This window comes from Oryx dammah, unplaced genomic scaffold (genome assembly GCF_014754425.2).
Source record: "Oryx dammah isolate SB20612 unplaced genomic scaffold, SCBI_Odam_1.1 HiC_scaffold_26, whole genome shotgun sequence".
NCBI lineage: Eukaryota > Metazoa > Chordata > Mammalia > Artiodactyla > Bovidae > Oryx > Oryx dammah.
The window spans coordinates 66,081,073-66,366,612 of record NW_024070210.1 but is presented as its reverse complement, the minus strand read 5'-3'; the positions used below and the strand labels follow the sequence as shown (position 1 = coordinate 66,366,612).

The 285,540-nt window shown below is 42.7% G+C and overlaps 11 protein-coding genes and 2 non-coding genes across 30 annotated transcripts; 7 read left to right on the top strand and 6 right to left on the bottom strand.

Annotated features, from left to right (window-relative positions):
• Positions 1-38,686: 38,686 nt before the first annotated feature.
• CCDC32 (coiled-coil domain containing 32) lies at positions 38,687-48,418 on the bottom strand. 2 transcript variants are annotated; one of them, XM_040226927.1, is made up of 4 exons: positions 48,289-48,418; positions 46,589-46,844; positions 43,147-43,303; positions 38,687-39,659 (listed from the first exon to the last, which is right to left on the bottom strand). In XM_040226927.1, the coding sequence occupies exons 2-4, from the start codon at positions 46,830-46,832 to the stop codon at positions 39,521-39,523; spliced, it is 540 nt and encodes a 179-aa protein (XP_040082861.1). In that variant the 5' UTR covers positions 46,833-46,844; positions 48,289-48,418; the 3' UTR covers positions 38,687-39,520. The 2 variants fall into 2 exon arrangements, with proteins under 2 accessions (XP_040082861.1, XP_040082862.1); XM_040226928.1 differs by having other exon boundaries at positions 48,116-48,383.
• A 6,712-nt stretch (positions 48,419-55,130) lies between these two features.
• On the top strand, positions 55,131-60,697 carry RPUSD2 (RNA pseudouridine synthase domain containing 2). Its single transcript, XM_040226926.1, has 3 exons — positions 55,131-55,934; positions 57,655-57,951; positions 58,632-60,697. The coding sequence occupies exons 1-3, from the start codon at positions 55,308-55,310 to the stop codon at positions 59,364-59,366; spliced, it is 1,659 nt and encodes a 552-aa protein (XP_040082860.1). The 5' UTR covers positions 55,131-55,307; the 3' UTR covers positions 59,367-60,697.
• Positions 60,698-62,915: 2,218 nt separating this feature from the next.
• LOC120853789 lies at positions 62,916-63,033 on the bottom strand. Its single transcript, XR_005718846.1, has one exon. It is a non-coding gene; the product is annotated as a small nucleolar RNA SNORA26 (small nucleolar RNA).
• A 3,996-nt stretch (positions 63,034-67,029) lies between these two features.
• TRNAS-GCU lies at positions 67,030-67,111 on the bottom strand. Its single transcript has one exon. It is a non-coding gene; the product is annotated as a tRNA-Ser (tRNA).
• A 129-nt stretch (positions 67,112-67,240) lies between these two features.
• On the top strand, positions 67,241-133,491 carry KNL1 (kinetochore scaffold 1). Its single transcript, XM_040226925.1, has 26 exons — positions 67,241-67,693; positions 76,396-76,448; positions 77,483-77,522; positions 78,929-78,994; positions 82,660-82,721; positions 92,315-92,367; positions 92,615-92,648; positions 94,495-94,532; positions 96,743-96,795; positions 97,706-102,799; positions 104,425-104,563; positions 104,963-105,030; positions 105,740-105,838; positions 113,803-113,918; positions 116,051-116,141; positions 116,962-117,078; positions 118,071-118,158; positions 123,237-123,314; positions 123,476-123,515; positions 124,966-125,067; positions 125,521-125,621; positions 128,341-128,409; positions 129,061-129,170; positions 129,379-129,497; positions 130,180-130,302; positions 131,047-133,491. The coding sequence occupies exons 2-26, from the start codon at positions 76,414-76,416 to the stop codon at positions 131,144-131,146; spliced, it is 7,035 nt and encodes a 2,344-aa protein (XP_040082859.1). The 5' UTR covers positions 67,241-67,693; positions 76,396-76,413; the 3' UTR covers positions 131,147-133,491.
• Positions 133,492-144,630: 11,139 nt separating this feature from the next.
• On the top strand, positions 144,631-180,372 carry RAD51 (RAD51 recombinase). The gene is made up of 10 exons (XM_040226924.1): positions 144,631-145,060; positions 148,424-148,526; positions 150,209-150,346; positions 158,497-158,614; positions 159,785-159,876; positions 169,469-169,563; positions 177,660-177,773; positions 178,123-178,252; positions 178,467-178,588; positions 179,050-180,372. Exons 2-10 carry the CDS (start codon positions 148,440-148,442, stop codon positions 179,171-179,173), a joined length of 1,020 nt encoding a protein of 339 aa, XP_040082858.1. The 5' UTR covers positions 144,631-145,060; positions 148,424-148,439; the 3' UTR covers positions 179,174-180,372.
• Positions 180,373-180,541: 169 nt separating this feature from the next.
• RMDN3 (regulator of microtubule dynamics 3) lies at positions 180,542-195,669 on the bottom strand. Of its 10 annotated transcripts, none has more exons than XM_040226914.1 (13): positions 195,584-195,669; positions 194,998-195,191; positions 192,930-193,119; positions 192,371-192,529; positions 188,093-188,381; positions 186,990-187,092; positions 183,986-184,046; positions 182,675-182,750; positions 182,436-182,513; positions 182,108-182,206; positions 181,782-181,835; positions 181,569-181,649; positions 180,542-181,267 (listed from the first exon to the last, which is right to left on the bottom strand). In XM_040226914.1, the coding sequence occupies exons 2-13, from the start codon at positions 195,182-195,184 to the stop codon at positions 181,214-181,216; spliced, it is 1,431 nt and encodes a 476-aa protein (XP_040082848.1). In that variant the 5' UTR covers positions 195,185-195,191; positions 195,584-195,669; the 3' UTR covers positions 180,542-181,213. The 10 variants fall into 10 exon arrangements, with proteins under 10 accessions (XP_040082848.1, XP_040082854.1, XP_040082849.1 ...); XM_040226920.1 differs by having other exon boundaries at positions 192,371-192,514; XM_040226915.1 differs by having other exon boundaries at positions 195,566-195,636.
• Positions 195,670-201,430: 5,761 nt separating this feature from the next.
• GCHFR (GTP cyclohydrolase I feedback regulator) lies at positions 201,431-205,599 on the top strand. The gene is made up of 3 exons (XM_040226912.1): positions 201,431-201,893; positions 203,586-203,680; positions 204,911-205,599. The coding sequence occupies exons 1-3, from the start codon at positions 201,858-201,860 to the stop codon at positions 205,032-205,034; spliced, it is 255 nt and encodes an 84-aa protein (XP_040082846.1). The 5' UTR covers positions 201,431-201,857; the 3' UTR covers positions 205,035-205,599.
• Positions 205,591-234,371, bottom strand: DNAJC17 (DnaJ heat shock protein family (Hsp40) member C17). Of its 3 annotated transcripts, XM_040226904.1 has the most exons (12): positions 234,190-234,371; positions 215,860-215,929; positions 215,508-215,566; positions 215,213-215,300; positions 213,740-213,825; positions 213,404-213,500; positions 212,799-212,842; positions 212,273-212,350; positions 211,398-211,478; positions 210,804-210,914; positions 206,515-206,681; positions 205,591-205,786 (listed from the first exon to the last, which is right to left on the bottom strand). In XM_040226904.1, the coding sequence occupies exons 1-12, from the start codon at positions 234,265-234,267 to the stop codon at positions 205,744-205,746; spliced, it is 1,002 nt and encodes a 333-aa protein (XP_040082838.1). In that variant the 5' UTR covers positions 234,268-234,371; the 3' UTR covers positions 205,591-205,743. The 3 variants fall into 3 exon arrangements, 2 of the variants coding, with proteins under 2 accessions (XP_040082838.1, XP_040082839.1); XM_040226905.1 differs by lacking the exon at positions 206,515-206,681; XR_005718733.1 differs by lacking the exon at positions 206,515-206,681 and having other exon boundaries at positions 210,804-211,478; positions 234,190-234,317.
• CUNH15orf62 (chromosome unknown C15orf62 homolog) lies at positions 207,764-209,856 on the top strand. Its single transcript, XM_040226911.1, has one exon. It carries the CDS (start codon positions 208,110-208,112, stop codon positions 208,638-208,640), a length of 531 nt encoding a protein of 176 aa, XP_040082845.1. The 5' UTR covers positions 207,764-208,109; the 3' UTR covers positions 208,641-209,856.
• A 42-nt stretch (positions 234,372-234,413) lies between the features above and the next one.
• Positions 234,414-241,473, top strand: ZFYVE19 (zinc finger FYVE-type containing 19). The gene is made up of 11 exons (XM_040226903.1): positions 234,414-234,623; positions 236,031-236,152; positions 236,321-236,374; positions 236,743-236,861; positions 236,958-237,103; positions 237,451-237,559; positions 239,608-239,814; positions 240,233-240,312; positions 240,634-240,732; positions 240,834-240,961; positions 241,044-241,473. Exons 1-11 carry the CDS (start codon positions 234,570-234,572, stop codon positions 241,120-241,122), a joined length of 1,197 nt encoding a protein of 398 aa, XP_040082837.1. The 5' UTR covers positions 234,414-234,569; the 3' UTR covers positions 241,123-241,473.
• Positions 241,474-242,272: 799 nt separating this feature from the next.
• PPP1R14D (protein phosphatase 1 regulatory inhibitor subunit 14D) lies at positions 242,273-264,007 on the bottom strand. 4 transcript variants are annotated; one of them, XM_040226906.1, is made up of 6 exons: positions 263,698-263,776; positions 251,757-252,015; positions 250,378-250,424; positions 243,032-243,115; positions 242,801-242,833; positions 242,278-242,593 (listed from the first exon to the last, which is right to left on the bottom strand). In XM_040226906.1, the coding sequence occupies exons 2-6, from the start codon at positions 252,006-252,008 to the stop codon at positions 242,398-242,400; spliced, it is 612 nt and encodes a 203-aa protein (XP_040082840.1). In that variant the 5' UTR covers positions 252,009-252,015; positions 263,698-263,776; the 3' UTR covers positions 242,278-242,397. The 4 variants fall into 4 exon arrangements, with proteins under 4 accessions (XP_040082844.1, XP_040082843.1, XP_040082842.1 ...); XM_040226910.1 differs by lacking the exon at positions 250,378-250,424 and having other exon boundaries at positions 242,273-242,593; positions 263,698-264,007; XM_040226909.1 differs by lacking the exons at positions 250,378-250,424; positions 263,698-263,776 and having other exon boundaries at positions 242,273-242,593; positions 251,757-252,194.
• On the top strand, positions 263,532-275,426 carry SPINT1 (serine peptidase inhibitor, Kunitz type 1). Of its 3 annotated transcripts, none has more exons than XM_040226901.1 (11): positions 263,532-263,705; positions 263,992-264,531; positions 271,069-271,196; positions 271,445-271,583; positions 271,680-271,898; positions 272,028-272,054; positions 272,394-272,519; positions 272,633-272,683; positions 273,705-273,875; positions 274,093-274,143; positions 274,543-275,426. In XM_040226901.1, exons 2-11 carry the CDS (start codon positions 264,075-264,077, stop codon positions 274,746-274,748), a joined length of 1,575 nt encoding a protein of 524 aa, XP_040082835.1. In that variant the 5' UTR covers positions 263,532-263,705; positions 263,992-264,074; the 3' UTR covers positions 274,749-275,426. The 3 variants fall into 3 exon arrangements, with proteins under 3 accessions (XP_040082835.1, XP_040082836.1, XP_040082834.1); XM_040226902.1 differs by having other exon boundaries at positions 263,533-263,792; positions 271,680-271,850; XM_040226900.1 differs by having other exon boundaries at positions 263,701-263,792.
• The last annotated feature ends 10,114 nt before the right edge of the window (positions 275,427-285,540 follow it).

Sequence of the window (285,540 nt, the reverse complement as noted above, 5' to 3'; positions counted from 1 at the left end):
TAACCCAACATATCCAAAACATCTTCATTTCAAGATGTAATCAATATTAACTTATTAATGAGCTTTTTATATTCTTTTTTTATGTCTTAAATTCTGTGTATATTTTGCCATTACATTATCTCAATTTGAATGATAAATTTTCATTACAAATATTTGATCTGTTTTTAGATTTTTAAAAACGTACAGCTGAAAAGGTAGATTCACATATCTAAATTTCTTTTTTTTTTTGCTGAAGCAAGGAATACAACTTTATTTGGAAAGCTAGGTGTCCTAGAAGATGGCAGGCTAGTGCCCCCGCGTATCATCTTATCTAGGTCTGAATGCCAGTTTCTTTTATAGACAGAAGAGTAGGAGGTGAGGAAAGTGAAAGTGACGTTGCTCAGTCCTGTCCGACTCTTTGCGACCCCATGGACTGTAGCCTACCAGGCTCCTCTGTCCATGGGATTTTCCAGGCAAGGGTACTGGAGTGGGCTGCCATTTCCTTCTCCATAAATTTCTCCAAAGAAGCTTTAAAGTTTTTCAAGAGGGACTTCCAAGGTGGTAAAGTGGTTAAGAATCTGCCTGTTGACGCAGGGGACATCAGTTTAATCCCTGGTCTGGGAAGATCCCACATGTGACACAGCAACCGTACCCATGCATCACAACTAACTCAGCTGGTGCTCTAGAGCCTTCAAGCCAGAACCAATGAAGCCTGAGTGCCTAGAGCCCGTTCTCTGCAAGCCACCACAATGAAAATCCCTTGCACTGCAATAAAGAGTAGCTCCTGCTCGCTGCAACTAGAGAAAGCCCAAGTGCAGCAAAGAAGACCCAGCACAGCACAAATTTATAAATAAAACAAAACAAAAAAACTCTTTGAAAAAAAGTTTCCCAAGGAATGCATCCAAATTGCATTGCCTGTAAACTGAATAAGATAAAATGGAATTTAAAGTGTGATTCTTCAGTCACACCAGCCATGTTACAAGGGCTGGACAGCCAAACGTGGGTAATGGCTACTGTATAGGACATCTAGTTCGTTCAGGTATTCACCCTTCGCACCAGAAAAGCCTGCTGCATTTGGAGGCAACTGAATTCGCTATAAAGGAATTCACACTGGAGGAGGTAGAATCACTTTACCACTGTCCCTACCTTGTAGGGAGTTGTGAGGATTAAATGGGCCGTGTTGTCCAGCTACATTTGTATGTGATTCATAATAATATAAATGTGGATAGTTAAGTCATCCAACTGAACTTTCTGACGTAATTTCTATATGTGAGAAACGTTGCTTCAAGTCCTCATATCAAAGAACCACAGAATGATTCAAGGGACACCACATATGCAACAGTTCCATAACAAATACTTATGTGTGTGCATGCTAAGTCACTTCAGTCATATCTGACTCTTTGCAACCCTGTGGACCATAGTTTACCAGGCTCCTCTGTCCATGGGATTTGCCAGGCAAGAATACTGGAGTGGGTTGCTATGCCCTCCTCCGGGGGAATCTTCCTGACCCAGGGATCAAATCCCCACGTCTTATATCTCCTGCATTGGCAGGCATGTTCTTTACCACTAGTGCCACCTGAGATAGATGCCCCAAAAGATGTCACATCAGCTGTGGCTATTTAAATTGCCCCTTTAAGAGGCTGCTTGTGGCAAGAGAAAAAGCTTGACAGCCTAGGTTTGAATGCTGGCTCAGCTCCTATTACATGTGATACTGAGGAAGTTACTTAATCTTCCTAAGCCTCAGTTTCCTTATCTGTAAAATGGGAAAAATACCAACCCCATGTAGATTTTTGGATGAAGAAGCCATATGTTTTGGAAATAAAAAATGTTGCTGATCTCTGCAGAGAATGAATGCTGGTGATGAGAGAGGGTCTTTGTTGAGCAGGCTGTCTGGTCTGGTTGAGAGCATATGTTCCCATGAGCAGTTTAGGGAAGGCATGACCCAGCTGTTCTCTGCCTGAGGAAGGAGAAAAGAAGCAGAAGCCCAGAGGAAGACCCTGGAGGGAGTGCCTGGGGCTGGGCAAGATTAAGAGGCCTCTCAGAGAAAGAGTGGATGAGGAACAGTCAAAAAGGCAAATAAGGGAAGAGATGTCTAACAATGAAACTCTGCACCTGTGCTGTATGTGTAAAACCCCCTCTTTCCTTGGTCTGCCATATAAACCGTCAAACAACAACAGAAAAGCACTACAAGATTTACTAAAGGTCTTGGGTACGTGGATTGTTTTTTCTTTCCTTTTTGAGAGAACTGAGAGTAATTGCTAAGTCCTGCTTCAGGCGTGGCACAGGGAGGAAAGATAGTCTGCAAATACTCAAATCTGGGTTACCATGTGCTTTGCACAGTCCTGGGTTCAGGTTACCCGCTTAAAAAACGACACACATTTTGTGCGTGTGTAGTCATCTGATGAAGAACGTGCCTGATTCCACGCGGTGGGCTCGCGGAAGTGCCCAGCCCAAATGTTTCCGTTAACAATAAAGGTGTCTTTGAGACTTTCGGTGGGCGCGCGAATGTGGGGATGTGGCTAGAGCGGGCACCTGTTTTGCTCGGCTAGTGGACAAGCAAAACCTCCCTCTTTGGGGTGCAAATTACTCTCTCCTGTTTAGCTTCAGGCTGGTGGGAGGCGCTAGGCATGAGCCCCGAGCAGTCTCCCAGCTGTCGCGCCCGGCGGCGGCCTGGTGTGATTCGCGTGCGTTCTCCCTGGCCCCGCGCAGCTCCAGGTCCCGCTCTGGGATCTGGCGAGTGGCCTGGACCCTCTGCGCTCCGCAAGCTTTCCGCGCTTCGGCCTCTTGCTCGTGACTCTGGCCTCACGCCCGCCAGCCGCCCAGACTCCGCACCAGGCGAGGCCGAGTGCGCCCAGACACGTTCCGCAGCCCCGCGCGCTTCTCCCCCGGGGCCGAGCCAGGGTCAAGGTCTCGGCCCTGTCCGCTCGCAGCGCCGCCTTCTGGCGCTGAGCCGGCGGGAACTTGCTGGCAGCTCCAGCGCGGATCTCGCACTGCCGGTTCCATCGCCGACAACAGGGCGGAGACTGGGCGCCCTTCTGGACCCCGAGGCCGGGAGGGGCGGGGCCACCTGCTGGGTGACCACCCAGGTATACCTTTGGAGCCTGAGCTTTGCCAGGTTGGAACAGAGTGTTTTAGACCGGAGGTTTGAGACGACGCTCCGGCTGTTGCTTGGATTGGACAGGAGAGTGTAAAACAGGGTCAGCAGCCGTAGTGAGCTCAGCTGGTGACGAGAGCCAAGCCTTTTTGCGGGATGGTCCCAGGAAAGCAGCTCTCCACCCACCGAGGAGGTCAGGGGTTCTTGACATCTCCCCGTGGTCGCACCCCACCCGCCTTTGGCCCCGCCCCTCCACTCCCCAGACCTCCCCAGACCTCTATTTTGGGACTAAGAACCTGCCTGCCAGTAGAGACAAGGGTTCGATCCCTGGGCGGAGAAAATCCCCTGGATGAGGGCATGGTAACCTACTCCAGTAGTCTTGCCTGAAGAATCCCATGGACAGAGGAGCCTGGCGGGTTACAGCCCTTGGGGTCACAAAGAGTCGGACTCGACTGAAATGGCTTAGCAACGCACAGCACGTGAACTCTCCTCGCTCTGACACCCTCTCCTGTGGAGTGTGCATCTGTAGAGACCTGGGTTGCCTTTTTTGTCCTCCAACCCTGCCCTGCTCCCCCATCACCTTGTCTTCCCCAGTGACCCAGTCTCCCCAAGATCCTTCCTCAGCCCCACCCCTGACCCTTATCACAGCTCAAGCTCACTCACTCAGCAGCTTCAGCAATAACCCTAGTAGGTAGTCAACTCCCATCCCCATTCTTATCCCTGTTTCCCAGTATTTACAACCCTGTGGCTATTTCTGGCTCCCTATTCCCCTACCTCACTAATCTCCATCCTTAACACATGCCTCAAACTGTGCCCTCACCCAGCTGTCATCATGGTCCCTGACTCAGGCCTCCACCACACCTCCCTTGAATCTGGAATCACTGTCCATGTTCAGCACAGAAACTTATGACCCAGCTTGATGGAATATATGTGACCCATTGGTGTCCTGTGCTGCCCTGGTGTCCACTCCCAGCTGTACCCTCACTTGTGCTTACAGAACTATCACTGGAGCCCAGAGGCCTGGCAGGATCCTCTTTTCTTGTCCAACAGGCCTGCTAGGGTCCACAGAGCACATGCAGCATCTTGCTTTTTCTGTCCAAAAGTTTGAAACCCCATTTCTTTTCTTTCTTTCTTATTTTTATTTAAGTATAGTTAATTTACAATGTTGTGTTAATTTCTGTTGTACAACAAAGTGACTCAGATATATATATATACTTTTTTATATTCTTTTCCATTATTTATCATATATTGAATATGATATTGAACATAGTCCCTGCTATACAGGAGGACCTTGTTTATCCTTCGTATATATACTAATTTGCATCTGTTAATCCCCAATTCCCAATCCTTCCCTCTCCCATCTGCCATCCACCTTGGCAAGCACAAGTCTGTTCTCAATGTCTGTGAGTCTGTTTCTGTTTTGTAGAAGTGTTCATTTGTTTTGTATTTTGGTGGTGGTTTAGTCGCTAAGTCGTGTCCAACTCTTGTGACCCCATGGACTGTAGCCCATCAGGCTCCTCAGTCCATGGGCTTTTCCAGGCAAGAATACTGGAGTTGGTTGCCATTTCCTTCTCCAGGGGATCTTCCCAATCCAGTAATCGAACCCAGGTCTCCTGCATTGGCGGCTGAGTCTTTACCAACTGAGCTATGAGGGAAGCCCTTGTTTTGTATTTTAGACTCCACATATATGTGATATCATGTGGTATATGTCTTACTCTGTCTGAGTTATTTTTAGTATGACAATCTCTTGGTCATCCATGTTCCTACAAATCAAATGACATTATTTCATTCTTTTTTATGGCAGGATAATATTCCATTATATATATATACATATATATATATATCACAGCTTCTTTATACAGTCATCTGTTGATGGACATTAAGGTTGCTTCCATGATTGTAAATAGTGCCGTGTGTATGAGCATAGGTACATGCGTTCTTTGAAATGCAAAAACTTATCATTTTGTTTGGTTGTGTGCTCAGGGGTAGGATTAGTGGATCATATGGCAACTCTATTTTTAGTTTTTTGAGGAACCTCCACACTGTTTTCCATAATGGCTGCACCAATTTACATTCCCACCAACAGTGTAAAACAGTTCCTTTTTCTCCACACCCTCTCCAACATTTATTATTTGTATACTTTCTAAAAATTTATTTATTTATTTATTGGCTGAACCATGTGGCATGTGGGATCTTAGTTCCTCAACCAGGGATTAAATCTGCACCCCCTGCATAAGAAGCAGAATATTAACCACTGGGCTGCCAGGGAACATCCATTTGTAGACTTTTTAACGATTACCATTCTGACTGGTGTGAGGTGGTACCTCATTGTAGTTTTGATTTGCATTTCTCTAATAATTAGCAATCCAGTGCTAAGTCAATTGAGTCGTGACCCTTTGCTACCCCATGGACTACAGTTCGCCAAGCTCCTCTGTCTCTCCAGGCAAGAACACTGGAGTGGGTTGCCATGCCCTCCTCCAGGGGATCTTCTCAACCCAGAATCAAACCCAGGTCTCTTAGGTCTCCTGCATTGGCAGGTGGGTTCTTTACCTCTAGCGCCACCTGCTAAGCATAATTAGCAATAATGAGCATCTTTTCATGTACTTGTTGGCCATCTGTATGTCTTCTTTGGAGAAATGTCTATTTAGGTCTGCTGCCTATTTTTCGATTGGGTTGTTTGTTTTTTTGTAATTGAGTTGTAGGAGTAGTTTGTATGTTTTGAAAGTTAGACCCTTGTTGGTTGCATCATTTGCAAATATTTTCTCCCAGTCCATAAGTTGTCTTTTAATTCTGTTTATGGTTTCCCTAGCTGTACAGATACTTGTAAGTTTGATTATGTCCCATTTGTTTATTTTTGTTTTTATTTCTATTGCCTTAGGAACTGAGCTAAGAAAACATTGGTATGATTCAGGTCAGAGAATGTTCTGCCCATGTTCTCATCTAGCATTTTATAGTGTCATGTCTTGTATTTGTCTTTAAACTATTTTGAGTTTATTTTTGTATATGGTGTGATTGTGTGTTCTGACTTCATTGATTTACATGAGGCTGTCCAGCTTTCCCAACACCACTTGGTAAAGAGACTGTCTTTTCTCCATTGTATATTCTTGCTTCCTTTGTTGGATATTCGATGTACATAGGTGTGTGGGTTTATTTCTGGGCTCTCTATTCTGTTCCATTGATTCATATGTCTGCTTTTGTGCCAACATCACACTGTTTTGATTACTGTACCTTTGTAGTATTGTCTGAAATCTGGGAGGGTTATGCCTCCTTTTTCGTTCTATTTCCTAAAGATTGCTTTGGCAATTCTGGGTCTTTTATGGATCCACATAAATTTTAGAATTATTTGTTCTAATTCTGTGAAAAATGTCATGAGTAATTTAATAGGGATTGCATTAAATTGCTTTGAGTAGTATGGCCATTTTAGCAATATTAATTCTTCCAATCTAAGAGCATGGAATAGCTTTCCATTTCTTTGAGTCATCTTCAGTTTCACTTATTAATGTTTTGTAGTTCTCAGTATATAAGTCTTTCACATCCTTGGTGAGGTTTATTCCTAAGTATTTTAATTTTTTGCTGCAATTTTAAAAGGGATTGTTTGCATTCCCTTTCTGATACCTCATTGTTGGTGTAAAGAAATGCAACTGATTTCTGTATGTTAATCTTGTATCCTGCTACCTTACTGAATTTGTTTATCAGTTCTAGTAGTTTTTGTGTGGAGTCTTTAGGGTTTTCTATATACAATATCATGTCATCTGCATATAATGACAATTTGGAACACTGTTTCTTAATCTCACCTGCCACTGAGGGTCCTGCATCCTTCAAGAATCTCCCGGGATGATTGAAGTGGAGTGGAGCTTGCTTACCATCCCAGCACATCCAGGGATCCTCTTTGGTCAGCTAAACATTTCCACTGAGAATTGGTAAAGGAAGCAAGTCTGGCTTGATCCAGAGTATCAGCTGCCCCTGTTTCCTGAAGTTGATGATGGCAACATAGCTACTTTCTGAGCAACTACTGAGCATAGTAAGGGAAGATCATCACCCTCTCCCCTGGCTTAGCTAAATCCCACCCTTTCCATCAAGGTCCAAGCTCCATGCAGCTGAGGGCTTAATTAGGAGCCCTTATAACTTGCCATGTTTTTCTCGTTCTGTCTTTGCTATCTCCAGAAAGAGCCAGTAATGTTAACTCTGTCCCTTTGGTCAACTCTGGAGCACCCCATCACACCTTAGGCTGGACAGCCAGGGACAGGCCAAGAGAGGCAGGACTTCCGTTTCCAGAGACACTCAGGATGTGTGCTGTGGATGAGTGCTCAGGACTCTTATGCCCCATGTGGCCTCCACAGAGCTCTTCTTGGCTCATGCTGAAGACACAGGGTATCCTGCCCCTGGATGAAAGCAGGAGACCGTTCTTTCAGGGATACACACTAAAATAGTGCTTCTCACATTTTAGGACGCTTTTTTTGTACTAGGAAAGACAGTGGAGAAGGGGCCAACAGGAAGTGGCTAACTTTTTAGTGTTCCAAGAAATTCACTGATAATAATTACCATCTACCATCATGATCATTTCATTCATAAACAAACTTTTTTAATTCTAAAAATATGGAAATGACATCATTGAAGGATTACTAATAGATTTTGCTTTTTTTTTTACTTTTTGTTTTGAAATGATTTCAAACTTACAAAAAAGTTGCAAGAACAGTACAATGAGCTTTTCACTGAGATTTGCCAGTTACCAAATATTTTGCCCTGTTTGGTTTGTCATTTTATGCACACACACACACACAGAAAATAGTGTAGCTATTAATACATAAATTTCTTAACTGAACTGTTTGAGAATAAACTGTAGACATAGTATCTCTTAACCATGAAATACCACAATACTCTTACCAAATCAGGAAGTCTGACATCTTTGGTGCAATGCTATTATCTAATCTGCATACCTTCTTCAGTTTTTGCTGGTTGTCCCAGTAATGTCTCCTCCCCACCGCCACTGCTGCAGCTCCCCCTCTTCCTCCTCCTCCTCCTCTCCCCCTCGTCTCATCCTTCCGCTCCTCCTCCCTCTAAGAGCTATTGTCTTTTTCTGGTCTAGGGTCCAGCCCAGGATCACATGTTGCACTCATGTCTGTTCAGCTTCCTATGGTCTGGAACAGCTCCTCAGCCTTTCTTCGTCTTTCATGACACTGTTTTTTTTTAATATATGGGCCAGTCATTGTGTCGACTGTCCCTCAGTTGGAATTTGTCTGATGTTTCCTCATGATTATATTCAGTTAATGCATTTTTGCCAAAAATACCACAAAAATGATGTGTCCCTCCTCCGTATATCACAGCAGGAAGTATGTGACATTGGTTCGTCCTATTTTGAGACATGTTAACTTTAATCACACGGTTAGAATGGTGGCGACTGTGTTTCTCCACTGTTACATTACCCTTTTCTCCTTTAGAATTGTTAAGTAATTTGTAAGGTGAATTAACAAGTTTTTTTAGATGAAATATAATTGTCTTTTTGGAAATCTCTCTCTAGAGTCCTTCGTTTCCTCATTTGCTCTTGTCTAGTGAAAATATCTTCAAGATCATCAGCGATCCATATACTGGCTCTTGAAAATCACAGCACAAGGATACAAGCAAATCATTCATTTATCAAACAAATACTTGAGTACTATATGGGCCAAGCACTTCACAGGAAAGGATGGCATACAGTCGGAACCAATAAATAATATAATCAAGTATAGTCCACCTCTTTTGTAGAGGGGTCTGGAAAACACGGGGAGTAGAGAAACAAGTTGAACAACACCTAGAGGAAACAATCATTAAATTCAATGAATGGAACATTCTGTAAGAAAGCTGGCCTGCAGTCTTCAAAAGGACAATGTCTTAGAAGAGAAAAGAGTAGCTAACCCAGATCAAATGATACAACAGTTCAGAAGCTTTGATTCAATCTGATTTTTTTTCCTAAAGCTATAACTGGGGACAATTGGGGAAACTGCCATATAGACTTGTATTAGCTGTATTATGGAATTATTCTTAGTTTTCTTAGATGTGACAGCGGTTTGTAGTTATGAAAGGAAATGCCCTTATTTTAGGAGATGCTTGCTAATGTATTTAGGAGTGAAGTGGTGTGATGTTTGCAACTTATTTTCAAAAGGTTCAGCAAAAAATGTGTTTATGTGTATATAGAGAGAAAGCAAAATGATCAAATATTAACCTTTGTTAAAGCTTGGTAGAAAGTGTAGGGGTGCTCAAAGTACTATTTTTTCAACTTTTCTGTGGTTTTGGATTTTTTTAAATAAAAAATTTGAAGGAAAACTCTGTGGGTGTGATTGTGATTAACACAAATAAAACTCCCTTTTAAACACTGCTGAGCTTATAGTAGATTTTTTTTTAAATTGTAAATTTTATCTACCAATTTTCTCTTCACTATCATATGAGGGAAAATGTCCTCAATTTTTTAATATTTAAAAAGGCTCCCAATTCAGCCTCTCTGGAAAGTATCTGGGTAATATAAGAAACACCTTAAAAACTTCATGTCGTCTTTGACTTGGGAATTTAATCAAGAAAATAACCATGCATTTCTGTAAAGACTTAGCAATAAAGATGTTCATCCCAGTATAACAGTATGTCAGTGCAAACCTGGATATAATTTAAATGCTCACCAATAAAAAGTTGGTTAAATAAATTATTATTTATTTAAACAGGGGCTTCCCTGGTGGCTCAGATGGTAAAGAATCTGCCACAATGTGGGAGACCCAGGTTCAATCTCCTGAAGAAGGGAATGGCTACCCACTCCAGTATTCTTGCCTGAAGAATTCCATGGACAGGTAGGCTACATTCCATGGGATCAAAAAGAGTTGGACAAGACTGAGCAACTAACACTGTACTGTACTGTAAATAAACTACAGCCCAGTCAGCCAAAGAAAGGAATATAATGCAGCCATCAAAAGTGTTGTGGGGTTGGCTATGTGCTGACAGTAGTTGAAGCTGAGTAATTTGTATATAGAAGCCCATTATACTAGGCTTTCTGCTTTCCTACATTTTTGGAATTTTCCTTAATTGAAAAAAAAGTTCCAGAACAATGTTTAACAATGAGTGGAAAGATATTTGGACAATGTATTTACTTCATGAAAAAAAAATCTGTATGTACTGTATAATGCCATTTTTGCTAAAAAAAAAAAAAAGAAGAAGAAGAAGAAGCAAAATGAAAAATATACACCCAAGTGGCCTTACCTTGCTTATCTCTGGACCCAAGTGGCCTTACCTTGCTTATCTCTGGGAGCTGGGCTTACAGATAATTTTTATTATTTTCTTTATTTCCACTTTCTAAAATTTATGAGGTGAACATGAATTACTTTTATACTAAGAAAGCAATAAAAATGAAATTTGAAGGACTGCTGCTGAGTTACTGAATGTGTTCCTTTGAGGAGTCTAAAGGAGCCCCACTGAGGGTCCCTGGGGCCGTATCCAGAAGTGGGACCATCCCCAGCCACAAGGTGGCAGTGCTGCTTGCTGAGGCCACCCTCCTTGCCTTGAGCACCCCGCCACACCCCTGAACTAGCCTCTTAACCCTGAAAACCCAGGCACACGCCTGAAAGACAAACTGGTGAGCACAGAGGTTCCTCCCCTCTCCACACCTAGGTTAGGGATGCAAATGGTGTAGGGGAGTGGAGGAAATGTTCCTTTCCTTGGGGAAAATGGAAAGCCTTCCCCACTAGAGCTTGTCTAGTTATCTCTAGATGTGTCAGCAGCTGCCAGATTGAGTGTGTGTGTGTGTTTAAGAATATGTTCTGCATGTTTTATTGATTGTGTCATTCTCCTTGTTTGTGTGTGTGTTTTAATGTTTAAGAACCTGTTCTTTATTTCAGAACAACATGGATAGAATGTTGACAAAAACACATTTACTTAGTACCCAATTCCATGTATATTTTCTTCTGTTTCAATTCACATATTGTTCATCATATTGGAAATCTTTTCTATACCTGCCTATGAAGCAGGATCATTTTACTATACTAATAAGAAAAGTTATGACCAACCTAGATATTCAAAAGCAGAGACATTACTTTGCCGACTAAGGTCTATCTAGTCAAGGCTATGGTTTTTCCTGTGGTCATGTATGGATATGAGAGTTGGACTGTGAAGAAGGCTGAGCGCCGAAGAATTGATGCTTTTGAACTGTGGTGTTGGAGAAGACTCTTGAGAGTCCCTTGGACTGCAAGGAGATCCAACCAGTCCATTCTGAAGGAGATCAACCCTGGGATTTCTTTGGAAGGAATGATGCTAAAGCTGAAACTCCAGTACTTTGGCCACCTCATGCGAAGAGTTGACTCATTGGAAAAGACTCTGATGCTGGGAGGGATTGGGGGCAGGAGGAGAAGGGGACGACAGAGGATGAGATGGCTGGATGGCATCACTGACTCGATGGACGTGAGTCTGAGTGAACTCCGGGAGATGGTGATGAACAGGGAGGCCTGGCATGCTGCGATTCATGGGGTCTCAAAGAGTCGGACACGACTGAGTGACTGAACTGAACTGAACTGAACTGAATATAATTTCAGCAAACAACTTGACAACCAATATGCAATGTATTGAGTAATGGCATCATTTTGCATTATGCTCTGTGAACTTGGTCCATTGGTAAAGAATCTGCCTGCCATGCAAGAGACCCAGGTTTGATCCCTGGGTTGGGAAGATGCTCTGGAGGAGAGCATGGCAACTCACTCTAATACTCTTGCCTGAAGAATCCCGTGGACCGAGGAGCCTGGCAGGCTACAGTCCATACTGCCACACAGTCGACCATGACTGAAGTGATTAAGCAGCAGCAGCTGTGAACTTATCTTAAAAGTACTTTATCTACAGAACAGCAATGTAAGTATATAAAATCATTTCCCAATCAATAATTTATAAAAGTTGACATTTGCACAATGTTTTTTAAATACAACTCACCTAATTGTTTAAAGTGTAAAGTGAGTATGAATGAATGCTCATTCCTTCTGTCGTGTCTGTCTCTTTGTGACCCTATGGATTATAGCCTGCCAGGCTCCTCTGTCCGTTGGATTATCCTGGCAGCAATACTGCAGTGGGTTGCCGTTTCCTACTCCAGGGGACCTTCCTGACCCAGGGATCGACCCTGTGGCCCATGCCGCTCCTGCAATAATATGAGGATCCCTTACCCCCTGAGCCCCCTGGGAAGCCTAACGTGTAAAATTTAATGTTTTTTTAGTATATTCATAGAGTTCTTCACTCATCACCACAATCAATTTTAGAATATTTTTGTCATCCCCAAAAGAAGTCTGTATCCATTAGTAGTCATCCCCCATTCCTCCCCAGTTTCCTCCCTAAACAAGCACTAATTTTCTGTCTCTCTATATATTTGCCTGTTCTGAACATTTCATATAAATGGAATCATGCAATATATGGTCTTTTGTGACTGATTTGGCATGTTTTCAACATTCATGTATGTTGTCACATGTATCAGTAATTAAGTCCTTTTTATTGCTAAATAATATACCATTGTATGGAATTTTACTTATCCATTCATCAGTTCATAGATATTTGAGTTGTTTCCACTTTTTGGCTATTATGAATAAAGCTGTATAAACATTCATGTACATGTTTTGTATGGATATATGTTTTCATTTCTCCTGGGTATATACCTTGGTAACTCTGGGTTCATCCTTTGAGGAAATAGCAGGCTGTTTTCCAATAGCAATGTATGTGGGTTCCAATTTCTACACATCCTAGACAATGATTCTTGTCTGTCTTTTTTGTCATAGGCAGCCTGGTAGGTATGAAGTGGTATCTCATTGTGGTTTTGATTTGCATTTCCCTGTTGGCTAGTGGTCATTTGCCACTAGCCATTTTCTTCTTTGGAGAAAAGTCTGTTCAGATCCTTTGCTCATTTTTTAGTTGGATTATTTATCATTTTATTATTGTAAGAGTTCTTTGTATATACTAGATACAAGCACCTTATAAGACATCTGATTTGCAAATATTTTTGCAAATACTTTATCTGATTTGCCTTTTTACTTTCCTGATGGTGTTTATTCTCTGAAGCACAAAAGTTTTTAATTTTGATGAAGTTCAGTTTATCTATTTTCTCTTCTGTCACTTGTGTTTTGCTCAGCCCAGGGTTACAAGGATGTATGCTTGCATTTTCTTCCTGCATTTCTTCTAAGAAATATATGGTGCTTATGGTCTCAGGTAGGAGGCCAACTTTGGATAGCCAGTTGTCCCAGCACCCTTTGTTGAAAAGACTATTCTTTCCCCCTTCATTGAACTGAAGGTTTATTTCTAGACTCCTAATTATATCCTATTGCTCTATACCTATCCTTATACCAGCATCACACTGTCTTGATTACTGTGAATTTGTATTAAGTTTTGAAACTGGGAACCATGAGTTTTTCAACTTTGTTCTTTTTCAAGAATGTTTTGGTAACTCTGGTTCCCTGAGATCTCCATATGAATCTTGAGTCAGCTTGTGAATTTCTACCAAAAAATCCAGTTAGGATTTTGAGGTGAATTATGTTGAATCTGTAGATCAATTTTAGGAGCACTGGCCTTAACCATATTAAGGTTCTGATCCATGAATGTAGTATATCTGTGAATTAGGTGCACATATGATATTTTGCTTTATTTTTACTAGGCAGGAAGCTAAACTATCAGATGGTCCTAGTTCACTCTCAAACATCTGGGTACCTTGAACAAAGTCTACTAAGCAGGTAGGTGTCGTTCACAACAGTTTGAGGTTAATAGCCCCTTCTTTGTAGACAGTTGCTCAGAATAATTTAGACATACCACCACAAATGGGTGGTTTTGTACTATAGGAAACTTTGGGTAAGTCTTCTCTGGACTTACTTTCCTTGCCTGTAAAAAAGCAAGGTAATCATGATTACCTCAATCCCATCAGTAAAAATTTGCTAAATGAAAAACATTCTAACATATTTATTTATTCTTGGCTGCACGGGGTCTCCACTGCTGCGTTCAGGCTTTTTCTAGCTGCAGTGAGTCGGGGCTCCCCTTAGCTGCGGTGCGCCGGCTTCTGGCTGCCGTGGCTTCCCTTGCTGTGGACCACAGGCTCTAGGGCGTGTGGGTTTCAGTAGCTGTGGCACATGGGCTTAGTTGTCCTGGAGCACGTGGAGTCTTTCTGGACCAGGGAGTGAACTCGTGTCCCCTGCATCGGCAGGCAGATTCTTTAGCACCCGATCACCAGGGAAGTATGAAACAAATTTTTTTTAATTATTAAAATTTAATGGACAAGAGTTTGAACAGACATTTCATTAAAGAAGATATGCAAATGACCAATAAACAAATGAAAATATGCTCAGTATCTTTAGCCAACATTTGAAGAAAGACTGTGTTGAGATACATACCCACCAGAATGACTAAAATTTAAAAGACCAATAACGCCATTTATTGGTGAGAATACAGAACAACTGGGACTCTCACTGTTGGTGGAGTGTTAAATGGTACGGCCACTTTGGAAAACAGATTGGCCGTTTTCTGTAATGTTAATATACATAACAATATGTGATATTTACCCAAGAGAAATGAAAATATACATCTATAGAAAGATTTGTATATGAATAGTCAAAGCAGTTTTATTCACAGTAACCAAAAATCAGAAACAATCCAATACCCATTGACAGGTGAATGGATAAATAAATCATGATATATTTAATACAATTAAAGATACGTCAGGGACTTCCGTGGTGATCCAGTGATTAAGAGTTTGCCTTCCAATGCAGGGTTCAATCTCTGGCTGCGGAGCTAAGAACCTACGTGCCTTGTGGTCAAAAAACCAAAACATAAAAACAACAGAAGCAATATTGTAGCAATACTGTAATTATTGTAAAGACTTTAAAGATGGTCCATATTAAAAAAAATCTTTAAAAAATAAAGACAAATCAGTAATTTAAAAGAACAAATTACAGATACACACAATAGGCATGAATCTTAAAAATATTATGCTGAATGTAGAACCCAAACACAAAGATTTTAGTTGTATGAAATTCTGGAGCAGACAAAACTAGGCTATAGTAACAGCAAGTCTGTGGTTTCCTGTGGACTATATGGATGGGAGGAATGAGTGCAAAGTTTAAGGAAACTTTCTGAGATGATGTACGGGCTCTGTCTTGATTGGAGGTGTAGTTATATGAGTATATAGCCTTGGAAAAACTCATCGAGCTGCTTTTTGTGCACTTGATGTACGTTAAAATTAATATACCTAAAATGGATACACTCCTGATAAAATAAAATTAATATACTTAAAATGGAGTACATTTTATTATATGTAAATTATACCTCAAAAAAGTTGATTTGAAAATGAGTCTACACTCCAGAGTTAGCTATTACAAGTGCTCCAGCTGTCTTTCTATCTTATCTGTATCAGGTGCTCACTAATTATCAGAATTAATGTTAGAAATGGGTCTTCCTTGGTGAAAATACTTAGTGATCTATAAATTAATCAATACCTCCCTCAGGAATTCTTTGGCAGTCCTGTGTTTAGAACTCTAAGCTTTCTTTGCCAAGGGCCTGAGTTCAATCTCTGGTCAGAGAACTAAGATCCCACAAGCCATGCAGCACAGCCAATAAGTAAATAAATAAATAGACGAATAAATAAATAAATAAATGCCTCCCTCAGTATTATCGTGAGGCTCAAATGTGATAACATGTGCAAATACATCTTTGAAGTCTTGGCTTATAAATCAGAGACCCCCCCCCAGACTTTCAGCTTTTCCAGCCTCCCACAGTCCTGACCTAAATGCCTGAGAGGTCCCCCTGGCTGTCCCCTGCTAGGTTCTGGGCTTGTTTATAGTCACCTCCAGGTCACACGCCCACAACATCTGGGCCCACGCAGTACGCAGCCCCTCGGGGTGCTCTTTCTGGTGTCTCTCCTTAGGTATAAATAAAACAAAGTCCTGAATAATCGCACATCCTGTCCTTGGCCTTTTTCTCTCCAACCCTGCCAGTTACCCTGAGTAGTGGTTGGAAGTAGTTGGGCTTTACTGTTCTTTCCCACTAAGAAAGCAGGACTGAAGACCGCTCCAACAAAGACTCCTCTGATGCTGGCGTACGCGTGGGCTGCCCACTGCAGCCTCACCTACCATGAAATGGGCTCTGTAGACCAGAGCCAGGGAAAGTTGAAGTTGCTCATACCCCAGGGGTAAACATGGTTGACAGTGTTCACTGTCCTTCCAGAACTTTCTTTAGGCACATGAAGATATATAGGCTTGTTTATAAGTGTGTGTTGGGTAGTAATTTGAAGAAAAAAAAAACAAAACAGACCGGGATCATAATCTTTCAGTTCAACAAGTATTTGCTAACTATATGCGATATGCTAGGCATTTCCGAATTACTGAAAATAATTCTGCACCTTGCAGATTTTGTTTAAAAGTATAAAAATCTTTTATGCCAATACATAATGATCTGTCGTTATTTTTTCATTATTGTAAAACACTACACTTATCACTTCAATGTATTTCATGCTCTGATAAATATGAAATTGATAGAGGTGCCCGTAGCTATTTCTATCACCAGCACTGGATGGGATGCAATGAGCAGATTTCCTAAGATTAAAGAATCAGGCAATAGCATGGGTGAAATGATCACCACAGTTAAGTTTAGGTAACATCCATCACCTCATACAGTTATAATTTTTTTCTTGTGATGAGAGTTATTAAGATCTGCTCTCTCAGCAACTTTCAAATATACAATTCAGTTCTATTAATATAGTTACCATGTTGTGTATAACATCCCCAGAACTTATTTATCTTATAACTGGAAATTTGTACCTTTTGACAATCCTCACCCATTTCTCCCAATCCTACCCTCTACGCCCTGGCCCTGGCAACCACCAATCTGCTCTCTGTTTCTATGAGCTGGGTTTTTTGTTTGTTTTTATTTACTTAGTTTTGGCTGCGCTGGGTCCTTGTCGGTGCGCACCGTCTTCCTGTAGTTCCGAGAAGTGAGGGCTACTCTCTAGCTGCAGTGCCCTGGCTTCTCATTGTGGTGGCTTCTATTATTGAAGAGCACAGGCTCTGGGGCACAAGGGCTTCAGAAGTGGTGGCTCGCAGGCCCTCGAGGGCAGGCTCAAAAGTTACGGTGCATAGGCTTAGTTGCCCCGTGGCGTGTGGGATCTTCCAGGACCAAGGATGGAACCCATATCTGCTGCATTGGCAGACAGATTCTTAACCACTGGACTACCAGGGAAGTCCAAGCTGGACTCAACATATAAGTGAAATGATACAACATTTGTCTTTCTCTGACTTATTATGCTTACCATAATGCCCTCAAGGCCCATCCATGTTTTTGCAAATGGCAGTATTTTCTTCTTTCTTGTGGCTGATTAATACACCATCATATATATATATATGTACACACACACCACATATTCTTTATCTATACCATATTTTCTTTGTCCACTCATCCATCAGTGGACACTTAAGTTGTTTCCATGTCTTGAATATTGTAAATAATGCTGCAGTGAATACGGAAGTCTCGACATCTTTCCGAGATAGTGATTTCATTTCCTTTGGCTGTGTATCCAGAAGTGGAATTGCCGGATCACATGGTAGTTCTATTTTTAATTTTTTGAGGAACTGATTTCCACAGTGGCTACACCCATTTATATTCCCACCAGCAGTTCACAGGGGTTCTATTTTCTCCACATCCTCGTCAACACTTATTTCTTGTCTTTTTAATAATACTCATTCTGACAGGTATGAGAAGATATCTTATTGTGCTTTTGATTTGCCTTTCCCTGATGATCAGCGATGTTGAGCATCTTTTCATGTGCTTATGGCTCTCTGTATGTCTTCTATTCAGACCCTCTACCTATTTGTAAAACCAGATATTTTTTTCTATTGAATTGTATGAATTTTTTATATATTTTGGATATTAACCATTTATTAGACATATGATTTGCAAATATTTTCTCCCAATACATAGGTTGCTGTTTCATTTTGTGGATGGTTTTCTTTGCTGTGCAGAAGTTTTAGATGTAGTCCTGCTTGTTCTTTAATTTTGTTCCTTTTGAAATCCCCACTTTCAATGCCAAGGAGCTTTTCTTCTATACGTTTTATGGTTTCAGGTCTTATGTTCAAGTTTTAGTTCACTTTGAGTGGATTTTATGTATGGTATTAGTTAATGGCCCAGTTTCTTTTGCATGTGGCTCTCCAGTTTTCCCAACACCATTTTTTAAAAAAGTTTTTAAAATGTAATTTTAAATCAGAGGATAATTGCTTTACAATGTTATGTTGGTTTCTGCCATACAACAGTGCAAATCAGCCATAATCCCTTCCCTCATGAGCCTCCCTCCCTCTTCCCATTCCATCCCCAATATCATTTATTGAAGAGGGTATCTTTTCCCCATTTTATATTCTTGGCTCTTCTGTCATAAATCAGTTGACTATATATGCATGGGTTTATCTCTGGGCTCTCTATTCTGTTCCACTGATCTATATGCATGTTTTTATGCCAGTACCATACTGCTTTGATCCCTATAGTTTTGTAATAAAGTGTGAAATCAAGTTTATGCCTCCAGCTATGCTCTTTCTCAAGATTGCTTTGGCTCTTTGGGGTCTTTTGTGGTTCCATACAAATTTTAGAAGTATTTTTTATATTTCTGTGAAAAATGCCATTCGAATTTTGATAGGGATTACACTGAATCTGTAGATTGCTTTGGGATCTGTCTTTATTTTTTGACAGCTGCATGGTAACCCACAACATGCCAGCATCACACCTCCACAATTTCTTTAACTGTTTCCCTAATTTTAGACATTCAGATGGAGAAGGAAATGGCAACACTCCAGCATTCTTGCCTAGAGAATCCTGTGGACAGGGAAGCCTGGTGGGCTGCTGTCCATAGGACTGCACAGAGTCAGGCATGACTGAAGCAACTTCGCTTGCGTGCATGCATTGGAGAAGGAAATGGCAACCCACTCCAGCGTTCTTGCCTGGAGAATCCCAGGGATGGAGGAGCCTGGTGGACTGCCATCTATGGGGTTGCACAGAGTCGGACACAGCTGAAGCGACTTAGCAGCAGCAGACATTCAAATTGTCTCCATATATTTTCCTATTACAATTAAGGCTTCGGTGAGTGCCTGCATTATATGATATTGTGCACATTTATGAATATTTCTGATACTTCTATGAGGTGAACTGCTTAATTAAAGGGAATGTACAGAACATTCCTAATTGTTTCCAGGTATCAAGATGGTACCCATTTATTCTCCTACTACTAGCATATGAGAGGACTCTGCTCCCTGTGGTCTGTGAGTAATTTTGTCAATCTGCAAGGTGATATTGGGCAAAACCTTTTCAACGGGAATCAGCCTCAGCCATCAATATTAATTGAACAGGTTATGACCTTTAGCACAGGGCACTTCTAGACTATAAATTAAGAGAGGTCAAGCTCTAGATGCTCCCATGGGGGAGCTTCAGATTTGACTAACACTGGCTCAGGTTAGTCGTACACTTTCACAAGCAAAATTTCTTTTTTACCTTCCCGCTGCCCTCCAAGGTAAATGTCATTATCTCATTTATAGATGAAGAAACAAGTCCAGAGAGGCTGACGCCTCCAAATCACAAAGTTAACAAGTAACAGAGCCAGGGAGGAAGGAGCATCTATGGGTGATGGCAAGAGTAGCAAGGGCAAGGTCATTATTAACCCTGGGGCTTGCTGGGGACTAGGCTTGGGCCTCAAGGCCAGACCCGTGGGGTGAGGGCTGGAAATGAGACTAAATTCCTTCCCAGGCTGCAGCGTGTGGGATCTGTTCTGCCTGGGTTTGTCCTAGTGGGGCAGGAGGCAGAGGCTGTGAATATGGAGAGAAAAAGGCCCTGGGTCTCCTAACTCAGAAGGACCAAGGGAGGAGTGGAGAGAACTGTTGCCCTGATGATGGTGGAGGTGTGTACAAGTTGATTACCTGTGTCCAGGCCTTGTCTAGATGCTAATGGGAGATCTCACCCCTCTGCCCACCTGGCTGCTGCTAAGTCACTGCCCAGAGCCCTCTGTAGAGACCTCTTTCCTCCCAATAAAAGCATCTTCTTAAACAGTCCTTGCATGACTGTGACTGTAAGCCTAGGATTGCAAGGACAGACTCTTGTTTGACCATTTCTGATTCTAGCACTTGTAGATTGGTCCCCAGAACTCAGTGCTCTGAAGAAACGTTCTCAGAAGTTTCTGGCAGACAGCTGAGTGCCTTTCCCCTGAGAGTCCATTCATTCCCCAGGGAAGCTCAGCTCCAGTGGACAAGCTCACAGGATCACAGAAACTTCTATGGCTCTACACCTGCAGAGTTTCAGTCTGAAAACAGGAGCCTCCCCAGAGGCAGGAAGGCACAAGATACCTTCCCCTATGCCAGGTGTGTTAAGGGGGCCCTGCCCACTGGCAGCATGATTGACTTGGTAGTTTTCAGCTGTTTTCAATTTTGAGGGGCCCAAGGGCTACAGAGAAGGGCCTTGTGTCCTAATGAGAATGCGGCCTAGGATCTCAGGAAGGTACAGTCGAAGGTACAGTCAACTTTCTTATTTGTAAAATTAGTAGAAAATTATCCATGGTGTGGTGATGCAAGGGAATGTCTTTATTCTTAGAAAATTTTATATTTATATAGGGAAGGTGGGAGTGGAGAAAGCCAATATGCAAATAATTAGTGAATCTGAGTAAAAGGTATTTGGAAATTCCTTGTACTATGCAACTTTTCTGTTAGTTTGAAATGACATCAAAATTAAATGGTGACAGAGAAATAGAATTACAAAAATCAAAGGTGTATATTTAGGTATATACCTGACTAGCCCAGGAAAAGTCCTAATTTTGTGTAAATTTTGAATTATTTTTTTCTGGTTGTAATCATGAACAATTTTATAGTCTTTTTTTTGTGTGTGAATGTAGGTCATAAACTGTTTTACATGCTGGTACACATTCCTGGCAACCATCATTTTAATGACTTACGATATTCCATTAGATGTCATAACTTCTGCTCTCTTGCTGATGGACATGCAAGAGGAAGAAGAGGATTGATATCAGTTCACCATGACTTGGCACCAGGTGCTAGCCACCACAGGCCATGCATTATCTTTTTAAAAAAATGTTCTTGAAATCTAGTTGATTTACAATATTGTGCTAATTTCTGCTGTACAGCAAAGTGACTATGTGATACACACATATGTATATTCTCTTTCATATTCTTTTCCATTGTGGTTTATCACAGGATGTTGAATATAGTTCCCTGTGCTGTACAGTAGGACCTTGTTATTTATCTGTCCTATATATATGCATTATCTTATTTGACCCTCACAATCCTACTATGATAAATATCTTTTATCCATAATGCGTGGATGAGGAGCTTATAACAAGCCAATCTTATTCCACTAGGGCAGATTCCGGATTCAGTTCAGTCTCTCTGACCCTTCAGCCCATCCTCTGCCTCTGCTCATGCCCTCACTCTGTTTTTTTCATGACCAAAAGCTTTCTTTTCTTCCTTCTCTAACTTCACAGCTCTTTTTCTGTACTGCAGTTTATGTCTTCTATTGTGATTAGTTCAGTGTCTTGACTCAAAGCTAGACTATGGGTTCTTTGAGTGTCGAGTCACAGCAGAGTCATCTCTGGAACAGACTCACCTCAACAGGCTTGGTCCAGCATCTTACACACAGCAGGAGTTCACATTGCTTATTCTCTCAACAAATTCTGTCTTTATGGAAGGCCCACTATGCCCTAGATAGTGTTCCAGATTCTTGGGACATATCAGCAATTCAGTACACAATGGAGCTTACATTCTAGGGGAAGCAGATGTACAATAAAGAATATATATGACAAACAAGAAAAGTAACGTAGAAGGTGCCAAGTAATGTGGAAAAATAGAACCAAGTAAAGGGATATAAGATGGTAAAGAATCCATTTGCAGTGCAGGAGACCTGGGTTCAATCCCTGGGTCAGGAAGATCCCCTAGAGAAGGAAATAGCAACCCATTCCAGTACTCTTGCTTGGAGAATTCCATGGACAGAGGAGTGAGACAGTCTGCAGTCCATGGAAATGCAAAGAGTCGGACACAACTGTGAGAACTAACTTTAATTTTCACTTTTCAAGGGGAATAAAGGATGACGGGATGCTTCAATTTTAAATAGAATAATCAGGGTAGGCCACATTGAGAAGGTAACATTTGAGCAAAGACTTAGAGGAGATAAGAGTGACTCATGTATACCACGTGAATGAGCAAGGGAATGAATAAAATGACTCATGATACATTCTCACTATGCAATTAGAAAGCAGGCATTAGAAGGACTAGGACTCTAAACTGGGAAAGATAAATTCCAAGGAGAGATACGATCAAAGTTTAAACGATCATACCAAGCACAGATGGGGTGGACGATGACTCATTCCCCAAATAAAGCACCAATTTGCTACTTCAAAATAATTTTGGAGCAAAGAAAATTGTTTTCCATAGCAGGGAATAAACACGTGAGACTCACTCCCTAAAGATGGTATAGGCTGAAAGCACAGGAAAGTTTTCATTAAACCAATAGATGTGGGCCCTGAGGTCAGTGACTTAAAGAAGTTGGGGATATTTTCATGGTATGGAAAACAATAGAATGGAAAGAGTAGAGATCTCTTCAAGAAAATTAGAGATAACCAGTGGAACACTGCATGCAAAGATGGGCTCAATAAAGGACAGAAATGGTATGGACCTAACATAAGCAGAAGATATTAAGAAGAGGTGGCAAGAATACACAGAAGAACTGTACAAAAAAGAGCTTCACAACCCAGATAATCATGATGGTGTGATCACTCACACTCACCTAGAGCCAGACATCCTGGAATGTGAAGTCAAGTGGGCCTTAGAAAGCATCACTATGAACAAAGCTAGTGGAGGCGATGGAATTCCAGTTGAGCTATTTCAAATCCTGAGAGCTGATGCTATGAAAGTGTTGCACTCAGTATGCCAGCAAATTTGGAAAACTCAGCAGTGGCCACAGGACTGGAAAAGGTCAGTTTTCATTCCAATCCCAAAGAAAGGTAATGCCAAAGAATGCTCAAACTACTGCACAATTGCACTCATCTCACACGCTAGTAAAGTAATGCTCAAAATTCTCCAAGCCAGGCTTCAGCAATACGTGAACCGTGAACTTCCTGATGTTCAAGCTGGTTTTAGAAAAGGCAAAGGAACCAGAGATCAAATTGCCAACATCCGCTGGATCATGGAAAAAGCAAGAGAGTTCCAGACAAACATCTATTTCTGCTTTATTGACTATGCCAAAGCCTTTGACTGTGTGGATCACAATAAACTGTGGAAAATTCTGAAAGAGATGGGAATACCAGACCACCTGACCTGCCTCTTGAGAAACCTATATGCAGGTCAGGAAGCAATAGTTAGAACTGGACATGGAACAAGAGACTGGTTCCAAATAGGAAAAAGAGTACGTCAAGGCTGTATATTGTCACCCTGCTTATTTAACTTATATGCAGAGTACATCATGAGAAACACTGGGCCGGAAGAAGCACAAGCTAGAGTCAAGATTGCTGGGAGAAATATCAATAACCTCAGATATGCAGATGACACCACCTTTATGGCAGAAAGTGAAGAGGAACTAAAAAGCCTCTTGATGAAAGTGAAAGAGGAAAGTGAAAAAGTTGGTTTAAAGCTCAACATTCAGAAAACTAAGATCATGTCATCTGGTCCCACCACTTCACGAGAAATAGATGGGAAAACAGTGGAAACATTGTCAGACCTTATTTTTTTGGGCTCCAAAATCACTGCAGATGGTGACTGCAGCCATGAAATTAAAGGACACTTACTCCTTGGAAGGAAAGTTATGACCAACCTAGACAGCATATTAAAAAGCAGAGACATTACTTTGTCAACAAAGGTCCATCTAGTCAAGGCTATGGTTTTTCCAGTGGTTATGTATCGATGTTAGAGTTGGACTATAAAGAAAGCTGAGCACTGAAGAATTGATGTTTTTGAACTGTGGTATTGGAGAAGACTGTTTAGAGTCCCTTGGATTGCAAGGAGATCCAACCAGTCCATCCTAAAGGAGATCAGTCCTGGGTGTTCATTGGAAGGACTGATGTTGAAGGTGAAACTCCAATACTTTGGCCACCTGATGCAAAGAGCTGACTCATTTGAAAACACCCTGATGCTGGGAAAGATTGGGGGCTGGAGGAGAAGGGGACAACAGAGGATAAGATGGTTGGATGGCATCACCAACTCAATGGACATGGGTTTGGGTGGACTCTGGGAGTTGGTGATGGACAGGGAGGCCTGGCATTCTGCTGTTCATGGGGTTCGCAAAGAGTCGGACCCGACTGAGCGACTGAACTGAACTGAACTGAACTGATGCCCCAACTCTTTGTTGGGATCCTGGGTAAAAGTCTAGCCTCGTGCCATGTTAGAACATAGAATCTTGGTAGATTGAGCCCTGGACTGTGTATCCTACATCAACAAACACTGAAAGTCCTTTCTTTTACACTTCACGCCTTTGATGTTTGTTAAATTACAAACTGGACAGGCAGAATGATTATATTTGTGGCTTTTTTAAAGTACAGGAATTACATAGCATCAATTTTTTCAAACATATGATCATGCTTTCTGACCAGGTCAGGATATGTCACCTTGTATAATCCTTAACAATTGATTTGCTTAATAATTTCAAAACTAAATGGCTTTTGTTCTTTACAGAATGTTTCTATTAGAAATTGTTGTAGTTGTTTAGTTGCTAAATCATGTCTGACTCTTGTGCCACCCCATGGACTATAGCCTGCCAGACTCCTCTATCTATGGGATTTCCCAGGCAAGTATACTGGAGTAGGTTGCCATTTCCTTCTCCAGGGGATCTTCTTGACCCAGGGATTTAACTCACATCTCCTGCTTGGCAGGTGGATTCGTTATCAGTGAGCCACCAGAGAAGACCTTTTATAGAACTATATAAACTTAATTTTGATGAAATGAATCATAGCTGAAATGTATGAAGTTGGCTTAATAGATAATTTCTTTACAATAGAGGCTCACTTGTGAAGCAAGTACCTCCTGAAAATTTTTTCTGTGTCTATACATTTTTGTTTATTGAGAACACCCATTTGACATTACAGTTTTTAAAAAAGACTTAAACTTTTTATATACTGATATGGAATGTTCTCAAAAGACTGGCATGTATTTGATGCTATTATTTCTATTAAAAATATACACATACAGCCTCATATATGTATAGAATATCCCTGGAAGGATGCACCAGGAATTGGGGATAGCATCTGTCTCCAGGGTAAGAAACAAGGTGATTAGAAAACGGGGGATAGTGGCAGAGGTGATTTTTAACTCTATATCCTTTTATATCTTTGACCTTAGTACCATGTGTATGTATTATTTAGTAAAAAACTAAAATAGTTTTAAGCACAACATAAAAATAAAATCATTTATGTTCTAGGGTAATTATATAGTCACCAAAATGACTCAGAAATTAAATAATGAATGTTAGTGTTATGACACATTGACAAGGTCAGGGAAAGTATTGTCTGAGTCCAGGAAATGCCTTTTCCTAATTCTCCCTTTAAACGTAGACTAGTATTTGAAGCTAGTTGATCTCAATTTTGATTTAACAGTTTACTCAAAACACAACTCATTTCCATGCCTTTATCAGATAAGGACCTCTGCTCTGATTTCACAGCATCCACCATATCTGCTCTTCAAGATTGCCTTTTCTTTTTAAATTGCAGCTTCTGAAACATGAAGGCTTTAATAATTATATGAACAACAGATAAAAACACACAACTTGCACAAGATAAAATGCAAGTAGTAAACCTAAGCATGGAAAATAGTCCGTCTCAAGGATCAAAGAAATTCAAACTAAAAAAAAAGAAATCCTGTATTCAATAAGCAATTTATTCAAAGGTTTACCCCAGTGGAAAGAAGGGTCTGGTAGAATCTGTATATATTGATATCACTGGCTAAAATATAAATCAGCTCAACCCTTTTACAAAGTGTATGTCAATTCATGCAGCCATAAAAATATTAATGTTTTTTGACCTGGTAATCCCACTCCTGGGAATTTGTCCTGAGAAAATATTTCAAAAGAAGAGAAAAAGCTCAGTGTAGAAAGCCTGTCATTGCAGTTCTATTCATCAAAGTGAAGAAGTTATGGGCTAAGAAAGAGTGTTGGTTTGGGAGTCAAGTGTCTGGTGTTAGAGGTCTTGTGTGCTGCTAAGTCACTTCAGTCGTGTCCGACTCTGTGCGACCCCATAGACGGTAGCCCACCAGGCTCCCCCGTCCCTGGGATTCTCCAAGAACACTGGAGTGGGTTGCCATTTCCTTCTCCAATGCATGAAAGTGAAAAGTGAAAGTGAAGTCGCTCAGTCGTGTCCAACTCTTTGCGGCCCCATACTGGAGTGGGATGCCATTGCCTTCTCCGAGAGGTCTTGTGTAGTCTTGGGTAAATGACCTGAGCCTGCATCTGCCAGGCTGGAAGGAGGGAAATCAGGCTGGGAAAGTTGGGTAGAACCAGATTATGGAGGATCCTGGCTGCTAAGCCAAGGTCTCCAGGCCCTATACTGTCAGCCAGAGGAAGCATTGCAAATACTGGATTAGAGCTCTGCATCAGGAAAATTAACCCAGCAGTGGGTTATAAGATGAACAGAACAAGCAAGAAGATAGAGTGGGGAAGCCACTTAGAAGGCTTCTGCAGTAGTCTCTATGAGAGGCAACGACTAATTAAATGAAACAGCCTAAGATGTGTGAGTACCTTGTGGGTGATGAGCCATTATCATAAATCTCCAGCCTCCCCAAGCATCTGCTTTACAGTCTGCCTGAGCAGAAATATTTCATAATAACACCTTATGCTTCTATAACCCTTTAAAGTTTTCTTGTTTTAAGTGCTTTCATGTGTATTATCTCATTTGATTTTCTAGGGTGTTTACAAGTTAATATTTGTAAAGTTTTCCCATGTAACAGACCTATGTCTATGGGTTTATAATTTCCAGGGTCCACCCCGCCTCTCCTCCTCCCTTCAAGCTTCCCTTTTTTGTTCAGTGTTCAGGCGCTCCATAGTTCTTTATTTCATTTCACTGCAAAAAAAAAAAAAAGTGACTGAACAATGCATAGGCTCCTGGCTTAAGTCCCCCGCCACCCCACACACACCACCCCAACAAGGCAGGTAAGTCATCAGTGTGCTGGATTTGAGTGCATTTGGTTTATTTAATCATTTGTTCATCTTCCTTGAATTGCAGTGGCATTTCACATGTTCCACCGTATGCTGTTCCCCGATGCTCTGCATACACAAGTGAGCCCACAAGGGGACCTAGCCTTCCCTCACCTCCCTCCAGCGCCAACCCTTCTCCCATCCCAAGGAGGAACATCTCCCACAGGAGGCCCTCAAAGGGAGCCCAAGTCAGACAGACCCAATCCACAAGAAGTGGGTCTAGCGATCACCCAGGAAACCTGGGACCTGAGCCTGCACTGTGCTGGAGACTTCATAACTCGGGGCTTCTCTGGCTTTCAGAGGCACTAATGAGCAGGGCTGAGCGGTAATTAAGTCTGTGCTCAGCTCCACATCAGGCAACACAGCTGCAGCCAGCCAGGAGGCGGGAGAGGGAGGAAGACAGGAAGGAGGCCCCAGCCCTCTCTTCCCACTCCAAGCCTGCTCTCGGGGGCTCTTTCAAGAGGAGGCTGCAAAGCCATAGGTTGAGGGAACAGCTATAGGAAACAGCTGCTCAGGGCTGGAGGGAAGGCGCCCGGATGCCAACCAGGTGTTGCTGTCCAGCCCATGGGCTGCCAGTAGGCCAACCTGCAGGTGTGTCAGAGATGACGTTTACTCTGTCTTGCAACCAGCTTGGCACTACAGGGCCTGCAGCAAGGTGGGGCTGAGGTCTGGCAGGAAAGGAGAGGGATGACACACACCACCCACTACTCATTGCCATGCCGGTACACCGTTGTCTCTGGGGAGCCTGGGACCTTCTCCAGCTCACACCCCAGACCAAGCAGCTCTGGGTGAAAACCAACATCAATGTCCATTACTCAGGGAGTGATCCTCTGAAAGTCCCCGGGTCGATCGGACCCCCTCCACGCCCTCCAGTGGGAAGGCTGATGTGAAAACAGAGACATGCCTTTATTTGGGTGTCTTTCTTTGGACGTTTGCATTTTTTATTTTCTATTTCTATTTTTGAAAGAATCACTTGGCGTTTCTTTACGTTTCAGCATATGTGTCTTGGAGCAATAAAGGCGTTTGCAGTGTGGAAAAAGTGACATTTGATCTGAAGGAGTCTGGAGGGGATCTCCGAGTGTAGGGAGCTGACCTTTTGTAAGCACCCACCCAGAGCATGGGCTGCGAAGTGTGAGCTGAGCCTCCAGGAAGGTTGTCTGGTGCCCTCCACAGGTCAAGTCACCATGGAGCCTCGGTGACAGCCGCGAGAGCGAGTGCGTGCTGTACTCTGGTGCCTCTCTCCCGTGGTCTCTCTAGATGGCTCTGGCTAACCTTTTGTCCCCCCTCTCACTCTGTCACCAGCTGTCCCGATTCTCCGTCCCTCCCTCTCTCCTCTCCGCCCAGCCCGGATGCCTGAGGGCTGGGCCGAAGGGAAGCAGTTGTTGCTGTTTTTCCCCAGCTCCCGCTCAAACCTGACACCCACAGAAAGGTCAAGCCCACGTGGTTCAGCACATCCCTGCCTGGCCCGCCCCAGCTGTTGCCATGACGACTGCTGGGCTGGAAATGTCCTTAGCCACCTCTACTCAGCACATTGGGTGGCTGTCCCAGGCTCCGTTCTCAGAAAAGCCATTCCTGCCAGGCATTCCAGAGTTACAGGGCTTCCGGAATACGGACAGACAGAAAAACAGACCAAGTCAGAGGCACACACTCTGACCTAGACAAAGAGAAGCAAGCAGACTCAGGGACCCAGAGACTATGAAGACGCAAGAGAGATGGTGACAGAACCTTGGCAACGCAGGACAGCAGGGAGAAGAAAGTGAAACAGAGTCAGGGATGGAAATAAGAAAAAGAAAGAAAGAGATGCACAGGGACCCCTGATGACATAAGCAGAGAGAACCCCAGGCTAAAAGGATAAAGGAGAGGCTCTGAGGGAGGGAGGGGAGAGGAAGAGGGCAGAGGTGTGAGAGAAGTCAGTTTTCACACCCTCTTGCTCCCATCCCAGTAAATTACCTTGTTATGTGCAGGGCTCGGATCCAGTATTTCTCTTTGTCTCATTCTCTCCAAGGGCTCAGGTGGAGTCTGAGAGGATTTGCTGGGCTGGCTCTTCCTCTGGCTGGATAACATTTGCCACCTTAGGGGAGCGATCTTGTCCTAAGCTAATAATGGTAAACTTGAACCCCACTCTACACCAGCACATAAACACACACGCACACACACCCTCCTCTTCCTGCCCTAGGGAGGTCCTTGGTTCCATCTCACCCCTAACTCATCATAAATACTCACTCTCAGCCTCACCTCTCCAAGGTGGTAAAATGGGCATCAGAACACCGAACAGGGATGAAAAGAAAAGAGGGAAAATTAAAGACTTGTGGATGTGAACATCAGAGGTGATGAAGCAGCCCTGGGAGGTAATTAACATGGAAGAGGAGCGAAGAGACGGTCTGGAAAGACTGAGTACCAGACAGGAGTGTGGGAGTAAGAGGATAAGAGGAACCAAGGGAGGAAGAGAGAGAGGTGTTCAGGCTCTGACCAAAGCAGGCCAGGGAAGCTAGAGGAGTGGTGAGCCAACTTGGATTGGTCCTCTGGGTCTGGCCAGGAACCCTGCCTCCAATGTTAGTGCTCTGATTTCCCATCTTTGAACTGTCTCCGTGGCCTTGAGTGAGGTTTCTCGGGGTCTTTGAGTTCTTGATTGTGCTTAGCCTTTTCTTTTTAAGATATAGTGAGAGGAAACTCGGAGCCCATCCAGCCTTCAGCCTTCCCTGGCCTTGAACACACTGTAGGACAATGGAGCCAACGTCCCTGATGTCACTATGTTTCCAGCTCACATGTGGATGGAGAAGAGAGCAGGTGCCAGCTTAGAGGGCCCAGCCCGGTGCCCCTAGCCTGGAGAGCCCAGCAAGGGAGTCAGGCCCAGAAGGGAGACTGGAGCCCAGTAGAGCTGTGGGTGGATATTCAGGTAGGGCTGTGCTGAACTAGCCAACCGGCAATGTGCCATCAAAGGTCCCACACTGGAATGTGCACCACGGAGGCTGGAATGTGCAAATCAAAGGTCCCACGCTGCCCTGGAAGATAGGTCTGGGCCTGGGTGGGAAGGGGCTGTAGCTGACGTTGTTAGTGCCCCATGTCCTTCCAGCCCATTTCTGTGCCCAGCTGCAGCTGTAGTGGGTGGTTCTGACACATCCTCTCTTCTGCCAGAGGCGCTCCTCATCCCCTGCCCGGCAGCCTGGGAGTCTCAGGAGCCTAACTCTCCCAAAGGGCAAACCTCAATCAACAAGGGATGGCACTGGTAGAATTACTTTATCACTTGGGGAGGAATTCTGATCGGTGATCTGTATGGTTCCTCAGAGTGGTCCCAGGAGGACTGAGCTGGAAGTAGCTGAAGTGGGCCCCTCAATCCAATTTCCCCATCTCATTGCTCCCTCACTCCTACTCAGCCCCTAAAATAATGCCTACATCCAAGTCCTTGTCTCATGATATGTATTCAGAGAGCATAAATAGCCTGAGTGCTGTCTTTCTGTGACCTTCAGAGCCAGAGTCAAAGTCAGTTCCCTTAGGGCTGAGCTAAGATAAGAAGTGTTTGTTGGAAAGGGACTTCCCTGATGGTCCAGTGGCTAAGACTCCCAGTGCCGGGGGACCTGGGTTTGATCCCTGGTCAGGGAAATAGATCCTCACTTGCTTTAACCAAGAATTTGCATATTGCAACTTCAAAAATCCTGAGTGCCACAACTAAGACCCGGTGCAGCCAAATAAATAAATATTATTGTTATTTTTTAAAGTGTTGGAAGGCTCTATTCCTGACTGCTGGTTGGTAGGTGATCAGGTGTTTGTTGGAAGGGGTTATTATCATCTAGGGAAGGAAAAGCGCTCACCAGCTCTACCTGCCCAATGTTGGGAAGGCCAGGGCGGACTTGTTGGCAGCAAGCTTACCTAGGTCTCCAATAGACAGCCATGAACTGTTGTAACTGGGAAGGAACCTCAGGGGGTTACATGATCCAACTTTCCAGCAATTTGGGAATTCCCTTTACAATCCCTCTGACACTTGCTTAAACACCTCTAGTGACAGGGAACTCACTATCTTTACAAGTAAGCATTGTCCATTCTTGGATAGCTATTAGTTCTTATGCTGAATGGTCATTGGCCTCCTTGAGACTTCTCCACACTGGACCTAGTTGTCCTTTGTACTTCGATGTCTCATTTTTCTATCCAAGGCTGCTCCAGATATTCTAAGGCCAACCATGTCTATACATCTTCTCCTCTCTAGGCCAAAAACTCTTATTGCCCTGATGGTTCTTCAAATGACTCAGTCTTCTGAGCCTCCTCATCCCGGACCCCTCCTCTAGGGAGCACTCTGATTTGTCAACATTCCTCTTTCAGTGTGGTGCCCCAGTGATGCTTTGGAGCAGTACGACCAGCGCAGAATGTATTTTTCACTACTATGGCCCGAAGTATGTTTCCACTATTGATTTCCAGAATTATAATTTTTTGGCAGGTACACAACTGGGCTTCCCTCATAGCTCAGTTGGTAAAGAATCTTCCTGCAGTGCCGGAGACCTGGGTTCAATTCCTGGGTTGGGAAGATCCCCTGGAGAAGGAAATGGCAATCCACTCCAGTATTCTTGCCTGGGAAATCCCATGGACAGTCCATGGGGTCACAAGAGTTGGACAGGACTTAGCAACTAAACCACCACCAACACTGTTGATTCAACTGAACTGAAGGCACTGAATGTCTGTGCTTTTGGCTTCTCTGCATCCCTTTTGCTTTTTTTTTTTTTTTTTTAAGATTTATTTATTTATTTTTGGCTGTTCTGGGTCTTTGTTGATGTGTGGGGGCTTTCTCTAGTTGCAGGAGCAGGGGCTACTCTTCATTGCCGTGTGTGGCCTTCTCATTGTGGTGGCTTCTAGGCATGCACGCTTCCGTAGTTGTGTAGTTGCGGCTCTACAGTGCTGGCTTGTTAATTGTGGCACATAAGCTTAGTTGCTCTGCAGCATGTGTGATCTTCCTGGACTAGGACCAGATCTTCCTGGATTGAACTCATGTCCCCTGCATTGGTAGGCAGATTTTTTAACCCCAGGATCACCAGGGAAGCCCCTCTTGCTCTTTTTTTCAGGTAACAGCAACTCTTCCCCAACTTGCCATTCTCAAATGGGTCTGGTCTAATTGCCAGCCCCCAAATCCTGTACCTATTACCATGGGTTTGGACCTAGGCTCAGCCAAGAAATGAGTATCCTTTCCCTGGTCACAGTAATTGTTTCAATGAGCATGTGACCCAAGCCAGGCCAATCAGATTCCTTCCCTGAGATTTGTTATATAGAGCTAGAAGGGAGAGCTCTACCTTTGGATTTGCTAAACTGGGATGATGGGCGGAACTCTCTGTGCTACACCAACACACACATCAAAGTTTATAGTGGAAAAAACACTGAACACACTGTTTGAGTCCTTAGATCTAGCTGGCCTTGAGGCCAGCTCCACTTCTGTTCTTCCCCGTCAGTGTCCCTTTATAGCTTAATCTAGTTTGAGTCTAGCTTCTGTTAATTCCTTTCTCAAATTCATGGATTCTTTCCTCAGCTGTGCTACCTATTGACAAGCCTATTGAAGGAATTTATCTTTGATGTCACGTGTGTTTTATTTCTAGCATTTCCTTTCCACTTTCTTTTTATTTATTTGGCTGTGCCGGGTCTTAGTTGCAGCACACAGAATCTTCAATCTTCATTGTGGCATCGAATCTTCAGTTGCAGCATGTGGGATCTAGTTCCCTGACCAGAAATTGAACCCGGGCCCCCTGCATCGGGAGCATGGAGTCAGCCAGGGAAATCCTTCCATTTGGCTTTCTTATAGTTTCTGTGTTTGTGCCAAAATTACCCCTTTGTTCATGTAAGCTGCCAACTTTTTTTCCAACAGACTGTTTAACATACTAAGTTGTTTCTATTTTTAAAGTTCCTGTCTGATGGTTTCACTATCTGTGTCATTTGCCAGTCTAGCTCTGTTGATGTATCTTTTGACAATGGATTGGATTTTTTTCTTTGTTGATTTTTTGTATGTTTTGTAAATTCTTTTTGAGTGCCTATCCTGTGTAGAACAGCAGAGACTGAGGTAAATGGTATTTATGCCTGGAAATGGTCACGCCTCTTCTGTCCACAAGTTGGTCTGAGGGGGTGGGCACAAGATGGAATTAATCTAGTTAAGAGTCAGGCAGGGTTTGGATTTTGTTGTTGCTGTCATTATCTCAGTGCATCACAGAAAAATCCTTCTAGTGATGCTGCTTAGTGGAGACCATGTGTCAGAGGGTTTTTCTATATTCCTGTATTTTTCTGTATTTTCTGTATTCCTGCTCCACCCTCACCTTTTCAGCCATCCCAGCATGCCAGCCCCTCGACCCAGAGGATACTCCCATTGCTTGCTCTTTGGTGCTATGCTCATGGGGCTTAGAATGGGGTCTCTGACATCCTGCTTCTGCTTCAGTCTTAGGCAGGTCCTATGTGAGTTTCAGAAGTGGTTCTTTCTCAGGATTTCTGCTCCTGCTCCCAAACTCCACCTCCTACTTGTGGTTGGTTTGGGGTCAATCTTTCTTCCCTTTCCCCCAACAGAGCAGACCTTGGCTTGAATTTTCAGCCTGAGAAAGTTCCCTGCTTCTCCCTTTGGAGTAGAGGGCTTTTGCTTCTGTTTTCCCCCCAGAATCAATGGGTTTTCAAGTGTCAAAGAAGAACAAGAAGGTTTTTTACCCCTTACCTAGAAGTAGATGAGGGCTTCCCTCGTGGCTCAGTGGTAAAGAACCCACCTGCCAATGCAGGAGACGCGGGTTTGATCCCTGGGTCAGGAAGATCCCCTGGAGGAGGAAATGGCAACCCACTCCAGTATTCTTGCTTGGGAAATCCCATGGACTGAGCAGCTTGGCGGGCTACAGTCCATGGATTGCAAAGAGTTGGACATGACTTAGCAACTAAATGAAAACAATAACAACTTAAGCAAAACTCTGTTGCCTCTCCCTAACTTAAGGCTGTTGCTTATTGGAGAAAAGGACTGTGAGAGCAGCTGAGGCCTTTTGCCTTCCCCCAGCAGCTGCCTTAATCAATATATGCTTGAACCACGAAAGATGAAAGCTCTCTCATTTCTTGCCCTGCTCTCACTTTTTCTCAGGAACCTCAGGGGGAATCGGTAGAATAAAGCGTGCCTATGAGTATATAAGCTCCCCTGTGTCTGGAATGGTCTCCAGCTACCCTAAACTGACATGCTAGCCCATGACACCCTAGCTTTTAAACATTTGTTAAAATTTTTGTTGGTTTCATCTTACCCACTTGTATGATAGCCACCCCTGTTTCCTGTGCTCTGCTAGAGTTGAAACAGTTCATGTGTGTGTGTCTCTCTCTTGAAGAGGCTTTACTTAGTTTCCTGGTGACCTCAGCTTTCTGAGGGCTCAAGAAAAGCTGCAATTTTTTTTTTTAGATTATCTAGCTATTCCTCATTGTTAAGGTGGCAGTGATGTTTTCTTGCAGCATTGTTCATCCTCAGTAGAAATAAATACAAGTCCTCAAGTCACTGTCACCTCTTAGGGAACTGCAACCACCTCACAGCTGGTGCCCACACCCAATTTTGTTCCCCTCCGTGCTACATCCAGCATAAGCATTAAAATTTTGTAACCACTGGAAACTAAAAGGGGCTGCAAATTAGGTATAAAATCTGAAACCTAGGTTATGGTGTACACACGCACTCAGTCGTGTCCAACTCTTTGTGACCCTCCGTGCTGTAGCCCACCAGGCTCCTCTGCCCTTCAGATTTTTCAGGAAAGAATACTGGAGTGGGTGCCATTTCCTTCTCCAGGGGATTTTCCCAAGCCAGGGATCAAACCCGTATCTCCTGTGTCTCCTGCACTGGCAGGCGGACTCTTTACCACTGAGCCACCAGAGAAGCCCAGGTTATGGTGTACCAGTTATCTATTGCTGAGAACAATCCAACCCAAACCGAAGTGGCTTAAACCGTGACATTTACTCTGTTCATGAATCTATAGGGTTCGCAGGGACAGCTTGTCTCTGTTCCACTTGGAGTTAGCTGGGGTGGTTTGAAGGCTGAGCCTGAACTTATTTGAATCACTGGGGTGGGAAGACTCAAACAACTGGGGGCTAACCTGTGGGAGTCCCTCTGGCTCTCTGCCGGGCCTCTCTTGCATGGAGGCTTTGAGGTTGCCAGACTTCTCACATGCTGGCTCAGAACTACCAAGGAACATTTTGAGAGAGAAAGAGAAAGATCCCAGGTGGAATGTTTTTATGACCTCGCCTCAGAAGTCACGTTATTTGTGCTGTGTTCTATTAGCAAGGCAGTTACATAGGTCTAACCAGGCTCCAGGGGAGGGAATATTGACCCCACATCTCAGTGGAAGAGTGTCCACACCACACTGTAAGATGACCATGTGGGATGTGATATATTGATAACGGCCATCTTTGGAAAATACAAGCTGCAGTACATGATTCTATTTGTTCTATAGTAGTGAAAATATAACTTCAAAGAAATCGAGCTAGAAAATAAAAACACAGAAAAACCACAGAGCCATCTGATTACATTATTTCATGTCGGCAGATCATTTCCAAGTGTGAATTTGTGTTCCCCTCATCAATATAAACACATCAAACCCATGGCAGCTATAACCATCTTTCTAGATGCAATTCTGATCCTGTCACTGACCCTCTTAAAATGACCCTTTAGCTCCCTGTTGCTCCCCAAATAGATTCCAAACCCCTGAACATGGCTTACAAGCCCTTCACACCTGGCCTTGTTTATTGATTTCCAACCTCACCTTTGATGCCGCCTCCCTGTCCTTTATGCTCCAGCTACCCTGAACCACTTGCTAGTATCCAAACTTTCTTTGGCCTTTTGTACTTGCTGTTTTCCTCTTCTGGGACTTTTCTCTGCCACCAGGCTCTTACACCTCTTGTCTCTCCAGCTGCTATTCTTTTTTCTGGACTCAGCTTCCCTAACGTGATCTTCCTCCTACCTCCCACCTAACTGGCCTAGGGCTCTCATCTTTCCTTCCCATATGCTCTCAAAGCACTCTGTGCCTGTGCTGAGGCCCTCCAGCATCAGTTAACCAGGCTGCATCACCCCCTCCATCCCCATGTGGGAAAATAGTTTTATTTTATTCCCCACTGTATGCAGTGCTTGAAGCATGGCAGGGGCTCAACAAATATTGGTTAGAGAAATGAATCTGTGCCTTAAATAGCCCACTAGGTTCAAGTAAACAGCCCTCCCACAAGCCTGAGATAGCTATGGTCCTGTCTTGAATGTTACAACTGAGGTAGGGCCAAAGCTGGTTGGGAGACTTTGGAATTTTCAGGAAAATATCAGCTGCTGTATATGGCTGGATCTGTTCCTAGCTTTGGAGGACTCATTCCAAGGCAAGGCCAGGGAGTAGCTCCAGGACATCTTTCCTTGTTCCACAACAGTCCTGGTGGGCAGGCCTGCCTGACAGGGACACACCTCGGCAACAGCTGGTAAGATGTTTGTTTACTTGCTGTGCTCCATCCAGAGCCTATTTCTGGAGCAGGTACTGGACGCAAGCCTGTGCCATTCCAGCACTGATCTTGCCAAGCCCTGAGCCAGGAGAGACAGCAGCAGTCACTTACCTTATCTCCCTGGATCCAACCTTCTCTGGATATACCCAGTCATGACCTTTTTGCCCTGTTGGGAATTGCCCTTCTCTGCCGCTAAGGTTTAGCAGTAAATATTGCTCCATGTGCTCTTTCTGTTTCATTAAGGACAAGAGGAAGGAAGAAAGTTAAGGGTGATAAGAAAGGCTCTCTCAACTCATAAATTTTACTGATTTGAGGAAGTCTTAACTGGAGTTCCTTGGGAGTTCCCAGGGTCTAAGGAAACAGATCAGCATTTTTGGCCAATAGAATTTTTCCTATGGTTAGTCTCATTTCTGAAACAGAACTGGAATACTAAGAGGTCATTTGACTAACTTACGATCCCACAGTAAGCCACAGCATGGATAAAGATAGCACCTTGGTTTCAAATTTAGGACTGATACATCCATTGCCTAAGTTAAATTTATATTAAAAAGCTAGCTTTGGAAACTAATACCAAATTTTCTTTTTTTTTTGTAAATAGTTTCACCTTGTTTTTAGACAAATCACTTAAGTTGTCAGCTCTAAACCAATTAAGAAACCATAGTTACAAACCACTGGACTCCCTTCTGTGGAAGCCTGTCTCTGCTAAGAGTGAAGTGAAAGGGCAGCCAGAGATCCAGGGCCTTCCCCTCACCCCCGCCCCCAGTTTTCACCCTGGGCTGACCACCTTTCAGCCCTACAGTTTCTTCTCAGTTCCTCTAAATCAACTCCACCTCTATTCACACTAAGATTCCTGTTACTTAGGTCGAAAATGGGAGAAAGGGAAAAGGCAAAGGTGGAATCCTGAGTAACACTTTTCTGGTTCAGAAGCCTTCTCTAACCATCGATGAGCAGCTGCTCTTCGGGAAAATATTTCAGACCTCACTGCTTTTCTTCTTAAATTGTTGTTACTGAGGAAAAATAATTTTGTTTATCATGCAAGGAGAAGGAAAATCTTCCCTCCCACCCCTTTCCTTTCTAAACCTATCCCTTCATCTGAAAGCCGTCAGATGGCTCTGTAGGAAGAGTGAGGGCTGGCACCTGAACCAGGAAGAATCCTTTGCAAGCTTAGCCCAGGACCAGATGACTGTCAGTGTCTGGCTTCCTCCAAGTGTCTGGGGAACAGAGAGGGTCACTCACTTTATCAAAGACATCCTACTAATAAAAGGCAGTAGGAATAAAGTTAACACCAGCAGTCAATGGCAAAAAAAAAAAACCAAAAAAACAAAAAACAGAAAATAAATCAGGAAATTATGACAAAAATATTCATATAACCTGGTTGGTTCCCATCCTTTTGGACAAGGCAAAATTTCTAAATCTACTTGATTTAGAAATGAGCAAATGTTCGCTGGATATTTTTATGGCTACCTGTTTATCATTAGGGATTTGGAACCTACTACCCAAAAAGAAGCTCCATTGGAGCCCTAACCCCAGAGCTCCTACCCTCATAGCACCGAAGTCTGGCTTGTCAGAGGGCACGTATTAAAAAAGGAATCTTCCCTGGTGGTCCAATGGTTGAGAATCTGCCTGCCAATACAGGGGACACCAGTTCGATCCCTACTGTGGGAAGACCCTACATGCCCAGGGGCAACTAAGCCCATACGCCACAACTACTGAAGCTCACGTGACCTAGAGCCTGCCCCACAGGAGAAGCAACTGCAAAGGGAAGCCCACGCACTGAGACTAGAGAGGCGGCCTCTTCTCTGCAACCAGAGAAAGCCCGCTCGCAGCAACGAAGACCCAGCACAGCCATAAATAAATAAGTAAACAAACCTTAAAAAAAAAAAACAGTAATCTGGCAGAGGTTATCAGCTCTCCTGCCCTGACGTGTGTTTGTCTTTAACTCCTCACTGCCTGGAAGCACCTCTCTGGGAGGAATTGGGTTAATAACACCACACACATGGCTAGTCTGATGAGAAGAGTTTTATGTGGGCGATACAAACTGAACAAGAACACCATAAACAAGGAAGGAAGCACAGGCTCAGCTAGGAAAGCAGCCACAAGGAGCAGGCGTGGAATTATTCAGGAGCGGTTTCAAATACCAACACCATATTTACATTCTAATTTGGAACCTGGCTCTTTTTAAGCATCAGAGGAAGTTAGGGGAGAAACCATGCATGAGATTAAAAATATATATACATGTATACACAGAGACACCAACATTTTCATTCATTCATGAACATTTTCGTTCATTTTCCCCACAAGAAACAAATTTCCTAAAGTCCCTATATTTATTACAGAGTTGGCAGAGAAGCCCCAGCTGGAGCTTGGATTCAAGGAGGCAGACTTCACTTTCTTTGACCCTACACACCCCTGACAGTTTACCAATGGAACACTTGGAACATGGGCGGGAACATTCAAAAGAGGCAAGAAAAAGTACAGCTCATTTAATTTATGCGTTATACACAAGGGCATCGGTTTTTCCAAATACCTTCACGCTTTGTCCTTTACTAGGTTCTTAGCAGACTTCTCACCTGCAGCAACAGAGCTCAGACAAGCTGTGAGACACAGAGTAAGGTGGTACTTTGATCCAGTGCACACTGGGTCAGGCACTTTACTCAAGACATTCACACATGCCAGACCCTGGCAAATCCTCAGGGGGCTGTGGCTTCATGCTTCGTGGAGTGGAAGGCTGGGCTTTTTCCCTCCCTAGATACCTCCTTGCTGCCGCCGTCACTGCCAATGAGTGCTCCGCTGTTCCCTCTGGACTCAAGACAGCTGCTGAGCGTGTATGTGTGTAATTTATTGTTCTGCTGCTGTTGGCTCGTCCCCGGGCGCTGGCTTCTCAACCTGTGACTCTGGAGGAATCAGATACTGGACCTCCTCTGTACTGATGGCTACCTTATCTGGCTGGAGCCACCTCTTGAAATGTTCCAAGGTGCTAGGAAAGAAGAGGAGGAAAGTGTGACTGCATCAGACTTCACTGACTAATTACTTAATGATTATCTCAGATACTCCAAGACTGCCTTCCCACCCACCACCAATTTCTTCCTACAGTTGTTTTTCACTGCTAACACAGGGTGTGGGGCACAACAGCTCCTCTGACAGCTGTGCATCCTAGCAGCTCCATGGTATAATTTACCCCCTAGTGGGCACTTGGGCAATAAGCAGCACTAGGCCCCCTTCAAATGCAGTTTCTGAAGACTTGATGAGAACAGCTGAAGAGCCTATGCCTGTCTGGTCTTTTTTCCTCCAAACTGGAGAGAAGAGAAATTTTCAAGGGGAGGAAACATTTCAAATAAATACCAAATTACTGCATGTTAAGTTGCTTCAGTTGCGTCCAACTCTTTGTGACCCCATGGACTGTAGCCCACCAGGCTCCTCTGTCCATGGGGATTTTCCAGGCAAGAATACTAGAGTGGGTTGCCATGCCCTTCTCCAGGGCATCTTCCCAACCCAGGGATTGAACCCACGTCTCTTATGTCTTCTGTATTAGTAAGGCAGAAACCTGAGCATCTTGGTATCTCTGATACCTGAAGTAGTCTGAAGCTCAATTATACTTACAGCACTTAGTTGCACTAAGTGTGGTTTTTTTGGGTGTTTTTGTTTATTTAGTTCATTCTATAGCAGGATGCCAAGATGGAAACATCTGAGTAGCAATGTCCCCCACAAAGGAATGGCCACTATGCCAGGGGGCTTTTTTTCTTTGGATCTGTGGGAAGGAGGAGGGCTTCCCTGGTAGCTCAGCTGGTAAAGAATCTACCTGCAATGTGGGAGACCCTGGTTTGACTCCTGGGTTGGGAAGATGGAGAAGGGGTAGGTTATCCACTCCAGTATTCTTGGGCTTCTCTGGTGGCTCAGATGGTAAAAAATCCACCTGCAATGCAGGAGACCTGGGTTTGATTCCTGGATTGCGAAGATGCCCTAGAGGAGGGCATGGCAACCCACTCCAGTATTCTTGCCTGGAAAATCAATCCCATGGACAGAGAAGCCTGCCAGGCTACAGTTTATGGGGTCGCAAAGAGTCAGACATGATTGAGCGACCAAGCACAACACAGTGGAGAGGGGGAGGTATCCCTGCCTACCTTCCTTGAGCATCCAGGATCCTCCCCTAAAGGTATTAGACAGACACAATACAATACAAATGACTAGAAATCGTGGAAAGCTCATTCTATGCTCTTCAACAGCAAAAAGTCATATGCCAAAAAATAAGGCCGTAACCAGCAGACTTCAGACACCTACAATGAGGGAGTCCTGTTGTGGACAGTAAGATTTCCCAGCCCACTGCTCCCTTGCCAAAAGCATTCGATGAGGAGGGGTCACCTATCTGGTCTTCACATATGTGAAGAAACACACAATTCCACTACAAAATGGCCTGTGCTTAAAACATACACTTTTAGGTTTAAAACCAAATGCATATCTGTTTCCTGTGCTTGTTCTGAACAGAAAGAAGCATTCCCAAAGATGTAGGCTCAGGGCAATGCAATGTGGGTATTTAATCTTCATCTACCACACATTTCATAAAATGGTTCCAGTTATTTCTACAAGGAAGGGAAATCACATTATTTCATATATTAATAAATACACAGAAACATGAACTTGAGTCTTGGTGCTGATCGGATTTCAGAGAAAAAGAATTCCTATTTGAGAATTATGCAAAAGAAAGTTGTCTTTGTTTCTCAGAACTGGAGAGGAAGGAAATATTAATATTAGTGGGGAGAGAATATAATACCAAATTATTAGTGGCTCAGGAATCAGTGTGTCTTCATCTTTTGTGTTTGGGTCAATTTACTGGGAAAAGAAAAGAGTAAATTTTATATTATTTTCTGAACCCTTGGAAGGTGGCTGGCCTGATCTTAGATGCCATCCTGATTTCTGAAGGATCTGGGGCCACCTTGAGTATTTGAGATAATGTAAGTGAAAATACTTTGCAAGTTAAAAATAAAATGTAACTGTGAAGTTCTATTTCCATGATTTCAGCAGCAGTATCCATCTGATACCATGGGACTCTGAAAATCAATGTTAATGACAGGTTGTAAACTTAGGTTAAATCATAGTCCCCTAAAACCTTGTGTTAAAATTCAGGTTTTTATTTTCCTCATTGATTTTCATTTTGAATAATTTCTTAGTGAATTCTAAAACTCTGTTAGGAAGAATAATATTAGGAATAGCTAACACTTTGTCTTGAGAGTCCCTTGGACTGCAAGGAGATCCAACCAGTCCATTCTGAAAGAGATCAGCCCTGGGATTTCTTTGGAGGGAATGATGCTGAAGCTGAAACTGCAGTACTTTGGCCACCTCATGTGAAGAGTTGACTCATTGGAAAAGACTCTGATGCTGGGAGGGACTGGAGGCAGGAGAAGAAGGGGACGACTGAGGATGAGATGGCTGGATGGCATCACTGACTTGATGGACGTGAGTCTAAGTGAACTCCGGGAGTTGGTGATGGACAGGGAGGCCTGGCGTGCTGCGATTCATGGGATCGCAAAGAGTCGGACACAACTGAGCAACTGAACTAAACACTTTGCTTGACCCTGTGCCAGGCACAAGTTCTAAGTGCTTCATACACAGTAACTCATTTAAGGCTCATAACAACCTTATGCAGTAAGAGCTATTACTCCTGCTTCACAGAGCAGGAAGCTGAGGCACACAAGGGTTACTCACCCAGTAAGTGGCAGAACTCCTGTGCCCAGTGTCAAGCATCATCCTGCTGTTTGTAACAGAATGCCCTCTCCTCCTTTCTGTATCTGGCCCACCTGAAGATACTGTTTCCCTTTGGTACAAAACTAGAGCCCAGAGGGAGCTCAATGGTCTTTCAATTCTTAAAGCACATTGTCACTTCTGCTCATCTGGCTCTTATGCTGCCTCGTTTTCTTAGGTATGTCTTCATATATATTCTTCTCTCCCCAGACTAGTTCTGAGGACCAAAAGAAGGGTCTAGAACGTCGTTACATCTCCCCCTCGTGCCCATGACATCAAGCCCAGTCCCTTCACACCAGAGATGCTTAAGAATTTCATCCATTTGTGCTACACAAATTTGAGTGTCTATAGTATGACAGAAACTCTGTAAGGCAGTGGAGACTCATAGGTAAGAAGACAGTTCCAGTTGTTGACTGATGACTAGTTTCTCAAGTGCAGTGTGTACTTAAAAATGAAGACAGTGGTTTATTCTCAACTCTGTTCAACCTGTGATCAAGATGTAGATGGGGTATTTGCTTTTTGGCAAAAATATCCTTTCTCAAAAATCTGCCACTGGACTAAGAGCAAATAAAGCAACCTTAAAAAGGATGATATTTATCTCAGAAAAGCTGCTGTTGATATCAACTTATATCTGGACTCAGATGTCACTCTCTCTGACTTCTTTAGAGGAAGAGAAATGCTTTTGGTGAAACAGACTATCACGTGGAGCAGGACTAGGAATCAATTACCTCTCATCAGAATCAAGTCCATCCACAAAGAACTCAGATGCTAATTTCTCCTGGAGGAACCGGTCCCAGCATTCCTTCTTTGCTTGGGCCAGGGTTCGAAGCATGTCCTTGGAAGTCACTTCCTGATTTAAACCTTTGATTCTTCTCAGTTTCTTCTCTAAAGAGAGAGGAAGTTGAGCTTAACAAGGAACTTGAATATGGAACAAAAGTAATCTAAAATGCAAAATGCCAACTGAAAAATTCTTATTGATGAGTACAAGCACATTGCTCTCATTTTTTTAAGCACAAACGTACATTTTTCTTTTTCCTTCACAACATCTTCACTCTACATTGTATCAAACAAATGTTTAACTCCAGAAAAAGGAAAACTATAGATTCTCATAAATAAACTGATGGCATATCTTCTTTGAAATCACAGAATCTCAGCAGGTATCTCTCTAAGGAAAGCTTGTTTTCCCTGGCGTGTGATGTGTATACTGTCGTCTTTTTTCAACTCCTGAAAATAGTTTTTCTGAAGAGTAAATGGTTGGGTGTTGTTTTTTGGTAACAGTGTCATAAAGTGGTTTTCAAACCTCATGAGAAAGAATCAGAGAAAATGGAGAGAGATTCAATGGTTCATTAGACACTAAAATTAACTTGATGAGAACACAATAATAAGAGACCTTTAAGATCACTATGTGTGATTAAAGTCTTGATTAAAGAGAACGAATCACCTAACAGTTTTTTCTGAAAGTTGTTCTACTTGTGGCCTGAATGTTGGAGGCTTAATAAAAACAAACATCTTATAATCCCTGTGAGAGCAGTCCATATGGTTTCCTGACAATATATGTTTAGTTCCACTTTGCAGTTTAAGTAAGAACACAAGAAAGAGGGACTTCTCTGGTGCTCCAGTGGCTAAGGATCCAAGCTCCCAATGTAGGTGGTCCAGGCCGAATCTTTAGTCAGAGAACTAGATCCTACATGGTGCAACTAAGATCAAAGATCCTGGGTGCCTCACTTAGACCTGGTGCAGTCAAATAAATAAATATTTAAGAATCAAGAATCCAAGAAAGGGTATCACCATTTGTCTTCTGCCTTAATTTAGTCTTGCCTCCAACTATAATAAATGGGTAAATGATGGCTTTCTGGAAGGGATAGGTGGATAACAAGCCCAGGACCAATAGAAACTTTATGATTTGCAATCTGGTTTTCATTTCTAAGCAAGCCACATCAACTTGAACCCACTTATCAAAACAAATACCTTTTGGTGCTATAAGTTACCACCAAAAGCTCACCATGTGAGAAAAAAAAAAACCTACATTGATAAATGTTAAATATTTGAGGAGTTTTTTCTCTCCAGGAGGATGTGAAAAGGATTATGTACATCTCACACTGAATTGGTTAAAAGTTTTTTTTTTTAATATTTTAATTTATTTATTTGGCTAGTTGTGGAATGTGGGATTTTGTTGCCAGACCAGGAATGGAACCCATGCCCCCTGCATTGGAAGCATGGAATCTTAACCACTGGACCACCAGGGAAATCCCTGAATTGGTTAAAAGTTTTTAATTGTTGCTCTTAGTGCATTCTCTGATATAAGTTTATTTGGCAATAAAAATAATCTTTATATTGTTAGACCTTTTCAAGGTGGGAAGAGGTCTTGGGGCTGGAAGAAGTCTTCCTCTCTCTGTGTGCTGAGTCCCTAGTTAGGTGTGATCAGGCAGAAACAGACGCCCTTGCATCCTCCAAACCTGCCTGCCCTTGTCACCCAGACTCTGCCATAAGCAACAGAAATGCCTCTTACTTTCTTCAGGGAAGGACATTTTAATCATCATGTTAACTGATTTTAGAAAAGATGAGTGGAATTTTAACTTTCTGAACCAGTCTTCAGCAGTCAAAGACATGACTGATTCCATGAAAGATTCTTCTTTTCCCAGGACACAGAGCACCAACAAGCCAGAGGATCTGGTTCTCCAGCTTCCTCAGACTGTTGTTTCTTCTCCTTACCATCACTGAAGACAGATTCTGACTGCCACAACAGAACTGTTAACCTTCTTGGCCATTACTGCATGGATGACTATCCTATTTCTGATGGCTTCCCAACAAATTTCACATTACACCCTCATCTTTCTCATTAGCCATCATTCCACATGTGTTCTTCTCATATTTTTTCTTGCACATCATTAACCAAATGCCTTTTGTTTTTCCAAGACATTTCTTAGCAATATGTAAACCCTATTCTGACTCTTCTTTCTATCCTTCCTCAAAAGCTTCTTCCAGAATTGTCTTTCCTTCTGCAAATAATTATTCCCAGGTTTGGCTCTGTGATATGTTGATGGGTCTCATGGATGTTTAATAAAATAGGATAACACAATTCTAAAGTTTGGCGATCCTGTTCAAGACTGATATTTGTCTTTCCCCTATCAAGGGACAATCTGAATCTCTTTCCTGAGTTAGGAGTCTCTCTAAATACTTAAGGCCATAAAGATAAGTGAAGATGTGTTCAGGAAATATTTTTAAAGTGAAATGGCTAACAAGAGGAAGAATGAACTTTATGTTAACATGTTGTTTAGTCGGGAAGTTGTATCCAACTCTTGCAACCCCATGGACTGTATCGCACCAGGCTCCTCTGTCCATGGGATTTCCCAGGCCAGAATACTAGACTGGGTTGTCATTTCCTTCTCCAGGGGATGTTCCTGATCCAAGGATCAAACCTGAGTCTCCTGCATTGGTAGGCGGATTCTCTACCACTGAGCCACCAGGGAAGCCCATTTTGTCAATATACTCCCATCCCAACAATCATTCTATTAAATATAACAGTTTCTCAAACTGTAGCATCAGGAATCCAAATGGAGCTCTGGGGCCATGACCTTTTTCTTTCAGGAAGGTATAGGTTTGATACTTTTGGGTAACCTGAATACTTGAGCCACTTTGGCCGCCTCATGCGAAGAGTTGACTCATTGAAAAAGACTCTGATGCTGGGAGGGATTGGGGGCAGGAGGAGAAGGGGACGACAGAGGATGAGATGGCTGGATGGCATCACCGACTTGATGGACGTGAGTTTGAGTGAACTCTGGGAGTTGGTGACGGACAGGGAGGCCTGGTGTGCTGCAGTTCATGGGGTTGCAGAGTTGGACACGACTGAGCAACTGAACTGAACTGAACTGAACTGAAGAGTAGGTAAGAGTGTTCTGTAGAATGCCAACAAATAAAGCAAAATTTAGATGAAACAAAGGCCAGAGATGACAAAGACTATTTTAAGGGATATACTGGGAAAACGGGGCTCCTTCCCAATAACCAACCTGAAACCCCCTGTAGAATTACATCTGACAGATACATGTGGTGAGGACAAAAAGAAAAATTAAGAATAGAAAACCAGATTTGATGTAACAGAACTTCAACATGCTTCCTTAAAACCTCCAGCTTCAGATTTAAACAAACAAACAAAAAAGCCATCTAACTTACCTAAAGATGCTAAATACACTTCTGAATCCTGCAAGGGAGCCCAAGGCTTTACAGCTGGCTGTGCAGCAAAGTATGGGGCCTCCCTCTGGCCTGTGCCTGCAGGGTAAGAATCCATAAAGGAGTCTGAGAAGGCATTGCTGGCACTGTCCTCTTGGTCAGGATGTGGCAAGCAGGAACAGATTTCACCCCAAAGATCTGGGCCAGATCTTGTGGTTGTAGAGTCAATGCTTTCAAACATTTTCATTTGGAATCTGAGCTGAAAAACAGAACCTCAAGTGAATAAGAACTCACTTGGGAAGGAAGGTTACAGCCTTTTAATTAGTTTTTCCTAACAAAATTTAAAACGTCTTCTATTACATTCTTATGTTATAGATAAACAGACGACAAAGGGGTAATTGGGTTTCTTTTCTGGCTTTGCACTTGGGTTGTTTTCATAATGAAGTTGGTCTTTTAAAATAGAATTTCTATAAGCCAGACACAAAAGACTGAATGACTGAATGATTCCATTTCCATGAGGTCTCTGCAGTCAAACTCACAGTGACAGAAAATAAAATGGTGGTTGGGATGGGGATGGTAATGGGAGTTATTGTTTAATGGCTACAGAGTTTTAGTTTGGGAAGTTCTAGAAATGGATGGTGGTGATGGTTGTGTGATAATGTTAATGCCACTGAACATTACATCTAAAAATGGTTAAAATGGTAAATGTACATTATGGATGTTTTATACATGTGCAAGCACACACATAGAGGTATTTCTAGGACATTTCCAGTGAGGACAACCATCCTGCACTTTCCTCCAAAGATCTCCAAGATGCGACCACTCTGTCCTCAACCAATTAAATTCTGTTTTCAATAGGACACAGACTAAAAGTCCTGCACAGTTCCATATACAGTACACTAGGATAATAAAAATGCTGCTTGGTGAAACCTGTCAGAGTACTAGCTCATGGGCTCATTACATGGAGAAGCTGAGCTTGAACACGCTTCATGTTCTTATTTAAAAAAACAAAACAAAACAGAAAGTTAGACATTTTCATCATTTTACAGATGAAAAAACTGAGGATCAGAAGCATAACTTGCCAAAGACACATTACTGGTATAGAGTGAATCCTTGATTGGAAACCAGACCCCAGCCGCTCCAAAAGCCATGTTTTTACCCAATAAAACTCAGCCTGTTTGTGACTATGCTGAAAATAGCATGAGCAGAGCTGAGAGGGAACAGCTACCCACAAAGCCCTGGGGGCTTTCATAACTATCTAGTCTGGTAGGATGAACTGACACCTCCTTTCAGGAGGGACCTTTGAGATTAGGTAGGCTGCTTAGGAAAAGATCTGAATGATTTCAGGAGCGAGAGCCCAGGAAGCGCAGGGCCCGGAAGTAAAAGGCCAGATGTGACGGAGGCCCAGTATGAACTGATGCCAAGGGTCACAATGAGGCTCCACTCCCATCCCGAAGTCGTTTGAACCCACCCAAACCAAAACTTTGCTAGCATCAGAGCCCCGGTCCCCCTGTCCCCACTAGGAAGTACCGTCCAGAGCGGAGAAAGAACCCTCGTGTCCAGAGCCGGGGCCTCAATCACTCCAGCCTCAAAGACTGGCTAAGGCGGGACGACTCAGGCCCCCAGGCACCTCTGCGATATCTCGGAATGCGGCCGGAGCCAGGGGTAGAAACTCTGCGCAACCCTGCGCCTCTTCCCCTTACCACAACCGCCTGCCAGCAGCCCGCAAACGCTCGGCTCAGTTTCTTTGCAGGCAGCAGGGAAGAAATAAGGAGGCGGAGTCTCCAGGTGACGGATCCCGGGAGTCCTCCAACCACCGCCCAACCTGGAGATATTCTGTGCGTCGATTGGTCGAGAGGAGTTCAGCTGGGTAAGGAAGTGAGCCGCATAGCGCTTCGGAAACGATGGGCGGGACTGTTGTTGCCTGGATACGGTAGAGCACATACCCTCCGCCCGGGTTTTCCAAGGGGCCAGGTTGATTCCACCTTGGTGGGTTCCAGCCTCGCGAACGCCGCTTTCCACGTGATTCCTGCTCGGATAGGGAAGCCCAGTTTCCAAGGCCTTGACTATTCTTGGTTCCCTTGGCAAGGTAGTCTCCTCAGCAGTTCTCTGGACTGGTGTTGGTCCCCGAAAATTTCAGACCTTCGACACGCAGATTAGAGAATTTATACACCTTGAATGGGGGATGGAGGCGATTACTCTCCTTACGCCCACAGGAGATCCATGTACTTTTCACCAGTTATGACGCTTTCCCACATTGATTTAGTCAATAGGCATCAAGCTTCTGCTGTGTTCCAGGCATTGTGTTAAGCGGGAATTCAAGACAGGTAAGACTTGGTATGGGTCCCAGCTTCATGTTTTGGAGGAAGCGCCATGGAGACAGACATGTTTACAAATCACAGCAAAGAGTTATAGATGACGGAAATGTGGCCAGAGTACATAAAGGAGCCAGTGGTCACGGGAAGTGTGTGTCAGAAAGGCTTTGTTTGTTTGTTTTAAAGAAGATGACCTTTGATATCCTTCAGGGGTTCGCTGAGACATAACCCTCCCAACCTGATCTCCAATTTCCAGGGTCGATTCAGTTCAGTTCAGTCGCTCAGTCGTGTCCGACTCTTTGCGACCCCATGAGTCGCAGCACGCCAGGCCTCCCTGTCCATCACCATCTCCCGGAGTTCACTCAGACTCAGGTCCATCGAGTCAGTGATGCCATCCAGCCATCTCATCCTCGGTCGTCCCCTTCTCCTCCTGCCCCCAATCCCTCCCAGCATCAGAGTCTTTTCCAATGAGTCAACTCTTTGCATGAGGTGGCCAAAGTACTGGAGTTTCAGCTTTAGCATCAGTCCTTCCAAAGAAATCCCAGGGTTGATCTCCTTTAGAATGGACTGGTTGGATCTCCTTGCAGTCCAAGGGACTCTCAAGAGTCTTCTCCAACACCAAAAAGCATCAATTGATCAAGAGCATCAATTCTTAGGTGCTCAGCCTTCTTCACAGTCCAAATCTCACATCCGTACATGACCACAGGAAAAACCATAGCCTTGACTACACGGATCTTAGTCGGCAAAGTAATGTCTCTGCTTTTGAATGTACTATTACTCTCTCACAAAGATATATGTGAGAAAAGACAGTAGCCACCCATCTGTAGAAGTAGCTTGACTGAGGGTATAGTCTCTAGATGTGTCTGAAGCTTCTCAGTGTGGCTATGGTGGTGATAACTACCACCATGTGAAAGGGAACTGCAAGGTACTCTTTTACTTACATTTATGACCATTCTTAGAATATGCAACAGAAGGAAGTGGAAAGCAAGAAAGTTAGAAAACAAAGGAGCAAATAATAGGCAAGATTTTTGCCAGTGCTTATTCATAGAGAATATATGAGGATGGGCAGTTTCCCAGAGTCCTTCAACTGCTGCCTGACCTGGTGACATGAATCTTGTAGCATCTGATTCATAGAAAGGATGACTGTCATAGATTTATGGGTGTTTCATTGAACTGCTCCATAGCCTTTCAATATATATATTGTACTAATTAGTTTTCTCTAATATCCCGCTCACCAAAAAAATACCCTCTTGATTTCAAATTTGGCCACCCATATCTTACATATCTTGATACCAGAATGAGGGTTCCTTTAACAGTAGGCACAAATAGTGGCTGATGTAAAATTGAATACACCTTTCAACTTAAAGTGACAGTTGTAAATTAACAAATGGTCACCTTTTCTGATAGGGCTGCCCAGGTTGGTGCAGTGGCAGTCTACCTGCCAATGCAGGAGATGCAGTTTCCTGGCTTGGGAAGATCCCCTGGAGAAGGAAATGGTAACCCACTCCAGTATTCTTGCCTGGAAAATTCCATCGACAGAGGAACCTGGCAGTGTACAGTCCATGGGGTTGCAAAGAGTTGGATACCACTGTGCACAGCACACCCTTACTAATTCATCCATGTCATTTGAGTTTAATTAGTGTGTGTGCTGAATAAATCCAAACCAGATCCTGGACTTGCAAAGGTGAAACCATAAGCCCTGAGGATCTCCCTCTTCCCAAGGACTGCTCACACTTGGAAGCCACATGACAGCAGTCAACATCCTTCCATCTTAGACTCTATTTTCCCACAGTGATTAGTACAAATATGTTTTTCATTTGTATTCTCAGCCAGCCTAGGCCTTCACTGAGGTCAGGAACCATGTCTTTCTTACCTTTGTATCTCTGAAGCTAAGTGATGCTTGGCACATGTTCAAAATTTATTTGGTGTCTGAATGTTTAAATTAGAAACCTTTTGGTCAAAGACTACACTGAACTGGAGCTAGATCTTGTGATTCACTCTTCAGTCTCTTCTCCAAGTGGCAACCAGGGTAATCTTTTTGGAATGAAAATTGAATTGTCACACACACGCACACAAATTGGATCATCATACACACAAACACACACACACACACCAGAAACTCTTTGATAATTCCCCATTGCTCTTAAAGGCTTAAATTCTTATCAGAGTAAGTTAGGTAGAGTTCTTAGTTCAAATAACAGAGCTCATTCTAGCCAGTTTAAGTGGTAAAAGGGATTAATTAAAGCTGCTCTGTACAATAAAATTCCTGTAATGATAGAAATGTTCTGTATCTAAGTTGTCCAATAAGGTATCTACTAGTTTTATGTGATTCTTGAGCACATGAGATGCAGCTTCTATAACTGAATAACTGAATTTTAAATTTTCTTTCACTTTAATTAAGTTAAATAGCCACATATGGCTAATGACTATTCTCTTGACCATAGGATTAAAATATATTAAGCAGTTCACAGAATCTTAAGATGGGCCAGAGTCAGACTTGGGGTCTATATAGCCAGGAGTTTCTAAACCTCAGTGAAGGACTTCTCAGGGCTGGACACTGGACACAAGAACTTCCCCCATTTTAGTCCCCAATATAACTCCATATATCAATATACAAATCCCTCCAGTGCTGTCTTCTCAAACATGAATTCCACACTGCTATTATGCCTCTGAACCAAAGGCCCTGCCTGATCAAAAGAGCCCAGGTGATGGATGCCCTAGTTGCTAAGGAGTCTGGGAAGGCCAGTTTCTAGATCCTACCTCTTGGAAACAGTACTTAATGTGGTAAATTCACCACACAAAGAAGAGTGTTGAGAAGATGCTGGATGTCCAAAGGGTATGAGAACAGTCTACTTTGAATGGTTTATGTCAGTGCTTTCCAAACTTTAATATGCAGACAGATCATCTGAGGATCTTGTTAAAACAGAGATTCTCATTCAGGAGGTCTGAAGGGAAGAGGGAAAAGATTCTGCAGTTCCAACAAGTTGCTGGATGTTTCCCATGTTGCTAATCCACAGACCACATTTTGAGCAGCAAGGCTTTATACAATTCCATAAGGACTCCCTCTCTAGACCTCTCTTATAGCTTTCTCCTTGTCTGTGTTTCAGACACATTCTGAAAAACACTCTTTACAAAAAAATACAAAAACTTTATTGAAATATAATTCAAACTCCATAAAATTCACCCTTTTGTCATGTGGCTGGTTCTCAGAGGTCTTGGCTTATCTTGATTTGGCTGTTTCTGAGCCTGTTCTCCAGCTCTCTTATGAATCCTATGAGGCACTGCTACTGCTAAGTCACTTCAGTCGTGTCCAACTCTGTGCGACCCCATAGACGCAGCCCACCAGGCTCCCCCGTCCCTGGGATTCTCCAAGCAAGAACACTGGAGTGGGTTGCCATTTCCTTCTCCAATGTATGAAAGTGAAAAGTGAAAGTGAAGTCACTCAGTCATGTCAGACTCTTGGCGACCCCATGGACTGCAGCCTACCAGGCTCCTCCGTCCATGGGATTTTCCAGGCAAGAGTGCTGGAGTGGGGTGCCATTGCCTTCTCCATGAGGCACTAATATCCTTTCAATAATTCTGTCTCATGAAGTTAACTGGAATTGGTTTCAGTATTTTGCATATAAGAATTCTGACAAATACATCTTCTGATCCACTTGGAGTTTTAATCTCAGGCAGGAGCATATGGAAGGCAAATGGGAGCTCTCTAGTCCTCATGCTGTTAAGGAGAAGGACAAATATAAAAATATTTTTTCTGGGGTGTGTGTGCTTAATTACATATATGACAGCTTTATTGAGTTACGAGAAGTGAAAGTTAGTCGCTCAGTAGTATCCGACTCTTTGCGATCCCGTGAACTGTAGCCTGCCAGGCTTCTATGTCCATGGAATTCTCCAGGTAAGAGTACTGGAATGAGTTGCCAATTCCTTCTCCAAGGGATCTTCCCAACCCAGGGATTGAACCCAGGTTCAAAACCTGCATTGCAGGCAGATTCTTTACCGTTTGAGCCACCAGGGAAGCCCTTCAGTTCAGTTCAGTGGCTCAGTCGTGTCCGACTCTTCGCGACCCCATGAATCGCAGCACACCAGGCCTCCCTGTCCATCACCATCTCCTGGAGTTCACTCAGACTCACGTCCATCAAGTCCGTGATGCCATCCAGCCATCTCATCCTCTGTCGTCCCCTTCTCCTCCTGCCCCCAATCCCTCGCAGCATCAGGCTCTTTTCCAATGAGTCAACTCTTCGCATGAGGTGGCCAAAGTACTGGAGTTTCAGCTTTAGCATCAGTCCTTCCAATGAACACCCAGGACTGATCTCCTTTAGAATGGACTGGTTGGATCTCCTTGCAGTCCGAGGGACTCTCAAGAGTCTTCTCCAACACCACAGTTCAAAAGCATCAATTCTTCAGTGCTCAGCTTTCTTCACAGTCCAACTCTCACATCCATACGTGACCACTGGAAAAACCATAGCCTTGACTAGATGGACCTTAGTCGGCAAAGTAATGTCCCTGCTTTTCAATATGCTATCTAGGTTGGTCATAACTTTTCTTCCAAGGAGTAAGTGTCTTTTAATTTCATGGCTGCAGTCACCATCTGCAGTGATTTTGGAGCCCCCCAAAATAAAGTCTGACACTGTTTCCACTGTTTCCCCAACTATTTCCCATGAAGTGATGGGACCAGATGCTGCGATCTTTGTTTTCTGAATGTTGAGCTTTAAACCAACTTTTTCACTCTCCTCTTTCACTTTCATCAAGAGGCTTTTTAGTTCCTCTTCACTTTCTGCCATAAGGGTGGTGTCATCTGCATATCTGAGGTTATTGATATTTATTTCTCCCTGGAATCTTGATTCCAGCTTGTGCTTCTTCCGGCCCAGTGTTTCTCATGATGTACTCTGCATATAAGTTAAATAAGCAGGGTGACAATATATAGCCTTGACGTACTCTATTTCCTATTTGGAACCAATCTGTTGTTCTATGTCCAGTTCTAACTGTTGCTTCCTGACCTGCATACAGATTTCTCAAGAGGCAGGTCAGGTGGTCTGGTATTCCCATCTCTTTCAGAATTTTCCACAGTTTATTGTGATCCACACAGTCAAAGGCTTTGGCATAGTCAATAAAGCAGAAATAGATGTTTGTCTGGAACTCTCTTGCTTTTTCCATGATCCAGCGGATGTTGGCAGTTTGATCTCTGGTTCCTCTGCCTTTTCTAAAACCAGCTTGAACATCTGGAATTTCGCCGTTCACGTATTGCTGAAGCCTGGCTTGGAGAATTTTGAGCATTACTTTCCTAGCATGTGAGATGAGTGCAATTGTGCGGTAGTTTGAGCATTCTTCGGCATTGCCTTTCTTTGGGATTGGAATGAAAACTGACCTTTACCAGTTCTGTGGCCACTGCTGAATTTTCCAAATTTGCTGGCATATTGAGTGCAGCACTTTCACAGCATCATCTTTTAGGATTTGAAATAACTCAACTGGGATTCCATCAACTCCACTAGCTTTGTTCCTAGTGATGCTTTCTAAGACCCACGTGACTTCACATTCCAGGATGTCTGGCTCTAGGTGAGTGATCACACCATTGTGATTATCTGGGTCGTGAAGATCTTTTTTGTACAGTTCTTCTGTGTATTCTTGCCACCTCTTCTTAATATCTTCTGCTTCTGTTAGGTCCATACCATTTCTGTCCTTTATCGAGCCCATCTTTGCATGAAATGTTCCCTTGGTATCTCTAATTTTCTTAAAGAGATCTCTAGTCTTTCCCATTCTGTTGTTTTCCTCTACTTCTTTGCATTGATCGCTAAAGAAGGCTTTCTTATCTCTCCTTGCTATTCTTTGGAACTCTGCATTCAGATCCTTATATCTTTCCTTTTCTCCTTTGCTTTTCGCTTTTCTTCTTTTCTCAGCTATTTGTAAGGCCTCCTCAGACAGCCATTTTGCTTTTTTGCATTTCTTTTTCTTGGGGATGGTCTTGATCCCTGTCTCCTGTACAATGTCACAAACCTCCGTCCATAGTTCATCAGGCACTCTATCAGATCTAGTCCCTTAAATCTATTTCTCACTTCCACTGTATAATCATAAGGGATTTGATTTATTGAGTTATAAATCACAAAATATGCTCACTCTTTAAAATATACAACGCAGTGTTTCTTAGTACATTCAGAGTTTAGCAATGTTCATTTTGTTTTGTTTTGAAATATTAATAACTCTTTCAAGAGTTTTTCCAGAGTAAAGGAATTTCGAGCATATCTACATGGAATCTACACTTTTAATGAATCATTCTTACAGCTCTCAACTCGTTCAGCTACCTCCTTCACGCCTGTTCTCAACGCGATCCCGCCTCGGCACTAGGTCTCACTGATTGGTTGGTGCCGAGTGACGCCCTCAGATCGCGACCCAGAGGCCGCGGCCGCTGGGTCATGTGGCTGGGAGGCCGGTTGTGGCTCCCGGTTCTTGGGCAAGTGTGCTCTAATCTCCGGTGCCTCGCAATTGCCAGGACTTGGAGTGCCTGTAGGAGACCCATGGCGGAAAGACTCTCGACCGGGGCTGAGGCAGCGAGCGGGCTGGGGGCTCCAGCTCAGCAAAACGGAGATGCGGGCGGCGCCCCGAGCGGTGAGCAGCCCCCTGGACACCCGGAGCCGGGAGGTCCAGGAGTGGAGCCGGTCTCGGAGGACGCGAAACAGCCCTCAGGAAACGGGGAGCGGGCCCCGGCTGCAGCCCTGGGCCCTGGCAAGCGGAAGAAGCGGCGGGGCGCGGTTGGAGAGCGCGTTGTGCCGCCCCCGAAGAAGCGGCGGGCAGGGGTTAGCTTTGGCGATGAGCACTTTGCTGAGACCAGCTACTACTTTGAAGGTGGCTTGCGCAAAGTGCGGCCCTATTACTTTGACTTCCGGACTTACTGCAAAGGCCGCTGGGTGGGCCACAGCTTGCTGCACGTCTTCGGCACGGAGTTCAGAGCCCAGCCCCTGGCCTACTACGAGGCCGCTGTCCGAGCGGGACGCCTGCACCTCAATGAGGAGCCGGTACAGGACCTCAGCATTGTGCTCAAGGTGGAGTCCTGACGGGGCCTGCCCGAAAGGGGGCATGGTTTTTTCGGTTACTAGGGCATAGGTACTGGAGTAAATTCGGGGTCATTCCGAAGCGTTCTCGTTTTAACTCGTAACTCTCTTACCGCTCCATTTCCGCAGGTATACTGCCCGTATGTTTCAGACCTCAGCCCCCTTATCCCCTCCATCAAAGCGACTTTGTTGTTTCCAAGGCACAGAAGTTGGAATTCTTGTGAAAGTGAAAGTTAGTCGCTCAGTCGTGTCTGACTCTGCAATCCCATGAACTGCCAGGCCTCTCTGTCCATGGAATTCTCCAGGCAAGAGTACTGGAGTGGGTTGCCAATTCCTTCTCCAGGGGATCTTCGCAACTCAGGGATTGAACCCTGATCTTCTGCATTGCAGGCAGATTCTTTACCGGTTGAGCCACCAGGGAAGCACCAGGGAATTCTTACATCTCCTTTTACGCAGTCTTGTGGCACTGGTACTGATGACTTTCTGCCTTGCATTGTAAATCTCTGTACAAATGGTAATAATCGAGACTATCATTTATATCTCCTGACTGTGTGCTGGGCACAGCATTAAGCATTTTATGTACTTTAACATTTAATTCTAATGACAACCCTGTGGAGTAGATACTGTCACCTCATTTTGCCTGTGAGGAAGTCGAGGAAACTAAGATCAACCTCACAGAAGTAAGGCACAGTGCCACCTCCAACACTTGTGTTCTTTTTTTTTTTTTTTTTTTTCACTTGTGTTCTTATAAATGAAGTGAAAGTCAGTCAGTCGTGTCTAGCTCTTTGCAACCCTATGGACTTACAATCCATAGAATTCTCCAGGCCATAATACCGGAGTGGATAGCCTTTCCCTTCTCCAGGGGATCTTTCCAACCCAGGGATAGAACCCAGGTCTCCCACATTGCAGGGAAATTCTTTACCAGATGAGCCGCAAGGGAAGCCCGTGTTCTTGTAACTTCCACTTGAATTATTTATCCTAGAGCCTGATAGGATAGAACTATGAAATGACAGAGATTGAGACCAGAATTGTGTAGCCCAGTGCTTTGACCCTTCTTTAAATTTCCATCACAGCTAAGAGGTACCAGACATTGTCATTAACACTGTCTCACCATATTTGTGAGGGGATGGCAAGGCATTTGGAAAATGAGTGGTTTGAATCAGTCACAGTTTTGAAGCACAGGTCTGGACTGATGCTCACATTTTACAGATAAGGGAACTGAGGCCTAGAGAAGTTAAGCGACTTCCCTAAGAGCATGCAGTAAGCCTGTAGCAAATCCAGGTCTAGAGCCCATATCTCTGGACTTACAGCTTGGTTTTGTTCAAGGTCACAATAAGGGATGGTTTATGGAGGATTGAACTGAACTGAACTATGGAGGATTTCCCCCTTCATTTTAGAAAAATATATTGTTAAATATAACTTTATTGTAGAGAAAATACAAATAATCAGAACAGCAAAATCCATAATCATACCATCCAGAGATATATAACATTTGGGCTATATCCTTCTATCTCTTTTTCAATGCCTGCTTCTGCCTGTGTGTATGTGTGTTTACAAAATAAGAATACACTGTGTATCTGCTTTTTCTGCTTAAGGATGTACTGTGACCATTCTGTCATCCAGTAAGGAAGATGGGGGGAAGTTGTGTGTGAAGTTGACTGATCATAGGTGGCTGGACCCTGGGCTGACCAGTTGCCTGTGTCATTGGCAGGACAATGACTTCTTACGGAACACGGTGCACAGGCATGAGCCACCAGTTACCGCAGAACCCATCCGCCTGCTAGCAGAGAACGAAGATGTGGTGGTTGTAGACAAGCCTTCTTCCATTCCTGTCCACCCCTGTGGCCGCTTCCGACACAACACGGTCATCTTCATCCTGGGCAAGGAGCACCAACTAAAGGAGCTACACCCATTGCATCGGCTTGATCGCCTTACCTCCGGGGTCCTCATGTTTGCCAAAACAGCAGCCGTCTCAGAGAGAATTCATGAACAGGTTCGGGACCGGCAGGTGAGCCAAACTGAGTTTGCCTCTCGCAGGCCACTTCTGGGGTCACAAATGCTCTGCATCGAAAGGGTGTCACTGAGTTCTAGATCTGAAATGAGGTTTTGTGTTTATCTGCTCAAGCTTCCCATCTTTAGGAAGGTCAGCACCTAAGGAGCCAGAGACAAGTTATTATCTCTTAAGTTTCAAAAGATCTTTAGAGATAACATATACTGCCTCTCTCGGTAATTGGCTGTTTTGAAATTTTAAATGCTGACAGGCTGAGCAAGGTTTTTAAGACTGTGGAGAGAGTCTACTTGGTGGAAAGATTCTGGATAGAGTTGGAAGAGGTTTGGGTCAAGAGTTAAATAGTGGTGACTGTGGTCTTGAGACTTGTAATTCTGGATCTGATTGTAATATATTTATTGTTTACTGTGTACCAGGCTCAATACCAAGTATGTTAGAGGCCAGCTAACTAAATCCTTGGAATAGCCCTGTTGAGATAAATGCTTTTCTAAGCAAACATTTTCTAGACAAGCTAATGGGTTTTAAAGAAGCTGAGTACTGTAATGTGCCTAGGATTGTGCAACTGGCCAATGATGGAGCTGGGGTTTGAACCCTCTTCTGTCTGATACGGGTGCATTTGTCATCACTGAAAAGGGTTTGGGCTTCATGCACTGACTTTCTTCCTCTTCCCTCCTGTGTAGCTGGAGAAGGAGTACGTGTGCCGGGTGGCAGGGGAGTTCCCCACCGAGGAAGTAACCTGCAAGGAACCCATCTTGGTGGTGTCTTACAAGGTAGGGGTGTGCCGTGTAGATCCTCAAGGCAAGCCCTGTGAGTCAGTGTTCCAGAGACTGAGCTACAATGGCCACTCCAGTGTGGTGCGCTGCCGGCCACTTACAGGCCGCACCCACCAGATCCGAGTCCACCTTCAGTTCCTGGGTCACCCCATCCTCAATGACCCCATCTACAACTCAGCCGCCTGGGGCCCCTCACGAGGCCGAGGCGGCCACATTCCAAAGACAGATGAGGAACTCCTGCGGGACCTTGTGGCAGAGCACCAGGCCAAACAGAGTCTGGGTGTGCTAGATCTCTGTGGGGGTGACCTGTGCCCAGGAGCTCCAGACTCCACGGCACCTTCCTCAGAGCTCAGCAAGGACTGCCTGGAAGAGATGGCTGCATCTGCCCAGAAGATGGATGGAGCAGTTGAGGCAGCCCCTCGGGATCTGGATGGAGTGCCTGTGACCTCAGGGAAGGCAACCAAAATTGATGTTGTGAATCAAGAGACAGATCCGCTCTGTTCAGAGTGCCAGAGAGTGCCACAGGATCCCTCACCCCAGGACCTTGTGATGTTTCTGCATGCCCTGCGCTATAAAGGGCCAGACTTTGAGTACTGTTCACCGATGCCTGCCTGGGCACGAGATGACTGGCAAGAACACTGAGGGCTATGGCCAATGGAGGGATTATTTATTGGATTGGAACAGGAATGGGCCATGAAGTAGGAGCTAACCACATGGGCTGGTACAGAGTTTCTTGGGGGTGAAGTTGGGCTCTTAAAGGACCTGCTCATACTTGCTACCTTCTTCATTCCTCTCCCTCCAGCTAGAATTTGGGAACTTTCTGGTTTGTAAATAGAGCTCTTTTTTCTAATACCTTGTGTGTCTAGTTTTTTCATTACTTGTTTCTTTTTTTCTTTTTTTAATTGAAGTAAAATTGACAACACAATTGCCATTCTAAAACATACAATTTAGTGGCCTTTCTTACATTCACAATGATGTGCAACCTTCACCTCTTAATTAGTTCCAAACAGGCAATCCCCATTTCCTCTTCCACCTAGCTCCTGATTTGATTAGCCAGTCTTCTGTCTTTATGCTTTTGCCTATTCTGGACATTTCATACAAATGGAATCATACAACATGTGACCTTTTGTGTCTGTCGTCTTTTGTTTAGTGTGATGTTTTCAGGCTTCATCCAATTCATAGCATGCATCAGTACTTCATTCCTGTTTATGGCTGAATAATATTTCATTGCATGGATATACCACATTTTGTTATGCCCATTCATGGGGCATTTGGGTTGTTCCCACTTTTTGGCTATTGTGAATAGTGCTGCTATGCACATTTGTGTACAGATTTTTGTTTGAATACATGTTTTCTGTTCTTTCAAGTATATACCAAGGAGTGGAATTGCTGGGTCATATGGTAATTCTTTAATTTTTAGGGGAGTCACTAAACTTTTCCACAGTAGCTGAACCATTTTACATTCCCATAGGAAATGCACAAGGGTTCCAATTTCTCTCCATCCTCACCAACACTTGTTATTTCCCAATGTTTTGATTATAGTCGTCTTAGTGAGATTGAAGTAGTATTGTGGTTTTGATTTACATTTCCCTTGGGACTAATAATGTTAAACATCTTTTCATATGCTTGTTGGACATTTGTGTACCTTGTTTGGAGAAATGTCTATTTGAATTTTTTGCCCATTTTTAATTTGGATTGGCTTGTTGTTGAATTATAAGAATATTCATATATTCTGGGTATAAGACCCTTAAGAGATATATAATTTGCAAATATTTTCTCCCATTCTGTAGGTTGTCTTTTCACTTTATTGGCAGTGTCCTGTGACTCTCAAAAGTTTTATTTTTTTATTATGGTGAAAACACTTAATGTGAGATCAGCCCCTTAACAAATCAGTGTGTACAATATGATATTGTTGACTATAGACACAGTACAGCATCTCTGGAACTTGATCATCATGCATAACTGAAACCTTATACTTGTTGAATAGCAGTTCCTTATTTCCCCTTGCCCCCAACCCCTGACATCACCATTCTACTCTCTGCTTCTGTGTTTATTTTAAATACCGGAAAAGAAAAACTCACTTTTCTTTATTCACAGAATACTCTGTACTTCTAAAATATGTGGTGGTTTCCCCACATCAAGCAATTCTCTGACACGGGCTGGGTATCCTACAATCTGACTCACCTCTGACACCATCTACCCAGAGATAGGGTCAGATCCCACAAATGAAGGACTCAGTCTTACAAAACTTGTCCCCACTTCAAATGACAGTGGCAGGTCCAGATTTTTACCTGTGAATCAGAGTTTGCCACAACCCCCTCCTTGGGTTCAACCATTTATTAGAATAACTCACAGAATTCAGGAAAACAGTTTCCTTTCTTGATTTATGGTTTATTACAAAGGATATTAAAGACTAGGAAAGACCGGCAAGATGAAGAGATACGTAAGGCAAGGTCTGAAAGGGTCTGAGCACAGAAGCTTCTGACTTCCATAGAGTTCAGGTGGGTCACTCTCCGGTATGTGGATGCCTTCTTGTTCACTGACTCGGAAGCTCTCTGAACCTAGTTATTAGGGGTTTTCAGGGCCAATGGTCTTTTATTTAGCCCAAAAAGAAATATGAAAAACTTTCTACTCCACAGTACCACAATCAGAAAAGGAATTACTGCTTCTAACTCCATGGATCACCAGTCATGTCCTCAGGTCTTGCCATCATCCATTAATTTCACCTTATTGAAGTTGAGTTTGACCCAGTTTTACTTCATTCTGAAGATCTCAAATGAAAATTTTGAGATTTGAAATCTTGGGCATGGCTCATTCTCACTATGATGAGGAAAAGTGTAACTTGCTTGCTGTCTATTCATAGCTATCTTTGCAGAAGTTACAAAGCATGGGCTATAGCAAGTGTTATTCCCCATTTCCCCAATTCTATTGGCATTTATTCATTTTGTCTTCCCCAAGCAAGTTTACTATATAAGCTAGATTTCAATTTTTGCTCTAATTGATCTTCAATATGACATATTATTTAGTTTTCAGCTTACTAGGCATTCCCAGAAGTTATTTTGGCAAAGTAGATGTTTTCATATGGTAGCATGAAGCTAAGGGAATGATTTGAGAAAAAAGTTTTGAGTTGGTGTTGCAGACTCAGAGAATTCCTGGATTAATTCTTGAACCTCTTCAGGCCTTGCTGGAGCTTCCCTCATAGCTCAGTCAGTAAAGAATCTGCCTGCAGTGCAGGAGACCCAGGTTTGATCCCTGGATCGGGAAGATTTCTCTGGAGAAGGAAATGACAACCCACTCAAGTATCCTTGCCAGAAAATCCCATGGACAGAGGAGCCTGGTGGACTATAGTCCATGGGGTTGCAAAGAGTCTGGCCCGACTGAGCGACTAACGCATCACATCACAGACATTGTCATGACCGTCTTCCCAGAGATGTTTCCCAGTGGGACTACACTTCCTAATGGTAAGGAATAGAAGGATTTAACTTATATCATTGCCTACCTCTCAAAACCAACCTTTGCAAGTCTTACAGCCCTGGGTCTGGGTTTTCTTATAAGAGTTTAAGAAATGAACAGGAGGTGCGTGCGCACACGTGCGCACACACACATACACATTTCACTTCTTCCTTCAGAACTTTGTCTGTGAGGGCTCACACACATACACATTTCACTTCTTCAGAGCTTTGTCTGTGAGGGAGGCTGGCACATAAGGGCCTGCCCAGGCAGCAGACCATCACCAACTAAACACTGGACAGTTTTTTCCAGAGCACCTCATTCTCCATTGAGAATTGGTCTTCTTGAAGCGGACATAATAGAGATCTGGAATATCTTGGAAATGTAATTTGGCTGTACAATAGTTCTTTATTTCTGGTCTTCCAGAGGTTGAGAGGTCCTGCAACAGTTCAGGATAGGACTTATGAAGAACTGGTGTTGATGGAGAATGATTTCCTTGATCTGTGGCTTGTGACAAATTTTGGGGGGTGGGTAATGGGAATCTTGCAGAATGTATTAGCAGATCAGGCAGAACTATTTTGTCCAAGTCTTCAGTTGCAGCTCCTCCAGTAGATGGCGCCTCTAACTCTTACTGCCTTCATTTATTGTAAATTTCTTTTTCCATTACTAATCCAAGTCCCCACACCACCACCCCTGGGCTTTTAAATAATCTGGCATGTTGTTAATTCTTTTTTTTTTTCCAGCTGTGACTCCAGACAGAATCCAAGAGGAGATTTACAATCTTTTCTCTGGATTTTAGAGATTTACTCTACCTTTCTGTGTTAGCCTTAATCCTTTCGAGTCTCGTAGAAAGAGGTAAAATAAGCACAACTCTTATACATCAAAAGATTACAGAAATGCAAAAAAACTGGGACCATCACAGCAAGACTTACTGCAATTTCATATAAAAGAAATCACAAATGAACTAAGCATGAAAACAGGTAAAGAAATAAGGAATAGAAAAGTGAGCATCCACTCATGATTTCTTCTTCTTTTTAATCTCAAGACACTTCCAGTGCTTTATAGTTTCAGAATTTTTACAGCTGAAGATCTTCCTCTGAGAAAACAACCCACTCACTTTTTATTTATAGAGACTGGATGCATTGATAGACCTTATCAATTTTCCATAGGAAGTCATCATTGTGAGAAGCAGGCAAAACTCAGAATAATCATGCAGACTTGCCACTCTTTGGAGAGGTCGAAGCACCAATGGACAATTTAAATACCATCTGGCAAATGCTGAGGAAGACACACAGAGCTACAGGAACATCTAGGAGGGGTACAAAGACCCAGAAGTAGAAGAGCATGGGACTAGGTGAGAGAAATCTAAGAAGGAGCTGTAGGTTGCAGGGCTAGGAAAATCTTCCTGATGGGGATGACATCAAAGCTGAGATCTGAATGAGGAGCAGGAGCCAGCCAGGAAGGGGTTGATGGGAAGGAGGTGCTGGGCAGCAGGGGCATGATCCAGGGAGAGGAGTAAGTAAAGCATCTGCAAAGGTGTTGGGGAGATAGAACAAGGCCTAATTCAGGGGAGGGGTTTTAAAACTGATGTGTTGAGGACACTTCCGAAAATCCCTCAGGAGCTCTTAACCTTTTCTTGTGACACAGATCTTGGGCAGTCTGGTGAAGTCTATGGGTCCCGTCTCAGAATATTGGTTTTAAATGCATAAAATTAAGTTTGTTGTAATATAAAGTTAACCAATTATGTTGGAATACAGTTATCAAAATAGTTTTAAAATCTGTGATTTAATTCAAAATGAAGTCAGAAAGAGAAATACCATATATCACTTACATGTAGAATCTAACATATGTATAGAACCTGTGACACAAATGAATTTATCTACAAAACAAACAGGCTCACAGACATAGAGAATAGAGTCGTGGTTGCCAAGAGGGAGGAAAGGAGGGGAAGGATGGATTGGGAGTTTGAGATTCAGTTCAGTTCAGTTCAGTCGCTTAGTCGTGTCCGACTCATTTCGACCCCATGAATCGCAGCACGCCAGGCCTCCCTGTCCATCACCAACTCCCGGAGTTCACTCAAACTCATGTCCATTGAGTCGGTGATGCCATCCAGCCATCTCATCCTCTGTCATCCCCTTCTCCTCCTGCCCCCAATCCCTCCCAGCATCAGAGTCTTTTCCAATGAGTCAACTCTTCACATGAGGTGGCCAAAGTATTGGAGTTTCAGCTTCAGCCTCAGTCCTTTCCAAGAACACCCAGGACTGATCTCCTTTAGGATGGACTGGCTGGATCTCCTTGCAGTCCAAGGGACTCTCAAGAGTCTTCTCCAACACCACAGTTCAAAAGCATCAATTCTTCGGCGCTCAGCTTTCTTCACAGTCCAACTCTCACATCCACACATGACCACTGGAAAAACCATAGCCTTGACTAGACGGACCTTTGTTGGCAAAGTAGTATCTCTGCTTTTCAATATACTATCTAGGATGGTATTAACAAATGCAAACTATTATATATAGACTGGATAAACAACAAGGTTCTACTGTATAGCACAGGGAACTACATCAATATCCTGTAATAAGCCATAATAGAAAAGAATATGAAAATGTATGTATATATATGAATTATTTTGCTTTACAGCAGAAATTATAAATCAACTATAATAAAATTAAAAACAAAAAAATTGTTGACCTAATAATAGAGTGCACATACTTCCTTATGAATGCTTAAGTTTACGAGATCTAATGGTAGGTCCAAAACAAAGATGATGACATCTGGTCATATCACTTCATGGGAAACAGATGGGGAAATAGTGGAAACAGTGTCAGACTTTATTTTTTTGGGCTCCAAAATCACTGCAGATGGTGACTGCAGCCATGAAATTAAAAGACGCTTACTCCTTGGAAGAAAAGTTATGACCAACCTAGATAGCATAGTCAAAAGCAGAGACATTACTTTGCCAACAAAGGTCCGTCTAGTCAAGGCTATGGTTTTTCCAGTGGTCATGTGTGGATGTGAGAGTTGGACTGTGAAGAAAGCTGAGCACTGAAGAATTGAGGCTTTTGAATTGTGGTGTTGGAGAAGACTCTTGAGAGTCCCTCGGACTGCCAGGAGATCCAACCAGTCCATTCTAAAGGAGATCAACCCTGGGATTTCTTTGGAAGGACTGATGCTAAAGCTGAAACTCCAGTACTTTGGCCACCTCATGCGAAGAGTTGATTCATTGGAAAAGACTCTGATGCTGGGAGGGATTGGGGGCAGGAGGAGAAGGGGACGACAGAGGATGAGATGGCTGGATGGCATCACCAACTCCATGGACATGAGTTTGAGTGAACTCTGGGAGATGGTGATGGACAGGGAGGCCTGGCATGCTGCAATTCATGGGGTCGAAATGAGTCGGACGCGACTGAACTGAACTGAAGTACTGTAGCAGTAATGGGCATAGAACAATGGCAGTATTGCATACTGCTAATATGATACAACAATATCCGTTATTTCAGTTGGTGACAAAAATCACAGGTAAGGTTAATATTTTGTTGCTTACCTTTATTAATAGAAGGAAGTGTTTTCAATTAAAGATTAATGAAAATAAAGCTGCAATTTTTTTTTCTCCGAACCAAATAACCAATTCAATTCTATCCATGGACCCCTTGGGAGTGTGTGGAACCCAGGTTGAAACCCTTTCAAGCAACAGGGTGATGAATGGATTAGAAAGCAAAGTGCTTGGGTGACACTCAGCCCTCAGCTCTGGGAGGTATCTACATTCCTGAGGGATTTGGATTGATGTGGGAGGAGTCACTGGAGCCTGATTTCCACTCCCGGGGCTGAAGATATCTGTCTGCCCAGTGACAGGTTCTGGGGTACCATTCAGTGTGGAGAGAATGTGTAAACCATGTGTAAACCATGACCGCAAAGGATTGATGAGCGCTTTTTACTAATTTCCAGCACCATATAGGGTGGTGGTGAAGGGCCACCAGAGTTTGACAGACTTAAATAAATGCCTTTTCTGGAAGTACAAAAGCTGTATAACCTTGGACAAGTTTATCTTTCAGTTTCCTCATCTGTAAAATGGAGTAATAACCATGTCTGTCGTGATCACAGGGTTATTGTGAATTAAAGTGCTGTAATTCATTGTGGTGCCTGTAGATAAATACTGGATAAATGACGGTTGTTAAAATGTGAGTTGAAAGACTGCCTGATGACCCTTCAGGAGGAGAATTTCTATTCTTTTCCTACTCCTTCTCTGCTTAAATCCCAGAGAAGAATTAAAACTTTCTCCTCTGGGAAGGCAGCTATGTCTTCACCTCTCTGACTTCTAGATAACTACCAAGTTTGCAAGTGCTGTCAACATCTTTTTTTTAACGTCGAGTACTTTTCTTGAGCACCTGCAGCCTTCTGGGGACTGAAAGAGAACCCTGAACACTGAGTCTCACGGTAGCTTTTGAAGTAAAATCTGATATTTCATAGTAACGACAGGTATGAAAAACTCTGGGGTTAGAGTCCACAATAACCGAAGTTCCTCAATTAGGAGCTGGGTTAATTAATACCGAGCAGACCACCAGTAGAACATATGTAAATAGCGATAATCGTGGGATTCTATGCACTGTTTTTTGCTACATTAAAAATACACTAAATGCATTATTTAATTAAACTCTGATTCCCAGAAAATGTCTCTTTCCCTCCTTTTTCTTTATAAGTGAGGTCAGAATGCTCCAAAAGCTGTCTTTAAAGAGTAAAACCAGAGGTTTCAAAGTCGACTAGTAAATCATACTTGCAATGAATAAGCAACTGTTTCCATTCCGCAAGGAAATTTACCGTCGTCTGTTCAAATCAGTGGCGAAAAAATAAAACCTTCATTCGACGAGGATGGGATTCGAACCCACGCGTGCAGAGCACAATGGATTAGCAGTCCATCGCCTTAACCACTCGGCCACCTCGTCCCAGAAGCCTACTCCTTCCTGGCAGCTATAGAGAGTAAAACTAGGGGCATGTGACGTAATGGAATGGGGGCCGCCATTTTGTACGGAAGCAAAGCTCCGATCTTTTTTACAGCAAGAAATAAAAAGAAGATGGCCGCTCCCATGCAGTGAGGAATCTGCAGTGGGGAGGAATAAAGGAAAATTCCGTAGAAAATGAGATAACCTTGAAAGAAATAAAATTGGCATACTAACTGGGAAAAAACTTTGAAGAAATCTTAGGGAGGGTCCGCCGCCTAAGGGGCGGGGCCGACGCGTTGAGCGGCTTTGCGCCTGCGCGTTAGCTAGGCGGTTAGATTTGAATGCTTTACAGAGGTCCTCTGGGCGTCGTGAGGAGACGGGAAGGGGTCGGGGTGAGCTATGTGAGGAGCGTGCGGACCACAAACAAGTCTGAGGAGAATTTGTGAAGCCTTTGGGCCGCGGCGGGTAACTTTCGTCCTGGTCTTCGCCCGCGGGATTTAGGTTTTGTTAGAGCGGACTCAAGGCCCCACGCTGGGAGGAGAGGGACGCGCCTACAGCCAGGCTGCCTCAGAACTGTGGGCTCAGGTACGGACGCTTCTCCCCCGGTGCAGGACTCGCTCTTTTCTCACCTCGGCCTACACTTGTGCCGCCTCTCGCCTCTCTAGCAGTCTCCATCCACACCTGGGCCCCACTAGCGGCCCTGGGTCGCTGGCCCGCGGCTCTCTCCGCGTCCCGCCCCGCCATCTTCTGTCAGGGCTCCAGGACTGTCCCTAGCACCTACCTCCTTTTCCCTTCTTTGGGGAACTCACGGGTGTTTGCATTTCTAACTCAGCCTTTTCTTAGCTGTAAATGAAGTAACAGAAATGTCATTTTGAACTCTCGGTTTATGGTTTATTTACGGTGTCTGATCTGAGTGCTAGCGGCACTGAGCAGATTTTGAGTTTTCTGGGGCTACCGTCTATGGGGTCGCACAGAGTCGGACGCGACTGAAGCGACTTAGCAGCAGCAGCAGCAGCGGATGTAATAACATAAATAAAGCCAGTATTAGTACGCCACAAATAAGTTTTTAAAAAATCCTCGGTGCGTTATTAAGCCAGAGTTAAGGAGTCTTTTTTTTGCTGTGTGTCTCAATAGTAGAGTTTAAGAATAAAGTTCTAAAAATATTATGTTTTGTCGATTGGAATCAAAGATCGGTTTATAGAGATATGACAGAAAAGACCAAAGCAGAGCTTACTTTAGGTATTAAGGTTGAAGTTTTCAGTTGAATTGGATCAGTCTAATTCCTCAGATCTGTATTGGATTCCTTGTCTTGTGCTTGGGCAGGGAGCAGATGATTCAGTCCTTCACCTAGAATTTACAGTCCAGAACGGGAAGGAATTGATATACACAGATAACTTATAAAGCAAGACACTGTAAAGGATTACAGGACATTCTAAAGGAATGTGGGAACACAGACCAGCTTATTTGATGCTTTTTGGCAATGGAGTCTAGAGGAGGCTTCTTGGAGAAAGTGGTATTTGAGATGGAACTTGAAGGAAAGAATGGTTTGAGATGTGAATTTAATGTACTGTAAAGGTTGGGTTCCAAGTGGTATGATTTTCCTTGACAATGTGAATGGCTGGAAATGTTTACAAGGTGACAAGTAGATGTAAACTGAGTGAAAAATACGTGGAGTGGTAATATTAATGATGTGTTTGATGCTAAGTAAGAGACAGTAAAAGATACCCTAGATGTTGGTAGTAGGACAGTGCTGTCCAATAAAACTTCCAGTGTTAATGGTAATGTTTAATTTCTACATTGCCCAGCACGGTGCTCATTAATCTCATATGACTACTGAGCACCTACATTGTGGCTAATTGTGGCAAGAACGGTATTTTAAATTTTATTGCATTTTAATTAAATTTAAATGATATAGACTCTAGATCTGTACTATCTGATATAGCACAGGTCTAGAGTCTATATCATTGGACACTATGAAATATATTAACTGTTGTTCAGTGGCTCAGTCGTGTCTGACTCTTTGAGCCATGGACTGCAGCAAGCCAGGCTTCCCTGTCTTTCACCATCTCCCAGAGCTTCCTCAGAGTCATATCCACTGAATCGGTGATGCCATCTAATCATCTTTCTCAGCGTCAGGGTCTTTTCCAATGAGTGGGCTCTTTGCATCAGATGGCCAAAGTATTGGAACTTCAGCCTCAGCACCAGTCCTTCCAATGAATATTCAAGGTTCATTTCCTTTAGGATTGACTGGTTTGATCTCCTTGCTTTCCAAAGGACCCTCAAGAGTCTTCTCCAACACCACAGTTCAAAAGCATCAGTTCTTCGGCGCTCAGCTTTCTTTATACTCCAGCTCTCACATCCATACCTGACTACTGGAAAAACCATAGCTTTGACTATGTGGACCTTTGTTAGCAAAGTAATGTCTCTGCTTTTTATTATACTGTCTAGGTTTGTCATAGCTTTTCTCCCAAGGAGCAAGTGTCTTAATTTCATGGCTGCAGTCACTATCCGCAGTGATTTTGGAGTCCAAGGAAATAAAATCTGTCACTATTTCCATTGTTTCCCCATCTATTTGCCATGAAGTGATGGGACCGGATTCCATAATCTTAGTTTTTTGGATGTTGAGTTTTAAGCCAGCTTTTTCATTCTCCTCTTTCACTTTCATCCAGAGGCTCTTTAGCTCCTCTTCACTTTCTGCCATAAGGGTGGTGTCATCTGAATATCTGAGATTATTGATAATATACATAAATTGAATTAAAAGATACTTTATTTTGTTCTTTAATAATCACAATTATTTGATTGGATATCTGCACCTGTTTATAACTGAAAATGGGGTCCGACTGCTTACCACTCAAAAGTCAATAAAGAGGCAAGGTTGGTGGAAAGGAAAGTTTGCTTCTTTTTGGATATTGGCAATGGGCTAAGAGGGCAGACTTCTGTTCAAAGCCCAACTCTCCCCCAGTGATGATCAATGGGCAACAGCTTTTATAGATATGGGGAGAGGCTACATGCAGAAACAGCACAGTCAGCTCTGACAGTCATCTTGAAATTGATCATGTGGTGATCTACCAACATCATCTTGATTGTTTTAAATACAGTTGATCTTCACTTCTAGGATGGGCTTGTTGCCGTTTCTTTGAGACTAATTCTCTGAACAGTGACAGCTTATGTCACGGCTACAGTCTACTCATTGTGTAGTTCACTTCTTCCACCTGGTGGGGGTTTCAATATCTTTAAGAGCTCACAGGATATGGCCCAGAATCGTATCTGTAGACCTTGAGAAGGAACTAAAGGTCCTTTACTATGCTTGATGACTGAACTATTTTTATATGGTCTCTTTTGCTGTTTTCCTTTGTTTCTGCATTTTCCCACTTCTCTGATTATGCTTATTCTTTGGGTAAAGTTTTTCCATAGACAAAAGGCAGGTGGAGAACATGGGGAACAAGGTCCATAGAGTCCTTCTCCATTTCATGTTGAACACTACACAACTTTCAGATCTTAGAATCGGATACTGCCATGCTCATTTCTGGGGCCACATTGATCAAAAGTACTTGCTTTATATCACAGCAACTGCCAAAAATCCAGCTTTGCAATAATTTGTAACCAAAACTAGTGTAAGGTCAATGGGTACTCTTTTGAACTAGCAGTAGATAGATGTTGAGAATTATTTCTCTCAGAAATTTAAAATGTTCCAGAACCCCTTGTGAGTATGCTGTAGCAGCACCCCTCCTTACGTGCCAGGTGTACCGTTTTGGAACCAATTAATAATCAGTGAATGTGATGATGATCAAAAGTTCAACCATAACAGCATTTTACACATGAAGCTTAACGTGAGAGTCTGCAGTCTCCTATTTCTGTTGGAAGTGGAACTTACAGATATGTAATAAATAGAGTATTTTTAAAAGAGGACATCAGTAAGCTTTGACTTTTATCACTTAAGTGCTAAGTCTGGCAGAGAGACAGGGATTATGCACACTGACTGTTTCAAACAATGAATATGTTTAGATGATTCAAGGCTATGGTTTTTCCAGTAGTCATGTACAGATGTAGAGCTGCACAATAAAGAAGGCAGAGTGCCAAATAATTGATGCTTTTGAACCATGGCACTCTTGACAGTCCCTTGGAAAGCAAGGAGATCAAAATAGTTGATCTTTAAGGAAATCAACCCTGAATACTCTTTGGAAGGACTGATGCTGAAGCTCTGATACTTTGACTACCTGATGCGAAGAAGTGATTCATTGGAAAAGACCCTGATGCTGGGAGAGATTGAAGGCAGAAGGGGAAGAGGCTGACAGAGGATGAGATGGTTGAATGGCATCACTGATTGACTGGACATGAATTTGGGCAAACTCTGGGAGGCGGTGAGGGACAGGGAAGCCTTGTGTTCTGCAGTCCATGGTGTTGCGAAGAGCTGGACACAACTTGGTGACTGAGCAACAAGATTTTGATAGTACTTTAAGTTTTATCTATGAATTTTGAATATGGACTTGAAAATATTTCCAAAAGGAGGAAAAAATATGGAAGGCATTGAATTTATTGAGCTCATATTATTTACTAAGCACTGTGCCAAATTCTCAAAATGTGACAGTAAACGTAAGAGACACCAGCCCTATTCTCATGGAGTTTACTGTTTAGGCAAGGATATGTTGATGCAAATAATAGTCAATCTGTAAATAAGAACAGAAGAGAGTTTTATTTGAGCCAAACTAAGAAGTATAGCCTGGGAGACAGCCTTTCAGTTCTGAGGAACTGTTCCGGAGAAGCATGATTTTCAGTGCAGCTTTATATCTTGTCAGAACAAAGAACATCAAATATAACAAGGGTACCTTCCTTCAGTGTTTCTTAAAGAAAGATTAACACATACACAGCCGGTCATTATGTTCTTAGAGCCTGGAAAGAGAGCCTTATCATCAAAGGAGTACTAGCACTGACGTCCCAGAAAGGGAGACTTTATGTCTATCTTCAAAACAGACATTCTTTACTTCTGGACAGTGTACCCTCTTCTTTAATGGCTAAAGCACATGTATAGTGTATGTTAGATAAGCTATAACACTGGCTATTCTAATTAGAATAAAGTTCAAGCCAAATCATGTGTAATCTGACTTGATTACAGTGGCTTTACCATACTTCAATATGTGAAAATTTCTTCCATCAGTTAGTTTGGGAAGATAAAAGGAATAATTAATTTACATAACAGACTTAAATTACAGTTGTGGTAATGCTACAAAGGAGACATACACAGTGATACAAAGAGTACTTTTCTTGGCTTTCTTGCCAAGAAATAATAGCAAATAAAAATTTGATGACTTGGGAAAGAGCTTTGTTTGCGCAGGAATAGAAATGCCAATGTTTCTAGCACAGAGAGTATGAAGTCTGAGAGGCAAGCAGGATACAGATCTTGTAAAGCTTTGTAGGTCCTGGTAAAGAGTTTATTTTCAGTACAATGGTAGGCTTTTAAGGGGCTTTACATAGGGAATGTCTTAAAGGTGATTTATGTTTAAGAAGATAACTGCCTACTATGAGGAGAAAGGACTTCAGGGGGATAAGAGTGGAAGTAGGGAGACTAATGAGACGGAAATTGTAATATTCCACTTGAGAGGTGAGGGCAGCTTGAATTATGGTGGTGAAGATAAGGAGGGAATGAATTTGGGATATATATTGGAAATAGAATCACTAAGCCTTAGTGGTAGATTGAATAGAAGTGGAAACAGCTATCATACTTGGTTGATCTTGAAAAGTTTTCAATTTTACTATTAAGTTGATGTTTGCTGCTTTTAAAATAGATAGTTTGTTAGATTAAGGAATTTACTTTCTATTCCTAGTTTGCTAATTTTTTTTAATTTGAAAGGATGTTAAAAATCATCAGACTTTTTTAAATCTGTTGAGATGATTTATGATTTTTCCCTTTTAATCTGCTAGGATAGTAAATTGTAAAACTGATTTTCTAATGTTGAACCAATTTTGCATTTCTGGAATATAACCAATATGACCATGACACATTCTTTTCACAAATTGCTCCTTTTTGCTATATTTTTCTTTTTCAGGATCTTACATTTATTGTAGTAAAAATAGCATGTAATATTTACTTTGTTGTACTATATATATCTGGATATAGAGCATCTGTGTATGAGATAGAGATGGTTGCAGGTAAGAGAGTTTTCTTTAAAATAATTAAAGTAGTGGAGGTAGTTGCTTTTGGGAAAGAGGATAGTATGTACTATCTTAAAACTTTAAGTTAAAAATATTATTTTAAGTAGATATGGCTATAATCTGTGAACAAGAGATAAGTAAAACCAGAAAAATGGATAAACAGGCTGAGAAAGTGATGGAAGACAAAAGGAGAGTCAGAGATCAAATCCTAGGTGATTCCCATTGCCTTATATATCTATATTAACAGCTAATTAAATAAATTGATACTGAAGAATAAGCAGACTTTTACTTCAGGTTCAGGTTCATTATGGAGTATTGTTCTTTAATTTGGCTTCTGTTGTATATGATGAAAGCATGTAAAATAAGGTATCTTTTAAGCATCTGTTTGGTTTTTTGTTTGTTTCGGTTTTTATGTCTTGCTAAAAGTGTACAAACATTGATTCTGAAAGTTACATGTATGATATTAATTTAGTATTATGGTTGTTGTTGCTGTTCAGTCACCAAGTCACATCCAACTCTTTTCTACCCCATGGACTGCAAGCACACCGGGCTCTTCCATCCTCCACTATCTCCCAGAGTTTGCTCAAATTCATGTCCATTGAATAGGTGATGCTATCTAACCATCTCATCCTTCGCCACCCCCTTCTCCTTTTGCCTTCAGTCTTTCCCAGCCTCAGGATATTTTCCAACGAGTCAAGTCTTCGCATCTGGTGGCCAAACTTCAGCTTCAGCATCAGTTCTTCCAGTGATTATTCAGGATTGATTTCCTTTAGGATTGACTCATTTGATCTCCTCGCCTTTTAGGGACTCCCCAGAGTCTTCTCCAGCAGCACAGTTCAGAAGCATCAGCTCTTCAGCACCCAGCCTTCTCTATGGTCCACCTCTCACATCTGTTCATGACTACTGGAAAAATTATAGCTTTGACTGTATGAACCTTTGTCAGCAAAGTGATGTCTCTGCTTTTTAATATGCTGTCCAGGTTTGTCATGGCTTTTCTTCCAAGAAGCAAGCATGTTTTAATTTTGTGGCTGCAGTCACCATCTGCAGTGATTTTGGAGCCCAGGAAAATAAAACCTGTCACTGTTTCTATTTTTTCCCCTTCTATTTGCCATGAAGTGATGGGACTGGATGCTATGATCTTTGTTTTTTGAATGTTGAGTTTTAAGCCAACCTTTTCACTCTCTTCTTTCACTTTCATCAAGAGGCTGTTTAGTTCCTCTTTCTGACATTAGAGTGGTATCTATCTGCATATCTGAGGTTGTTGATATTTCTCCCAGAAATCTTGATTCCAGCTTGTGTTTCATCCACCCTGGGGTTTTTCATGAATTACTCTGCATAGAAGTTAAATAAGCAGGGTGATGATATATAGCCTTGTTGTACTCTTTTCTCAATTTTGAACCAGTCAGTTGTTCCATGTTTGGTTCTGTTGTTCCTTGACCCACATACAGATTTCTCAGGAGACAGATAAGACAGTTTGGTAGTCCCATCTCTTTCAGAATTTTCCACAGTTTGTTGTGATCTATACAACCTAGATAGCGTATTGAAAAGCAGAGACATTACTTTGCCAACAAAGGTCCGTCTAGTCAAGGCTATGGTTTTTCCAGTGGTCACGTATGGATGTGAGAGTTGGACTGTGAAGAAAGCTGAGCGCCGAAGAATTGATGCTTTTGAACTGTGGTGTTGGAGAAGACTCTTGAGAGTCCCTTGGACTGCAAGGAGATCCAACCAGTCCATTCTAAAGGAGATCAGTCCTGGGTGTTCTTTGGAAGGACTGATGCTGAAGCTGAAACTCCAGTACTTTGGTCACCTCATGCAAAGAGTTGACTCATTGGAAAAGACCCTGATGCTGGGAGGGATTGGGGGCGGGAGGAGAGGGGGATGACAGAGGATGAGATGGCTGGATGGCATCACCGACTCAATGGACATGAGTTTGAGTGAACTCCGGGAGTTGGTGATGGACAGGGAGGCCTGGCGTGCCGCGATTCATGGGGTCGGGAAGAGTTGGCCACAACTGAGCGACTGAACTGAACTGATCGATTGATTTTTTGGCTGCACTGGTCTTAGTTGCTTTGTGAGGTGAATGGGAGCTTTTCTTCATTACGGTGCATGGGCTTCCCATTGCGATGGCTTCTCTTGTTGCAGAGCACAGGCTCTAAGCTCACCAGCTTTAGTAGTTGCAGCTTGCGGGCCCTAGAGTGCCTGAGCTTCAGTGGTTGTGGCACATGGGCTTAGTTGCTTAGCGGCATGTGCAGTTTTCTTCAGTTCAGTTCAGTTCAGTCACTCAGTCGTGTCCGACTCATTGCGACCCCATGAATCACAGCATGCCAGGCCTCCCTGTCCATCACCAACTCCCGGGGTTCACTCAGATTCACGTCCATCGAGTCAGTGATGCCATCCAGCCATCTCATCCTCTGTTGTCCCCTTCTCCTCCTGCCCCCAATCCCTCCCAGCATCAGAGTCTTTTCCAATGAGTCAACTCTTTGCATGAGGTCGCCAAAGTACTGGAGTTTCAGCTTTAGCATCTTTCCTTCCAAAGAAATCCCAGGGCTGATCTCCTTCAGAATGGATTGGTTGGATCTCCTCGCAGTTTTCTTGGACCAGAGATTAAACCTGTGACCCTTCCATTGGCAGGCAGATCTTATTCACCCACCACCAGGGAAGTCCCAATTACAGTGTTTACAGTGTTATTTTTATGTCTCTCTTTTTTTTTTTTTTGCTGAGTAAAGTTAAATTTTCATAGATATATATTCATTTTGTGCAGATTTTATTAAGCTGTATTTTGATGGCTGATTGACTATGTTTTGAGATTGAATTATTATGTAATCCATAAACTCCTATAAACTGGGACAGTTTTTTATTTGAAGCATTGAAGTCCATATCATCCCAATCAGTATTGGTCACTGATTTCATCGTGAATATGAGAATTTTCCAAGAGTGGTAATTATAACAGAGCAGTGTAAAGTCCTCAAAATTTTTCATATTTCATATTCCTATAATGAAAATTTTTCCTTCTTTCCTTCCTTTTTTGGCCCTCTCACAGAAAGTAATCCTAAATTTTCAATTTTGTTCTTAATCTCTTCCTTCATTACAGTTTCTCCTCTTTTCTCACCTTTTCTCTTATTGTGTATTTGTTACAGAAAAGTTTTTCTTCAGAAATGGATGGGATGTCTTCAGAGGCTAATGACGAAAAGTAAGTTCTTGAAATTCAGCTAAAAACATTAACTCCTTATCAGAAAAAGATATTTTTCCAATTGGTAAGATGTATTGATAACTTCTGAAATGTTTTCCCAGCCTGTTCCAGGGAAAAGAAGTAAATGTTACAGAATCACGGCACTTCTTGTCATATCTTGGTATAAACTCATCTAGAGTCAAAATTGAGATGGATTTAGAGACTACCTCCCATCTCTTCAATTTAAGGATGAGAAAATTGAGGCCCAAGGAAATGATTTGTCTAAAGTTGGCATCACAAACTAGCAGCTGTTTATAGCCTATAGGCATATGGATATATGACAAAGAAAAATATTTTTTAAACATTGTTTTTTAATTTTTGAATTAGTTGCCAAAATTTCATACAACAGTAGAAAAATCAAGTGTTATGACACTGGGCTCATATTCTTGCTTGGCAACAGCTAACCTAGTGGAGTACATAGTAGCTGTAATGATCAAACCAGGCAGGGAGGAATTCTCTATAGTCTCAACACCACCTATTTTTCTTAACATCTGCTAAATTATCTGTTTGGCTTTTTCAGTATTCAAAACCTGGTCTAAAAAATCACACAGTAGTAAAACCAGAGCTAGAGGCTTTTGATTTATGATCCATTTATCTTTTTTTTTTTTTAGCCCATACTGCTGCTTATAGAATCTTAGTTCCCTGACCAGGGATTGAAACCATGCCCCCTGCAGTGGAAGCTCAGAGCCCTGACCACTGGACCACCAGGGAATTACCTTTCTTATTTTTTTTTTTTAGTCCATTTATCTTATAATTGTATTTATATCAATATGGTAAACTATGTTGTACTGATTGTTTTTCAGGAAATAGTTGTATGATATACCATATGTATTTTAAAAAGCTGACTTCCTAAATACTGAATTTAAGTCTTGTAATATAAAGTTTATTAAGTGAAAGTGATGACTGATTTATAAGCATGGAAGGGATATTGTAATGATGGGTTTTAGAATTCAGTCTTTTAGCACTGTGTACGTAAAATTTTTTCCCTTTTTCAGTGGCAATGTGGAGAAACCTGTTGGAAGACGACATTCTTCAGTAAGAAACACTTATTTGAGCTATTGTTACCTTTTATTGATTAATGACTATATACCACAGTAATTTTGAATGGCACCATCATCCCAACCCTGCTGGTTTCTGTTACTCTCTGGATAAAGACTCAAATATTTAACCTGACTATACAATTCTGTAGATAAACTAAAATTCCTATTTTATGGATTTCATGGTAATTTAATTCATTGTGTTCTGTGTAAATTATTCTTTAATAAATCTGTTTTAAAAATATATAAAAACTATTGTACAGAGCTGCAGCAAAACAAAATAATCCAGCTACAATCTATTTAAGCACAAAACTTTTTGAGTTATGAAACTGAAAAAAATCCAAAAGATAGGGATGATATTAGGCACAAGTTAACTGACAAGGGGTTCCAACAATAGCACCAGTGGTTCTGTGATACGTTCGCCATAAGTATCTTTGCTGCAAACAGTTTTGCCGCATTACTAATTGGCAGCAGTATTATCATTGTGGAAGGGTTTTATAACACAATACAAAGCTCAATTACAAATATGTATCCTAGTGTTTGAAAACTGATAACCTCTCTTAATAGAAGAAATTTTAGTGAAAAACTACAATGCCAAATGAAAAGTATGAAACAAATTTTTTTTAATGTATTAAATATACTATGAGCAAAAGATAAAAGGCAAGTGCTTAGGTACAACCCACAAAATAAAATCAGTTATTTATGCAGTATTGCCATGAATTTACACACTTTAAATGTATTCAAGTATTCTGTATTTTGCAATAAAGTCTTTAACTTTGTTATTCATTTTTCATGTTTCATTATGTCCTTTTTAATGTCCCTCTTTTATCTTTTATAGCAAAATTGCCTTCTGGTCAATTAGTTATGCAGCAAAAGTGTTTGTAGGACAGATGTCTCTGCAAGGACACTTATGGTAAAAGTACTGGATGCAATTAGTACTTGATTTCCTTTCATTTTTATATTCTAATCTCTTCCTCTGGGTAATGAACAGTTCTCTATATATATTATTATTATTACCACAGTATAGCTAGCTCTCCAACTTCCAGGTTCCAGTTCTACATAAAAAATAGTATCTGTTTCCCCAGGATTAAAAAATAAATAAATAAACCCAGAATACTCAGGGTTGAATCATGTTGGCTCTGTTACTTTGACATGGGGCCTGGATTACCTGTTCAACCCTAGAGCTGAAGTAGAGTTTTACCCAGACCACATGGGATGAGAGTAAGCAACATAACTGGGAAATGTAGGCAAGAAGGGAATGGAGCCAAATATTTAAAACAGCCACAAAGTACAAAGTAGTATGAATTTGTGGTGTTTTAGAGGTTTCTACAGAAATTTTAGCATCTCTACCTTTCTGAAATAATGATAGATAATAGCAGACTTTCTTGAATATTTCTCTTCTAGATTTTGAAACCCCCAAGGAGTCCTCTTCAGGACCTCAGAGGTGGAAATGGGAATGAAACTATTCAGGTAAGTCTCTGGTATAAATGCATCATAGATGACTGTTTTCAGTGATACTTTCAATAAGTAGGAAATTTGCTAGCTATTGAAGGGAGAGCACCATAAATGATTCTCAGTTGAATATGTACAAGTAAGCATTCCTGGCCCTCAGGTTATAATCCAAACATTTGAGCAAGCTGGCACTCTTGATTTTTAACCCCTATTTACTTTTCCAGACTTCTTGCCACTCTCATACATGTATCTCACCATTCAGAATTGCTTACCATTCCCCAAACAGACATGAACTGTCAAGGCTGCGGGTATTTATATGTGATATTACCTCTGTTAAGATGGCTAGTCCCTCATCCTTTATTTACCTGCGAGGATTTTATTAAAAATTTTTCCAAACACACAAAAGTAGAAAGAATTTTGTAGTAAATGTTCATATAGTCATTACCTAGATTCTACAATTAATATTTTATTATACTTGGTTTATTGTATATTTGTAGTCCTCTTTACCCCATGATTCCCATTTGATCTCTAAGACTCAGCTTTGGTGTCACTACTCTCAGAAAATCATCCCTTAACATATTCTGTTGTAGTTGTTTACTAATGTCCGTTATAAATTAAGAACTCTCTTGAGATTAACTTTGTTGTATGTTTTTTTAGTGTATTATACGTGGTATATAATTCACTTTCAGTACATTTTGTTGAATGATGAAATGTGTGTAGCTTTGGAGTCCATTTAATTCTGAGTGCTTACCCTACTTTAGCCTCTATAAATAAATTTTTCTATTTCTCACATATATCAAGCCTTTGCACATGATCTGAATCAAATGCTTTCCCTCTGTTCAGCTCTTCGTCTGACTACTAATCCTTCAGATCTCAACTTAAATGTACTTCCTCACAGAAATCTTCCAAAATTCTCAGGCTAAATTATTATTTTTTAATGTAGTTTTTATTCATATCACTTACTACATTTTGAATTTTATATTTGTGTAGATTTTTGTTTTAATGTCTGTGTTACCATTAATCCCCAGTAGAGTGCGGACTCGGAGAAGGTGATGGCACCCCACTCCAGTACTCTTGCCTGGAAAATCCCAGGGATGGAGGAGCCTGGTAGGCTGCAGTCCATGGGGTCGCTAAGAGTCGGACATGGCTGAGCGACTTCACTTTCACTTTTCACTTTCATGCATTGATTGGAGAAGGAAATGGCAACCCACTCCAGTGTTCTTGCCTGGAGAATCCCAGGGACAGGGAGCCTGGTGGGCTGCCGTCTATGGGGTCACACAGAGTTAGACATGACTGAAGTGACGCAGCAGCAGCAGAGTAGGGACTGTGTTGTTTGCTTTACCATTCTTTTGCTGTCACTCAGCATGGGATTTAGTATGTGTGTGTTTTCTTTTTTTTAGTTTAATGAATGTTTGAATGAGTAAATAACGTATTCATAGATTCATAGAGCTTTAAAACTAACAGGACCTCAATAGTAATCTTAAATCTTATTCCTTAATTTTATAAATAAGAAATAGGAGGTCCGGAGAGGTTAAATGTTTTGTCTAACCCCACACAGTTAGTGGCAGACTTAGATTGGAGCTGTAATCTCCTTAGTGCTCTTTCTAATATACCACACAAATGTCAGGGTTTTTTAAAAGGTAAGAAATATAGTAGTATTTATTATGTCCATATTATTGTCATTATTAAGTTCAGGGCCACCTGTAGTGTCTGCCAGGATCTTAACAGAGAGGATGAACATTCCTGGTTTTTCGTAACAAAATTTATGCTCAGGTATCCAGAATTAGGAAAGTAAAATTCTCTATGGATTTCATTTGGTTTTGTGTTTGGTATCTATATGAGTAAAAATGTTCATCCTTGTTAAGGAAGATGAAGGAAAATAAAAATAGTGTAATGAAAATATGTTCAGCATCACTAATCATTAGGGAAATGCAAGTCAAAACCACAGTAAGGGGGTGAGAGGGGGGTTCATGTTTGGGAACGCATGTACACCCGTGGTGGATTCATGTCAATGTATGGCAAAACCAATACAGAATTGTAAAGTAAAAAAAAAAAAAAAAAAAAAGCCACAGTAAGATATCAATTCATATCTGTTAGGATGGCTACTATTGAAAAAACAAAAAATAACAACAGTTGGCTAGGATGTAGAGTAATTGGAACCCTTGTGTACTATTGGTGGGAATGTAAAATGGTGCAGCTGCTATAGAAAATAGTGATTCCTCCAGAAACTAAAATAGATTTACCATATGATCCAGCAGTTCCACTTCTGGGGATATACTCCAAAGAATTAAAGGCAGTCTTGAAGAGATGTACACCACTGTTCATAGCAGTGTTATTCACAGTAGCCAAAAGGTAGAAGCAACCCAGAATCCATTGACAAATGAATACATAAACAAAAGGTGGTATTAATGGAATATTATTCAGCCTTATGGAGAAGGCACTGGCAACCCACTTCGCTACTCTTGCCTGGAAAATCCCATGGACGGAGGAGCATGGTAGGCTGCAGTCCATGGGGTCACTAAGAGTCAGACACGACTGAGCAACTTCACTTTCACTTTTCACTTTCATGCATTGGAGAAGGAAATGGCAACCCACTCCAGTGTTCTTGCCTGGAGAATCCCAGGGATGGGGGAGCCTGGTGGGCTGCCGTCTCTGGGGTCGCACAGAGTCAGACACAACTGAAGCGACTTAGCAGCAGCAGCATTCAGCCTTAAGAAGGTTCTGAACCTTGAGAACATGATGTTAAAAGAAAGAAAAATAAAAGCCACAAAAGACAAATACTTTTATGAATTACCTGGAGTAGTCAGATTCATAGAAACAGAAAGTAAAATTGTGGTTGTGGGGAAGTTGGGGCATATGAGGGAGTTGTTTGTTGAGTATAGTTTCAGCTGGGGATTGGTTACACAACCATATAGATGTATGTAACAGTACTGAAGTGTACACTTAAAAACAGTTAAAAGAGGCTTGAGTATGTTAAGTAAAATAGTCACAGAAGGACAAAAACTCCATGATTCCACATATATGCAATGTCCAAAATAGTCAAATTCATAAAATCAGAGAGTAGGGGAGTGGTTATCAGGGACTGAAAGGAGAGGGAAATGGAGAGTTGCCAATCATTGGGTATAAAGTTTCAGTTATACATGTGAATGAATTCTAGAGATTCACTGTGTAACTCTATGTCTATAGTTAACAATTGTATTATACACTTAAAAATCTGTTAAGAGAGTAGATCGCATCAAGTGTTCTTACCATAATAAAATTAAAAAAATTTTAAGTGATTTTATGTTAATTGTATTTTACCACAATTTAAAAAATTCTTTTAATCTTAAAAATAGTATAGTAAGGTTACCATGATAGGCAATATATCACTTGTTTTGTTTCCAGTCTGTCTTCTACTGGATAGCAAAATTACCATTTATTTAAAGGAGAGAGAAAAGGTTAAGGACAGTAATCACCTTCCTTAAATATATGTTGTTTGTGTCAGTGAGTTTATCATCATTCACATTGAAAATCATATTCCTGTTAAGTGCTTCTGTATTGGAATTTTTTGAAGGATCAAATTATCAAAATTAATAATATCACATTAGTTTAAAATAAGACCTGGTGTCTGTCTTATCATACTCTTGGAGACATACTTCTTAATGGTTTCATTAAGAATCTTACCATATATTCTCTGCCCTTAGGAATCCAATGCTTTGAGAAATAAGAAAAACTCTCGTCGAGTCAGCTTTGCAGATACTATAAAGTAAGTTGAAAAAAATAATTTAAATGTTACTGATAATACTTTTTTTTGTCTTACACCAAATATGTTGGTACTAACTGATTTGGATAATTAGATAAATATTGGAAAATTGTTATTTAAAAGTCTGTTATGCTTAAAAGACAGAGAAGGTGATGGCACCCCACTCCAGTATTCCTGCCTGGAAAATCCCATGGACGGAGGAGCCTGCAGTCTGCAATCTATGGGGTCTTGAAGAGTCGGACATGACTGAGCGACTTCACTTTGACTTTTCACTTTCATGCACTGGAGAAGGAAATGGCAACCCACTCCGGTGTTCTTGCTGGGAGAATCCCAAGGACAGGGGAGCCTGGTGGGCTGGTAGGCTGCCGTCTATGGGGTTGCACAGAGTCAGACACGACTGAAGCAACTTAGAAGCAGCAGCAGCAGCATGTTTAAAAGAAACACTGAAAGCATCCCCTCTAAAGTCCAGAAGAAAAACAACTATGTTTTACTGCTGTTATTTAACATTTTTTTTGAGGTGCTCAACAACAAAAATGGAGAAAAAAAAGTTATTAAAATTTTAATATATTTCCTATATAATAATAATCAGAAGATAAGTGTCTTTTTTTCTTTATATTTTGTTGCTGTAAATTTAATAATAACATATAAAGAATAAAACATTACTGAAGGATACTAAGTTAAGAATTGTATGGGGAATTCCCTGGTGTGGCCAAAAAAAAAAAAAGAACTGTACAAATGAAGAAGTGAAGTGAGCTTGCTCAGTAGTGTCCGACTCTTTGCGACCCATGGACTGTAGCCCACCAGACTCTTCTATCCATGGGATTCTCCAGGCAGGGATACTGGAGTGGGTTGCCATTTCCTTCTCCAGGGGAACTTCCCGACCCAGGGATTGAACCCAGGTCTCCTGCATTGCCGGCAGGTGCTTTACCCTCTGAGCCACCAGGGAAGCCCCGTACAAATGAAGACAAGTACCTAAATAAAAAGATTTAATATCATAAAGATGTCACTTCTCCCTAAGTTATAAATTTAATGTAATTCTTATATGTAGTATTTTTATGATTATTTTCTTGATGCTCATCAATATATTTGTATTTTCTCACTGAAGAGTTATTTGAGAATTTTAAAATTCGTATCTAGTAAAGGCATTTTGTGGTCATTTTCAGTTATATTGTAGTGAGAAAATGCTAATCTGTATTATTTTAATTTTTATTGACATTTTCTGTGTGATCTTATATGTGATCAATTTTTGTGAATGATCCATAAGTACTTGGAGAAGAAGATAATATTTTGAATATTAGGGTGTAGAATTTGGCATATCAATTCTATCCATTTTCTACCTTTTATTATTTGGGTCTTCTATAATCTTATATAGTTTCAGTCACTCTAATTTCCATTAATTATGAGAAGTAAGTTAGTCTCTAACTGATAGTGCATCCCACTCTAACTCTCTTTATCCAGTAGTTTTTCTCTGTGAATTCTATGTTCATTGGTGCATATTATCATTGTTAATCTTTATTCAAGATTGTACTTTCTGGCATTACAAACTAATCATCTTTGCTTTGTTTATTGCTTTTTGATTCAAATTGTACCTAGACTGCTGTTAAGATTTCTGTCTGCTAGATTTTTGCTTTCATATTTGTGGTATACCTTTTTGTATTTGACCATGTATAAGCAATTGTAAAGTTAGTCTGTTCCCTCCCTTCCTTGTACTATTTAATATTGCTTAAACTTCAGTTAAAACTTCATTGTTTTATATGATATCCTTTGGCATTTATAAAGGATGAAGTAGTTAGCCTACTTCTTCCTTTCATTTTTCCCCCATTCTCGTTCCTTTCTTAATTTTTTTTTTTTGAAATGTTTATCATGTCTCTTTTTCCCTCTCTCTCTCTTGTATCTCTCTCTCTGGGTATTTGACGTTAGGAAATCTGTCACATTTGCGTATCAGTTCTATTATATATATTTAATTGTTCATATCAGTTCTGTCACTATAGTTGCCCTAATTATCTCTTGGTTGGTTGAAGCTTTTTCCCTTATATTTGAGGGCTCTTTGGAACAATATTCTCTGAGTTCTTAGGTACTCAAACTGTTAGTTACAGGCTTTATACTTGACGATTTAGCTGAATATAAAATCTTCCATTCACTTTCTCTTTAAAGAACTTGTTCTGTTCTTTTAAAGCATTGAATGTTTCTATGAACAAGTCAGAGGAAAGTCTTTTCTTATCTTTGAAGTATATTGAATGCATTACTAGAATGCATCTTTACTAGATGCATTCTTTACTAGAATGCATCTTCATTTTGACTGCTTTGGGTCTTGAATCTTGAATCAACCTATTAATATTTTTTTCTATTCCATTATGTAAATTTCATTCAGTTCACTTCAGTCCCTCAGTCACCTATGACCTTTGTGATGCCATGGACTGCAGCATGCCATGCCTCCCTGTCCATCACCAACTCCTGGGGCTTGCTCAAACTCATGTCCATCCAGTTAGTGATGCCACCCAACCATCTCATCCTCTGTTGTCCCCTTCTCCTTTTGCCTTCAATCTTTACCAGCATCAGGGTCTTTTCAAATGAGTCAGTTCTTCGCATCAGGTGGCCAAAGTGTTGGAGCTTCAGTTTCAGCATCAGTCATTTCAATGAATATTCAGGACTGATTTCCTTTAGGATGGACTGGTTGGATCTGCTTACAGTCCAAGGGGCTCTCAAGAGTCTTCTCTAACACCACAGTTCAAAAGCATCAATTCTTCGGCACTTGGCTTTCTCTATAGTCCAACTCTCACATCCATACATGACTATTGGAAAAACCATAGCTTTGACTAGACAGACCTTTGTTGGCAATGTAATGTCTCTGCTTTTTAATATACTGTCTACATTGGTCTAGCTTTTCTTCCAAGGAGCAAGTGTCTTTTAATTTCATGCCTGCAGTCACCATCTGCAGTGATTTTGGAGTCCCCCAAAATAAAGTCTGTCACTGTTTCCAATGTTTCCCTATCTATTTGCCATGAAGTGATGGGAACAGATGCCATGATCTTCGTTTTCTAATGTTGAGTTTTCAGCCAGCTTTTTCCCTCTCCTCCTTCACTTTCATCAAGAGGCTCTTTAGTTTTTCTTCACTTTCTGCCATATGGGTGGTGTCATCTCTATATCTGAGGTTATTGATGTTTCTCCCTGCAATTTTGACTCCAGCTTGTGCTTCATCCAGCCTGGCATTTCTCATGATGTACTCTACATATAAGTTAAATAAGTAGGGTGACAATATATAGCCTTGACGTACTCCTTTCTCAATTTGGAACCAGTCTGTTGTTCTATTACCAGTTCTAACTGTTGCTTCTTGACCTGCATACAGATTGCTCAAGAGGCAGGTAAGGTAGTCTGATATTTCCATCTCTTTAAGGATTTTCCACAGTTTGTTGTGGTCCACACAGTCAAAGGCTTTGGCATAGTCAATAAAGCAGAAGTAGATGTTTTCCTGGAACTCTCTTGCTTTTTCTGTGATTCAACAGATGTTGGCAATTTGATCTCTGGTTTCTCTGCCTTTTTTAAATCCAACTTGAACATCTGGAAGTTCTCGTTCATGTACTATTGAAGCCTCGCTTGGAGAATTTTGAGCATTACTTTGCTAGCATGTGAAATCAGTGTAGTTGTGTAGTAGTTGAAACATTCTTTGGCATTCCCTTTCTTTGGGATTGAAATTAAAACTGACCTTTTCCAGTCCTGTGGCCACTGCTGAGTTTTCCAAATTTGCTGGCACATTGAATGCAGCACTTTCACAGTATCATCTTTCAGGATTTGAAATAGCTCACGTGGAATTCCATCACCTCTACTAGCTTTGTTCGTAGTGATGCTCCCAAGGCCCACTTGACTTTGCATTTCAGGATGTCTAGCTCTAGGTGACTGATCACACCATTGTGGTTATCTGGGTCATGAAGATCTTTTTTGTATAGTTCTTCTGTGTATTCTTGCCACGTCTTCTTAAGATCTTCTGCTTCTGTTAGGTCCATACCATTTCTGTCCTTTATTGAGCCCATCTTTGCATGAAATGTTCCCTTGGTATCTCTAATTTTCTTGAAGAGATCTTTAATCTTTCCCTTTCTGTTGTTTTCCTCTATTTCTTTGCATTGATCACTGAGGAATGCTTTCTTATCTCTCTTTGCTATTCTTTGAAACTCTGCATTCAGATGGGTATATCTTTCCTTTTCTCCTTTGCCTTTCGCTTCTCTTCTTTTCTCAGCTATTTGTAAGGCCTCCTCAGACAAACATTTTGCCTTTTTGCATTTATTTTTCTTGGGGATGGTCTTGATCACCGACTCCTGTACAGTGTCACGAACTTCTGTCCATAGTTCTTCAGGTACTGTATCAAATCTAATTCCTTGAATCTGTTTGTCACTTCTACTGTATAATCATAAAGGATTTGATTTAGGTCATACCTGAATAGCCTAGTGGTTTTCCCTACTTTCTTCAATTTAAGTCTGAATTTTGCAAGAAGGAGTTCATGATCTGAACACAGTCAGCTCCCAGTCTTGTTTTTGCTGACTTATATAGAGCTTTTCCATATTCTGCCACAAAGAATATAATCGATCTGATTTTGGTATTGACCATCTGGTGATGTCCATGTGTAGAGTCTTCTCTTGTGTTGTTGGAAGAGGGTGTTTGCTATGACTAGTGCATTCTCTTGGCAAAACTCTGTTAGCCTTTGCCTTGCTTCATTTTGTACTCCAAGCCCAAACTTTCTTATTACTCCAAGTATCTCTTGACTTCCTGCTTTTGTATTCCAGTTCCCTATGATGAAAAGGACATCTTTTTTTGGTGTTAGTTCTAGAAGGTCTTGTAGGTCATCGTAGAACTGTTCAACTTCAGCTTCTTCGGCATTAGTGGTTGGGGCATAGACTTGGATTACTATGATATTGAATGGTTTGCCTTCAAACAGAGATGATTCTATCATTTTTGAGATTGCACCCAAGTACCGCGTTTTGGACTCTCTTGTTGACTATGAGAGCTACTCCATTTCTTCTAAGGGATTCTTGCCCACGGTGATAAATATAATGGTCATCTGAATTAAACTCACCTCTTCCAGTAAATTTTAGTTCACTGATTCCTAAAATGTCAATGTTCACTCTTGGCCATCTCCTATTGACCACTTCCAACTTACCTTGATTCATGGACCTAACATTCCAGGTTCCTATGCAGTATTGTTCTTTACAGCATCGAACTTTACTTCCATCCCCAGTCATATCCACAACTGGGCATTGTTTTCACTTTGGCTCCATCTCTTCTTTCTTTCTGGAGTGATTTCTCCCTTCTTCTCCAGTAGCATATTGGGCACCTATCAACCTGGGGAGTTATCTTTCAGTGTCATATCTTTTTGCCTTTTCACTAGGGACACAATAATTCATAAATACAAATAATGTTTATAACCTTTGCTTTTCTTCTGTGTTATAATCTCTCTTAATTCCTTTTATTTTCTTTTACTTTGTTTAGTTAAATTTTTCTGTCCTTTATCATATTTTCTAAAGTACTTACTCACTCTCTCTTCCAGTTTCACCTTCTTTCTGTTGATTATATTTTTTCTTCTGCTTCTTTCATTAATTTCATCTATTTGTGTGTCTTTTTCTGTCTTATCTTTTCCTTGAGTTCTTGCATTTCTGCCTTTCAGAGAGATGATTGCTTTGTTAATGCTTTTTAAATCCATAGCAAACTGTGCGTACAGTTTTCATCATCTTTGGGACATTTTTCTGAGTATTTTTTTATGTTAATAAAGTATATTATGGTTTGCTTTCTTTTACTCTTTGGTGTCTTTATAGATTGTATGCTTTTTCCTCATTGAATATGTTGGGTGTTCCTGAACCGGTTATTTTCAAGACATTTCTGTGGAGGAGGAGGGGATGTGGTGGTGTTCCAAGGTAGCTGTTTTTCTATAAATAGGCTCTCTTTTTAGCTATCGTAAAGACAGACTGTCTATTTAATATCACCACCTTCAAATTTTATTTTCTGTATAGCTTAGACTGCTTTAACTTGGCCTATAGTGAGATGAGCTCCTAGATCAATTTAACCTTGGATTTGAACAGTTTCGGATGAGACTTGATTGTTTCATGTCCAGAAATCTAGGAAAGTCCTGGGCTTTAATCTGCATTGTTTCCCGTTCCTCATTTGTTCCTCTGTCTCCTCCAGATTCTTTACCTTAATAAACCTTTAAGATCAGACAGATTAAAGAAATTCAGTTCTGCAGTTACCACATAAAACATGATTTTGCACTAGGATGCCCAGGATTTCAGTTGTGGGGCTGCTGGGAAAATGTTTTCTTCTTTTCCTTAGAGGAAGAGTAAGTAGATGTTGGTAAGGGGTGAAGTAGGGAGTTCCCTCTTAGGAGACACTGTGTGACATCTTTCTGTTAACTGAGTAGTTCCAAACAGTAGGTGCTTTCTGAAATATAAATTTGTTGTTGTTGACTGGTAGTAATTGTAATTGTTTTATTGCTCTTTTCTGTTTATCTTTTATCTGTAAGTCAATTAGTGCCTTTCTGGATAAACATGAGTTGTCAATGTTTTATATGTATTGAATTCCAAGGGTGGGGGGTGGGAGAGACATTATAAAATTTGGTATTACTGGGGAAGGCTAGCTATTGCCTGCCAGTAGGCTTCCCTTGGTGGTATATTCCTTGGTAAAGTTGCCACTGTCTTCCTAGATCCTGCACTTGGTTTTGCAGACTACGACTTTTTTTTCCCCTGTACCAAAACTGGGTGGATCTTTTAGAAATGGGCTTGTATTAAACAGATTCACTAGAGATTTGTTTATAACTAAGAATGCTACTACTAAATATGGGCTTCCTTGGTGGCTCAGATGGTAAAGAATCTGCCTGCATTACGGGAGACCTGGGTTCACTCCCGGGGTCAGGAATATTCCCTGGAGAAGGGAATGGCTACCCACTCCAGTATTCTTGCCTAGAGAATTCTGTGAATAGAGAAGCCTGGGAGGCTACAGTTCATGGGACTGCAAAGAGTCGGACACGAGTGAGTGACTAACCATTTCTTCACTTCACTACTAAATGTATCATGAGAAACAAATGAATCAGAACCCTTATATGAGTACATCAATACATTCCTCAAAGGCATTCTACCTAAGAAAATAAATTATACTGTAAATATGGCTTGCTGATAATGGAATCTGAACTATTAGTTATGAATCTGAACTACTAGTTATGATTCAGAATGTTTAAAGGCACCAGGCTATGAAACCTAATGAATCTACCTCCACAGTAGATACACACACACCTATTATTGCATGTCTTAAAAGATTCTATTTGTATACTCCCTGAATAACTGTGGCCTAGGTTTGATTTAATAACTCACTTTCTCCACTTTGTTTCAGACTGACTTCCTTCACATGTTGTTGCTCTTGTTGTTGTTGTTTTGTCAGCTTGCAAGATCTTAGTTCTCTGAGGAGAGATGGGACATGGGTAATTTTACTTAATTGCGTGCTAAGTCACTTCAGTCGTGTCCAGCTTTTTGCAACCCTATGGACTATAGCTTGCCAGGCTCCCCTTTCCATAGGATTCTCCAGTCAAGAATACTGAAGTGGGTTGCCATGCCCTTCTCCAGGGGATCTTCCTGACTCAGAGATCAAACCCTCATTTTTTAACATCTCCTGAATAGGCAGGGGGGTTCTTTACCACTAGCGCTGAATATTAATGTAAAAATAACTATTTTAAGTTTTCTGTTAAGCATTTGTACTGTGTTAGATATTTTTGTGTAAATTAACCTTTTTTCTTTTGAGTTACTTCCTTGGGATTATATTCCTCAAAGTAGAATTCCCAGATTTAAAAGAAGCAGTAGTTACATAGTCATTATTACATTTTTGTTACTGGTTTTAGTAACTTTAGTAATGTATGTATTTTTCCTCAGGGTATATTTTAACACTTAATTTTAGTTGATTTGATTGATTTTATTATCTTAGTTATTTTAATTTGGATTTTATTTGTCATTACTATTTTTTCTATATTTTGCTCATTTGTGCTTTTTTTCTTCTCATTTTGAAATGTTTTATTTTTCATTTCCTCATCTACCTAGACAATATTAAAGAAAATATTTTAAAGTTTTTGTGTGATTGAACTCTTTATTTGTTATTAAAGCATGTGTCTTTCTTGGTTCATAAATAATTTTTGCAACAGATTGTACCTTTGAAAGCTTTCCCTATATCATAGACACTGTATAGGTTGAAAAAAAATGAGACAGCAAGGGATAACATAATTAAATTTACAGGAGAATGGAGGAAAGAACTATTTTGCCATTTCATCTGTCTCCATATGTTTGCTAAATATGCTTCAGTAAATATGTTTTATACATTTACAACTTACTCTTTGCCCACTTAATATGTGGTTTCCAAAATTTGGATCTTATATATAAAATGGATAACTAATAATAATGTGCTGTATAGCACAAGGAACTCTACTCAGTACTCTATAATGGTCTATATGGGAAAAGAATCTTTAAAAAAAAGTAGATATATATATACGTATTTATATATATATAATTGATTCACTTTGCTGTGCACCTGAAACTAACACAGCATTGTAAATCAACTATACTTCAGTAAAAATAAAAATTTGGATCTTGAGGCATCTAAATATATTTCGGCATTTTCTTGTTTGAATTTCTTTCATTTTTTTTCTCTGACTTTTTACATGTAAATTGGGTTATTCATTGTTAGTTTTCATTGATAACTTTCCTCTTAGTGTATAATAGCAACCTTGTTTAGTTCTAATACTTTTTTGCTATGAAATGTAATGTGTTGAATTACTTCATAGTTATCTTCACTTTTCTGTTGTTTGTCCATAGATAATTTTTTTTAATATTTTTAATTTGTAACTTGCAGGTTGTAGATTGAGTTTAAAATTTTTAAAAATTTAGTCAATAGCTATTTTTAATAGGGTATTTCAACCTGTTTACATTTGTAAAAATCAGTATGCCTATTCTCTCTGTGTTATTGGGTAAATTTAACTTTATTGTTGCAGATTTTTGGTTTTATTTTTTAATTTTTATTGGAGTATAGTTGATTCACAATGTTGAGGGTTTTGTTTTGTTTTTAAACAAGAATGGTTATTATAAATGCTTTTAGAGCAATTATTAAAATAACTAAGAGTTTTTAGTAGTTTAATATGATAAAATAATTTTTTGGATGTTGCATTACCTCTGCATTCCTGGGATAAATCCAATTTAATCATAAAATAACTTTGCTAGCATTAGTTTGCTAATATTTTGGGTTTTCTGCACTAATATTCATATATGAGATTGGCCTATAGATTTTATGTGGTATTCTTACTTGGTTTTACTACTGAGGTTCTATGAAGTTTTATAAATCAATCAGAAAGCTTTATCTTACTTATCTCAAAACAGATTGTAAATTAACATCATAGTGTTCTAATTAAAACTTGAAGATTTGGGGGAGTTCCCTGGTTGCCTAGGGATTAGGATTCCAGGCTGTCACTGCTGTGGCCTGAGTTCAACCCCTGGTGGGCGAACTGAGATCCCACAAGCCATGCAGTTCAGTAAAAAAAAAAAAAACACTTGCAGATTTTCAGTAATCTTTATTTTCTTTTCTAGAGTATTCCAGACAGAGTCTCATATGAAAATAGTGAAAAAGTCAGAAATTTCAGGTAAATTTGTTCTGTAACCCCTACTAAATCTGTTTTCTATATGGTTATGCTGAGGTTATCTAACCAGATAACTGGTATAACTTAATATCTATCTGATTGCTTAAAAAGTGTAACTTGAGCTGTGAGGGGCAGAATGTAAGGTGTGGCATTAGTATTTTTTTATTGTTGTTAACATCCTTATGTAATTTTTCTAATACTTTATTACTGTATTTTTGAAAAACTTTAATAACCTTTTCTCTATTTATAGAAACAGAAGCAAGAGAAAATGTCCCATTTATACAGTAAGTAAGAAAAGTGTGATGCAAATTATACTTTAAATGTTGTTTATTCCTATTATTTAAGTGTTTTTAAAGTTAATATTCTTTTTGTTTTTTATTTTAATTCCCTTTTGTGTAATAGTTAGGATTAATTCTTAAAACACATTATTTGCATAATAATTTAACATGCTGCTATGGCTGTTAAGTATAGCTTATCCTCTTAAGAGGGATGAAACATTCTATTTTCATATGTAAAGCCTTAAAATACATCCATTAGTAGAAAACAATAAATACCAGGTCTTCAGATTTTTTTCATTAAATGTTTTTCTTATTATAATATTAATTCAAAAATTAAATAACCATAGAGCTTGAACAGATGGAAAGATGCTTATCTTCCTCATAAGAGAAATATAACTTAGGGTATATTGAGATATAATGTTTATCTAATCAATTAAGAATCTAGGTAAAAAGTCACTCATTGGTAGTAGGTAAATATTATAGAGGGCTTCCTAGATGGCACTACTGGTAAAGAATCTGCTTGCCAGTGCAGGAGACACAAGAGACTTGAGTTTGATCCCTGGGTTGGGAAGATCCTCTGGAGGATGAAATGGTACCCCACTTCCGTATTCTTGCCTGTAGAATCCCTGTTGGGCTACAGTCCATGGAGTCACGAAGAGTCAAACATGACTGAGCATCTGAGCATATACTGTAGAAGACAATTGGCAATGTCATTCCAAATTTTAACTTCACATGCTCTTTGGCATAGAGATTTCATGTAAGATGCAAAAGATTCTAAAGGTCTATCACTAAAAGGTTGGTTAAGTAAATACCAGTTTTTCCGTGTAATTGACTAGAGCTGAGCTGGAAGGAAAAGATTGTCTGTATATACTTATACAGAAAAATCTCTAGGCCATATTACTCAGGCTTCTCACAGATAAACACTATTGATAATTTTGGATGTCCTTGCAGAAATTATATATATCTATATATCTAACTACATGTTAATCTTTAGCCTTTTTTTAAAAAAAAAAAAAGAAGACAAAAATGGGATCACTTTATGTCTTGTAGCACTTTCCATGTTGTTACATATAGATCTACATCAGTCTATTATAATATGCTGTATGTCAACACCAATGTTTAGTCAGCTCCCCATTGATGGACATTTGGGTGGTTTCATTTTACTTACCTTTTTTTCCTAGAAAATGAGCTGCTTTAAAGGTCATGCTTTTCCCACAAAGTAGGGAATTCTCTGATGTTCAATGGTTAGGACTCCATGCTTCCTAACCACTGCAGGGGGCATGAGTTCAATCCTTGGTTGAGGAGCTAAGATCCTGCAAGCCACAAGGCACAGCCAAAAAAATTTAAGAAAAAAAAAAGGAAAGAAAAAGCAAGCAGCATATGTTAAGCATATTTTTATAGTGTTCTTGATATTTAAATTTCTGAAAAAATTTAATGGTAAGTTCCTTTAATTGCCTTGTAATTTTTTCTGCCAGATTAGATGTGCTCAATTGCTAAGTCATATCCAATTCTTTGCGTCCCTGTGGACTGTAGCCTGCCAGGCTTCTCTGTCCATAGGAGTTTTCAGGCAAGAATACTGAAGTGGGTTGCAATTTTCCTCCTCAGGGGATCTTCTTGACCCAGGGATCAAACCCAGTTCTCCAGGGGCGTCTCCTGCATTGGCAGGCTTATTCTTTACCACTGATCTACCTGGGAAGCCCACTTATTAGATGAGTCTTTTTTTTAAAAGATGTCTTTGGAGTTTTCTGCCAGTTATCCTGTGAAAACATTTCACCTCCCCTCCTCTTTCAACTGTTGGGATTCTTGGTAATTGTCTGGAGTATAGATTTTTTAATTACTTATTAATTTTTAGGAATAAGAATCCAGAAGATAACTACTGTGAGATAACTGGTGAGTATGATCAGAATACTTTTCTTCTTATCATGTGTTTTTCTCTTCATCTAGATTCCTTAAAAAGTAATATTTAAGAGTACCGTGAACAAAAAATATAGAGAAAGTGTTGATCTTTACATAAGCTCTTTAATCTAAAATTTAACAAGCTTACTGATATTTCTCTCAAACCTGCTATTCCTCCTTTCTATGTTGAACTCCCATTTACAGTCACTCACTTAAGTCAGGAATTGAGGCATTTTTTAACTTTTCCCTCTTTCCATATATCCTTTTGGCCCTATTCCTTTCAGTTCTGTTTTTGAAATATCTTGCCTATATGTTACTTATTCTCGGTACCTTCTGCCAGTATTTGAATTCAAATCCTCACTTGAATTCTTTCTTGGACTATTGTATTTAGTTTCTTATCCTTCTAATTCATTCTGTGTATTTTGAAATCTTACTGTATTACCGCCCATCCTAAAATTGTTCAAAAGACACTATTTTGCTTACAGGATAAAGCCCATACTCCTTAGCATAAACTTAGAAAGCCTTTTATATTTTCACTTGTCTTTTTCTCCAACTTTACTTCCAGCCCTTTACAGGCATATTTTGCTCTGGCCCATGAATAACTACTTGCATTTTCCCATATGGTCTTTTTTCTGACTATGTCCATTTGTAAATGCTGTTTTCTGTACCTAAAGAGGTCTTCCTAATCCAATTTGTCTAACAGCCTTCTCATCTTTCACTTAACTTAGCTTTTCCCTTAGCTTAAGTACCATTCAAAGTAGCCAGTCCACAACTGTTATAGTCCATGATAAGAAAGGAACTTGCACTATAGTAGTAAGCTACTGTTTAGTTAGTGACTTTATTTTTCTTAGTAAAGCTTTATTGATGAAAGGAATTTTATAGTGGCTGCAAGCTCCTTATGTTAAATTAATTGCTGTTAAGCAGTTCACAGACTGACACCATACATTAAGTGGTACTGGCTTAAATTGAGCCTTCTCGATGATCAAAACCAAGCAGTTAGTTACTCTGATGTGTGCTCTCAAAATACTATTTTTCAGTCTATTATAAAATTTATCATATTGTATTTTAGGTATTTATTTTTGGCTCTTTTATTAATCTAGAAATTCTTTGAGTCCAGAAATTTTGTCTTGATTTTTTGTGCTTTGGCATATAGTTGAGTTTTGGAGCACATATATGTTCTGAATCAATATTTGTTAAATAAATGACAAAAATGCAAGCTTGATATGTAAATAAGGCTTTAATAAAAAGCCCGTGATCACTTCATTATATTCAGTCAGGATTGCCATAAACTATTGAAAATATTCTAAAGATTCGTCTTAAACATAAGTATTTTTAGATATATTTCTTGTTTTATTATAGCATCTTCAGGCATTTCCTTGTTTCCAAAGTCCAGTTTGTCCCCCAAAACTTTATATTTCAGTTCTAAAGTGTCTTGAATCTAATCTCTTATTTCTATTCTTACTGTCTGTTGCCCTAACATAAGTTCAACTCTCTACAGTGTTACATCTGAACTATTAGAGTAGCTTCCTCATTGGTTCATCTTCTCTTGAATCTATTTTCTTCTCTTGAATTATTTTTATAAAATGCACATCTCATCTGGGAACATCTAGATTCCTTAGCATAGAATAAAATATGCTCAAAATCTTACCCTAACAGAGACTTCCTTGGTGCTCCAGGGGCTAAGACTCCATGTTCGCAATGCAGGAGGCCCATGTTCGATCTCTAGTCAGGAAATTAGGTCCCACATGCTGCAACGAAGATCATGTGTGCCATAACTAAGACCCAGTGGAGCCAAATAAATACATTTTTTAAAATAAAAATGTTACCCTAACATTTCAATCTTAGCAGTTGGTACTCTTTAGTGTGTAACTTCTACTATCCAGGAAATAAAAATGGAGACAAGAAGGAGGAAAAAAATTAATCCATACTTTCCATCTTTAGAATCCCACCTTTAAAAATTTCTACCACATTCTGAAAATATTTCAGTATGCAGAGAATACAGTAATCACTGATCTGTCTTTTTCTAAAGTGGGACAGTTTGAAAGTCTCAGCAAAATTTAATACCTAAGTCTTTAGAAAGGACTTAGTAACTGAAAAAACTTTAGTAAATACTTGTAACTGATGAAACTCCTATGAATAGAAAAATCAGGCTCTTTGTGATATATACTTTTGTCATGACTATAGTTTTTCTTTTTACTCAATAGGAATGAACACATTGCTTTGTGCTCCCATTCAGACCCAGATGCCCCAGAGAGAGGTATGAGTTCATTCAAATACCTTCATATTTTAATTTTGTTTGATAGTCGAAACTTTTAAAACACAAAAAATTTAACGTTAATGACATGATTTAGAAATTACTTACCAGAATGAACCAACATAGACTGGAAAAGCTACCTACCTTTCCAGTTAATTTGTTCTTCAGTCGCTATGTCGTGTCCAACACTTTGCGACCCCATGAACTGCAGCACACCAGGCTTCTCTGTCCTTCACTATCTTGCAGTTAACTAAGTATAGTTAAATCACTTCCAGTTTAAATAATACAGAAATCTGTTAATTATATCAGGAATTCTCAAACTTTATGAGGCATATGAATTTGGTTAAAATATAGATTCTTATCCCCTAGATCTGGGATAGGTCCTGAACTTCTATACGTCTCTCCCAGGTGATAGTAATGCACTGGTCCATAGACCATACTTTGAGTAGCAGAGTTAGACCATGTCTTTACAAGTAAAACCACTGCATTCAAAGAAAACTCAACCCCCAAGAACTTAGAGTATACTATGATTTAGCCATCATGCGCTTATTCCTTCTAAGTTTTTTTTTCCTTAGAATGAGAATGACCTATCTAATATAATTTTCATTTCAATTACATTTGGTATTGTCAGTCTTTTCATTTTTTAGTCATTCTAGAGGGTGTATAATTAACCTTATAATTAATGGTTAATTATAATTAACCTTCAAAAACTGCAAGTATTCATAGACTTTAGAAAAACATTTTAATAATAAGTTACATGCTGCTCACCACACCATTGATTCACACAAACCAAGGTATCATGAAACCATCATTTAGGATTGCTTATATAATCTTTCTATATAGTACATGTTATAAAATACCCTTTTGGAAGTTTGCACTTTATCTGATCTCTTATATTTTGCTTTTGCTGTAGATTTCAATTACAGAATACGGCCATGAAAGGAAACATGCAAATGACCAAACAGTCATCTTTTCAGATGAAAACCAGATGGACCTGACAGCAAGTCACACTGTGATGATTACCAAAGGCCTTTTAGATTGTACCAAAAGTGAAAAGTCCACCAAGATAGATACTACATCGTTTCTGGCTAACTTAAAACTCCACACTGAAGATTCAAGAATGAACAAAGAATTACATTTTTCCGTAGATCAAAACACTTCTTCAGAAAAGAAGATAAATTTCAATGACTTCATAAAAAGATTGAAAATAGGAAAATCAAATGCTTTTCCTTTTACAGGACCTGATAAAGAAAATTCTGAGATGCCTATTCATTCCAAAGAAGTAAATAAGACCACTTCTGTACATCAAATGCATGTATCTCTTGGTGTAGATGAAAATACCAGTAATATGACTAGACTCTTTAGAGAACAAGGTGATGGAATGAATTTTACCCAGTGTCATACAACCAATATTCAGGCTTTTGTTCCCACATCCAATGAAGCCAGCTTAAGGGAATTTAAAGGTGATGATATTACAGTTTATGGCAATGACTTCATGGACTTGACAATTAGCCACACTGTACAGAAGTTACCTTCAGCAGATAATCTGTCTGAAATAGAAAATCAAACTCAGGATGTCATGATGGATGTTTCAACATGTTATGAAACTAAAGCACTAGAACAGAAGACAGTCTTTAAGGATAAACCAAATGATGCTTTCCAAGACCTTTCCTTAAACCCTGAAGGTAACATACATATGATCAGAAGTCATATTACAGGGACAGAAATTCAAACAGTCACACAGACTACCGACCAGAATATCAGACCATTGGCCATGATCCCAGAATCTAAATATTCTGGTCCAGCTATTCAAGATAAGACATTTTTCTATTCTAGTTGTAATGATGCCATGGAACTGACCAAGTGTCACTCAAGTATGAGAGAGGAGAAAAATTTTGTAAAGCATGACAATAATTATTCTAAAATGTATCCCAATCCAGATGGCAACTCTCTTAGAGAGAAAACTGTTTATTCAGGAGAAGATAGCATGGACATTACCAGGAGTCACACAGTTAAAATAGATAATCAAATTTTTAAACAAGTTCAGACAAATGTACAGAAAGCAACTGCACCAGTATCTGAAAAAGAAATGATGATCCAAAATCACATAATTGTGTCAGAGAATTGGGACATAAATGTAAATTGTCACTCTGTTCCTCTTGTATCTCAGGAAAGATTACAGCAGAGCCCAGAAAATCCTTTATTTATTTCATTGACTGACAAAAGGACTGAAATCTTCACGGATGAAGATATGGATTTAACTAAAAGTCACACAGTTAATTTAGGAAGTCAGTTTCCTCTTGCATCTTACAATCTGACATCTGAGAATACCAGTAAATCTCACTCTCACAGCAAAAGCCTTTCAGATGGATGGGAAAAAATGACCAAAGATCATATTGACCTATCCCAACAGCAAAACATAATATCTGAGAACATCCCAGCTAATACCTGGGACAAAGAAAAAAGTCAAGTTTTGAAGATTTCACCCTTTCTTGATAAAGATTCTCCTCAGTCATCTGATATTAACCAGGACGTAGCAACAAAACATAATATAGTATACTCTCGTGAAGATCTTGACAAACAGGTACCACTGGGAAATAACAGAAATACAATTTCATGTGAGCAAGCTTTGTTGCCTACTACAAAGCCATTATTTTCATCAAGAGGATGGCCTGCCATGAGAAATCATAGTGTTGTTAACAGTCAAACAGTAAAATCTGTACTAGGCCAGAATTCTAAACTGCCTGAGCCACTAAGGAAAAGTTTAGGTAATCCCATTCCTGACTGTTCTGACAAGACAGTTATTTGTTCAGAGAAGGAAGAAAATATGGATCTAACCAAGAGTCACACTGTCATTACTGGATTTGGTCCTTCTGAAGTACTAGAACTAAGTAAGACTAATTTTGAAAACACTAATGGCCAGTTATCAACAGTAAACAGACAGAAAGCTGTAAAAGTTGAAAAATGTAATGAAAGTCCTGTAGAAAAAATGGGAGTGTTTATTTCTAATGGTATCATGGATGTGTTGGAGGACAAAAATGTACAGAAATCCGGAATTCTGAATGAAAAACAAGATGTCAAAATTTGTGGAAGAAAAAGTCTTGGCAGACTAAAAGTTGATAAGACTGTTGTATTTTCAGAGGGAAATGAGAATGATATGGATATCACCAAGAGTTGTACAGTGGAAATAAATCATAGACCTTTAATAAATGAACATGATTCCCATTTGGTGCCTTTGGCAGGAAATTCTAACACTGTTTTGTATGCATGTGGGCAAGATGACATGGAGGTCACCAGAAGTCACACAACTGCTATAGAATGTAAAACTGTCTCACCAGATAAAACAACTACTAGGCCTGTGGACAAAACTGTAATGTTTGTAGATAATCATGATGAACTAGAAATGACAAAGTCCCATACTGTTTTCATTGACTGCCAAACAAAGGAGAGAGCTGTGCTTCCAGACAGACCTAACTTAGAACTATCCAAAAGAAAAAGCCTAGAAAAATTAAAAGTGACCCCTACTTCTACTGAGGAGAGTGTTTTTTTCCCACAAAATGTCAAAAGGGATCATTCAGTCGCAAAAGTCAGCCAGCTAACACTACCAGGGAAATGGTCTAATCATGGTCCTTTAGAGAAAGCTGAAGCATTTATAGCTGATGATAACATGGAAATGTCTAAATCGACCATTTGGGAAAATGACAGAAATGTACAAAAGCCTATATTTCTGAAAGAACCTCTATCAGGCAAAAATCAGAGAAGGAAAAGCCTTAGACTCAAAAATGACATGACCAATGCATTTTCAAAGAATGATAAAAATGATATGGATGTCATCCAGTGTTGTACGGTGGAAATAAATAACAAAAGTGTCCTGGAAGATAGAGAGGACTCCCGTTTGGTGCCTTTGGAGGGAACTTCTAATACTGTTGTGTATACGTGTGGACAGGATGACATGGAGATCACCAGAAGTCACACGACTGCCTTAGAGTATAAACCTCTCTCACCAGATAAAATAACCACTAGGACTACAGACAAAACTGTTATGTTTGTAGATAATCACAATGATCTGGAAGTTACTAAGTCCCACACTGTTTTCATTGATTGTCAAGCCACGGAAAAAATACTTCAAGAGTGCCCTGCATTTGGAATAGCAAAAGGAAAAACCTTGGGTGTTTCTTTTCCACAGGATGGTAATTCTATTCAAGAAGTCACTAAAAAACAAGCACTGGCTGTAGAAAACAAAATCGTTCTTCACAGAGAGCAAAAGCATAATGTGATACCCTTTGTTCATACTAATACATTGTCTGGGGGTCAAGGTGAGACAGATATCAAATTCCATAGCACTTCTGTGGATGAAGAAGTCATGAAAGTTGTAGGCCAGGCCTGTACATTGGAAAAAGCCAAAATTGAAAGCTGTCAGTTAAATAGTACAGATAGAAGAAATGTGGATTTTACAGGCAGTCTTGCAACTGCTATTTGTGGATCTGGTGATAATTATTCCTGTTTACCTAATGTTACTTCCTTTTTTGGTAATTTGGAGAAGAATGTCATGTCCTTATGTGATAAAGATGAAGATTTAAAAGCCAGTCATTGCCCAGTGCAAAACGATCTTCCTTGTGCAAACAATTCAGCCAGTGATGATTATTTGAAATCTGAAGGACTGCCTCTTTCTGCTCCTTGCTTGTTAAAGAAGGAGAAAGTTGTTCAAACCAATACCCAAGGACAGTTACATTGTGCCCCAAAAGTGCTAAAAGATCAAGATCTGATTAAGGAGCCCCCAAATCTAATATCAAAAGAAACTTTAGTATATGGTGAAGATTTGGGGGAGATGACTAAACTTAACTCAAAGCCAGTGTGTTTTAAGCTTCCAAGGGATCAAGTGGAGCCCTCTGTTGATAAGGCAGAACACAGTTTAAAGAAGACCTTTGTTGATGATGTTTGTGTTACTTCTCAGCACCATCTATTAACCCAACTACCTCCATTACCTCAACAAGGACAGAATAGTGTCAATAAAGATGAAGGAATATTGTCTAAAGCTGGAAATAATTTAAATATTGTTGGAGGAAATTCCTCTGAACCCACATGTGAAAACGATTCCACAGTGCTCTATAATGGGAAACAGTTTACTGCAGCCTATAAAAATGAACCAAAGAAAAATATTCAAACAGCTAAATGTAATACAGCTATAGATTTCCACAGTAACTCAGCCTTGACTAAGCAAGTTATTCAAACTCTTATCAGTCCTCAAGAAGCATCAGATCCTGTAATTGCATCCAGTGTTGCAACTTGTAGTAGTGTCAAGCCAAATCTGAATAACTTAAATGGAAAAACTGAAGAAATTTTAGATTTCCAACCAGTTCATTTACCACCTTCTCCAGAACAGTTACTTGAATTAATAAATAAGGCACACTGTGATATGAGTATAGTGCAAGCTACAGAAGCACGTAATGTTAACATAGTGACTAGCAATGTTAAAGATGATAGAGATGAAGAAAATAACATTCCACATAAGGGAGCTGAAACCACCTCTGCACCATTAATGACAACTGTAAAAGATAAAATGAGGAGATGTTCTTTGGGAATATTTTTGCCCAGATTGCCAAACAAAAGAAATTGTAGTGTCACAGGTATTGATGCTCTGAAGCAGGTTCCAGCAGACACAACTGATTTAAATCACTTAGAAACTCAGCCGGTTTCCAATAAGAATTCAGGCATTGGAATTGTTACAGCTAAACTGAACTTAAGTCCATCTCAATATATAAATGAGGAAAATCTCCCGATATATCCTGGTGAGATTAATTCCTCAGACTCTGTCAGCTTAGATACTGAGGAAAAGGCTTTGACTGAGACATACCCAAAAGAGACCTCACCCTCTGAAAATAAAATGGAAGAAACCTGCAATAGCCAAAAAAGAACCTGGGTACAAGAAGACGATGATGATATTCAGAATGAGAAAAAAATCAGAAAAAATGAAATTGGGTTTAGTGATACTGCAAAAGATCAGGAGGTAAGCCCTGTCTTGAACTAAGAAATGTTCTTGATTGTCTTCTTTTAAATTATGAGTATTCTTGAATTTTAATTTTAGTGTTAGGTAAGCAGGAATTGATTATTTCCAGTTATAGGCATGGAGAAATATTCCTGTATAAAATCTTGAAATTAATTGACTAGCAGGTAGACTTAAACACAGTTTGAAGTGACAAATGGTCACAAAAAATGAAATGGGAAGTAGAAAAAATTAGTATTGATTGTGTAATTCTAAATATTCTGTCACTTCTAGTGATTTGTCATTGTGACTTTGCATATAAAAATCTCTAGGCAGGGTACATGGAGTTTGATAAGTCATCTTCAGTGTTAAAATGTTTGGAGGGTAAAAAGATTTATTATGCAGACTGCATAAAGAAAAGATGGATTGAATTTTCTTGACTAATGAAAATACATAGAAGCTGAGAGTCCATTTCTCTCGAGGATGGGAGAATGCCTAGATCAAACCCAGTACCTCAAAGTGAAGTAAGATTTTGTGTTTATTTAAAAACACTGATTTGGATAACTTGGGGAATACAGGCTTCCCTGGTAGCTCAGCTGGTAAAGAATCCTCCTGCAATGCAGGAGGCCCCAATTCGATTCCTGAGTCAGGAATATTCCCTGGAGGAGGGGTAGGCTACCCACTCCAGTATTCATGGGCTTGTCATTTAAACTGAGTATTATAAGTGGAGAAATAAAAATTAGAAAGTATCATAGGTTCATAGAAACAAAGTTTAAATTCTGTTAAGAAGTTTGTAAGTAAGCTTAGAAGATGATTTCAGTTAGATGAAAATGACACTTAAGTCTGTAAAGTAAAATAGTTAAAATGGTAAAACCAGGACCATGTGACTTATTTTTCAACCAAAGGAGTCTTGGTCATCTGGGGAAAGAAATACTAAAGGCTTGAAATAAATTTTTTCTCTGTACTCTAGACAGGGCTATCTTGTATAGTCAGTATTCTGTTCTGTTTTCTACAGTGTGGTAGCCCTGACCCTGGTGTCTAGTAGATGAATAACTGGATAGGTCAACATTTGGTAGCTCATAGGATCTGGTTACAGAGAAGGCAATGGCACCCCACTCCAGTACTCTTGCCTGGGAAATCCCATGGACAGAGGAGCCTCATAGGCTACAGTCCATGGGGTCGCTAAGAGTCGGACACGACTGAGCGACTTCACTTTCACTTTTCACTTTCATGCATTGGAGAAGGAAATGGCAACCCACTCCAGTGTTCTTGCCTGGAGAATCCCAGGGACAGAGGAGCCTGGTGGGCTTCCGTCTGTGGGGTCACACAGAGTTGGACACGACTGACGCGACTTAGCAGCAGCAGAAGCAGCAGCAGGATCTGGTTATAACCTAGATACCACTGAGAAACAATTTTCTTACATAGTATAATGCATAATATTATTTCATTATATTTTTAAACAAAATTACTTTGGACTTCTAAAAGCCTACTCAGCTGCTTGTTACTTATTCTAATTCTTTACTAAAGTATTTTATATGATTACAGATAAATTTTGTTAGAAGTATTTCTCTTGGCATTCAGCATTTAGTCATTATAATTAATAGTGTCATAACTTTACTCTTATGATGTTCCTTTATTGATGATTTCAGATTGCTAATCTCCGTGCTGAAGGAGATATGGATAAAAATGCTAACAGTGTATTGATAAAAAGCCTGAGCAGAACTCCGTCTAGTTGTAGCAGTTCTCTGGATTCAATCAAGGCTGATGGGACCTCTCTGGACTTAAGCCGTAAGATTTTAATGAAGGCTAAATAAGAGAAATCATCTGTTACTTGACTAATAATACATGTATTTCAGTTCAGGAGATATTAGAAATTTGTATAAGCTTTTTGGGAGTTATAAATAGTTGATAAGTAAAATAATATTTAGTTTATTTTTAATTCTTAGTTGTTTTAATAAATTGAGAAGTGTTATATTACAAGAGTGATTTTCTTAAGAAGCTTAAAATTAGTAGAAAAATATATATGGAGCCTTAAAACTAATATACTTTACCCTACAAATGACTGTCTTCCCAGAAGGATCCTAGCAGATAGCTTCAAGAGCATGAACCACACATAAACCTGAACAATAAAATTAAGTTTACAATTTAATTTAACTTGTTTATCACTTGAATTTGCTTTACTTTTAGCACACCTTGGTAGTCAAATAGAATCACAGTTTCTCAGAGATACCGTTTGTGAAGAGAGCTTGAAGGAGGTATGAAAGTATTTCTCATTTCTTTTTAATAATTTTATTTATATACTTTTTTGGCTGTGCTGGGTCATCTTTGCTTTGTGCAGGCTTTTTTCTAGTTGTGGCAAGCAGGGGCTCCTCCCTGGTTGTGGTGCACGGGCTTCTCATTGTGGCGGCCTCTTTTGTTGAGGAGCGCAGGCTTCAATAGTTGTGGCACGTGGGCTTAGTTGCTTTGCAGCATGTGGGATCGTCTCGGATCGGGGATCAAACCTGTGTCTCCTGCATTAGTAGGATTCTTTACCTGAGCCACCAGGGAAGCCCCTGTTTCTCAAATGCAACAGATTTCCTCATTTTGTTTTCTCGTTTAATTTTTTTAAATTATGAAATATTTCAAATATGCAGAAGACCAGTTTTCTTTTTTTTTTGTTAAGGACAGGACATGGCAATTATGTGGAGTAGAATCACAATTAGAAGGCCTACGTTTTGTTGTTTTTTTCCCCAAATTTTACTATTACTGAATAAACTTAAGAAATAATATTAGATGAAATCTGCTTGTGTATAGCCTACATCAGAGTAATATTTACACAAATATGCAAAGTACTTTAAGCTATATAGAAACAAAGGAGGTGGTTCTAGTCAAAATTGCTCATACAAACTTTGAGCAATGGTCAAAGTTTGAGCAATGGTCAAGTTTTACCTTGAATGGCCATGCATACTTTTTTTCTTTCCTCAGAAACTCAGAGATGGAAGAATAACAATAAAGGAGTTCTTTATACTTCTTCAGGTCCACATTCTGATACAGAAACCCAGACAGAGCAATCTTCCAGCCAAAGTAAGTACAATTTCTTGGCAAAATAGTCATCTCAGTTAAAATATATTGTAATTGTTTACTAAACTGTATCAAGCAAGTGTTTATTAAAAAACAAAAAAAGAATCTAAGGAAAATTTTGCTATAGAAGGTACATTTGGGGTTAGCATAAAAAATTTATTTTTAAAAAAGACGAATTTTGAAAAAGTGGAGTTTTTTTTCTCATTTCTTGCCATCTGTTCTGTTTCTTATACTTTTTCCTGAACATATGCTTTCTCCCATTATTACAAAAACCCAAGTATAGCAGAGGTTTTAATAAACATTTTTTAATATCAAAAATATTTGAAATCATAGAATATTTAAATAATGCAACCAACGGGGAGGGAGGAGGAAGAGGGGTTCAGGATGGGGAACACGTGTATACCTGTGGCAGATTCATGTTGATGTATGGCAAAACCAATACAATATTGAAAACTAATTAACCTCCAGTTAAAATAAATAAATTTAATAATGCAACCAAGAGGCTTAGTTTAAAAGATTAATAGAAAACTCATATCATTTACATATAAAATTACATAGTATTTTTTTTAACTTAAGTCTGTTGAACATTTACAAAAATTAGGTATGCCCTTGATCACAAAGAAAAACATGAGAAATTGAAAAATGGAGATTTCTTAGATATCATCTGATCTTAATCCAATAAAATTAGAACTATTAAAAACACAAACATCTTGGAAATTAAGAAACACATTTCTAGATAATTCATATCAAAGAGTAAAGCAAAACTATTTAGAAAGCAAATGAGAACAATCTATAGGATATACAATGGAACATACACTTAGCAGGAAATTAAAAGCCTTAGATATCACTGTTATAGAAGAGAATCTAAAACTAAAGGACTTTAATACTTTAAGAAATTAGAAAATGAACAATAAAATGACATCCATAAAAAAGGTAGGAAGACAGAATTCAGGTAAATAGAAAATTAATAAACTAGAAAACAAAAACTAGTAGAAAAGATAACAGATCTAAAAATTGGTACTTTGGGGGAATTCCCTGGTAGTCCAGTGGTTAGAACTCTGTGTGCTCTCTGCCAAGGGTTTGGGTTCCATCTCTTGTCAGAGAGCTAAAATGAAGCACTTCGTGCTTCATTTATTAGTGCAATGCAGCTAATAAAATAAAAACTGGTACTTTGAAAAGGATTTAAAAACTCTTAAAGAGCTTAATTAAGTCAAAGGAAGGCTTCTCCCTGTGGTCCAGTGTATAAGAATCCCCCTTGCAATGCAGTGGACACCAGTTCAATCCCTGGTCTGGGAAAATCCCATGTTCCTCAGGGCAACGGAGCCCCTGTGATGCAACTACTCTGCTATGCACTACTCTAGCCAGTACTTAAGAGCCCATTAACCATAACTGCTGAGCCCATGTACTGCAACTACTGAAGCCCATCAACCTTGAGCCTGTGCTTTCCAACAAGAGAAGGAAGCCACTGCAATGAGAAGCCCATACTCTTTTTTTTTTTTTAGAAGCCCATACTCAATAACTAGAGAAAGCCTGTGTGCAGCAGCAAAAACACAACACCACCAAAAAATAAATCTAAAAAAAAAAGGGGGAGAAAGAAAGCTAAAATACATATAATTGAGAAAGACGCATCCACAGATTAAAAGAAAGATTAAAAGAATTTTTTTTAATCCTTCAACTGTGATGACAACTTTTAAGACCTAGATGATTTTTTAGAAAAATACAAATTACCAAAATTAACCCAAGAACTGGATAACTGTCATTAACTACCACTGAATATTTGTTTTGGTTATACCACCTGACTTGCAGGATCTTAGTTCCCTGCCTAGGGATTGAACTCAAACCCTTTGCCATGAAAGTGAGGAGTCCTAACCACTGGACAACCAGGAAATTCCCACCAATTAAATTTTTAGTTTGCAATTTACCATTAAAATTGTCACTAGGACTAGATGACTTCTAACTTTTAAAGAATAGACCCACACATTTATGACTATTTGGTTTATGACAAAGATGCCACTGTAGAATAGTGGCCTTTCCTATAAATGGTGTTGAATCAGTTGGTTATCTACAGGAAAAAAATGAACCTTGATCCATACTTCACATTATACATAAAAAAATCAGTCCTATACACACCAAAGCACAAGTGCCAAAATTAAAAATTGGACTTCATCAAAATTTAAAACTTGTATGCTGCAAATGATACCATCAAGAAACCGCAAACACTCCCTACAGAACAGGAGAAAACATTTGCAAATCATACAACTTAGCCTTGTATCCAGAATATTTAAAGAACTCTTACAGTTCAAAAAAATAACCCAACTGGGGACTTCTCTGGTGGTCCAGTGGCTAAGGCTCAGCGCTCCCAACTCAGGGGGCCTGGGTTAAATCCCTGGTCAGGGGACTAAAACCCATGTGCTGCAACTAAGACCCAGTGCAGCCAAATAAATAAAAAGAATTAAAAAAAAAAAATAAACCAATTAAAAAATATCAAAGGATCAGAATAGACGTTTCTCCAAAGAAGATATGCGAATGGACAATTAGCAAAATAGTGATAAAGGAAGTACAAATTAAAATAAGTTACCACTTCACAGCCACTAGGATGCCTGTAGCCAAAAAGACAAAATAACAAGTGCTGGCAAGGATGTGAAGAGGCTGGAATTTTCATACATTGCTGGTAGACTTGTAAAATGGTGTAGCCACTTTGGAAGAGCTGGATATTTCCTCAAAAAGTTAAACAGAACTATTATATGATCCACCAATTCCAATTATAGGTATTTACCTAAGAGAATTGAATATGTACCTCTACACAAAAACTGGTACATGAACATTATTCATAATAGCCCAAAAGTGAACTGATTAGTGGTTACTTGAGGCTAAGATAGGGGTGGAGGAGAAAGGAATGACAGCTAATGGGTACAAGGTTTCTTTTAGAGGAATGAAAGTACTCTAAAATTAGCTGGTGATGATGTTGCACAACCTTGTGAATATATTTTATAAAAAATTTAATCGCATACTTAGTGAATTAAATGGTGTGTAAATTAAATCTCAATAAAGCTGTTTAGAAAGAAATCAATTACAGGAGGATTGATATCTAAAGGTGAAAAGTAAATCAAAGATAGAAAGGAGAAAAATACTCATGCATCTTTTGGGTCCCCAACCTCATTATTCTCATCACCATAATAGTGTCCCTTCCCGGTAGAATCCCCTTGCCTCAGCTGCAGATGGGAAATAGAAAGGTGTTAAGGTATGTATCTAGAGTCTTGGGAAATGCAGAAACAGTACCAGGGGCCAGAGAAATCAAAGGGGAAGCATAGGAACAGAAAGGTTGCTGGCAGGGTGGAAGAGTGGAGGATATCTGGGAAACTAATCTTTGAGGGATGAATCAAGGGAATATTAGTATGAATTAGTATGACTCTTCCCCTTTGGTCTCAGGCTTTGTAGAGGTCAGGAAAGGCAGTGTTAGGGAAATATATCTGGGAAAGAACCATCAAGAGGGTAAGACAAATCAACTATACTTCAGTAAATTTTAAAAAAAGATGGTAAGAAGAGTTCATGCTATAGCAGGAAGGAAATTTAAAAATCCCACAGTAGGGTCTTCCCTGGCAGTCCAGTATTTAAGACTCTATGCTTCCAGTGCAGGAGGCACAGGTTCCATCTCTGGTTGGGGAACTAAGATTACACATACTATGTGGTGCAGCCAAAAAAAGTATTTAAGAAAAAATCCCAAAGCAGAGAAGGGCCAAAGAAATGGGTAATGTCTGGGCTGTGGAAAAGGACATTCACAACTATGGGCATCTGTTACAGGATTTAGATGACCATGAGTCTCCTTTAGGGTGGAACTAGGGAGGCATTCTTGAGGCAGACAAGGAGATGTATGTTTGTCACCCATGTGTGTGTGCAGTTGCAGGAGTTCAGCTGGTAACACCATCTAAAGATAATATATAGAGATACCATATTGCTATATTGTGTAAGAAGAACTAGTAACATAGTATTGTAGGTCACTTATATTTCAAAAACAAACAAACTCATAAAAAATGAGATCAGATTTGTGGTTTACCAGAGGTAGGGATGAGGAGAGGGGAAATTGGATCAAGGCAGTCAAAAGGTACAAACTTCCAATTATAAGATAAATAAGCACTAGGGATGTAAAGTACAACATGATAAATACAGTTAACACAGTTGTATTTTGTATATGAAAGTTGTTAAGAGAGCAAATCCTATGAGTTCTCATCACAAGGAAAATTTTTTTCTGTTTCTTTAATTTTGTATCTGTATGAGGTGATCATTCAGTCAGTTCAGTCACTCAGTCATGTCCGACTCTTTGCAACCCAGGCACTGTAGCACAACAGACTTCTCTGCCCATTACCAACTCCCGGAGCTTACTCAAACTCATGTCCATCCAGTTGGTGATGCCATTCAACTATCTCATCCTCTGTCATCCCCTTCTCCTCCCACCTTCAGTCTTTTGCAGCATCAGGGTCTTTTCCAATGAGTCAGTTCTTTGCCTCAGTATTGGAGGCAATTGCCTCAGTTCTGGCCAAAGTATTGGAGTTTCAGCTTCAGCATCAGTCCTTCCAATGAATATTCAGGACTGATTTCCTCTAGGATGGACTGGTTGGATCTGCTTATAGTCCAAGGGACTTTCAAGAGTATTCTCCAACACCACAGTTCAAAAGCATCAATTCTTCTCCATTCAGCTTTCTTTATAGTCCAACTCTTACATCCATACATGACTACTGGAAAAACCATAGGTTTGACTAGACAGACTTTTGTTGGCAAAGTAATGTCTTTGCTTTTTAATATGCTATCTAGGTTGGTCATAGCTTTTCTTCCAAGAAACAAGCATCTTTTAATTTCATGGCTGTGGTCAACATATGCAGTGATTTTGGAGCACTGCCCCCCCAAAAAAATCTCTCACTGTTTCCATTATTTCCTCATCTATTTGCCATGAAGTGATGGGCCCAGATGCCATGATCTTAGTTTTCTGAATGTTGAGTTCTAAGCCAACTTTTTCACTCTCCTCTTTCACCTTCATCAAGAGGCTCTTTAGATCTTCACTTTCTGCGATAAGGGTGGTCATCTGTATAAATGAAGTTATTGATATTTCTCCCTGCAGTCTTAGTTCCAGCTTGTGCTTCATCCAGCCCGGCATTTCACCTGATGTACTCTGCATATAAGTTAAATTAGCTGGGTAACAGTATACAGCCTTGATGTACTGGTTCCCTATTTGGATGGTTCTATGTCTGTTGTTCCATGTGATAGATATTCATTAAACTTGTGATAATCATTTCATGATGTATGTAAGTCAAATCATTATGCTGTAAATCTTAAACTTACACAGTGCTATATGTCAGTTATATCTCAATAAAACTGAGGGGAAAAAAAAGGTTCTATGTTAGTGCCCCATGACCTTCTGCATGCCCAAGTAATGTTTCATACCAAATACTCCCTTTCAGTGCAGTTGTGGAACTATTGCAGGTACCTTTACCAGGCCTGAAATATCTAAGAGCTGATAGTGCATAAATTGGGCACTTAATCAAAATAGATCAGGCAAGGGAAGGGAGTGACTTGTGCATGTAGTCCTGGACACAAGGAGCAGCAGTTTAACCCATGTATTGCATTACAGCAATGGCAGTTGCATTCAGTTGTATTCACAGTGCATAAGCCTGATATCCTTTGCATTTGGCATTCCTGGTGAATCTCTGGGAACATAGTCCTGTGTTTCACTTTGTGGTTATGAAGGTTCAAGAGAAACCTTACTCTTTAAAGAAAAAAAATTGAGCTGTTATAGGAATTTTCAAACATATACAAAAGTAGATAATAGTTTAATGAACTTCTCATGTATCTATCACCAAACTTCAAAAATTATAAACTTCTGGGACTTCCCTGGCAGTCCAGTGGTTAAGACTTCGCCTTCCAATGCAGGGAGTACAAGTTTGTTCCCTCCTTGGGGAGCTAAGATCCCACGTGCCTCAGGGCCAAACAAAAACAGAAAACAGAAGCAATGTTGTAACAAATTCAATAAAGACTTGGAAAAAAAAATTATCAACCCTTGTCTCTATATTTCCCTACCTCCCCATCTGGTTATTTTGAAGGAAATCCCAGGTATCATCAATTTATCTGTATTTCAGTATGTATCCCTGAAAAGATGAGGATTCTTTAAACTATGTCCAAATATGATAATCTTATCTTTAAGTGATTATTCAGTCAGTATTGTATTTCCCTGATTGTCTGCATTATTTTCCAGTTTGTTAAACTGCAACCCAAATGAGATTGATAGCTCTTTCTTATCTTTTGAAGTATAAAGTCCCCTTCAATAACCCTCTTTCCCCCCATCTCCCTTCTCTCTCCCTCTTTTTTTTTTTGGAGGAAACCAGATTTTTCGATACTCTGCTAAGTATGTGTTTTGCCCATTATGCATACCCTAACTTTCATTTTAATGTGTCCTTCTGTCCTTTGTATTTTCTGTAAATCGGCAGAGGCTTTATCAGATGACATGTTTTTGTTTTCCAGGTTTACTTTATACTTCTCCTTCCATCAGGAGTTAATGTCTGATGATGATCACCATTAAGTTATCGTTATATAGATCTAGCAATTTATTAGGAGTTGTAGTGATACCGTAATTTTCTTCATTTTTCCATATTATGTCCAAATACTTAATGTAAAAAAAAATTCATTTATCAAGTATTTGGCTCCTATATGAAAGACAGTCAGCCATTTTCCCAAGGAGGCCTGATTTCTTTGAGAAGTATAGAGCTTTGATTTTTCTTTATAAATTTAGCCTTAAAACTACTTTTTAAGAAAGAGTCATCATCAGTAATCATTCTCTTTAGCACCTTTTTACACTTTGACAACATGTTAGAAAACTAGTTACAGATAGAGAAATGAAATTAAAACCTCATTTGTATTTCCTTTTAATTTATCAACTGAAAGGAGAGAATGAGAGGAAACTAAAGTTTGTTAGATTATTTGGCAGGCCCTGAGCTTTGGTACCTTTTTAAAAAACTTTTACTTTGATCTTAAGAGGTTGGTCAATATTGTGCCCATATTATAGATGAGGCCAAAACCTAGAATGCTAAAATGACTTATTCTGTGCCATACTGCCTATGAATAATGGACATTTGTAGTGTTTTCTTTGGATTTTATATGTAATAGGCTAACTTGGTTTTTCCAACACTGCGTTAGGTACATCAGAAAGTCATTGGGTTAGAGCTATAAGATATTTTAAAAATGTCCAAAAGACATTATAATACATTTTTAAAATAACCAGATTTTTATTGCTTCATTTTATGTATCCCAGAAAAGTCTGAGTTCAACCTGGGATAGAAGTAAGGATCAGGGCTAGTGAATGAGAATAGAAAAGAATAATCTTGGAAACTGGCATCCTTTTTTTCTTCTTTCAATAAAGAGGTTTTTTATAAGTTTGAATTTTCAGATATTGATAGTTTTAAAACAACGTGTAAAACTCAAACAGGGTCTCTGTATCAATCTAGAGGGGTGGGATAGGGCGGGAGATGGAAGAGAGGTTCAAAAGGGAGGGATATATGTATACCCATGGCTGATTCATGTTGAGGTTTGACCAAAAACAAAATTCTGCAAAGCAGTTATCCTTCAGTTAAAAAATGAACAAAAAAAAAAAACAATGTATAACCATTTCTCTCTCCCACCCAAGTTTACTGAGGTGTTTATGCAAATGCATAAACATTTTCAAATCACTTATAAGCCTATGTGTGGAACTTCCACAGTTCCTCTAAACATCTGTGGGAAATGGACTTTGTTGTCAGAGACTTTATTTCAAATTCCAACTGTAGCTTACTAGGTATATGAATTTAAAGTTTTCCATTTTTCCTTTGTAGAACTTGTAAAAGTAAGCACTCACGTCTCAAGCACTGTTTGAGACTCTTAACAGTCATTGCACATAGTTTGGTCCTCAAATACCAGTTTTAAGGGATTTTTTTTTTTTTTTCCAGTTTACTGTAAACACATCACCTACTCTGGAAGACCTGATGTTAAGTCAATATGTTTACCGACCCAAGATACAGATTTATAAAGAAGATTGTGAAGCTCTTTGCCGGAAGATTGAAGAGTATGAAAGTTTCCATCTTTTGTGTGTTTTGTTGGATGGGTGAATAATCTGTGTGACAAGATTTTGATTAGAATAACACTGGCATAAGAAAAGCTGACCACATTAATTGGCAGTGTAATATAGCATATGGGAAAGAATTTCAGTTTTGTAGTCAGATGGAAGTTCAACTCTTGACTACTTATGTAAGTTATTTAACCTTCATTTTCACATTCATCAGTTGAGGATAATAATACCTACTTAGTAGTGTAGAAGTAGTGTATATAATGAGCAGTAGAAGTAGTATATATAAGAAGTTTGAAAAAAAAAAAGAAGTTTGCATGTCATTCTTAGCAAAGAGTATGTCCTTAATAGGGATTCCCAGGTGGCTCAGTGGTAAAGAATCCACCTACCAAGCAGGAGATTCAGGTTTAATCCCTGGGTGGGGAAGATCCACTGGAGAAGGAAATGGCAACCCTCTCCAGTATTCTTTCCTGGAAAATTCCATGGACAAAGGAGCCTGGCAGGCTATAGCCATGGGGTCACAAAAGAGGTGAACATGACTTGGTGACTAAACAATGACAACAAAGGTCCTTATAAGCAATAATTATTAGATTATGATATCATAAATTCCTAAATAACATGTTTAAAAGAAGAAGATAGTACCCTTTAGAGATTTATATAGTGCCTAAAAGTAAGATTGCCTTTGGGTTTATAGTTTTATCACATTTGCTCTTAGTTTGCATTTCTAAAAGAACATGGTTTTAATCAAGACTGTAGCTCAGTGGTTTGGTGTAAGTAGATGCAGCAGACTAATTTACAAATTAGGTATATCTAGATTTTCACAGGTAAACCAAACCTTGCAACTCAAGGCAGTGTTTATATCATACTTATCTAGAACTGTCAAACTGAATTTGAACCAATCTAACAAACAGAAAAGAAATGAAGTAATCTTTTAAGAATCATGTAGTTTTAAAACTTTTGGTGGTAAACACACTGTAGTGTACATAGATGTCAAAATATAATGTACACATGAAACATATAACCAGTGTTTTAAACCAGTGTCTTAAACCAATGTTACCTCAATAAATAAAGGGAATTATAGTTTTAAAGGGCTTCCCTTGTGTCTCAGCTGGTAAAGAATCCACCTGCAATGCAGGAGACCTGGGTTCGATCCCTGGGTTGGGAAGATCCCCTGGAGAAGGGAAAGGCTACCCACTCCAGTACTGTGGCCTGGAGAATTCCATGGACTGTGAACTCCATGAGATTGCTAAGAGTCGGACACAACTGAGCGACTTTCACTTTCACTTTTCATAGTTTTAAAACTAGAAAGTTAAGATGCTGTTAAATTATAGTACTGCAGATTTGCCTGTTTCTGGCTTGTTCATTGAATGAAGTATTGAGCACCTACTGAGTGCCAGGCACAGTACTAAATCTTGGGGTTCATCCCTGAACAAGACAAGTTTCTTACCTTCATGTTATTTAAGAGTTGGGTGTCTCAGGATTTGTCTAAGAATGTTTTATTTTGAATAAAATAGATTCATTGCATAGAATGAAAAGTTTGTTTAGATGTGCTCTACTGTTTGATTTTGTACCTATGTGCCTGTTTATAATATCTTCTAACTCTGATAAAAACTTATTCCCTATACTTATTAACAAGGTAACTCTGCTACTTTTATTAATGCTATTCTATAAAGGTGAGGTAAGACTGAACTGAATTGGAAACTTTAACGTAATAGCTACAACTTTCCAACAATTATGCATTCACAAGCCCTTAAAGGATTCTTTATAAGCAACATATTGAGTTGACCAAAAAGTTTGTTTGGTTTTAAGTAAAAATAAAAGACATATTTTTCATTTCACCAAGAACTTTATTGAACAGTGTATTCATTAACCAAATAAGCTTCTTGACCAAAACAGTATTTTCATTTTGGAACAAGTTGATGCATTGAGATGAGACTTCTATTTGGGAGGGAAATTTTTTTGAATCATTCTTGAACTGTTCTACAAGTGTTGAAATAGACTGGCCACTATTCCTTAGTGAATTCCCCTCTTTATGTAGAAAAGAACTAGGAAAAATTAAGTATGCCTGTAGATCTAAATTGAATCATTTGGGTTGACTTCTGAACTCTGCTAATTAACTTTTCTCTATTTAGATTAAAGCTTTCTGCACTGAACCAAGACAAACTGTTAACTGATATAAATAGGAACCTGTGGGAAAAAATGAAACACTGCTCTGATGAGGAGGTACTTTTGTCTCATTTTCTGAATGGGAATCAGTATAGTCATTACAGTGTTTATTGTGAAATTAGTACCTGTTACTTGATAATTGGACTTCACTGGTAGCTTAGCTGGTAAAGAATCTATCTGCCATGCAGGAGACCTCATTTCAGTTCCTGGCTCGGGAAAATCCCCTGGAGGAGGGCATGGCAACCCCTTCTAGTATTCTTGCCTGGGCAGTCTCCATGGGCAGAGGAACCTGGAGGGCTGCAGTCCATGGGGTCACAAAGAGTAGGACACAACTGAGCGACTAAGTACTCACACACATACACACATTCACACTTGATAATTAGTGGTGAGTTCTTTAGTTTACTTCTCAGGTATAATATGTCAGTAAGATTTTATTATATATGAATAATTATTAGTATAGAATCTTACATTTCTTACATGATCAATTTAATATATGAAATGCATTTGAAATTTAGAGTTCCCTTCTTGTTTGCTTTTCACTTTGATTTAGATAGGGAAGAGATAGACTTTAATTGATTAAATAAGCAACTCATTTTATATTTGCCCTGGTTGAAGTTTTATTAACTAAAGAACCTATCATTTTCTAATTTGTAATATAAATGAATTTTGTACTGGAATTATTCAACTGGAATTAAAGTTGAAATCTTTGGTTCTGGACTTAAACTATTAAGTGAAATTAAATTTGCAAATAAGAAGCCTTAGGAATCATAGTCTAGGATGGGCAAATCTTAGCACGTAGCATCTGAACCAGCCTTCCCAGACCATTTGCCTTTTCTAACTCATTTGTTTTAATGCAGTGTAATCTTTGACTTTACAGCTGAAGGCCTTTGGAATTTACTTGAACAAAATAAAATCACGTTTTACCAAGATGACTAAAGTCTTCACTCACCAAGGAAAAGTGGCTCTATACAGCAAGCTGGTGCAGTCAGCTCAGGTAATTTGAGACCGTTAAGAGCTTAGAAATATCTATTAAAATTACTTTATAGTGATTGTGGAATATGAAGAATGTTCCTTAGGAGACATGTGAATGAGAGTTGGGCAAAAACTTAAAATTGTTCATAAGAAGTGAGGTTCAGTTTAACAAAAGTAGTAAATCCTGGCATCTTGAGTAATTCTAGAATATAGTAAATCCTGGCATCTTGAGTAATTCTAGAATATATTTACTAATATGGGTGTATGTCTCATCTCAAATTATATATATTGAAATAAAACAGTATAGAATTATGATCTTCCTTTGCTAAGGACTGTGCTCTGGTATTATCTTCCTCATAGTCCATACTCAGCTATGCATGTATATGCATGTATTTTTTTAAAAATAGCATTTTCCAAAATGATCATCCTTGAAGAAAGGTCCTACATAAAAAAACTTTTCATTGGCAAATAAGTCTGGGAAGTGTTACATACAGTGTCCCCCTTTTGGCGAAATATAATAGCTAACGTATTAAAGTCTAAGGTCAGAAATTTTTTTTTTGTCTAAAAAGAAAAAATGCTATAATTCTATTTGATCAGTGTTTCCAAAATTTATTTGACCATAGATCATTTTTGTAAACTCTAAGTTATATATATTACATAGAAATATAAAATATGAATTAATATTAATCTGTTATGTATGTTTAAAAAACTTTTTTTAAGACAAGACTAGAAGTTTCGATCTTCTAGATTTGCCTGTTCATGGGACTTCCCTGGTGGTCCAGCGGTTAAGACTCTGCACTTCTACTGCACGGGGCATGGTTCAGTCCATGGTTGGAAACCAAGATCCCGCATGCTGCACTGCACAGCCAAAATGAAAATAACAACAAACAAACAAAAAGATTTGCTTGATCATAAATTAGACATAGCAGTTATGTTAGCAGTTTGAATTGTTTATAATGTTATAATGTTTTGTTTTGAGGTTTAACTTGACAGTCTATGATATTGTGTGTTTAGAGTGAGAGAGAGAAACTTCATAGAAGGATAAATGAGATGGACAACATACTTAAGAAGATTGATAACTGTCTCACCGAGGTGGAAATAGGTAAAATATCTTGAATACTTTTCCAAAAGAAATTTTAATTGTATCTAAATCCTTCCCTACTTTGCTAGTAGCACTATGCTGAAGCCTGGTATTTAGCAGCTTGAGACATTAAATTAGAGCAACTCCTTTACTGTGGTCATTCATAACATAATCAAGAAATACCCAAAATAATAAGTCTCTTTGAAAAACTCTTCATAAGTTAGACCGTAATCTTGTGTTGTTTTTTAATAAATGAACTTACTTATCCTTTCAGTTTGGTCTCTCATTATCCTGACTTGTTAGTTTTGTCTTGAAACCACTTTTTCAAAGATCACAAAATTTCACATAATCATCAAATTTGGTCACTCTCAGTCCTTAGCCATCTAGATCTCTTTCAGTATTTGACACTGCTGATTCTTCTTTTCTTCCTGGAACGTTCTTCTCCCTGAACTCTGTGGTATTGCTCTATCTTGATACTATTCTTTTCTCCTGACTGTTCCTTTTAGCTCCTCTGTTGTCCCTTATCTAACTAAGCCCTTGTGTAGCATTCATCTATTCATTTCTATATTTTCTCCCCTAATGCTTTCATCTACCTTAACAATTATGTTTATATGAATGATTCCCAAATGCAATTAAATTCATCCAGCATTTGTTCAGCACCTACTACCTGCCAGATACTGTGCTTAGTGTCAGAAAAAATATATACACAGATTTTTGCCCGTTTTTAAATGTTTATTTATTTAGGCTGCTGTGGGTCTTCACTGCAGTGTGCCGGCTTCTCTAGTTGTGGCATGCGGGCTTAGTTACGGTATGTGGCATCTTGGTTCCCCAACCAGGGATGGAACCTGAGCCCTGTGCATTGGAAGCTTGAAATCTTATCCACTGGACCACCCAGGATGTCCTAGATTTTTGCCTTCAAGTGACTTGTAACCATTTTGCATGAGGGCATCTTTCTCTTTCTCTTCAGTTCCAGACTTAACATTTCTAGCTTCTTGCTGAACCTTTCAACAAAAGTGTCCTTTAAGCATCTTAAACATTATGTGAAAAAATGGAAGTTATTGTCTTCCATTTTCAAAATAATATCTAAAAATTTGTTGTCTGTGATACTTCTCATTTGTATTAACAGTGTCACCATTCTTATAAATTGTAAAAGGCTCATAACTTTTATTGTCCTTGAGTTTCTCTTATCAAATCCTATTATATCTGCTTCAGTATCTTCTATATTCTTCCCCGCTCCCATTAACACTATCATTAATTCTGACATGTGCTATTTCAGATCTTCTAACTAATCTTTCTACACTCTTAATTTCATTCTATCTCTTTCCAGCCCAACCTTTACATTGCTGCAGGATTAATAATTATAAAGGACAGTATTCATTATGTTCAGTTCTGTAACCGTTCAGTTCTGTCACTGTTCTGTCACTGTTCAGTTCTGACACTGTCACTGTTCTGTCACAGTTCAGTCACTGTTGTGTTCAACTCTTTGTGATGCAGGGACTGCAGCACACCAGGCTTCCCTGTCCATCCCCAGCTCCTGGAGCCTGCTCAAATTCATGTCCATTGAGTTGGTGATGCCATCTAAACATCTCATCTGTTGTCCCCTTTTCCTCCCGCCTTCAATCTTTCCCAGCATCAGGGTCTTTTCCATTGTGTCAGTTCTTCTAATCAGGTGGCCAAAGTATTGGAGTTTCAGCATCAGTCCTTCCAATGAATATTCAGGACTGATTTCCTTTAGGATTGACTGGTTTGATCTCCTTGCAGTCCCAGGGACTCTCAAGAGTCTTCTCCAACACCACAGTTCAGAAGCATCAATTCTTTGGCACTCAGCTTTCTTTATGGTCCAACTCTCCCATCCATACGTGACTACTGGAAAAACCATAGCTTTGACTAGATGCATCTTTGTTGGCAAAGAAATGTCTCTGCTTTTTAATATGCTATCTAGGTTAGTCGTAGCTTTTCTTCCAAGGAGCAAGCATCTTTTAATTTCATTCCTGCAGTCATCATCTGCAGTGATTTTGGAGCCCCAAAATATAAAGTCTGTCACTGTTTCCATTGTTTCCCCATCTATTTGCCATGAGGTGATGGGACTGGATGGGACCCATGATGGGACTGGATGCCATGATCTTCATTTTCTGACTGTTGAGTTCTAAGCCAGCTTTTTCACTATTCTCTTTTACTTTCATCAAGAGGCTCCTCAGTTCCTCTTCAATTTCTGCCATAAGGGTGGTATCATATGCATATCTGAGGTTATTGATATTTTTCCTGGCAATCTTGATTCCAGCTTGTGCTTCATCTAGCCTGGCATTTCGCATAATGTACTCTGCATATAAGTTAAATAAATAGGGTGACAATATACAGCCTTGAAGTATTTCTTTCTCAATTTGGAGCCAGTCTGTTGTTCCATGTCCAGTTTTAACTGTTGCTTCTTGACCTGCCTACAGATTTCTCAGAAGGCAGGTCAGGTGGTCTGGTATTTCCATCTCTTTAAGGATTTTCCAGTTTGTTGTGATCCACACAGTCAAAGGCTTTGGTATAGTCAATAAAGCAGAAGTAGATGTCTTCTTGGAACTCTCTTTCTCTATGATCCAGCAGATGTTGGCAGTTTGATCTCTGGCTCCTCTGCCTTTTCTAAATCCAGCTTGAACATCTGGAAGTTCACGATTCACATACTGTTGAAGCCTCACTTGGAGAATTTTGAGCATTACTTTGCTAGTGTGTGAGATGAGTACAATTGTGCGGTAGTTTGAACATTCTGTGGCATTGCCTTTCTTTGGGATTGGAATGAAAACTGACCTTTTCCAATCCTGTGGCCACTGCTGAGTTTTCCAAATTTGCTGGCATATTGAGTTCAGCACTTTCACAGCATCATCTTCTAGGACTTGAAATAGCTCACCTGGAATTCCATCACCTCCACTAGCTTTGTTTGTAGTGATGCTTCCTTAGGCCCACTTGACTTCAGACTCAGGGTGTCTGGGTCTAGGTGAGTGATCACACCATCGTGGTTTTCTGAGTCATGAAGATCTGTTCTGTATAGTTCTTCCATGAATTCTTGCCACATTTTCTTTTATGTTACTACCCTGAAAAACTTCTGCCTTTCCATTTATTACAAAATAAAGTCCAAACTCCTGAGCTTGACATTTAGCGTTCTCAACCATCATTTTCAGATATTCCCTTCTTACATGATTTTTACTATTGTTCCCTTACACATTCTAAATTCCAACCAAATCTTGTCATTTCTATGCAGTTCTGCCACTTTGTGTTTGCCTAATACATTCTCCTTATATTTTTTACCAAGGTATAGTGTTCTCTCTCTTGAGCTGCTATGACTATTTTATTGTACCTATCATATCTAATTGTAATTATAGTTACTTCTATATAGTTTACTTTCCTATCTAATTTGTAAGCTCCATGGGGGCAAAGATCAGCTTTTATTTTTCTCCATATCCTTCAAAGTTCTTAGCACTATGCTTTGCACAGAAAAAGTGCCTGGTGTATATTTTCTCCATTGAACTGGTAATAAATATATGAAGTCCATAGTCTTAGAGTATCACACCCCTTTGTTCATTACCTTGCTTTTTCACTTATGAAAAAAAAAATAGAAGCCATTAAGGCCAAAATTTCTAAACTTCCTGCTACAAAACAAACCAAACTTTTATATATCTGTATCCATTCTTTCATCCTTCCTTTCTTTTCCCTAAGATCAATCTCTCCACCTAAACTTTGAATTGCAGCCTCTCTTGTCTTCTCAGGAATCTTATCGCACTGACTTTCCCTTATCTCTTGTATTTACTACCTCTCTGCCTCCTCCACTGAATATATTCATTTCTCACCTTTAAAAGTACCAACAATCACACTCTTTCTCTAGCTGCCACTGAATGGCTCTCTATTTCTGTCTCCTTTCTTCATTATACCTTGAGCAAATTACGAAGTATCTATCATGTGCCTTTTATAGTGCTTGGTGCTAAGACTACTGTAGTGATTAAAAACAAAACTTTATGCCCTTGTGGAGTATTTTTTTTTTATTTGTCAGTTCTCCCATTACTATCTTTTAATTCAAACATTCATACATTAAGAAAGGCTTCCATACTTTAATTTTTTACAGTACTATACAGAGCTCCGATGCTATTTCAGTTTCAAATTATAGGAGATCACATTCAAATATGTTTGGATTTGACAATTTGCTTTTGCAATATTGAGGAAAGATTATAAGCATTAAATAGTTTTATGGTAACTGCTGTGGAAGAATGGTTCCACGGTGCCGTAAGCTCCTGAAGTAGAAATCTGTCAGTTGAGGAGAGGCTTCCCTTTGAGGAAGTGGCATTTAAGCCAAGGTCTGAAGAATAAGTTGGGGCTAAAGTGAGAAGGGAGGGAAAAGCAGACTGTTCAATATGAATAACACAGGCAGAAGCCTTTCTATGGAAAAGAATATACCAAGTAAAAGGATCTGAAATAAGGCAAATGTGGCTAGAAAAGAGAGAACAAAGGGGAACATAGTCTGAGATAAAGCTGGAGATGCCAGCTTTAGAGACCAGGTCAAGGAGGGCCTCTTAAGGAGTTTTGACTTTTTCTGAGACCAGTGAATAGCCATTTGAAGGGTGTTAAGCATTGGCTGTAAATTAAGAAGTTAAGCAGTTTTTGGATGGTATGGTTAATAAAGAACAATAGCTTATATAAAGGGAACTTGTTAGTGGTGAAGGAAAAAAGTAGATTCAGAAAATATTTCTGAGGTAAAAGTCTAAAGTTGGTTTGGATGTGGGGAGAGAGAAGGCTTTTAAGGATGATTCCAAGGTATCAGAAATAAATTTAAATATGTGTGTGTGCATTTATATGTGTGTATGGTTCCTGCTTAGTCCATGGGGTTGCCTAACAATAATTTTGATGTATGCAAATTATATATAAAAATTTCCATCTGTCACTAGAAGCAAGTCTTCTTATGAAATTATTATTATATCTCAGTGCTTTTTTGTCAAGGAAAAGGTGGGTTAAGATAAATGCTTGTGAAATGTTCTTAACACGACATTTTGGGACCATCTCTTCTTCTCATCTCTGGTTGTTCAGTTGTTTTTGACTGAGTTACTTTAATCCATGGTCTATTTTAGAAACTAAGAATTTGGAGGATGAACAGAAAGACAGTCCTTTGGAAGAACTGAATTCTGAAGTGAGAGCTGCAAAAAAAGGTAACTGATTTAATTAGGGAGGTAAGTGGGGAAAAAAATCCTCTGAGTTTTTTATTTAAATGAGATTAATGAGATAGACTTTTCAATAAAACAGATGATTTTTATACCAGTATTTTAATGTGTACATTCTGATAGCTTTGTTTTTGTTTTTCTTTTCAAAGAACTGGAACAGCTGAAAACTGAGGAAGAAAAGCTTCAAAGGTTAGCCTTCAGTTTGAGTGTTAGAAAATATGCTAACCTCCACATGGTTAAGTGATTTCCTACCTCCAGAAACTGACAAGACTGAGAACATGAATATTGACTAAGGTTGAGCCAGGGCTTCTATTCCACTTTGCACTTGACCTTGGAGGCCATCTTAGCAGTATTCTCTAAGCATTTATTGCTTACAGAGCATTAATCCAAGGCAGTAGTTCTCAAGCTTGTGTAATATCAGGATCCTGTTAAAGAAAATCTAGCATTAAACTGCTTTTATATGACACTTAAGTTCCCTGGTGGCTCAGATGGTAAAGCGTCTGCCTGCAATGCAGGAGACCCGGGTTCGATTCCTGGGTCGGGAAGATCCCCTGGAGAAGGAAATGGCAATCCACTCCAGCACTGTGGCCTGGAAAATCCCATGGACGGAGGAGCCTGATAGGCTACAGTCCATGGGGTCGCAAAGAGTCGGACATGACTGAGCGACTTCACTTTCACTTTCACTTAAGTGTAAATAAATATAAAATGAGGTATGTGTTTCTTATACTGTGAATCTTATTTAACTATAAGACTCAAAGAAATCAAATACAAATAATGACAAAGCCAGTAAAATTCCAACTGGAAACATTAACTTGATAGGTGATAATAATTTAGCTAAAATTAAATTGATGCTAGCAAAATGACTAACAAAATATAAATTCTGTTTAGCTCTAATAAGCTACACAAAACCAAATGTATGCACCAAAATTATGGCATGTTTCATTTTTGAAGTGGGCATTCTTATGGTCTACATTATGCTTACATTTTTAACATCAAAATTAAAATTAAAATTTTTTGAGGTTTTTGTTAATTTGTTTTTAATTGGAGGATAATTGCTTTACAATATTGTGTTAGCTTCTGCCATACAACAATGTGAATCAGCCATAAGGATACATGTTCTAGTGAGGTGGATGAACCTAGAGCTTGTTACATAGAGTGAATTAAGTCAGAGAAAAACAAATACTGTATATTAATAAATATATATGGGATCTAGAAAAATGGTACTGACAAACCTGTTTGTAGCGCGGGAATAGAGACATAGACAGAGAACAGACTTTAGACACAGCAGACAAAGGAGAGGATAGGATGAATTGTGAGACTATCATTGAAATATACATTACGATATGTAAAATAGATCGGTTATGGGAAGTGTTGTATAACACAGGGAGCTCACTGTTTTGTAACAACCTAGAGAGGTGGGATGGGGTGGGGGGAAATGTAAATTTTAATAATAATAGACCCACACTTCTAGTTTAATGTTTATTAAAAAAAAAAACCTAAAAATGCAAAAATAAACATCATTCACCTCACTGGGGAGCCATTTAGCACATGGCTTTATGTTATAAACTTTTATTTTAATGATGTCTGAATTCTCTAGCAGTGAAGTTATCTTTCTGTGAATACCTGGTTTGATTTGCAGAAATTTCTTAGAGCTGGAGATACAGAAAGAGCAGATCCTTGCTCAATTAGACTTTGTGCAAAAACAAACAAAGAGAACTGAAGAGCTGCTGGATCAGTTGAGGTAAGGGAAAACAGGCAGCATTAATTTGTGTTTTATCCTGTACCTTTGTGGTTGTCTCAGTCTACTAGTGCAGTTGACATGTGTTTGTAATGTGTATCACTGTTTTTAACCTATAATGCAATGTATTCTCAAAAAGAAGAATTAATATACTCAACAGTAAGCTGAAAGTATACAAGGTGGGAGAGCTATGAAATTTGTAATGTTAAGATATTTAATATTTTATATTGCCTAGACTTGGCTTTTCTCTGAAAAATAACTCAAAATTGAGTCAGTTCTTATTTCTTTCAAAAGCATAAGTTTGTACATTCACAGTATTGGAATTAGAATAATGAACTGTCTCCCAAGCCAGTAGAAAACTCCAATAGCTGCTGATGGTACTATTCAGATGGTAGAAGAACTTAACTCTCTTCTTTTATCTTAAAAAATGTTTTTTTGTTTTTTTTCTTTCTTCAGCTGGTCTGAATGGGATGTCATTGAGTGGAGTGATGATCAAGCTGTATTCACCTTTCTTTATGACACAATAGAACTCATCATTACCTTTGGAGATCCAGTAGGTAAGTAGCAAGAATAAGATAATTCCTCTGCAGATAAATGTATGGTTAAACGTACTAAAGATTCATATCTTTGTTTTAATACAATATCAACATGTATTGACATGATGAAAGTACTGCTGAAAATCTTAAAAGAGGCAATCACTTTAATTAGTGATAATAGAATTTTATTTTATTAAATAAAAAGTAAAAAACTTCAGCTAGTGAAAGTTGCCCTTTGTTGAATTACATTAGATAATAGAAATTTCGCCTCTCCAGAAAAATGGATCAACATGCTCTTCACATCTGTTTACTCTGATTTCTTTTTTCCCATCTGTCTCTGTTGTGATAGAGGATTTGCTCTAATGTTGATGATTCTTGACTGGGTTTTTGATATACCTAAGTTAACCCAAAAAGCTAATTGGAAATTCTCTGTGTATTGATTGATAGGTTTATCAAAATTGGTAAACATCACTAGATGGTAACTTGATAGAGTCCTAGCTATTTTGTTATAATCTCCTGTCAGTATCTTTAGGCCTCTTCTCTTGAAACAGCTTCAGCATGGCCAGCCCTGGGTGAACATGACCAAATTGAAACTTTGAATCTTTATAATTTCTCAGCCTCCAAGCCCAGTTCTCCTTAAACGTTCCTGGGAATTCCTTGTCTGTCCAGTGATTAGGACTTGCACTTTTACTACCATGGCCCCAGGTTCAGTCCCTGGTTGAGAAACTAAAATCCTGTAAATCATGTAAAACAATGCCCCCCCCACCCCCCCAAAAAAGTTCCTTTTCTAAATGAATACCATCAACTTCTGTTCAGATCTGAAATTAAAAGTTAGGAATCCCTCTATACCTCTTTCTTCTTTACCTGGCATATCTAAACTATGAGTAAGACTTACTGATTCAGATTTAACATTCATCTACTATTTTGTGTCTCTTCTGCCAAGAGACACCTCCAGTCTGTACAATAACACTATAGGTAGTCTTTCTGGAACTTTTTCTTTTCCCCTCTATTTCTTTCTCCTTCCTGTAGCTGTAGTAATTGTTGAAAATTTTATCATGTACCTCCTACTCTTAGACTGATGATCAAAATGCTTATAATCTGTAAAGCCCTGAATGAATTGAATTTTTCCTCCTTTTCCTTCCTCATCTTACACTGTTCTCTGCACATCGGCCACAGTGAATCTCTTTCACTTCTTTAAAAGATCATGGTCTTTCATGCTCAGTCATATTCCATCCTACCTCAGGACATTCATCCTGATGTTTCTTATGCCTGGAAACTTTTGCCCTGTCTTAGTCCTTCTGGGTTGCCATTTTAAAAATACCATAAACTGGGACTTCCCTGGTGGTCCAGTGGTAAAGAATCTGCCTTCCAGTGCAAGGGACATGGGTTCAGTCCCTGGCTGGGGAACTAAGATCCCACACACCTTGGGACAGCTAAGTCCATGCACTGAAACTATGGCGCCACCGGCACATCCTAGAACCTATGTTCCACAACAAGAGAGGTCTGCATGCTGCAACTAGAGAAAATTTAAAAATATAAAATTTTACATACCATACACTGAGTAGCTTATGAACAACAGAAATTTATTCTCACAGTTCTGGAGACTGGAAGCTCAAAATATGGGTGCCAGTATGGTCAGGCAAGGGCCCTCTTCCAGGCTGCAGACTCTTCATTGTATCCTCACATAACTAGCTAGCTCTTCAAGGTCTTTGTTTTAAGAGCACTAATCCCATTCATAAGGGCTCCATCCTTATGATCCAAGCACCTCCCAAAGTTCCCACCTCCTACAACTATCACAGTGGGCATTAGGTTTTCAGCCTATGAATTTTCAGACCATAGCACCTCCTCTTCACTAAGTAAATGTCTACTAATAGTCCTTTAGAGCTCAGCTAAATTATCACTTTCTCAGGAAAGTTTTCCTTGACTCTTCTTTTACTCACTCCCTTTGCTATTTGCCCTCCTGGCATATGTTCTCATTGCTTCATGGAGTTTTCTTTATTGTGCTTATTGTAGTTTGTAGTTCTTGGTGTGTTTATTAGTGCAATTATCTGTGTGTCCCCCTGAGCTGTAATTCTTTAGAGCATAGGTTGATCATGTTTGTTTGTCTCACTAGCATATCCTCAGTGCCTAACACGTAGAAAATATTCAACAGAGTGAAAAGAATCAGAATCTTAGAGACAAGAGATAACTCTAGTGTATGGAAGAACAATCAGCTCTCCTAGTTACCTAAAATTCATTGCTGTTATTCAGTCGCTAAGTCACATCCAACTCTTATGTGACCCTATTCACTATAGCCCACCAGACTCCCCTGTCTATGGGATTTCCCAGGCAAGAATACTGGAGTGGCTAAAATTACTGTGATGCTAAAAGCATAAATTGTTTTCACTGTATTTGTACAAAGATAATAAGTGTGGGGAGGTTGTAGTCATCTTCTTTGTATGATTCCTAAAAAGAATATTATTTTTGCACAGAAGTTAGGGTTCAAAGGAGGAGGCCCTGATAAATTTACAAAAATGTCCCACACCTTAAATTTCCTTAAAGGCCTGCCAGTTAATATAGTTCAGTGTTCTCAGGGGAAACTTTACATACACAGAGAATAGTATGATTCAGGGATAAAGTTTCAACTGTCTATGAAAAAACTCTGCTACCCAGAAAGAATAGGATTCTAAAGTACTGAGTTGTATGTGGCTTTAAATCAGATGATAAAAAGAAATACTGTTTTTGTGCTGGTTTTTCCTAGTTGGTCTCCCTTTCCTGGGCAAGGCTTATAGGAAGATTGTTGATCTGAATTTTCAATCTCTGTTAGATGGTAAGTTCAGAACATTTAATCCAACAAAACTTTTTTGGAAATTTGTTTGATATTAATTAAATTATTTAATAAGTGTATATTGTTCCTTGAGAACTCTTTTACATACTAAATTAAATATAAACAACAATAATAATTAGAAATTTATATTAGACCAAAAACTGCTTGAGAATTGTTCTAAATATTGTATGGACTTTAAAAGAAATTTTAAAAAATTATTACAAAATCTTGAGTAATAGCTATTTCCATAATTTAAAAATTACCATTATGGGTACTTACTCTGAATCAGACATGTGTATTACTTACATCAACACTATTCTCTATTTTGCAATTAGAGAACTATAGCTCAGAAGCAATAAGTATTGTGCTTAGGATCACTCAGGTAGTAAGGAAAGCCAGAATTTAAACTCAGGGTTATATTACATTTAAACCTACACATCTATCTCAATTTTATTCTGTATGTGATAAAGGCTTAAGTTTATATCACAGTGACTTATGTTCACTATATATGATGATTTATGTGTTTGAAAATAAAATAGAGATGATAGTTAAATACCTAGTTGTTTGAAGATATTTCTAGTTAATATTTCTAGTGTGTGTGTGTATGTATATATATATAATACTTTTGATTTTTTTGTTTGTTTGTTTCCTCAGAGGATAAAGCTCCTCCTTCCTCCCTTTTAGTTCATAGCCTTATTTTCCAGTACATTGAGCAACAGGAATCCTGGAAGAAGACATGCAGAACACAGCATCAGGTACCCAAGGTAAATTCCCATGGAAATATTTAAAGGAAATTATGTCAACTGTGCCAGAAAGCAGAACTGAAATTTTATGTATGTAATAGTGAATCCTGAAATGATAAATATACTAAGATATACTAAACTGTTCAACTTTGGGGTATTCTTTATAAAAGAGTCACTAAACCCTAAAATGTTTTTATACTTCCATCTTTTCTTTTTCTGTTTTTCCCAGATGCTTCAAGAAATCTCACTAGTAGTGAGCCATTGCAAACTCCTTGGAGAGGAGATTGAGTTTTTAAAGCGATGGGGACCAAATTATAACCTAATAAGCATAGATGTGAATAATACTGAGTAAGTGTATTAGTTTCTGTAGAGCTGCCATGACAGAGTACTACAAACTGGGTGGCTTACACAATGGAAATTCATAGTCTCACAGTTCCGGAGGCTGGAAGTCTGAGGTCAGAGTATCAGCAGGATCAGTTCCTTCTGATGGCTATGAAAGAGAATCTATTCCATGCCTCTCTCCTAATTTCTGGTGATTTGCTGGAAGTCTTTTGGCATTCCTTGTTTGTAAATATGTAATCCCATAGCTTCTTTTATCTTCACATGACATTCTTCCTGTGTGTATGTCTGTGTCCAAATGTTCCCTCTTTGTTAGGACACCAGTCATTTTAGATTAGGGGCCCACCCTACTCTAGAACGATCTCATCTTAACTAATAAATTCTGCAATGATCCTCTTTACAAATTAGGTCACATTCTGATGTACTAGGGGTTAGGGCTTTAATACATGAATTTTAGGGGACACAACCCATGACAGTAAGTAGTTAGTCGAAAATTTATTAAAATAATTTAATTAATAGTTTCATGACTAATGATGAAAATACAAAATAAGCATGCTTTGTTCCAGATGTTTTACCCTCTGTTCATTTGATAAGCAATGATGTATACCATAGTTTCAGTATAAAAAGAAAATGTATTTGTTTCATTCCATTTTTGTTTTGTGTTTTTAATTGAGGATCTTGTCTTTTACAGATTGAAGCTTTTATTCTCCAGCTCAGCAGCATTTGCAAAGTTTGAGATAACTTTGTCTCTCTCAGCCCACTACCCATCAGTCCCATTACCTTTCTCTATTCAAAATCACCTTGGAAACATTGGGTGAGTAAAGAGCAAGCAAGAAAGGGCTCCCAACTACTTTTTTACCTTTGTTCTTTCTTTTGAAAGATTACTCAAAGTGGTCAGAAAATGCATAGACCATAGTGAAAGCCAGAAGTCACCTCTCGCTCTGATTTCATTTTGAAGAATTTGTTCTTTTAAAGTCAGTGACCTTCATTGCTATCTCCAGTGAATACTGGAGACCATTGGTCTATTTTTTTATATTTGCTCCATTTTATGGTCACTCCTTCCTAAAACAGTAATCGAAAAGAAAAAAAAATTCTGCTTAAGCTTAGCCCAGGTCACATCTGAACAACTTTCATGGCCTTAAAAACAGAGTAATCACTTTAAGAATTATGTAGTCATAGTGCTTTTCTCAATTAGTTTGTGGAACAGACTTAAAAGTACTTCATTTCTACTGTATGTTTTGTGACTTTGTATACACTGCTGACAGATTGCAAGGTGATAGAGTATAGAATATGCCCACCCCAAATCCATCAGCAAACACCAATAGTTTAGATTTTCATTGCCAGAGAAAGCAGCTAAGTCACGATACCTCACAATTACATACATAATTGGTTCTTAGACCTTATTTTTCGAATCTCAGTTCAGATTGGACAGTCTAATTATTTCCAGAAATGCCTGTTTGTGCTTCCTAGTAGATTCAGAAATCCTACTCAAGAATATGAATTTCATTGAAATGAAGACAAGTTTCCAGAAAATTAATTAGCCTTTTGTTCTTTCCAGCCAAGATGAAGTCGCTGCCATTCTATCTAAAGTGCCACTGGAAGACAACTACCTAAAGAATGTAGTCAAACAAATTTACCGAGATCTGCTTCAGGACTGACAGCCATTTCTACCGCTAGAATCATGGACTGCAGTTATAACAGTCAAACACAGTACACTTAATAATAATACTATGTCAGTGTTTCAGTTACTGTTTAATATTCATCTTTAGGTCATAGAAGCCTAGTAAAGTTTCTTCTGATGGAAATTTCTCCCACTAAAGTTATGCTCTCTGCTTTAGTACAAACCCTTTAAGAATTAACTTTTAAGTATAAGAGGAGAGGTCACCACAGACAAAAATATTAGCTATTTTCCCATATCTAGGGCTGTGATTTTTAGGTTTATATAGTGTCTATTAGTATTTTCCTAATATAATTTTGTAGGGAAAAATTAATTTTTGGTTTGATACATATATGTAAATATATTAATACTGTTTTTGTGTTTGTGATATAGTAAAGAGATGTATATAGAAATACATAGAGATGTATAGAGAGACATCCCTCTACCTGGGCAGTTTCAAAACATTTTTCTGAAGGATGCTTTACAACAAGATTTTCAGTCTCTTTCATTTAATAACAGCTTCAAACAATATCACACCCAAAACACAGGTTTGTCAAGTTTTGGTAATGGTAATGAACTTTTAAGTATTGTTTTCTGAAGCTAAACACTTTCTTATACACAAAAATAGGCATGTCCATTGATAATTGAATAATCAGTATTATCTGTAAGATAGACAAATGTGAAAAAACTTCATCTAATCTTTAGTCAAATCCTAATCATGATCATTTTTGTTTCCCTTATATATTTCTCAAATATATTTACATTTTTAAACTAATTTATCTTAATATTTTGCTTTATATTTTGGGATCAGGTTAAAGTTCTATGGGTCCCATGAATGTTATCTGCTGTCTTGACTGGCTTTTACTCCTGAACTACTAGTCAAAATAATAAATGGTCTTTTAAGCTTCAAAAGTCAACATAAAACTCATTTGCCATAAAAATCAATATTTAAATATTCCCTGTTTCTGTAAACTCCTTGAAAAAAGTTTAAGGTCATCAATATGATGTGTTTCCCTGAAACTTCCCATGAAATTTGTTTTCTTACTGGAGTTGTTTTATTTCTTTCTGTAAACCTAAAAAAGTAGAAGTTTTGTTTTATGCATTTTGGCAACCTGGAATGACCAGCCCCAAGGATGATTTGGCTTGTAATGATAATCTCCGCTTTCTTGGGTTTGGAGTACATTATTGTATTATTTATCTAGTTATTTGCTTTTCTATTTGTTCAAAGTATTGGTTATTTTTATAAAATTCTTTGGAAGTTTCTTCAGTAGTGATTGGAAACAGATTATTTTTTGTACTATTAAAGTAAGTTTATTATGTAAAATATTTTTAAAGTGGTATCTCTTTATGAAGTTTTTTTTGTTTTTTTTTTACCCTGTATCCAGTATATCCTTGAAGATATGCCTTAGCAAGCTCACTTTAGAAATAATCACCTATTTGTAAACTCAGATAAGGTTAAAGTATGTCAGGATCTTAATAAAAGAAACAGGTACCAACCGTAGTTATCCCTTTGTCTCTAAGGCACAGTAAAAGAAAACTATTTTGAAGTTCCTTAGGAAACTATCATTTCTTAAGAATTAATGTAGTGGTTCTCAAAGTATAGTCCTTAGACCAGTGGTCCCCAACCTTTTTGGCACCAGGGACCAGTTTCATGGAAGAAAATTTTTCGACAGATCAGGGGCCAGGGGAAGGGTATGGTTCAGGCAGTAATTTGAGCTATGGGGATCAGCAGATGAAGCTTGCCCACCACTCACCTCCTGCTGGGCAACCTAGTTCCTAACATGCTGCAGACTGATACCAGTGTGTGACTTGGGGGTTGAGGACCCCTGTTCTAGACAACCTGCTTTAGCTGTTCAAAAGTATCCATGTTGTTGACCTAAAGTCTAGACTGCCAGATATTTCTCCAACAGAAATGGATTCGGGATCAGAAGAAAACTGCAATTCACGGTCTGCAGCCACGGTGGGTCACGTGCAATTTCCCGCTCTACAGGGAAAGGAAAACACAGAGAGGAAAGAAACGCTAGGAGGCTACAGGAAACAAAGGCTTTTCATTGGCTGAACCCTTCCCAGAAAAGGAGTCTTTCTTCTTTTTGTTGGACTCTGCCAACAATGCAGCCATGAGAATTCCCCTTTCTGCTCTTCTTCCTCTACTTAATCGAGGTTTTTGATTATTAATTTTTTAAATATCATGAAATCAAAACAAAACAGAAAGGCTCCTAGATTACAGGAGACTAAAGAACTTTTGAAAGGCAATGCTTGATCCTTGATTGAACCTTGTATTAAAAAAATTCATAAAGGATATTTTGGGGATGTGAAAATTTGAATATTAAACTATATATTAGATAATAGTTTTGTATCAGTGTTAAATTTCTTGTGTGATAATGGTATTTTGTAGGAGAATGCTCTTATTAGGAAACACATGTCTGCAATTTACTTTCAAATGATTTTTTAATATATATAATTTTATTTATTTTTGGCTGTGCTGGGTCTTCGTTGCTGAACAGGCTTTCTCTAGTTGCAAGAAGTGGAGGCTACTTTAGTTGCAGTGCATTGGCTTCTCATTGTGATGGCTTCTCTTGCTGTGCAACACAGCTCTAGGGCGTTTGAGCTTCAGTAGTTGCAGTGTATAGGCTCAGTAGCTGTGGCTCAGGGTTCTAGAACACAGTGTCAGTAGCTGTGGTGCATGGGCTTAGTTGTTCCATGGCATATAGGATCTTCCCAGATCAGGGATCGAATGCATGTCCCCTCCACTGGCAAGAGGATTCTGCCAATGAGCCACCAGGGAAAGCCTCAAATGCTTTTTTTTAAAGTATATGTGGGTATGTGCATATATGCATGTGTGTGAGAGACGCAGAAAACATGAGGAAACAAATACAACAACATGTACATAGGTGTTTAAATGCACTGTTCTTTCAACATTTCTTTAGGCTTCAATTTTTAAAAATGAAAAATTGGAGATGAAGAGAGGTTTGCTTGAGGACTTCCCTGGCGGTCCAGTGATTAAGGCTTTGCATTCCCATTGCAGAGGGCACAGATTCTATCCCTAGTCAGGAAACTTAAGATCCCACATGCTGCACAGTGTAGCCAAAAAAAAAAGAGAGAGAGAAGAAAAAAAAGGTTTTCTTGGTGGCCAGGCATGAGAGGTAGTACAATTCTAAAATTTCATTGAGGCTCTAGGAAAGACTGAAGAGTTGCTTTTGTTCCATAAGGAAGTATATCTTCCTGCAGCTGTTTCTGATGCCAAATTTTATTTCTTTCCTTCCTAGACTATGCCAAATTCTTTCTGGTGATGTTTCCCCATCCTTTAAAAATTTTCCAAAATGAAAAATTGTATTGTGTTCTTTTTTAAAAATTATGCTCAAATCACAAGGAAAGTAAACATTTCTCTTTTATTCTGCCCCTAGACACTCAGTTTCCCTTTTTAGAGACAACCAATATTACCTGTTTCTTACCTGTTGTTCCAAACCTGTCTGTATACAAAAGTAAACATGTATGCAAGTAGGTATGAGTATGTAAATATGTATTTCTTCTCTCCTTTTTTACACAAATAGCCCATCAATACACACTGTCCTTCACTTTACCTTTTTCACTTATGGACATATCTTGATAGGTTCAGATCAATATATAAAGAACTTCCAACACATATTTTTGCTTTTAGTTAAATTGTAGACCACTGGATGGATGTACTGTATCTATTGATAAGCATGTAGGTTGTTTATCACCTTCTGCTACTGTAAATTATGCTGAAATTTTGCATATGTGTTGTTTATCTATAGGGTAGCTTCCTAGAAATGGAGCTGTTAAGTCAAAGGCTAGTTGCATTTGTAACTTTAATAGATGTCGGCAAACTGCTCTTTAAAATAGTCAAATCAATCCTACTAGGAATGAGTACCACAAACTTGCTAGTACAATGTGTCCCAAGCTTTTTGATGGTTATCTCAGTATGGTTTTGATTTATATTTCTCTCATGTGTGAGGTTATGCTTCTTTATCTGTGCTTTAGAGCAATTTGTATGTCCTTTTCTGTGAATTGTCTGTTGATAATCTTTGCCCATTTTTCTGAGTTATCTTTCTCATTGACTTGTAGGATGTGTTTATAAAAGAACTTTTTGATACAGGTTGCCAAATTTCCCCCATTTGTTGGTTTACTTGATATTATTTATGATGGGTTTTGCCATTTAGAATCTTAAAGATATATATATAATGATGAAATAAAATTAACATTTTAAGCCAAAACAAGAAAAAATTTTCACTGCCCTTTCAGGCCTCCTCCCTTCCCTCTAGTGTGCATTGTGCACCTGTATTATGCATTAACCACACCTCCCCAACAGCAGAAATACCTGTTCAGACATAGAGACCAGTTTTTCTTCTGGCACCAGCCATGTAGTCCTTAGAAAAAAACATTCTTTTCTCAGTCCTGTAAGAAGTCTCAATGAGCTACCACCTACCTTGTATATGTGAACTTATGTATAAAGATTATGACTGGTATGACTGGTACAGAACAGACTGGGTCAGGTGACCTGGACAACACCTAATGGAAGAAAGTTCTTAACTACTCTGTTAATGTTACTAGCCATATTACTTGTATTCTGCCTATTTCATAAAATTACTGGGTTGTTTAGTTCATTTTGTGTGTGTGTGTTTTTAACATTACAAAATGTGTGACTGAGCCTCCAGTAAAATAATAATGACTAGGGGACTTGAAATGATTGACCAAATGTATAGTTGGTGGCTCAGACAGTAAAGAATCTGCCTGTAATGCAGGAAACCCAGGTTTGATACCTGGGACGGGAAGATCCCCTGGAGAAGGGAGTGGCAACCCACTCTAGTATTCTTGCCTGGAGAATTCCATGGACAGAGGAGCCTGGCAGTTTACAACCCATGGAGTCACAGAGTTGGACATGACTGAGCGACTGACATTTTCACTTTTCAGGGGACTTGAAATGATTGACCAAATGTATAGTTCGATAAGATCAATATTTATAATAGTGTAGGTATGGGGATAAGCCATTTCCTGGACCATAAGAGAAGTAAGACAGGCAATCCAGAGGCTTTGGGCAACTATTAATAGGCCCGAGTCCAGTAATAGCACAGTGAGTGGCATATCAATGAAATCCTCGCCTGACATGGGAATGAGTATTCCTAATGCTGTGGGACAAATTGGTCATGAAATGCCTCCCAAATCTTTGTCAAAATTAAGACACAAAAGGAGGGTTTTGTAAAAAAAAAAATGTTGGCCACCATCCAGTTCTATAAGATTTGAGTCATTAGCAGTGTAGGATTACATACAGTACATCCTAGAAAGGAATTCAGGGCGAAGAGCAGGATGAGGCCTTTCATGCTCTGGCAGACTGGCCCTCAGATACTTTCTGGAGAAAATTTTATGAACCCAATTTCTTGCATCTTCCCTTAGAAAAGTACTAACACCATGAACCTAAGATATCTATTCTTTTTGAATAGCAGTCACCTACCAAGATGTGTGTTTGGTTGCACATACCCCTTTGTCAAAAGTCCCGTATATACTTGGCTTCCTCCTTTATTTCTTTTGCTGAAAAGCCCATGGTTTCTCTTAGAACTTTTATGGTTTAACACTTTACATTTATATATTTGATTCATTTAAAAATTTATCCTAACACAGAGTATGAGATAAGGATCAAAATTAATTTTTTTCAGATGGCTATGTGGTTATCTCAGCACCATTTAATGAACATGCTTTTTTCCCAGTGATTCACAATTTCTCTCTTCTCATATACTCATATACTAAATTTCATATACTTCTCATATACTAAATTTCTCTATATATTCATATCTATAGCTGAGTATGTTAGACAGAATAAAGCCCCCCAGAGATGTCCACATCTTAATTCCTGAAACCTATGAATGATGTAACCTTACATTGCAGTAGGGATTTTGCAAATGTTCTGAAACATCTTGACATGTGGAACTATCCTGCATTAGCTTGGTGGGTCCAGTGTAATCACAAGGGTCCTTATAAGAGGGAGTCAGGATGTCAAGAGTCAGAGAAGGAGATGTGATGATGGAAGCTGAGATCAGAATGATTGTTGACTTTGAAGATGGAGGAAGGGACCTCAAACCAGAGAGAGAGGGGAAATCCCTCTGAAAATGGGAAAAGGCAAGGAAACAGACTGTCTTCTAGGACCTCCAGAAGGAACACAATCCTGCCAACACCTTGATTTTAGTTCACTGAGACCCAGAATTTAGGAATTCTGACTTTTAGAATTGTAAGACAATGCATCTCTGTTGTTTTAAGCCACTAAATTTGTGGTGATTTGTTACCAGCAGCAATAGGGAACTACAACACTGGGATAACTAGTCTGTGTCATTGACCTACTTTTGTGTACAAGCACATTTTAATTATTATAGTTTTATAATTTAGTTTTCGGAGAAGGCAATGGCAACCCACTCCAGTACTCTTGCCTGGAAAATCCCATCGACGGAGGAGCCTGGTAGGCTGGAGTCCATGGGATCGCTAGGAGTTGGACACAACTGAGCGACTTCACTTTCACTTTTCACTTTAATGCGTTGGAGAAGGAAATGGCAGCCCACTCCAGTGTTCTTGCCTGGAGAATCCCAGGGATCGGGGAGCCTGGTGGGCTGCTGTCTATGGGGTCACACAGAGTCGGACACGACTGAAGTGACTTAGCAGCATAATTTAGTTTAGTGGCTGGTTGGTTCAGACCCTTTTATTTCAAGATGTCCCTGGCTCTTCCTGCTTTTTATTTTACCATATATAGGTGAGAATTAGCTTGTTCAGTTCCAACAAATCCTTGTTGACATTTTTACTGAGATCATGTTGTATTAAATTTAAAGATCAACTAATGGAGGACTGCTATCTTAAAGATGCTGAGTCTTCCATTACAAGTAGATAGTAGCTTTTCTGTTTTGTGTCCTTTATTATCTTAAAGTTCCTTTTAATGTGTACTTTTCTTGTTAAGTTTATTCCAAGACATTTTATATTTTGTTACAATTTAAAACTATCATTGTAGGCAGAGGTACCCATTCCATTCCCAGTTTGCTCAGTATCTGGTGATTGGAAGACACTCTGCAACAAGAGGAAAAAAAAAAAAATAAAACTATCATTGTAAAGTCAAATTTATACAAAAAATTCAAACCATACACAAAAGAATATGGATGAAGACAAACTTATTCATATCTTACTAGAGAGCATCCTTCCACATACTAGGTTTTTTTAGCCATAAAGAAGGGCAATGACTATTGTATAGGCAACTGCGGTGATTAACACAAATCCCACTGGGATTTCTATTGGAAATTCTGCCGTAAAGATGGGGTCATCTGCATATAGAGCCTTGACGTACTCCTTTCCAGATTTGGAACATATTCATTGTTCCGTGTCTGGTTCTAACTTGCTTCCTCACCTGCATAAAGATATCTCAGGAGGCAGATAAGGTGATCTGGTAATCCCATCTCTTCAAGAATTTTCCACAGTTTGTTGTGATCCACACAGTCAAAGGCTTTAACATAGTCAATGAAACAGAAGTAGATGTTTTTCTGGAATTCCCTAGCTTTTTCTCTGATACAGTGGATGTTTGCAATTTGATCTCTGATTCCTCTGCCTTCTCTAATCCAGCTTGAACATCTGGAAGTTCAAGATGTTCATGTACTGTTGAAACCTCGTTCTCAGTTCACATACTATTGAAACTTAGCTTGGAGAATTTTGAGTATTACTTTGCTAGCATGTGAAATGAATGTACTTATATACAGAGTACATCATGCAAAATGCCAGGCTAGATGAAGCACAAGTTGGAATCAAGATTGCTGGGAGAAATATCAATAATCTCAGATATGCAGATAACACCAACCTTATGGCAGAAAGCAAAGAGGAACTAAAGAGCCTCTTGATGAAGGTGAAATAGGAGAGTGGAAAAGCTGGCTTAAAACTCAACATTCAAAAACCTAAGATCATGGCATTTGGTCCCATCACTTCATGGCAAATAGATGGGGAAACAATGGAAACAGTGACAAACTTTATTTTCTTGGGCTCCAAAATCACTGCAGATGGTGATTGCAGCCATGAAATTAAAAGACACTTGCTCCTTGGAAGGAAAGCTTTGACAAACCTAGATAGCACATTAAAAACAGAGGCATTACTTTGCCAACAAAGGTCCATCTAGTCAAAGCTGTGGTTTTTCCAGCAGTCACGTATGGATGTGAGAGTTGGACCATAAAGAAAGCTGAGTGCAGAAGAATTGATGCTTTTGAACTGTGGTGTTGGAGAAGACTCTTGAGAGTCCCTTGGACTGCAAGGAGATCTAACCAGTCCATCCTAAAGGAAATCAGTCCTGAATATTCATCGGAAGGACTGATGCTGAAGCTGAAACTCCAATATTTGGCCACCTGAGGCAAAGAACTGACTCATTGGGAAAGACCCTGATCCTGGGAAAGATTGAAGGCGGGAGAAGGGTACGACAGAGGATGAGATGGTTGGATGGCATCATCGACTCGACATGAATTTGAGCATGCCTTGGGAGATGGTGAAGGACAGAGAAGCCTGGCGTGCTGCAGTCCATGGCAGAGTCGGACATGACTGAGCGACTGAACAACAACAATTAGAAATTCACTGAGTTTGGAGAATTTTCAACTGAATGATATTGAGCTCTTCTCGGAACATAAAGATTTCTCCATACAGGTCGTGAACATTTCTTAAAGTTCATTCCTAGATATTTATGGGTTTTTATTGCTACTGTGAATGGGATCTTTTTTCTATTACATTATCTAGTTAGATATTCGGAGAAGGCAATGGCACCCCACTCCAGCACTCTTGCCTGGAAAATCCCATGGACGGAGGAGCCTGGTAGGCTGCAGTCCATGGGGTCGCTAAGAGTTGGGCACGGCTGAGCGACTTCACTTTCGCTTTTCACTTTCATGCATTGGAGAAGGAAATGGCAACGCACTCCAGTGTTCTTGCCTGGAGAATACCAGGGATGGGGGAGCCTGGTGGGCTGCCGTCTGTGGGGTCGCACAGAGTCGGACACGACTGAAGTGACTCAGCAGCAGCAGCAGCAGTTAGATATTGTTAGCACTTAATAAAGCTCTGATCTTTTTATATTTTGTGATTACACTACTATATACTCTTATTGTCCCTTAAAACATTCAGGTATATAATCATATCTATAAATCTTTCCCAATATTTACATCTTATTTTATCTTTTATTATTTCATTCATTTGTTACTACACTTAGTAGTTCTTTCTATACAATAGTAAGTAATAGTGGCAATAGATAATTTTGTTCTTGATTTTTTTTTTTTTTTTTTTGGTGGAATCTTAGTTCCCTAACCAGGAATCAAACCTGGGCCCTCGGTGGTGAAAGCATGGAGTTTAGGACTCCACTAGATCACCAAGGAATTCCCTTGTTCTTGATTTTAATGAAAGTATTTCTAATGTTTCATTAGCAACGAGATGATGGCAGCTTTGGGATATCTATATCTATGTATTATTGGTCATGTTAAGCAAACACCTAATACCTTTTTACCTTTTTCTCCCCTTAATGAGGGATTTATGTTGAAAGAGATGGGAATACCAGACCACCTGACCTGCCTCTTGAGAAATCTGTATCCAGGTCAGGAAGCAACAGTTAGAACTGGACATGGAACAACAGACTGGTTCCAAATAGAAAAAGGAGTACGTCAAGGCTGTATATTGTCACTGTGCTTATTTAACTTATATGTAGAGTATATCATGAGAAACGCTTGGGCTGAATGAAGCACAAGCTGGAGTCAAGATTGCTGGGAGAAATATCAACAACCTCAGATATGCAGATGACACCACCCTTATGGCAGAAAGTGAAGAAGAACTAAAGAGCCTCTTGATGAAAGTGAAAGAAGGGAGTAAAAAGGTGGCTTAAAGCTCAACATTTAGAAAAGGAAGATCATGGCATCTGGTCCCATCACTTCATGGGAAATAGATGGGGAAAAAATGGAAACAGTGGCTGACTTTATTTTGGAGGGCTCCAAAATCACTGCAGATGGTGATTGCAGCCATGAAATAAAAAGACACTTACTCCTTGGAAGAAAAATGACCAACCTACACAGCATATTAAAAAGTAGAGACATTACTTTGCCGACTAAGGTCCGTCTAGTCAAGGCTATGGTTTTTCCAGTAGTCATGTATGGATGTGAGAGTTGGACTATAAAGAAAGCTGAGTGCAGAAGAATTGATGCCTTTGAACTGTGGTGTTGGAGAAGACTTGAGAGTCCCTTGGACTGCAAGGAAATCCAACCAGTCCATTCTGAAGGAGATCAGCCCTGGGATTTCTTTGGAGGGAATGATGCTAAAGCTGAAACTCCAGTACTTTGGCCACCTAATGCGAAGAGTTGACTCATTGGAAAAGACTCTGATGCTGGGAGGGATCAGGGCCAGGAGGAGAAGGGGACGACCGAGGATGAGATGGCTGGATGGCATCACGGACTCAATGGACGTGAGTCTGAGTGAACTCTGGGAGATGGTGATGGACAGGGAGGCCTGGCGTGCTGCGATTCATGGGGTTGCAAAGAGTCGGACACAACTGAGCGACTGAACTGAACTGAGAACAGAACTTAGTACTCCAAAATATCTCTTTGGTTTGTGGGTTATTTCAAATTGAAAACAATCAAGACCTGACCAAGATCAGAAAGTAACTTTGACCTTTTCCCTGATTGCCTAAAAAAAATTCAGAGGTTTGTTCCTGGTTCAGGGGTATCATGAGTCTACTCTGTGTTCCATTGTCTCTGCATGACCCAACAAATATTTATTTGCCAAACATTTGCGTTTCCATCTGCCTTCCTCTCCTTTAAAGTCCTAAGCCACTATCCCCAACATCCTGTTTTGTCTTTAGCTAAAGATGGTTTTTCAGGTGAGGGTTTCTGCTCTTTTGCAGAGTTACTCAGATTTCCTTGGTCACTCCCAGGTGTACATATTACTAAACTTTTGATTTTTCTCCTTTTGTCTTAATGTCAATTTCTCAGATCAGCCAGAAGAACCTATGAGGTAGAGGAAAATTTCTTCCTGAGAAATGCTTTCCAATATGATAAAATTAGTAATTTGACTTTTCTCCTTAACCTATTAATATAGCCAATTATAACTGACTTTTTCTAATATTGCATCATTCTTGCACTACTCAAATAGATCATTTGGACGTAACATGGGATTTCCTTTTCTAGATTGCCTTTTTTGTGCTCCAGGTTGATTATGCTAATGAGATCATATTCTTGAACAAATGATCAGATTTCTGCTGATTAAGTTTTGGTTTTATTAGAAGTTGCCTCCTTGAGATTTCAGATTGGTCACTTACCTTGTAACTTAGGATATATATATTCAAAACTTCAATTACACATTTATAGATATTCTCATGAATTGCTGATTGATTTAGTAAGAAATCTACTTTGTCTCACTTCCAGCTTAGTTGGTTTTCTTGGAGGAAAGGAACATAAAACTACTCATTTGTTTAAGCCGGAAAAAAAAAAAAAGATTATTGGAATGTAGGAAGATTATTGGAATGTAGAGCTATCTCATGGACCTCAAGAGCATTAAGTGCTGCAGGTCCCCTGAGAAACTGGAAGGATCTGGGAAGCAGTCAGATTTCAAAACAGTTTCTTTCTGTTTAACTCTTTCCCACTTCCTTATCTCAATTTCTTAACCTTTCTGCAAATGGGTTTTCTCTGGTTTGACATCCACACAGCCACAGGAATTCTATTTTAATGACAGGTCAAAGTCATGTATCATCACACAGCCAAGAGGGGCTGTGGGTTTGCAGATGTTCTAAGGAGAGTATGTGAAGAATAGGCATGAAGGTGTGTATCTCTGGTATGGATGGCAGTTCACGATTATCCCCAATTACTATCTAGAATCACTAGTTAGGTTACTTCTACCTTCAGAATGCTTCCTGAATCTGTTCTGTCATTGCTCTAATGCAAACCTTCATCTTGAGAAATGGAGTTATTTCCTGCCATATCAATTAACAAGGATCTCACCAGATTCTTGCATCTTCCCAGACATGGAAAATCATCAAATTTCTTAACTTGGGATATCTGGTTTCCTTTAACAATAATCTCTGATATTCAGCCTGCCTGCCCTTTGTCATAGAACTTCTATATAACCTGGCTCCTCCCCTTGCCGCCTCTGAGCAGTTCTCTCAAGGCTACTTGAGATGCTGCCTCCTGGGGTTAAGTCCAAAAAATTCCCACCAAATAAAACAACTCTCAACCTTTAGGTTGTGACTATTTTTTAAATCGACAATCTCTTGCCTGAAATTTTTCAAGCACTTCATAACAGTTTCTATTGTTTTTACTCTATCCTAAAATCTGTCCTTCAATGCCACAGGGTAACCACGTGAGGATTAAATAAAAAGTTCATGAATTTTAAAGCACTCCACAAATATAAAGTGGCGCGGAACAAAAAACAGGTATAAAGCATGAGATTCATTGGATTAAAAACATTCAGATGTACCCATTACCTAAAGAATAAAGATCAAAGTTCTATAATGGTCTTATACGTCTCTTCATGCTGCTGCTGCTGCTAAGTCGCTTCAGTCGTGTCCGACTCTGTGCGACCCCACAGACGGCAGCCCACCAGGCTCCTCAGTCCCTGGGATTCTCCAGGCAAGAATACTGAAGTGGGTTGCCATTTCCTTCTCCCTACTTCTCTTCATGGAAATGATATAAACGTAAACTCTCAGCACCTGGTAAGACACTTTTCCTCCCTGATCAGACAGTACTCCTTAACCACAGTTAATTTCCATACCCGCACAGCGCTATTCACTTATAATGTCTTCCATCTCATCTACGCCCAGTAAACACTAATCACCCTTTAAAACTGGAATCAACTTTTAATAAACTACGAAAAGATTTACATTTTCAAAATCCAGAGTCCTGCAAATTTCCAGTAAAGTACCACAGCTTGACTAATATTTCAGTCCTTTCTTTCTCTCCATTAGCTTTCTGTTCCAGTTTCACCCATGTACTTCAGCGGCATCAGCTCCACCATCTGAGAGCCTAGAAAGCGCCTGAACTCCGTAATTGGTCTAAGTTAGAGGCTCAGCGCACCCTGAAGGGCCAAATGCCCCAGGTTAGACACTTAAGAAACAAATTAAGAGCTCCCAGTGCTGTGCTTAGTCGTTCAGTCGTGTCCAACTCTTTGTCACCCTATGGGCTGTAACCCGCCACTCTCCTTTGTCCATGGGGATTCTCCAGGCAAGATTACTGGAGTGGGTTGCCATGCCCTCCTTCAGGGGATCTTCCCGACCCAGGGATCGAACCCAGGTCTCCCGCATTGTAGGCGGATTCTTTACTGTCTAAGCCACCAGTTCCCAAGAGCCTGGCTATTCCCAAGAGGGGCTGAGGAGCTGCAGCTGAGTCGCCCGCCCGCGGTGCATACTGGGATATGTAGTCTCGGGAAGCCCACAGCCTCTTGGGAGTTGTAGTCCTCGATCTGGTAAAGGGTGAGAAAAACGCAACTCTCAAGTTCTGGATTAGTCCTAACGGAGAAAAAGAAGACGGGAACCCATAACATCCTGCAAGCTCAAGTTCCTTGAGCCCAACTCTCGATCTCACGAGTGGTCGAGGCGGCTGGAAGGCGGGCCCGAGAAGGGTGGGGAGACGTTACGTTGACGCGGGCGTGACCTTGCCCAATAGGATTTGGCGGGATTTCCGAAAGCTGTAGGCAGAGCGCGCGCTGCGGCTTTAGACCGAGGCCTAAGAGGAGGCGAGACGCGCAGCAGGAGCGCAGTTGGAAGCTGAAACTCGCCTGGGTTTTGTGCAGAAGGCCGAAGCAAGGGAGTAGAGAAGCGGGGCATAAGCGAGGGGATCTACAGTCCGTCCGGGATCGGGCGCGGGCGGGTCCAGCAGACGGTAGTCGGAGTGTGCAACCCGCCTTAGCGAATAGCAAAGCACGGCAGGTCCAGGTGAGTGTGAAACGCAGACCAAGCCCCTTCCACCGCCAGGTTAGTCCCGGCTTAAGCCGGACCCAGGCTTAAACCCAGATTTGGGCCCCAACTCCGCAGCCTTAGGGGCCCCTCCGTTTCTCCCAAGTGAGAAACTCGGAAATGGCGGGGCGGAGCCGGGACTTGTCCGGGCTATTTCGACCGTAGGAGTTCTCTGAGGGGAAAATAGAAGCGCACTCTAGCGTTTAGAGCTGGGAGGAACCTTGGGAGGCCTTCATTTCCAATACCTACTTAATGGGCGTCCGCGAGGAATCCAAGATGCAGAGACGTGTAGTGACAGAGTCACAGCTCTTAAGCCAGAACCACGGTTTCCAGGTTTCTGGTCAGTGCCCTTTCCATTACACAAAATTTTGCTTACCAGAGTACCCACCTCCAGTTGCCAGTAAGATAATTTGCTTTTTCTAATGCGGAAGACCTTTTACGTGATGTCTAGGTAACGATCTGTAGTGACGTATGCTGTTTTTTCTTAAACTTATAAGCCAAGTGTAGTATACAAATAGAAAAAATGCACAGATCAAAAGTGTGTACAGCTTCATGAGTCATTACAAAATGAATATACCACTCAGATCCAGAAAGAATGCTGTCATCACCCGGAAGCCTCCCTTGTGCCCCCTTCTCTAATACTCTCCCTTCTCGCCAGAGGTAACCACTGTGTTGACCACTAATACCATTGATTAATTTTACCTGTTTCTGAATTTTATGTAAAGAAAGACTTTTTGTGTCTGACTTTGCTCAACGTTCTGTCTGTAGGTTCGTTAAGTGTCTTTGCATTTAGCAATACTTTCTCGTTGCTATGTTGTATTCCTCCTATTCATTATACCAATGATGGATATCAGCATTATTTCTAGTTTTTAGCTTTCAGGACAAAGGTGGCTGAGGAAATTCCTGCATACAGTTTAGTGCACACGTATATGTTTTTCAGTGGGTTAATAGTAATAATAATAATAATAGAGTGGCAAAATTCCTGGGTCAAAGTATGTGTCTGTCTTCACCTTCCATGTTTAATACAGTACCAGTACACTCGAACCAGCGGTGAATGAGTGTTCAGTTGTTCCACACGTTTGCTAATAGTTATTGTTAATTTTTTAAAATTTTAGCTATTATCTTGTGGTTTTAATTTTAGTTTTCCTGATTATTAATGAAATTGAGCATTTGTGGATACGTTTATTAACCATTTGAGTATCTTTTCTTGTGACGTGCTTGTTCAGATCTCTTTTGCCTATTTTTTATTGGGTTGTCTTTCTTACTGATTTGCAAGAATTCTTTGTATATTCTCGTTATCAGCCCTGAGGTATATTTGTGGTAAATTTTTCCCACCTCACTATTGTTTGACTTTCTTTCTTGCAGTGGTGTCTTGATTAGATGTTTTCAGTCGCTCAGTCATCTGGCTTTTTTTTTTTTTTTTTTTTTAATTGTTTATTTGGCTGCACTTGGTCTCAGCTGTGGCATGTGGAATCTAGTTCCCCAACCAGGGATCGAACTCGGGCCCTCTGCAGTGGGAATGTGCAGAGTCTTAGCCACTGGACCACCAGGGAAGTCCCAGTCCTCTGACATTTTGTGACGCCATGGACTGTAGCCCTCCAGTCTCCTCTGTCCGTGGAATTTTCCAGGTACATGGGATCTTTCCAACCCAGGGATTGAACCCATTTCTCTTGCATCTCCTGCATTGGCAGGTAGATTCTTTATCACTGTGCCAGCTGGGAAGCCATAGCCTTTTTTTTTTTTTTTGGCTGCACTGGGTATTAGTTCCTGTACGTGGGATCTAGCTCCCTGACCAGGGATTGAGCACCAGCCCCTGCAGTGGGAGCTTGGAGTCTTAGCCACTTGACTACCAGAGAAGTCCCAGCCATAGCATTTTGATGGATGGAATTTCTAAATTTAAATATAGTCCAGTTTTTCAGCCTGTTGCTTTTTGGTTATTGCTTTATGTATACAGTTCCAGCCATCTTTTTCATAAATTATGAAGGAAGATACTTTAAGTTGACTTCAGATGATTCTGATATTTGGAATTATAAACTCATATTATGCTAAGCATGCCATCTAAGAGAACTACACCTGAACCAGTCAAGAACAAATGGTCACCTTCTGTCAAGCCTAAGACTGGAGATTCCTTACCTGTTATTTTTTGAATTAAATTTATCTTGATTGTTAAATTGTCCAGATTATTTTGGTGTGACTTAAGTATGTTTATCCTTGTAGACATCAAGATTTGTTTGCTTTTACTACTACCTCATGAAGAAAATTAAAATTTTTTGTTCTCCATTCTTTCAATCAGTGCAATCTTAACTATTAAAATAATCTGACTTTTGTATTGGCCTTATATGGAAGATTTCAAACTGAGCAGGGTACTTCCATGTTACTTACTCATTTGTGCATTCAGTGAAGTCTGGAATTGATTAAAATGTTGCTCTTTAAATTTCATACACTTGTTACAAAGAACCAAAATGTGGGACTACAAACTATGATCATTGCCTAAGGTGTGGAGAATTCTCCTCTCAGTCCACTGTTTCTGTATCAGGAGTGGAGATTTATGGCAGTGATTCTGTACCTTCATTTCACTCTTTTCCCATCACCCTCAAACCCTGCTTTCTTGGAAGAGAACAGTGGAACTGAAACGGTTTAACCCTAAATCAGTTTTGGGGTTTTTTTTTTAAGTAGAGTCCTGGAAAATCTGCATTCAGTTGCCGAATATTTAACAAACACCTAACATTTATGATGTATCATAAGTTATACACAAATAAGACTTGGCCCTTATCTATAAGAAATATGAAGCAGGAGAACTGGGGGACATAGTTCATATAGTTAAGCTGTCTGGGTGGAAGGGAAAGCTGGTGAGGGATTTCTTCTTTCTCCTGCCATGGGTAGGTCAGTGATTAAATCAAAAGCCTAGTAGTCATTTTTTTTCTTAATATATATATTTTATTGAACTATAGTTGACTTACAATGTTTCAGGTATACAGAACGGTGATTCAGTTAGACATATATATTATTTTTCACTTTATTTCCCATTGTAGTTTATTACAAGATATTGACTATAGTTCCCTGTGCTATACAGTAAACTTTTGTTGCTTATTGTGTATCTATTTTTTTAAAATTAAAAATCTAGCATTCTGTTCATACTAAGTCAAACAAGTAGAATCAAAATGACATAAATTTTTTAGCTAGGCATAAATTCATAAGTTTTCTTAAGTATATTATGCATACTATTTATATATCCAGAGGAAAACCCTAGGAAGTAATTCTTTAAGAGATTTACTGTAAAACTATGTTTGCGTGTCTGTACTTTCTCTAGTGTTCTTCCTGATGGCCATCTGTGTTTTCCAGTATTGAACACTGAGTAATGGCTATGCAGATGCAGCTTGAAGCAAATGCAGATACTTCAGTGGAAGAAGAAAGCTTTGGTCCACAACCTATTTCTCGATTAGAGGTGTGTGCTTGGTTGCTAATTTTAAAATTATAATGCTGGATAAGATTGTTCTACCTACTGGGAGGAATCACAACCTTTACATAAACTAAAATCCAAATTAGAGTTTTCAGGAGGGTTGTCAAGGACCCTGTGGAAAGACTTAAGACAGTTGCTAAACAGGTCTGCCAGGTCCCTTTTTTGTCGAGAATTCTTCCCCTCCTTCATCAGTTTTCTTTCTTAGAACTGGATGTCAGAAACTAAGAAGCCCTAGGATCCCATGTAGAATCTGTGTTATTTGTCCTAAGTATGAAATTGCCATCCAGGGAGCTGTAGTGGCCTGGACCAGCTGTGCAGGAAGTGGAGAGGAACAGCATCTCTCCACCAGCGTGGATCCGTGATGGAGTTACTAAGAAGACAGCTGTCCTAGACAGACTGGCTTGGGGTTAAGGTGTGAGAGTTCAAGACTCTGCACAAGAACATCAAACACCAAGCCTGGGGCCTTGCACTATTTCTGCACATCGTACAGAGGTCCCAGAGTGAGTGCCACTGACTTGGGCTGAAAGAATCGGGAGAGTATACTGAGAAAGTCTTCGTTCTTGTTTCTATGCATATTCCTCCCATTCTCCACCTAAGCTTCAGCTCTTCAGAAGATACTTAAACAGGTTTCTTAAACACATGGGAGAATTCAGAGTCATAACTTTTGGTTTCAGTGAGCATCTTTATAACCACACGTGTGTATTGCTTATTGCTTAAATCTTTATAACAGACCTGGTTTCTAGGGCTATGTACTATTTCTCTCCCCTCTCCCAAACCTTCCCTGACCCCAGATACATACATATCCTGCTAATAATGCATGCTTTCCCCAAAGTCATGGTTTTGGTGGCTAATAAAACCAAAGCTGACTTTATCGGGAGAAGGAAGTGCCTTTGGGTGGTTTGTTTTTGAGGAGTGGCATGTAAATCCCTGACCAAAAATAGTTTTCCTCATTCTTAATATCGGTTGTTAAAGCCGAGCTTTCCAGTTATTGGGCAACAAAGAATATATGCTAAGATATGCTCCCCTTAGCTCTGGGACAGTCTTATCTGTTTACCCAGCTTAGTGTAAACTTATTCTTTATGTATGCTTGATGTAGAAAACTTTGGGAAGCACCAGTTTGAAGTGGCCTTTTAGGGCCCAGGTCTCAAAGTTCATTTAGAGTTCCAGTCAAAAGATTTAGTTACAGGTTTAATCCTAATTCATGACATTGTCTTTTAATATACATAGTGCTAGTTTAAAACTACTGGTTTTGATAATGAATGAAAACTGAAAAAAAGTGAAGTCACTCAATCATATCTGACTCTTTGCGACCCGTGGACTGTATGTAGCCTTCCAGGCTCCTCTGTCCTTAGGATTCTCCAGGCAAGAATACTGGAGTGGGTAGCCTTTCCCTTCTCCAGGGGATCTTCCCAACACAGGGATCAAACCCAAATATCCCATGTTACAGGCAGACTCTTTACCATCTGAGCCACCAAGAGAATACCTTTGATGATGAATATATTGGTAATTTGTTACGAAATGCATCATATGTAGGGCATACTTTTTAAAGCTTTTGCATGTACTATCACAGTTATAAACAGCCCTGTGAAATAAGTAGGGCCAATATCCACATTCAGCAGATGAGGGAACCAAAGCTTAGATTTATCTGTAGTTTTCTTCACTTGCAGCAATGTGGTATAAATGCCAATGATGTGAAGAAATTGGAAGAAGCTGGATTTCATACTGTAGAGGCTGTTGCCTATGCACCAAAGAAGGAGCTAATAAATATTAAGGGGATTAGTGAAGCCAAAGCTGATAAAATTCTGGTAAGTACCGCTTGTGTGGCCAAGAGAGGCAGTAGTGGGAGTGGCATAGAAGAGTATATGGTGAGAGACCGCAGTCTCCCTTCTTCATCCCCCGTGTGTCACCCTCTTCCCTTTTCCAGAAGTGACTGTATTACCAGCTAATTAGCTTTGTATGTCTTCTTGCATAAACTGGGATTTTTCCTAGGGAACTGCAGTATCACAGGGGTATGACATAAATACTGCCAAATTGACTATCAGTTTGCACTCCTACCAGCTGTGAGTGATGTGTGCCTTATCATTTCTGGATGTTATAATTTCATGCCTTAGAAATGTACTCATTAGTATGTAGCCACTGGAAATAGTTTTGAAGAACATTCATTGACATATGAAAATGTTCCTGATATAAGAAAGCAGGTTAAAAAATGTGTTTGTCTGCTTATGTCTTTATCTTTGTAAATGTGTGTATTTATATACATACAGCATATACACTGGGGATAACTACAGTAAAATACTAACACTGTTGTTTCTGGATGGTGAGAATGTGAACAGTTATTATTTTTGCCTCAATTTCCTGAAATTTCTGCAGTTTCTGTAATAGACTTGTATTACTTTATTTAAAATATTTATTTATTTATTTGGCTGCACTGAGTTTAGTTGCAGCATGTGTGATCTAGTTCCCTGAACAGGGATCAAAACCAGGCCCCTTGCATTGGGAGGGTGGACTCTTAGCCACTGGACCACTAGGAAAGTCCCCTAAATGTGTATTACTTTAAATAGGAAAGTTGTTTTTATTCCTTGAATATTAGAGTCATGTTAATTAGGCTGCCAGTGTGTACAGTCTATTAATTAGCTAGTCATAAGCAAGATTCTTTAATCATAAGAAAGTGTGATTACAAATCATTAATGCTTAGTTTTTTTTAACTTTAGTAAATGATGTAAAAGTGATTTTACATGCTTAACCAAAATAAGGTAATAATAATCCTTTATATTATATTGCACTTTAACTTTTTTAATTGAAATTTTATTTTAGACTGTAGTGGATTTACCATGTTGTGTTTCAGGTGTACAGCTAAGTGATTCATATGTCAATACATATACAATTTCCATTCTTTTTAGATTCTTTTCCAGTTCAGGTTATTATGGAATACTGAGTAGAGTTCCCTTATAGCACTTTAACTTTGAAATCCCATCCCTTTTGTATGCACAGTATTCTCACTTGCCCTTCATACCGACACTGGGAGAGAGAGGTAGGACCAGTGTTAGCTCTGCCTTACAGATAAGGAAACTTAGGCACAGTGTTTCAGTTATTTATCCAACGTTACACAGTTGATCGCAGAACTAAGACTAGAATCCAGTTATTTTCATCCTGATACACTGTGATACTTTTTTATTTCCCTCCAATGTCTTGCAGCTACTATTCATTTTTCTTGCTTCATATATTCCTTTGGCACTCATAGTACCCTGTGATTACATTTTATTTTGTGTATTTTATCCTTTGGTATTTATAGGCTATACCTTGGCGATAACTGCAGGTTAGGTTCCAGACCACCACAACAAAGCAAATATCACAGTAAAGCAAGTCACACGAATTTTTTGGTTTCCTCTTGCCTATAAAAATTATGCTTACACTATTTTGTAGTCTGTTAACTATACAATAATATTAGATCTACAAAAACAGTGTGTATACCTTAATTTAAAAATACTTCACTATTAAAAAATGTTAACCATCATCTGAGCCTTCAGCAATTTATATTCTTTTTGTTGGTGAGAGTCTTGCCTTGACGTTTATGACTGCTGACTGATCGGGGGGGCGGTTGCTGAAGGTTGGCGTGGCTGCAGCAATGTCTTAAAATAAGACCACAGTGAAGTTTGCCACATAGATTGAATCTTCCTTTCTTTCATGAATGATTTCTCTGTAATACGCAATGCTATTTGACAGCATTGTAAAATGTTTATTTGTTTAATGTTTTGGTTGCCCTGGGCATTTTTTGCTGCCTGAGGGCTATTATGGTTGCAGTGCGTGGACTTTTCATTGGCTTCTCTTGTTGTGGAACATGGGCCCTAAGCGTGGGCTTAGTTGCCCCATGGCATATAGAATGGCCCCAGACCAGGGATTGAACCCGTGTCCGCTGCATTGGCAGATGGATTCTTAACCACTGGACGCCCAGGGAAGTCCTATTTTATAGCATTTTATCCCCAGCAGAAATTTTTCTAGATTGGCATCAGCCCTCTCAAACACTGCCACTGCTTTATCAACCAAGTGTATGTCATATTCTGAATCTTTTGTTGTCATGTCACCAATCTTCACAGCATCTTCGCCAGGATATTCTATTTCAAGAAACTACCCTTTGCTTATCCATAAGAAGCAGCTCCTTATCCATGAAAGTTTTATCATGATATTGCAGTATTTCTGCCACAACTTCAGGCTCCACTTCTAGTTCCTTTGCTATTCCCACCACATCTGTATTTACTTCTTCTGCTAAAGTCTTGAACCTGTCAGTCATCCATGAGAGTGAAAATCAACTTCTTTCAGGCTCCTGTTAAATGACAGTTTGACCTTTTCCCATGAACCACGAATTTACTTTCTTTTTTAACAAATGTACTTAATGGCATCTAGGATGGTAAGTCCTTTACAAAAGATTTTCAACTGATTTTGCCCAGATCCATCAGAGGAATCACGGTCTATGACAACTGTGGTCTTATAAGATGCATTTCTTAGATAATAAGATTTGAAAGGCAGAATTACTCCTGATTCACGGGGTGCAGAATGGATGTTGTGTTAGCAGGCATGAAAACAACATTAAATCTCATTGTGCATATCCAAAGCTCTTGAGTAACCAGGTATGTTGTCAGTGAGCAATAATAGTTTGAAAGGATCTTTCCTAAGCAATTGGTCTCAACAGTGGGTTTAAAATATTCAGTAAACTGTTTTAAACAGGTGTGCCATCATCTAAACTTGTTGCATTTATAGAGCACAAGCAGAAAAGATTTACCATGATTCTTAAGGGCTCTAGGACTTTTAGGATGGTAAATGAACATTGGCTTCAACTTAAAGTCACCAGTGGCATCAGCTGCTAAAAAGAGAGCTGGCTGATTCTTTGAAAACTGTTGAAGCCAGGCATTGACTTCTCTTCTGTAGCTATGAAAGTCCTCGATGGCACCTTCTTCCAATATGATGTTATTTTGTCTACATTGAAAATCTGTTTAGTGTAGCCACCTTCATTTATCTTAGCTAGATCTTCGGGATAATTTGATGCAGCTTCTACATTAGCCCTTGCTGCTTCACCTTTCTCTTAAATGTTATGGAGATGGCTTTTTTCCTAGCTTCAGACTTTTCTTCTGCAGCTTTCTCATCACCCTTAGCCTTCCCTGAATTAAGAGAATAGGACGTTGCTCTGAACTAGGCTTTGGCTAAAGGGAATGTTATGGCTGCTTTGATCTTCTACCCAAACCACTAAAATTTTCTTCATAATAGCAGTAAGGCTATTTTGTTACTATTCATGTATTCACTGGGATAGTGCTTTTAATTTCCTTCAAGATGTTCCTTTGCATTCACAACTTGGTTAACAGTTTGGCACAAGAGGCCTAGCTTGCAGCCTATTTCAACTTTTGACATGCCTTCCTCACTAAACCGAATCATTTCTAGTTTTTTTCTTTAAGGTGACAGATGTACAGGTTCACTGCTTTCATTTGAACACCTGAAGGCTGTTGTGCTGTGCTGTGCTTAGTTGCTCAGTCATGTTCAACTCTTTGCGACCCCTTAGACTGTAGCCCGCCAGGCTCTTCTGTTCATGGGGATTCTTCAGGCAAGAATATAGGAGTGGGTTGCCATGCTCTCCTCCAGGGGCTCTTCCCAACCCAGAGATCGAACCCAGGTCTCCCACATTGCAGGTGGATTCTTTACCATCTGCGCCACCAGGGAAGCCCATTGTAGGGTTATTTATTGGCCTGATTTCAGTATGGTTGTGTCTTAAGGAACAGGGAGACCTGAGGGAAGAGAGAGATGGGGATATGGTCAGTGGGTAGAGCAGTCAGAACACACAGATTTATCAGTTAAGTTCGCTGTCTTCTATAGGTGTGGTTTGTGGCACCCCAGAACAGTTATAGTAACATCAAAGATTGCTGACCACAGATCACCATTGTGTAGTTATAGAGTTTGATTAGCTTTGCTGTTGAAGTTTTCTATAATGTAAAGCAAGTGTTTAATTTATAAAATAATATTTTATAGTTTTATGTTGATAGCTGTTACAGTTTCACAGAAATTTTCTCTGAAAAAAATAATCTTCAAAAGCTAAAGAATCTTCAAAAAATGCTTCCTGCAGCTTCAGTGCGTGTAGTTCTACCACATAACCTAGTCTGATGGACAATATCTGAGATTTATTTTAATATCTCATATAATAATATATATACAACCCAGTAAATTCTGTTTTATCAGGTATTATTTTATAGTATTAATTCATTCAGGGTGCAAATACCATAAGTAATTCTTAATTTAAATCCTTAAACATGTTACCATCTATGGAAGTATGAAGTTGTCATTTATTGGATTGCTCAAATAAATAAATTTGTTGAAGTAGTGACTTAATTGAATACGTAAGAATTCTGAATACCTAATACCTCTTTGAAAGACTGTGATACTATTAAGCCAGTAGGTGTCCCTAAAGTCTGTTGTTTCTCTCTGGGTGTCAGTTTTTCTGACTCAGCGAATCCTGACCTTTGCTTATGCCTTGTCAGACATTAAAAAAAACTTTGTCAGACATTGAAAATTCCTACAGATATAAGACAGATGAAAGCAAGCTTATTATATAAACAAAAGAAGTCAAGTTCTGCCAGACTATGCAGTTGGCATGGTTTTTACTTCCAATTTCCTATTGGTTATAATATGTTCCTTTAAAGTTCAACTTTCAGGAAACTAAGATCATGGCATCTGGTCCCATCACTTCATGGCAAATAGATGGGGAAAAAAGTGGAAACAGTGGCTGACTTTATTTTTCTGGGCTCCAAAATCACTGCAGATGGTGATTGCAGCTATGAAATTAAAAGACACTTACTCCTTGGAAGGAAAGTTATGACCAACCTAGACAGCATATTAAAAAGCAGAGACATTACTTGGTCAACAAAGGTCTGTCTAATCAAGGCTGTGGCTTTTCCATTGGTCATGTATGGATCTGAGAGTTGGACTGTAAAGAAAGCTGAGCGCAGAAGAATTGATGCTTTTGAATTGTGGTTTTGGAGAAGACTCTTGAGAGTCCCTTGGACTGCAAGGAGATCCAACCAGTCCATCCTTAAAGGAGATCAGTCCTGGTGAAACTCCAATATTTTGGCCACCTGATGCGAAGATCTAACTCATTTGAAAAGACCCTGATGCTGGGAAAGATTGAGGGCAGGAGGAGAAGGGGACAGCAGAGGATGAGATGGTTGGATGGTATCACCGACTCAATGGACATGAGTTTGGGTGGACTCCAAGAGTTGATGATGGACAGGGAGGCCTGGTGTGCTGTGATTCATGGGGTCGCAAGGAGTCAGACACGACTGAGCAACTGAACTGAACTGAAGAGCTCATAGACTAGAAAATGTAGGGGCTAAATGACAAGAAGGGATAACATCTCCTTCTGTGAGTTTGAGATTTCCCTTCCACATTTTTGAGTAAAATTTTTGAACTTACTGTAAAGTTGAAAGAATTTTGCAATGAACACTCATTTACCCACCACCTGGACACTACTATTAACATTTTAATATACTTGCTTTATCATCTATCTGTTTATCTCTCTAGCCATCAGTACATCTTGGCTCTGTTTGTGCTTTTTAAAGAAAGTTGCAGTACATTTCCCCCTAAATATTTTAGCATTTATTAAACTAGAGTTCCATATTGGCTTATAGTTTCTTCTCTCCTTTCTTTAGTATTCTTACTTTCTAATTTTCATTGATCTTCATTCATCCTAAAGATTGGTAGTAGTTATGGGAAAAATGAAGTAAAGAAATTCTCAAAAAAAAGAGATTTCTCCGAGCTAAAGGCAAACAGAAGTCTAAAGCCCCACAAAATGTCAAAGACCCACACCTGGACTCTTGAGTGTGAAATTTTCAGTATACCAGTTATAAAGAGAAGACTGAAAGATTTCAGAGTAAAAAAAAGTAAGTGACCTTTAAAGGAACAAAAATCAGAAAGATAGCACATCTCTTATTAGAAATCTGGGTGGTAGAAGCTAGTAGAGCGATCCCTTAAAAATTCTGAGGGTAAATGATTTTAAACCTATAATTCTATTGGTAACAATATTACTCACCCAGTGTTAGGGCAGAATACAGCATTCTCAGAAATATAAGAATTTAGAACATTTTGCTCTTATCTATTCTTTCTTAGGAAGTTACCAATACTTGAGGATATGCTTTACTAAAATCAGGGTAGAAAACATAGGACCTAGGTTGGAGTGGCTCTATGTCAGGTAGCCAGTGAAAGAGAGCAGAGAGCCCCGTTTGGAGAAAGAAGGAAAGGAGTCAGTAGAATACATAGTAAGACGGAGAGACTGGAGATTTTGAGAAGTGATAAAGTCAGAGAATACTAAAGAAAGATATGGCTCAGATATAAAGCAAGGTAAAATGGAGCATGATTTTGAAACTAGTGGCATTTAAAAAAATTTATTTGAACTTGACAGATAACTTTGAGAGACATCAGTTGTTAACATTGGAACCTTAGTGAAGGAATTGTATTTCTAGCACACCCTTTGCTTCTGCAATAACTATAATATAAATGTTATAATCAATTTTTAAGTGAAGTATTTAACTTATAGAGAAGTTTAGAGAATAAAGCAAGTCCACTATTCATCTTTTCATTAGTTTTTTCCCTTTGTGGAAAGTTTTTAAATTACAAGTTTAATCTCTACTTGCTGTAGATTTATCCAGATTTTCTCCTCCCTCCCTCTCTCTTTTTCTCTCTCTTCCTCTCCCACTTTCTTTCTCTTTCTCTTCCTGTTTCTCTTTCTTTTAATTTCCTTTATTCCTTCCTCCCTCCCTCTTTTCTTTCTTTCGTTAGATTCAGTTTATTTTACTGAATTTAGATTCAAGTTTGGCTAATTAGTTGGGGCCTGGACTTGGATTCTTTTTCTACTTCAGTGAGTTTGATAGTTTGTGTTTTTCTAGGGATTTCTTTGTTTCTTGTAAATTATTTAATTTGTTGGCATAAATTTATTTTTGTAAGGGTTGTAGAAATGTCCCCTCTGTCATTTCTGATTTTAGTGATTTGACTCTTTTTAAATCAATTTTGTTGATTTTTTTCAAAGAAGCAACTTCTGGTTTTAATTATTTTTCTCTCTTGTATTTCTATTCTCTATTTCACCAGTTCCCATTCAGATTTTATCTTCTTCCTTCTGCTCGCTTTATGTTTAGTTTGCTCTTTTTTCCATAACTTAAGGTGGGAAGATTTAGGCTATTAATTTCAGATCTTTCTAATATAGGTGTTTACAGCTATAAATCTCCCTTTAAGTACTGTTTTTGCTACATCCCATAAGTTATGGTGTGTTTTGTCTTAATTTTATTTCAGTGACTCTTCTAAATTCCCTTGTGATTTCTTCTTTGGTTCATTGCTTATTTAGGAATATAATGTTTAATCGCCATGTATCTGAAAACTTTTATTTTTAAATTTTGAAGTCAACCTATAGACTGATCATTAATGGCTTATCAGTGACTACAAAGTAGGATTAAATCTTCTCAAACTGACAGGGTAAAAGAAAAGGTACAGTTGACAGAGATGAAAAAGTAGATGAGGGAGCAAAGATCAAAGGACAAATGTCCTCATTTAACAAAGTAGAAAGTTAAGAGATACATTCTATGGTTGATGAAACAGGAAACAAAGGTTTAAATACATTGAACTTTGTACCATATTGTCAGGCAAACTACGTATGTGTTGGTCTATCAGTTTGTTGTTTTTAACTACACGAGTGTATTATTTGAATTGACAGTTAAACAATTGCCAGTCTTCTTGGAGTCTCTAAATTAGTTTATCCTTTATTTGCCAGAGAGAAAATAGTCCTAGAACTAGAACTTACGAGTGTTTTGGTAACTTTTTAAAGAGAAATCCTTCTGGAAATTTTGTTAAATGTTACCTCTTCCCACTACATGCCTGATTCTTACTTTACTAAGTGTATTTCATCAGTTTGACATTTCTTATTTTTACCCAGACTGAGGCAGCTAAATTAGTTCCAATGGGTTTCACCACTGCAACTGAGTTCCACCAAAGGCGATCTGAGATCATACAGATTACTACTGGCTCCAAAGAACTTGACAAACTGCTTCAAGGTATCGTAATCTCTTATCTACGGTTAGCAAAGCATCCAGGTTATAGAACATAACTAAAATATTTGGTTCATGTTTATGTGTTAGATAGAATTAAGAAATAAAGGAAAGTATTCAGTAAGACTGAAGGGTGGTTTAAAAATACGAAAATTATCTGCCAATTCAATAATTTAATCTCCAATTAATAATTGCATTCTTGAGAGTCATCTCCCTCTGCCTAAAGAAATAATATAACCTTTTACTCTACCACAAGGTAGAAAATCTGATGGCTGGTTAAAATGCTACATTGTAGTATCAGCACATTGTGGTGCACACTAATTTTCAGGACTTGATGCAAAGCTGTAAAGGTTTTGAGCTTTTGAAAGCATCGCTGTCCTAAATTTTAGTGTTGGATTGGTTCTTGCTGCCTCCCCAAATATTTGATCATTTAAGTTTCTTTTTTTGGGGGGCTCAAAATAGCATGAGTTCAGGAGTCACACTCAGATTTGAGCGTTTGCTTTCCCTCCTGTTCCCTCTCTTAGCATTTACTGGCTATATTACCTGGTGCAGATTACTTATATTCTATGCCTCAGTTTTCTTATCTTATTAAAGAAGAAAAGGTCTTACCTTTGACCTCATAATGAGGTCAAAAAAAGCTTCCTACCTTATAAGTTATTGGAATTAAATGAATTGATAGCACAATGACAGATACACAAAAAATATTTGGTAAATGTTAGGTATTATCTATAATTTATTTTTTAAATGATTGCTTATTGACTTGTGATGGTATTGTTCTGTATATTGGTTGTGGTGATACTTACATGAAGCTACAAATGTGGTAAATTGCATAGTACTACACAGACACACAAATATATAGCTGGAGTGCATATATAGCTGGAGAAATCGGAATAAGCTCTGTGGATTGTATGGATGTCAGTTTTCTGATATTTATACTATAATTATATAAAACATTAACATTGGGGGAGGCTGGATGAAGAATGCATGGAACCTCTATATTTCTTTGCAGTTGTCTATGAATCTAGAATTATTTCCAAATGAAGTATTTTTAAAATTACTGCTTATTGAAGATTGGGTCTCTAAATTATGTAAACATCTCTCTGATGAGCTACTGGGACGTTTCTATGGTTATGTTTCTAACATTTGTATTGTGCTAAGAGATGTTTCCTTTTTTAGGAGGAATTGAGACTGGATCCATCACAGAGATGTTTGGAGAATTCCGAACGGGGAAGACTCAGATCTGTCATACATTGGCTGTAACATGCCAGGTGAGCTGTTGGGGCTCTGCCTAATCATATCAGAAGAATGAGTTGATTCCTGCTACTGGCAAGCATCTGTTAGCATGGACCAAAAAAGCACTTTCTCTGTCTTCAAAAATGCTAGGGGGACTTTCCTGGCAGGGCCAGTGGTTCAGACTCTGAACTTCCTCTGCAGGGGGCACAGGTTCAGTTCCTGGTGGGGTATTGAACCTGTGCATGCTGCATGACTCAGCCACAAAAGAAAAAGAATGCTGTAGCTAATTAGAAGACAGATTGCTACTGTAAGACTTCCAAACAGCTCGGAAACTTTCAGGTTATTAATTTCACATACTTTCTTGCTATCCACTAGGCCTCTCCTGGCTTTTTCTGCCCTCTTCACTAGTTTAGATTTATGATTCTTCATTAAAGTCATTCCTTTACAGATACCCTCAGATTTACATTCCCCATCTGAAGAGATGCCATTCTTAGATGAACCCTATCTATGTTTTCAGTGCCTGATTTCCCCAATAGCTGATCATACTAGAGAAAAATCTTAACATAAAGCTGATTGACCTCACTTTAAATTTAAGATGACAGGCTTTAACATTCAATACTGCTTGGCCGATCTCCTGAAAATTTTTCATTCAGGCAACGTTTTCCTCCGCTCAGTAAGAATCTTCGTAATTTCTCCTTTTTCCTCAAAATTTCATGCTTCTCTTCAGCCTCACTCTTAGCCAAATTAATCTAAACTGTTCTTCACATCAAAACTATAAACTCACGTAGCTTTTATAAAAATTTTATGAAGTATAGTTGATTTACAATGTTATGTTAATTTCTGCTATCTAGTAAAGTGATTGAGTTTCATATTCTTTCCCATTGTGGTTTGTCGCAGGATTGTATTTATTTGTTTATCTGGCTGCATTAGGTCTTAGCTGCAGCATGCGGGATCCTGTTTGTTGCGTCATGTAGGATCTTTCACTGCGGCGTGCGGGCTCTCTAGTTGTGGCACACGGGCTAGGTAGTTGCACTGCTCAGGTTCCAGAGCATGCGGGCTCTAGTTGTGGCCACAGGCTTAACTGCTTCACAGCATGTGGGATCTTATTCTCCAGTGAAGGATCGAACCCATGCCCTTTGCACTGCATGGTGGATTCTTAACCACTGGATCACCAGGGAAGTCTCTTGTAACAGAACATTGAATGTAGTTCCTTGTACTGTAGTTCCTTGTTGCTTATCCATTCTGTGTAATACTTTGCAGCTGCTAATCCCAAACTCCCAATCTATCCATCCCCAACACCCCCCCCCACTTTTCTCTATGTCTGTTTTGTAGATAAGTCCATTTGTGTTACATTTTACTTACTTTTTAAAATATAACTTTATTTATTTTAGTTGGAGGTTAATTACTTTGTATCACATTTTAGATTCCACGTGTAAGTGATATCATATGGTGTTTGTCTTTCTCTTTCAGACTTAGTTCACTTAGTGTGCTAATCTCTAGGTCCATCCATGTTGCTGCAAATGGCAGTATTTCATTCATTTTTATGGCTGCGTAGTATTCCATTGTATATCTGTATACTAATCCATGGAGTAGTATTCCATTGTATATCTGCACATCTTCTTTATCCATTCATCTGTCAGTGGACATTTAGGTTGCTCCTATGTCTTAGCTGTTATGATAGTGCTGCTGTGAACACAGGGGTGCATGTATCTTTTAGAACTAAAGTTTTGTCTGGGTATATGCCCAAGAGTAGGATTGCTGGAGCATATGGTAACTCTATTTTTAGTTTTTTGAGGAGCCTCCATACTGTTTTCCATAGTGGCTATAGCAATTTACATTCCCACCAACAGTGTAGAAGGGTTCCTTTCTCTCCACACCCTCCCCAGCATTTGTTATTTGTAGGCTGTTTAATGAGGGCCATTCTAACTGGTGTGAGGTAAATCCATCTATCTATAGCCACCTTTTCTTACCTTGGGTTACAATAGAGAGCGTCTCTTTTCCTCTCAAAGGTCCTACCATTGTGATCTGGTTACCATGCCTTGCCACTTTTTCAAGGACTCTGCTCCTTTTATTTTCCGGTCTACCTCTTTATTAAATTATTTTCATTGTTATACAAGCATGCCTAGTATCTCCTACATTAGGGAAAAAACTTATGTAGATGCCTTCTGTTTCTTCTTTGTTTGCTTTGCTAGGATGGATTTGGAAACAGACACAATGAGTTAATTCCTAAGCAATTCATAAACAATTCCTAAACAATTCATATCGCATTTAAGTGGTAGCTACAGGAATCAAACCCAACTTCAGAGCCCATGCTCTTAAAACTCATTAAAGTATTACCTGGCTTGTAGTAACTGACTAGTTCTCTACTGTATTGCTACTGCCTAAGTCAGTACTCAGTAAATACTGGAATGAATGGAGGTGATTGAATTAGATATCCTAAGGCATACCAAGCTTCAGCAATATGTGAACCGTGAACTTCCAGATGTTCAAGCTGGTTTTAGAAAAGGCAGAGGAAACAGAGGTCAAATTGCCAACATCCGCTGGATCATGGAAAAAGCAAGAGAGTTCCAGAAAAAACATCTATTTCTGCTTTATTGACTATACCAAAGCCTTTGACTGTGCACATCACAATAAACTGGAAAATTCTGAGAGAGATGGGAATACCAGATCACCTAACCTGCCTCTTAAGAAACCTGTATGCAGGTCAGGAAGCAACAGTTATAACTGGACATGGAACGATAGACTGGCTTCAAATAGGAAAAGGAGTACGTGAAGGCTGTATATTGTCACCCTGCTTATTTAACTTCTATGCAGAGTATATCATGAGAAACGCTGGGCTGGAAGAAACAAGCTGGAATCAAGATTGCCGGGAGAAATATCAATAACCTCAGATATGCAGATGACACCACCCTTATGGCAGAAAGTGAAGAGGAACTAAAAAGCTTCTTGATGAAAGTAAAAGGAGAGTGAAAAAGTTGGCTTAAAGCTCAATATTCAGAAAACTAAGATCATGGCATCTGGTCCCATCACTTCATGGGAAATAGTTGGGGAAACAGTGGAAACAGTGTCAGACTTTATTTTGGGGGGCTCCAAAATCACTGCAGATGGTAATTGCAGCCATGAAATTAAAAGACGCTTACTCCTTGGAAGGAAAGTTATGACCAACCTAGATAGCATATTGGAAAGCAGAGATATTACTTTGCCAACAAAGGTCCGTCTAGTCAAGGCTATAGTTTTTCCAGTGGTCATGTATGGATGTGAGAGTTAGACTGTGAAGACAGCCGAGTGCCGAAGAATTGATGCTTTTGAACTGTGGTGTTGGAGAAGACTCTTGAGAGTCCCTTGGACTGCAAGGAGATCCAGCCAGTCCATTCTAAAGGAGATTGGTCCTGGGTGTTCTTTGGAAGGAATGATGCTAAAGCTGAAACTCCAGTACTTTGGCCACCTCATGCGAAGAGTTGAGTCATTGGAAAAGACTGATGCTGGGAGGGATTGGAGGCAGGAGGAGAAGGGGACGACAGAGGATGAGATGGCTGGATGGCATCACTGACTCGATGGACGTTAAGTCTGAGTGAACTCTGGGAGTTGGTGATGGACAGGCAGGCCTGGTGTGCTGCAATTCATGGGGTCGCAAACAGACACGACAGAGCGACTGAACTGAAGGCGTGCCTGATATATTAGTAAATAAAAAATACAGGGGAAGTAGCATAAGTATTTAAGGAAGAAACAGGATTCCATCACACTAGAGTAATCATTGAATATTTTATGGGAAAAAGAGATTAGACCAGGAACCTGAAGAATGCTAAATTTAACCAGGTAAATAAACTAAAAAACTATAGGGAATGGATGAACAGAGCAGAGACAGGGGAGCATAACATAATAAGACAAAATAAGCCCACTTACCTAGCTCAGAAGTTGTATTTGGACAAATTGTAGGAGACAAACCTTTGAAAAGGACACATCAAGACCATTTTACAAGGTCTTGACCAAAATATAAGAAGTATAGACTTGATTCTATAGATAGTGGGGATTATTCAGCATTTTTCAACAGAAGAGAAGCATGAGCAAATTTTCAGAAATATTCTGGTAGCAACTTGTTTAATGAACTGAAAGGAGAGGCAGGAGCTAAGGATAGCTGCAGTATGATTATTATAAACTCATGTTCATTGAGTTGGTGATGCCATCCAACCATCTCATCCTCTGTCATCCCTTTCTCCTGCCTTCAATCTTTCCCAGCATCAGGATCTTTTCCAGTGAGTCAGCTCTTCGCATCAAGTGGCCAAAGTATTGGAGTTGCAGCTTCAGTATCAGTCCTTCCAATGAATATTCAAGACTGATTTCCTTTAGGGTGGACTGGCTGGATCTCCTGGCTGTCCAGGGGACTCTCAAGAGTCTTCTTCAACACCACAGTTCAAAAATATCAGTTCTTCGGTTCTCAGCTGTCTTTATAGTCCAACTCTCACATCCATCATGACTACTGGAAAAACCATAGCTTTGACTAGACAAACCTTCGGTGGCAAAGTAATGTCTCTGCTTTTTAATATACTGTCTAGGTTGGTCATAACTTTTCCAAGGAACAAGCGTCTTTTAATTTCATAGCTGCAGTCACCATGTGCAGTGATTTTGGAGCCCCCCCAAAATGAAATCTGTCACTGTTTCCATTGTTTCCTCATCTGTTTACAATGAAGTGATGGGACCAGATGCCATGATCTTAGTTTTCTGAATATTGAGCTTTAAGCCAACTTTTTCACTCTCTTTCGCTTTCATCAAGAGGCTCTTAGTTCTTCTTCGCTTTCAGCCATAAGGGTGGTGTCATCTGCATATCTGAGGTTATTGATATTTCTCCTGGCAATCTTGATTCCAGCTTGTGCTTCATCCAGCTCAGCATTTCTCATGATGTACTCTGCATAAAAGTTAAATAAGCAGGGTGGCAATATACAGCTTTGACGTACTCCTTTCCCAATTTGGAACTAGTCTGTTGTTCCATGTCCAGTTCTAACTGTTGCTTCTTGACCTGGTACAGATTTCTCAGGAGGCAGATGGTCTGATATTCCCATCTCTTTCAGAATTTTCCACAATTTGTTGTGATCCACAACAGTCAAAGGCTTTGGCATAGTCAATAAAGCAGAAATAGATGTTTTTCTGGAATTCTTTTGCTTTTTCCATGATCCAACGGATGTTGGTAATTTGATCTCTGGTTCTCTGCCTTTTCTAAATCCAGATTGAACATCTGGAAGTTCACTGTTCCTGTACTGTTGAAGCCTGGCTTGGAGAATTTTGAGCATTACTTTGCTAGCGTGTGAAATGAGTACAGTTGTGTGGTTGTTTTACAGGTTAAATATGCATTTAATGCACCTAGCCTACTGAACATCATAGCTTAGCCCAGCTTACCTTAAACATGCTCAGAACACTTACATTAGCCTGCAGTTGGGCAAAATCATCTAACACAAAGCCTGTTTTGTAATAAAGTGTTGAATTTCTCATATGTAGTTTATTGCGTACTATACTGAAAGAACCAGAATGTAAGTGTACCAGCTGTTTGCCCTCCAGCTCAAGTGGCTGACTGGGAGCACAGTGTGGTTGCCCAGTACCCTGAAAGTGTTGTACAGCAAATGACTCACCTGGGAAAAGACCGAAATTCAGAGTTTTGGTTTGTACTAAATTCGTACCACTTTCACACCGTGGTAAAGTTGAAGGATTGTAAATCAAGCCATAGTTAAGTTGGAAACTGTCTAGATAGATTACACTCACTCTTCCCAAGGACACAACTTACCAATGGAGTTAGAGAATAACTGAAAGGAAATCTGCCTTCTTCACTCACTATGACAGAGAGGACTTCCTGGTATCTTACCATCCAATGTGAGTTCTTATCCTCTCAACAAAATAACATTCATACTTGGAATTTATAAATTTAAACATCGAATATAAATTGTTCTCTTTTGTGTATTTTCCCTTTTGAAACAAACTATGAACTACCATTTATAATTTATCCTGTATTTAAGAGCAGTTTATAAAAATGTTTGTTACATCACTGTAGTGCTGCTATGTTATAAAGATGGCATGTGCCATTAAAAAAATATGGATTTTGTTAGGACTGTGTCTTGGATAGAGTTCACATTTAGTGAAACACATATATCTGCAGAGGCTTATATTATGAGACTGATTCTCTCAAGTCACCCAAGAAACTCTGTCTCTTTTTTTTTTTTCATTTACAGATAATGTACATCAGTCAACACTACTGTCTTGAAGTAGTCAATACCATTTCTTGAGATAGGAAAATATTTTCATTCTGCATGAATAAAAGTTTATCTAATAACAAGAGGCCCAACTTGGTCTCCTGTTTTTCTCATCATTTTCCTTTCTCATTTCTTATTTTGATTGTCTTTCTGTCCTCAGTAACTCTACTGATCTTTTCTTTTGCAACCAAAATGTCACCACACGACAGCCACATTAGGATTCCAATGTCAAGTAGACATAAGCTATGTTGGCTCACCTCATAAATAACTCCAAGGAGAAAAGAGGGGGATATAAGAACTTTTAGGATAGAGGGGAAGCGTTGAGAAGAGGAACAGTGGTACAGTCAAGCTGCCGGAGCTACAGCTTATTGCTCAAGCATCATTAGAAAATTTTAGCTAAAAGGAAATAGAACTATTTAAAATATCACTCAGATGTGGGTCATCTGATATGATATGTGACCTTTATAAATAGAAATGTTTTCCCTATGTTGTTTTGACAGGGATTCATGCGGAATAAATATTTAGAGTACATTACACAATATCTGTAGTTGCCATTGGCAACTCAGCGTAGCATGCTGATGCTCTTAAGTTGTACAGACTCCTATCTCAGGAATGTTTATTAGTCAGCTAGTGCCTGTTTACAATAAACTGAAGCAAAATTCTAAAACATACCCTCTCTATAAAAACAACTGAACATTCACAGTTGGCTGAATAACTGGATGTTTGATATTTTTGTCAGAGAAAAAAAGTTCTAATTCATTAGTAATGGAAAGGATTACATGTGGCTAGCCTAAGAGCTGGAACCAGAGGTATAGAGAGGCTGTTAGATTAGTATTTAAATCTAAATATTATCACCTCTTATTTGTTCAGATTTTCTCAACTTAATGAAGTGAAACCCTGATATGTATCAGATCTGTCTAATAGTGAAGTTATATAAAGTTAAGAGTCATACTTAGGTTATAGAAATGAATAGCCCGTGTTTGTTCACAGTACTAGAATAATTTTAAAATCCTGAGAGGACAGTATTAAGTATCAATTTTAAATGCACATGCCCTTGACAGAAAATATGTCTTAGAAAACTTCACGTACAATCAAGAATATATGTAGAAAGAATTTGTACCATAGCATTATAAAATGGTGCAAGTTCGAAACAGCTTGCATCATTATGAAATAAGATTAAATTATGGTTGTTGTGGTTGTTTGGTCACTAAGTGGTGTCCGACTCTTTACAATCTCATGAACTGCAGCACACCAGCCTTCTCTGTCCTTCACTATTTCTGTGAGTTTGCTCAAACTTATGTTCATTGAGTCAGTGATGCCATCCAACTGTCTCATCCTCTGTTGCCCCCTTCTCTTGCCCTCAGTCTCTCCCAGCATCAGTCTTTTCCAGTGAGTCAGCTCTTTGCATCAGGTGGCCAAAGTACTGGAGCTTAAGCATCAGTCCTTCCAATGAATATTCAGGATTGATTTCCTTTAGGATTGACTGGTTTGATCTCCTTGCTGTCCAAGGGACTCTCAGTAGTCTTCTCCAGCACCACAGTTCAAAAGCATCAGTTCTTCAGCGCTGAGCCTTCTTTATGGTCCCTCGCTCACATGCATACATGACTACTGGACAAACCATAGCTTTGACTATATGAACCTCTGTCGGCAAAGTGATGTCTCTGCTTATGGTACTAGGCAGTTATTACAAATAGCAACCTTGGTGGTCAGCCCAGCAACACGAGATGGCTGAGGTGACACTGGAAGGGTGAGGCAGAGGAGACAAAATGAGCAGGGGTGTACAGCACATAGTGCATCCCCCTGTGACCAGGCCAGCAGTCCACTTCTCTGCTGTCAGTCTGCCTACCAATGCCCTGTCCAGACACTCATGGCCTCCCTTCTGCCCAAGGAGGTCTGTTTAGCTGGAAAAGAACTCATGCTAGTACTAAAGATGCAAGAAAGTGAGAGAAAGAACCTCATTCATTTTAATTCCTATGGACTTAGGCCCCTGAATGTCAAATTTTCTCCTCCTCAAAAACCGAGGCAGTTTCAGCTTTCTGAAGACATTCTTCTGTTATATATATATCTTTTGTTGTTTCCACAAATTCCTATGGTTTGAAAAATTTTATCTGCCAGCCTGCCAAATGACAACAATCATTTTCCCCTTTCCAAATTAATGAAGCCTTCTGTAACTGAATATATGCTAAAATCAGAGCCCTAGAGATGGAGGATAGCTTGAGTCTTCCAGATGCCTTCTATGTGTCAGGCACTGTGCTAAACACTTAGCATGAATTATCTAACCTTCAAAACAGTACCATAGGTAGGTTTTATTACATATTACACAAAATGTAAAAACTGAGGATTAATATTCTCAGGGTCACATAGCAAGTGGCAGAGTCACATATATAAAAATTGTTTGTATGAAAATACACAGAAAATGATCTGGGAGATGGGAGTTTTTAAAAGAAAAAATTTCCCCCCCTTTTTTTTTACTCTACTTATTTCTATATTGCTTGAATTTTTAATACGAGCATGTAGTACTTTTGTAATTTTGAAAAAAAATTCTTTTTCTCAGAAATCGGAAAAGACAAAATTTTGGCACTACCAGGCGCTTAATGTAAACTGTTGTAAGGGATTTTCCTCAGAATTTAAAGGTTCCAAACTAGATTTCAAGGGTGGAAACTACCATTTAGCCACATTCACTTAAAATGTGTAGAACTCAGTATCTGGTATGGGATAGGTAGCCTAAAGCAGAGTTCCCTGAAGAGCTCATGAGACAATTTTCCTGGCATTCCTCCATCTTCTTTCTTTTTTAAAAAAACTCTGATTATTTTTCCTTTTCTACATTTGTTTATTTTCAGTATCTGTGTACTATTGGAGCAAACACCTATTAGATGTGCTAGGGGATGCCCCTGGGGTATTTGCCAATTTCCTTCAGCAACCCGAAGGAATGAACTCTGCTCGGTAAATATGAGCTCTGCTCATTTAAGTGTGATCTGGATATGATAAAATGAAATGGGTATTGGATCAGAGTCTCTTGCTTATTAAAGCTAAGTAAATGATCTTCCAAATTGCCTTGAGAGACTTGATCAGTCTTTTGCTGGTATACAATGATAGAAATTTTTTAATTGGAAGAAGTGTATGTGTTTAAAAAAAAGAATTTTATCACCTACTTTGGTATATATTTCCAAGCACTCTTCAACTCTGGCCAGACTCTAGCCTCACAATGACCTCCATACCTACTACTAGATGTACTTCTCTCAGAAGTGAGTGTCTCCTCCCTAGATCTTATTGTCACTTTATTTTTCCTTTTGCTTTACTGGGAGCGGAAGCAATTATAGGCCCATCAGAAGGAAGTTGTTTGGTTATATCAGAAGTACAGTGTCATTTCCACTGTTCTTTTTCTCTCTAGCTTCCCATTGACCGAGGTGGAGGTGAAGGAAAGGCCATGTACATTGACACCGAAGGTACCTTTAGGCCAGAACGGCTGCTAGCAGTGGCTGAGAGGTAGGTTACTGGATCAGACAAAAGAAATATGGCTCCATCTGTCACTGTAGTGATTGCTAGGGTTAGTCTGGCTGAAGGGTGTCTTTTCCTCTCTCTTATTGCTCCGTATCCCAAAGTTGTATGTGTGTTTCAAAAGAATAACCTTAGAGAAAATCATGCTGCTTTAGTCAGAAAACCTGTGAGTTGCTGTCAAACTGGATAAAAAACAAGATCAACTATATGCTGCCTTCTAGAGAACCAGTTTAGATTCAAAGACCCAAATAGGCTGAAACTAAAAAGATAGAAAAAAATATTGCATGCAAATAGTAACCATAGAGGGCTGGAGTAGCTATACTAATACCAGACAAAATAGACTTTTAGACAAAAAGAAGTACTAACTGAGGCAAAGAGGAACATCTTATAACTAAAAGGTCAGTTCATCCAGACAGTATAATAAATATATACACACTTAATAGAGCCTCAAAATATGTGCATAATTGTTGGGGACTAATACCTCACTCTCAATAATGGATAAAGCATTTATCAGATGCCCTGATAAAGAGCATCTACAAAAACCTACAGCTGGCATCATTTTTAATGGTGAAAATCTGAATGTTTTCTCCTTAAGATTGGGAATAAGGCAAGGATCTCCACACTCACGATTTATATTTCACATTGTACTGAAGGTCCCAGCCAGGGCAAGAAAATGAAATAAAAAGCATCCGGATTGGAATAGAAAATATAAACTATCTTAATTAATCAATGACATGATCCTATATGTAGAAAATCTTAAGAAGCTACACACAAAAACTACTAAAACTAAATTAGTTCAAAGGATGCAATCTCAATATGCAAAAATCCACTGTATTTCTGTATACTAGCAACGGACAATTCAAAAATTAAGAAAATAACTCCATTCACAGTAGTATAAAAAAGAATGAAATAGTAATAAATTTTAACAGAAGTCCAAGACTTGTACACTGATAGCTACCATTGCTAAAAGAAACTGAAGAAGATCTGCATAGAGAAACATTTCACATTCATGGATTGGAAGATGTGATTTTATTAAAAATGGTAATTATCCCTCAGATTGATCTACAAATTCAATACAGTGCCTATTGAAATTCCACCAACCTTTTTTCAAGATACTGACAAGCTGAATATAAAATTAATATAGAAATATTAAGGACCCAGAATAGCCAAAACATTCTTGGAGGAGAAAAAAGAACAAAATTGGAGGGCTCAGTTTTCCCAATTTTAAAACTTACTAATAAACAACAGTAATCAAGACAGTGTGGTGCTGCCTTAAGGATAGACATATGGATCAATGGAATAGAATCAAATGTTGACAATAAAAACAGTGTGACATTTAAACATAAATTTGCCATATAACCCAGCAATTATACTCTGGTTATGTACCCAAGAGGTATGTAAACATGTCCAAACAGAGACTTGGTTGTGGATGTTTGTAAGTATCATTAAATAGCCAAAACCTAGAAACAACCCAATTGTCCATCCACTGATGAATGAATAAGTAAAATGTGGCACATCCATACAATGGAATACTATTAAACAGCTAAAGGAATGACATGCTATAACATGGATAAACCCCAGCAACATGCTAAATGACAGAAGCTAGACAGGAAAAAACAAATACAATTCCATTTATATGAAATTTCCAGAAGGAAAATCTGTGGAGACAATAGATGCAAGGTTGCCTGGGGCAGGGAGTAGGAACAGAAAGTAACTGCAGATCGAGTGGAGAAATCTTTCTGAGCAATGGAAATGTTCTAAAATTGAATTATTAAAGTCATTGAATTTTACACTTAAAACACATCAATTTTATGGTATATAAATTATACCTCAGAAAAGCTGGTAAAGAATTTGTACATTTTTTCGGGACCTCCCTAGTGGTCCCTTAGCTAAGACTCTGCACTCCCAATGCAAGGGGGACTGGGTTCAATCCCTTGTCAGGGAACTGTTACTAGATCCCACATTCTGCAACTAAGACCTGGTGCAGCCAAATAAGTAATTTATTTTATTTAAAAAAAAGAATTTGTAATTTTCCTCTATCCCCTAATACAGCTTTCAAATAAACTTTCAAAATTATTTTCCTTAATTTTCCCTTGTCTAAGGTCAAATATGATAATTTGATTCCTACCACACATTTTACTGAAAGCTAGTGATGATTAAATGAAATTTAATTGCATGTTGAGATGTTAGATTCACATTGGAACCTGCCTTGCTAAGTTAAGAAGAATTCTCTTTCCCATTTTACAACTGGAGGAATCCAAGTCATCAGATGTATACCGTTGAGGCATAAAATTAGGCTGGAACAATAACTGTAGCCCTTTGCTGCTTCTTAGAAAATCTCTGTCAGGAAAAAATTTACTTTCTTGCAACCTGATTTTAGTTTACTAGAGATGAGTATATCAAAATGTATACTCCTTCCCAAAGTTGATTTTGGTGTTCTACAAAAACACTTTTAAGTACGCTATTTTATTAGTTGAAGAGTTCTTTTGGATAAAGTCACTAAGATTTTGTCCAATAATATAAATGAGTGTTCAGATAGGATATATGAGATAGTAGACTATTATGAGGACTGGGACTTTGTTTTGACCATTCACTGTATCCCCAAGCCCTAGAAGAGCGCATTCAATGTTTGTTAATGAACTAATATTTATTAGAGCCATGTTTATGGCTGTTTTGTCAACTAAAAGAAAAATGTTTAGAAATTTCTTTAATTCATTTTAATCACTTCTATCAGGAAAATTTTTATAATTGAGTTTATATTTATGTATATTGCATTTAAATTTATATTTCTGAGAAAGTTACCTGACAGGGCCTCCTAAGATAATTAATACCTAATTTCCTTCCACAAGAGAACAACCCTTATTGATAAATTTTTGCCATGTTCTGTTGAAGAATATTAACCCACATTCAGGTGACTAGCTCAGAGGTTTCTAAGACTCTGCTGCTGCTAAGTCACTTCAGTCGTGTCCAACTCTGTGCAACCCCATAGACGGCAGCCCACCAGGTTCCCCCGTCCCTGGGATTCTCCAGGCAAGAACACTGGAGTGGGCTGCCATTTCCTTCTCCGATGCATGAAAGTGAAAAGTGAAAGTGAAGTCACTCAGTCGTGTCCAACTCTTAGCGACCCCATGGACTGCAGCCCACCAAGCTCCTCCCTCCACGGGATTCTCCAGGCAAGAGTACTGGAGTCGGGTGCCAGTGCCTTCTCTGTTCTAAGACTCTAGTCCCCCCTATAACTGCATCAGCATCACCTGGGAAATTCCTCTGATTCCCTGGTGGCTCAGAGGTTAAAGCCTCTGCCTGTCCCATGGAGGGAGGAGCCTGGTAGACTACAGTCCATCGGGTTGCAAAGAGCCGGACACGACTGGGCGACTTCCCTTTCCTCTGATTCCACTACAGATCTACAGAAGTAGAGACGATCAAGAGACTGAGGATAGGGGCCAGCAGTGGTGTGACAAGCTCCCCAGGTGACTGGGATGCTTGCTGAAGTTGGAGAACCATGGCCACAATTGCTTGCTATAGTGTCCCTACCTTTTTGGAATGTATTTAAAATACTATGAAAGAATGACAGAACTCCCTTGAGGCAATACAGCTGAATTTTTCAAACTTACATGTTAATCACCTGAGGTTTTTTGGTTTTACTATGAAAATTCCCATTTTTTCTTCCAGTTTGATTGAGATATAATTGATATACAGCACTATGTAAGTTTTTATGTGTGTGTAGAATACTTGATGTATAGTTGATTTTTTTGTATTTGGTTGCATCTGGTCTTTTTGCTTTTTGATGGAATTCATTTTATTCTTATTTATTATTATTTTTAAAATATTTCATTGTTTGGCTGTGCCAGGTCTTAGTTGCAGCATGTGAGATTTAGTCCCCTGACTAAATCTCGACTAAATCTCAAGGGATCAAACCCAAGCCCCACACATTGAGAGATCGGAGTCTTAGCCACTGGACCACCAGAAGTCCCTGCAACTGGTCTTGGTTGTGGCACAGGGGCACAGTAGCCCTGTAGCATGTGGGATCTTATTTCTTCAACCGGGGATTGAACTTGTGTGCCCTGCATTGGAAGGTGGATTCTTAACCACTGGACCTCCAGGGAAGTCCCACATATAGTTGATTTACAATATTATATTTGTTTCAGGTGTATAACATACTGATTTAATATTTTTATAGATTATAATCCATTTAAAGTTATTAGAAAATATTGGCTATATTACCTGTGCAATATATCCTTGTGGCTTATTTTGTCGCTATATATATAATAGTTTGTGCCTCTTAATCCTTTACCCCTATTTTGTCCCTCCCCCATTCTTCTCCCCACTGGTAACTACTTGCTCCCTGTATCTTTGAGTCTGTTTCTGTTTTGTTATATTTATTTATTAAGTCCCACATATAAGTGATAACATACAATATTTGTCTTTCTTTGTCTGACTTATTTCACGAAGCATAATGCCCTCCAGGTCTATCCATGTTGTTACAAATGACAAGATTCCATTCTTTGTTATGGCTGAGATATATTCTGTTGAATATATATACCACATCTTGATCCATTCCTCTGTTGTTGGCAGGTTAGGTTGCTTCCTTATCTTGGCTGTTGTGAATAATTCTATGAACATTAGGATGCATACATCTTTTTGAATGTCTTTTTTCTTTAGATATATGCGCATCAGTGAAATTACTAGATCATATGATAATAGTTTCCTGACGAACCTCCACACCATTTTCCATAGTGACTGTACCAGTTTATATTCCCATGAGCAGTGCATGAGGGTTCACTTTTCTCTGCATCCTTGGCAGCATTTATTTTCTTCTGGAGAATAGCTATTCTGACAGGTGTCAGGTGATAAACTCATTGTGGTTTTGATTTGTATTTCCCTAGTGATTAGTAATACTGATTTCCAGCCAGCTTTTTCCAAGTTGTAGGAACTGAAAATTCTCTACTACTTCAAGAATATAAGCACAGAGATCCCCATAATCATCTTTATGAACTCTGCTGAAAGAAAGGCCAGGATGACTCTGTTTTTCTAGTAACATCTGTATTCTGACAGCAGAAGGCAGTCTCCATTCCTGATAGTAGATTATATCAATGTTTCTTGAGGCAAAACTAGAAGGTTTATGTAGTAATTAGGCCTCTTCATTCTTTTTTCTATATTATAGTTATGACTTAAATACAGAAAATTTTATCTTTTTATCCCCATTTGGTCATGATCCTAAGGTAAAACTGTCTTCACTTCATTTTCTTGTCTCCATGCCTAGACTCAACAAATTTATCATCATCAATCCACTTTAAAAAACAAAACACAGCTAAACTTCCCTTTGTATTGATAATGGCAAAGAATAACTGGTGAACTGTCCAGGAAAGTGCAAAGACTGGGTTTGCCAAATATGATGAATCCATTGTAAGATGTAGAAAATTCAGTTGGGTGGAGTGGGATCTCCTGATATTGAGGCTCATCTTATTGCAGGGTTATTTCAAGTGCTAGAACATTCTTTTGTTTTTCTATTCTTTTGGGTAGGAAAACTGAAAGGAAAACTACTAAAGCTGTCTCAGAAGAGTAGGTTTGACATAGTATATGCTTTTGTAATGATCAGAATCTTTACATAGAATAGATTGCTTCTCTTAAAAGATAAACTCTTAAGCATAGAAACTTCTGGATCTCAAGAAATGAGAGCACATAGATTTTATTTCAACAGACTATCTTTTGAACTGTTACATAAGGGAGTCAGTATTATACTTTTGAACTATAATGATTTTAGGTAACCTTAATCTGAAAATATTACTTGAGTTAAAGTGATGATGTATGATTCTCTTCTTGCTTGGATTATGGTTAAAAACTTCGTATTCAACAATGTTTATTCAGAATTTACTAGGTATAAAAAAAAATGTGCTAGTTGGAAAGGCATAGTCTTTTCCCTCAAGGAATTTTTAGTCTAGTAAAAGAATGGCAGGTAGCTCCTCACAAGTGCCATAAAAAGGCCTAAATCAAGTTTTCTCGAAGTGCAGAAGAAGGGGAATTACATTTAGCTGAGTGTTGATAGATGAATAAATCAACCACTTTTGAAGAAATGAGATCCTATTAAGATACATTTAATGACAAGTTGACTATGCCAAAGCCTTTGGCTGTGTGGATCATAATAAACTTGTGGAAAATTCTGAAAGAGATGGGAATACTAGACCACCTGACCTGCCTCTTGAGAAATCTGTATGCAGGTCAGGAAGCAACAGTTAGAACTGGACATGGAACAACAGACTGGTTCCAAATAGGAAAAGGAGTACATCAAGGCTGTATATTGTCACCCTGCTTACTTAACTTATATGCAGCGTATATCATGAGAAATGATGGGCTGGAAGAAACACAAGCTGGAATCAAGATTTCCAGGAGAAATATCAATAACCTCAGATATGCAGATAACACCACCCTTATGGCAGAAAGTGAAGAGGAACTAAAAAGCCTCTTGATGAAAGTAAAAGAGGAGAGTGAAAAAGTTGGCTTAAAGCTCAGCATTCAGAAAACGAAGATCATGGCATCTGGTCCTATCACTTCATGGGAGATAGATGGGAAAACGGTGGAAACAGTGTCAGCCTTCATTTTTGGGAGGCTCCAAAATCACTGCAGATGGTGATTGCAGCCATGAAATTAAAAGACGCTTACTCCTTGGAATGAAAGTTATGACCAACCTAGACAGCACATTAAAAAGCAGAGATATTACTTTGTCAACAAAGGTCTGTCTAGTAAAGGCTATGGTTTTTCCTGTGGTCATGTATGGATGTGAGAGTTGGACTGTGAAGAAAGCTGAGTGCCAAAGAATTGATGCTTTTGAACTGTGGTGTTGGAGAAGACTCTTGAGAGTCCCTTGGATTGCAAGGAGATCCAACCAGTCCATTCTAAAGGAGATCAGCCTTGGGTGTTCTTTGGAAGGAATGATGCTAAAGCTGAAACTCTAGTACTTTGGCCACCTCATGCAAAGAGTTGAGTCATTGGAAAAGAGTCTGATGCTGGGAGGGATTGGGGGCAGGAGGAGAAGGGGATGACAGAGGATGAGATGGCTGGATGGCATCACCAACTCGATGGACGTGAGTTTGAGTGAACTCCAGGAGATGGTGATGGACAGGGAGGCCTGGCGTGCTGCGATTCATGGAGTCACAAAGAGTCAGACACGACTGAGCAACTGAACTGAACTGAATGACAAGTTGTCTAAACATGTATAATATCATATGAGAAACGAATCTCCAGTCTAGGTTCGATGCAGGATACAGGATGCTTGGGGCTGGTGCACTGGGATAACCCAGAGGGATGGTATGGTGAGGGAGGTGGAAGGGGGGTTCAGGAGTGGGAACTTATGTACACCCGTGGCGGATTCATGTTGATGTATGGCAAAACCAATACAGTATTGTAACGTAAAAAAAAAAAAAAAAAAAACTAAAAAATAAACTATCTTGTGTCTTTATGTCTTAGGTAGCAGTTATAAAGGTGAGAAAATATAAATTGTTCCAAGAAAGGTATTTTTTAATGCAAAGGTGAAAAATCATGATTGAAATATAAGATGACTAAGGTATTACTTATTTAACCATACTAGATCCATGTCACAGATTCTATAACTGTAACTTTGTTACTAGCAAGAAAAAGGGGAGAACAGATGGAGTATACTTATTTCTCTTAAGTATAGGACTCTTACAGTTTTGAGTCCTTAGGTTTTTGAGTTTAGGAGGTTTTATGCCTATACAACAGTTTATATGATTTTGTTTAATTGATCTTTGAGTTATTGTTTTTGTTTCAGTCCTAAATCTGTCAGGCTACCTTTTGTTTTTCCAGGAGAACATTGATTGTTTCCTTATATTTGGAAATTTCTCGTTCTAGTTCAGGAGTCCTCAAAGAATAGATTGATTTATTCTGAAGTCCTGCCAGGTAGATCTACTCTAACGCAGTTGCTGTTATCTCTTTCTCTGTAGTTTCCCTGGGCTTCCTAATAGAAATGGAATTATATTCTTTAGGCTTCTTACTATCAGTTCTTACCTATCCATTCAGGTAATTTCATTGCCTTAGTTTTGTATGCAGCCTCAAAATGTTCTCTCTTCTAGATATGGCCTCTCTGGCAGTGATGTCCTGGATAATGTAGCATATGCCCGAGGGTTCAACACAGACCACCAGACCCAGCTCCTTTATCAGGCATCGGCCATGATGGTAGAGTCCAGGTATGTGGGCAGTAGAAGATCAGTACTGAACATGTTTTCCCAGAGCCCTTGGCTTGAATCTTGTATAGACTGGCAAATTTGATAGTAGCTTGAATTAGAAATGGGGAGATTCAAGTTTTAGTTCCTATTTTGACACCCTTGCTTTGTGATTTAGGTCAAGTCACTGTTAAAATATGAAACTATAATTCACCTGCACTTGTTGGAAATTTTGTTTTAGGATAACTCAAGTGCATGTTGTATAAATAAATAAGTGTAGCCATAAATATAAAATGTTAGGGTAGGGGGAAAGGGAGCAAAATCTGACATCGGCATCTAGAAACAGGCTTCAGATTCTCTGTGTTCCCTGTAGGTATGCACTGCTAATTGTAGACAGTGCCACTGCCCTCTACAGAACGGACTATTCGGGTCGAGGTGAGCTTTCAGCCAGGCAGATGCACTTGGCCAGGTTTCTGCGGATGCTTTTGCGACTTGCTGATGAGGTAAGTTTTGTGGTAGGAACAGAGAATGCCTAATTTCAGGAGCTATGAATTCTAGTAGCCTTGCCAGGAGGCCAGAATACTGGAGTCTGGTATCAAGATATCAGTCAGATATAGAGACTTTAGTCATTCATTGCTTTGTGGGGGATGGAGTGGCAGCAGTAGGGTTCTTGGAATGTCTGACCACAAAAAATGACACTTATCCTTTCCCTGTCAGTTTGGTGTAGCAGTGGTAATCACCAACCAGGTGGTAGCCCAAGTGGATGGAGCAGCCATGTTTGCTGCAGATCCTAAAAAACCTATTGGAGGAAATATCATTGCTCATGCCTCAACAACAAGGTAAAGTGATGGGATAGGTGCTTCACTGTGGAATGTCATATTGACTGTGAGGTAGACATGAAAATAACATTTCCATTTAAACCTTGTTAAAGCCGTTAGTCCATAATTAGACACAGGATCCTTTGCTCAACCTAACTGTCATGCTCTGGTTAAAACAAATGTTTGCTTTTAGTTAAAGGAATTGAAAGCTCAAGTGTGGAAGAATACATTTGAAGAATTAATAATGTCTAATCATTTTTTTTTTAAAGGTTTCAATATAGGAAATCCACTGGGGGCAGGGGGTGAGCAGAAATGGATTTCTCTAGATTAGAAGTGCCCTAAGGAATACAGAAAGATCCCCTAAAATCCTTCTAGGAAGCATATAAGTCTAAAAACCTTTTAGATCTACCATAAATAGATCAGGAATAGAAAATTTTTTAATTATAATAATCTTGTTGCTTTGGTCTGTGTCTTTGCCACAGACTGTACCTGAGAAAAGGAAGAGGGGAAACCAGAATCTGCAAAATCTATGACTCTCCTTGTCTTCCTGAAGCTGAAGCTATGTTTGCCATCAATGCAGATGGAGTGGGAGATGCCAAAGACTGAATTGCTGTTTTTTTCCTGTGATAAACCATAAGCGCTGCAGACTAATGGGAAGGACTGCTCCCTGGAGTTATTCACAGGCTTCTTCCTATCGTGACTGCAGAAAAAGGCTTTCAGGAAAACAGCTATTGTATCAGCTTTTCTTAACGTTGTAAACACGAGACAGGTCAGTAGTCACAAGCTGACCTGAAGTGTTTATTCCTTCTAGAGTATATTAATCTCTATGTGAATTCTTTGGTTTGGGGTGTAGGTGTGAAATACCTTTGACATCATAGTGCCTTGGGGTTGACTCAGAACTACCTGCTGTTGGCCACTTTTAGGTCTCCAAGAGAACTAACTAAAGCTGGAGAGACTAGACTTCTGTCTTAATGTCGGGAAAAAATACCTGAGCTATATAGCAAATGGAGTGGGTCGCCTCACAGGTTCTTTTCCAAAACTCCATCAGTAAAAACTGTTAAATCAGAAGCAGGTTTTTAAGTTTGTATAGATACTCATTTCAGAAGCTCTTTAAGTAGATTCAATGTGGGGCTGCTAATAAAGTAGTTATTTGTAGGGAATGTGCTGTTTATAGGAGTTATTCTGATACAAGCTGAATATTTCAACACAGTGCCTGCATAATACTGTTTTGGCTCTGGGAAGGAATGATCAGTTTCTATTACTTTAAAACTGAAAATGTAAAGGGGAAGTCCCACCTTCAGGTGATTCCCTTTATTCTCCTTTAAACTCATAGAAAATATCGCAAGATAGCTACTCCATAGCATTCCTGTGGCCTTTGTTTCTATTAAGGTTTGTACTGTATAAATCTGGTACTTGCCCAGATTATTTCACTTTTTAGGGCTTTGAGATACTCCTGCCCCTTCACTTCTACTCAGCGTGAGTTTTAAGCAACTCTTCCACTTTCAGAGGGCCTCTTGGCTAGAACTGGGTGGAGAGGCAGTGCAAATCTCGGCTGTTGCCTGTGTTGAGCCTACTACATGTAAGGAGATAGGAGAACAAAATTTAATGCAACTTAGTTTTAAAAACAGTTGTTCCCTGACTATAGACCAGAGTGCCTCCTAAGTCGTCTTCCATTTTTTTCCATCACAAAACAAACCTGGAATGATGTAATAAACCCACAGTGACAGACTCTGGAATGAAAGCTTGGTTCTTATATAAAAGCATCTCAATCTTTTAGACCTATAAAGTATTTTAAGTGACCTTGACCTAAAAACTTGTCTCAATTTTTCTTTAACCAAAGAGCTTATTCTAAACTATTTGGTACTGTTTTTCTACTTGTTTGCAATAGCCTCACACTAGGAAACAATTATTAAGTCCCAAGAAAGAATAAGGAGATGAAAACAAACATAGAAAGGGGATTATAATCACTTCTAGTTAAGTTTAAATGTTGGATTTATTTCAAGTTTGTACCAAAATATATTCCAGGCAACTCTTCAGATCATCATTTTCAGTCATAAGCCTTATGCACTGCTATTCCAAAAGCTGCCAGGACTCTGGAAGTCAGGTGGTCCAGCCCTCAGCCCAGGAGTACAGTTACGATCCACATGATAGATTGAGCAGAGGCAATACCCATGGACTCCCCGACCTTCTGCCCTGGTAGGTTGGGGTGTGTGATCTTAGGACTATACACTTTGGTTCTGAATATTAATCAGTGAAAAAGATTAGAGAGTACACATTCTGTGTTTGTTCCTATAGCTCTTTGGAGTTCATCCACCTCAGCAGCAGTTGAAAGGCAGCCTTCAGTGTTTTATCCACACTCTACCCTAGGGCAGGTGTATACTAGTCTTGATTTTTTGAGAACTCACTTTATGGAAAAAGTAATAGAAACCCAGGTCTCAAGTACTTCCCCAATTTCAGATTAGGTAAGGGATTAGAATAAATTAACCAGTAGGAAGAAATTGGGGAATTGTAGCAAGCAGCAGTCAGACCTAGGAGTCAAGACACTCCCTTAAGCAGTCTTGCTCAGTTTCCTGATCTAAGCAGGACCTAAGGGGAAAAGACTTAATTTTTTTCCTTCCTCGAATCATGAAGCCCATTGAAATGTGATTATTCTGCTAAAATTACTTCCAATTCTTCCAGGTCCTTCTGGAAAGCTGAATCCTAGGAAGACAAGAGAATAAGACTAGGACTTTAAATCTAAGCCACCATTTCCTAAACCATGGGTACCTGAGAATGGGCCCTTTGCTTCCTTGCTATTACCAGTCTTTTTCCCACCTTCCCAGGACAACCTGGAACCTACGAACTGTCTCCTCCCCAGGTGAGATGTATATGAACAAGCCCACATGTAAAGTGCAGCTCTCTTTTGGAGGGAAATAGGAACCACGGGAAGATATTCTTTCCTGAAAAGTCACATGATGACTCAGTGAAAGGACCCTGTGTTAGAAAAGCTCTTAAGTATTACCTCTTTAGTGACATTTGGCAGCTCCAGGGCCAGCTTCATCCACTGTTTAGCTTCAGGGTTTTTCCCTAGTTCTTTGTAGCACTGAGAAGAGACAACAGTGAAAACCTCGGAGAAATACCACCAGAAGACTAGAAGGGAATGAGTGTATGCTTTCAAGAAAAAATATCAACATACATATATTTCATCTATGTTGAAATGGGCAGATGAGTTTACCTTACAAATATATATCCTTCCTGCTTTGGAAAATCCTGGCTGTAGTTCTTCAGCCTAGAGAACAGAGAATGCATTTCAGTAAGAGGTTCCGAAATCCAAGTCAGGCTAAAGTTTATTAGAGTTCCAGTATCCAACCTGGCGATTGATTCAGTGAGTCTACATTTTTTTATTAAGCCCTTCCCGTGGTTTCTCATCTTCCACAGAACAGGCACACGTAAAACTGCCCTCTACCAGAAACCCCTCCCAATATACTAATGTCCTTAGGGAAGACAAGGTCACCCTGGCCTTTCTGGCTGCTGTCCACCCTCCCCCTCCCTCCCTGATACCTTTAGGAAGCTGGAGAGGGCATCCTGCACAGTAGCACCAAGGGGGCTTTCACTCAAGGCTGTTGCGGTTTTTTTTTCTAGCCAGCTCAGGTGAGAGACCTGCCATCAAAAGATCAAGGGGTAACTAAAAACTTAAGTATCTTTAAGAACAATGCATGTTCTTTACTGAGAGAAAAAGGGGCCAAATAGGACTGCATCCAGTCGCCACTACCATGACTGTTTGGAGGCAACGACACAAGCCAGACCATGTTGAGGACCCTGATCTTCCCTGCAAGGTGATCAGTGTCTGAGGAGGGGCCCCTGTGTCAAGCCCTGAAGTCTAGCTCACCTGGTAGCACCACCTGCCGAGGAGAAAGTGAGCCATGGGGTTTTCTGGCTTGAGAGCAATGGCTTTGTCCACATGTTCCTAGAGCAGAAATATAAACAAGTTAACATCAGAAAGCAGTTACTAAGGGAAGAAAGGCAAGTCACAGAGCTGTAGGGTAGGAACACCTTTACAAAGAGCTAGGTTGGAGCAGGTAATCTGCACTAGACCAGCACCAGGGAAGGAAGAGAAGCCTTTCTCACCTTGAAGCTAAAGCCACTCTGGATGCGCCTCTGGATGCCCTCATGCTCAGCCAGCTGACCACAAAGCACTGCATACCTAGGGGGGAAGCAGCGGCAGGCTCAGGCACAGGACTGAGGACCATCCCTGCCAGGAAGGGGCTTCCCACCCATGGCCGATGGCGCTGCCTAATACTTCATCTGTACATAATTCCTCTTTTCACAGACCTGTGGTCCCAATTCATATTCTTTAGCAGATACAGTGATAGGTTCACAGTTCCCCAAAGTACACTGGGTACAAAAAAGGTGGGCTCTTTTATACTTAAAATTTAGACAAGGTCTCAATCCAAATGTCCCCTCATGATCAGTATAGCCATAGCTGTCATAAAAACTTAAGCAGGTCTCTAAAAGTCAGCATCAGTGTGTAAGAAATGTGAATACACTATGTCTGCTTAGCCTGGCAAGCATACTGGTACATTACTCGGAAGCTGTTTGGGAAGGGTATACTCTAGAATTACCAACAGAAGCAGAGGAAGAAAAGGCCTCCGATTTCAGCCCTCTCCTCCACATCCTCCCAGGGGAGCAAAGCCATCCAGCTTCCCATTTTCTGTCTTCAAAAACAAAGGTCTAAGAAACAGTGACCTGGCATCTAAAAAGAGGCACTGCAAAGTTTCAGCAACAGATGGGGAAACAAGGCCTCTCCAGCTCACAATCTGAGAGCAGAGTTACAGAAAGCAACAGGGAGGTGGAAAAGGAACACTTGGACTAAAACTGAGGTGCTAGAACCAGGCCTCCAGGCCGCAGGTTGGCCCTGACCCACACAAGGTGGCAGGACTTTGCCCACATGAGATCACAAACAGGGCTGATGCTTTTGTGGACTAATACTGACTGCCAGACTTCCTGGGGGTGAGCTCACATCTATGTTTCCTCATGCCAGCAAAGCAAAGAAGCCAAAGTCCGCCACCAGCCAGGGATCACAGCTAGGGGAATGAAGAGCTTGTATGGGAGAGGGGAACCGCCAATGTCCCAACCTCCCTGAGGAGCCAGGAGCCTCAAGGTTGAAGCCAGGGATGACTTACAACAAAGCTACTCATTTCTCCAAGTTTCAATAGGAAGCTGTACTACTCTCCCTTGTCTCACTCCAAGGCACTTCCCCAAGGAAACTCCCCTGGGTCCCTGGCTTGGGGAAGGATGGGACATAAGAAAATAAAGGCCAGAGCTTCCTCTCCTGGTGTCTCTGGCAAATGCCTGTTTGGCCAGGGGAGAGAAAAGAAAGGGCTCTGCTCCACTCTAACCCATGCTGGCTCTTTCTGGGCCCCTGCAGGGTGTTATTACCACTGATGACACTCCGCATTCTCATTCCCCTTCTCCAGAGCGACCTCAGCTTCTTCTTTTCCTGTAAGACAGGTGATCCAGAGTTGACTCGGGCTCCCGTGACCCTTCCAGGCTGTGGGAGGATGGACTGCTCTAGCTCTCACAGTTCCCACCCAAGCAGGACTTATAAATAGTTATGCACTTGAGCAGAGTGAAGAGCTGCAAATAGCTTTTCAAGGATAACTTCCGCTTGGCCTTGCTTTCCCTATCTCTGTCATCAGCTGTCCCAGTTATACAACACCCACCGACGTGCTCAGAGCATTGCAAATGTAAAAGGACTCGAAAGCAATCAGTTTCCCTAGTAGATCCTCACCTGGAGAGTTTTTGATTTGGGGTCTGTGGACAGGCCTTAGGGTGTCCATGAAATCCCACTGAAATATTAGGTGTATGTCCATTTTCTTAGAGTCCACAGCTTTGATCGAATTCTCAAGAGGACCATGATCTAGGAACAGTAACCATGGCTCTGGGCCAGAACTCCTCACTAGAGCCAAATGACCTGGCGTCTGACCAAGGATGACTTTCATGTAGTCCTTACCCAAGTTTTCCAGGCACCAAAACTAACAGAAATCAAGGCCTAAACACATGCAGGCTCTTGACAAGGGTCCCCTAGAACATCAAGGAGCTGGAGCCCTCCAGATGAGAACCATTACACCTATACATTGGAGAAAAGAGAACACTGCAAAATGGGACATCTGATTAGAATCAAGAGGGCTTCCATAAAAGAGAATGAAATAATGCCATTTTTAGCAACATGGACAGACCTAGAGATCATACTAAGTGAAGTAAGACAAAGACAAATACCATACATCACTTATGTGTGAAATATATATTTTTTTAATGCAAAAAAAAAATGATACAAATGAACTTATTTACAAAACAGACTCAGAAAACACTAGTTACCAAAGGGGAGGGATAAATTTGGAATTTGAGATTAACAGATATGCACTACTATATATTAAATAGATAAAGGACTTACTGTGTAGCACAGAGAATTATATTGAATATCTTGTAATAACCTATAATGGAAAAGAATCTGCAAAGTATATCTATGTATAACTGAATAACTTTGCTACACCTCTGAAACATTAAGTCAACTATATAATAAAAATTTGAAATAATAAAAAGAAATTTTCAATGGTGAGGGCTTGAAAGGGAACACAGAATGGAACAAAAGTAACGTGTTGAGGTGATGGGCTGGCTAATCTGAAATGTTGCCTTGTGTATAAGTGATAGTAATCGTGGTATAATTTTGTATATGCAACAAATACATTTAAAGAGAACAGTTGAGAACCCTACAATTCCCCTATCCAAGCAGAAGAACCATATGGCTCTACCACTGAGGGACACTATCTTTTAGGAGACTTCACTCTGCCTGCTTCAAAGCACTCACTCACTAGGGAAATAATGGTGAAGAATGAGGCAACCAGTTCCTGCAGCCTCCTGACGGTCCAGCTTCTAGAGGCAACACAAAATGAACTTTAGATCCACCAACAATGGTCCTAAAAAGCTGGAATCACAGAGAAGAGCCTTCAAAGTCTCTCCATAGTCCCGTGACCTCCAGAAGGAAGACTTGTCGGGGGTGCTACAGGGAGCCAGACCAGTGTGGGCATAGCTGCTCCTCTAACCACTGCCCCATCTCCAAGGTTCATGCTGGCTGTTAGTACTAAGAAATGATCAAAAGGAAAGGTGGTGGTTGCCCCCAAGGGTCCAGACACCAGCCCCAAATGCTGGTTAGAATCCTCACCTGAAACCCAGAAGAGGTAGCAGAAACTTTTGAAAAGAAACAGACAGTAATTAAGCACCTTCAGTTACAACTTCCAGGGATTTTTCTGAAGATCCAACATTCAGCTCAACTGACTTTTCTGTATTGGCAGAATTCTACAAGTTTATAGAATAATGACCTTGAGGTACTGTCAGACTCTACATTATCAAAAATTCAATGTCTGGGAGGCTGTACTTACAAAAGTGGGGAGGCAGATAGTTCAGTTAATTAGATAACTGAACTGCGAGATGTGGAAGTCCACTGATGGTGCCTGACTCAGAGGGTGTGTAGCTAGGCAGGACACATCATCTTCCCCGTAAAACCAGTCTTTAAAATCACGACAGTCGAGGACAGGCTGTGAACCTGGCACAAGTTAGATGCACCCTACATGGCCCTGGGGACAGATTTCGACAACAGAGTTGGCTGAGTAGACCCCAGGGACTTGTAGGCTAGTGGTATTCTCCCAAACTACTCCTTCCTGGCACTCACCGAACGTACTCCACTCATTACAAACACCTGCCCCACAGGCTCCATAACTGAAACTAGATTCTTCAACAACAGCAAAAAAACCCTCCTCAGGTTAAGAAAGGTTTTGCCCTTTGTAGTTAAAGAATGAGGAAAAGAATAGTGCTACTAAAACAACTACAATTGACCCTGAACAATGCAGGGGTTACTGGCCCTCTGCCCAGTCAAAAATCCACATGTAACTTATAGTCAGCCCTCTGGCTCACCAGTAGAGAATCTGTCTGCCAGTGCAGGAGACAAGGGTTCAATCCTTGGGTCGGAAAGATCTCCTGGAGAACATTGCAACTCCAGTGTTCTTGCCTGGGAAATCCAACGGACAGGAGCCTGCCAGGCTAGTCCATGGAGTTGCAGAGTCAGACAACTTAGCAACAACAAACCCTCAGGCCCAAGCAACCATGGGTGCGTGCTTGTGCTGCTCAAATCACTAATGTTCAAGGCCAGCTGTACTACAGTCACATATGCCTGTGTGACTCAAGCCCCATGCCATGCAGAAAAGCAGAGCCTGCTTTGTGTCTCCAGGAGGAAATGGGTCTCCAGGAGCCAGTCTGTCCCTGGTGAGTACCTGAGCCCCAGCTGCCCTGATAGCTTGCGTCTTGGTGGGTCCCCTGGGCCCCAAGCCGCTGGGCTGGCTCCACCCCCAGAATCAGTCAGTTGCACCAGGAGGCTGTCAGCACTTACCACTTAGGGCATAGGACCTCTTCTCACTCGCCTCCTCGGCAAGCTCACACATGTCACTGTAGGCCCGGGCCAGGCGCCAGAGAAAGTCCTGCCGGCTTCCATGCTGCAACCCAAAGAGAGGGATGAGGGCCCCTTCTCTCAGCTGCAGAGAACTGGAGCCCTGACCTCCTCCCCACACTCTACCTTTGAGTGTGTCGTAAACACATATCAGGCCATCCACATGGCCTCTCACCTGCAGTTAGCTGGTGACATTGTCTCTAGTCAGTAGATTGCACAACCCACAGAGTGGGGGCATCCCAGCCTCCCAATGCTGTGAGGAGGGAAGGCCAACTCCAACATGCAATGAGTCACAGCAAGAGTGTGTGGAAAGGGGGTTGGGAGGGGGGGTTCATGTTTGGGAACGCATGTACACCTGTGGTGGATTCATGTCAATCTATGCCAAAACCAATACAGAATTGTAAAGTAAAAATTAAAAATAAATAAATTAAAAAAAAAAAAAAGTGTGGAAAGGCCCACAAAAAGGGAAATGCTAACTGAGGACATTTATAGCTCAGTTCACTTCAATCGCTCAATCGCGTCCAACTCTGCGACCCCCTGGACTGCAGCACGCCATGTCCATCAAGTCAGTGATGCCACCGAACCAAACTATCTCATGCTGTCGTCCCCTTCTCCTGCCTTCAGTCTTTCCGCATAAATTCTGGCAGTGAACTTGAGAAGGGAATTGTGATTGAGTGACCCAAACACTTGTCACTGGTGATGAAAACTTCAAATAGGGCAAGCAGCTGTGGGTCTGCCTCAGGGAAATCAAAGGGGAAAGTTCCAGTTCTTTCCACGTTTCTCCCTATGCTGAGAGGAGCTCTTGCAGTTGCCCTACCAGAGCCAACTACCCAGGGGGTGGTGGGGGAGGAAGCGCTGGGGCAGGGAGTACACAGGCCCCTAGGGGCGGCATTCGACCTCCCTGCAAAACGGTGTACGACCCTGAGGGTAGATGCAGAAACTCGCCATGTCACCCTCATTTCCCTTCCCGTGTCACCTGGCAGGGTCATTGACATTCGTGGGCGTGAGCAGGGGGAAGGAGGGTAGACGGGCCGTCGGAGCCTCACCGCCAGCTTGTTGTTGAGCAGCAGCTGGAAGCCCTCCCGCTTGCCCTGCTCACTGCCCTGGTGCAGCTCATCTGCCTGCTGCAGGAGCGGCAGCACATCTTCCTGGCCAGTGGAGCCTCCGGCCTCCAGGGCTTCAGGCACCAGACCCAAAGCCACCTCCACCTCTAGGTCCAAGGAGTCCTTTCTGCCCATCTTCACGGTCTCACAGCTCACTTCATCTTCACCGTCACCGTCACTCTCCCTTTCAGAGTCCCGCTCGTAGTCAGACTCAGCATTGGCTGTTGTGTAACTGTGGTGGGGAAACAAAGGGACAAGGTCAAGGGAGGGGATTACTTAACCTCAGATCACCACGGGTCTAGCCTCCTCCACAAAGAGGGGCTCTCCACGGCGCTGCGGCCATCAGCACTGACCGTGAGCCATGCCCCTCACTGAGGGGGAACTCAGTCTTGAAAGAATGCTTCCTAGGGAACCATGGGAAAATGATCTGGGAGGGAAGAGTGACCAACTCGGGGCCTTGTGACAGTCAGAGGCCGATATGAGAATCCCCTGCTTAGCTACCACCACGTCTGCCAGAAAACAGAGAAAGCCTAGAAAGGTATCAACAAAATGTCAGTAGACCTCTCAGGGCAGAGGAATTAATATCCCCCCTTTATTTTAGTATTAAATGGGATTGCTTTAGGGAGCATATATTCTTATAAGTAATAAAAGTTTAAGATAAAAACCTTAAGATGTAGGTGGAGCTCGATGGCTCACGAGGGAAAGGGTTTGTCAATCATTTTTGCTTTATCAGCCAAATGCACCTGCCAGAACTAACATGGGTGGATGCCAGCCTCTGTGGCAGTGGGTGGCCACAGATATACATATTTTCTTTGTCAGTTCAATGTATACCTCTGTCCCAAGTCAGTAACCAAACCTCAACCACAACAGAAGTAGCCCTTGGAAACCTTGGGAACTGGTGGGGGGAGCGGGGGAGGGCTGCAGCTGGAAGCAAGAAAGGCAGAAGATGCAAGCAATCCCTTAGGAAGCTGTCTGTGGGGCTGCCATACTGTCTCCTGGGGAGCCCTACTCTGATTGTATCCACTGTTTCTCTTGGATCTTTGCCTCCACCAGCAGCTAATGATACTGTTTTCCCCAACTGGCAACTGAGTCAGACAAAAACTGAGCAGAGCAGAAGATAAGGCTTCCAGGGGTCACAACCAGACACCAAAGAACCCCCAGGCTGAGTGAAGGAAAAGCAGGTTCTGTCTGAGCTAGCAGGTTCCAAGACACAGGGAAGATCCTTGAGTCACTTAAGGATAAGCCTTCCTCCGTCCTGAAATTGAGAGGTAGGATCCCTGTGGCTGGAGCAAATCAGACCTGAAGGAGAGACACAAAGTCACAACAAGATAGCCTAAGGTCAGGGGGGCTGACTACTGCAGGCCCAAGTGCTGTCCTCCTTATCTGGAAAGCCAGAAAGGACGAGGGAGAAAGTGAGTAACCAGACCTGGGGTCCAATCCATCCGTCCTATTTCTTTATAGAGGAGCTTTCAGATGCATTTAACAACGGGGCTTCAGAAACATCTATTACAAGAAACTGTGAAGTATTTAAAACCTTCCTAACCTTGCTTTTTAAAAAGATTCTATAAGTATCTCCCCCCTCAAGCAATTTGCCGTAAAATCTTTAGAAATTAAAGGGACAAGGAAAAGTGGTATCAGATTTCACAACCAACCTGGGTGGTGGTGAGCAAGACCACGCAGGGGCAGCCTAGAGAAACTCTCCTAGGCTCCTAGGCTTAGACAATAACCTGCCCCATCCAGAAAATCAAATCAGTGGCTACCAGTGCCCCTACTCAGCCCAACCAGGCCCAGAGGCAAAAGGAGTAAATGGATTTTGGGGGGTGCAAGCTTGAGCCTCATCACTTCACGTTGCAAAAAGAGGAGGAGACCCCACTCATTCCCGGCTCAGCTGAAGGCTGCCTCAGCACATGGGGAGAGACCCCTCTCTCATCCTGCCTGAGCGCAGTCTCCAGGAACTGAGCCAGGAGAAAGGTCCTTCAGTGCTGTGATCCCCCTGGGTCCTAAAGGCCAGGGAGCTCACATGGGCAAGGAAAAGGTCGGTAGACCTTGCTGCCACCCAGTGAGAGCTGGTGTCGCAGCATTCTCCTACACTTCTTGGACCACACACCCAGTCGCTGGTGAAATCCACCAGAGAAAAAGGGGTGGCCCTTTTGTTCAACATGCCCAGGGCTTTTGAGATGAGTACAGACCTCTGAAAAGGTCCTTTGGTCCTGTGCACTCAGGCTAGACACACTGTTCCCACTGTGGAGCAAGGACTCCAGGCACCCTTGAGGCAAGGAGGCCAACTCTGCTCCTTAAGGAGAGCCCCCCGGTCAGGGATCAAGGACTCTTACACACACAGCCCTCCCAGCAATTACATTTCTTTCCTCCAACTGCTAAGCCCCATAGGAGGTGCTGAGCTGAGGCAAAGACAAGCAGGCCTGGGCCCTGACCCCACAGTGGTGAGGAAGATAAGACCAAGAGGAACGAGGTGATAAGCGAACGCCCAAGGAGGAGTGGCAATGAGGCTGCAAGCAGTGGCTCCTGGCTGGAATGCCTGGGCAGGTTCGCCAGGAGAGCTGGTATTAGGGCGAGTTGGGTTTTGCAAGGAGGGAAGTAAAGCTGCGTTTGGAACAAGGCTCTGGGAACAAGCTCACCAACCCACCCAGTGATTCGGACTCTGGCACATTCAGCTGATGCCCTGGGAGCTGTTTTATTTGGAAGAAAGCGAGAGAGAACACAGCTTTCAGTGGAGCAGAACTGCCCATCAAATAGTCTTACTCTTTCATCCCTCAAAGAAGCTCTCCTTCCCCAGGGCCAACATGTTTAAAGCCATCCCCAAGGCTTGGTCTCCTCTCCCTTGACCAGGACCAGATGAATGACTCACCACGGCCACCGCTCCAGACCGCAGCCGGCTAAAGCAGTCTTACACCATGCACGGCCATCGGCTCCCACGTGCCACAGGGTCGGTCACAAGGCTGAGCCTGCTGGAGCTGCTATTAAGGAAGCCACCCTTTCTCTCCAGCTGCCACAGGCCGCTGGCAGCCCTGTCCAGCCCTGTATGGCTTTGGGAGCCCCAGTGAGCACCCCAAGCTATGAAGCACCCATAAACTTCCCTGGTTAATCACTCTGGCTCGTGCTGCCCCCAGAAGCTTGTACAATTTCTTAAAATCATCATGAAGGGCTCTGAGTTCTATTAACCTAGTCTTGGGCAGAGCTGTGACCTGTCCTTATGTTCCATACTCATAAAGTTCAAATGTCAAGTAACTGGCTTCCTTGGGTTGCTTAGAGATGCTCCCCTCTCTCGTGAGACTGAGGAAATAGCTCTGAAGTGCTTTCTACCATGTCTGTCACAAAGAGGAATAAACTGGTTAATATTATGAGTGTTTCAGCTGAAGAGGGGCATGCTGCAAAGATCATCATGAAAGAATGGTTTAGCTTCTCGTTTCCATGTGCAAGTCTGTAGCTACACCAGTCATTTTGCCCTGACAGGACAGGCCCGACTGCTCACTTCACCAGCCTCTTCCTTGAAAAGGAAAAAAGGTCAGCAAAAGCCACAAAGAGAGACCAGCCTCTAGACCTCACATGGGCCACCTGGATGACTGGGCCTCGAAGCAGACAAGGGCAGATGCTGCTATTAACAGCACTGCAACAAAGATGTTCATTCAGACTCCATCCGTGGGACACAGGTTTCAAAATGGCACCAGTGGTTTAAAACCAAAAAGCCCTCAGCCTGACCAACCTGGAGTCTGACCACCAGACTCCTGCCTGCAGCCCTGTCTCACAGTAAGGCCCACGGCCAGACCTGCTGGCCCACCAGTTACTCAGGTGAGTCACTGCCCACCTGTGAAGAGGGCGAGGACACACAAGCAGATCTCCCCGTGGGAAGAGAACTTTTCGAGGGAGGGAAAGCTTACAAAGTCCTCCTGATAACAGGAAACCACCCAACCGACGTTACAATAAAACAAAAATAAAGGATCTAATAACTAGGTAAAAAGCAAACCTACTCTGAGAAAAACAACATGCAAACACTTAGCTGCTGTTAAACACTTCCATCTGTCAGGATGACATGTGGTGGATGGCTTTTCTTATTTCAACTGTTTTGTATTTCATTCGTTTATATCCTTACCTTGTTCTAAAAATTATTTACAGCAGCTTGGTGTGAATTTTTCATTCTAAACATTACTTTTACACAATGTAACCTGGCTGAAGCCACAGCTGTCTCCAGGAGAGATGACTCACCCGCCTTCACTCTCAGCATCCGTGAACATGGCTCCCGAGGCGGCTGTGAAGTAGACAGAGCTGGAGCCGGTAGAGTCACTCCTCTCCCGGGCAAGTGGGAACCTTCGCCGCCGAGCCACTTTCTGGTTCTCTTCCATATGCGATCTGAAAAGTAAGCTCCTTTCCAGAGGGTGCCATTAGGCCCTTCCAGCCTGCCTTTCCCCTCACCACGAGGGAGCCTCTTACTACTGCTGCTCATTAAAGGGCCCAAAGCAGAGAAACTCCGGGGTCTCTGCCCTCAGGAGAGCAAGACGGGCAGCTGGTGGGACCGAGCCTACAGAGCAAACCAGGTTAAACAGGACAAAGTATTTCACCTGCTGCAACAGACCCCGAGGGCCCAAAGGCAGCAAGAACTCAGGCAAGGCAAGGAATCAAGCACACGACTTCCCTGCCAGTGAGGTGAGAAGCCAGAAAACTGGCTGTGTCCTTACAAACAGACAGCAAAGGCTGAGAAAGCTGTCGGGGCAGGTAAAAGCTAGAGTGCAGGGGCCAAGGCAGGAGGGAAGGCTGCAGTACTCACCGGACCTCCCCCACAATCTGCCCAGCAAGCCCCTGCAGGCTGCTCCTCAGCTCTTCTACCTCCCGCCGCAGCGCCACCAGGCTAGTCAGCACGAACTCCAAGCGGTCCAGTACCACCTCCTGTCCTCGTGGAAGGCTTGGCAGCACTGCAGCATCGCCAGCCTCACCCGGAACTGCCCGCAACGGCCTGACTGGAGGACAGAGGACAGGAGACAGCAATGCCCATGGGCTAGAGAGACGAGAAGATCCTGCACCCAGAACTCAAGAACTCTTACTTCTCACTGGAGTTCAATTTACAAAGATCTTTGAGGCTCAGATATTCACAAGTCCCAGGTAACAAACTAGGGGAAAAAAAAAATCAAGGTCCCAATCTTTAAATGAGAGCTCTCCAGGGAACTCTCTGGTGGTTTAGTGGCTAAGACTCCATGCTTTCACTACCAAGGGTCCAGGTTCAATCCCTGGCTGGGGGACTAAGATCTTGCAAGCATGGCCAAAGGAAAAAAACAAAAAACAAAAAAGTCCACAAGAGCCCTCTGTTTCAAAAACCTTGCACCCAGGGGCCTTCATGAGCACTGTACACCTTGGCAGATAATGTAGAATGCTCACAAGAGTGCGATATCTAGAAGGCAGGGTAGCTGCCCTGCTGCCCAAATCCCAGGCAGTCAATACTTACCACACAGCAAAACTGAAACTGAGCTCACTCAAATTCTGATCTTGCACTTCACAAAGAATAGCAAAGAACACTCTTTCCTCTCAAGAGCTTCATTTAGTATTATCAGAGAGTGGCAAGGTAAACAGGGGCAGTTACTGAGAGAAAAGGTACACCGGGAAAAACCCACCCAAACCCCACTGGGAAAAAACATCATCGCCAAGCCCTGAATTGAGCTCTAAGTAAATTCTAAAACGCTAGAAAACTGATACCTAAGACAAGCGGACTGGGAAATGTAAAAACAGGAAAGAAACCAGAAAGGCAGGACCCACAGTCCAAGCAAGCATAAAGCTGTTAAAGGAAATCTAGTAACAATAAAGCCTGTTACTGTACAGACCCAACAATGTTCCAGTATGTAAAGCAAGAAAGATCCCTGGGAATGTGGCTACCACCTCCCAACCTCAGTAGAAGAAAGACTACAGCTAAGAAATTACAAACCAACAAATAAAATACAAGGAAAAGAAAGGAAGGGCAAGCACACTTGCAGCGCTATGTTACTACCAGCTTAAAATGCTGACAAACAATTGCAAGCTAAGGTGAAAACTCTTAAAACTTCAAAAACTAACTTTTCCGAACCATCTGGCATTTGGTCATCAGAGGAAATGTGTTCCCAATGAACATGAGATGAGATGACTTGAATGCTCTTCTATCACACACACATGAGGGGAGTGGTCTGGACGAGCCCTAGATGCTTTGCTCTAATGGGTTAACATTAAAGTTTTCCAAAACTGAAAGTACTAACCATCTGTGGCTGGCTCCCAGACATATTCAGCTTCAACTGCAGTAAGTGCACTCCCGGCCCCATGCTGTGGGAAGTCTACAGGACCAGGTGACCAGGCCCAATCCTGCCACTTACTTGCTCTGTGACAGCCTCGGGAAAGTTACACAAGTTTTTTCAATCCCAACTTACGCATAAGGATTAAAAAAAAAACAAACTTGAACTATATAGTTTCCAAGGTGTCTTCGAATGTTAATGTTAACCTAATTTAATACATAAGCCTCAAAAAATTTTAATTCCTCCAAGACTATTTTCTTTTTACTTTCTTTTGGACCTTTCCTCTACTTATTAAACACCTCAACCTCGCTAAGCAAGTAACTTTAATACATACACATACACAGCACTTCTGCGGCCAGAACTAAAAGTGAAAGCTAAGCCTTTCCACTATATACTTTCCTGGGATTACAGGAAAAAGACGACAGAAGAGGAAGACTGCTTTTCCTTTTCGATAAACTTTCCCCAAACTTGAAACTCTTGGGCCCCGCACCCACTCCCCTAATTTTTCCTCTGTTGTCCTGTCCCGCAGGTTCTGCTACAAGCAGCCCCGACCCCAAGCCCACCCCTCAATAGCCCCGCTCCTACCTTGGCGTCCAGGCTCTGAAGTCTGCGTGGAGTCCAGAGAGTTGGACCGACTCTGGCTCTGGCCGCGGCGCTGGGTCCGTTTCCACCGCTGGCTGTAAAGGGCGCACAGGAATCCAAGGCCCGCGGCGGTGCCCAGCAACAGTCCTAGCCCGGCGCGGGCGCCCCCCAAGGTCCCCAGACCAGACATGCTGCACCTGCAGCCCGCGTGAGCCACCAGGAGCAAGCGGGCGAAGGAAGGGAGAGGGATTCGTGAGTGTGGTCCACGCATCGCCAAAGCCGAACCCTTGAAGATAATCTCCCTGCCCAGACCCCGAGCATTGGCCACCCTCACCCTAGTCCCGACCTTAAGGTTTCTGCTAGCCCCCAGGCCTGACTACCACGCCGCCCACCCGGCCCTTCGCAGCCTCCCCTCCAACACGCCCCCTAACCCTGATACCGGAGTCAGGTCGATGGGCTTCCAAACTCCTCCCCCAGCCTCACGACACTGCAGACCACAAACCCGCCGCCCTGGCTCCAAACCCCTGCCCTTCCCGCCGAGCCCTTTGAAGGCGCCCCAGCCTGTCTGGACCTCAACTCAGACTCTTACTACCGCTAGCTACTGTGGCGAAGGCCGCGGCTTCTCTGTCAATGACCGTGACGTCATCAAACGGTGCCAACTAGCAGCCTCACGCGCCTATAAGAAGGCGGGGGGGGAGGTGAGCAGACCTTCGAGACTCCACCTCGTGGCCAGGTTTTTTTCTAGGGGCCGGGGCCACAGGCACTACCAGAGGGGCGGAGCCAGCAGAGATCTGGAAAGGCGAACCGAGAGTGGGTTAGAAGCCGAGAAAAGGTGGACAGGGCTTCCCAGCTGGCGCCGCTAGTGTTATAAAAAACCTGCCTGCTAATGCAGGAGATGTAAGAGACGCGGGTTCGATCCCTGGGTCAGGAAGATCCCCTGGAGGAGGGCATGGCAATCCACTCCAGTATTCTTGCCTGAAGAATCCCATGGACAGAGGAGCCTGGCGGGCTACACCCCATAGTGTCGCACAGAATCAGACACGACTGAGCGACTTAGCACGCACAAACGGGGGAAAGCTGAGAGACTCCCTGGAGTGGATGCTCAGACCAGTAACTCCATGGTCTGGCCAGCTGAGGTTCCATTTCCCTCCAATCACACCAGGTTACAGCTGAGTTTCCATTTCCCCTCAATCACACCAAATTACTTAGTGTTCCCGGAATATGCTCCGCATACCCAGTGTTTCTACCTTTTCCACTACTCCTCTTTCTGTCTTGAACCCCTACCTGGAAAACGCCACCCCTCTCCATCTTTCCTTGACCCTCGGTCAAAACTCAGACTTTATTTGATTTCAGCTCGATTTGTTTACGTATTTTTACTCACATCATTTACTAAGCTCAACACAATAGTGCCTTTGGCAAATCAAGTTAAAACAGGTAAGTTGTTGGTTATCCATAACAGGCCCTGAGTCCCCAGGGCCAGCTTCTGCCAGTTGACATCTGAAAAACTTACACTGTAGATGCACATCCCATCATTTAAAAAAAAATCTTAAACCTTAAATTGTCGTTGTAACATTAAACAGGACAGGCTTATAAAAACTGTTTTTAATATCCAGAATGAAAATTAAATTCATTAAATTCATTCCTCTAAGGATAACATTTTAAATGTTTGTATGAGGCTGAAACTTGGGTTGATCTCTGATTGCTTAAATTGGTTGATAGCATTTCAGATTTTAATCATTTTTTTCTACCACCTGTGACCTGTACTTTTATAAATCTATTTTACTCCTGTGATTTTATGCAACTTGTAGTTTTAGAAACTAAAAAGAAGAGAATCACCTGCAGTCCAGTTGTTAGGACTCTGTGCTTCCACTGCTGGGGGCTCAGGTTCTACACCTGGACAGGGGGACGGGGAACTAAGATCCCACAAGCCCTGCAGTATAGGTCAAAAATTAATTAATTACTTAAAAAGCAAACAACACATAGGGACTTCCCTGGTGGTCCAGTGATTAAGAATCTGCCTTCCAGTGCAGGAGACATAGGTTCCATCCCTGGCCAGGGAACATCTTAAGATCCCACATGCCTTCAGGGCAACTAAGCCTGCACACCAAAACTACAGAGCCCATGCATCTTAAGGAAAGATCCCCAGTTAAGACAAGATGCAACCAAAAATAATAAATAAATAAATGTTTGAAAAAAATTAAAGACAAGATTTTTTTATGGATTATGGTTCTAATTTTATTGTCAGCATTTCTTAAAAGTTAAATTTTAGTTTAGTGGGAGTCAAAATATCTAAACCAGTCCTCCTAAATCCTTGATTAGATATTATATTTATTTACTTTTTAATTGTGAGATATTTTACACATATAGCAGTACATTTGGGACTTCCTTAAGTGGGCCAGTGGTTAAGAATCCGCCTGCCAATGCAGGAGACATGGGTTCAATTCCTGGTCCAGGAAGATTCCACATGCCGCAGAGCAGCCAAACCCTGTGCAACAACTACTGAGCCTGCACTAGAGAACAGCTCCTGCTAACTACAACTAGCGAAAGCCCTCACAAAGCAATGAAGACCCAGTGTAGCCAAAAATAAATAAAATTAATAAAATTTTAAAAAATTCCAGAGGCTGTGGTGAAGGCCTTTAAATAAAAAACTTCACCAATATCTGCTACTGATTTTTTTTTCCAGCTACTTTTTTTAAGGATTCAGTTTTATTAGTATTAGTACCTCTTGAGATACACTAAGAGATTAAGTATGTTGTCTTGGTGGTGAGAAAGGAATGCTTTTAATATCTTTTCCATATTTTTCCTCATTTTTCTGAAATAAGCATGTATTTCTTTTGTAATAAAAAAACAATATTTTTGCTTTGGAGGGAATAAACACCTGTTTAATCAATTAATTTCCTAGTGGAATTAATATGTTCTTTCTTTGTCTTTGAGGCCTGGTTACCTCTACTACAATTGGTTCCATAAATATTTGCTTTCTAGACTCTCTACCCACTGGACTGCTTCCTCTTCTAGGATGGAGTTCATGCCTGATCCATTCCCTATGCCTAGCAAGCTCTAACGCAAAGAACATCCATAAAAGCTGCATGGAGGAAGGAAGGAAATAAAGAATGACCAATATCCAGCCCCTGCCACGCTGATAATGCTTTTGTTACCAAACCAGATTTATTTGCTCAAAACATGGCAAGTCAAATGCTAAGACACAGAGGTTTGCAGCAGAAAAAGAATTCATTAACAAGGCAGCCAAGCCAGGAGACAGGAGAACAAATCTCAGATCCGCCTCTCTGAAGGCTTCTGATATAAAGAAACAGGGTGGGGGACTTCCCTGTTGGTACAGTGTTAAGAATCCGCCTTCCAATGATGGGGACATGGATTTAATCCCTGGTCGGTGAACCAAGATTCCACATGCTGGGGAGCAACTAAGCCCCTCTAATCACAACTGGAGAATCCCAGCTGCCACAACAAGAGCTAGCACAGCCAAAGTTTAAAAAAAAAAAAAGAAACAGGGTGATCTTAGGCATGGGGGAAGGTGATTAGAGATAGGGAAAGGTAAGGTAAATCGTGTTCTGTGTGGCCATATCTGGGTTATACACTTCTTCATGGGATGTATGTTTAAAAATGCAGGCGCTTAGCATGATCTGATGGTGGAGTTTTGACCCTCTTATGTCAAAAGGCTATTCACTGGACACCTGTGTGGGCCCAGTTTTAGGGTCAGTGTTCCCAACCAGTCTTAGCTAGCTTGAACAGAACATGAACTGATTCCAAGTTCCTAAGAAACAACTTGAGCTCCCGTTGCTATAGCGACCCACACTTCAAAGGTGTTATCTGTAGGGGTGGTTAAGGAGTCTTGTGATATATTACCCAGGCTATGTGATGCTTGAAGGGTATGAAATTAGAGAGAGAGAGAGAGAGAAAAAAAAAAAAAACACAAATTAAAGCTAGCTTAATCAGTGAAGGGAGTTTACAAGCAGAGGGAGTTTTTAAACAAGTTGTTTCTTATCTATTGTTCTGTAAAACAAGGTAATAATTTGCTAGTCATAAGCCTTTGTTAACCCTGTGGACACAGTTTGATTTTCATAATGAAAAGCTGAGTTGTTTAGAAGAACAATTTCTCCTCCTTTTATATGGGAGGAAGATCTGCCAGATAAACTGATTGTGGCAAGAGGTGAAGCCAGATGGGAAAACCAAGTAAGGGAATTCATTTCCGCCTGGATATTAAAGATGTTATCTGGTGTACATGCCTCTGACAGGGCAATCAGCAGTGGGGTAGGTGATTCTGGATGGAGCCCTCTATCTTATGCTGCATCTACAGACCAGTTTTGCAAATTTAATAAATCCCTGGCAGTCTGAGATAGTCTGCCCTCCTGTTTCCTCCCCACCCCTCCACAGTCCAGCCTGAGAGAGTAGAGCACACCGCAAATCCCTGTTCTGGTCTCTGCCCAGAACATGAGAGCCTTATGTACTTGGCTCTTTCAAGAGAGGTGACATATGCCTTGGGATGATGGCCTTACCTCTAAGACACTTGACATTTAAAAAGGATTGTTCTTACAAAATATTTAATGGCTACAAAATAATACTTATATGTATAGAAACTGAGCACATTTATAATCCTCTGCACCCACATCCTAGTGTAAGAAGGAGAACATCACTTTTGTCTTTTAAGAATCCTGCATCTCTGTCTCTGCTCTATCCCTTTCTCTTCTCTCAGAGGTAAACACTACCCTGAATATTACATTTATCATTTCCTTCAAATTGTTTATTTTTGCATGTTTGTGAGCTTTAGGTAAATAGAATTATTCTGTATTTTCCCCAATATTTGCTTTTTCATTCATTTTTATTGCTATAGTTTCCATTGTATGAATCAAGCAAAAACTTGTTCTACTTCAGATGGCAATAAAGACTGTTTCCAGTTTTTTGCTAATTACAAACAGTGCTGTTATGAGTATTCTTTTTCATATTCTTGATGCAGTCAGTGAGTTTTCCTAGGTTTATCGATGAGAGGTTTGGTGGGTCATCTTAAGCTTTACTGGATGATGCCAAATTGTTTTCCAAGGTGATTGTATCTATCATAACAATTTGTAACCCCAACAGTTAGACATCCTCACCAATACATGATGCTCACACATTTTGATTTTTTTTCAAATCTGTAAAGCATTATCTCGTTGCGGTTTAATATGCATTTCTGAATTTCTAATGATATTGAACATCATGTTTTATGTTTATTGCCTATTTCCTCTCTCTCTTTTGAAAAGTGCCTAATCGAGTCATTTGCCCATTTTTCTTCTTTTTCTTCCTAATTTGTAAGATTTCTTTATATATCCTGGGCATTAATTTTTAGTTTAACAAATCCTTTGTTAAGCATAAATATGTCTTATCTCTCTAGCTAAACTTCTAGTCCTGGAGGTAGAAAATAGGGAAAGAGAGTACAGAAAAACAGATCAGACCAGGAAGGATCCTTTAGGGTTGTCTAGTTGCTAAGTCGTGTCTGACTCTTTTGTGACCCCACGGGCTTATCCCGCCAGGCTCCTCTCTCCATGGGATTTCCCAGGCAAGAATACTGGAGTGGGTTGCCATTTCCTTTTCCAGGGGAAATTCTCAACCCAGGGGTTGAATCCGAGCCTCCTCCATCTCCTGCATTGGCAGGCAGATTCCTTACCACTTCCCTGAGCTATCAGGGAAGCTCCTTCTTTAGGGTTACAACTTGCTATTTATCCCTTGTATTTCTCTCATCGGTCAAAGTGCTGGAGGCACAGAGAGAGCCCTGTATGTGCCCTTCAGTGAAGTGAAGATTTTTCAAGAGCCCAGGAGGGAAGGTTACAGTTTGCCTTTGTTTTGCTTTTCTTTTTTAAAAAACCAATCACAACAAGGCAGATTTCACAACAAGGCAGATGAAGAATGTTGTCAGATTTTGATACATCCAGATAAGGGCATGAACACTTGGAGGTGAACTCGCCACTCTCTTTGGTGGTTGGTTCGGGGAAGTTTCTTTTGTCCCAGGTGTTGCCTTGGGTTTCCTGCACGTGTGCCATGTCTCTCCAGCTTCATGGAAAGCTCTCTTGAACGGCCAGATTCCATTGGTTTCAGTCTCTCTAGGCCTGGCACTCAGCGAAGTGCTCAGTTCTCTTACATACTTACCTACAAGGCCACAGAAATGCAAAGTTCCGCCGCTGTACTAGGAACTACAGTGGGGGAGGCAGGAATCCGCAGTGCACCGAGGGGGTCTCCTGCCTGTCTTCTGTGCGCTTAAGGAATCTCCGGAGAACGTGTCTTGGGTCGGGAAGTAGGGATCTGATAAAGGTTTTAGAGGAGTCTTTGGGTGAGGTGGGCAGAAGCTTGGAAGATCTCAGTGGGGTCGCCCTTTGCTTCCTGTTGGGCTTCACTGGGGCTGGGACGGGGACCAGCAGGACTTTGGAACCTGTTACTGGAGGTGTTGCAGTAACGGGGTGCAAGGTCAACACGCGCGCTGGGCGCCACGGCCCAACGCAGCCAGCAGAGAGAGCTCGGGGGCCGCTCCCAGCTCCGGCGCACCGGTGCGGGAGCGATCCCCCCGCTACCCAACAGAGGTCCCTCCTCGCCGCCCGACGACCCTCAGAAGCGGCGGGTGACAACACAGGGTCCCAGTGAGCTGCCCCAGGGCTGGGGGCGGGTCTCGAATCACCGAGCTCCAGGCGCGTCAAGGGCGCCCGCTCCTGATTGGCCGGTCGAGGGGCTTACGGACCAGGAGCTCAGGGATTGGCGCAACCGAAGGCCAGAGTCGGAGTAACTGGACTCTAGGCTGCTGGTCGCAGTCCCGGAGCCTGAAGGGCTGGCGTCGGCGCCCGACCTAAAGTCCAGGGAAGGAGCCTGGCCGGGACGCGCTCACCATGCCCTACCTGCTCATCAGCACCCAGATACGCATGGTGAGTACCCGCTGCCCGTCCCTGGGAGTTGGCTTTGGGCCCCGGGCCGGGGGACGCTGCCGGCCGCACCTTGGCGCCTCCCTCCCGGGCGACGCCTGCGAGTGCCGGGACGCGGAAGCCGCCTGGGACACGCCCCCGCGGGCGGCGAGGAAGGAGGTTGGAATTCGGACCCTGCCTGGATCCAGGGACTAGGGAGCTCCGTCCCGGCCGCCGGGCCCCTCCAGCGCCGGGAAGGGGGGCTACGTGCGTGCGTCCCCGCCACCCAGGAGTTCCGGGCGCCTGCGGCTCAGGTTCTACCTGCCTGTGGGAGGTCGAACCCTCTAAAAGAGATTCAGGAAGTCCTGCTCTCTCAAGCGCAGCAACCACTGCCCTACACAGAGCCGCTCCGCCGGGCAATGAGGGGTGGGAGGAAAAGAGGTTTGAAAAAGAAAAGGACGTGCTACGACACTGAGACCCCTGTGCCAAGTGGCCCGCCTACAGCTACGACCTGCGCCCTTAGGCACTTCCAGGAAGAGCTCTTCTGAGACCTTAGAAAAGAAAGAAGAAAGAACCCGGAGACGACCAGGAGGGTTAGAGGTGTGAGAACACCCATTCAACAGTAAAGCCACGCCCCTTTCCCTGGGCACAGTTTCCTCTGCAAAAAGAAGGTGCTGACTGCTCAGAATGTGACTGGGTCCCCAACCTGGGCAGCAGGACGCTCGTCTGCCCCCTACCTCTCCAGTGCTCCGGTGATCCATCTGGACTACACGGTTCCCTAGAGATGCAGGAAATAGCAGATGAGCTCTCCACTGGATGGGATAAGTCTTGGCAGTGGTTTAAGAGCCAGTCAGCTGTGCAGATGGTAAAATGTAGACTCCTGGGTCCCTTCCCAGATCTCCGGAAGCACTCTGTAAGCCTGGAGTTTGGGAATTCAGTGCTCCTGAAGCAATTTTTTAAACTAGCAGTTTCATTGGTATATGATATATATAACCACAGAATTCACGAATTTAAAGTGTACAGTTCAACAGGATTGGGTTTTGGTTTGTTTTGGCTTATTCAGAATTGTTCAACCATGACCATAAACAATTTTAGAACATTTAGAACAATTTTCGTCACCTTAAATAGAAACCCTATACCCAAACCCTGAACCTTAGCTGTCACTCATTTCCCCTGGGCCCCTCAGCCCTAGGTAACCGCTCCCCTGCTTTTCATCATAATATATGTCATTGGCCTCTTTCACTTACATGATGTTTTCAAGGTTCATCCATATTGTAGCATGCATCAGTACTCATCCCTCTTTATCGTCGAATAAAATTCCATTGAAAGGCTGTATCACATTTCATTTATCCACTCATCAGTTGACAAACATTTCTTCTACTTTTTGGCTACTGTGAATAATGCTACTGTCTGTGCAAGTTTTTATGTGGACATACATTTGCATTTCTCTGTTCTCTGGGTGATTCTGATACAGATACACGCAGTGGTGCCTGACATGAAGGTGCCGGTGTTGGGCACTGCCCAGTCCAGCCTAGAGGGGTCAAGGAGGCCCCACATTGCTCAGTCTGATGACTGATGGACTCCACCCCTTCCCAGCTTGTGTTTAGCCCCCAAGATTCCTTCCCTCTCCCTCCAGCCTTTAACTGAAGTGGGCTCAGATAAAGGCTAACCTTGACCTGGCAGACAGCCAAGCAGCCTCTGTGGCTTACCTTGCAGGAGGTGGGCCCCACCATAGTGGGCGATGAGCACTCAGATCCAGAACTGATGCAGCATCTGGGGGCCTCAAAAAGAAGTGTCCTGGGAAACAACTTGTAAGTAGTAGCATTCCTAAGACTCTTCTCCCCGGCAGCCCCGAGGCCTGTCTTTGTTCCATTTACACAAGAAAATGCCCCTGCCCAGCCTCAGGACCCCTCTGCCTGCATCCTGACGATCTGTCCTCTGTAGGGTGGGTTCCATCTGCAGCCTCACCACAGCCCCCCAGACTTGCTCTGAGAGCTTTTCCATTGGCCCTCCCTTCACAAGGGAGCCCCTGGACAAGGTACCAGGACAGAGTCCATTCCCCTGAGTATAGACTTCTGCTAGTGCACTGCTTCTTGCCTTACCCTTTCATCTCTAAGCTGAATCCCATCAAGGCCAAGACAGGCAGAGAGAAAGACTCTAGCTTGAAGAGCTGAATGAGTAACAAAGCTCAGCCCTAGGAACAGGATGCCTGGGTCCTGCTTCCAGTTCAACTGCTGCCCGGGGACTTAACCACTTCCCTCGGCATCCTTCACCCCAGCTCCAAGTCTAAACAGTGATCATTAATTCCTCTTCTGCCCCTCATTCCTTCCTACCCAGTGGACAGGGAGAACAGGCTAGAACTCCTAAGAAAGGTCACCAGAGTGTACCCCAGTTAAAAGAAGGGAAAGAGGAGGTGAGCTGGCCCTAGCCCCTTGGTCAGTATTGAAAGGCTGAAGCCAACCCCATCCCTTTGCCATGAGGCTTTTGTCTCTGAGATGCCCAGCCTGGGGCTTGAGCTCTTTATCTACCTGATGGCCCTTCAGAATTAATTAACCCTGAAAGAAGGGAAACCAAGCATTCTCCATCCTAGGGGGCAGCACCCACAGCCAGGAGCTCTTGGAAGGCCAACCTTATTGCTCCAGGACTGCAGGACAGTCAGGCAAGAGGACAGAGGCCTGGGGGATGGCCCTGGGAAAGGAGGCTGCTCCCTCCAAATTGGCAGTAACCCAGGACATGTGGGCTATTTTCAGACTAACAGAGGTGTTACTATCTGCATGACATCAGAGAAGCTGCTTTACCCCTCTTGATTTTCTTATAAATAAAATGGGAATAACAGTACCTCCCTTAGGTTGTTAAGAGGAATAAATGAGATGATGCAAAGAGCTAAGCAGGTGACAGGGCAGGGAACATTTGCAGAAGGCCACCTGCAAACAGCAGTCCTGTTAGGAGTACTCGCGACCAGCCGAGTCTGCAGCAGATACTAGGTTTGTACGCGGGGCTGTGCTGTGTACCCTCTCATGCCACTCTCCTTCTCTTTGCAGCTCTGAGTACTACGTGAATGACCCTCCTCGAATAGTCCTGGACAAGCTGGAGCGCAGGGGCTTCCGTGTGCTGAGCATGACAGGGGTGGGCCAGACGCTGGTGTGGTGCCTGCACAAGGAGTGACCCTCCCACACTGAGGAGCGCCAGTCACCCCTTCTTTGGAGCGGCTGCCATGGTCCCTGACCCCAGGACCCTGCCTTGCTCACCGCCCTGCCCTTCTTCCCCAACTGTCCTTCTCCTTGGCCCAGCACCACTGGGCAGTGAATGGCCTTCTCTGAAACCTATCTCAGACAGTGTGGAAGGGTAGGGCCCCTGGCCCTGGGGCCCTCAGCTGCCCCTCCAGCTTCAGGCCAGGCGCAGGCCCTGGAGGAGGCCCTGTTCTGTCAAAAACTGAGGGGCTGATGAGCCAGGCTGCCCCTGACAGGGAGCTGGGTGCCCCTGTGGAGCATGGCTCCAGGACTGGGTGGGTGGGGCCTGCATAGCTAGTCCAAGCCAATAAAGGGCTGTGATGAGAGGTTGCTCCTCTGCTCTGCTGGCCACTGACTCTCACCAAGTGGAGCACCTCCCTGGGGTCTGCCCACTCCCTGGGAGGGAGCGCCAGGCCTGGGCGGAGCCCAGAAACCAGGACCACGCTTGGGTAGGCCCACACCCTATACCTATGTATGCAATAGAGGTAGACTCTTAAAAAACAGAAAGTTTATTGGTGATGTTTAAGAAAGGGGTCGTGGGAGGGGAGGGCTGGAGGCAGGAGGTTACGTGGGCTGCCCCGCCTGGTCCTCCTGCTGCATCTGGGCGATCAGCTGCTGCCGCTCAGCTGCCTGGCGCATGCGCATCATGACAAGGCTCTCGTAGTCCCTCTCGGACACCACCGAGCCCTGGGGACAGAGAGAGACAGGGAGGGATCAGGGTGGCAGGGCAGTGTCCCACAGACTCCAGGCTTGGAGGGCGGGGCCTAGGCACAGCCACCACCAACGCTCAAGGAGAAGGCTGCCCGGGAAAGGGAGGACCCTGGAACATCCCGCAACCCCAAGCCACCCATATTCCCTCACAGCAAGCAGGCCTTTGGCAGCAGGCCAACTGCTCGGCTGCCTCCCTCCAGCCCATCAAGCAGCTGCCACCTCACCCCGCCTCCCCTTCTCCCAGGCCCTTCGCATCTGCAGGCAGCTCGGTGACTCACTTGTTCATGCTCTAGCCAGGCCCTGGTCTCCCTCATGTCCTCCACCCCATGGTTTCTGCCTTCCACCAGTTCCCAGGGAAGAGGGTTTGTTGAAGGTGCAGAAATATACCAGCTCTTCCAGGAGGAGGTGAGAGCACTGCCCCCTCCCAGATGCCCTCCCTTCCTGTGGTCTGGCTCCTGCTAAGGACACAGAGGGAGCCCCACCTAGGAGGAGAGGGAAACAAGAGGCCAGCCTGCCTCCTAAAAATACACACCGGGGCTCCCAGAGGGCAGGGCCCTGGCTGCTGCTTTTATGATCTTGCCAGCAGTGTGAGAGATTAAAGAGGGCAGTATTTTAATAGTCCAAAGAATAATAAATAACCACCTCAGTAGGCCAAGGCTGTGGGCTGGAGAGGCGGCTCTGCAGGAGAGCCCCGAGCCACCGACCTCATGCCCTGATAAGGTCTGCAGTGGGTCTTAGATCCACTTCCTCCCTCCATGCAGCTGAAGCTGTGTGAATACAGGTGAAGCCCACCAGAAGTGGCACAGAAGCAAGCCAGGTCAGAGGGGGCTGCACAGCAGAGAGCTTCTTGTAGTACCCCAAGCTGGTGCACCTTCGCGGAACAAGCCAAGAAGAAAGTTTGGTGGTCAGTGACCCAGGGAATTAGAAGGGAGTGGCTAGGGTTAAGATGCTAGGCCCTGGCCAACTGGTTTGGAGTCGGGGATGTATGGAACCAGGAAGTGTTACTCAGCCCAGATCCCCCTGTTCCTCCCAACAACCCCACGCCTCCTCTCTCCCAAGCTGCAGCAACTTCAAGGAGAGTTGCCCTCTCCGCCAGGCCCACCTCTTAGGCTTGGCCCAGCCCCTTCCCCAGAGGACAGACCCCAGATGAGGTCCACACAGCCTGACAGGAAGGTAGGACCCTGGCCCTCAACCGTCCTTTCCTGCCCTGAGGCCATCTGGGTAAATCAAGGAAGGGTGAGGAAACAGCAGCCAGGTTTGATGTCAGGCCAAGTGGAGGTCAGTTCTCCCTTCCCCAAGATAATGCTGCTCTGCTGAGAATACCTGAAGTCACCCTTGGCACGCCCCTGGGAGGAGCCAGCGCTTTATAGGTGCAGGGCTGCCTACCCTTAACACACCCTCTGCCTCTTTCCTCCTCCCCATCCCTGCGGGTTCTGCTAATGAGGGCCTGTCACTGGGCCCCAGGTCTGAGTCACCCACACCAGTGACAGGTCCCTTCCTTCCCCAACAGTCATTCCACACGCCTGTGTTTCAATCAACTCCCACCTCTGAGTTCCTCACTCCAGACACAGGAGCTGGAGAGCCAGGCTGCCCACCAAGGCCCAGAGCACTGGGGCTGTGGAGGAAGAGGAGGCAGCGTGGTGACACAGAGCAGGGCTGCCCGGACAGTCCCCAGAGGAATCCTCAGCTCCCTGGTGCCCCAGGGTGTTGGCCGCACAGCCCAAACCCCAGCCTGCAGATGCTGCAATTACCTCAGAGCCTGAACGCGACTTCCCACCTGACTGAGTCAACTGAAGACAACAAAACATCTCCACCGCCACACGCAGTCACAAACAGCCAAGCCACTAATCACAGTCTGGGAGCTACCAGCGGAGAGGCCGGTCCCCTGCCGGGGCCAGGGAGAAGCCAGCTGAGCCGGTGAGAAGCCCAGCCCCACGGAAGACAATTCAGCTCTCATCTACCACAGCTGCCCGAACTCCAGCTCCGTAAGTGCCGTTTCCTCCTCCTGGGGTTTTTCCACTACCCTATCGAGTAACCGGGCCACTCCTGCCCCTCTGGGAAACTCCTGTTGCCAGGCACTCCCAGCTCTCGGCTCTCTTGGACTGCCCTGCACGCCGTCTCATCATCCAGGATGCTCGCCCACGCTTCGTGCTGAGCAGAAACCCGGAGGCCTCTGCTTCTGCCCGCGAGGGCTGCCTGATTCTCGCTGTTCACTGCTCCAGCGGGGCCCGATGGTCCCCAGCTGCCCTTGACCGGGCTTCTGAGGTACCAGGCTGGTCTGCGGGCTCCCCAGGGCCCCATGGAGATTTGGCGCAAAGGCTCCTTCCGCAGCCCCTCCTTCTTCAAGCGGCTGAGCCTGGGGCGGCCGCGGAGACTCCGGCGACAGGGCAGCGTGCTCAGTCAGGCCAGCACGGCTGGGGGGGACCATGAGGAGTACAGCAACCGAGAGGTCATCCGGGAGCTGCGAGGGAGACCGGATGGCCGGCGCCTGCCACTGTGGGGGGACGAGCAGCCCCGGGCCACCCTGCTGGCCCCGCCCAAACCCCCACGTCTCTACCGGGAAAGCTTCAGCTGCCCCAACATCCTAGAGGCCCCCTCCGCAGAGTACACTGCCGCCTACTCTGCCACCCTGCCCTCCACACTCTCCGTGGCAGACACCCTCCACCGATCCTCCGAGGAGGACCTTACAGACACGCCCCCCTTCCAGAGGACACCTGCTCCGGACCTCAGCGATCCCTTCTTCTCCTTCAAAGTGGACCTGGGGATTTCACTTCTTGAGGAGGTTCTGCAGATGCTGAGAGAGCAATTTCCCAGTGAGCTCAGCTTCTGAATGGGAGGAGGGTGGGCAGAGGTGGGGTGACTGAAAGAGGTGGGAGCCTGGGGACCCAGAGAAGGAGGGGACAGTCAGGGATTAAGGTAGGGATAGAAATCCAGGTCCCTGCCTGCCCCTCCCCCACCCTCTGGGGTCCTGAACAGTTCTCTGAATCACCCCAGGGTGGAGGGACAGAGGTATAGAGGCAAGCCAGAAATGTGAGGGGGGCGGCTGCTGGCAGGAGCCCTGAAGACAGCTAGCTAGGCTGGGAAGGGAGGCCACGCCTGCAGCCACAGGGGCCAGGCAGAGGCCTGGGTGGAGGCAGAGGGATGGCGTCAAAATGGCAAGTCTGGGAGTGGAGGACACAGACTGGGCTCAAAGATGGGTGCACTGTGCCAGCTCCTACATGTGGCTGTTTAAAGTCACACTAATTAAAACTAAATACAATAAAAAAGTCATCCCAGTCACACTAGCCACATTTCAAGGGCTCAGCAGCCATATATGACCAAGGGTTACCACACTGAACGGCAAACGGTGATCGTTAACGTCACTGGAGAAAGTTCTATTGGGCCACACAGGCCTAGACCATAGCCTGGTGGGGGGAGGTAAGCACATGGGACCTGCCAGGGGAGGGAGAGGCTTGTGGGGTAGAAAGAGTGAGGCTGGGGGAGACACAGAGAGTAACTCAGGAAAAAGTCCAAAGAAATCACTAGCAGGAAAGGGGGCGTGAGAGACTCAAAATGCTAACACAGCTGCCCGGAGCACTCCCTGGAGCCCAAGGGAGGAACTCGAGGGGATGTCAGGCACAGACAACTTCAGAAGAGAGGCTTTAGGAAATTCTTGGAAATATTTATGATGGGAGCCCTGGGGAAACGCAACGAAATATAGTGCAGTTTTCCCTCCTTCCTGCACCCATGAGAATATGCGAGGTCTGATCCGGGGACGGACACAAAGCTCAAGGCTGTTACAGTAAAGAGGCACAGGTGATCTCCAGAATCACCACCAGGACCAAGGAGTTTTGCTCAAAGCCTCTGATGATGGGGGTTGCGGTGCTGCCCTGACGCCTGGCCAGAAGACCTGGAGCTGGAGCCTGGCTGGCGGCATGTGGTTCTGGCACACACTGCCTCCACGATGCAAGCCTTATGGCCTCCCCGTTTCTATTCTGTGTGCATGTGCGAATCGGAAAGCTTCCCTGGGGGTGCAGATGATAAATAAAGTTCTTTATTACACAGCCTATGGCATGTCATCTGGGGCTGTGAAATGCTGGGACTTAACAGGAGTGAGGAGAGAAACAGTCTCTAAAGAAGAGTTCCAGGTCAGGCTCAGAGCAGCTCCTTTTCCTCCTGTCCAGGGTCTGGGACACACTCCAGAGAGTACCCCATCCTCACCGGTGAGGGCCATGTCAGAGAGCAGGGGAACATGCCAGAGGCAGTGGGAGCAGAGCCCTTGCTGACCTGCTGAGGGGCACTCTTCCCCCCAGAGGGGCTGGAGCATATCAGCCTGAGGCAGAGACCCCCAGACACTTCAGAGAAGGGAGAGCTCTTGCCCCACCAAAGTGGGGGCAGGTGTGACCTGGGCCAGGTGTGTGTATATATATGTGTATGCGGGGGGAGTGAACACAAGCCTTCGTGGGGCCATGGGGACTAAGAGCTGGTACGTGGCGTGTGTCAGCTCAAGTCTGTGCTTCCCCCCAAGAGTCGGGCACCAGGTAGCACCTCAGTGTCGGCAGGGTAGCCAGTGTTATTTCTAAAGAGGAGATGTTGCCTCTTGACAGTAGGTCCCTGTCTGGGACAGCCACAGACACACCTGGAAGGAAGCTGGAGAAGCAGGCAGCCACCCTCCTCACCAGCCTTTCCCTGAAGCACCGGGTCATCTCAGCACCAAATGCTTCACACAGCAACCAAACAACCCACAGGCCAGGGCAACACCTTTGGATGATGATGAGAGCTCCCAAGGGAGACCAGAACACAGAAAGTAAGGCCTAAGAGTTGTGGGTAGGGTAAGCCAGCCTGGCAAGAGGCAGCAAGGAATCACAGTCCTCCTGCTTGGGTGAGCAGACCCGCCAATCTCTCTGTGGTCCTGATGACGGGTTTGTGAGGAAAGGGCCCTGAGAAGAGCCCAGATAGGAAGAGACACCCCGCAGTATGAGTAGGCCCAGAACAGTGAGGCCTGGCTCCTTACCCGGGACAGTCCTGGGTGGTTATGGGCCATTGCACTCTGGGGCCGTCCCTCCAACCAGGAAATCTTCAGAGGGTTATCAACCAGGCCCACTTCATTCTGGATAGCCAGCTCCTGTCAAATACAACAGCCAGTCCCAGTCCCATCATTCCAGTCAGCTACACAGTGGCTCTCTCTACCCCTACAGAAAGAACCAGAACCAGCCCTCTCATCCTCCAAGCAAAGTGGAACAGCCTTCATGCAATGGTGTGCTAAAGCTCTGACCCTCCTCATGGGAAATGTGAGCCTTCTGACTGGGCAGTGGGGGAGGGGAGAAGGCTCTGTGAGGGTCCCAACCTGGAGGAACACTGGCTTCCAGGGGAAGGTGAGGGGTGTGGAGCCAGGCAGTAGGAAATGACACCATCCCTGGAACATTCTCCTGTTCATTCCTTCACTCACTGTGTCTCCTCTTCCAGGACCTGTGGGCCTCAGGGAAATCTTGGCTCTGAGCTGGCCCAAGGAGTGGGGATACCTAAGCTCAGAGGGCCCACAGAATTGAGTTCCTCCCCTGGAATGGCAGGGCTGCTGGTGGCCCCCAAAGCCCCATAGAGCACTCACCGCAGCCTTGACGGTTGCAAACTCTACCACAGCAGTGCCAGCCTTCTTACTGGAGAGCACCAGGTCGAGCACCTTTCCGTACTGTGAGGATAAGGGGTCCTGGTAAGCATGACCCAGCCTTCAGGACAGCCCAGCTCACACTGGAGATAAGCCTAGGCCACCCAGAGGCAACCAGGTCATTTTGGGTTGGGGATAACCTGTTGTTGCTAGGTTCCCCGAGAGGGGATATCAGAGATGGGAAAAAAAGGTTTTTGTGTTTTTTTTTTTCCAGGAATGCAGGAGACAGCAAAGGAGAGCTGGGCAGACATGGGGATTCGAACCAGCAGAGACGCACAGCTGCTTCCATGATTGAAGGAGATGGAGAGGACAGAGCTTTAGTGCCAGACACCCATCTCCTCTCTCCCCAAACACCCAGCCAAGCCCCTTACTTCTAAGGATGACAAGGGCTGGATCTGGCTGGAGGAGGCACATGGCAACACGAGTGACTGGAGGGCCACGGCTCGAGCAGAAGTCTTTAGACTATCCTGTGGCTTATGGCTTCCCTGGTAGCGGAGTGGTAAAAAGATCCGCCTGCAATGCAGGAGTCGCAGGAGAAAAAGGTGCATTCCCTGGGTGGGGAGGATTTCCTGGAGGAGGGCATGACAACCCACTCCAGTTATTCTCGCCTAGAAAATCCCATGGACAGAGAAGCCTAGCAGGTTCCAGTAAACAGGGTTATAAAGAGACCCAACTGAAATGACCTACCACACAGTTTACGGCACAGAAATAAAAAAAAGGCAGGTAGAGATGTGAAGGAAGGTTAGGCCTGGAAATCCTGAGGTTTGGGCTACGTGGGGACTGAGATGATGGGTAAGAGGGAAGTCAGCAGAGCAGACCTTCTGAAAGAGCCGCAGGAGGACATCTCGGGAATAGCCACCTTGTGACTCAGCTTCCTTCTTGCTCTTCCACTTGAGCTGAAAAGACAGCAGTTGGGACCACCATTAAACACTGACTTCTCAATAGGACCAGACCCTACACCTGAGCAGACACCCCTCTGGCCTTCAAGGCAGTGGTGATCTAAGGAGCAGCCCCCAGAAATGCATTCCCCTTGGAAAATGGACAGGCAGGAGGCCTGCTCAGCCACAGTCTCAGGGCTCTTATAGAGCCTATAAGATGCTCTCCTTCAAGGGGCCTCAGGGAGGGCTGCCCTGCAGCCTTCAGGGCTAAGAGCACCCTTTCACAGCCAGCTCTGATAGGCCATCCTGACGCCCAGGCCTTGGGACGACAGAAGGATGGCATGTGGGCGGTGGTGTGGCTTCCAGAGATCCAGTGTCCCCACCATAAGCCCCAGTGTCCCCAGAGGCATCTCTTCTTGCTGAGAGGAGGCAGTGTGAGGTGGCCTGTGGACCCTGCAGGGCTCACCTTTAGCTTGGGGGTTTCTTTGTTTTCAGGATTTTCTGCCATTCCTAGAAAATTTAGGATAATTAGCAAGATAGAATGTGATGGAGAGGTTCTCCCAGGGGAGATACAGTCTAGGGCCACAGGACCTGGAAAAGATCACTCTTGTCCAAGAGCAGTGCCCTGCCCTGCTATGCAGCCTGGCAGGGCAAGAAGGAGCAATCCTACCCTCACCCCCAGCTGCCACCTTAGGGTAGCAGTCCAGCTGCCTGCTGGAGGCCATGATCAGCATTCCACCAACGAGGGCTATGAATGCCTCCTGGGGGCAAGAGACAGAGGTATAGACCTCACAGTTCTACTGAAACAAAGTGTCCCAGAGCCCTCCCCACCCTGCTCTGGTGATCTGCTCCAAAAATAGAGCCAAGATAAATGCGGCCAGGAGATCTCAGGCAGAGGGAAAGCCAATAAGCCCCAGAGAACTGTAAGAAAGGAGAGGTGGCATGTGTCCAAGTGGAGTACCCAGAGGGTTCCAGCAGGTAGAAGCTTCCAGATCAACTTCACCGAGCAGCCAGTGTGGCCACTGTGAGCCACCTCAGAGTGGGAGGCTGGTGTGGGGGCTGGACTCTCACCTCTCAACTTCTGCTCCTGTTCCTGACGTATCTGCTCCCGGATCAGCCTCTGCTGTTCCTCCAGCTGCCGGGAACCTTCTTCTCGCAGGCGTTCGATCTGCAGAGTGGGGGTTGGGGAGGGTGACAATTCTGTGCAGATCCAATTCCAGGTTGGCTCACCTTGCAAAAGTCCCTGGGACGTTCCACCTGCAAGCTAGGCTCAGCAACCTGCGGGTGGGACAGACGACCCAGATCCCACAGGGGAAGGTGGGAAGGGCACGCCCACCCCAGCCACAGCAGCCTCTAGTTCCACCAGCCTCTTCCTCCTGCGGATGGTCGCAGGGCCTGGACGCTCACCTCCTGCTCTAGCGTCCTGGCGCTCCCGCTTTCCTCCTCCTCCTCGCTGCCGAGGGCCTGGGCCTGCCGCTCCCGGGCCTCCAGGTCTAGGCACAAGAGTTGAATGACCCAATGTCTGGTCTAAGCAGTTTCCACATGGCCCCAGCCCACCTGGCTCTGGCTGCCACCCCAAAGTCTCATGTAGCATAAACCCATCCAGTAATTCTGCCCCCTCCCTCCATGCCCATGTGCTCCCAGATTCATTTCCATTGAGAAAAGTTGTCACAAGGAAGAGTATAGGCTCCAGCTGAGTGGCTGGGGTCTGGAAGAGTTACAGCAGCTCCTGCTGACCAAGCTGGTTCTCTGAACAATGAAGAAGGTGTGGGTGGGTGCTGATGTCAGCAGCCCAGGGCCATGGGTCAGGGCTGCCAGTGGGTGGAGTCGCCGGCCTCTGTTCTGCGGTTTGGCACCACAGCCTGTGACCTTGCCTTGGCTTCAATGCTCTTTCCCACCACTGTGCTTGAGTTTCCACTGTCTCCTCTACCTGCCCCTCAACTCACATTTACCAAGCCTCACTGCAGACCCAGCTACAGGGACAGCAGCCTCCATGCAAGGACATCACCCCAGGGCCTGGAGCCCTTCCCACCTTCCAAGAGAAACCTGCCTGTGGCTCTGTCCCAGGCCAGCTGCTGCAGCAAATGCTTCTCTCAGGTCTGGGACTCGCTGCTTTCTTTTCTGTTCACTTTACTTACCTAAACTCCAGGTTTGTTTGTTTTTGATGGAGGTACAGGATGGTATATGTACATAATAAATATATGGATGTGAAACAGGCAAGATGAAGGGGAGAAAAATTGAGTGAAGAATGCCTGAACCAATCTTGTGGGGGTAATGAAAATGTTCTAAAATTGACTTAGAGTCATAGTTGCACCATTTGTTAAATTTACTAAAAATCACTGAGTTGTTCGCTTGAAATGGGTGGACAATAGGGTATACAAAATAATGTCAATAAAGCTGTTTTTCAAAAGGCAAATGTCTGGCTCTCTTTGGATCCTTTTGAGGGGATTTCAGAGTGAGAACTCTGTGTGGAACTTGGACAAATGACACAGATAAACGATAGCACGGCCAACAAGGACACTGACTGTGCTCGTGCTGTGTGGGTTCAAATCCTGGTTCCAGCACGTTCTTATCTTTTTGGTGCCTTAGCTTCTTTTGTTTATAAAAATAGGTTTTGTAACACCCAGCTCTTTGGATAGTTGTGATAATTAAAGCAGGCAGTAAAACACCTGTCACGATGCTGAGCTAATAGCACGCCTAGTCATCATTACTGTTCCTAAGCCTGTCCTTCAAGAGCCGCCCCTGAGAACCGGGTTATGCCCAGGACTGGGGCCCAAAGCTCTGAGTGGCTGGAACTGAAGCTACAGGAGCAAAGGTGGCGAAGCTGCATAAAAACAACCCAGGCCAACCGCAGGGCGCCAGCACCACGATGCCACCTACCGAGCTTTACTTTCTTCCTTCTCTCGTCAAGTTTCTGGGTCCTCTCTGCCGCCTGCTTCCTGGCCTTCCTGACCTTGTCATACGCAGCCTGACAGAAGGAAGGAGCACAGGAGCAGTCAACGGGCTAACACACACAGCGCCAGGCCTCCTCCCTGGCCCCGCCTCTAGCCCTAGAGCTAGTGAGGCTGTCTGGTGACAGTCTCCAGGCGAGGACAGCATGGCCGAGTATAGAGGATGAAGCACACAGCGGTCTCTAAATGTGGGGGACAATTCAGACAGAGGAGGATGTGCTTACCCTGGCAGCAGCATCGGTCAGTACCTCCAAGGCCTGAGAAAGCTGGTGGAAGAGTTCAGCTAAACATAGAGATCAAAAAAGAGAGAAGAGAAAAGTACAGTTAGACTTGGTGACAGTGTGCTCCCTCAGAAAAGCGCCTCAAAGAAGCCACAGGCTGCTGGAAAGGAAGACATCAACAGGTGCCCAACCAACAAAAAAGGGTAAGTATATCAGCAATTGATCAGATGCCCTTAACGTGTGAAGTGCAGCCATGGGCCCAGTGCCCAAAGTCAGGCTGCGTGCACTGACCTCCATGGCACTCACATCACACCCAGGTGGGTTGGGCTCCTCCCCATGCCTAGGAGAGGCTCACCTGCTCTCGGATTATCCGGGTTTTTGTCTGGGTGGCAGGAGAGGGCCTTCTGTCTATATGCCTTCTTCACCTGGAAGAGACAAGATTGGGTTATTCATTCTCTCACCCCAAGAGAGACAGGAAAACACTGGTAACGGGATAAGGAAAATCCAGGGAGGGCTCTGCATAGCTACAGGAAGGTTGCCACACTGAAACAGTCATCTCACAACCACAGTGGAGATCTTCAGTGGAAGCAAAGGCTATGGAGGAAGCTGAAGGCTGCCCAGCAGCAGGGTTGGGCCTGCTTCCTGCCGAGCGCCCAGTCTCACCTCTGTGGATGTCAGAGGCTCCTGGCAGGGGCAGAGTCCCTCTAGCCACCCAGAAACAGGCACTCACACAGTCTTAGTGTAATGGAATGTAGGCCAGGGCAACATTTCTGCAGGGAAACTTAGCCATCAACACTTTAAATGTACTTTCTCTTTGACTTATTATGGAATTTGGACTTGCAGAAGCATGCCAAAATAAATATACAAGGATGCCCACTAAAACATAGTTTATATAAGCCCCAAAGTAAAGCCCACCAAAATCTCCAACAACGGGGAGACTCATTTAAGAAATCACCATAGACAAAAGTCTATATGTGCTGTCCAGAAACATCAAGTCCTCATTACAAGAAAGAAAACTGATTAGGTATGATGACAAACAGCAAATCATTATGTTCTACACCTGAAACTAATCCAATGTGATGTGTCAATTATACCTCAACTTAAAAAAAAAGAAAGTATCTCCAAGGTACAGTGCATTAAAAAAACAGGGTTTAGAACAGTACATATTAATATGATAACTTGGGGGTTAAAAATAAACCAAAAACAAAAAATGAAAATAGTTAGAAACACTCGAGCATGTGCAAGCCTTTGTTTTCCTTTTTTCCTCACAGCAATCACAAGAAACAGTGGTTTCTTTTGGAGAGAAGCTGAAAGTGGAGAGGAAAGAAACATTCACTTCTCATTGTATACTTTTCTGTAGTTCTAATTTTCAAACCTTAAACTAGTCTTTATTTTTTTTTTAATTGATAACAGGGGTTATCTTGGTGGGAAAGCTATGGTCTATTTTTAGTTTTCATCTTTGCACCTCTTTATTAAAAAGAAAATATGTATTAATTTTTATATTAGTAAAAATAAACAAACATAGCTACCAAGGTTCTCTTTTGAATATTCCCCACTCAGAGCACAAAACCCAGAAATCCTCTGCTTTCTGAGGCCTTGCCCTCACTCTGCCTGTATATGTTACCTACTGCTCAAAACTCTTGGGAGGAGAAGCCTCTAGCCCAGAACCTCTACCAGTAGCTGAGCAGACTGGCTCTCCAGGCTTCCTATGGGGAACCAATAAACATTTCAATCCAAAGTGTGCTAGAAAAGGGCCTTCAGAGGCAAACAGCCAGCACCCCCAGGGGAGGGTCTGTGGCCCAGTGCCGCCTGCACCTTTGGCTACAGCTAGCCCAGGACCTCTGGGGTGTGCTGCCACCTGCTGGGCCAGAGCTGGAACCACACCTTCACTTGCCCAGGCAAGCAAGCCCATCTATTAATAGCTCTCCTGGCTGAGCCTGAGGAAGCAGGAACCACTCCCAGCACAGGCTTTGGGCAGAAAGTGTAAAAGTCCCTCCCTGGCCCCTAACCTTCCCAACAGCCCACCTATGTTCACCTCCTCACCCCAACCTAGGTCTTCACCAACAATAAGTAATGACAACAATAACAAAATCCAGCTTTTTTTTCACTGTTTGTTGTTCAGTCACTCAGTCGTGTCTGACTCTTTGCCACCCCATGGACTGCAGCTCACCAGGCTTCTCTGTCCTTCACTATCTCAAACCCATATCCATTGACTCTATGATGTCATCCAACCATCTCATCCCATATCCACTGACTCTATGATGCCATCCAACCATCTCATCCTGTCGCCCCCTCCTCCTCATTAAAAATAATAATAAGGCAAGAGGAGGTGACAGTTTCATATACAGTCTTACATTTGACATGTCATCTTTTACTCTTGAGGCAACTTATCATTTGTCATTCCTCCCTTTACTCTTTCTTTTCCCTTCTCCATTTATGCCTAGGGCCTTATTTCTTTTTCACTTTAAACCAAGCCTTTATTATATATTCTTTATATTTGCAGGCTTCCCCCATGGCTCAGTAGTTTAAAAAATCTGCCTGCCAATGTAGGAGACCAAGTGTCTTTTGGTTTTCAATAAGTAAAACAATACAAAAATATATAAAGAGAGAGAGAACTAAAAAGCTAATGTTCTTTCCCTATTTCCCCAGCCCTCTTTTCAAAGACCTTCCCCCTGATCATTCCAACAGAAGGCACTGGGATTTGTTTCTGCCTCTCTGCCCCCACCTCTCCTCACTCTCTGATCCCAGGCGCTGTGTCTGAACTGGTTGAGAGGAAGAGGAAGGGAGAACAGGGTGTCTTTTGCCTCAATTTGCAACACTGCCCTCAGGACCAGGATTAGCAGGCATGCCCTACAAAGGCTGAATTTTGTGGAAGATGGTTTCTTTTGTATCATGGAGCTCTTTTAAAGTGTTAGTGTCCTTTTTTGTAAATGTGACAAAGTTCAATAAGACGGAGGGAAGGAGTAAATAGTAGGAACAGTAGGAAAGCAAAATAAGAGGCAAGAGGGGGTTAGGTGGTAAAACACTCTTCATTTTCTTTTCTTTAGAGAATGCTTTACAGTTTTTTATTCTAAAGGAATGATATTAAATAGCTTTCTGCTTTATATTTCATTTTAATGCTCTATATCAGAATTTTTTTAACTTAAACAGGAAAATTGTTCAAACAAAAAAAAACTAATTATATAATAATGGGAAACTAATCTACATATATTAGTTTGTTTTCTCATCAATTCTTTCCAGAAAATGTTCCTTCGACAAATGTCTTTAACAGTCTCGTCAGATTTCACTTGAAGCAACAGTATAACTAGACCAAGGTCACCTCAGTCCCCATCTGGGTGGACCCCCATCTTACTCCCACCCCTCCAGCCTCCCACACACTCAACATCTATAACCAAACACAACTGCCCCAATCAACTTGATGGATCCTGGACCTCTATCCCCTCAAGGCCTAGCCTGGGCCTCCATTTCCAAATCACCCCTTAAAGGTGTGAGGAGCTGAACATTCTGTATTTAGGAATCCTATTGAAAAAAATTACCAGTCTCATGCAGTGGCCCGATGAGTAAGGGGAGGGGTGAGGTCAGAAAGTCAAGGGCATGCTGGTATTCATTCTTAGAGAGGAATGTCTACAGATAGGAGGGGAGCTCTCTGAGAGCACTTCGGTACAGCACCAAATCTACCCGACCTCCTGGGTCTACTCATGGAGCATGGAAAATACAGAAGGACTGAGCTGAAGCTGGGGATACAGAGAATAATCGGAGGAAGGACACTGCTTAGCAAGGAAAATGGCTGTGAAAACATTGAATTATACTACAGTTGTAAGATTCCTTAAGTGAGGTCCCTAAGAATGGGAAAGAAAAAAAAAAGAGAGAGAGAGGAGTTAATTTTAGCCGTAAAGGCCTCACACAGGAGATAACATCTGAGCTGGATCTGAAAGGTGAGTAATAGTTCTCCAAGCAGAGCCAGAAAGGGCATTCAAGACAGAGGGTGTGGAAGAACCTGACTTCCCTTCAAGCCCCAAACCAGCTCAGAGGAGAAATAGGTTTTCCTTTAATGAGGAAAAGGTACTGAGAACAGAAAATGACATGAAAAGGCAGAGACGTGGTTGCAATAAAACATGGAAGTAAAAATAATGTTTTTGTCAAAGAATATTTTAATTAAGAAAAAAAAAAAAAAACCTTGACCAAAGAAAAGTAACAGAAGAAAACCAGGAAAAGAATAAAATTCACATAAACAAGTTTTAAAAATACAAACTTGGGATGAAGAAATGCTAGGGAGCGAGGCCACACATGAAGGCAAAGAAACGCAAAACTGGCCTGAGAAGAGAAAGAGATAAAGGTAACTCAGGTGTGACACTGAAAATATAAGAAACTTAGCATGATTCATAAGGTATGTGTGATTCATAAAACAGAGACTGGACCAATTTGAAGGAAAAGCCCCACAGTGCATATGAGCAGGGCCAGATGTGGAAAGCCTTCTAAGATCAAAAGTAATGAATCAGGATGAATGACTAAAGAGGCTTTAGGGGTCTCCAAGCCCAAAGAACTTGAACCCCAATGTTCTCTTTGAGCTAATGAAAGTTTGTCGTGAAGCACAAAGACAAGATTAATGGAACATATAAGCATGGCCAAGAAACAAACAGTAATAAATGTAAAAATTCAATGTATGGTAAAAAGTATTACTAAAATCCAACATAATGAGTGAAAAAAGTTAGTTCTTCATCTCAAGCCATGTACCAAAATAATTCCAAATAGATTAAAAAAAAAAAAACTCAATACAAAAAATGAAACTAAAAGAAAATGATGGGACTATTAATCTACTTTTAGTGTGGGGAAGAAATTCCTAAGCATTAAAGCAAGGGAAGGAATCACACATACATGCACACACATGTATACGTATACAAAATGAATGGATTTACAATGATCTAAGCAAAAAATCACAGACAAAACTAAAAGATGAGGGGGGTGGGAGGGAGGCTCAAGAGGGAGGGGATATATATATATACTTTCAGCTGATTCACACTGATGTACAGTAGAAATCAACATAACATTGTAAAACAATTATCCTCCAATTAAATATAAAAAAGAAGTTAAAAAAAGAAAGGACAAGGGAAATGATAACTGAGAGAAGTATGTGCATGGTATCTTCACAAAGAAGCCATGCAGAAAAAAAAAAAAAAAAAAAACACAAGAAAAAGAAACTACAAGAAAACAGAGAACATGAAAAGAGAATCATAGAACATAAATGGTTGACATGAAAAATGTTCAGCCTCACACATAAAAATTAAGTCTTTTTCACCTCTCAGTTGACAACAAGGAAAACAAAGGATGGTATTTAATATTGGTGGCTTTGTGGTGAATACGTAAATTAACACAATGATTCTGGTCTGTTTGGGTTTTTTTTGTCTGCACCCCGTGGCTTTCGGGATCTTAGCTCCCTGACTAGAGATCAAACCCCTGCTCCCCACCTGCTGCAGTAGAAGAGCAGAGCCCTACCACTGGACTGCCAAGGAATTTCTTCTGCAATGATTCTGCAAAGTAATCTAGCAGTATATATCAGGAAGCTTTGAAAAGTGCAGACCTTTTGATCCAGCAAGGCCTCTTCTAAAGAAATACTTAGAAGTTTATACAGTATTTATAAACACTGCTGTTCATTATAGCATATTTATAAAAGAAAAAGTCAGAAATAATCTACATTCCAAAATGGTTGCTAGCATCTACCATGTAGCAAGCTCTTTCTGAAGTGCTTTATATACAGTAACTTACTTAGCTCTATTTTTTAAAAATGGGATTTCTCTCCTTTAAAAAAAAAAAACTATTTTGTATATTTAGCTTTGTCGGGTCTTAGTTGCAGCATATGGGATCTCTTGGTTGTGGTGTGTGAACTCTTAGTTGGGGCAAGCAAACTTTAGCTGTGGCATGAGAGATCCAGTTCCCTGACCAGGGATCAAACCTGGGGCCCCTGCATTGGGAACACAGAGTCTTAGCCACTGGACCACCAGGAAGTCCCAGTAACTTACATAACTCTTCACACGTTCCTATGAGGTAGAAATTATTATCCTCATTTTACAAATGAGAAAACTGTGACATAATGAAGCAATCATTATGATACTGAAAATCCATTCAATGAAAAACTATGCAATCATTATTTCAGACAATAACTGTTCTATTCTAGCCATATACCATAGGAAAAACTGTGGCTCCCAATCACTCCCTGCCATCAAAGAAGGAACAGGGGGTCTGGACTTCCACCCTCACCAGCTGTAACAAAGCACCCCAAACCTTTTGCCAGAGTTGTGTCAGAGAAGGCCAAGAAGGGAGTTCACACTCACTAGATGAAAATATAAAAAATATTTCTGAAAGAGAGCATTATAGTTGACATTTACTTTTCACAGTGAGCTTGTATTACTTACCACATCAAGGAAAAAAAATGTTCAAACAAACAAACAAACATAATTAGCCAGAGCAATTAGACAAGGCAAAGTAATAAAAGGCACCCAGGACTTGCATGGCGGTCGAGTGGTAAGAAGCCACCTTGCAATGCAGGGAACATGGGGCTGACCCCATGGAACTAAGTCAGGGAACTAAGATCCCACATGCTGCGGGGCAACTAAGCCTGTGTGCCACAACTACTGAACTCACTCAAGATCACGAAAGACCCTTGGCATGACACAACAAAGATCCCACGTGCCACAACTAAGACCCAAAACAGTCAAATAAATAAGATTTTTTAAAAAGAAAGAAACAAAATGTATCCAAATCAAAAGGGAAGAAGTAAAACTGTCATTACTTGCAGATGACATATTACATATAGAAAACCCTACAGAGGTCAACAAAAAACTGTTAGAATAAAAGAATTCAGTAAAGTTTGCAGGATACAAAATCAATGCACAAAAGTCTGCTGTATTTCTATGCACTAACAATGAACTATCAGAAAAGAGAAATTAAGAAAACAACTCCATTTACAATTTCATCAAAAAGAATATAATATCTAGCAATAAATTTAGCTAAGAAGGTGAAAAACCTGTATACCGAAAACTGTAAGACACTGATTAAAGAAGTTGAAGAAGACCAAATAAGAGGAAAGATATTCCAAGCTCATGGTTTGGAGGAATTAATATTATTTAAATGTCTTTACTACCCTAAGAAATCTATGGATCCAATGCAATCCATATCAAAATTCCAAGAGCATTTTCACTGAAAATTTTTTTTAAATCCTAAAATGTTTATGGAGCCACAGAACATCCCAAATAGGCAAAGCAATCTTGAGAAAGACAAACAAAGCTAGAAGCATCATACGTCCTGATTTCAAACTATATTACGAAGCTATAGTAATCAAAATTGTATGGTATTGGCATAAAAACAGACACCTCAATCAATGGAACAGAATAGACAGCTGAGAAATAAACCAACACATATACGGTCAATTAATTTACAACACAGGAGCCAAGACTGTGCTATGGCGAAAGAACAGTCTCCCTAATAAATAGTTTTGGAGTGGGGAGGAATAAACTAGGAGCTTGGGATTAAGATACACACAATACTGTACATAAAAAACCAACAAGGAGCTACTATAGAGCACAGGGAACTTACTCTATAGTAACGTACATGGGTAAAGAATCTGAAAAAGAGAAATATATGTATATGGAAAATTGAATCACTTTGCTCTCCGCCTGAAACTAACACAACATTTAAATCAACTATGTGCCAATGAAATTTTTCTTCAATAAAATTTTTAAAAATAAAAAATACTGTTGGGGAAACTATGTAGTCACATGAAAAGAATTAAACTGGATCACTATCTTACACATACACAAAAATTAACTCAAAGTGGATTAAAGACTTGAATGTAAGACATGAAATCATAAAACTTCAAGCAGAATACATGGAAATCAGGCTACTTAACACTGTTCCTGACAACGATTTCTTGTTTTTTCAGGATTTGAGAGCAAAAGCAAAAGCAACAAACAAAAGCAAAAACTAAACAAGTGGGACTACATCAAACTAAAAAGCTTTTACATAGCAAATCAACAAAGTAAAAAGGCAAACTATGGAATCAGAGAAAATATTTGCAAATCACATATCTGATAAGAGGTTAATAAAAAGACCCAAAATAAACAAGAAAAAAACCAATCTCATTAATAGATAGGCAGAGGATCTGAACAGACATTTTTCCCAAGGAAGATATACAGATGGCCAACGGGCACATGAAAAGATGTTCAACATGACTAACCATCAGGCAAATAAATGCAAACCAAAACTACAATGAGATACTATTAATACCTTACACGTGTTAGTATAGCTATTATCAAAAAACAGAATATGAGGATATGGAGAAAGTAATCCCAGGTATACAACTGGTGCAGCCACTACAAAAAATTGTATAGAGATTCCTCAAAAACATTAAAAATAGAACTACCAGGAATCCCCTGACAGTCCAGTGGTTAGAACTCCACACTTTCACTGTCAAGGGCCAGGGATTGATCCCTGGTTGGGGAACAAAGATCCCACAAGCTGTGTGATTTGGCCCAAATAAATACTAAAAAGATAAAAACAGAACTGTCAAATGACCCAGCAATTCCACTTCTGAGTATTTATCCAAACACCCTCATGTTCACTGCAGCATTCTTTACAGTAGCCAAGACATGAAAGCAACCTAAGTGTCTTCTGATGGATGAACGGATAAAGAAGATGTGAGATTATACATTCAGTTCAGGTCAGTCACTCAGTTGTGTCCGACTCTGCGACCCCGTGAACTGCAGCACGCCAGGCCTCCCTGTCCATCACCAGCTCCCGGAGTTCACTCAGACTCACGTCCATCGAGTCGGTGATGCCATCCAGCCATCTCACCCTCTGTCATCCCCTTCTCCTCCCGCCCTCAATCCCTCCTAGCATCAGGGTCTTTTCCAGTGAGGCAGCTCTTCGCATCAGGTGGCCAAAGTACTGGAGTTTCAGCTTTAACATCAATCCTTCCAATGAACACCCGGAACTGCTCTCCTTTAGGATGGACTGGTTGGATCTCCTTGCAGTCCAAGGGACTCTCAAGAGTCTTCTCCAACACCACAATTCAAAAGCGTCATTTCTTCGGCGCTCAGTTTTCTTTACAGTCCAACTCTCACATCCATAGATGACTACTGGAAAAACCATAGCCTTGATTAGATGGACCTTTGTTGACAAAGTAATGTCTATGCTTTTTAATACGCCGTCTAGGTTGGTCATAACTTTCCTTCCAAGGAGTAAGTGTCTTTTAATTTCATGGAGATTATACATACACATACCCTTACAGACACACACACAGAGATAGATATACCCAATGAACTATTACTCAGCTATAAAAATGGAAATCTTGCCATCAGTGACAATATGGATGGACTTTGACGCCATTATGCTGAGTGTCAATGAGTCAGAGAAAAATACCATATAATCTCATATGCCTGTGCAATCTAAAAAACAAACAAGAAACAACTCATAGATATAGAGAACAGATTGCCCCAGAGGCAGGCAGTTGGCAGAATGGGGTAGCGAAATGGGTGAAGGGGATTAAAAGGTATAAATTTCCAGTTATAAAACAAATAGCCATGGGGATAAAATGTATAGCATGGCACCTATAGTTAGTTGTTGTTGTTTACTTGCTAAGCTGTTTCCAACTCTTTTCGACTGCTTGGACTGTAGCCCACCAGGCTCCTCTGTCCATGGGATTTCCCAAGCAAGAATACTAGAATGGGTTGCCATTTCCTTCTCTGAGGAATCTTCCTGACCCAGGGATAGAACCCGAGTCTCTTGCTTTGGCAGGTGGATTCTTCACTGTTGAGCCACCAGGGAAGCCCCATGCTGTATATTTGAAAGTTACTAAGAGAGTAGATCTTAAAATTCTTATCACAAGGAAAAAAAATTGTAACTATGTACAGTGATGGATGTAATTTAATTAGATTTATTTTGTGATTATTTCACAATATATATCTCAAATATATCAAATCATTATGCTGTACACCTGAACTAATATAATGTTACATGTTAATTATATATTTTAAAAAAACAAAAAACAAAAAACCAGGGATGTTTAGCTTCTTTCAATTAACCTAAGCTAGAAAGCAACATGGTTCACTGAAAGAAAGAAGGTCCTGGAGTCTAACAGATAATGTTTTAAAATTTTGAATCTTCTGCATGCTATTAGCACAATCTGGGGCAAATTACCAAATAACACTCAGCCTTAGGTTCTTCAACTACAAAGTGTGGGAAGTATCCCCTACACATAGAGTCATTGTAAAGATTAAAGAGAATAATCCATGTGAAGTACCTAACAAAACCAGGTACTCAATATAAGGCCCAAACCTCTCGTTTATCCACTCCTAGGAGGGAGGTAAATTGTTATACCAGCCCAGGATGATGCCAACCTGACTTTGGAAACTTCAGGAAAGGACCCAGGTCAATCCAGTATGAATGCTCAAGGTGTACAAGGCTGGTTTCAGGAATGCTGGGGGCAGTTCTCAAATTCTATCCTTGGTCAGCCCCCAGGGGCTCTGAACTACCCTCATTCAAAGTGCAGGTGGCCTGAGATCCTCCAGAATGGCCAGGAACAAAAACCCAGCTGGCCTAAGAATGCTGATCAAGTGTGTCTGTCCTGATTAACTAGTTATTACAATCTTCTGTCCTGATTAACTAGTTATTACAATCTTTAGCTGCTAAGCCTGCCCTGGGCAAGGCCCATTGCTGGGTTTTAGCCTGGAAGGCCAGTTCTGACTTTGAATCAGTTGGCCTGCAGTTTGGTATTCTGTGCTACAAACAGGACTCCCAGCTCCGCCCAGCCCTCCTGGAGTGAGTAGTACCTGAAAAATTTCTCATCTCATAAACACAACTCTCCTACAACAGGCCTCTGAAAAGCTTCTGTATCAATACTGTTTATTAAGAAATAATTCCACCTTACTAGCAGCTCAAGAGGGCAAAAAGATGCAATAATATTTTTCTTAATCATGATTAAGTTGAGAAGGAAGAAGAACTTTCAGAAGAATAAAGAAACAGAACGACTTCTGTGTTATTATGTGAGAGAGAGGACTATTTAATCCCAGGGTTGGCAGCTCCTTTATGAAACGGAGTCTGCAGGTGCTCGGACACCCAGGGAGGGTTGAGGCAGCCACTGAAAGTTGCCAAAAGCTACTGAATTATCTCAACACTTACAGTTTTCCTTCTTTACCTGTAGGTTTCTCCTAAAAACTCAGGTCTCCCTAGCACTTGGAAATAGTTGTTTACATTTCCTGAGACTTCAGAGAAAGGACCTAGGTGACAACTGAGGGGCTTCTAACCCAAAGCCCCTGCCCAGACCATGATTTTTCCAAGGCTGTCTCTAAGAGACAGCGATCTCAGATGAACCTAAACTCTATGAGGACTTTAAATTCCAATTTGCAAAAGTGCGGTCTTTTCTCCTGATGCCTTTTAAAAATACCACAGATTACTCCCTTCCCTTCTCCATCCTAGGACACTACTTGAGTTTGATCAGTCTTCCGTCACGCAGGATCATCACTCAGAACATAAACTACTGAACAGTACAAAATGCTCAGATGTTACTGAGGGCAGAGTCAGGCTTTTCCTATGCTTCCTCAGGTGATGATGGTCTTAAATTCTACTTTAAAAAAAGTATGTTTGACTGAGCTGGGTCTTAGTTGTGGCATGCAGGATCTAGTTCCCTGACCAGGGATGAAACAAGGGCCCCCTGCATTGGGAGCACAGAGTCATAGCCTCTGGACCAACATGGAAGTCCCTTAAATTCTACTCTTTTATAGAAATATCTCTTCCCTACTAGACTGTGCCAGATACCAGCATATCTTTGGAAGTGCTTATAAATCTGCTGTTTCTTTTTTGGTATGGCCTGGAAAAACAGACACACTGGTTATGATTGTACTTCAAATGAGAGCACAAAGGTATAGGAAATTATGGGGGTTCTTAGAAATAAAGGGAAATGCGCTTTAGGGGACAGGGAGTTTTGCTTATCCCTAGGGCCCAGAACAGTGCACTGGGCAGTGCCTGGCACTCAGTAGGCACACAATAAATACCTTTTGAATGAAAGGGGCAAACATCCATTTGTTCTCAACCAAACACAATTAGGAAAATTCAACTATGTCAATTGCTTCTGGCCTATTGAAGAGCAGAAGGAAGTGGGTGCTGTTCCAAGCCTTGGAGATCCTCCCACACTATTTCATAATTTCTCCTTCTACCTGCTAACACTTCCTCTTAAGAAGAAATCACTATAACAGACTGATAAAAGAACCACAGTGGGAACTAAATGTTATCCCCCTGCATCAGAGAGGGGAAGAATGAGTTATGCATTAGCCCAGCCCTTCCTGGGGGCTCCATAACTGGATTGGCCACTTGCAGCAACCTAAGCCCAGAGCAGGGAAAGGAGCTTGGAGCTGGGTCTCCCGCCGTCTCCACTGGGCTAGGCACACAGGAGGGCCTCTGACAATCCACCTGCCTCCAGTTTCAGCTCTTGAAAGGAATGAATTCCCAACTTAGACAAAAAAGCCAGGCGCTAAGGGGCTCAATAAATATAAAATAGCCTTCATTAACTTAAAAGAAAGGTGCCTTACAAAGAAGAGATCATTATTTTTTAGAAGGCTGTTATCATTTCATATAATAAAACTTGGAGCCAAGTAAGTATTAATAGTACAAGTAATTAAGTCCAGTTTTCAAAGCCCAACTCACAGGTTAGACTCAGATACAGAGGACACACAGGGAGGCCGCTCCATGTGACAACAGATACCGAACGAACAAATCATGCTGGTGAATCAGCTAGAAGTCATTACAGGCCCAGTTCCAGAAGGAGAAATAGTTAGTAATCTCAGCCTGGGCAGTATTTTCTTGCCAAGCCTGTGGGAAGCAGACATCTCATCAACCCTGCACTAGCCACAACCCCAAAGGTTATGTGACCGCCTGATGCCATAGGCAGGAAGTAAACCACAGAGCTTACCTGGAAGTCCCCTCTGCCTAAAAGATTGGTCACTTTCATTTCTTACAGCCTATGGTCTACATTGCAACAGCACTACAGAGAAATTTCAAAATTTCTGTGGAAACGGGACTGCTCCTAAGGCTCTGAGCAAAGAGGGTGCCAGCCACTGCCCAGACCAGTGCTCTCAGCTCAACATTTCCAAATGTAGGCCTGCCAGTAGTACTGTGAGATGATTCTGCGGGCACCTGGGCCTCACACCAACATCTCTCACAGTCTGCTAACCATGGTCCAGACTCAGGACAGTGACCTGTGCAGCCTGAACCAACCAAGACCATGCACAGGGCCTGGGCTGCTTCTGCCCATAAGTTGCCCCTATGCGCCTTAAAGGATGCAGGTCCCCAGCCCATCCCTGAGGTCACTCCTCTGGTCCTCCCTCCCCTCAGCTCTCACCTCTGGGTCTCCCTTTAGTGCTCCCAGTACCCATTCCTGAGCCTCAACCCCAGCCCTGCCCTCCTTCTCAGCCCATGTCCCCAGACCAGACCGGTCTACATCTGGAGGCCAGTCTCCTTTTCCACCCCCACCTCCTCAGATGCCCTCTTCTCTCAGGCCTGCCTCTCCCTCCCACCCTTACCCTAAGCAGGTTTACATCATGCTCAGACTCTAAAATCTCACCTGCCTTCTTCTCTCAGACTGGAGATTCCCACCCCTCAGATCTGACAGATACCCTGGGTCTGGCAGCTCCTCACTTCACCCCCACGGCCTGCTATCACTCTCAACCTCTAATGTCCTTGGTCCCTACCCCCAAAGTCATTCTCTCTGCCTAGGCACAGAATTCTTTCTTTCTGGGCCCTGGTACTCCCTACATCTCATTCTTTTTTCCCCTTAATGCATTGGTTTCCTTCATAAACAAAATTATATTAGTAAAAAGAAGAGACTTGACTTAAAGAAAAATAATAATAACCAAATAAAAGTATTCAGGAGCAGCAAAAATAGGGAAAGCAGTTATGCAAATAGAGAATATTTTGAATTCTACCTTCACTGAGATGAAAACTCCACTATGGTAGTTTTAACACAAATTTTAATACACTTCCTCAAGTTGTCCAGGTTGGCTTAATATCCTTCAAGTTAACCCAGGCTGGGCAGCTTTACTCACAGAGTCAAATCTCTATCTGTGTCAAGGATGGGAGCGAGAGGCTTTCTGGGGCCATCTCTTGTTGCCCTAATTGCTCCTAAGTTGTGGGTCATGGAAAACAGCTCTGAAAGATACACAAAACGCAGGTTTGGGCAGGTGCTCTGCATTTACTAGACACCTTATGCTGGCCAAATCAATTAAACTCTGCAGGTCTCAGTCTTCTCATCTATAAATTGGAGCTAATAGTCCTTGCATACCTCACAGGCTTGTTTTGAAGATCACATCAAATGAGATAATTTATGTGAAAGCACTTTAGTGTCATATAAATGTGAGGTATTATCTTGAACATTAATGAATAGCTTACAAACACAAATGAATCATTCCTTTTGACTTAACAGGTAGCCAAGTAACTTCAGAGCTTCAGCCAGACAGCCAAACCCAGGAATGAGTTAATTATCAGAGAGATGCCAAGAAGACTTGGAGGTCGGGCTCCTGGTCCTACCTAGTGCCCGTCAGGCCCTTAGTGAATGAACAAACGAACGACAAGTGAAACCAGGCTCAGTGTCCAACCTTAGCGCCTCAGGGCCTGGTCGGGAGGCAAGAGGCTTTAGGCAAGGCACCCATCTGGAGGCAGCGGACTGAGTCTGGCACACCTCAAATCCAGAAATGGCCCCCAGACACCCACAAAATCAAGTATAGCCACCCAAGGGCCTAGAGGCCCAGAGATACCACATTTTTCAGATTCATCTCCTGCCACATCCTCAACAAATCCTGGGCAATGCCCCAATCCTTGTCATGCCAAGCACTTTAACCTCATACCATTCCTTCAAGTCCTTCTCTGTCTTACTTTTCTTAAATCGGTAAGAAACAATGGATGTCAGTGCATCACATTCTAGGGTATAACTGAAACAAGTGATTTAAATACAAGCATTAGCTAGCAAACAGGTAAAATAGCCTTTTCCTTAAAGCAAGAATAAAATATAACCCGAAAAGGTCAATAGTAAGTTTCCATGGTAGTTTTCCTGGTAAATACATTTAAAAATTGAGTCTTCAGAGGGTTGATCAAAACACATTTTCAAGCACCTAGCTTTACCAAGTAATACCTGCCAAGATACAGTGAGTTACATACCCTGCAAAGGGCTTCAAATGAAAAGCAAGGCTGCTATAAACAGGACAGAAATTCACATGTCAGCTTCCACTGATATGTGCAGGGCAGTGGTAGGAACACTAAATTGGGGCTCCAATATGGCCCAACACTCACTCACTGGGTGATCTCACCAAGTTCCATAACCTCCCTGGACCTCCATCCTCCTGTCTATAAAATGAAGAGAGTAAATGACCATAATGATCTTTTTTAACCCTGCTGCGAAATATTCCTTTCTCCCCTCAAGGTCTTGCACAAAAACACCTCCTCAGGGGACGTCTTTGTTGATCCTACCAATCACATGAGTCATGCCTTCCTCTTTATTCTGACAGCATTTTCCTTATATGCTTTTTAAAAATTTACTTATTTCTTTATTTTTGGCTGCTCTGGGTCTTCAGTGCTGCGCAGGCTTTTCTCTAGTTGCGGCGGGCGGGCTTCTCATTGTGGTAGCTTCTCTTGTTGCAGAACACGGGCTCTAGGGCATGCAGGCTTTAGTAGCTGCGATTCCTGGGCTCTAGAGCACAGGCTCAGTAGTTGTGGCTCATGGGCTTGGTTGCTCCACAGCATGTGGGATCTTCCCGGACTAGGGATCACACCCGACTCCTGCATTGGCAGGCAGATTCTTTACTACTGAGCCATCAGGGAAGCCCTCCTTATATGCTTTTATTCAACCTCTTTCACTCTACCTCAGAATTCATTGTTTACTATATTGTGTGAGCTGTCAGAAAACAGAAGCGGTAAATTCTTCAGCTCTGAAGTCCCACCATTCCCAAACATTTGTGAACTCTGCTGATCCTCAATCTTGTTCTACCTCCCTGATGCCCCACCTCCCTTCTACTCTGACCACTGCCTTGGTTGAGAATCACTGGTGTGGTGTGAAGTGAATCAGAGACTTTAACGAATGAGAAGGGGTGAGGCGGGAAGGGCAACCTTAGCCATGAGCTGTGGGAGACTGCATTGGACACCAGTGCTTACAGTGTAGGAAGGTGAAGCTACAATGATAACAGCATGAATGCACTCACAGTGAGTCTGTGCTAAGTGCCTTCTACGTGCTTTGCCCGGACTGAGCCAGACAACAAGGCCGGTGAGGGACTGCCATCATTCCTATTTTGCAGATGGGGAAGCCAAGGCACACAGATGTTAAATGAAGTTTGCCCAAGGTCATGAACTAAGTAAGTAGTGGAACCAATATGCATGCAGTCTGACTCCGGAGTTCTCTTTCTTAACTGCCTGCAGTGATTAGTACAAAGATGATTATAAAGGCACATTTAGAATCCCAACATTGCTCAATGCTGTATTATGATTTCCATCCATTCTCAATACAGGGATGTAACAAGCAACAATTCTTGGCCTCACTTGTTAAGATTAGTTATAAATGCTGTCATTTTCTACACAAGTTACACTCTCTAGGAAACCACTATCTGATTAGAAAGCATCACCTTCTAGAATTATCAACTTTTGATTTCTGCATTTCTAAATGATGAACTACAAAAGCAAGAGACAGAGAAGGTGGAAACAGACATGATGAGGTAACCCTCCAGGGACTGCTCTCTTCACCTGTAGACACTTAATAAAAGTTTGTGGAATCAAATAGTGTTTGGGGGAAAAGTTTCTACCCTCTTCTAAAACACAGATGGAAGGACTTTCCTGGCAGTCCAGTGGTTAAGACTCTGTGCTTCCACTGCAGGGCACACAGATTTGATTCCTAGTCAGGAAACTAAGATCCCACGTGCCATGGAGAACTAAACCTATATGCCGTAACGACTGAACCCATGTGCCCACACCCTGCATGCTGCAACTAGAGTCCATGTGCCACAGTGAAAGATCCCACGTGATAAAATGAAGATCCTATGTGCTGCAACTAAGATTCAGTACAGCCAATGCAGCGTCTTCTCATCTACCCCTTACTTCACCTGAGTGAAAACTGAATCCCAACCTCATTGCCCTGCTTAGACCTCAGCCTCTTGCCTAGACAACAGCCTCAACCTGATCCCCTGGTGGCAGCTCCTCTACCCAGAGCATACTGTGTCCTTTCTGTAAATTGACTTTGAATATTTTCTTTAAAATCCGATTCTGTCACTTCTCTGATTAATATATACATCAGTGGCTCATAACTGCCTTCCTCAAGAGTTCTCAACATCAAGGTTCCAACACATTGGCTAGATCCAGTGTGAAATGTCCACTAATAATGAAGTACTAATTAAACAATTTATAAATATAGAATACTTAAAATATTTTCCAGCACATAATATTATATAGGTGGTGCTGTGCTGTGCTGAGTCGTGTCTGACTCTTTTCGACATTATGGACTGCAGTCCACTAGGCTCCTCTGTCCGTGAGATTCTCCAGGCAAGAATACTGAAGTGGGTTACCATTTCCTCCTCCAGGGGATATTCCTGACCAAAAGATCCAACCTGCATCTTCTTCATCTTCTGCATTAGCAGGTGAATTCTTTACCACTGAGCCGCCTGGGAAGCCCTTGTATCGGTGTTACGCATAACCAATAGTGAAAATTTAAGACTTATGAGACAGATGTAAAAGATGTCTCTGGTGCTCTGTATACAACCCCACAGACCACTTCTGATTTCAGCTGCAGCTGTACTGACTGTATCACTCAAGGGCCCTGTGGTCTCCCTGCTTTTCTGTCCCAGAGCTTCCTCTTTCCTCAAGCTCACTCAGACAATGAGCAGAACAGCCTGGAAGTACAGGGGCATCTGTAGGCACTAATTTTCACTTGATAACTTATCTGCCTCCACTTCCTACATTGCTACAGCTACCACCATAATCCTGGTGGAAGTAACAGAAATCTTAGTTACCGCTTGATCAGTGTACCACTCCCTGGCACTTTTATCAACCTGGAGTTTCCTGTGAAACTCCAATTCCAGGTCATCTGCCTACCCTTCTGACCCTCCTGCTTCTGGCCACTAGCACAAGTTGGGAGGGCAACACCTGAGCATCCGCTACTAGAAAAGAGTCAATGGGCTGGAGTGTGAAAGAAAACAGAGATGGCAAAGTCACAGGTCACACTGCCACGGAAGGTAGGAAAAAGGAATGGAGGAGCCTTGACACCTGGCCTTTCTTCCGCCCTAGGCTCTTAACATAGTTAAATCAGCCAGCAAGAGAGAGAATGAAGCAGTCTAGACAGAAGGGGCATCCGAGGCTGACACTGCGCAGGCGCAAGAAGTAGGGTAGGGTTGCCTCCCAGGTTCACCCGCGGCCTCCGCTACACAAGGGTCACCGGAGAGCACAGTACAGTGCCCCGCGGAGTAACCTCTCGCTCGCGCTCCCTCTTCTTCGTGACGCCTCAGAGCATTGAGGTCTGAGGAAGGTCTGGGCCATTGGGCGGCCTCTCGTTCCCCACTCAGGGCCCAGCCGAACCTGGAAAGATGGTGGTGCCAGCCTCTGGCGAGGCGCCAAGGCTGGGAGGGCCGCCAGGTCTCTCAGGATCGCCTTTCCTCACCCCCGTTCTCACCTCTTTGTCCTCCGCCTTCTCCTCAATACCTAATAGCGCGTACAGGTCCATTTGTAAGAGCTCCTTCGTCACCGCCATGGTTCCAACTCTGATTGGATTAGTACTACAACTCCCAAAAGTCTACGCGTTGGGGCTTCCCGGGGACTCTCGGCTCCAAGCCAGCTGAATGGTGAACGAACTACGACTCCCAGCAGCCCTCGCGCCCGCCGCTGCTGCTCTCCGGCTGGGGTGACTGTCGTGAATCTCCTGTCGGAGGCCTTGGCTGGCCCGCGCGAGTGGGCGTGGTAGGTAGGGGCGGGGCTGGGTGAAGGTGCAAGGTCCGTACCAGACCCGCAAGAGGTACGCTCTGCGGATCCTTCCGCGCCGCACCGGGAAACAGGATGGAGAGTAGGTGCTACGGCTGCGCTGTCAAATTCACTCTCTTCAAGAAGGAGGCGAGTCTCTCTTCTCGGGCTAGAGGGAGGACGCAAAGTGGAGGGAAATACACGGGACTTGAAGTCCTAGGCTTGGTTTTATGGGCCCTCTCCAGACGTGCGGTTTTGATGAAGCCACAGAGCTTCAGTTAACATTTCTATAAGACGGGGCTAACACTCCCTTGCTTTCGGGGTTAAGGTGCTGGATGTGAGTTCCCTGTAAACTGTAAATCAGGCTCCTGTCATTTTCGGAAAGCTAAGCTTTTCTGTCCGCCAAGTGTAGGATCTGGCTGTTTCTTTCCCTCCACCCTGCTCCTCCGCAGCCCGGTCTTAGTTAATACTCTGTGACCACTCTGCACTACACCATGCCCCTTAGTCTTTCTGCTCTGGAGCCCTCACCATCAAGCAGCCTGCCCTTTCTCCTGTCTCCAGGGCAACATAGCAAAGTCTCACTTGTCCTCAGCACAAACCTGCCAAATTCCCATGGTAAACAGCAGGCTTCCTCTGCATCAGTGTGACCAGGAGATAGGAACCAGATAGGCGGGATGAATGGCTGGTAGGGAAGCAGATAATGGAGCCCTCAGAAACCTGGGTTTTGTAATCAAAGTGGTCAGAATTCAAATTGGGGCTCTGCTATCATTCACAGGGGTGACCTTGGTTTGGGCAAGTCTAGTAACCTCTCTGATCCTGTTTAAAATAAGAGTCATAATGGTTGTCATCAGGATTAAGTATGATAGTGTGTATAAATTGAGGATTAAATCAAGTGATGAATGTTAAGTATTGAATTTAGTGCCTGACTCCGACAGTAAGGAATCTTCCTGCAATGTGGGAGACGTGGATTCAATCCCTGGGTTGGGAAGATCCACTGGAGAAGGGAAAGGCTACCTATTCCAATATTCTTGCCTGGATAATTCCATGGACAAAGGAGCCTGGCAGGCTACAGCCCATGGGGTCGCAAAGTGTCCAACATGACTAAGTGACTTTCACTTTTCACTCACACAGTAAATGCTTAATAAATGGAGGCTATTGTTACCATCCCATCCTGAGTCAAGCCTCCTTCCATCTCTGCTAGAACAGAGAAGGCATGGGCCCTGCATTCTCTCTCTGCTCTGTTGAAGAGTCAGTGACCTGAAGCATGGGACTTTGCCTATTTATCGTTTACACTCCTGTGTCAGGGAATTGAAGACCGAGCAGAAAGCATGTGAATTTTTCATGAAGCTTTATGAGATTTGAATAGAAGACTGGAGACAGGAATCGCTTTGCCCTCCACCCCCCATCTCTCCCCAGGCCTTAGTGGCCCCATTCCCCATCCTCCTTCCAGCAGCTGGTCACAGCTTCAGTCTGCCCTGTGTGTGTGTTCTAAGAGTCCCCATGAGGAGCCTTCAGGGGTGGGTGAGAGGTAGACTCCTTGCTTCATGTTTCTTGTAGTATGGCTGTAAGAACTGTGGCCGGGCCTTCTGTTCCGGCTGCCTTAGCTTCAGTGCAACAGTTCCCCGAGCTGGAAACACTCAACAGAAGGTCTGCAAGCAGTGCCATGAGGTTCTGACCAGGTGAGAAGCCAACCCGGGTGACGGTTCAGCCGAGCATGGCAGCTGGCAGCTGGCCAGGCCTCTCAGCTTTGTGCTCTGTGTCTAGAGGTCGACTCGGGATTGTTTGGGGTGGAGGGCACCAATAGGCAGATGGTGGATGACTTCTGACACCAGATTTCTTCTCTGTAGAGGATCTTCTCCTGCCAGTGCCTCCAAGTGGTCACCACCTCAGAACTATAAGAAGTAAGTGCTGAAGGGACAGAGACAAATGGGGAGGGGAAAGGACACAGGAGCCGTAGGAGAGGAGTCTCTTCCCAGCCTTTAGCTTAAATGAGCCCAGGATCAGCGGCTCCTGATTGCCCTCCTGGGCTCAGAGAGCAGCTCATCAGTCCCTTCCCCAGAAAAGGTTCTTGGTCGACCTCACCCTCTCAGCTGACTCCTCCTGCCAGTTGGCTGGGTTGGGGTGCAGTGTGACATGAGCAATGACCCCGGAAGATTGTCTGTTGGAGGCCTCCCTAGCTGGCTGGAAATGATTTGAATAGGAAGCAGCGAGGGTGCCTTCACCCCTCCCTTCTGCATTCATCAAGAGCCTCTATCTCATATCCTGCCAGGCGTGTGGCAGCATTGGAAGCCAAGCAGAAGCCCAGCACTCCCCGGAGCCACGGACTGACCCAGCAAGATCAAGTCATTGCTGAGCGCCTAGCACGGCTCCGCCAGGAGAACAAGCCCAGTGAGCAGGCCCAGACAGGGTGGAAAAGACACCATCCAGGGCTCCTGGGAGTAGGATCCCTCTGGATCTTAGAAGGCTTCTCTATGCCAATTGCAGAGTCAGTGCCCTCGCAGGCGGAGATAGAAGCCAGGCTAGCTGCACTGAGAGATGCACCCCAGGGTCCTGTCCCTTCCACCCAGGAGATGGAGGCACGGCTTGCTGTGCTGCAAGGCAGAGTTCCATCTTCTCAGGCCCCCCAGCTGGTGAGTGCTGTGACTTTGGAGGGATGGAGGTCCTGGGACAAGGACCTAGCAGAAGCCCAGATACATGTATGCTTAGATACTTTGCAGGAGTACCTCCTGCTCCTGAGGCCTGCTGCCAGGCCAAGGAACCAGGGACAAGCAACAGGATTGGGTAGGGCAGCAAAGAGTGGCCCCTAGGTTCTGTTGGGGACTACAAGACCTACCTGATTACGTGAGCTCTTGGTTAGTCCCGTTTCCCTGAGTTTTGGGGACTCCTCAGCACCCAGCCCTGACCTGAACTGCTCTGAGCCTTATGATGTGGCTTCCCCACTTCCCTACTCCCCACTGAGGTTCCCTCCTCTGAGCAGGCACATCAACCACCGGACCCCAGGACCCAGGTGCAGCAGGCACAGGATCTGCTGACACAGCTAACAGCGGAGGTGGCTATTGATGAGAGCTGGGAACAAGAAGGCCCAGGTATATGCTCCACCTGGCTCCCCCAGGGACCCATCCCCTACCCCTTCCCCAGGTGGGAGAGGCTCCAATGTTGACGCTCTCGGAGGTGAATATAAATTAGAGAATATCAACATTATAAGGATTGCCATTTATTGAATGTTTACTCCAATGGGAGCCAGTATAAGCCTAGTAGATCAGTGTGTAGGCTTTAGGCTCAGACAGTGATTCCCTGTTCTACCACTTAGTAGCTGTGTGACACTCAGCATGTTACTTGACTGAAGTCTCACTTTCCAAGACCTACCTCATGGAGAAGTCATGAGGAGTAAATGGGCTAATTCAGGAGTACTTAGGACCCTGCCTGGCTCATAGTAAGTGAATGTTTTCTGTGATAATGATGATAAGGAGGAAGAGGCTATTTACTTAAAATTAAATTTAAGATTGAGTTCCTCAGTGGTATCACATTTCAAATGATCATGCTATGATCTTGGACAGCACAGATACAGACCATGATGTGACATGGAATGTTCCCATCATCATAAAAAATTGTTTTGGACAGAGCTCTTCAAAAGCTTCAAAGCAGTGGTTCTCAACTATGGTGATGATTTTCCCTGCAGGGCCCAATTGGCAACATCTGGAGATATTTTGGGTGTTGCAACTCAGAGGGTACCACTGGCATCTAGCGAGTAGAGGCTAAGGAAGCTGCTGAACGTCATACAATACACAGGGCAGCCCCCACCACAAAGAATTACAGGCATACCTCAGAGACATCATGGGTTCAGTTCAAGTTCACTGTAATAAAATGAGGCACATGAATTTTTTGGTTTCCTGGCGCATATAAAAATTATGTACACTATACTATAGACTATTAAGTGTACAATAGCATTATGTTCAAAAAATGTATATACCTAATTGTAAAATATTTTATTGCTAAAAACTATTAACTACCATCTGACAACATAGAGCTGCCACAAACTTTGAATTTGTAAGAAAAGAAAAAGAAATTATCTGTGAAGTACAGTAAAAAAAGGTATGGTATATCCTGTCCAATATGTCAGTAGATCCAAGATTAAGAAACTTTGCTTTAACATGGAACTCTGTTCCATGTTATATGGCAGCCTGGATGGGAGGGGAGTTTTCGGGTAGAATGGATACATGTATGTGTATGGCCGCATCCCTTTGCTGTTTACCTGAAACTGTCACAAATGCATGTATACCCCAATACAAAATAAAAAGTTTAAAAACCCAAAGAAAAAACAAAAAACAAAAGAAACCCTGCTTTAGGGGAATTCCCTGGTTGTCCAGTGGTTAGGACTCTGCACTTCCACTGAGGGGGGCAGAGGTTTGATCCCTAACTGGAGAACTAAGATCCTGCATGTCGTGTTGTAGAGCCAAAAAAAAAAAAAAGAAACCCTGCTTTAGAGATACAATCTCATTGAATATCCTCAGTAATCCTATGATTACTATTATTATCTGTATTTTATAAATGAGGAAATTGAGGCCTGGTAAGCTTAAGGAACTTGACCAAGGTCACACAGCTATTAAGTAGCAAAGCTGGGACTTCAGCCCAAAGCTGTCTAACTTCAAATGTCCTGTTCTAAAACTCTGAGCTAAAGGGGATCATGTCAGAGCCACACCCACTCAAGTAAAATTCTTCCCCCCCTAGTGACATTCAAGACCTCAGCTTCCCTCATGTCCTCTCTGTGCTGCTCCCCAGAAATGCTGATTCCAGCCTGTAAGGTAGAGAGCCTGGCTGGACCCTGGCCTCCCCATCTTCTGATCCTTTGGGGCAGTAATTCTCATACCATGGGGCACCCACCCTGAGGGCAACATGTTAAAGTATCAGGTGGGTGGGGATGAATTTAATTGGAAAAAAATGTCTGAGATTACTAGTTTTTTATATGTGGGAAAATGAATAAAATAATTTTATTTTGCAGTGTAAGCCACAGGAACTATTATGGAACAAAAAGCTGATAATTTGTGGGGTTTTTTTTAAGTTAAGAAATGGGCTCAGTGGTTTCTGATGAGAGATCCAGAAATGTCTCCCTCCCCGAATGCATCACTCTTTCTAGCCACCTCTATCCAGAACGACCTCAACCGGGGGTGCCCAGGGGCCCAGAGCACCAGTTCCAGGGGGCAAGCCACCTGGTCCCTGGAGGAGAAGAGCAGGTTGCTGGCTGAGGCAGCGATCGAGCTTCGGGAGGAGAACACGCGGCAGGAGCGCATCCTGGCCCTCGCCAAGCGCCTGGCTGTGCTGCAGGGACAGGACCCTGACAGAGGTAGAGGCTGGTAAAACAGCCGCTCACTCGTGTCCCCTGGGCAGGCCCCCCGACTCCCACCCCCAGGCCAAGCTCTGCACAGTGGCTGTACTCTCTGCCAGGCCGAGTCTACTGAGCACTGCCTAGAACCATGAGACAAGTGCTAGGGCAAAACGGTGGATGAAGAACAAGGGGCAGCCATCAGGGGGCAGGGGACCTGGGTCCCTTCAGGTGCAGAGCCTTCTGTTCATGCTGTCCAGACCAGCAGAGGGGGCAGAGGGGGGTCAGAGCCACTCTGATCAGAGTGGTTGCGGAGGCAGCTTAACTCTGGAACAAGTGCCGCTGGAAACCACGCCACTCCTGGGGACAGCAGTACAGCCACTCCGGTGAGCTCTCCACCTCACTCCTCTTCCCCTGCTCCCTGCCCTCCATCTTCAAGTGACCCTCCAGGACTACTACCTTCCAGACAGCGATGATGAAGAGGAGGAAGAGAAGGCCATCCAGAGAGTCCTGCGGCAGGTTGGCCCTGCCTTACCCACCTGACCACCCCTTGTCCGGTCCCTGCTGTGCTGCCCCACCACTCCCCTGGCCCCATTCACTCTGCCCCCCACCCCCAACTCTGGGGCTTGCTGGCCAGTCACTCTGCAGCTCCTGTTCTAGCTGAGGTTCCTCTGGCCCCGTGACCCACACCTGCCCCCGGGCCCTTGAGATAGGACATCAGCAGCCACAGACAATAGATCAAGGAAGATGGGTTGAGAGCTTAGGCTACGAACCGCAGAAATACTGTGCATTGGCGGGGTGCCTGGAACTAGGAGCTGTACCTCTTCACTCTGTCCACAGCTCACCGAAGAAGCTGCCCTGGATGAGGCAAGTGGCTTTAACATCCCTGTGGAGCCAACTCCCCAACTCCAAGACCAGTCCTGCAGGGCAGAGCCTAAGGTGAGAAGAACCACAGACACAGACCTCCGGGCTGCCATCGTAGCTTCCCTCCCACCTCCATCAGGTTCCTGATGTCCCCCATCCCTCCCTGGTCTTTAAAGGCCCAAGCCGTGGCCACCAGGCCTGAGGAAGAGGAAGAAGAGCTCCCCTGGTGCTGCATCTGCAATGAGGATGCCACCCTTCGCTGTGCTGGCTGCGACGGAGACCTCTACTGCGTCCGCTGCTTCCGGTGGGTGCAGGTGGAATGTTCTTTGGGGCTGGGAGAGTTCCAGGGCTACCTGTGATCTCTGACCTATTTCTGTGCTCTGCAGGGAAGGCCATGATGCCTTTGAGCTTAAAGAGCACCAGACATCTGCCTACCAGCCCCTGCATAAAGGCCGAGGGCACTGAGGGAGCCCTGGTCTTCCCAGGAAGATCATCCTACAGGCAAGCACACAGGCTGGGATGCCCTCCAGGGCATCTGATGACAGGACATGACAGGCTGGACTGCTTATGAATGTGCCCTTTCCTAAGCCTCCGTTCCTAGAAGGAGGAAGGATTCTCCATTGGAGACAATGACTGGAGGAGCCAGAGGGAAGGCAGAGGTCAGGAGCCTTCCAGCGCTGGAGTCTGGATTGGAAGTGAGAGACAGGGCAAGACCAGTCTGAATCTAAGGAGGAGCCTTGAAACTTGCTCAAGAGCCCAGGGTCCTCTGCTGGCACTTGGAGGATTTAATAAAGTATGTGATTCATTGGACCAGCATCTTTTATCTATAGAACCCTATGGATCCTAAGCCTGGGCCCTCGAAGAGGTACAGGAGCAGAGTCCTGTGAAGTGAGGAAGAAGGAAAAAGTTTCTCCAGGCAGGAACAGTCCCACCCCTCCTGGTGGCCTCACATGTAGTAGGCATGCCCCCAGGCCCCACCATCTTGGATTACACAACCTTTCTAGTACTCAGACACTGCCTACACAAACGGCGAATGCATACCCTGCTTCTGGCCTTATCCCAAAGGATGCCACCTCCAGGGCTCCTGTCCCCACCTGCCTGCCATTCAGACCCACTGTCAGCTTCCACCAGCTCCCTCCTTACCTGATTACTGGGTTCTCAGCCTATACCCTTTATACCCCTCTGCTTAGTCCCTGTTTTTTCTCTTTTAGCCTCTGGCTTGGAGCTGGCTCAAGAAAGAGTCCTCAGCCTGAGGCCTCCTGGATCAGTTAGTGGGGGAGGAAGGTTTAGCTTCTGATGCCCCCAGACCCAGCTAGGTTTTTCCAGTTAACTCTCCTATTGGTCTTTGCCACTTAGGCTCCTGTTAGTGCCAGGATGCTGTGTGTCTTAGCCAGGTGCCTTCTGCTTGGCCTCTGGGACCTTGCATGACGGTGATTTCTCTGACACAGAACTGTGACATGTATCTTTGAATTCTCAAGGCATGTGTGGATGGGTGGCTGGACATGTGGACGGGTGAGGTTTATGGGAGCCTAGTGACTTGGATGCTGGCCCTCTGGTATAAGACTTCACCCTCTCCCTCCCCTATCCGTCGGCACAGATATGCACCACACTCCATGAAGCTGGGGCTCCTGAAGGTTTTATCCATTTGGCTGATGGGAAGGCACTGGGCAACAGCCATGACTGGCTCCCAGACAGTGCAGCTGACAGGAATCAGCCGTGGCTGCACATGGACAGTGGCGTTCAAATGTCCCTCCTCATTCTCCATGTTCCTCGTCTGGGTCCCAAGGAGCTGTTTCCCACCCAGCCGAAGATCCAGGGGTTTGGGGCAGACTGGGCAGTGCTGAGGCTGATGAAGCTAGTCTCACAAGGCTTATTTCTGAGGTCGACTGAGTCTCCGAAGTTTCTTGAGTTGACTGAGCAGCTCAGAGATAAAAGGCTGAGAAAGAAACAGAGGAGCAAAGGCAGGGATGAGATCAAGTTCTGGGGTCACACCTTCCCCACCACAGTCCTCCCCCTGGTCTCCACCTGACCCCATGGCCTCCAAGTCAGGGAAGGGGAGAAGGACCCAGGGCCAAACTTTCCTCTTCACTAGGTGCGGCCCACTGGGCCCCCTCTTAGCCCAGACCAGCAGAGCATCCCTTACCTCTGTGGGGCGGGGGCAGTTTTGGAGAAGAGCCTGGTGGAAGAAAGCAAGAGTGGGTCCCTGAGCCACAGCACTTTTTCACGAGTCCCCAGTCTCCCAGGAATTTTCCCCTTTGAACTGGTTCTCCCCACACTGGATGGGAAAGCCGAACCTGTGTTCCTAGGTTCCCCTTGGTCCAAGCCCAGCTTCCATCCTCCAACCCTGGGTCTGGGGCCCGGTCACCCATTCTACCTCCAACTGAGTCTTCTGCTCCTCTGTGGATAGTTCCATGAGAGCCTCCAGGTCGATCTCAGGCTCTGAAGAAGTTGGTTGGTCCTGTTTGGGAATCACATGGGGCTCAGAGGAGCCCGGCCAGCTGGTGCTGGAGTGAAAGGCAGTCGGGTTCACCCGTCTCAGACTCTTATTTTCCATGTTCAGTTCCTCTCCTTACTCAAACCACCCATTCATCCTTTCATTCAACAGTTACCAAACACCTACTATGTCCTACCTGAAAGTCTAGGGTTCTTTAAAAAGAGATCTTTAATTTCAAGAGTTATAAACATTGTTAGTAGGGAAATAAAATGGTGCAGCTGCTTTGGAAAACAATTTGGCAGCTCCTTAATATGTTAAATATAAAGTTATCATTTGGCCCAACAATTCCACTCCTCGGTCTATTCCCAAGAGAAGTGAAAATTTATATTCATGTAAAAATCACATATGAATGCAGTTCATAGCATTATTCAAATGACCATCCACTGGTGAATGGGTAAATAAAATATTATGTAGCCATACAGTATTTTTCACAATAAGAAGAAATAAAGGACTGATTTATGCTACAACTGGGATTAACTTTGAAAACATGTTAGTGGAAGAAGCCAGTTACAAAGGCTTCATGTTATATGATTTGATTTGTATTAAACATCATGTTTGTGTGACACAAAGTAGATTGGTGGTTGCCTAAGGCTGGGAGTGGTGGTGACAAGGAATGGGCTGTGACTACTAACTGGTACAGGGTTTCTTTTATGGATAGTAAAATGTTCCAAAATTAGACCATACTGGTGGTTGTACAACCTATGAAGATAGTTAAAACTATTTGGATTTTACACTTTAAGTGGGAATTGTATGGTATGTGAATCATATCTCAATAAAGCTAACTTTAAAAGTTATTATAACCTGCACTTGCAGGTGGATTCTTTACCATCAAAAAAAAATAATAATAAAAAATAAAAGTTATTATAGTCATTGCAAAAATGTAAGCAGTACATAGTTTATAAAATTAAAAATGAAAGAAGGTAAAGAGAGTAAGAAACCAAACCATTGACTGGGAGAATATATTTGTAAAAGATATATCTGATAAAGGATGTTATCTAAAATTTACAAAGAACTCTCAAAACCAACAAAAAGAAACTAATAATCCAATTTAAAAATGGGGAAATTTTGTATAATAAACAGGATACAAATAGCATATGATGCTAACATAATATGTCATTAGGGAACTGGAAGTAGATACCATTACATACCTATTAAAATGGCAAACAAAAACAGACCTAAAATACCAAATGCTGATGAGGCTGTGAAGCGATAAGAATACCTGTTCATTGCTGGTGGGAATGCAAAATGGCATAGCCACTTTGGAAGACAGTTTGGTATTTTCTTACAACACAAAACATACTCCTATCATACAAAACAGCACTTGTGTTCCTTGATATTTATCCAAATGAATTCTGCATGGAAACCTGCACATGAATGTTTATAGCAGTTTTATTCATAATTGCCAAAACTTGGATGCAACCAAGATGTCCTTCAGTAGGTAAATGAATGAATAAATGGTGGTGCACTCAGACAATGGAATATTATTCAGTGCTAAAACAAAATGAACTATAAACCCATAAAAAGACATGGAGGAAGCTTAAATGCATATTATTAAGCAAAAGAAACCAACCTGAGAAGTCTACATACTGTACAATTCCAACCATATGACATGCTGGAAAATTACAGAGACAATAAAAAGATCAGTGGTTGCCAGGGGTTACAGTGGAAGAGTGGTGAATGGATGGAACACAGAGGATTCTTAGGGCAGTGAAACTACTCTGTGTAATACCAGGAGGGTAGACACACGTCATTATACTTTGTGAAAACCCTTAGAATGTATAGCACCAAGAGTGAATCCCAATATAAACTCTGAATTTTGGGTAGTTATGATGTAGCAATATAAATTCATCAGCACTAGTACTCTAGTAGGGGGATGTTGATAGTAGGAAAGCTATGCATGTGTGGGGACAGGGAGAATATGGAAATTTCCAGCACCTTCTGCTTAATTTTGCTGTGAACCTAAAACAATAAAGTCATTAAAATAAAAAATAAAATCATTAAAAGAGAAAAGCTGCACAGCAAATGAAACCATCAACAAAATGAAAAGGCAACCTACTGAATAGGATAAAATATTTGCAAATCATAAAGGGTTAATATCTAAAATATATAAAGAACTCAGACAATTTAATAGCAAAAAAATCTAATTTTTTAAAATGGGCAGAGTATCTGAATATACGTTTTTTTCAAAGAAGACATATAGATGGCCAACAGGTAAATGAAAAGATCTTCAAAATCACTCATCATTAGGGAAATGAAAATCAAAACCACAGTGAGATATCACCTCATACCTATTAGAATAGCTATTATCAAAAGGACAGTAACAAGTGTTTCTATAAGTTAGTAAAGACATATTTTTCATTTTACATCTTTGTGTACCATTTTATTATTTTTTAAAAATTTACCATTGTGCATGTATTTTAAAAATAAAGATAGCAAGAAAATAAATAACAAGTGTTGGTGAGGATGTGAGAAAAGGGAACCTCTGTGCCCTGTTGGTAGAAATGTAAATTGGTGCAGGCACTATGGAAAATGGTATGGAGGTCCCTCAAAAACTGAAAAATAGAACTACCATATAACCCAGTAATTCCATTTCTGGATATTAATCCAAAGAAAGTGAAAACAATAATTCAAAAATGTATATGAACCCCCATGTTCACTGCAGTATTCATTTGCAATAGCCAAGATATGGAAACCACCTAGGCGTCCATCAATGGGTGAATAGATAAAGAAACTGTGGTGTATATATATGCACTGGAAATCTATTCAGCCATACAAAAGAAAAATCCTGCCATGTGCAACAATGTGAATTACATTGACAGTATTATGTTGAGTGAAATAAAGAGAAATAAACACTGTATGATTTCACTTATATGTGGCATTAAAAAATAAGAACTCATCAATAAAAGAACAGATTGGCAGTTGCTGAGGTGGGGGTGGGGAAAGGCAAAATGGGTAAAGAAAATCAAAAGGTACAAACTTCCAGTAATAAATAAGTCATGGGAATCTAATGTACAGCATGGTGACTAGAATTAATAATTTTGTACTGCCTATTTGAAAGTTGCTAAAAGAATAAATCTTAAAAGTCCTCCTTGGGACTTCCCTGGTGGTCTGGTGGTTAAGAATCTTCCACTACAGGTAGCATGGGTTTGAAAAAAGAAAAAAAAAAAAAATGTCCTCCTGTCAAGAAAAAAAAAATTGGTGGCTCAGTGGTAAAGAATCTGCCTGCCAGGGACTCTCCTGGTGGTTCAGTGGTTAAGAATCTGCCTTCCTACATTCAGAAGCAGAGGACACAGGTTCAGGTTTGATCTCTGATGAGGGTACTAAGATCCCAGGTGTCGCGGGTACCACAGCTAGAGAGAATCCCATGAGCTGCAACTAAAACCCAACACAGTCAAAAAAAAAAAAAAGAGAGAGAGAATCCAACTGCCAATGCAGGAGGCAAGGGTTCCATTCCTGGTCTGGGAAGATCCCACATGCGTCAGAGCAACTAAGCCCATGCACCGTAACTATTGCACCACAACTATTGCACCACAACTCTAGAGCCTGGGAACCACAACTATTGAGCCTGCACACTGCAACTACTGAAGCCCAGATGCCCTAGAGCTTGTGCTCTGCAACGAGAAGCCACCGCAATGAAAAGCCCTCGCACCACAACTAGAGAGAGGCTCGCACAGCAGTGAAGACCCAGCACAGTCATAAATAAATAAAATTATTTTTAGAAAAAGAAAAAAATTTTTGAAACTATGTATGAAGACAGCTGTTAACTAGGCTTATTATGGTAATCATTTTGCAATATACAGAAATATAAAATAAAAAAAAAGAAATATAAAATCATTACATTGTACACCTGAAACAAATATTGATTACACCTTAATAAAAATGTTTTTTAAAAATTTAAGATGTAAACTCAAGGTTTTGTAGTGCTTCATCAGGGACTTTCTTAAGTGAAAGTTGCCTGATGGAGAAGATCATGACTTCTAGAATAGGTTGGTGCAATTTTCTTGATTCATGGCAAGGTCCACCACTGTTTTTGCATCATCAGTGCATATATCAGTATAGTTGAAAAGGCAAACAACTTCTTGCATTATTTATGAAAATAATTGTAGACCCTCTGAAAAGGTCACCCGGTGTCACCAGAACTACACATTGTAGACCCTCTGAAAAGAACCCCCGGTGTCACCAGAACACACTGCAAGAACTGCTGCCTTCTCCATTTTTCTATGGGGTTGAGGGTTTTTTTAAACTGATTTAAGAAGTTTATTTGTTTGTTTTGATTCAGATTATCCCTAGCCTTCCATGTGTCATGGATATATTGTTTGGGGGAGGCATTGGAGAAATAGGTGTATTATATAATCGGAAATAATGTTTTTTTCCAGGTTGAGTTTTGCTTCCTTTTTAAAAAATTTTTTTCTATGCTTAGCAGGTTCTTATACTGATTTGGGTAAATATTTAATAGTCATCTTACATTTTTCTAGATATTTGATAATTTCATCTTTTCTATTTGAGTATTTAATTATCTGGAATCTATTCATTCAACAAACGTGTCCAGTGGCTACTATTAACCTGGCACTCTGACCTTGGGAATTTCGGTGAACAAAACAAAGATCCTGCCCTCAAAGAACCTGTCTTACGGGCAGTTGAGGAGACATAATAAAACAGATGCATTAAGTAATTTGGTTGTATAAATTGTTTAAAAGTAAGTGCTATTGGGGGAACTTTTGGGGCGGTGGAAATGTTCCATATCTTGACGAGATAATGCTTGCCCCCTACTCTAAAAATAGGCACATTTTATCCTCTGTGGATTATGCTTCAATAAAGTTGATTTAGAAAAGAAATAAGGAAAAACATGCCTCAATTACCCCATCATTCCTTCCACTGCCGATGGTTAATCACTGTTACTAGTTTTGGTCTTTCTATACCCTTTTAAAAGTAAATTAGTGCTAGGATTCTAAGTTAGTTCTTTCACCCTAAGCTCTAGACTTTCTCCTTTGCTTCCTTGGTTTCTAGCTCATCTGATTTAGCATTCATTCATTAAATGCATCTTTATTGAAAGCATGTTGTGCACCAAGCATTGTGATGAGTCCTGGGGCCATAAGAGCAAGTCGGGCAGATATGGTCTTGCTCTTGAAAAGCTTATATTCTCCTGAGGGATACTGACAAGCAAAATGGTAGTTATAATACAGGGTGATGAGCACTCTGATGAGATATTATAGGAGCACATGAAAGGGGAACCTAGCCAAGACCGGGGTTTAGGAAGGCTTCCAGGAAGAAGTGACCTCTAATCTGAGACCTGAAGGCTGAGTAGGAGTTAACAAGATATTTATACTTCTGATGATGGGGTAACAGGGACCAGATTTACTCTCTCAACATAAGTAACTAGTCAGAAAATAATTAGAAAACTAGACAAAAATATATGAACAGTGTTCTCAGACTTATACAACAGGTAACTCAGTACTACCTGGGAAAGAAGGGAAATGAAAGAGGTAAACTCTACAATTGTCCTGGGTTTCATCCTGAAGGCAGTTTCCAGACCACAGAGCTGAGAGGCAGATCCCAAGCAGAGCGCAGTGGTCATACTAAGTTGATATGACAGAGATCAGAGTTTGGGGTTGAGGTGGTTGTAAATTGACAAATTCTAGAGAGGGAGTTATGAAGAAAGAGACCTCCAAAAGTCTGCATAAGGGTTCTCCTGAGCTTTTGCTGAACACAAGGTACACATTCAGAGGGTAAAACTTCACGAGGGCAGATACTATGAGACACTGCAGGCACAGAAATGAACAGTTCCCTGACCTCACAGAGGACTGATATAGACAAATCAAGTTCCACTCAGCCAGAGTGGATGGTCATCCCTGATCACCCAGGAATTCAAGAGAGACCTCGGGAGGGCCCTAGGTAATACATTTTTATAGTTGTAAGTTGAATAGATTGTTTTTTAAAATGCCATCACATCAAAAGGGCTGCTTCAAAATGCATGGTGTCATGGAAACTACAGGAATGTTTCAAAACTCTGGGGTGGTCAACAGTGTCTCCTGCTGATATGTACACTAGATTTAGGCCCCCAGGTAGTGATGCCAAGAGGTCTCAATAGAGTGGTGGGAACAGAAGTCAGGTTGCAGTGGTTTGTAGATTACAGTGGTTTGAATAGTGATAGGAAGGGAAGGGGGAAAGTTAGTAAAGGCTCTGAGTGCAAATCCACTAAGGAGCCTTGTAAAGGAGACAGGAAGTAGGGCATTGTAGCCAAAGCAGGGCATAGTGTTAAACAGGAGTCTCCTTAAAATAGAAGAAGCTCATGAGTGTTTAAGTCCCTGCTTAAAAGCCGAATCTACACAACCATTTCTGGACAACAGGAGCTCCAGGGCCAAGTCAGTTTGCCTTGTTGAATCCAGACGTGGCTCTTCTCAAGACCCTAAAACAGGCTGCACACCCGGTGAGAGGAGGTGGGGCCCTCCCACAAAGGAAGGTTGGGTCCCATTAAACTAAACTAAAAACAGTGATGCAACCTACTCCTGGAACCAATCCAGCAGTGCTAACCAGGGTGGGCATGTGGCCGGGGGTAGGGGGGCACCCGGTAGAGAGGGACTCTATAAAGACAGAACTGAAGCAGGGTAAGCTGGAGACCAAGTTGCCTCAATCTCTGCCCAAGGTGACCAGCCTCTACCTAGTGCTTCCCATCCACTTGGGAAAAGAGCAGAGATTAGGACAGGAACTCCCACCTGGCACCTTTGGACAACTGCCATGGCAACCACAGGTCAGGTGTGTTATTCCAGTCATTTCCTGGGAGCAGTCTTCCCACATGTCCTGTTTTCTAAGGTTATGAGCTCATAAATCTACAGCTTTTCCCCTGCTTTGATCTTGCAAAACAAGATTCTTTGGCTATTGTCTCTCTCTAATGCCTGGAAGGATTTGCCCTGAGGTGTCTGAAATATGAGACTTTTTATCCAAAAGTCTAACAATCTGAAATTGAAACAGGTGCAGAGAGGCAGGGTGCTGGCAGGAATGAAGAGCAGGGCAATGTCCCGCAAAGTCAGAGTAGACACGGGCCAAGAAAGCTTGCCTCTCCTGCTCCCAGCTCCAGGCCATCTCCCACCCCTCCACAAGTGCTGCCAGGAACACTGTCAACACCTGGACCAAACTGATATGTGACTCAGTGAGCCTGACAAGCCCGCTTGGGCCACATGTATCACTCTTCCCCACCCCCACTGCAGGACCACTGACACAGCTCTTACCTGCAAGAATCACAAACCCTTGCTTGTCCCCCCCAAAAAGACAGGACCTGAGTAAGGAAGGAGAGAAACAAGGACCATGGCATGTGGACAAGGAGGACTCTGGTCTCTGGCTTGGTGCAGAGGTTCTTGCTAGTCACACACTAGGATCAGCAGTGGAGCTTATGAAAAAGACCAGTGCCTGGGCCCCACCCTAGTAGACTGAAATTCAGTTGAAGTGCAACAGGGGCATTGGATTATTTCTGAAGAACTTTGGGGAACCACGAAGCTACTTGAATAAACATTCAGGCACTACAAGCAGAGCCCCAGCTAAGCTCCGGGTCCCAGGGCTCCCTATTGGTGTGACCCTGGGGTAGTTATTCAACATTTCTAAGCCTCCATTTCCTCCACAGTAAAACAGTATCTGGGCTTCCCAGGTGGCTCAGTGGTAAAGAATATGCCTGCCAAGCAGGAAATTTGGGTTGGATCCCTAGTTGGGACGATGCCCTGGAGGAGGAAATGGCAACCCTCCCCAGTATTCTTGCCTGGGAAATCCCATGGACAGAGGAGCCTGGAAGGCTCCAAATGAGTCGGAAAAGACTTTGTGACTAAACAACAACGATACAGAATCTACCTAATGGGCTTGTGGGGAAAGCTGAATGAAATAACGTAAGGCAGGTGCTGGACACTGTGACTAGCGTATGGTTAAGTGCTCAAAATGTTATTCTTGTTGTTGGAGCAACCTTTGTTACTATACTAGGATCTCGATTTGGAGGTATCTAGGTAAAAAATAAAATGCTGCTCTCCCAGGATGTGGTTGAGGGGAACCAGTCAGAGCCAGGGCCAAGGCTAGGTCAGGCACTCATATTAGCGGTCACTATTGGTCACTCTGACATTCTACTCCAGCACTATCCGTTCTGAGATGATGGAAAGGTTTTGTGTAGCCACTAGCCACCTGGAGGTATGGGGCACTTGAAATGTAGCTAGTGTGACTGAAGGACTGAACTTTTAATTTTAATTTTCATCTGTTTAAAGTTAAATAGCTACACATGGCTGATAGCTAGAGGAGGGAACAATGTTGTACTAGACAGGTATGTGTGTTGAGGATGAAAGTAAATACAGACCTAAAATAAAAATAGTTCCTCTACCATCTCATCTGAGCCTCAAAAAGTTCTACAAAAGGGGTACAACAGGCATTGATAGCCCCATTTTATAGATAGAAAACTGAGTCTCAGAGATGTTAAAAGACCTGCTCCAGATTATAGAGTGGGAGGCAGAGCCCAGACCAATGGGAGGCCAGTTTCAGGACTGCAAACCCATGCCTCACCTGTGGGAAAAGCTTCCTCTCCATAGAGCACTTCTCTTGTGCCCTCCAGTCCCCAGGCCCGCCAGGTCCTACCCACCTGGAAGAGCTCCTGAACCTGGGTGTCCACCCACTGCTCCATCTCCACCCAGCGCTGGAGCTGCCCCCGGTCATACTTCACCGTCAGCCGGCTGGGTTTCCGGGACCGGGGTCGGAAGGGGTCAGCCTGGGACTTTGACTCGGAGTCCGTGGATGATGTCCTCCTCCTCCCAGAAGCCCACCGGACCTTCTTACTTGGATCCTCCTTGTCCGGGTTGGGAGATGTGCAGGAAGCAGGGCTTGAAGACAGCATGGAAGGACTGGTTTGGGCAAAGAGTTGGGAAAAATTGCCAGTCGGAGCAGGAAAGCCAGGGAATGAGGAGGAGAGCAGAGCGGAGAGGCCAGCAGGGAAGAAAGAAAGGCGGGTGGAGGCAGGGCCAAGGCTTCTGGCGGGGCGGGGGTCAAAGATCAACTGGCCTTTGTCTGGTGCTGGGAATGCCAGGCTCCTGGCTCCAGGCTGCCAGTAAGTGGCACTCCCGAGCTGTGCCCCAGCCTCCCTTTCTGCAGCTGCTGCAAAACAGGGATATAAACTACACACGAACAAAGGTCAAGAGGGTGCCATGCCTCAGAGGTGGGAGAGGGCCTTGGGTCATGTGGGGTGTGGGGCTCTAACCTGAGTCACACTCACCAGAGAGACCTTAGCACCGCACTTTCCTGGGACCAGATCCATTGGCCTTCAGAAGCTACACTCACAGGGATCCTGCAGGAGTGGGGTCCCTGGCTGGCAAGGGCTCCTGCTCAGAGTGTGGTGCTGCTGAGGGCAGAGTTGCATCAGGAATAATTAGAGGGGTGGTGATCTCTGGCCCCTGCGGGGGCAGCACCCTCTTGTGTCTGAGTGTGAGCTGCCTTTAGGACTGTGAGGGAACAGGTACTCCCCTGGCCTTGTGTGTTTGCAAAGGCGAACTTGTCTCCCAAGCCCATTCCCCACAGGCAACTGCTTAGGAAGCCATGTTTACCACCACGTGACCCTCCCCTGACTGAGGTCCACTGAGGAACCCTGCAGACCTAACATTTACCCAGGTGTCAAGGACTAATACTTCAAGACAGACTTGCATTCTAAAGGAAGGGTGTTTTTGTCTCTTCAGTCTTTTGTAACAAAAATTTCCAAACATTTTAGAAAAGTTACACAACAGAAGAATATATCAGTTCAGTTCAGTTCAGTCGCTCAGTCGAGTCCGACTCCTTGCAACCCCATGAATCACAGCACGCCAGGCCTCCCTGTCCATCACCATCTCCCGGAGTTCACTCAGACTCACGTCCATTGAGTCCTTTTTTTTTTTTTTTTCAATGAAGAGCTAAGAAGGACAAATAAAGAATGAAAGTTTCTCTGTTCTCCCCAGCTCCACCCCCTAGAGGCAGCCTACTGACAGTTTCTGTTCCTAGTTCTCCTGTGATCACCTGTAATAACACAAATGTGTCCATATTATTTATTTTTTATCTTCTTCACTGTGCTGCATGGCATGTGGGATCTTGGTTTTCTGATCAGAGTCTTAACCACTAGACTGCCAGGGAAATTCCAATTTGTCCATTTTAGACGGTATCTCTTGTCTCCTAATGTGAATGATAAGAAATTAGCTCCCTCACTCATACTCCCTCATCCCCTTTACTTCCTACATTCCTATTTTTATTTATGTATTTCTTTTTCATGAATTTCTTTTTAGGTCTTAGAGTGGTTGCCTTTGTGATGCTGAGTTTGTTTCCAACCTATCAATTTCATCTGTCATACAGTGACTCCTGCAAGAGAGTTTTAGACAAAAACTGATTGATGAGTCTTTAATGGTGGTATTCTGGGCCCTAAGTTAACTGGGTTGGGGAGGTGTTTGAGGGTTGGAAGCCAGAATGGTAGCCTAGAAACACCCAGGCTTCAGAGGAAGGCTGACAGATCCCAGTTCAAACTCAGCGTTGCCCTGCCTTGGTCTAATAACCCTCCAGTTTCACAGCCTGAGTCTGCTTTCTCATCTGCAAATTGGGTTTGAAGAGGATTCATTGAGATGGTGGGAACTTTCCTGGTGGTCCAGTGGTTAAGAATTCACCTTGTAATTCAGGAGACGTGAGTTCAATCCCTGTCGGGGAACTATAGACCTCACATGCTGCGGAGCAATTAAGCATGTGCTGAAACTACTGAGCCCCCAACTGCTAAAGCCAGAGTACCACGACAGATAGTCTGCATTCTGCAAAGATTCCATGTACTGCCACTAAGACCCGAGGCAGTCAAATAAATATATATGTAAATATTAAATGAGATGACGTTAACATGATGTTCAATACAAAGTCCTTTCTCAGCAGACATCCTTTCTCTTCCTTTCTTTGCCTTCTCATCCTCCCTGCTTTCCCGGGGAGGCTCTGTCCGTCAAAGTCTGGCTCTGTAACTTCTCTGCAGTGGCTTCTTCCTGACCCTCTTTGGAAGAAGGTGGCAATAAGAAGTGAGCAGGGAGGCCTCAAAAATACAGCCTGTAGACTCAGTTGTTACCTTGATGACATGTTACACAGTGTGATAGGCATTATTATGATAGTTCCCTCCCCATTCTGTCTCCTGAAGGGTTCAAGAGCCCTTTCAGGAAAAGGAACCAGATCAGAAGAGGCCATGGTTTTGTTCATTCATTAACTCATTCATTTAACAAAGATTTTATGAACTCCTCTGGTAGGCAAACACTATGCTCAATACTGGAGACAGGTGATCCAAAAAAGACACAGTCTCAGCCTTCATGGAACTTACAGTCCATTGTAAAAATAAACATTAATCAACTAATCAAATAAATGTAAAACTGCAACTATATTTCTTTTCTGAAGAAAAGGTAAGAGGTAATATAGAATGTCTAGTGAGGGTATGACCTAACAAGTGGTAACATTTGGACTGAGTTCTGAATGATAAGTAGGAGTTAACTAGGTACAGGGGAGAGGTGGGAATTGGCAGAAGGCACAGCATATGCAAAGGCCCTGTGGCAGGAGGAAGAGGGTAAGCACCAGGGACCGGAGAAGGTCAGTAGAGCTGGAACAAAGAGAAGAGGGAGGGGAAATCTGCTGGTAGTCCAGTGGTTAAAACTGTGCTTTCACTGCTGTGGATTCTTCCCTGGTGGTTCAGACGGTAAAGCGTCTGCCTACAATGCCTACCATGTGGGAGACCCGGGTTCAGTCCCTGGGTCGGGAAGATCTCCTGGAGAAGGAAATGGCAACCCACTCCAGTATTCTTGCCTGGAAAATCCCATGGATGGTGGAACCTGGTAGGCTACAGTCCATGGGGTTCCAGAGTCGGACATGACTGAGCAACTTCACGTCACTTCACTGCTGTGGACCCAGGTTCGATCCCTGGTCAGGGAACGAAGATTCCACAAACTGTTCAGTGTAGCCAATAAATAAAAAATTTTAAAGAGATGAGGGAGGCAGAAGTGAGTCTTGAGGCAGACAAGGTGGATCTATCCACTTAGGGCCCTGTGAACCATGGTGAGAAGTTTTGTCTCTATCCTAAGAGCATTGAGAGTCACTGCAAAATCTTAAGCAAGGGTGGTGGGAAGACTGACATGTTCAGATTTTGAATAGAGAGAGGATCAGAGGGTGCAGAAATCCTGGAGGTCAGTGGGGAGACCACTGCTGTAGGGCTTGACTGGGAGAGGTATTGCTGGTGATAGTGAGAAGTTGTGGATTGGAGAGCTATTTAGGGGGTAATATTTAACAGAAATTGGTGATGGATTGGGACATGCAAATTTCACGAGTGCCAATACAGGAACACAGGTTCATGCATGGGACCTCTCTGAGCATATTTCCTCATCTATAAGCTGGGCGTTGGTAAGACTCTACAGGAGCGCACAACACAGCCCCAGAGACGCTCGATGGCACACAAAAGAGTAATGCCCATTATTTATGTATAAGTCTCTTATTTACAGTCTTTCATCTCAGCATTGACCTCTGCGTGTCACCACTCATCAATAAATTTGCCCAAGATAAGGGAACTCAAGTTTCAAGATAAGAAAAACCACCAGGACCACAGGTTCATATCAGGGTGGGGAAATAACGAGGGTGCAGGCTTGGGCAGAGGCAAGTATATCTGCCCTGCTGTCCCAGCCAGGCCTGGGTCCAGTGGTGGAATAAAATCAGTAGCAAGCAGGCCCCATCAGAGCTAGATGTTCTCTTTCTTTCTCTTATTTCAAAAAAAAATTTTTTTGACCATGTTTCTTGGTTCTTAGTTCCTCAACCAGAGATGGAACCCTTACTACCTGCTGTGGAATGCCCCCTGGACCACCCTGTGTTTCCCCCATGCCCCTTTTAGGGAAATTCTAGAGGCTCCTTGAAAGGTTGTACCAAGTAAACTATTTATAGTTTGATCTCCTAATTTTTTCAGTTAATGAACATGTTAGGGCTTCCCCGGTGGCTCAGTGAGTAAAGTATCCACCTGCAATGCAGGAGACACAGGAGACTCAGGTTCAGTCCCTGGGTCAGGAAGATCCCCCGGAGGAGGGCATGGCAATCCACTCCAGTATTTCTGCCTGGAGAATCCCATGGATAGAGGAGCCTGGCAAGCTACAGCCCTTAGGGTCACCGAGTCGGATACAGCTGAAGCGACTGAGCACACAACAGTTATACATTACTACATAACAAATTACCCCCAAATTTAGCAGCTTAAAACAACTGTTGCGTCGCTAAGTCATGTCAAACTATTTTGTTACCCCAGGACTGTAGCCTGCCAGGCTCCCCTGTCCAAGCGATTTCCCAGGCAAGTGGGTTGCCATTTCCTTCTCCAGAGTATCTTCCCAACCCAGGGGTCAAACCCATGTCTTCCGCATTGGCAGGCAATTCTTTACCGCTGAGCCACCAGCAAAGCCTGCCTAAAAAAATGGGTATTTATTATATCAGTTTCAGTAGGTGGCTTAGCCGACTCCTCTGGTTCAGGGGTTCTCAGAAGGGTGCAAGCCAGCACAGACGGGTGTTGTTGGTCAGACATCTGTTCCCTGCCATGCAGACCTCTCTGGTGGGCTACTCACCACATGGCAGCTGGTTTACAACAGAAACAGGGCGCTGAGAGAAGGAAAGGGACAGGTGAGATGGAAGTCACAGTCTTTTTGTAACCTAATCTAGGAAGTGACATCCCATGACTTGCTGTGCTGTATTCTATTCATCAGAGGCCAATCACTAAGTCCAGTGACACTGAAGAGAGGAGATTACACACACAGGCATAATTACTGGCCGGTATGGATCATTAGTGATCATTTAGAGGTTATCTACCACACTGAACTATTGTGAATGTTTTTGACATTAGCAGAATTCTTCAATAATGCCCCTTTTAGGAAATTCCCTGGTGGTCCAGTGGTCAGGACTCCACACTTTTACTACTGAGAGCTGGGGTTCAACCCCTGGTTGGGGAACTAAGATCCCACAAGCTGTGCAGCACAGCCAAATAAGTCAAGCCCTTTGAGGATTGCAGCAGTATCTGAGGGGACTTGTCTCTTTTAAATGAATATTAAACCAATGACAGTAGCCTCACCTTGACAAATATTGCATTACTTTCCTCAAAATTCCTTGGCTCTGCATTATCAAGGGAATTATTGGGCTTTAGATCATTAAAATGCAACTTGCTGCTGCTGCTGCTACTGCTAAGTCGCTTCAGTCGTGTCCGACTCTGTGCGACCCCATAGACGGCAGCCCACCAGGCTTCCCCGTCCCTGGGATTCTCCAGGCAAGAATACTGGAGTGGGGTGCCACTGCCTTCTCCTTATTTAGCTGTAATTATTAGAGGTGCTAGTGCTCAGTCGCTCAGTCATGTCCGACTCTTTGGTCCCCTATGGACTGTAGCCCACCACGTTTCTCTGTCCATGGGATTCACCAGGCAAGAATACTGGAGTGTGTAGCCATTTCCTTCTCCAGATAATCAGATAATTAGTACTAAAAATTGCTCTGTAAATATGTTGTCCCTCTGTTTCCGTTATTGCCACAAAACTGTTATCAGAGAAATGGGTTTGCCTCACAGTGGGTATCAAGCCAATAGACACAATCAAGCCAAAGATTGGAAGAAGGAAGGATTTATTATTATTTGCAGCAAATCAAATTATTACTTGCCTCAGAAAAAAAAAAAAAAACAAATTATTACTTACCTTGTGGATTCCCAGGTGGCGCTAGTGTTAAAGAACCCACCTGAGCAGGAGACATAAGAGATGTGAGTTCGATCCGTGGGTGACGAAGATGCCCTGGAGAAAGAAATGGCAACCCACTCCAGTATTCTTGCCTGGGAAATCCCATGGACAGAGGAGCATGATGGGCTACAGTCCATGGGGTCACAAAGAGTCAGACGTGACTTAGGGACTAAACAACAGCAATAGCAGCAAGTCAAGAGGAGACCAGGGAACTTTCTAAAAGCAGCCTCTCCCCTAACAGCAAAATTAAAGAAGTTTTGAGCTAAGGGTATATGCATATACTTTATCACAGGACTGTTGTTGGACTGTCTTCTCTGTTCTGACATTTTTTTGTTCGCTCAGGATCCCTGTTACCTATACCTGTTCAAGGGCAAGCACTGTGGCCGTGGGGTCTCAAAGAGTTGGACATGACTGAGCAGCTGAACTGAACTGAAACTGTTGGTCGCTCAGTTGTGTCTTATTCTTTGGGACCCCATGAACTGTAGCCTGCCAGGCTCCTCTGTCCATGGAATTCCCCAGGCCAGAATACTGGAGTGAGTAGCCTTTCCCTTCTCCAGGGGATCTTCCCCACCCAGGGATCGAACCCAGGTCTCCCGCATTGTAGGCGGATTCTTTACCAGCTAAGCCACAAGGGAAGCCCAAACTGAACTGAACTGATATGCATATTCATGAAGAGGCTTGAGCAGAAAATTCTGCATAGAATTAGGGCAAAGTTTTAGGAGTCCAAGTCTTGGTGGATTGAAGTCAGGAGGGTATCATTATTCTGTCCTCCACCAGGGTGGGGCCCTTAGCTCCAGCTGGAGTCAAAGATAAATTATTATGTATATTCCTTGAGGAGGAACTAGGACTCTGCTTTATCACAGGACTATTGTTTGATTGTCTTCTCTGTTGTCTTTGTTCCCTCAAGATCCTTGTTACCTAGACCTGTTCAAGGGCAAGCACTGTGGCCAGGCTTAGGTCACAAAATGAAAGTGAAAGTCGCTCAGTCTGACTCTTTGCAACCCAGAAATTCTCCAGGCCAGAATACTGGAGTGGGCAGCCTGTCCCTTCTCCAGGGCATCTTCCCAACCCAGAAATCGAACTGGGGTCTCCTGCATTGCAGGCAGATTCTTTCCAAACTGAGCTATCAGGGAACACAAGATAACTTCAGCCAAAATAGCTTTTCTCTCTCTCTCTTTCTTTTTTTCCTTCGGCTGCTCTGCACAGCTTGTGGGATCTTAGTTCCCTGTGTAGAGATTAAATTTGGGCCCTTTGATGTGAAAGCCAGGAATCCTAACCACTAGACCACCACAGAATGCCCCCCAGTGGTTTCTCTTATGTCGAGAATGCCATTCCTGATTCTCTTTCTTCAGGGACTCCCTAACTTATCTGCTTACAGATATCACCCCAAAATTCAAAGGCTTAAAATGAACACATTTGCTCATGATGCTGCAACGTGGGCTGGGCTTTGGAGGTGTAGCTAATCTCTGTTGGAGCAAGTCAACTGGGGCTAATGGTGAACAATGGTTTAATGAAGCTACTCAGCTAGGGTGGCTGTGAGATAGCCAGACACCTCTTTCTCCCATCACAACCTCTCATCCTCTGGTCTTGCTCTCCTCCAGTGGCCTCTCTCTCCCTCAGGGTTGTCAAACTTCTTCACTTGACAACTGGTTCTAAGAGGGAAAATGCAAGCCACGAGGCTGAGGTTTGAAAGCCACAGGGCACCACTTCTACTCTGTCCTATTGGTCAAAGCAAGTTACAAATTCAAAGAGAAGGGAAAGATAGACACCACCTCCTGGTGGGAGGAGCAGCATGCACTTACAAGCAAGGTGAGGGCCTGTCCACCATCGTTGATAGCGGTCTTTGTAGATAGTTCATTAAATCTACTTATAGAAACCACCAGACCACCATCCAAGACAAGGCATTCAGTGTTTCTTTTCTAGTATGGTGTTAAGGACTGCATGTTCTCACCAAACCACCCACTCCTAACATCAGTGGTTGGTACTGGTGATATTGCAAGTATGAAGGAAGCCTATAGCATAAACCCTGGCTTTCTCTTCCCCAAGTTCATATAGGGAGTGTGAACCACATGGCCTAACAAAAGAGCTAACTCACCTGGACAGCTCCCTTGGGCCTGCAATGTACAATCAGAAAGCAATATCATCTGGGGAATTCCCTGGTTGCTTAGTGGTTAGTGTTCTGGCCTTTCACTGCCGTGGCCCAGGTTCAACCCCTGGTTGGAGAACTGAGATCCTATAAGCCACACAGCATGGCCAAAAAAGGAGAAAGAGAGAAAAGAAAACAATATAATCTGGAAATGCTTTGTAGGAAGGTAAGTCAGAATCACAGGAAGGGGCCAATATTGGCAGCCAAGAGACCTGAAATGTAGAGATGGCCTCTGCTACATACTAGCTCTGTTCATCTCTGAACAAACCAACGACTGATCTCTGGGCCTATATATAGGACATACAGCTTCTTATATGTAAGGGGAAAGGCTTTAACTGAGACCCCCAATAGCTCTGACGCTCTCTGCCTCTCCATAAACCAAATTTTATGAACCCACCCAGAGGATAGCTGGCTCTGTACATACTGCTAGAGAGGCTCTTGGGAGTCACTGAGGACCTGGACAGGTGAAGGGCAGGGCTGGAGGAGGGAACCACATGCCATGTGCAGGGTGGCCTGGAGTACATCTGCAAGCTGGTACAGAGCCCAGAACTAGGGCAGCAGTGGCTACAGACAAGCCGGGAAGGATGTGAGCAGTTACCGAAGAAGATGCCGCTGCCCAGGGCTGGCTGGATGCTTGCAAGGGAAGCCCACGGAAAGGCAGGGGGCACAGAGATACTGGGACAAAGTGCCTGGGTCAGTGAGATGAGGAGAGAATGTGGAAAAAGAAGTAACGTGGGGCTAAACATGATGAATGTGAAAGCTGTCATGATGTATTTTTCTCTTTCTCATGGAAACACTCCATGCTCACCAAAGGAAACTTTGGTAATAATTTCTAAACTAGAAAAAAGAAAATGTTACCCCATATTTTCATCATTCAAATACCATTACCTTTACCGCTTTGATGAACTTAGTCTTTTTCCCTTCATGTGTAGCTTTTCTCTTTAGGATCTAAGAACCAGCATGAGGTAGTGTGAAAAATGTAGGGTTGTTTTTTTTTATATATATATATTCACTTGACTGTGCCAGGTCTTGCGGCATGCAGGAACTTTGATCTTCCTTGCAGCATGTGGAATCTAGTTTCCTGACCTGGTATCGAACCTGAGCCTCCTGCATTGGGAGCATGGAGTCTTGGCAACTGGACCACCAGGAAGTTCCCAAAGTGTAGTTTTTGATGTCTGAGATACTTGCGATAAAATTCTGACTCTGTCACTTTTTTTCAGGAAACATTTATTGAGCAGAGTCAAATGTTTCCTCTGTAGTAACTCATTTAATTCTCATACTAACCCTAGGAAGTCCCACGCTGTATACAAGAAGGCTAAGGCACCGAGAAGATAAATAAGTTGCCAAAGGCCACACTGACAGTAAGTGGCAGATGAAAGAATTAAATCCTGTAATCTGAGTCTGAAGCCCACAAGCTGCACCTCTATAGCATCTTGCCTCCCACTCTTCACTACCTTACCTAGGAGTTTAGTGAGCCTCCCTGCAAAGTAGAAACTATTCTCAGAGCTGTTGTGAGCATCAGAGGTCACAGATGTCACACGTCTGGAACACAGCAGACATCTCAAATGGTGGCTGATCACTTGAAAATCTGTTGATGTTCAAGGCAAGTTGATCTGAGCTGAGTGTGGAATTCCAGCTGAAGTCAGAATTGAAAGTACAGTAAAAAGCACAGTGTTTAGGTGCTAAAGCAGTGGACTTAGCCTGCCTGCATTCCCGTCCCGGTTCTGCCACCTATCTGTCACGTGACCTAACAAGTTTGTCCACCTGTCTGAGCCTGCTTGCTCGTTTGTAATATGGGGATAAAATCAGTACCTTCTTTCTTGGTTTGTTTTGACTGAATGGGGCAATGTGTGGGAAATACTTGGGAACAGGTTTTGGGCATTATCAGATGTAGGTTTTTGTAATGATATATATGGTGGAAGTAATGATTAATCTGTAGTAATATTACCATAGGGTAAGTCTTCTGTGTTAGGATTTTTGTATGTATAAGGTATTAAAGGAAGCACAAATCAAATCTCAACAAAATTCTTTCTTTCCAGTAACTACACAATCATATGCTTCATTCCCCGGCATATCATCCATGTTCCCCACCGTGCCTGGGGCAGTGGAAAAAAACGGAAAATTCAGAGGGGAGACAGACTCCAGATTCCCCCACACAATACCCATACCCAAAATGTGCGCAGCTAGGGAATGTTGCAGTTAAGCTAGGAAAAAGACTGAGGGGTGGCTACAGGATCTAGTGGGTAAGAAGAACATTCCCATTGGGCTGTGGTTTGTTAAGTCATTGTGAAGGTGTGGAAGCTCTCTTTTTTAAAATAAGTATTGATTAACTTATTTTTGGTTGTGCTGGGTCTTCACTGCTGCAGACCACTCTTTGTTGCGGTGCAAGGGTTTCCCATTGCTGCGATTTCTTTCATTGCAGGGCTCAGACTCTAGGTGAACAGGCTTCACCAGTTGCAGCTCGCGGGTTTAGTAGTTGCAGCTCATGGGTTTAGTTGTTCCTGGCATATGGAGTCTTCCTGGATCAGGGCTTGAATCTGTGACCTCTGCATCGGCAGACGGATTTCTATTCACTGTACTACCAGGGAAGTCCGTACGGAATCTCTTTTTAGGAGAACATTAACATTGCTCTGTAAAGAATGGCCTTTAAGAGGAGTTCTTCCCTCAGGAAAAGCAATGAGCCCGGTTTCAAGGAGCCCAGGGCTCAGTGAAGGCTCAGCTACTTTGGTGATGTGGAAACTCTAGCTTCCAAGGATGTTATTTTACTGAAAGAACCAGCTCCTGACCAGGAGCATCCCACCTGGTGAGAGAGGAGAGAAATTCTGTGCTGTAGAGAGGGATCTGCTGACCAATGAAACTAACTCAGCTCCGACAACGACCGGAACGGAAACGTTAGTACAAAATGAGGAAGGGCCTCAAAACAAAAGGAACCACTGAGGATCAAGTAGGGAAACCTGGACCGGGGAAATCTCTTGTTTCTCAACTGTAACAGAAAGGAGGGTTTCCAGAGCTGGCAAAGGTGGTAATATTCCAGCGGGCATCTGGGATTCCAGTTATCAAAGGTGCAGCCACACAGCTTCTGGGATCTCTTCCCGCCACAAGACGGAAATGACTTCCCGAGGGCTGACCACGACAGCGAGATCATTGGCATCGGGCTTTCCCCCGTTTCTCCTCCCCCAGCCCGTTCCCTAGCGCCTCGGGCCTGGGTCTGGGAATGCTAGTCCGGACCGGAAAGGGAGTCGGCAGCCTCTGAGCATCTGACCCACCTTCGTGTGCCAGACGTCGTCGGCGCTTCCCGAAGTGTCTGGGCCTCCAGGGATAGGGGTGTACTTCTGAGGCGCATGGAGCCCCGCGAGGTTGGGACCGGGGCAGGGCGCGCCGGCCTCTGAGCCTGTTTGGGCACCAGGTTGCAGAAGCAGAGTGGAAGATGGCAGGGATTGGAGGTAGGCGGCCCGGAAGCCCGGGCTGCAGGGGCGCACCGGGCGTGGGCGGGGCTGGCGACGCCGGGGTTAATGTTCGCCCCGCCCCGGCCGCACTGACTCAGTTTCACCAGAAACTGGAGGGGTGGAGGTGCCGGAACCCCAGAGCACCCGACACCCGGGCGGAAACGGCGGTCCGAGCAGCGCGGGACACCTGGACCGGAACCTCGGCAGGCCCGGCCCCACCCCACTCACCTGCGCAGGTAACCCGGGCCGAGGAGAGCCAGGAGGAGGCGGAGCGGGTTCGGAGCATGTCTGGCCCTTTGTTCTGCGCCGGTGCCTGTGTCAGGGTACGTGAGCTCTTTAGCCGTCCGAGCGGCTGCGGGGTCACCGAAGTGTGCGTGGGAGGACCGGGCCCGCCTGCCCTTCTTCACTCCCGGGGTGTTCGTGCTCCTTGGTCCTCCCGTTCACTTCCTCCCGGCCGGCCCTCCTCCCTGGAAGTCTCTTGGCTGATTCGATGTCTCCTCCTCCGTCCCCTCCCTCTCGCAGGTCGCTAGCACCCTCGGAGCCCAGAGGCCCGCTCTGTGAAGGTGACCCCGGTGGGGAGGAGGGCGACGATCCCCGGGAGGACGATGGCCGAGGGCCGCCTCTCCCGGGCCCGCATCCCAGCGGTCGCCGTGTGGCTTCTCTGCGCGCTCGCCCTCCGGGGCGCCGAGGCCGGGCCGCCGCCGGTGACCCCCGGTCTGCTCACGGCGGACGGCTGCCTGAACCGCTTTACCCCCGGGGTGCCTGATTTCGTGCTCGACACGGACGCCTCGGTCAGAAACGGGGCCACCTTCCTGCGCTCCCTCACCGCGCGCCGCGGCCGGGACTGCGTGCACGCCTGCTGCAGCTCCAACGACTGCAATCTGGCGCTGGTGGAATTGCAGCCCGACGGCGGGGAGGACGCCATCGTCTCGTGCTTCCTCATCAACTGCCTCTACGAGCAGAACTTCGTGTGCAAGTTCGCGCCCAGGGAGGGTTTCATCAACTACCTCACGCGGGAGGTTTACCGCTCCTACCGCGAGCTGCGGACCCAGGGCTTTAGAGGTAAGGACGAGGGTGCCAGGATCTGGGGAGACTCACAAAAAGGACTGGTTATAGGGTCTTTGCGCGAAGCATCAGAAAGGAGTTTGGAGGAGAGTCCCATTCGATCCTAACTCATCCTTAGAAGTAGGCATGGTATAAACAGTAAATAAAGAACAGGCTACAAGAGGGGCAAGGGGGGACGTCCTAGAGCCGATGCTGGCTCCTGAATTCAGGATGTTGAGTGGGCGGGTGCTCTGGGATGTGTGAGTGGGAGCAAGCTCCTGGGGATTCCTACTTTGACCTCAATGAGCCAAATCAGGGAATGAGCTGTCTGGAGGCCACCTGATGACTAGATAGAGAGATACTCCAGGCCAAGCACTGTGCTAGGTACCTTGGGGCTCTGTCAAGTGGACCTGGTGAAGGCTGGGCTCCTCACTGCTGGGTCTGGCATTGGTTCTAGCATTTCTTGTACTCCTCTCCCCAGGTACTGGTCCTTAGTGGTCTGGGGGAAAAACTGCCAGACCACCAGAGTCTAAAGAACAAGCCCAGTTGGGGGTGATCCAACTGGGGAGGAGGCGGTATTGTGGACACAGTAGCCTAGAGGCCCTGGGGTCCAGGTGAGGAGGGTTGCTGGATGAGTCAGTCCACTGGTATGAATACCTAGTAGGGGAAGGAAGTCAGCTGTCCAGGCAAGTGTGTGTGTGTGCGTGTGTGTATACTCGTGTGTGCTTGTAAGCCTGGCAGAGCTCTTCCTGCTTAAGATCTAGTAGCCAAGCTGTCTGCTCACCTTGTTTACTTCCAGGATAAGGGCAAAGTGGGGCCACGGCTCCTCCTCTTTCCTCCTGGGATTGAGCAGTTAGCTGGGATTGGGGTCCCTCCAGAGACCTTCATTCCCCATCCTCTCCACCTGTTGTTCTGGCCAGGTGGGGCTCCAGGGCAGGGATGGGTCACACTGATAACCTCTGTTAGTACTTTACTGTTTGCTGACTGCTAAGCCACTCAGCCTCTCACTTAGGCATCATGACAACCACCTCTGAAAAGGGTGCTATTAGTAGTCATTCCACTTTTTAGATTAGGAGACTGACTCCCATCTTAAATATATACCGTCCACAAATGGGACTCAACCCCAGGCCAGACCTCCTACAGGGCTGCACTATTTCTCACACAAGACCATCTTTCTGGTAGAAACCTGTCTCTGATCCAAGACAGCCCAGTGGACAACAGAACCAGAGACTAGGGAGCCCAGGGTCCAGGCTGGGGCTGGTCGGTCTCAGTTCTGGGAAGTAGAGAAAGTTTTCCTCTCCAGCCTTTCCTCTTCTCCCTATCCTTTCAGAAGCTCTGGATCTCTGAGAAGAGGTGGGGTGGAGATTCCAGGAGAGGGACACTGTTTCTAGGCTAGGCTGGGCTACTGAGTCCCAGTGGGCCAGGGCCTAAGCCTGTTTCACAAGGAAGCAGCAGGGAGTGTAGGTGGTGATGACCTAAGTGATCCGAGCTGCCTGCCCTCCCAGCCCTGACAGGACCCATCGGACGGCCAGCACTGCAGGGCCGACGCCTGAAACTCTGGGGTCTGGTCGGGAAGCTGAGCTAGATGGAGCCTTTCTCATCTGAGAACCTCCCCACCTCCTGACTTGCCTGATTGGCACAAGACAGGATGGAGCGGGGATTTCCTGTCCCAGGGGGTGCTGGGTAGAACTTGGACTTAGTCTGGCCCCCAGGCCATTTCAGGGCACCACAGTGTTTGGGAGAATGGGGGATGCTGTGTGATGTGTCCAGGAGTCCATTCTCACCTGAGTCGCGCTAGAGAGGTTGAAAGTACAAAGAGGGTCAAGCCATTATGGCCTTTTGGAAGCTGGGCTAGGGTAGACCGAGGCAGGCAAAGTGGGCAAGTACTCAGGGCTTCTGAACCTTTGGTTCTTGTACTGGGGGAGCCCTTCCCAGGGTGGGTTGACCTGTACCCCTTGCCCTGCCTGTGGCCAGGCCAGTCCAGTCCAGATTACTGGGGCCTCCTAAACACCCTGCTCTTTCCTCTTCTCCCCTTCCCCTACCTTCCCCATCTTTGCATTGGAAGAGTGGCTTGGAAGATAGAGACTGTGTTTCCCTGGAGAGTCCTGAGGCCTGACGGCTGGGGGAGGGGCTGGCTTTATCGCTCCTCTGGCCCTTTGCTCTCAGTGGGTGGGAAATAAGGAATGGTATCTGCCCCTTGCTCCTGGGACTGGGGCTTGGAGAGGACCAGCCTTGCGTGTGGTTAGACATTGCTGATTTGGCCCGAGGTCTGATATGTCACTCTGCTTGTGACTTCTACCCTGGGGCCAGTGGGGCTAGCCCATCTTTCTGCTAGGTAGACTGCCAAGTAGTCTGTCTTGTTTCCCTTTGTGGACTGCTGATTACTTTCTGGAAAATGCAAGGAGGGAGGGACAGGCTCCTCCCAGTTCACTGCCCCCTTGGCTTGGCCTCTCACCTCAGGGCCTGGGCTAGCTCTCAGTGAGCCCTCAAGCCACTGGGATGGGGCTTGGTTCCTGGCCCTGCTCTCCTGGTCTTGTAATGGAGGTTTCCTTTTCTCAGTCCTGTAGCCTCTGCACCACTTGGCTTGTTTCTCCGTGGAAGTTCTCCCCGCCCAGCCCTTTGCTGTCACTGTGTGTCCTGGTCTTTTCACCTCTGGGATCACCCTCTGTGACTCCCATATTGGCTCTGCTTTCTCTGCCTCATCAAAGAGAGGCAGAGATGCAGCCCTATGATTCAGCCTTCTATCAGTTGTTATCTCTTTACCTTCTCTCCTTCCTTTGAACTCTTAGACTTCACTAACCTTCTATGGTGCCTCTGTGAAGGGCAGGCAGTATCCACCAAAAGTGTAAATGGCACATAACCCTCATCGCAATTCCACTTGCAGGAACTCATCTTGTGGCTATGCTTAAACATGTGTAAAACAACTTACCAGCCAGTCAGTCACTGCACCATTGTTTATAATAGCAAAGAATTGGAAACAATCTCAGTGTCTGTCAACACATCCTATAATTGGATACTGTGGTGCTGTTTTAATCGTAATATGAATAATAAACCCTGAGGCAGCATGGGTTAGTTTTTAGTAGGGAGGGAGAAAGGTAGGGAAGAAGGACCTAAATCAAGAGGGACTGATGGACTGGTTAAATGTGTTAAAAGTGCTATGCAACCAAAAGTATGTACAACTGTGAATGATTTCCAGTATATATTAAAGGAAAAGCAAGATGAAGAACTCGCATGCTTATAAATTCAATACTCTCTCTCCTGATAGTCACACGTACACACGCCCCGAAACTAGTAACTGAGAACACCTCTGGAGAGAAGGCTCGTTCATGTCCTTATGCTCAGTCATGTCCAGCTCTGCGACCCCATGGACTGTAGCCAACCAGGCTTTTCTGTCCATGGGATTTTCCAGGCAAGAATACTGGAGTGGGTTGCCATTTCCTTCTTCAGGTCCATATATTACCTAAGCTAAAAACAAAATTGAAGATTATAAAAGTAATATAAAAAAAAAAAGACATCCTTCTAAGCAGGTATAACCTGCAGCATGGTATTTTGATGTTTTGGACAGAGTATGAGTCAGACCAAGGTTCAAATCCCAGCTCCGCTGTTTAGAAACTGAGCGACCCTGGGCAAGTCATTTAACCTCTCTGGTGTCAGTTTTCTCATCTGGAAAGAGGAGCAAGAATGCAGTTGTGGCAGGATGGTTAGGAAGGAAGGCAATATAGATGGAGGCAGCAAACCTCCTGTGGATATCCATATAGTAAATACTTTAGATTTTGTGTTGGTTACAACTGCTCAGCTGCTGTTGTAACATGAAAGCAGCCGTCCACAATTTGTAAGCAATTTGGTAAGGCTGTATCTTAATTTATAGACACAAATTTGAATTTTATGTGCTTTCCACATGTCATAAAGTATTGTTTAAGAATTCTTTTCAACTGTTAAAAAATATAATAGGTTGGGCTAAATGTAGCCTGTAGGCCATAATTTGCCAGCTCTGATAAGATACTACAGATAAAGTATCTAGTGTGTGCTAGCCACACTTTCTTTTTTTTCTTTTGCTTTTAATTATTTTATTTTTGGCTATGCTAGATCTTCATTCCTGTGCATAGGCTTTCTCTAGTTGCCAAACTAGTTGCAGTGTGACAGCTTCTCGTTGTGGTAGCTTCTCTTGTTGTGGAGTGTGGGGTCTAGAGCCCAAACTCAGTAATTGTGGTCCAGGGGCTTAGTTGCCCCAAGGCATCTGGGATCTTCCCAGACCAGGGATTGAACCTGTCCCCTGCATTGGCAGGCAGATTCTCAGCCACAGGACCACCAGGGAAGTCCTCCGAGCACAGTTTCCATTAGCAGCAGCTTTGTTAGTATGAGTCCAGGTCTTTCTCCACCTCTGGCTTCTCTGGGGCTCCCACTGCACTCCTCCTCTCCCTCAAATTCAACTTCTCTATGGCTGAAGCCGCATGTTCCTGCTAGATCTGGTTTCCCTTCTGCCCATGCCCTGGCTCTCCGTTGCCAGTCCCCCAGGGCCTGTCAGGCACAGCAGCCTGAAGCGTCTACCCGTTGTTTCTTAGATCGTCCTTTCCATCTCTGCCGCCATTCAGTCGCTAAATTGTGTCCAGCTCTTTGTGGCCCCATGGGCTGCAGCATACCAAGCTTCCGTGTCCGTCACAATCTCCCAGAGTTTGCTCACACTCACGTCCATTGAATCAGTGATGCTATCCAACCATTTCTTCCTCTGTTGCCGCATTCTCCTCCTTGCCTCAGTCTTTTCCAGCATCAGGATCCATTCCTAAGCTATCCCTTAATTCAGACTGCTTCTGTTGCATCTGCCTTGAACTACTGCACTGGTCCACTTGCTACACTGGTCCTCCTTGCTCCATAGAAATAATTTTATTCCAGACAGATGGGTAAACAGTTGCTGCCAGGAGCTTAAGAATTCCCCTGCTACCCTGGCCCTTGGCCTTCCCTTAATACTTCTGGACCTTGATCAGGCTTTGAGGGAGGTCAATTTCTAGTGCAGACTGGGCCTCCAGGCTTCTGTGCCACTATTCATGGCCAGTGTCTGTCCCCTTTCTGTACCACCAGTTGTCAAATATTTGAATGTCAATCCTGCTGTGTGCACATGCCCTGACCGAGTGTCCAGGGCCCTTGGAGATCTGTCCCAGCCCCGCTGGTCTCCTTAAAGTCCACCAAGCCAGCCTTGCAAATTCTCCATTTCTTGTTTCAGCTCATCATGGTTTCTGCTGTCATCAGCAACACAGAACATTCTTCCCCACAACCAAACAAATAAAAATAAAAGAATATTAAAAATCCTTTGTCTCAAAAAAAATAAATAAATAAAAATCCTTTGTCTGTTCTTCACAAAGCCTTGCCTTTTTCCTCTAACTTGCTGTGATATTTCCTTTCTTCAAACATCCACTTCCTTGTTTTGTACATGTACCACAAACCCCTTCATCTTGGTGGGTCTTTTCTCTCATTTTGCTTCCTGTGGCTGGATCTTAACCTGCCCCACTGGACCATAACACCCTCAAGGGCAGTGCATCAGTTTCCTAGGGCTGCTATGCCAAAGTACTACAGAGTGGGTGGCTGAAAACAGTAGTGATGTATAGTCTCAGTTCCGGAGGCCAGACGTCCAAAATCAAGGTGTCCACAGGGCCACGCTCTCTCTGAAGGCCCTGGCTGAGGAAGGGTATTTTGTGTCCCCTTGTAACTGGAGGAGGCACCCTCTTCATGTGCCCAGGCATCATGGGACACCAAGGCTTGACACAGTGTTCCCCGGGAACTCTGTGCTTAAGGCCTCTGTCTGGGCTTCTCAGCAGTGATCTGGGCTGTAGAGAGAGGGGTGATGATGTTAATTACACATTAACTTATCTGGCTTTTCAAAAGTGTTGTTACTCTAACTTTAAAAAATATGTTTATTTGGTTGCGCCATGTCTCAGTGGTGGCACATGGGTTCTTTGATCTTCCTTGCAGCATGTGGGTTCTTTGATTGTGGCATGCAGGATCTTCAGCTGTGGCATACAAACTTGGTTGAAGCATGTGGGATCTGGTTCCCTGAACAGGGATCAGACCAAGGCTCCCTGTGTGGGGAGTGCCAAGTCTTAGCCACTTGGACCACCACGGAAGTCCCCTGACGTTTTAAAGCAATTAGCACAAGTACCTGCTTATTGTAGAAAATAGGAAAATTCCTCCTTCCAAATATATGTGTGTATAAGGCATGTATATGTATGTATATATATACATGTATATACATGTATGTATATATATACATGTATATATACATGTATGTGTATGTATATATATACATATATTTTTTTTTCCTAAATGGGATGAGATGGCAATGCGCTCAGTTATTTGCTTCCGAAAGTGGCTTTACAACATTAGAATGTCTTAAGCTTAACATATCTAAGTAGAGGACAAGAAGAATGGTGTCATTGTGTAATCGTATGTGTGTCTCACCAGGCTGCTGAGTCCTAGGTTGGTCTAGTTGCCACCCATAGGGCACCAGCCCCTCACTTAAGGAGGGATCCTTCCCATTCAGCGAGAGTTCACCTTACCTCACAGGGTCCCGGATCCCCAAGGCCTGGGACGGTACAGACTTGAAGGTACAGCCCCAGGAGCCCGTAGTGCTGAAGGGTGTGGAGACCACAGACTGGCGTCTGCTGCGGGGCGACACAGACATCAGGGTCGAGGTGAGACGCTGGGTGGCTCTCGGACCCCCACCTCAGCTCCCCAGGGCTCCTTTCTGGGGCCGTAGGCCCAACTGCGGCTCCAGGTGGGATGGGGTGGATAAAAGCCGAGGATCCATTTAATACCAAGACAGTCTGTTCTCCCCAGTGCGGGGGGGGGGGGGGGGGGGGGGGGAGTGGCTTTTTGGGAGGGCCTGGAGCAGCCCAGGGGCATCAAGCAGCCCCTGCCTGACAGCCATTCCTGTGCTTAGAGGAAAGATCCAGACCAGGTGGAGCTGTGGGGACTCAAAGAAGGCAGCTACCTGTTCCAGCTGACGGCGGCCGGTGCAGACGAGCCAGAGAGCACGTCCAACGTCACAGTCACTGTGCTATCCCCTGAGCAGACGGAAGGTGAGGAAGTGGGGCGCGGAGGCCACCGTGGGAGGCACCCCCCGCCCCAGTTGACTGGCCCTTCAGACGCCCCTGACCAGCTGCCCTCCCTGCCAGAATACTGCCTTGCATCCAGGAAGGTGGGCCGCTGTCGTGGTTCCTTCCCCCGCTGGTACTACGACCCCACAGAACGGATCTGCAAGAGTTTCGTTTATGGAGGTTGCCTGGGCAACAAGAACAACTACCTTCGGGAAGAAGAGTGCAAGCTCGCCTGCCACAATGTGCAAGGTGGGCCTTTGCGAAGCAGTGTTGGGGCTCAGGTGACATTCCCCCAGGGTAGGTGTTCTCTCTTCACAGGATCAGGGAGGTGGGCGTGGGAATACCCCCATCCGTAGGCCCCCTATCAGCTCATCCTGGCTGGGGCCTGGCCCTGCCTCCTCTCATTTCTCTGTTTTTCTCTCCTAGGTCCCTCAGCAGAAAGGCATCATCCAGGTAGGCTTTTGCTCCTTTTCTTGTTCCCCTCACCCCTGCCAGCTCTCTAGCCGGTATCAAGTCTAGGCCCCTGCTCACACTGCCCTGGCTCCACAACTCATTCCTGCCTTCAGAATGAAGGCCCACAAGTGCCTCACCCCTTGCAGCTCAGGATCCTCCCATCAGCCTTTGCCTGTTTTGTGTGTAGGAGGGTTTGAGGGGCAGGGGTGGAGAGGGAACAGGGGCTGTGTCATGATGCCGCCTGGGGCTAGAGAGGGCCAGGTAGATGATGGGCTCGCGGTATATGCTGGCCTCTGCACCCCCACCTGACCTCCCCCTCCCCTGCCTCACCCTCCCCAGTGTGTTCTGGCAGCTGCCACTCCAGCAAGTTCCGCTGCGGTGATGGCTGCTGCATCGACAGCTTCCTGGAGTGTGACGACACTCCCGACTGCCCTGACGCCTCCGATGAGGCCACCTGTGAGAAATGTGAGGCCTGGGGGCGGAGGGCGGTGGGCAGGGCAGGGCAGATCCAGCCCAGTCACCCCACACCTCTGCGAGGCCCTTGTCAGGTCTGCGCCTCTGATCTTTCATCTTTGCAGACACCAGAGACTTCGATAAACTCCAGAGGATCCATTTCCCCAGGGACAAAGGTGAGCTCCTGCCCTGGTCTCCTGGGTCAGGGCTGAGCTACTCTCCTCCCTCATGCCATCAGTGTGCTGAAGGGGCCTGCTGTGGGCACCAGGCTGTGGGCAGAAAGCTGGGGGCAGGGGTGTCCTGCGCTCTTCTTTCTGTGTTTGCTAAGCATCAGACATCCTCTTAACACCTCCTGAAATTCTTTTTTTTTTCGGCCATGCCGCATGGCATGTGGAATCTTTGTTCTCTAACCAGGGATTGAGCTCATGCCCCTTGCAGTGGAAACTCAGGGTCTTAACCACTAGATTGCCAGGAGAGTTCCAACACCTTCAGAAATTTAACCATGCCTACATATCACTGAGATGTAATTGATTTAACTTAGTATATTAAAAAGGAAATTTCAGGGACTTCCCTGGCAACCCAGTGGTTAAGACTCTGCACTTCCAATGCATGGGTTTAATCCGTGGTCAGGGAACTAAGATCCCGCATGCTACACAGCACAGCCGAAAATAAATAACTGAAATTGGAGATTAAAAAAAAAAGGAACTTTCATGTCAGTACTGTAAATGAAAAGCCACTATTATATGCCACAATTTGAGATTTGCTTTTAAAATAAGGATAATAAAACATGGTAACAAATTTTAGCTGGACACTGTTGGCTGCCAAGGTTCAGACTCTGAGTCTTCTTTGTTAGGTTCAGACTCTGAGTTTTCTTTGTTAGAAGGCAGACCATCAAGTGCTGGGGAGAAACCAAGACCTTGATACAGTCGGGAATGCTGAAAGAAAATTAAGAAATAGTTATACGAGTCAGCCTAGGGTAATTCTGGACCCAAACTTACTTTTCTGCATTTATCTTCCTTGCTTCTAGCAACACTGCAAATGGCCCAGATATTTCTGGGGCCCCCAGGGCCCTCACTGAATCACAGCCATCCCCAGCCTGAGGAGGGTCAGGGGTGGTGGGCAACAACCATGTGGAGCCTAGTGGTGGCAGGGAGGTCCCGTGGACATTCACACCTTCGTCTGCTCCTTACCCTGCAGGGCACTGTGTAGACCTGCCAGACACAGGCCTCTGCTCAGAGAGCATCCCCCGCTGGTACTACAACCCCTTCACTGAACACTGCGCCCGCTTTACCTATGGCGGTTGTTATGGCAACAAGAACAACTTTGAGGAGGAGGAGCAGTGCCTTGAGTCCTGTCGTGGCATCTCCAGTGAGTGGGGCACGGGGGGCTGGAAGATGGGGAGGTGAAAGGCTTAGCTGGAGCATTCGGCTCTGTCCCAAGGCATGGACTGGTCAGCCTTTTCCTCAGAGCACATGAACCAAGGGTGGGAGAGGATGGCAGTGGAGTGTCTGGGGCACTACTGATGAGCAGCTGAGTCTTCGAACCTTTCATATTGACTTATCTCCCCACCTCCATTGTTTTGTAGAGAAGGACGTGTTTGGTCTGCGGCGGGAAAGCCCCGTTGTTCCCAGCACAGGTAAGCCCCCCATCTGCCTGTCACCACTGAGTAGATATGAACTCAAAGATCAACTCCAGTTGGTTGTGACAGCCTAAGCCGGTGTTGAGAGGATCCTGAGGTTGGCTAAAGGGACAATGGTGCTGCCTGCCGGGGCAAGGGAGAGAAGGATAGAAAGACATGCCAGGTCTGCGGCCATCAGTGTCCTCCCCATATCACCTGCAAGCAGAGTGACCTGAAGCCAAGACCCAGCAGAATCCCTCCCAGCAAGCTCCCAACAGAGCAGTTTCAGCTGCTCACACGCGCAGGCTCCTTATCCCCCCCGCATCCGTTTGCCCAAGTCCCTTTCATACAGAGTAGGGGTGGGTGTCAGGACCCAGCAGGCTCTGGGAGTGCTTCATCCGGCCCTTCCTCCCCCAGGCTCCGTGGAGGTGACCATTGCAGTGCTCCTGGGTACCTGCATCGTGGCAGTGGTCGCCATTCTGGGCTACTGCTTCTTCAAGAACCAGAGAAAGGACTTCCACAGACACCGCCACCCCCCACCTTCCACCCCCACCAGCTCCAAGGTCTCCACCACTGATGACATGGAACACCTGGTCTATTATCAAACAACTAGACCCCTCTGAGCCTGGGCCTCTCCAGGGCTCTCGCCATCTCTCACCTGGCCCTGCTTCCTAGCCAAGACGGAGGCCTGGGCTGGGCAAAGACTTCGGGACCAGACTTCTCCAGCCTGTTTCCCAGGGCTGTTCTGCCTCCAAGGCCAGGGCTCCAGCTCCTCTTGGAGGAGTCTCAGCTAAGTCCAGGCTACTTGTTCCTGAGAAAGCTCACGGGTCTGCAAGGAGCAGAAAACCTTTGAGCCAGGAGTCCCAAAGAAATGGACCTCTCCACGTAGGATTTCAGAGGAAGTTGGAGTTTTGCTTCCTGTTCCAAGCTGCCTGCCCCCATCCCATGACCTTGGGAAGGGAACTGGGACAGCATCAGAGGCTGGAGGCCCCAACGCTTTCCTCCACAGCTGCCTCTCCCACTCTGCAAAGTCCAGGGCTCTGGTGGGGGTGGTCTGGGGGGAAGGACTTCCCTGTATATTTTGTGTTGTACAGAGTTCCTTTTTGTTTATTTAATGCTCTGGGGGGTGGGTGAGAGGAGTAGGAAGTGGCTCTCTGGCCCCACCTCTTCCCCTGCCCCCCATAGTAAGCCCCAGACCAGCCCGGCCTGCACACGGAGCCAGATCCTCCGCACCCACTGGGGCTCCCTTGCTTCCACAGGCCAGAGTCCACTCAGTGGAATAAAGTGATTTATCCTGTGAGTCTCCTGCCTCTGCTCTGTGGGCCAGGAAAAGGATAGGCTGCTGGGGGGAGATGGGACTGTCCCGTCCAACCGGTTCAGGCTTTGGTCATCCTGTTCAGCAGGTTTTCCCACCCTTCCCGAAACTGTCCTAGCCCCAGCCCCTGAGGGTAGAGAGACTTGCCAAGTCTGACCACCGAGGGGAGGGGAGAAAGAGCCCTGAGAGTAGGGATCTAGGGAGGCCATCGAGCTCTGTTTCTTCCCGGTTTGGGCCTGAAGTATGTAGTCAAGGACTAGGGGGGTGTGGGGTGCATAGGCTTGAACCCTGGTTTGGTTTTTTCGTTTTGTGGGCAAGGCTTTCAGGATCTTAGTTCCCTGACCAGGGATTGAACCTGGGTCCCTGCAGGGGAGCCACTGGACCGCCAGGGAATTTCCCTGAACCCTGGTTCTTATCTCTACTCCTTTGGTGTAGGGGCTGGGGACAAGGGGCCCATCTGGTCACCCACAGAAGCCTTTGCTTCTCACAGGAGTGTAGCTGCTCCCCAGGCTCTGAGCTCCTGCCTTTAGTTCAGGTGCTCGCCTCCAATCCACACCCCTCTGAGCTACCTACCTGCTTGTGCAAAAAAAAAAAATCACTCTGTTAATTCACTCATTTATTCAACCAATTATTTATTGAGCTATGTACCAGGCACCACCAATCCTTAGAAATTTGGTATTTTTAAGCATATAGGAAGCACTGTGTGGAGAAGGCAATGGCACCCCACTCCAGTACTCTTGCCTGGAAAATCCCATGGACAGAGGAGCCTGGTAGGCTGCAGTCCATGGGGTCGCTAAGGGTCGGACACGACTGAGCCACTTCACTTTCACTTTTCCCTTTCATGCATTGGAGAAGGAAATGGCAGCCCACTCCAGTGTTCTTGCCTGGAGAATCCCAGGGACGGGGGAGCCTGGTGGGCTGCCGTCTATGGGGTCACACAGAGTCGGACACGACTGAAGCGACTTAGCAGCAGCAGCAGCAGCAGTGTAAGTGCTTTACATATCTAAGTGATTGCCTCAGCCTACAATCCCGGGATGAAGGTATCATTATCCTCATTTTACAGGCGAGGAAACCGACTCAGCAAAGATCATTTCCTAAGGTCTTAGAGCTGGTACCAGAGGATTGATTTAAACCTTTACGTTACAAAAGAGAGACTCTTTTAAACTGTGGAAAGTGCCACATAGAAAAATCAAATAGCAGTGTGAGAGGTTGGAGACTACTTTTAAAGGGTTGAAGAGCAACTGAGGTTAATGTCCATATTTGAGTCCTAAGTGTACAGCTCAATAAATTTCCATAACTGCACACACCCAGGAGCCAAGCACCCAGATCAAGAAGCAGAACCTTGGGACTTCCCAGGTAGTCCAGTGGTGCTCCCAGTGCAGGGGGCCCGGTTTTGATCCCTAGCCAGGGGTGGCACTGGTGGTAAAGAACCCGCCTGCCAATGCAGGAGACTTAAGAGAGGCAGGTTCAGTCCCTGGGTTGGGAAGATCCCCTGGAGGAGGGCATGGCAACCCACTCCAGTATTCTTGCCTGGAGAATCCCATGGACAGAGGAGCCTGGTGGGCTACAGTCCATAGGGTCACAAAGAGCTGGACACGGCTGAAGCGACTGAGCACACAACGCACACACACAGGGAACTAGGTCCCACGTACCACAACCAAGGGTTCACATGCCACAGCTAAGACTTGGTGCAACCAAATAAGTAAATTAATTTTTTTTTTAAAGAAGCAAAACCTTATTAGCAGGCCAGGACAGGCCTCTTTGTGATGGCTTTCTCACAGCCCTTGCACCTGTGGTACTGAACTGGCCTGTCTTCACCCTTCTCATGAGTGCCCATTCCTGAGATCCTCTCAGGATTACTCCCTGCTCTACAGACCTGTGTCTGCTAACAGGGCCCTCATCACCAAGCACCCCCTTTTCCATTTAGTTACCTGTCTTCCCACAGTGCTGCAGACACAGATGGCATCTAAATCACCTCTGAGTCTTTAGCTCGCCACACCCCCTCTATGACCTTAGTAAATGGTACTGGTTCAATAAACACTGAGTAGATGGCAGGGGTGAGGCCTTTACTGTGCTTTGGCTGTTTCCATTTCAAAGGGCACTGTATTTTGCTACCTACCTTGCCAGCCACTCATGCATCCTTCAAGTTTCAAAATGGGCTTGATTCCTCCTCTGGTCCCCACAGCACCAGGAAACTTCATTATCCCTTGGTTCTCTATGAGCACTTCCAGGCTGATGTCAGTTCTGTATCTCAATGCCTAGAAGAGTAATCAACACAGAATAAGAGTTTAATAAGTGTTTGTTGGACTGAAGGGAGCAGCCTCCTCTTAGGGAGGGTGGAGATGAAGTGAGATGACGGCAGACAAAGTGCCTTCCCTAGCAAGAGCTGCTGGGAGGCAGGCAGGGCTGAGTCACCTGGGTGACAAGAGGTGGGAACACAGAGGAGCCACTAGGGAGCGCTCTTATCACTGCCAGGAGCTGTCTTTGCGGCAAGAGTTGAACCCAGAGTAGTACAGTCCCAGACAGGTGTCAGGTATGGAGCAATAAAAGTTGACACGCAGCACCTGCTTTTCTGGAGCTTACACACTGGAGTGCAGGTGGAAGGAATGCAAATACTGTACCTAAACAATTTGGTCCCCAAATTGCTGAGACATTCCCAACTGTTCTCTGCTCTGTCCCCAGCCAAATGACTCCTTTTCTCAGAACTTTCACACCTCTCTTTCTTTGTATAGGCAGTTGCCTCCACCTTGAATGTCACTTTGCCTCTGGAAAGTTTCTACTTCATGATCCAGCTGAAAAAGCCACCCTCTCATAGCTTCTCTGCATACACATGACCGGGTGTTAGCATAAGTGGGCAAGGCTCCTCCGGGAAGGAGGCCGGCTCTCATTTACCTCAGCATCCACCGTGCCAGAATGCCCTTTCGGATACAGGGTATCCCACAAATGGCCGTTGAATTAAACAGGCTGGTCAAGCCACGGAAATTAAGAAAGAGGTTGCGAAATGGCTTCATCAGTTCAGTTCAGTTCAATTGCTCAGTTGTGTCCGACTCTGTGACCCCATGGACTGCAGCACGCCAGGCCTCCCTGTCCATCACCAACTCCCGGAGTTCACTCAGACTCATGTCCATTGAGTCGGTGATGCCATCCAACCATTGTATCCTCTGTCGTCCCCTTCTCCCTCACCTTCAATCTTTCCCAGATCAGGGTTTTTTCAAATGAGTCAGTTCTTCACCTCAGGTGGCCAAAGTATTGGAGTTTCAGCTTCAGGATCAGTCCTTCCAATGAATATTCAGGACTGACTTCTTTTAGGATGGACTGGTTGGATCTCCTTGCAGTACAAGTCTGCAACACTGCAGTTCAAAAGCATCAACTCTTCGGTGCTCAGCTTTCTTTATAGTCCAACTCTCACATCCATACATGACCACAGGAAAAACCATAGCTTTGGCTAGACAGACCTTGTTGGCAAAGTAATGTCTCGGCTTTTTAATATGCTGTCTAGGTTGGTCATAACTTCCAAGGAACAAGCATCTTTTAATTTCATTGCTGTAGTCACCATCTGCAGTGATTTTGGAGCCCCAAAAAATAAAGTCTCTGTCACTGTTTCCACTGTTTCCCCATCTATTTCCCATGAAGTGATGGGACCAGATGCCATGATCTTAGTTTTCTGAATGTTGAGTTTTAAGCCAGCTTTTTCACTCTCCTCTTTCACTTTCATCAAGAGGCTCTTTAGTTCTTCTTCACTTTCTGCCATAAGGATGGTGTCATCTGCGTATCTGAGGTTGTTGATATTTCTCCCAGCAATCTTGATTCCAGTTTGTGCTTCATCCAGTCCAGCATTTCTCATGATGTACTCTGCATGTAAGTTAAATAAGCAGGGTGACAATATGCAGCCTTGACGCACTCCTTTTCCTATTTGGAACCAGTCTGTTTTCCCATATCCAGTTCTAACTGTTGCTTCTTGACCTGCACACAGATTTCTCAGGAGGCAGGTCAGGTGGTCTGTTATTCCCATCTCTTTCAGAATTTTCCACAGTTTATTGTGATCCATACAGTCAAAGGCTTTGGTGTAGTCAATAAAGCAGAAATAGATGTTTTTCTGGAACTCTCTTGCTTTTTCCGTGATCCAGCGGATCTTGGCAATGTGAGCTCTGTTTCCTCTGCCTTTTCTAAATTCAGCTTGAACATCTGGAAGTTCATGGTTCACGTACTGTTGAAGCTCAGCTTGGAGAATTTTGAGCATTACTTTGCTAGCCTGTGAGATGAGTGCATTTGTGTGGTTGTTTGAACATTCTTTGGCATTGCCTTTCTTTGGGATTGGAATGAAAACTGACCTTTTCCAGTCCTGTGGCCACTGCTGAGTTTTCCAAATTTGCCAGCATATTGAGTGCAGCACTTTGACAGCATCATCTTTTAGGACTTGAAATAACTCAACTGGAATTCTGTCACCTCCACTCGCTTTGTTCATAGTGATGCTTCCTAAGGCCCACTTGACCTCACATTCCAGGATGTCTGGCTCTAGGTGAGTGATCACACCATCATGGTTATCTGGGTCATGAAGATCTTTTTTTGTATAGTTCTTCTGTGTATTCTTGCCACTTCTTAATATCTTCTGCTTCTGTTAGGTCCCTACCTTTTCTGTCCTTTATTGTGCCCATCTTGCATGAAATATTCCCTTAGTATCTCTGATTTTCTTGAAGAGATCTCTAGTCTTTCCCATTCTATTGTTTTTCTCTATTTCTTTGCACTGATTACTGAGGAAGGCTTTCTTATCTCTCCTTGCTATTCTTTGGAACGCTGCATTCAGATGGATATATCTTTCCTTTTCTCCTTTGCCTTTCGCTTCTCTTCTTTTCTTAGCTATTTGTAAGGTCTTCTCAGACAACCATTTTGCCTTTTTGCATTGTTTTCTTTGGGGTGGTCTTGATCACTGCCTCCTGTACAATGTCACAAACCTCCATCCATAGCTCTTCAGGCATTCTGTCTATCAGATCTATTCCCTTGAATCTACTTGTCATTTCCACTGCCTAATCATAAAGGATTTGATTGAGGTCATACCTGAATGTTCTAGTGGTTTTCCCTACTTTCTTCAATTTAAGTCTGCATTTAGCAATAAGGAGTTTATGATCTGAGCTACAATCAGCTCCTGGTCTTGTTTTTGCTGACTGTACAGAGCTTGTCCATATTTGGCTGCAAATAATATAATCAATCTGAGTTTGGTATTGACCATTTGGTGATGTCCATGTGTAAAGTCTTTTCTTGTGTTGTTGGAAGAGGGTGTTGGCTATGACCAGTGCATCTCTTGGCAAAACTCTGTTAGCCTTTGACTTGATTCATTTTGTACTACAAGGCCAAATTTGCTTGTTACTCCAGTATCTCTTGACTTCCTATTTTTGCATTCTAGTCCCCTATAATGAAAACGACTTCTATTTTGGATGTTAGTTCTAGAAGATCTTCTAGGTCTTCATGGAACCATTCAACTTCAGCTTCTTCAGCAGTAATGGTTGGGGCATAGGCTTGGATTACTGTGATATTGAATGGTTTGCCTTGGAAATGAACAGAGATCATTCTGTTGTTTTTGAGATTGCATCCAAGTACTGCATTTCACACTCTTTTGTTGACTATGAGGGCTAGTTCATTTCTTCTAAGGGATTTTTGCCCACAGTAGTAGATATAATGGTCATCTGAGTTAAATTCACCCATTCTAGTCCACTTTAGGTCATTGATTCCTAAAATGTCGATGTTCATTCTTGCCATCTCTTGTTTGACCAGTTCCAGTTTGCCTTGATTCATGGACCTAACATTCCAGGTTCCTATGCAATATTGCTCTGTACAGCATCTGACTTTACTTCTCTCACCAGTCACATCCACAGCTGGGTGTTGTTGTTGCTGTGGCTCCATCTCTTCATTCTTTCTGGAGTTAGTTCTTCACTGATCTCCAGTAGCATATTGGCCAGCTGCAGACCTGGGGAGTTCATCTTTCAATGTCCTATCTTTTTGCCTTTTCATACTGTTCTTGGGGTTTTCAAGGCAAGAATACTGAAGTGGTTTGCCATTCCCTTCTCCAGTGGACCACCTTTTGTCAGAACTCTTCACCATGACCTGTCCATCTTGGGTGGCCCTACACAGCATGGCTCATAGTTTCATTGAGTTAGACAAGGCTGTGGTCCATGTGATTAGATTGGTTAGTTTTCTGTGATTGTGGTTTTCAGTCTGTCTGCCCTCTAATGGAGAAGGATAAGAGGCTATGGAAGCTTCCTGGTGGGATAGACAGACTGAGGGGGAAACTGGGTCTTGTTTTGATGGGTGGGGCCATGCTCAGTAAATCTTTAATCCAATTTTCTATTGATGGGCGGGGCTGTGTTCCCTCCCTGTTGTTTCACCTGAGGCCAAACTATGGTGGAGATAAATAAGATAATGATGACCTCCTTCAAAAGTGCAGGCACTGCTGCACTCAGTGCCCCCAACCCTGCAGCAGGCCACCACTGACCCATGCCTCCACCAGAGACTCCTGGACTGGCAAGTCTGGGTCAGTCTCTCCTGGGGTCACTGCTCCTTTCTCCTGGGTCCTGGTGCACACAAGGCTTTGTTTGTGCCTTCCAAGAGTCTGTTTCCCCAGTCCTGTGTAAGTTCTGGCGGCTCTGTGGTGGGGTTGATGCCACCTCCTCCAAGAGGGCTTTTGCCATACCCAGGTCTGCTGCACCCAGAGCCCCTGCCCCTGCGGCAGGCCACTGCCGACCTGTGTCTCCGCAGGAGACACTCAGACACAGTGCTGGCTCAGTCTCTGTGGGGCCTCTGGGTCCTGGTGTGCACAAGGTTTGTTTGAGCCCTCCAAGCATCTCTGGCGGGTATGGGGTTTGATTCAAAATGTGATTTCTCCCCTCCTACCATCTTGCTGGGGCTTCTCCTTTGCCCTTGGACATGGGGTATCTTTTTTGGTGGGATCCAACAGTCTCCTGTCAACGGTTGTTCAGCAGTGTGTTGTAATTTTGGAATTCTCACAGGAGAAGATGAGTGCATGTTCTTCTAGTCTGCCATCTTGGAGGCAGCTTCATGAAGGAGGCATAAAATGAGATGAACGGGTGGCTGTGTGTGCTGCAGGCATAACAAAATCAAAGTGAGCAAAAGCTGGGCAGTGGAGATCACGGTTCTTGTTTTGACGGGGGTCCAGCCAGCTGCTCAGTTGGGCTCAAGCACTAAGAGGAAAAGCTGGGAGGCTGGTAGGTAGAGATCACATTGGTGGGTACTTGGGGATTTGAGCAGAGGGACAAGGGAAGGGAAATCCAAACTGAACTTTAAGAAGTGGACATATAAGCAGGCTATATCATTAGAGGTGGAAACCCAGAGAGAGGGAAGGGAGGAGGAAGCTACACTAAATAAGTTAGGCAGAGTGACCTTTGTGAAGTACATGGTAGACAGGCAGTAAAGCCTAGTTGGAAAGGTTGCATGCTGGCAATCAGTTGTGCTGTGACCCAAACAGTGGTTTAATTTCTTTAATTAGTTATTACATTTAAAGAATCGGGAAACTTTATTTAAAACACACACACATATCTAGCTTCCAGGTCCACATTCCTACAATGATTTAGGCACTAGATCCTCTTGATCCCCTCAGGCACTAACTGCCCCCATCCCCCATCCACCCTACATCTCCGTAGGTTAGGTGCTTGCCTGGGCCCTCCAGGCAGTCAGCTTTGGGCTCTTATCCCTAATAACCCATCCTCCTTCCCTCATATGGGCGTGTTTTCTCTAGAACTTACTGGTCCTAGCAGCTCACATGAGGTGAGGTGAAAGTCACTCAGTCATATCTTTGCGACCCCATGAACTTATACAGTCCATGGAAATCTCTAGGCCAGAATACTAGAGTGGGTAGCCTTTCCCTTCTCCAGGGGATCTTCCCAACGCAGGGATCGAACCTAGGTCTCCAGCATTGTAGGCAGATTCTTTACCAGCTGAGCCACAAGGGAAGCCCAAGAATATTGGAGTGGGTAGCCTATCCCTTCTCCAGGGGATCTTCCCAACCCAGGAATCAAACTAGGGTCTCCTGCATTGCAGGCGGATTCTTTAAAAGCTGAGCTATCAGGGAAGCCTAATAAACATTGACAAAAACTGTATTGCTTCTGGGGACTTCCCTGGTGGCCCAGTGGTTAGGAATCCATCTGCCAGTGCAGGGGGCCCAGGTGAGATCCCTGGTCTGGGAAGATTCCACGTGCCATGGGGTGACTAAGCACGTGCGCCACAGCTCCTGAGCCCACTCTCTAGAACTTGCGCATGGCAGCAAGAGAAGCCACTGCAGTGGAAGGGCCCCCACACTGCAAGAGTCACCCCCACTCAGGGCAACTAGCGCGCTGTTCTTGCACAACAGTGAAGACCCAGCACAGCCAATAAGCAAATAAATAGATTTTAAAAAAGAAAACAAAACAGGGTTGTTTCTCTGGAACCCATCCCTGCCCCTTTAAACAAACAGCTCTGAATGAGGAGTGGTTTGTCCTATTGCCCAAGACCACTCCCTTCCCCACCTTCCCAGGCTTCAGCTAGACTGAAGCCTGGGAAGGCACTTCTCAGCCCACCCTCACCCCCCACCCCCAAGGTCAAGAGTGTCACCTGGAAACCGCAAACCCAGAAGCTGGCTTCAGCCCCGGGGGTGGCCAAAACTCCCCCACAGTACTCTCCTCTCTTACCTGCAGCAGCTCCTGGGGTTCCATCAGCTGAGCCCAGAACCAGGAAGACCAAGAAAATACACTGGGAAAGAAACTAAGAAGAGCTTAAACACACACACACACAAAACTCTTTTACATAAAACTGAAAAAGATTTTTACCCAAATGCCTACAGTGTTTTCTTTTTGATAAAATTATAGGTGGTTTTCACATTCTTCTTTTTGTTGACTTGCATTTTTGAAAATTTTCTACAGTGAATATCTATTGCTTTTCTACAATGAATATCTAATGGTTTCTGAAGAGATACTGGGGTCTGTTTCAGAAAGAAACAAATCATTAGATCAGGAGTCTCTGAGATGGGATAGAGAATGAGGGGCTGGTAAAGGAGAGAGAAGCTCTGAGACTTGGTGACTGACTGGCTCGTGCAGACAGAGAAGCTGAGTCAGCAGGGCCTTCAGGTTTTCTGTGCCAGGAATCTGGCAGTGCCACCAATAGAAACAGGGCCCAGGGGAGGAAGGCAGCTTCAGGAGAACCAGGCAGAAGGTGAGGGCTGTCAGGGACCAGATGGAGACTGGTTTTGTTGATCTTATTGTGGGTCTTTGTGGCTCTTATTGTTGATCTTAGTTTTTGTTTGCTTTTGCCTAGCCTTACTGGGGAAAGATTTAAAGGCAACTTAAAAGGGTCTATAAACTATGAGATGAGTACAAAGGAACAAGATTTAAAAAGAAACCTAAGAAGGAACATAAGATAGGGCTAGGAATAAGGCAAAAACATACAAGTCTTGTAGTCTTTGGGCCATGCACTTAGCTCTGTGTCCCAGCTGCGGGTGCCTCCTGGTGAGGCCCCCAACACCCTGGAGGTGAGTGTGTGGGCCTGGTAGAGAGAATAAGCCATGTGAGGGTGAAGGGGAGGAAGGAGGAGACTACTTATGGAGGGAGAGTAAACCTAAAGGGGAGAGCGGTAAGTGAGGAAAAAGCAGCTGAGGAGGAGCAGTCGGAGGGGCAGCAGGAAGAAAGAGGCTCGAAGGTGAGGGGTTTCAAAGCCTGCCAGGGTCCGGAAAGGAGGATGCTGGGAATGAGTTGCTAGCTGATCTTCGTGAATGTTTGAGGAGCCAGGTGGATTCCTAGCAGGTGGCAGAGAGCAGAGTCGGAATGAAATAGTGGGGAAGGAGAGGAGAGGCCTAGGTGGGGTTTCAGGCATGGACGGAGAGGCTGAGAGGACTGGGGACGATTGAACACCGATAGAGTACAAAAGATTACATTGTTGACTCACCAACCCACTTGGAGTTGTCTTGCTAGTTGATTTTCTCTGATCCACTTACCCTCTCCTGCTCGATCCTCTTTGTAACCAGTTTATGATCTTAGGTTAACCAGGACTAGTCTGTGGCCCCCAGAAAATCCATAGTGCTCTATGAAAAGTGAAGGACTTGGACTAGGTGGCAAAATCCT

Excerpts from the sequence above, each read along its gene's own strand:
- CCDC32 (XM_040226927.1), bottom strand. The coding sequence starts at position 46,832 with ATGAAAATGTTTGAAAGCATTGACTCTACAACCACAAGATCTGGCCCA. Across the intron at positions 43,304-46,588 it reads AGTGTATTTAGCATCTTTAG|AGAAGAAACTGAGAAGAATC; the intron begins GTAAGTTAGATG and ends CTCTCTCTTTAG. Across the intron at positions 39,660-43,146 it reads GGACTTGATTCTGATGAGAG|CACCTTGGAACATTTCAAGA; the intron begins GTAATTGATTCC and ends CTTCTTTCCTAG.
- RPUSD2 (XM_040226926.1), top strand. The coding sequence starts at position 55,308 with ATGTGGCTGGGAGGCCGGTTGTGGCTCCCGGTTCTTGGGCAAGTGTGC. Across the intron at positions 55,935-57,654 it reads ACCTCAGCATTGTGCTCAAG|GACAATGACTTCTTACGGAA; the intron begins GTGGAGTCCTGA and ends TGTCATTGGCAG. Across the intron at positions 57,952-58,631 it reads AACAGGTTCGGGACCGGCAG|CTGGAGAAGGAGTACGTGTG; the intron begins GTGAGCCAAACT and ends CCTCCTGTGTAG.
- KNL1 (XM_040226925.1), top strand. The coding sequence starts at position 76,414 with ATGGATGGGATGTCTTCAGAGGCTAATGACGAAAA. Across the intron at positions 105,839-113,802 it reads AGAGCAATCTTCCAGCCAAA|TTTACTGTAAACACATCACC; the intron begins GTAAGTACAATT and ends TTTTTTTTCCAG. Across the intron at positions 113,919-116,050 it reads CTTTGCCGGAAGATTGAAGA|ATTAAAGCTTTCTGCACTGA; the intron begins GTATGAAAGTTT and ends TTCTCTATTTAG.
- RAD51 (XM_040226924.1), top strand. The coding sequence starts at position 148,440 with ATGGCTATGCAGATGCAGCTTGAAGCAAATGCAGATACTTCAGTGGAA. Across the intron at positions 159,877-169,468 it reads CATTGGCTGTAACATGCCAG|CTTCCCATTGACCGAGGTGG; the intron begins GTGAGCTGTTGG and ends TTTTCTCTCTAG. Across the intron at positions 178,589-179,049 it reads GCTCATGCCTCAACAACAAG|ACTGTACCTGAGAAAAGGAA; the intron begins GTAAAGTGATGG and ends TCTTTGCCACAG.
- RMDN3 (XM_040226914.1), bottom strand. The coding sequence starts at position 195,184 with ATGTCTGGTCTGGGGACCTTGGGGGGCGCCCGCGCCGGGCTAGGACTG. Across the intron at positions 192,530-192,929 it reads CAGATTGTGGGGGAGGTCCG|GAGCTTACTTTTCAGATCGC; the intron begins GTGAGTACTGCA and ends CCCTCTGGAAAG. Across the intron at positions 184,047-186,989 it reads GAGGTCCTATGCCCTAAGTG|GAAAAGAAGAAGCTGAGGTC; the intron begins GTAAGTGCTGAC and ends CCTGTCTTACAG.
- GCHFR (XM_040226912.1), top strand. The coding sequence starts at position 201,858 with ATGCCCTACCTGCTCATCAGCACCCAGATACGCATG. Across the intron at positions 201,894-203,585 it reads TCAGCACCCAGATACGCATG|GAGGTGGGCCCCACCATAGT; the intron begins GTGAGTACCCGC and ends CTTACCTTGCAG. Across the intron at positions 203,681-204,910 it reads AGTGTCCTGGGAAACAACTT|CTCTGAGTACTACGTGAATG; the intron begins GTAAGTAGTAGC and ends TTCTCTTTGCAG.
- CUNH15orf62 (XM_040226911.1), top strand. The coding sequence starts at position 208,110 with ATGGAGATTTGGCGCAAAGGCTCCTTCCGCAGCCCCTCCTTCTTCAAG.
- DNAJC17 (XM_040226904.1), bottom strand. The coding sequence starts at position 234,267 with ATGGCGGTGACGAAGGAGCTCTTACAAATGGACCTGTACGCGCTATTA. Across the intron at positions 212,351-212,798 it reads AAGAAACCCCCAAGCTAAAG|CTCAAGTGGAAGAGCAAGAA; the intron begins GTGAGCCCTGCA and ends CTGTCTTTTCAG. Across the intron at positions 205,787-206,514 it reads AGACCTTATCAGGGCATGAG|GGCTCGGTGGTGTCCGAGAG; the intron begins GTCGGTGGCTCG and ends CTCTGTCCCCAG.
- ZFYVE19 (XM_040226903.1), top strand. The coding sequence starts at position 234,570 with ATGGAGAGTAGGTGCTACGGCTGCGCTGTCAAATTCACTCTCTTCAAG. Across the intron at positions 234,624-236,030 it reads TCACTCTCTTCAAGAAGGAG|TATGGCTGTAAGAACTGTGG; the intron begins GCGAGTCTCTCT and ends TGTTTCTTGTAG. Across the intron at positions 237,104-237,450 it reads CTTCTCAGGCCCCCCAGCTG|GCACATCAACCACCGGACCC; the intron begins GTGAGTGCTGTG and ends TCCTCTGAGCAG.
- PPP1R14D (XM_040226906.1), bottom strand. The coding sequence starts at position 252,008 with ATGCTGTCTTCAAGCCCTGCTTCCTGCACATCTCCCAACCCGGACAAG. Across the intron at positions 243,116-250,377 it reads AGGGTTTGTGATTCTTGCAG|GACCAACCAACTTCTTCAGA; the intron begins GTAAGAGCTGTG and ends ATTCCCAAACAG. Across the intron at positions 242,594-242,800 it reads ACTGCCCCCGCCCCACAGAG|CCTTTTATCTCTGAGCTGCT; the intron begins GTAAGGGATGCT and ends TTTCTTTCTCAG.
- SPINT1 (XM_040226901.1), top strand. The coding sequence starts at position 264,075 with ATGGCCGAGGGCCGCCTCTCCCGGGCCCGCATCCCAGCGGTCGCCGTG. Across the intron at positions 272,520-272,632 it reads TGAGGCCACCTGTGAGAAAT|ACACCAGAGACTTCGATAAA; the intron begins GTGAGGCCTGGG and ends TCATCTTTGCAG. Across the intron at positions 272,684-273,704 it reads CCATTTCCCCAGGGACAAAG|GGCACTGTGTAGACCTGCCA; the intron begins GTGAGCTCCTGC and ends CTTACCCTGCAG.